Below are 288,358 nucleotides of genomic sequence, written 5' to 3'. Positions count from 1 at the left end.
GAGGTGATGGGATTCCAGTTGAGTTATTTCAAATCCTGAAAGATGATGCTGTGAAACTGCTGCACTCAATATGCCAGCAAATTTGGAAAACTCAGCAGTGGCCACAGGATTGCAAAAGGTCAGCTTTCATTCCAATCCCCAAAAAAGGCAATGCCAAAGAATGTTCAAACTACCACACAGTTGCACTCATCTCACACGCTAGCAAAGTAATGCTCAAAATTCTCCAACCCAGGCTTCAACAGTGCGTGAACTGAGAACTTCCAGATGTTCAAGCTGGATATAGAAAAGGCAAAGGAACAAGAGATCAAATTGTCAACATCCTTTGGATCATCAAAAAAGCAAGAGAGTTCCAGAAAAACATCTACTTCTGCTTTATTTATTACGCCAAAGCCTTTGACTGTGTGGATCACAACAAACTGTGGAAAATTCTGCAAGAGATGGGAATACCAGACCACCTGACCTGCCTCCTGAGAAATCTGTATGCAGGTCAAGAAGCAACAGTTAGAACTGGATGTGGAAAAACAGACTGGTTCCAAATTGGGGAAGGAGTACATCAAGGCTGTATATCATCACCCTGCTTATTTAACTTATATGCAGAGTACATCATGCAAAATGCCAGGCTGGATGAAGCACATGTTGGAATCAAGATTGCAAGGAGAAATATCAATAACCTCAGATATGCAGATGACACCACTCTTTCTGGTGTCATCAGAAAGTGAAGAACTAAAGAGCCTCTTAATGAAAGTGAAAGAGGAGAGTGAAAAAGTTGGTTTAAAACTCAACATTCAGAAAATTAAGATCATGATATCTGGTCCCATCACTTCATGGCAAATAGATGGGGGAACAACGGAAACAGTGGCAGGCTTTATTTTGGGGGGGCTCCAAAATCACTATATTTCCTGGAGAAGGAAATGGCAACCCACTCCAGTATTCTTGCCTGGAGAATCCTATGGATGGAGGAGCCTGGAGGGCTACAGTCCATGGGGTCTCAAAGAGTCGGACACGACTGAGCGACTTCACTTTCACTTTCAAAATCACTACAGATGGTGATTGCAGCCATGAAATTAAAAGACGCTTACTCCTTGGAAGGAAAGTTATGACCAACCTAGACAGCCTATTAAAAAGCAGAGATGTTACTTTGCCAGCAAAGTCTGTCTAGTCAAACCTATGGTTTTTTCAGTAGTCATGTATGGATGTGAAAGTTGGACTATAAAGAAAGCTGAGCACTGAAGAACTGATGCTTTTGAACTGTGGTGTTGGAGAAGACTCTTGAGAGTCCTTTGGACTGCAAGGAGATCCAACCGGTCTATCCAAAAGGAAATCAGTCCTGAATATTCATTGGACAGACTGATGCTGAAGCTGAAACTCCAATACTTTGGCCACCTGATGCTAAGAACTGACTTGCTAGAAAAGACCCTGGTGCTGGGAAAGATTGAAGGTGGGTAGAGAAGGGGATGACAGAGGATGATATGGTTGGATGGCATCACTGACTCGATGGACATGAATTTGAATAGGCTCCAGGAGTTGGTGATGGACAGGGAAGCCTGGCGTGCTGCAGTCCATGGGGTTGCAAAGAGTTGGACATAATTGAGCAACTGAACTGACCTGAACTCTTTGCCTTTTCATTACTTTTTTTAACTTATTGTGTTTGAGGTCTCCTTTTCCCAGGCGTCAAGGTTGCATTCTTTCTTTCTTTTGGTTTCTGCCCTCCTAAGGTTGGTCCAGTGGTTTGTGTAAGCCTTGTATAGGGTGAGATTTGTGCTTAGTTTTTGTTTGTTTGTTTTTCCTCTAATGGGCAAGGCTGAGTGAGGTGGTAATCCTGTCTTCTGATGATTGCATTTGTATTTTTGTTTTGTTTGTTGTTTAGATGATGTGTCTTGCACAGGATGCTACTGGTGGTTGGGTGATGCTGGTTTTGTATTCAACTGGTTTCCTTTGTGTGAGTTCTCACTATTCAATCCTCCCTAAGGTTAGTTCTCTGGTAGTTTAGGACCTTGGAGTCAGTGCTCCCACTGCAAAGGCTCAGGGCTTGATCTCTGGTCAGGAACAAAGATTCCACAAGTGGTTTGTTATGGCATTAAGTGAGATTAAAACAAATATCTCAAAATGAGAAAGGAAAGATGAACCCCAGACAAATGGTAGTTACAAAATCAGGCAAATAATAATTAAAATAATGGAATATACACATATACATGTACACCCATGAGCAAAGTCAAAACAATCCAACAAAAATAAAATACAATAGATTGACCCGGCTTACAAATGAAACCAAAAATTATATCTGTCAGAACAAAACTAACTAGAGCACAAACTGGAAAACAAAACTAAAGCAAGGTGCCAACAGGAATAAAGCAATAAAAATAAAACTAACAAATGTTTTGAGAGGAAAGTAAAGAAAGAATAGATATGCAAAGTTACATAGAGGTAGATGAAGAAGATTTATATACATTGAAGATTAACTGCAAGGGGAAAAGAACAGTAGGAAAGGCAACCAAAGGAATAAATGTAAAAAAACCATAATAGGTTTAAGAAAATTAAAATTATAAAAAATAGAAAAAAAGGAAGAAGACAGAAAAAAGGAAAACTCCTCAGAACTGCAAAAGCCCAATGTAGAAGCAGAGGTTTATAACAACAATTTAAAAATGTGACTGAGGGGAAAAAAAAGCTCAAAAGCTTAATTAGATTTCATAATGTCAGTAAAATTGACAGCTACCACCAGGGTTGAGGGAAGCAAAAAAAAAAAAAAAGAAAAGAAAAATCTAAAAGAATCTATAGAACAAGTCAAAACATAAGAATAATAAATGTTTTTCTTGAGTCACTGCTGTCAAAGTCCTTTCTCTCACTGGAGTCACAGTCCACCTCACCTCCCTAGGATGCCCTCCAACACTGTGCTGATCTCTGGACCTGCTATGGGGACAGCTCAGAGTCTAATCTGGGCCTACTCCTGTGTGTTCTTGCTTCCAATGTCCACAGCTATCAGAACTAGTGCACTTTCTTTTGTGGGAGCTCTCAGTGACCTTATATATTCCATAGATACAGAGTCTGCCTAGTTGATTGTGTGGATTTAATCTGCAGCTTGTACAGCTGGAGGGAAAGTTTTGAATCTTCTCCTTTATCCACACTGCCCCTGGGTTTCAATTGTGTTTTTATTTCCACCTCTACATGTGGGTCGTCCACTGGGGTTTGCTCCTGAGGCTGCCTTGGAGGACTTGGGTTTGCCCCTCTGAGGGCCAGGTGTGGAGGTGGTGCAGCTGCTTGGGTTGCAGCACCAGGTACTCAGGGGAGGTGGCAGCTAGGGCAGCAGGAAATATAGTGCTCTAGAAGGGTATGGCAACCAGTATTGGCCAATACGCTCCAGTATTCTTGCCTGGAGGGCCCCCTTCCCTGACAGAGAAGCCTGGCAGGCCACAGTCTACACTATTGAAGGAACTGAAGACACTACTGAAGCAACCCTGCATGCACAGACGGAAGACTTTTTTTGCCTGTGGCAGCTCTGCCCCAGTGAGAGCTGAGCATGAAGGTGGTGCAGCTGCTTGCCTTGCAGGGACCCTAGCGGCATCAAGTGTGCAGAGACACGGACTGCCTCCACCACAGGAGTTATGGCCCTATCAGAGCCTTTTTTTGAGCCTCTTGTAGCTGGCAATCAGAAGGCTTCTTTGGCCAGTCTTTCTCCCTAGCTCCGCCTGTTCAGGCACTTACAGAGCTCCCTTGCCTGGGCTCCTACTCTGTTGTTCAGCTCGTCAGGCGTTAGATGGGCCAGCCTCTCTATTGTTCAGCTGCCAATGCTGGCGTGTTTGGGGAGAGTCTATGGTGATGGCTCTACCCTCTATGTGTGACTCAGCAGTATTGCCTTACTTCCGTGGCTGCCAGGCTTTCTTCCACAGGCATTTCCCACCACAATCTCCTCCCTCACATCCTCTCGATCTGTCTCTCCACAGTCAACAACAGCCCTTGCCCTGGGATTGCTCCACGATCCCTAAACTCCAGCTCCAGCCTTTCAGGGGATCTATGTCCCTGTCGGGTACGTATGGCTGCAGCAAGGACTGTCTGATTCTCATTCCATTTAGGCTGCCACAGATCAGCTATTTCACTCTCAGCCTTAAATGTTTCTCCTCTGACTCAGACAATTGCCCTGATGTGGGAATCGGACCCCTACTTCAGTTCCCCCACCTGCTGAGGGCAGGTCCAGTTCTACTAACACTCCTGTTTTCCCCCTAGTTCTTTCATCCTCCTGAGTTTTGCATGGGTCTATATATTCTTTTCCACTGGTCAGGTACTCCTGTCCGATCTCAGCTGGTGTTCTGCATGGACTTCTGTGTCTGAAGGTGCATTCCTGATGTATCCATGGAGAGAGATGTACTCCATGTCCACCTACTCCTCCGCCATCTTGTTCCCCCTATAATTTTTGAATTAAATACAAAACCAGTATTCTCTATTAGGTACCGCAAAAGAATCAGCAGAAATATAAGATATGACAAATTTATAGCCTATTTAGTAAGATAACAAGTAAGCACATGAAGCAACTAGACAACTCAGAAAAGTGTATAATTGGTGTCGTCTACGTGGAAAGTCAGAAAGAGGAGGTATCAGTGGATAGAAATATGTTGTTAACCCTTGGTCCTTGGTTCCAAAATTAGAGCAAAACGTGTAAAACAAGAACCACGATAATTATGGTTGAAGATGGGACACAGAGAATCATTTACCGAAACCACCAAGCAAATGAATTTGAAAACCTTTACTTGACCTTTGCTCTCCAACCAAGCATTCTTCCTACTTCTCTTTTTTTTCACTGACAAATCTTTCTTAGAAAAATAACTTATGGGAATTCCCTGATGGTCCAGTGGTTCAGACTCGGCATTTTCACTGCTGGGGACTGGGGTTCAATTCCTGGTCAGGGAACTGAGATCCCACAAGTAGCAAGGCACAGACAAAAAAAAAAGAAAAAGAAAAAGAACTTATGCTCATCATAGAAAATTCAGAAAACTCAAAAAGTATAAAAACTTAATACTACAGAGATAAGTACTAGTAACATTTTGTCTTTTTTCTAGGAATTTCTTTTAATAAGATTTTACATTTCTAAGTGAGATATCAGTTGAAATTACCTTGAACTTTGAGATAATAGGATAAGGTTCCTTCCATATCTCGATGGAGTTGCAATTTATTCTTTAGGATTGCTTCAAATTCCCAGGGGTTTACATAATCATTTCTGGCTCCTACTTCTGATTCCACTGAATTTAACTAAAAAATTTACTTTCTCAAGATGTTCTTTTTCTCTGTTTCCCCATTAGTCTACAGGTGGAATTCCCTCTCTTTCGTTCAGATTTTTTCCCCTGAAACTGCCATAAAAGACATTTTTTTCCTATATTTAGCAGATTTTCTGAATGTCTGGGGAAACAGTAGGGAGCTATATTAAATATATGAGACAAAAGTGAATATTAATATCCCTTTTCTAAAATCTTTTGTCACATCATCAAGAATTTCTTACTGACTACCTCTCTCTGTGGGATCCAGCCTTCTATTCTTAATGGTATTTTGAAATGATTTATCAAGTGACCCCAAGAGTACACTGGGGTTTTGACTGGAGTTATACTAAGTGCTTATATTCATTTGAGGAAAATTGATATATATACAATATTGAACATCTTATGTCTTACTGCTGATTCAGTCCTTCTTTTTAGTCACCCTGAGTTCCCACTGCAAAGTGGATTGTTTTTTAATTAAGTTATGTGTGTGTGAGTCATATCCAACTCTTTGCAACCCCACTAACTGTAACCCATGGGCTCTTCTGTCCTGGGAATTCTCCAGGCAAGAACACTAGAGTGGGTTGCCATTTCTTCTCCAAATTAACTGATGGCCATATATAGTTACTTTGTAATTAATCACCTTGTGGACTATTGTATTAGCCTTGTTTCTTTCTCTTTTTTTTAGTTCAGTTTTTTTTTTTTTTTTCAGTTTGTATCTTGAGGCACTGTGAGTAGAAGGTAATATAACTTATAAACAGTGAATATGTTTTGCTGACTGATTTTCGATAGCTATTCCTCTTTCTTTCTCTTGCACTTGTACATTGGATCAGAAGTTTCAAATCAATGTGAATTAACAGCAATAATAATGGGCATCTCTGTCTTATATCCAGATTTGTACAACACTATTATTATATACTAGCTGCCTCCAGGAGCTTACCCACATTTACTCAGGGACTCCCTTCATCAGATGCTTACCTCTACTCTCCAACTAGAAATACACACCTTAAATTGCGCTATACATGTTCAGCGATCTCTTTAACAGCTCTAATAAGCTTTGGCCTCTTTGCAGTATTTGACACCACTGACAGCTCTTCCTTTCTTCACATTCTCTCCTCCATGGACATCCATGACACTCCATCATCATGATTTTATTCTTTTTCTCTCTTTCTTCACACACTCATGTGTTTCCTTTTTTTCTCCTCCTTTTTCCTTCCTTCCCTTCTTTCAACAAACATTTCTTTCCCCTTTTCTCCTCCTCTCAAAGGTCTTTGCATTCAGGAACAGTTCTTTCTCACACATATATATCTCCAGCTTTTTACCTCTCACCTGAATTTGAATCCTGCCTGAAACTCTGTCTGTTCTCTGAGCATCCCTACTTCTGTCCTCCACAGGAAATACTCATTGTGTGTCCAAAGTTGCACTCTTCAGGACTTCCCTGGTGGTTCAGTGGTTAAGATTCCATACTTCCTATGCAGGGGACTTGAGTTTGATCCCTGGTCAGGGAACTAAGATTGCATATGCCATGGGGTGTGACAAAAAAAAAACCACACACACAAAATTACACTGCTCCTTGTTCCTCTAGTCAGCTTCATCGTCTTTCATTTCCCACACATACAACTCCAAGCCTTGGCACGTGCTGCTTTCTCTATGTAGAACACCTTCCTCCCTTTTATTTACCCAATTTTCTTCTCATCCTAAAAAGTCCAGGGTCCTCCTCCCTCTGTCACATGGCCTTCTTTCTGCGTCTCCCTAGCACTGGCCTGTCCTACTTGTGGTGGTCATGGACACCAGTAGGCAGACATACAGCCTGATTTCAAAGCCAGGTCTGTTTGATTCCAGAACCAGTGCTTCTAACTACTGGGTCTTGTCCATTGATGTGTTTTAATACTCGACTAAAACAATCTCCTGAAAACTATAAGTGAATCTCAGTTGATGAAATGCCTTCGACCAAAAGCTTAGTATAGTAGAGGAAATGGATAAAATCTATGACTTGTGCTTGATAAATGGCTTTGCAGGACAATGATATTATTGAAGTTCCAGACACTCTGCTCCACGTGAGCTTTCCACAGACTCGTAACATTTTACCAGGTAGGAATGGAAGGCAGAATAACTAATGCTATTTATGGGAACCTGTTCTGGGCAGTCCTCATTCTTTGCTCATATATCTCCCTCCATGGATCAGCCTGTCCTGGCCGCTTTTACCTGGATAACTCCTTCTCATCACTTAAACGTCTTTTAGAAAAACTTTGATCCCCCCCGCTTGACCTTCCCACAACCACAACTGATTGGCCTAGAATACAGTTTCTCAACCCTAGCACTATTGACATTTTGTACTGTAAATTGTTAGGATGTTCAGCAGCAACCGTGGCCTCCATCCACTAGATACCAATAACATTCTCTCCACCCCTCTAGTCATGACAAAGTTACACATCTCCAGACATTGCCAAATATCCCTTGAGAGGCAGAACCACCTACAGTTGAGAATCATCAATCTAGAGGTAGGATATAACCCAAGTGAGCCGATTTGAGTTCTACCCTGGGATTTTTTAGATTAGAATTGAAAAAGAAGAACCAGTCCTCTCTGAGTCAGACCCTGAGCTGACATGAGGCTTCGAATCGATGGAGGAGCTGCTTCTTGACCTGTAAGGAGAGCTGATCTGCAATAAATGAGCAAAGTGCCTACATGCGGACCAAGAACAACGAGGCTCCTGTGTACATTCAAGTGCCTGGGTCTGGTTGGTGCTGAGTCCTTGCTGTGACCCTTCTCAGTGGTTCATTATTCCAGTTGCTTTTCCGTGGCTTAAGCCAATAAATATTAGCAGTTTCGCCTAATCAATTTTTAAGTTGGGTGTATGACTCTTGTCACCATGAACTAACCTTACAACACTCTTCTCATGCTCTTTCAATGGCATGTGCTAGATTTGCTCATCTGCATCTGTAACTAGACTATAAGCTCCTTGAGGACAGGGATTTTTCCTTCACTGTTATGTCCTCAGCAGCTAATGTGCAGCTTGGCACACAGTAGATGAGCAATAAGTATTTATGGAATAGAGTTAATTAATCAAGGGATGGATGACTGAATGAATGAAGTAAGATGTGTTACGCTCCAGCCTCCCCCTTACGTGTTCACTGCTTCACATACTTAAGCACTTCCAGAGGCCTCTTTGGATAGGAGTCAAATGTGGGCACCCTGCAGAATCCTCCTTTCTGAACACTGTTTAGGAACGGCAGTGTTTAAAAAAATCACAAGGACTGGTTACTGTGGCCTCAAGGGCAATGCATGACTAGATAAATTCCTCTGGCAGGAATGAGATAGGATGGAGCCAAGTCAACTGGGGAAGAATCTGTGATGCAAGAAGCAACACATGATGGGAGACAGTTCTCTGGCAGCGTGGCCTGAGATCTCCCTAGGCAGCCAGGAAAGAATCCCGGTCATTATCAGAATCTAGTGTAACTGTAAAATATGACCTAATTAAGAGGTGTGTCAGCAACAGATGGAGAGTGTGCCTTCATGCTTCCCTCAGAGCGATAAACAAAGTGACGGCAATCACACTCCAACGCAGGCGTGAAAGTAGCAACCTCCTCATAGAGTTGTTTTAAATTCATTAATACCCTCTTTGCACTGAGAACTATCCCTGAAAAGTAGCAAATGCCTGGCCAGTGACAGCTATTGATAGTATTGATTTCTCATTTGGGAAATCTTTTTTCTTCTTCACAGATGAAACCCTCTCCACACAGAGACATGAAATCTTAGAAAATTATCTTTTCTTCTTAAGCCTTCAATTTACTTACACATTATTTTTCAGAAGGTTTTTTTTTTTTTTAATCTTCATACTTCCAATTATTGCAGTCTAAAGAGTGAAAGGAGTTACTCAAATCTTTTGTTATAAATAAATCTTAAAGAAGTTAATTCACAGAAGTAAAAGATTTCTCAAAAATAAATTATTCCTGGGACTTGCCTGATGGTCCAGTGGTTAAGAATCTATTTTCCAATGCATGGGACTCAAGTTTGATCCATGGTCCAGGGAGATCCCATGTGCCAAGGGGCAACTGAGCTCACGTGCCACAACCACTGAGCCTGCACTCGAGAGCCTGTGACTGCACCTACATAGCCTACATGCCTAAAAGCCTCTGCATTGCAATAAGAGAAGCCACCACAAAGCTTGTGCACTGCAACTAGAGTGTAACTCCACTAGCCACAACTAGAGAAAGCCTTCAAACAACAATGAAGACCCAGAGCAGTCGAAATAAAATAATTAATGAATTAACACTCATCAAATATTTGTTCTATAGTACCATGTGTCAGACACAATCCAAGTTCACTGTCATTGTGGAGCTTATAGATTAGCAGCTGGGAAGACATTGAACACATGCAAATATAATTATGACAAGGCTGAGAAAGTGCAAACTGTTATATAAGGGTTTAGAGAGTTCACAAAACCTTTTCAGGGGATGGAATTTTTATGTTAAGACTGAAAGAACAAGGTAACCATGTTAAAGTTGTAGTCAGGGGAAGTCTGGAGAATTGTGGGGGATGACAGAAGAAGAAAAGCAGCAGGGGGCCTGAAAATTAAGCTAATGTATTCTAGGCAAAATCCCAAGGTAAGAAGAAGGGTGACCTCTCATCACAAAGAACCAAGAGGCCAGTTTCTGAAATGGAAAAGAGTGAGGAAAAGAACGACACACAGCAATCCTTCACAATGAGGCAGAAGGAAAATCACACAGAGCCTGGGAAGCCTTCATCTTCAAATCAGTGGGAAACCATTGAAGAGTGTAAGGAGAGAGACACAATCAGATGTGCTTTATGGGAGGGTAAGAGACTGTCACAGAATCCAGTTGAAAGATGATGATACCTCGGACTTGGTGTGATGACAGTGACAATTTAGAAAAGTAAATGGATTAGAGAAGTGTGTAAGAGATAGCATAGAAAAGAATTGGTGATTAATTAATGGGGAGAAGGAGGCATGGTGAGGAAGACATAATTATAGATCAATGATGACTCCTAAGTTACTGGCTAAATCAACTGAGTGGATGGTGATGGCCTTTACTAAGTTAGAGAACACTTGAGAAGATAAAAATTTGGGAGTAGGAAGGTGAGTTCTGTTTTAGAAAACATTGAGATTTACATGCCTATTATGAAACATTCTGTGGCATACCTAGCTGAACACTAGAAAGGCAGATATGATGTTCTGGGGAAGATATTTTGCTGGAGAAATGAATTTGATAATCACCAGCATGACAATGATAATGGGAGTCTCAAGAGTAAGTGAGACTCTCTAAGGAGAGTTGATAGAGTGACAAGAGCTGAGAAACTCAGCAAGGAGCCCTTAGGAACTTCGAGGTAGAATGAACAGTAGAGGAGAAATAGTCAACAGGCAAACAGAAGGAACAACCAAGGTAGACAGCAGGATATACCATCACAAAACCAGGGAAAGAGAAGTTGTCACCAAGGAGTTATCAGCTGCATCAAACACTACTAGGAAGTTGAAATTCAAATCTATATTTAAGATTACAGTGGATTTAGTGGAATAGAAGTCTTTACTAATCTTCAGAAGAATGTTCTCAGATAAGTGAAGGCAACATTCTCTTGGGTAGACCAGTTGTTTTGGTAGCAGGCCATGTTTTATTCTTTTAAGTTCAGTTCAGTTCAGTCACTCAGTCGTGTCCAACTCTTTGCGACCCCATTAATTTCAGCATGCCAGGCCTCCCTGTCCATCACCAACTCCCGGAGTTCACTCAGACTCACGTCCATCTAGTCGGTGATGCCATCCAGCCATCTCATCCTCTGTCGTCCCCTTCTCCTCTTGCCCCCAGTCCCTCCCAACATCAGAGTCTTTTCCAATGAGTCAACTCTTTGCATGAGGTGGCCAAAGTACTGGAGTTTCAGCTTTAGCATCATTCCTTCCAAAGAAATCCCAGGGCTGAGCTCCTTCAGAATGGACTGGTTGGATCTCCTTGTAGTCCAAGGGACTCTCAGGAGTCTTCTCCAATACCACAGTTCAAAAGCATCAATTCTTCAGCGCTCAGCCTTCTTCACAGTCCAACACTCTCATCCATACATGACTACTGGAAAAACCAAAGCCTTGACTAGATGGACCTTTGTTGGCAAAGTAATGTCTCTGCTTTTCAATATGCTATCTAGGTTAGTCATAACTTTCCTTCCAAGGAGTAAGCGCCTTTTAATTTCCTGGCTGCAGTCACCATCTGCAGTGAATTTGGAGCCCAAAAAAATAAAGTCTGACACTGTTTCCGCTGTTCCCCATCTATTTCCCATGAAGTGATGGGACCAGATGCCATGATCTTAGTTTTCTGAATGTTGAGCTTTAAGCCAACCTTTTCACTCTCCTCTTTCACTTTCATCAAGAGGCCTTTTAGTTTCTCTTCACTTTCTGCCATAAGGGTGGTATCATCTGCATATCTGAGGTTATTGATATTTCTCCCGGCAATCTTGATTCCAGCTTGTGTTTCTTCCAGTCCAGCGTTTCTCATGATGTACTCTGCATAGAAGTTAAATAAGCAGGGTGACAGTATACAGCCTTGACGTACCCCTTTTCCTATTTGGAACCAGTCTGTTGTTCCATGTCCAGTTCTAACTGTTGCTTCCTGACCTGCACCTTTAGTGGATCAAAAAGTTAGTGTGGCTGCTATGACTACAAGAAACCTATTCACCTGCAAAAAAAAAAAAAGTCACATAAGCAGAAATGGGGGCATATGGACGATCTATGTGGCATTACAATTTATTTGGCACTATAGCAAACTTCTATGTATTTATTCTTTATTATACTATTTGTATAATAGTATATACAAATTCCTGTGGATTAAACTTTGGAAGAAAAATAGCATTCCTGGAGGAAAAGGGAATTTGGAAACTAACTTGGGAGGTTAGGAGTGAAGAAGAGGACAAAATAGGACACTAGGAAGAGACTGTTGGAACACGTTTGGTGCAAAGGATAGAGAGTCAAAGCAGTGCCACGTGGGAACTGTGGACAGCGTGAGGAGTGAAAATGTTTAATGCTGACGAGAAAAAACTGCAGTGAAGGCGAGGTTAGAGCCACAAGGAGAACAGACGGCAGAGAGAGTGAGAAATTCCAACAGGGAGTAGGATGCTTCAGACTCAGAGGAGAGGTCCAGGGAGAAGGGGAAGGCAGTGTCGCCATGGAGATTCGGAGACGGGAAGTTGGCAGTGGTCCAGCTGGCTCCCTCTAGTTTCTTCATGAGGTTGCAGACAAGGTCACCAGTGAGAATAGGAGGGGACAGCAGGTAATCAGGAAGTAAAGAGAGTAGGAAAGGGTTGGAATACATTCCAAAGAGCTTTTTATTTTTATGTTTTCAACAGAGTGGTAACATTTATTAGGAAGGAGGGATTCAATTACACTTCTACATCACACATAAGAAACAGACTGTAACCATTGTTTCTAAAGCGGAAGGAAGGGAGGCAGAGCACCCTGACTCCCAGGAGACAGGCAGCTTCAGCTGAACAAGGAGGGGAGTACGGGCTGAGGGTGGATTAGGCTACTGCTCACCACTCCCGCACAGTGAACTTTAGTGACTCCTATACCTCCTGGCCCCACAGAGCCTGCAGCCCAGTAGAAAGCTGTGTTCTCTAGCAAACACTTGGGTTATGGCTGGTGGCAGGGAGGAAAAAGGTCTTTTGCTTTCTTTTGCTGCTCCTCTGGGTTGTTTTTTTGTTTGTTTGTTTGTTTTTGCCTTTACTGACATGGTTGCTGGAGGGGCCAGGAGGGCAGTAGCTGTGGTTGGGCTGACTTCAGATAATTCAAGTGCTGGGGGAGTGGAGTCAGAGGAAGTGTGAGGGGGTGCAGGCCACCACCAGGACCTGGTGGGGTGCTCAGTCCAATGCGTTCTGGCTCTTAGAGGCTGGAGAAGTGGCAGGGAGTCCAGGGAGCCTTAAGACTGCTGTTCTGAACCATTTTGTTGGGTGCCTGCTGGGCACTGTATTCTGGGTTTGGCTCACTGAATTTAGGAACCTCAGAATAAACCATACAGAATTCTCCAATCTTCTGAAGATCACACCCATGGCCAGTGCACAATGGCACACAACCTTTGAACACCGAATAACTTTTAGTGAGCTGGATAGTGTAGCCAGGCTGGATCAGGTTGGCCTTATCGTCCCAGACAGAGATATTGATGCCGCCAGTTTTGTCTGCCACTTCGCAGGCCCACACCTCGTCCCCATTCTTTGTCTTGGTCACTCAGACTGTCTCCAGCACAATGAAATGAGGTTCAAGTTCTTGAGCCCAGGCTTGATATACTTCACAAAGGTCTCCATCATCATACTGCTCAAGCCTCAGCATCACACCAGCAAGACTGCTGGACACTGCATGCCACTGAGCCGTTTGCAGGCCAAAAAGCTTTTTATTAAAGTGAGCATGGTTTGGTTGGGGAGCTTGTAGTCTTGACTATTCCTACACTTTGCAATTTAAGTCATAAGTATTTGGGACTCTTGACATGGTTTGCATTATACTCTAGAGATCAAGTAAGAAAATTATGTTAGTCTTAGAAAAATGAATGATTGCAATAGAATATAAAAAATATGAATTACTGTTAAGATATCTTATATTCATTATATATATGATTAAGTTTTAACACTTGGTGGTATATTTTTAATTTTTTAAATTCATTTCTATTGGAGTATGAAAGTGAAGTTGCTCAGTCGTGTCCCACTATTTGCGACCCCATAGACTATAGCCTACCAGGCTCCTCCATCCATGGGATTTTCCAAGCAAGAATACTGGAGTGGATTGCCATTTCCTTCTCCAGGAGATATTCCTGACCCAGGGATTGAACCCAGGCCTCCCACATTGTAGGCAGACGCTTTATGGTGTGAGCTACCAGGGAATTGCTTTAAAATATTGTGTTAGTTTCTGCTGTACAGCAAAGTAAATCAACTATACATGCACATATATTCCCTCTTTTGGGATTTTCTTCCCATTTAGGGCACCAGAGAGTGCTGAACAGAGCTTCCTCAGCTATACAGGAGGTTCTCATTAGTTATCTGTTTGAAGCTGTAGTTTTAAAACTTGACATAAACTTGCCGCAGTTTCATGTTGTACAAATTCTTTTCATCAAAGTGAATGCAGGTGGATTATGCCCTCTCCTTTAGCAAGATTTTTGTTGACTTTTTTGCCATTTTCGACCCCTTCTCATAGCTGCACTGATCTATGTTGTTGTTCAGTGGCTAAGTAGTATCTGAGTCTTTGCGACCCCATGGACTGTAGCCTGCCAAGCTTCACTGTCCTTGGGGTTTCCCAGGCAAGAATACTGGAGTGGATTGCCATTTCTTCCTCCAGGGGATCTTCCTGACCCAGGGATTGAATTCGCATCTCTTGAGTCTCCTGCATTGACAGGCAGGTTCTTTACCACGGGACCATTCAGGGAAACCCTATATCCATTCTTTAAGATGTTGAGGTTTTCCATATCCTCCCACCTTCTGAATAAACTGTACACTATTAAATGGTGCCCCTCTCTTCTCCCAACCTGCTAGTTTTCCCTTTATTTAACAATAACTAATAATGTGCACTGTCTTAAATTTTTTCAAAGTGCTACCATATACCTGATCCTATTTATTATCATAAAAACACTGTGAATTATATATTTTGCTCATCATTCTGTAGATAAAATTGAGACAACTTGTTCAAAATTGCATGACCACCAAAAGCAAGGCTGGAATTTAAACCAAAGTCTTCTAATCTTTCAACTGAATACATTTCACTCTGTATTTTCTAAGTGGAATAGCAATACCTTTTTACTTAAGAGTTCCACTGCTCATTTCAGCAGCACATATACTAAAATTGGAACGATAAAGAATTCTACATTGTAACATGACTATACACAAATTACTTAAAAGTTGGTCTATTTAAATAAAAACAAAAAGTAAGTAATAATAGAGATGGTTTGGCAAAAGACACGAAGATATGTGTAAATGAGACTTCCCTGGTGGCACAGTGGATAGAAATCAACCTGTCAACACAGGGGACATGGATTTGATCCCTGGCCTGGTAAGAATCCACATGTCACAGAGCAAATAAGCCAGAACCACTGAAGTCCGTGTGCCTAAATCCTGTGTTCTGCAACAAGAGAAGCCACCACAGGGAGAAGCCTAATCACTACAACTGGAGAGTACCCCCCTGCTCACTGCAGGTGGAGAAAGTCCAGGCAGAGCAACGAAGACAGACTGCAACCAAAAATCAGTAAATATATAAATAAATACAATTTTTAAAATTTTATAAAAGAGTTGTGTTTCAACTTTGATTAAAAAAAAAAGGTATGTGTGAATAAATGAAATTTTCTTAGTCTTCATAGTCACTGAAAATGGGGCAAAAACCAGGGATAATTCTTCCATTTTTAAGATGAAGGCTAAGTTAATGAGTGGCTATGACTTTTATCAGAGTAATAACAGAAAGGTGTACCTTCCCTTAACAAAATTTGATTATTTAAATTCAACTCCCTCTCCTCCAAAAAAATCAAGTGAAGAGGAAATTATATTACAAAATGACCTTTCATTGTGAAGACCTTTAAATAATAATTGTAGGTAACCTTTACATGCCTGGGGCTTTCCCTGGACCCTATAGGCATCTCTTATAATCCTTCTACCACCTTGTGAGGTAAGTAGGTTTATTAATCTAGTTTTTCAGATGAAGAAGTGTAGTAAAATACAAACCATCATATCCTACATAGTATGTGGGCATAGTTTCATGGAACAGCAAGTTCCAATTAATGACAATGTATAATAACACTCCGTAAAGATTCTGTTCCCTTTCTCCTTTTTTTTTCTCTAGAATAAAAGTCAAGAAAGCCAGATCTTAACCCTGATTCTATCACTAGGCGAGTCGTAATCCTTAGACACATCTTTCAAATTCTAAGCCTTGGTTTTCCACATCTACAAAATAAAAAGTTTGAATTTTGCCATCCCCAACGTCCTCTTTATTTCTAAAACTACTCTTTTACCCTTCAAATTGCTAATATGGATATAGATCATGCCAGGAATGCACAGACTGCCTAAGTCAGATGTACTGGTGAGGATCTACTGCTCAAATTGTTCCCAACTGGTCTGATAGAACACAAGTACCATGATTCTTATCACTTGTCCTCAAAGAAAGAAACTGGGTTAATTGACCTATTTCCAGTAATAGGATTGGAGGAATTATTAATGCATAGCACTTTAAGTGATAACCCAGAAAATCGACGAACATTTCTGGAGCTACTATTCCAGCCAGACATTGGGAGGGGACACTGCACGCAGAGATTTTCTCATCGTTAAAGAGCTTATGAAGGAAACTAAGGAAAATATAAGTTGCTGATCCAAGTGTAGACTTGGAAAGGCCCTTTGACCTCGTCTAGTCACAGATTTACAGAAGGTAAAGGCTGAAAAGGACCTTAGAAAAGCATCCCCCTCCCAGTACCACTCCCAGATGAGAAGACCAAGGGCCAGAAGAATGAGATCACTGGTCGGCAAAGACAGTGAGTTCATGAAAGAGCAACGATTAGAGCTCCATTCAAGAGCCACAGTAGGTCCTCTTAATTGGAAGGAAGGATATAGGTTAAAGGATAGTTTCCGATTGAGATGGTTATGAAGGACTTTCTGGGTCCTACCCAAGAGCTGAGTAGTCAACAAAGGTCTTCATGGTGGAGAAGGGTTCACTTGGCAGTCAAGAAATCACTGCATGAAACACAGTCATTAACAATGAAGTTAGGCCCATCTCTACATATTTGATGTGGAAAAATTAACAAGTGATGTGGAACAATTTTTAAAATGAGAGAATTCCCTGGGGCTCCAGTGATTAGGACTCCATGTTTCCCACTGCCAAGGGCACAAATTTAGTCCCTAGTCTGGGAACTGAGATCCCATATGCCATGTAGCCAAAAAAAAAAAAAAAAGAGAGATAAGAAAAGAGAAAAAACAAGATATTCAGCTATGTTTGTGTGTGTGTGTACGTTTGTGTATAAATGCATAAGATATCTCTGGACAGATTAAAATCCTGGCTACTATGTTTGCCTAGGGAATTGGGTGGTTGAGTACAGGTGTGGGAGTTGGATACATTTTTCCCTGTATGTCCTTTTGAACATTTGACTTTGGAAACTGACATATATATTACCTTCATAAAATCATCATTTTTTAAGAAGACATTTTTGTCTAATCTGGAAAGCTTCTTTTTATAATTAAATTAAATCTGTTGATGTTACAGATAGTACCCTCTGGTAAAGTAGTCATCGGACTATAGAGAGATACTGCTACTGCTAAGTCACTTCAGTCGTGTCCGACTCTGTGCGATCCCATAGATGGCAGCCCACCAGGCTCGCCCATCCCTGGGATTCTCCAGGCAAGAACACTGAGAGATAAGATCAAGACTAATTATATCATAGTGCCTCATTTATATCCAAAAAACGTTAGAGAGGGTGTGACATCCTGACATTAAAAGTTGATTTATTTCCCTTTGTGCTTACTCTCCCAGTAATGACTGCAGCTGTTGAATGGGTGCCAGATACTGTCACATACAACTTGGATGGGAATCTAAACGCAGTCACATCCTCCCACAACTGGCTGAGGACTCAGTGGGTGCTATAAATAACAGGGACAAACAAATTCAATCCTGCTTTCCAAATGCAATTCATGAGAGCTCGGCAGAAAAGTGAACTTGACAACACATTGGAGACTTTCTCTACTAAAATTGGGAGACAGAAATACCCAGTTTGATCAGACTTTGCCTTTATTGGTTGTCTTGTTTCTGGAACGCAACTGGACTCAGAACACATCTAAATCCACTTAACAAGTGCTGTTATAACAGGAATAAATCTACAAAGAGGAAGGTCAGAGAAAGACATTCCCAACTGAGTTTGTGGTTATGTAGGAACCATCTGCTTCATCTAATAACATTTCAAAGCTTTTGTGTGAATGCATCCTCAGTCTCAGAATTGCATATATTAGCTAGCTTTAGGTTTTCTAGAAAGTAAAAAGGCATCTACCAAGTGGATTGTGTGTAACTCACTCTTTAAACCCTTTTTGGGTAGCAGAAGTAGCAACAATGACCTCCTCGTGTAGAACATCTGGCTAGTGACTTGCCAGTTTGGGAATTTTTCTGGTCTGCTTTGTAGGGTTGTTGTTGTTCATCACTCAGTTATGTCCAACTCTGCGATGCCATGGACTGCAGCACCCCAGGCTTCCCTATCCGTCACTGTCTCCCGATGTACGCTCAAACTCATGTCCATTGAGTCGGTGATGCCATCCAACCATCTCATCCTCTATTACCTGCTTCTCCTTCTGCCCTCAATTTTTCCCAGCATCAGGGTCTTTTCCAGACTCTTTGCATCAGGTGGCCAAAATATTGGAGCTTCAACTTCAGCAACAGTCCTTTGAATGAATATTCAGGGTTGATTTCTTTAGGATTGACTGGTTTGATCTCCTTTATGTCCAAGGGACTCTCAAGAGTCTTCTCCAGCACCACAGTTTGAAAGCATTAATTCTTGGTCACACAGCCTTCTTTATGTTCCAACTCTCACATTCATACATGACTGCTGATCTGGACCTTTGTAGGCAAAGTGATATCTCTGCTTTTTAATACACTATTTAGGTTTGTCATAGCTTTTCTTCCAAGGAACAAGCATCTTTTAATCTCATGGCTGCAGTCACCATCTGCAGTGATTTTATAGGGTTGGCCCAAGCCAAACCCTCATGCTAACAGGTGCAAACTTACCATAACACAATTTTCCAATGGTTCCATCTTTAGTCTAGTCACTTCAACCATAGCAGTGGTTCAGAATCACCTAAGGAGCTTTGGGAAAATTCAAGGACCTGTATCTTCTCTGTCTCCAAACATCCTGAACTGTGAGGATCCCTGAGGAGGTAGGGCAATGGAGTGGATGGAGAACTATGATGTGAGGTACAGGAAGACAGTGGAAGGTGGAGCAGGGGGAACTGGTTCCCGGCCTCTAGGCCACAGTGTGGATTTTGATTTTCAGTCTAAGAGCAAAAGGGTATCCAACGGAAACTGTTAAGAGGAAAGACTGCTTAGGTAGATGCTTGTTTTTATTTCTTGAAATAATTTTATTTATGTATTCACTTAGTCTGCACTGGGTCTTCGTTGCTGCATGGGCTTTTCTCTAGTTGTGGCAAGTGGGGGCTACTCTCTAACTGCCCTGCATGGGCTTCTTTTTGCAATGGCTTCTCTTATTGCAGAGCTTGGGCTCTAGAGTTTGGGCTTCACTAGTTGTGGCACATGGGCTCTGAGGTTGTGGCTTCCAGGCTCTAGAGCACAGGCTCAATAGTTGTGGCACATGGGCTTAGGTGCCCCACAGCATACGGTTCCTCGCTGACCAGGGATCAAACCTATGTCTCTTGCACTGACTGGTGGCTTCTTTACCACTGAGCCACCAGGGAAGCCTTTGTTTTGTTTTGTTTTTTAATCCACGTGGCCGTAGTGTAGGCACTTAGAAGGGGACAAAAGTGGATCTTGCCCACTTGGGAAGATTTGTAATAATCCAGCCAGTCTGACCTAGGAAAGAGGCAGTAGAGAAAAGAAGAGTGGACAGACTTGGGGGACACAGAGGAGATGAAACCAACTGAGCCACGTTGGTAATTGATTGGATATAGGACAGAGGGAAATGAGACAAATTGAGAAGAGTTGCCAAATTCCTAGGATTCTGACAAAGGTAGAAATTTGTACTTTTGCCTAGTCCTTCTTGGCCTGGTTGATTCACTGCTGCTGGCTGAACTTGGCCTGGGGTCTGGATGAAGGCCATTCTTGGCACTGTTTCATGAACCAGTGGTTCACCACCCTGGGTGCCCACATAACCACTACTCAGACCCCAAAGAATAATGCAGTCACCGAATGTTTTGTGCCTCTTCTTAACCAGAAAATACTGTTTACAAGCAATAGAAGGATATTTTATTTAATATTTAGAGACTCAATCACCACATGCTATTTAGAAAAGTTTGTACCATGCAAAAGTAAAATTGAAAAGAGCAAGTATTTATTGATAGAAAATATTTGCTATTGCTTAAAAACATAAAAGCTATTTAGAGGTTTACCTTAATTTAGTCATTTTACCTGTATGTATGTGTAGGTGTGGATGTATGGAGGTGTGCGTCTGTGTGTCGTGTCCAACTCTTTGTGACCCCATGAACTGTAACCCCCACCGTCCCCCAACCCCCACGCTTCTCTGTCCATGGTACTCTCCAGGCAAGAATACTGGAGTGGGTTGCCATTCCCTCCTCCATGGAATCTTCCCAACCCAGAAATCAAACCTGTGTCTCCTGGCTCTCCTGTATTGGTAGGTGAGTTCTTTACTGCTAGCTCCACCTGGGAAGCCAATAGATATATGCATAAACACATACCTATATATGTTTAGGATGTCTGTGTGAGGTAGTTTTGAGAATCTGACTGAACTTTCATGTGTTAGCTTCGTAATCCCTTAAAAGCAACAAAATATTACCATGATGTTTGTGGTTAAGGAAGCGATTCCATCTTTACAGATTGTCTGATGTTTAATGTGTAAATCAATCCACAATTGACTCTAGACAGATTGGTACTGGACCTCCACTCTATTTTTTCATTTAATTTTTTATTGAAATACAATTGACATACAATATGATATTAGTTTCAGGTGTGCTACATAGTGATTTTATATTTGCATACATTATTAAATGATGACCATAGTAAGTCTAGTAACCATCTGTCCCTGTACAAAATTGTTACAATATATTGGCCATGTTCTTTATACTTTATATTACATCCCCATAGTTTATTTATGACTGGAGATTTGTATTTCTAAATCCCCTTCACCTATTTTGTCCCTCCCACTCCCACCTCCCTCTTGTTTGTCCCTGTATCTATATGTCTATTTTCATTTACTGTTTGTTTGCTTTTTAGATTCTACACATAAGTGAGATCATATGGCATTGGTCTTTTCCCCTCTGACTTATTTCTCTTAGCATAACACTCTCCAGGATCCATCCATGCTGTTGCAAATGGCAAGATTTCATTTATATTTATGGTTGTGTAATATTCCATTCTATATATGTATCACATCTTCTTTATCCATTCGTCTGTCAGTGGACACTTAGGTTGCTTCCATACCTTGGCTATTGTAAATAATTCTATAATGAACATGGGGTGCAGTTAGGGACCTCTACTCTCTTGATTCCATGGCTGATAAAAAGGTTCTGAGAGGTTTGAACAGCTCAGAGGGGATCATTCTTGGCGTTAGAGTGAGGGATACAAATTCCAGAGACTCCCCTCTGAGCTGCTACTTACTCTCACTGGGTGTTGGATAAATGCACTAACCCCCTTTCAGTCAAGCCAAGACCCCTGAAAAAAGTGTTTTCTCTATAGAGGAAAGTACTTGAAAGAACTTGGGAGCAAGTTCGTGGAGCCCTCCATCTTACCTCTCCTTGTTGAAACAGCTTCACCAGTAAATTGCTGTTAAATAGGTGGTTTATCTGGTTTTATTGCCCTTAATTTTATTACCTGCCCAATATAATCTTGGCCCAAGTTTCCCTTGCTTGGAGGCATGCTAAAAACTTTATGTCTAGGCAAGCCCCACCCAAGGAAAGATTTCGCTTTCTTGGGTGTGGGCTCCAAGCCAGCCCTGTAGGCTGAGGCACACTCTAACGGCCTCATTTAGAAGCTCTAAACCATTCTATAACCTTCCTTTCGGGTCTAGGGAGAGGTGGAAATAATTCAGAGAACCAAGATTAAATGAGTAAGCAAAAAGAAAGAGGCAACAAGCAGAGATATTTTTCTACATCCTCAGAAATGATCAGAATCTCTGTTTTAGATGTGACTTGCTTTAACATCTAACCACACTGAGAAACACTTGTGGTCAAGGGAGACATCTATCACCTAGAGTCTTGGCTGGGGATTGAGGTCTAGCAACGCCCCTCACAGAAGTGAAGTGAAGCAGTGGAGCTGAGAGCAGCGAGGTGGGAGAAGAAACAAGCAGGTGGAAAGTGAGGAAGTGAAGTTGAGCTTTCAGTGAAGAAGGGCGAAGTTTCCCCATCTGTTCTCTGGCGTTGGGCTCAATCTCGCTATCTTGCCATTTCACATTTCTGAGGGGATCTCTCTCCTTCACTCTCTCTCTTTCCTATACTTCTGGGGAACATGTTTGACCACAGGGACCCCAAGGCCTTTCTCACCGCCCACAACACGGCTTGAGCAGCTGTTGCTACTACTTTAAAAGCCTAGTCCTTCATTGCCTTTTAATCCTTTCTAGAACATTCTTCCTGATACCTTTTATTTAAATACATGTAATAAAGCATTTTTTGGTGCTGGTTTCTTAGGTCAATTCGATTCTACTCCTGTTGCTCTTTTTCAACAACTCATGGAAAATTTGTTTTCTCTTCCTTCTTTACTACCCACATCTCCACACCCACTCTCTGCTGCCGGTTTGACCACAGCCGGCCACAGGCCAAGAAAGCGTGGGTGGGCAGGTGCCAGTCTCTGACTGCTAGAAGCTACAGGACCTGGGATTGCAGAGTGCGGGGGTGGAGAGAGAAGTAGACTGCAGCCTGCAGGCTTTCTCAAGAAGCTTAAGAGAACTTTTCTTTTAATTTTGTTCTTTTAATTTTTGTATCTACTCATTCTGTAGATAAACAACAAAGTCCTACTACATATTACAGGGAACTATATTCAGTATCTTGTAGCAACTATAATGGAAAGAATCTGAAAAAGAATATATGTACAAATGTATGCATATATATACATAAATATCTATACACACACACATTTGTTGTTATTTTTCAGTTGCCCAGTCGTGTTGAACTCTTTGTGAGCCCATGGACTGCAGCACACCAGGCCTCCCTGTCCCTCACCATCTCCTGAAATTTGCCCAAGTTCATGTCCTTTGCATTAGTGATACAATACAGTCATCTCACCCTCTGATGCCTTCTTCTTCTGCCCTCAATCTTTCCCAGCATCAGGAACTTTTCCAATGAGTTGGCTGTTCGCATAGATGACGAAAAATACTGGGGCTTCAGCTTCAGCATCAGTCCTTCCAATGAGTATTCAGGGCTGATTTCCCTTAAGGTTGTCTGGTTTGATCACCTAGCTGTCCAAGGGACTTTCAGAATTCTTCTCCAGTACCACATTTTGAAGGCATCAACACACACATATATGTGTATTAAAAAACTGAATCAGTTGTATACCAGAAAATAATACAACATTGAAAATAAACTATATTTTAATAAAATAGAAAGAATTCTGAATAAAAACAATATATGCTGCTCTAAGAAAGCTCTCCACTACATACTCAGAAGTGAGAATGCTTACTGATAACTAGTTAGTAGTACCTGATTGCATTTGCTGTTTGTTGTCTAAGAATGTGCATATGCATGAGACTTTTCTGGAAGGGGAGACAAAGGATTGCTCACAGTGATTACCTCTGAGGAATGGGTTGTGTGTGTGTGGAAGGGGAAGTCCTACTTTTTATTGTGTATGCTTCTATATTGTTTGAATTTGTTTTTTCCTCAAGAGTATGTATTGCCTTTATAAACAAGTTTTAAGATTTTCAAAGAGAAATGTTTATTTTCTGTCCCTTGATGATTCATTGACCCATGGTAATTAGAATCATTAATATCATATCAAATGGAAGTTGAGAGTCAATAATACAGAATAACTCTGTCTTAAGTGACAGGTTGAACAACTAATAATAATATCATTTAAAATACTTGTGATATGCCATAGAAGCAGTCATTTCTTTAAAATAATGACTTAATACTTGTCAAAATCAAATGAAGTAGCTACTTTACAATCCTCAATTTATAAATAAGGAAATAAGCTCTGAGAGGTTACATAATAGTCTCAAGGTCACACAACTAGTTAGTAAGTGCCTGGAAGCCTACCACTTCATAAGGGCAGGATAAATACCTGCCTTGTCTCCAAATCCTAGCAAAGTGCTTGGTATGTGACCAGGGACACAGATATACCTGTTGAATGAATAATACATAAAGCTTATGGCCTAATTAACTACAACATTCAATTCCCCTCAAAAACCATACTTAGGGTTGCCAAAAGGCACTTCATCAGCACATTCACAGGTGCAGGCACAAGTTCTGGATCAGAGTGGCATTGAAGGAAACGTAAAACCTAAGGTAAATGCTCACACCCTAGTGCTATACTCCCTGCCTGCTGGTTCCTGCTCCAGAATCTTCCTTCTATACTCCTCCCTCAACCTCTGAGGTAATAAAAACATTTTTGCTTTTTCTGACTTATTTACTACCCTAGCATTTCACTCATTTATTCATTCACTCACTCACTCATCAAATATTTAGTGAATACCTACCATTTGCAAGGCATTAAGGATACAGCAATGGAAAACAGAGAAAAGGCCATTTCCGCCTCTAGCAATTATCCTAAAGGAGGAGACAGACAAAAGAAAAATAAAAAATAAATAAATAAGAAAATATTAGGTAGTCTTAAGTATGTTAAAGGAAAAACATGTTATCACAAATCCCAATTGTATTATGAAAAAAATGTAATGTTTATTTTCCTAAATTCCTTTCTTTAAAAGTTTTTGGAGGGATTTTCCTGGCAGTTCAGTGGTTAAGATTCTACATTCCCAATGCAGGGGGTGCAAGTTCAATCCCTGGTCAGGGAACTAAGATCCCACATGCTGTGGGGCATGGCCAAAAATTTTTTTTTTAAGTTATCGGATGCATCACTATGTGTAAAATAAATAACTAATGAGAACATACTGTAGAGCATAGGGAACTCTACTCAGTGCTCTGTGGTGACCTAGATGGGAAAAGCTGATTCACTTTACTGTACAGTAGAAACTAACACAACACTGTAAAGCAACTATACTTCAATAAAAAAAGGTTTTTTTTTTTAAGTTATTGGAAGCAAAAGATGAATTTAGGCCCTTACCTTACACCAAAACCAAAAAAATTAACAAACAGGGATCAGAGACCTAAATGTAAATATGAAAACTATACAACTTTTAGAGAAAAACATGGAAATATATCTTTCTGGGCACGGGCAAAGATTTCCTAGATACAATACCAAAAGCACAATACATTAAAGAAGTGAACTTTGTCAAACTTTAAAACTTTTGTGCTTTAAAAACACTATTAAGAAAATGGAAAGATAAGTGAGAAAATATTTGTAATCATATATTTGATTTAAAAAAACTTGTATCAAGAACTTATAAAGAACTCTTACAGTTCAGTAGTAAGACAATCAAATTTTAAAATGGGCAAAATATTGTGTATATGTTTTACTGAAATTTATATATATAGAAGAAGCACAAGCTGGAATCAAGATTGCGGGGAGAAATATCAATAACCTCAGATATGCAGATGACACCACCCTTATGGCAGAAAGTGAAGAGGAACTAAAAAGCCTCTTGATGAAAGTGAAAGAGGGGGGTGAAAAGGTTGGCTTAAAACTCAACATTCAGAAAACGAAGATCATGGCATCCAGTCCCATCACTTCATGGGAAATAGATGGGGAACAGCAGAAACAGTGTCAGACTTTATTTTTTGGGGCTCCAAAATCACTGCAGATGGTGACTGCAGCCATGAAATTAAAAGACGCTTACTCCTTGGAAGGAAAGTTATGACCAACCTAGATAGCGTATTGAAAAGCAGAAACATTACTTTGCCAACAAAGGTCCATCTAGTCAAGGCTATGGTTTTTCCAGTGGTCATGTATGGATGTGAGAGTTGGACTGTGAAGAAAGCTGAGCGCTGAAGAATTGATGCTTTTGAATTGTGGTGTTGGAGAAGACTCTTGAGAGTCCCCTGGACTGCAAGGAAATCCAGCCAGTCCATTCTAAAGGAGATTGGTCCTGGGTGTTCATTGAAAGGACTGATGCTAAAGCTGAAACTCCAATACTTTGGCCACCTCATGCAAAGAGTTAACTCCCTGGAAAAGACCGTGATGCTGGGAGGGATTGGGGGCAGGAGGAGAAGGGGATGACAGAAGATGAGATGGTTGGATGGCATCACTGACTCGATGGACACGAGTTTGAGTAAACTCTGGAAGTTAGTGATGGACAGGGAGGCCTGGCTGCTGTGATTCATGGGGTCACAAAGAGTCGGACACGACTGAGCGACTCAATTGAACTGAACTGAACTGACACATATATACGGCGGCTTCCCTGGTGGCTCAGAGGTTAAAGCGTCTGCCTCCAATGCGGGAGACCCGGGTTCAATCCCTGGATTGTGAAGATCCCCTGGAGAAGGATTTTGGCCTGGAGAATCCCATGGACGGAGAAGCCTGCACTTCACTTCACTTCACTTCACTTCATATATGTATAGCTAATAAGTTCATGAAAAGATGCTTAACATCATTAATTGTTAAGGAAATGCAAACTAAAATCACATGAAATACCACTTAACACCCACTGGAAATGTAATTTAAAAGATGGTTAGTCATACTGAGACACATTTTAACTTCTGAAAATTTAATTATAGACGAGAGAATCTTAAAAGCAGCAAGAGAAGAACAACATTACATACAAAGGAACACCCATAAAACTATCAACAGATTTTTCAGCAGAAACTTTGCAGGGAAGAAGCAAGGAGTAGGACATATTCAAAAAGCTGAAGGAAAAACACTGCCAACCAAGAATACTTCCCCAGCAAAGTTTTCCTTCGGAGTTGAAGGAGGAATAAGGAATTTTCCAGAGAAGCAAAAGCTGAAGGAGTTCAGCACTACCAGGCTGACCAAGTGAAAAATATTAAAAGGACTTCTTAAACCTAAACAAAAGGATGCTAATTAGTAACAAGAAAACATGAAAATATAAATCTCACCAGTAAAGGTAAATATGTATTTAAACTCAGAACACTCTCCTGCTATATTGCTGTTGGGTAAATCACTTATAAATCCAGATAGAAGGTTAAATAATAAAGAATTTAAAACAGTTAAAATTAAAATAATTTGTTGATGAATATACAAGGTAAAAAGAAATTGTGACATCAAAACATCAAATGGAGAAAGATAATAAAAATATATAACTTTAGAATGTGTTCAAAGTTAAGTTGTTATCAACTTCAAATAGATTGTTATAAATATAAGGTGTTTTATGGAAGCCTTATAGCAACAACAAAATAAAATGCTACAGTAGATACACAAAAGATAAAGAGGAAGAAATCTAACCATGAAAGAGAGTGAGTGAAAGTCACTCAGTCATGTCTGACTCTCTGTGACCCCTTGGACTATACAGTCCGTGGAATTCTCCAGGCCAGAATACTGGAGTGGGGAGCTGTTCCCTTTTCCAGGGGATCTTCCCAACTCAGGGATTGAACCCAGGTGTCCTGCATTGCAGGCAGATTCTTTACCATAAAGAGGAAGAAATATAAGCATACCACTACAGAAAAGTAGCAAATCAAAGGGAGAGAGCAAGAGAAGAAGAAAGGAATAAAGGAATGAGAAGGCAGTCAGAAAACAATAAACAAAATGGCAATAGTAATCTCATATCTATCTATTATTGGTTTAAGTGTAAATGAAATAAATTCTACAGTCAAAAGATCTAGAGTGGGTAAATGGATTAAAAGCAAAATTAAGGGATTTCCCTGGTGGTACAGTGGATAAGAATTCACCTGCCAGTGCAGGGACGTGGGTTCAGTCTCTGTTCTGGGAAGATTCCATGCGCCAAGGAGCAACTAAGCCTGTGCACCACAACTCCTGAGCCCATGTTCTTCAGGCCACAAGCCACAGCTACTGAGCCTGCATGACACAACCACTGAAGCCCGTGCACCTAGAGCCAGTGCATCTCAAGAAGAGAAGCCACTGCAGTGAGAAGCCCATGCATCACAACAGAGAAGATACCTGCTCCCCACAACTAGAGAAAGCCCATGCACATTAACAATAAACCCCACTCCCCACAACTAGAGGAAGCCCATGCACAGTAACGAAAACCCAGTGCAACCAAAATAAATAAGCAAATAAGTTTTAAAAATACATAAAAACAAAATTGAGGGGACTTTATTTTAAAGAACTTCCCTGGTGGTCCAGTGGTTGGGAATCCACCTTCCAATGAAGGGGACATGTTTTCCATCTCTGGTTGGGAAACTAAGATCCCATCTGCCATGGGGCAATTAAGCCCATGCCATAACTAGAGAGCCCACATGCCACAACTAAGTAAATGTTTTAAAAACTTAAGACCCAACTCTATGTTGCCTACAAGAGACACATCTACTTTAAGAACAAACAGACTGAAAGTGAAGGGATGGAAAAAATAGTACATACAGATGGAAACCAAAAGAAGCAGAGGTAACCATATTTGTGTGTGTGTGTGTGCTCAGTCATGCCCAACTCTCTGCAAAAACCAGACCCCATAGACTGTAGCCCACCAGGTTCCTCTGTCCATGGGATTTTCCAGGCAAGAATACTAGAGCAGGTTGCCATTTCCTACTTCCTGAACCAAGGATCGAACTTGAGTCTCTTGCATCTCCTGCATTGGCAGATGGATTCTTTACCACTGCACCACCTATGAAGACCCTAGCTATACTTATACCAGGCAAAATAAACTTTAAGCCAAAGACTGTAATGAAAGAGAAAGGTCATTATATAATGAAAAAGGTGTTAATCCAACAAGAAGATATAATATTTGTAAATATTTATGCACCCAACATAGAAGTGGTTTCCCTGGTGGTTCAGATGGTTAAAAAAATCTGTATTCAATGCAGGAAACCCAGGTTTGATCCTTGGGTCAGGAAGACCCCCTAGAGAAGGAAATGGAAACCCACTCCAGTATTCTTGCCAGGAAAATCCCATGGACAGAGGAGCCTGGTGAGCAAATGCTGACAAACCTGAAGAGAGAAAGAGACAGCAACTTAATAATAGTAGGAACTTCAACTCCCACTTTTAACAATGAATAGATCATCCAAATAGAAACTTAATAAAGAAATAGTGAACTTAAACTACATATCAGGCCAGATGGACTTATTGGACATTTATAGAACATTCCAACCATCAGCAGCAGAATGCATATTCATCTCAAGAGTACAAGGGATAAGTCTTAATAGATTTAAAAAGACTGAAATTATGTCTAATATCTTTTCTTACCATAATGATATGACACTAGAAATCAGTTACAACAAATAAAATGAAAAATTCACAAGTATAGGGGATTAAACTACATGCTACTGAACAATAATGGGTCAAAAAAGAAATCAAAAGAGAAACAAAAAATAACTTGAGACAAATGAAAATGGAAATACAGCATATGAAAATTATGGGATGCAGCAAAAGCAGTTCTTAGAGAGGTACTCTCAACAACAAATGTCTACATTAATTAAAGAAACAAAGGTCTCAAATAAGCAATCCAATTTTACATCTCAAGAAACCAAAAGAGAACAAACTAAGCCCAAAGTTAGTAGAAGAAAAGAAATAAATGAAATAAACAATAATAAGACAGCAGGAAAAAAAATCAATAAAACTAGGTACTGGTTTTGCCAAAAATAAACAAAGTAGACAAACCTTTAGCTAAACCTATGAAGAAAAAAGAAAAAACTCAAATAAAATTTAAAAAAAATGAAAAAGGAGACACCACAACTGACACCACATAAATGCAAAGGATAATAATAGATTACTATGAACAATTGTATACCAACAAATTAGACAAGCTAGAAGAAATGGATAAATTCCTAGAAATATACAACCTACCAAGTCTGAATCATGAATAGGAAATCTTAAAACACCAGCTACTAGTTATGAGATTGAATCTGTAATCAAATACCTCCCCCCCAAAAATGTGCAGGAACTGATAGCTTCACTGGCAAGTACTACCAGACACTTGAAGAATTCATACCAATCCTTCTCAAACTCTTACATAAAATTGAAGAGGACAGAAGAGTTCCTAACTCATTTTACAAGGCCAGCATTACCTCGATACCAAAACCAGACAAAGGCATGTGAAAAATTAAAGGCCAATATCCCTGATGAACAGTAACTCACTGGTAAAGAATCCACCTGCAATGCAAGAGACAGAATAGACGTAGGTTCAATCTCTGGGTCAGGAAGAGTCCCTGGAGAAGGGCATGGCAACTCATTCCAGTATTCTTACTGGAAAAATCTCATCAGCAGAGGAGCCTGGCAGGCTACAGGCTACAGTCCATAGGGTCACAAAGAGCTGGACATGAATGAAGCAACTGAGCACTATAACACTATCTCTGATGAACATAGATGCAAAAATCCTCAACCAAATATTAGTAGACCAAATTCAACAATTCACTGAAGGACCATAACTGGATCAAGTGGGATTCATTCCAGGAATCCAAGGATAGTTTAACATCCACAAATTAACCAATGTGATATACCATGTTAACAAAATGAAGGATTTAAAAATGTATGACCATCTCAATAGATGCAGAAAAACTTTGAACAAAATTCAACATCAATTAATGATTTTTTAAAAAATTCTCAACAAATTGGGTATAAAGGGAAAATACCCCAATATAACAAAGGCCATATGTGACAAGTCCATGTCTAACATCATTCTCAACAGAGAAAATTTGAAAACCTTTCCTCTAAAATCAGGAATAAGACAAAAATCTCTACTTTTACCACTTTTATTCAACATAGTACTGTAAGTCCTAGTCAGACAATTAAACAAGGCATCAAAAAGAAAGAAAGGCATCCAAATCAGAAAGGGAGAAGTAAAAGTGTCTCTATTTGCAGTTGATGGGATATTATACAGAGAAAATCCTAAAAGACTCTACTAATAACTCTACTCTACTAAAAGACTCTACCTAACAGACTCACTGTTAGGTCTAATCAACTAGTTTAGTAAAGCTTCAGGATACAAAATCAATATACAAAAGTCAGTTTGGGGACTTTCCTCATGGTCCAGTGGTTATGAATCCACCTGCCGATGCAGGGAATATGGGCTCGATCCTTGGTCTGGGAGAATCCCACATGCCGTAGAGCAGCTAAGCCCAAGTTCTAGAATCTGCATTTTGCAACTAGAGAGTAGCCCCACTCAATACAACAAGAGAGAGCCTGCAATGAGCAACGAAGAGCCCATGAGCTTCAACAAAGACCCAGCACAGACAAAAGTAAATAAAATACACTTTTTTAAAAAAGATCAGTTGTGCTTCTAAACATGTTGCCAGCTGTATGACACAGTAGTAAAACAACTAAAAAAGAAACTAAGTTGCCCCACCCATAAAGTTCCCCTTTTAGAAAGTCCTGGGTAACCTAGATAACTAACCACTTCAGTGATCCCACTTTTCCCTTCCCATTCCCTAATTCCTGCTCTTATGTTTAAAATTTGCCAAGAATAAATCCACAAAACCCTAGGCACCCCACCCTCAGATCCAATAACAGCAGAACCCCAGGTCTGCATTCTCTCTCTTGCTCTACTTTCAACCCCTCTGTGTGGCCCTTATGTGTGCCATGTAAACCCTAGGCCTGTGAGTAATAAATCTTGGTTTTTCAAAGTTCCCTGATGGTTGTTGTTGAGATGTGTGTTGGAATCATAAGACCCACAAGAGCTGACCCAGCCACAACATTGGCTCCAGGCAGGGAAATGTCTGTGGGCTACCCATTCCAGTATTCTTGCCTGGAGAATTCCATGGACTGAGGAGCCTGGCATCTACAGTCCATGGGGTCACAAAGAATCGGGCACAACTGAGTAACTAACACTTTCACTTCACTTTCATTCATCACAAGTAGATGCGTCCAAAGTAGTACCTCAGGCATCCCTAGCCAATAGCATCACTAACAATGGGCTGAGATGAACACAAAACAACACCATACACAAAAATCAACTAGAAATGGATAAAAGACTTGAGCATGACTTGAAACCATAAAACTCCTAGAAGAAAACATACGCAGTAAGTTCCTTGACATTGGTCTTAACAATGATATTTTTGGATCTGACACACCAAAAGGAAAGGCAAGAAAAGCGAAAACAAAGAAGTGGAGCTATATTAAACTAAAAAGCTTTACACAGCAAGGAAAATCATCAAAAAAAATTGAAAAGGTAATCCATGGAATGGCAGATAATATTTGCAAATCATATATCTGTGAGTGGTTAATATATAAAGTTATATATATAATTATATATATATAATGGTTATATATATATATAAAATATATAAAGAATTCATACAACTCAATAGCAAAAAACAAAACAAATCTGAATAAAAAGTAGGCAGAGAAACTGAGTAGACATTGTCCCATAGAAGAGAAACAATGGCCAACAAGTAAATGAAAAGATGTTCAAATCACTAATCACCAGAAAAATGCAAATCAAAACCACAATCAGATACCATCTCACATACCTGTTAGAATGACTATCATAAAAAAAACAAGACATCAGTATTGGCAAAGATGTGCTGAAAGGAGACTTGTACCCTGTTGCGAGAATGCAGATTGATGCAGCTACTAGAGAAAACAGTATGAAAGTTTATCAAAAAATAAAAAAATAGAACTCGCAAATGATCCAGAAATCTCGCTCATGGGTGCACATCCAAAAGAAATGAAAACAGGTTATGGAAGACACATCAACACTCACATTCACTGCATCTTTATTCACAATTGCCAAGATATGGAGACAACATAAGTGTTCATCAACAGATGAATAGATAAAGAAGATATCACACACACACACACACACACACAGCAATATCACTGAGACATGAAGAAAAAGGAAATTCCGAATTTGCAACAAATGGATGGACCCTGAGGGCTAAGCGAAAGGTGATCAAACAGAGAAAGACAAATACTACATGGAATCACTAATATGTAGAATTTTTTTTTTTAAAGACAAACTCACAGAAAAAGAGTAGAACAGGAGTTGCTAAGGCCTAGAGGGTGGGGAGATAGGGAGAAGTAAGTAGAAGGGTCCAAACTTTCAACTATAAGATGAATAAGATCTGATGACCTTATGTAAAACATGATGACTGTACTGATAACACTCTAGTATATAATTGAAGTTTGCTAAGAGAGTGGAACTTACAGATTTCACACACAAAAAAGAAATACATGAGGTGATGGATATGCTAATTAACAAGATGGGGGAATCCTTTCACAATGTATTCATATACCAGATCACCATGATATACACTTTAAAATCTTACAATTTCATGTGTCAGTTATACCTCAATAAAGTTGAAACTTAAAATATAAAAATAAAAGGCAATAAGTTGGCAAGGATATGAAGATAGGCATATTCATTGTTGTGCTCTCATATGCTGGTGGTGAGAATGTAAAATTTTACAGCCAGTTTGAAAATCATGGCAGTTTCTTAAAATATTAAACATACCATATGATTCAACAATTCTATTCTTTGTTATGTAACCAAGAGAGATAAAATCATATGATCACGTGTTCAAAGCAGCACTATTTCCAACTACTAAGATATTGAAGGAATCTAAGTATCCATGGACAGATGGATGGAGAAGAAGATGTAGTATATATATATATAACAGAATATTACTCAGCTATAAAAAATGAAATTTTGCTATTTGCAATAACATGGATGGACTTGGAATTATGCTAAGTAAAATGAGTCAGAGAAAGACAAATACTATATAATATCACTTATATGTGGAATAACAAAAAACTGGTGACTAGAACAGAAAAGAAACAGACTCACAGATACAAAGAACAAACTCGTGGTTACTAATGAGGAGACAGAAGAGCAAAGGGTAAGATAAGTGTAGAGAATTGTGAGGTACAGACTATTATGCACAAAATAAGCTATAAGAATGTACTATAAAAAAAAAAAAAAAAAGAATGTACTATACAACACAGAGAATATAGCCAATATTTTTAACAACTATAAACTGAATATAACCTTAAAAAAATATGATTACATAAAGACTTGCATAGCAATGTTCTTGGGAGCATAATTCATAAAACCCAAAAAGTGGAAATAATCCACATGTCTATCAGCTGGTGAATAGGTAAACAAAATGGGGTATTGCCATACAATAAAATACAATTCAGTCATAAAAGACTGAAATAGACATGTTTGCAACAACAAGGATGACCTTCAAAAACCATGCAAAGTAAAGAAGCTAATCACAAAAGATCATATACTGCATAATTTCATTTATGTGAAATGCCCAGAATAATCAGATTTCTAGAAACAGGAAGTAGTTCAGTGGTTGCCTGAGGCCTGGAATAGAAATGGAAATTAACTGCAAATGAGCATGTGAGATCTTACCTGGGTGATGGCCAGGTTCTAAAACCAGAGGATGGTGATAGTTGAACAACCAAGTAAATTAATAAAAGATAACTGAAGTGTATGTTTAAAACTAGTGAATGTTATAATATGTTAACAGTTATTAAGAAGAAAGATTTGGGAATTTTGGGGCAAGGTATCACAGCGAGTTCACTCAAAACATCACTCAAGAGCAAATGAAAACAAAAAGTTCAAAGCAAAAATGTATTAGGAAAAAAAAATCTTAATTCATTATAGAATCCTGTCTTAACTTTAGTTTCCTAAGTAAATCACAGTAAGAATGTCAAAATTCAGTTTCTCATTTTCCATTCAATCATTCACTCTCCAGATAAATGAAGAAAATTTCCATTTAGATTTCCAAGTTTATCATCCTGAAAGAGAGGGAAGGGATGAGATTCCCATTCAACAGTGTGTACCTTCTGAAGAGTGTTCCTTTCCCCTGCCTGTGATTCCCAGCCTTTGGCCTTTACTGATGGACCTCTGACCTGCTTTTCTATCATCCTCCCTAACTTACATGAATGGGTTTCACCCTTGGGATTGTCTTTGTTCTATTTGACCCATCTTTCTACACACTGACCCACTCTTTCCCCCTAGTTCATTTGCCATTTGTTTTCCAGCCCCATTTCCTTTTCTACTGTGCCTCCCAGCCTCTACTACTCCTTCCTAGCTCTCCTTTCTAAGAGCAGAAACAAAGATTCTCATCCATTCTTTCCAGAGTCCTGTGTGGTTCTCCTGGCCAGGGAAGGTGCTGGAATGTGACTTCAGCACATTCCAGTCAACCTGAACCCTGGCAGGGAAGAATGAGCCCTTGCACAATTAGGGGGAGTGTTTTACGACCTGTTATTGTTACTGTAACATTGTCAGACTTTTTGAAGAAAAAGAAGATTAATTATTGACAAAGTTGCAATGAAACTTTCCCTAAAATACTTTCACACTTAGTGGGGGGAAAGGAGGCTAGAAACCAAGCATTTAAAGGAATTAAAAACAAAACTGTGTCTCTCCCATTTTAATTTTCATTTCTAACATTCTAAAATTGAAGGAAAGAAAAAAAATAAAAATAAAATTGAAGGAAAGAAAGGCTCTGTGTGAAAGGAAACTATTGGAACTTTTTAAAGGGAACTAAATTATTTTTACTGTTTTTTCTAGCTACAAATAGCTATATAAATGAATAATTAATTTATTTTAAAGTCTGATGATTTTTTAAAGCGTGTAGAGAGACTTTCATGAATAATCATAAATTTCCTTCACTTCCAGAGTGCCTGTGTGTAAAGAACATTCCATAAGAGAGAGGTTCTAATCATTGGTGGTAATTACACAAAACTTGGAGTCATTAGACACTATTAATTGTCTGAAATATAACCAGAAGAAAAATAAACATCAGGGAGGAAATCTAGCATGACTATAATTAGTTTAATTACAATCCCTCTGGTCTATAAGAAAAATCTCAAAGTTGGTATTTCAAAATTGATTTGATTAAAATTTAAGTAACTTTTTTGTAATGTTTAAGTAGCTTTTTAGTTATTTAACCAGTTACCAATCTTTGTTTTTTATTTAACCAGATATGAGTCCTAAACTCTTTTTACCCAGTGTTTTCTGATACCACCTTTTTTTTTTTTAATCAAAGGTGTTCATGTTAACATTTAACAGGAATCCACTCAAGTAGAACACTTCGACAGGAGCCAGATGCTCTAGCCATCACGCCCAGTTGGAGAGCTGCCAAGTCTGACCTGGGGGCCAGGACCTTGGAGCCCTCTCAGCGACTCTGAGTTGTCATCTGCCTCATGAGTCTCTCCATCTCTTCCCATCACCTTGAGCTCCATGCACCCAAACCCCAGATCCTCACCTCTTCTTGCCCTAGGTAAATACACCCATCCCCATTTTGGGGGTCCTTTCCAAATTTAAAACAATCTGCATGATCCCACCCTCCTTCTCCTCTACACCATAACCATCAACTCAAGTCGAATGGGTCTCAGCCATGAAATATCACTATCCGTCCCCCTGCCCAGCCTTCCCCTTCATTTCATCTTAACTACAGTTGCCTCATAACTAGTCATCCGGCCCCCAGTCTCTTCAGGCTTCAATCGTCCAGACATACCATTTCACTCTTGGCCTTCAGATCTGTCTCTCTTTTGCCTGGTGAGTAAGTGAAGCCCTGGCTTGTCAGTCAAGAACTTTCAGGCTCTGAACACACTGTGTTGTTCCAGAGATGCTGCATGAGAATCGACTAGATCACTTTCTACTCCAATAAGAGCAGACCCCACACCCTGTGCTGAAAGAGTCCCTGTGCATCCCTATCCCTGTCTCTACCTTCCCTTCTGGGCATAGGCTCCGCCAAACAACTCCAAACATCTTTTAGCTGCTCTGAACGTCTGTTCCCAGGAAGCATTCTAGAGGAGCCTGCCTTCAGCAAGAAATGATTTCCAACCTCATTTTTATTCTCTTCATTATTTTGTTCTTTTTTTAACTTCAAAACTATGTTTATTTGGACTTTAAATTATCACTTCTAAAATTTGTCAATGAACATTATGTGTTTAAAAGCCTTGAATTGGATTTCCCATTTGAGTTTTTAATTGTCTCCACAATTTTTAAAGGTCCATTCATAGTTATTATAAAATATTGGCTACATTCCCTGTGTTGTACAATATATTCTTATAGCTTATTTATTTTACCTCATTTAAAAATATATATGTTTAATTGAAGGATAATTGCTTTACAATGTTGTGTTGGTTTCTTCCGTACAATAATGTGAATCAGCTATAAGTATACATATATCTCCTCCCTCTTGAGCCTCCCTCTTCCTCCCCCATCCCACCCCTCTAGGTCATCACAGAACACCAGTCTGAGCTCCCTGGATTATATAGCAACTTCCCACTAACTGTCTATTTTACACATAGTAATGTACATAATTCAATGCTACTCTCTCAGTTCATCTCACCCTCTCTTTCGAGCTTATTTATTTTATACATGTTAGTTTGTACCTCTTGATCTCCTACCCCTATCCTACTCTACCCGCCCCCCTTCATTCCTTTAGCAACAACCTTAAACCTCTCAAACATTTACCATGATCTTTCATCTTTATAGTCATACCCCTCCTCCCTAAACAGACAGAAAACTCCAGAAGGACAGGCAAAATATTTTCCTCCTCTTTTGACGTAATAGGCAACTAAATATAGCAGAAGGAATATGGGTTTCAGAGCCAGTGGGTATGAGTTTGAATCTTGACTCTTGCTACTTTTGAGATGAGTTACCTTGAGGAAGTTATGCAACCTCTCTGAGTCTGTTTTCTCTTCTCTAAAATGGGGATGATAAGTAATACTGTCTTTAGTGAGACATTAAAATCTCACTCTTAAAATAAAATAAAATAAAATAAAATCTCACTCTTCTTTAATGAGAATTAAATGATTATAGTGCCTCGAACAGCATATATTCAAAATAGTCTTCAAAAAGTATTACTTTGTTTTACCATTTTTCTTCTCTTTATGTCAGTGTCTATATTATGCCTTATACACAGTAAGTGCTAAGCTACAATAAATCGATAAGATTTCAAGATATGTCTGATGTGGATTAGTAGCCTTAACAGCAACATTCTGCTCACAAATAAAGCTATAGGTCCACCATCTAAAAGGCTGCCCCGTGCTCTTGTGGGTTTACATTCCACTCCCTTTGTTGTTGTTCAGTCACTCAGTTGTGTCCAATTCTTTGCAACTCCATGGACTGCAACACACCAGGCTTCCCTGTCCTTCACCATCTCCCAGAGCTTGCTCAAATTCATGTCCATTGAATCAGTGATGCCATCCAACCATCTCGTCCTCTGCCATCCCCTTCTCCTTCTGCCCTCAACCTTTCTCAGCATCAGGGTCTTTTCTAATGACTTGGCTCTTCATATCAGATGCCCAAAGTAGTGGAGCTTCAGCCTTAGCATCAGTCCTTCCAATGAATATTCAGGATTGATTTCCTTTAGGATGGATAATTTGATCTCCTTGGGTCTAAGGGACTCTCAAGAGTCTTCTTTAGTGATTTGCAAATGCTCTGAGTTTCTGCTTTATGTGGTCTGGGGTGAGGCCCATTAAAAAAAAAATCTCCTCCAATAATTCTGCTATGCAGCCAAAATGGAGCATTACTGATCAATCACTGGTCAATCACTCAGTTTTACGACTTGGTGAAAAAACCTGACCGCTTTTGGTTTCGGTTTCATTTAGTTCCTTTTCAGCTGTCACCCTCAGCCTAACCCACCTCCAGGCACTAACTATTCAGGCCATATCTGAGCCTCAGCGGGGATCTACTTTGTAAGAGATAAGATAATCAGTGAGAAACATATATCAAAACCCAGAGTATGTCTATCACTGAACAGCAATGTGTTTCATAGTTATTAATGGTATTTTAATGAGTAGGCTTCATAGCCACTGTCTGCAGCAACTGAAATAACACCAGCCTCTCAGCTGACTGCTGGATGGTATATACTGATATGGGTGTCCCTGTCTCTCTATACTCACTCAGTTTTCCTTTGAATCAGTCAGGATTTGAATGCAAAGAAGGGAAATTTTTGAAAACTATCAGTTAAGCTGCTCTTGAACTTCAGAGAACAAAAGAATTACCCAGAGTCTTTGCTGGTCATGGAGAGGACTCAGGGTAAACATTGGAAATACCAATACTTGAGTTGCAGAGAACAGTTAGAATACCAGTTATAAGTGATAGTTGAAATCATGGTGGGGGTGGGGGTGTAATTCTCCAAAGTAAGTAAGTAAAAAGCAATCAATAAAAGAGATTACAAAGGATCTACAACAACCAAAGAAATAGAAGAAATAAAACAGAGTGGTGTCCTTGAAGCCATGGAGAGGAATTTCCAGGCCTTCCCCCAAGAAATTCAGATTCAGTTAATTTGAGGTGGGGCCCAGAAATCCACAATTCCCACAGAGTACCTGAATATTGTGTATAGCCATTTTGGGGCACAAGGGTACATTTCATTTTATAAATAAGTGAAAAAAAATGTTTAATAAGAGTTCATTTGATATCAAATTTCTCTCAAGTATTTCTAATATGGACCTAATCACATGGGAGACAAGATTTTATCTTTTGCTGCCCAAAGACCTAATTAACACTAGGAGAAACTTACATTAATTAAATGAAATTCAAGTTAGTCTCAAGAGTCATTTTCTTTGACTGAGTAAAAATTCAGAACTTTTGCAAGCCAAAGCACAGATGTGACACGCATTATAGTACCAGCTGCTGCTGCTGCTAAGTCGCTTCAGTCGTGTCCAACTCTGTGTGACCCCATAGACAGCAGCCCACCAGGCTCCCCCGTCCCTGGGATTCTCCAGGCAAGAACACTGGAGTTGGTTGCCATTTCCTTCTCCATAGTACCAGCTACCTTTGCTCTACTAGGAAAAACATCTGAGATGGTAAATGCTGTAGGTAAGTGGGGATTGAGGGGATGGTTTCATGTATTCATTTGTTCATGCCTTCATTCAGCATAAATTTATTCAATATCTATTATGTGTCAGGTACTATTAGACAAGGGATATACTAAAGTGAAAAAAAGTCCCAGCCTCTAATTGTCACTACAATGACAATCACATAAAAAGATATAAACATATCAGATAAATATGTTGTACACCTTAAGTTTATGTTATATGTCAAATATATTTCAATTAGAAATAAAAGAAGTTTGCATTTCAAAATAAGCCAACCATTCATTCTCCTATGCAATCTGGGCATAGGAGATGAGCAAGATTAGGCAAGATGTTCCCTTTGGAAGTGACAATAACCAATTATTCAAAAGACACTCATTTCCTAGGCACTTTTCTAAGTTCTTTAGATACAGAGATTAATAAGGACTGGTCCTGACATCATGGAGTTGGAAGTACAGAGAGATAACTAAACATCTAATTCTAACACAATGTAAAGATATACACAGAAGGCTTTTGGAGCATGGATTCTTGAGAAATGAGGCTGGAAAAGTATGTTGGGGCCAGATTGTGAAAATATTGAATGTCATGGTCAGGGATCTAGACTTGATTCTGTAGGTTGTGTGGCCTTGGAAGATCTTTGAGTAAAAAAGGGACACCATCAGACATGTAATTTAGAAACTCACCTGGAGACAGACAGGACAATTAAGAAGCTATTACAATAGTCTTGGCATCAGATGATGAAAGTCAGAGCTGAATTGTGACAGTGAAAATAAAATGAGAAGTCAAATTCAAGACTTCCAGAATCAGAAATGGCAAGATATAGAAGAGGAAGGATGTGGGGAAAGAGGGAGGAGGAACTGAAACTCCTAAGACTTAGTTTAGGTGACTGTGTACATGGGAACCCTATCAACCCAGCTAGAGAAGAGTAGAGGAGAGTTCACTTGAAGTCTGGGAATGAGGGTAGAAATAATAACCGGTTCCACTTGGCTACGTGTGAAAGGTCTGGTTGGAATATTTATGAACAGTTGGAAATACAGGTCAGGAGTTCGGGAGCAAAGTTGAAGCTGGAAGTGGAGATAACAATCAATAAGAGATAGTTGAATTTATGGGGGAAAAAAATAGATGTCCAAGAGGTGAATAGGGTAAAAAAAGAAAATGAGAGAAGAAAAGAGGAGAGAGACCAGAGAAGATCTATTGCCAAAAATAGCCAAAGAAGTAGAACAGGATGGCATCCTTGGAGGCATGGAAAATAGTTTCCAGAGGAAAAATAGGTGGTCAAAAGGCAACAGATCAAGTATGAAGAAGGCACACCTCTGAGAGCTCATCTCTCTACTTGCTGATCACCCCTAATTTACATCCATCTAGATCTCTCCTCCAAATTTCAACACATTTATTTATCCATCTGAACAAAATGTCTAAAACTATCCTTCTGTGGGCCGACACTATGTTTGCAAGACAGTGTTCCACAAGATAATCTGGTACTGCCTTCCAGGAGCTCCCAACACAGACATTTACAGACACATATCAGTGTGATAAAGGCCATGAGAACACAGAGGAGGGCCCCCCTCACCCAATCCAGGAGGGAGGAGTTAAGGAAAACTTCCTGTAAGGAGTGACATTTCAGCTGAGACACAAGGAGGAACAAAGGTGAACCACGGGAAGAAAAGACGAGAGGGGAGAGTAGAGAGAATACAAATCTGGAAAGGAGAGAAGCCCAGTGTTTTCGATGAACTGAAAAAACTTCAATGCAAGAGAATGGGAATAGAAGAGTCTGGGAAATGTACAGAGGACAGACTGAGGGCTTTGACAGGTATATCAGTCATTTATAGAATCATAATTAATTATAATCACAAACACTCACATGGTACTCGCTCTGCACACTTATTGCATTTCAAGTGTTAGATTTGCACCAACTACCCTGATGCTGGGAAAGATTGAGGGCAGGAGGAGAAGAGGACAATGGGGAATGAGATGGTTGGATGGCATCACTGAATCAATGGACCTGAGTTTGAGCAAACTCCAGGAGATAGTGAAGGACAGGGAAGCCTGGCGTCCTGCAGTCCATGTGGTCACAAAGAGTCAGACATGACTTAGCGACTGAACAACAACAACAATCCTAGGAGGTTAGCATTCCTAGTCCCCATTTATCTAATAGCAGTGGGGGTTCACAGACAAGCTGTGAACAGAGAATAGTAGCAGCAGGATGTTCCAACATGAAACATGCAAGTCATCACCATCATCCTTCTGAGCCTGCAGCTCACTCTCTGCGCTGCTCACCTCACCTCTGGTGCTACCAGCCTCCCAGTCACTAACCCAGAACCCCTGGGAAGTTCATCTTTGCTACCTATGTCTAACTACTCACTAAACTTTGTCAACTTCACCTCCAGTTCTATCTGCTCCTCACTCTCCTCTCCTGGGTTCAAGGTTTCCTGGGGTTCACACTACCACAACCTCCTTCACACTAACTTCTGGCCTTCTCAGGATGTCTCTTCCTCTTTTAAATCCATTTCTCTCTGAATGCAAACATGACCACACGCGTGGGTGCTCAGTTGCTTCAGTGTCCAACTCTTTGCAACCCTATGGCCTGTATCCCACCAGACTCCTCTGTCCATGGGATTCTCCAGGCAAGAATACTGGAGTGGGTATTTCCTTTTCCAGGGGATCTTCCCCACTCAGAGGTCAAACCTGTGCCTCCTGTGCCTCCCGTGTTTCCTGCATTGCAGGCAGATTCTTTACCTCTGAGCCCCAGGGAAGCCCAAACACGACCACGTAAGGTCCTTACTTTAAAGACACCAAGGCCCTGAATATGTGTGAAGCTCTCCCTGTTAACTGGGCTAACTTCCAGGACAATCACAAGCCCTCTGGGAGAGAGATTAACAGCTAGAGGGTAACCAGCACTTAACATATGCTGGGTTCTGCCCTCAGCTCTTTACACAAATTCTCTCAATTCTCACAGTAATCATACATGTCACAGTTGTAGAAACTGAGGCCCAGGTAATTTAAGGAACATGCCAAAGGACACAGTTCCTGGCACTGGGATGGGCACCCTGGCTCCTAGTCTAATCGGGGGAGAGGGGAGAAAAGCAGGCCCAATGAGGTTGGTGAGGAAATAAAATGGAAGAAACCTCACAAAGCTCTGAGATGCTTGTGCTATGACAGCTGCCACTGTCTCCTCTCACATACTCGTGTATGTGCGTGCTCAGTCGCAGCCAACTCTTTTGCGATCCGTGGACTGTAGCCCGTCAGGCTTCTTTGTCCACGGGATTCTCCAGGCAAGAATACTGGATAGGGTTGTCATTTCCTCCTCCAGGGGATCTTCCAGACTCAGTGATCAAACCCACATCTCTTGTGTCTCTGGTATTGGCAGGCAGGTTCTTTACCACTGCGCCACTTGGGAAACCCACACACTTGGAGAATCACAAAGGTACAAAGTCTAGCTGCTCAGCATGGCTCAGCCCCATCCCTCCACATCCTCTCTGAACTCAGCCTACCACGTGGCTGCTCAGTTTCACTCCCCGTCTCTGGCTCCCTGCCCTCTGCCTGCTTCCACCTTGTAGTAAGGACGCTCTTATTTTTGTTTTCCTCTGGCTCTCAGCCTCTTCTTTCACTCACAGTCCAGCCCAGCATCTAGGACACTATGTGCCACTGGAGTAAGGCTGTGTATACACCACTGGGCTGTGTCTGCTTTTTCTAACCCACCTTAGATTTCTTTCAGCTATTCAGGTTTATGAGGTTACATCAGTATTGAAATGGTCTAAATTCATTTCATTCATTCGGCATGTATTTTGTTCTACTATTTGGCAGTCACCATGCTAAGTGCTGAAACAAGTCCATGGTAGAGACCACCTCAGAGCATGGCCCCTTTCCTGAGCCACACTAAGATCAGATCACGGAGAAACAGCAGATGCCCCCAGCCGGGTCCCACAGCCCCCCAGTGCACGCACACTTGGTCTATTTATTTATTTTAATCACGTGTTCTCTGCTTTTCTTTATTTGGGACGGGGGGAGGGTGTTGCTGCACTGGGTCTTTGTTGCTGTGTGCAGGCTTTCTCTAGTTGTGGTGAGCAGGGGCTACTCTCTGGGTACAGTGGGTGGATTTCTCATTGTGGCGGCTTCTCTTATTGCAGAGCACAGGCTCTAGGGCCTGTGGGCTTCAGTAGTTGCCTCGTGTGGACTCAGTAGCTGTGGCTCCCGGGCCCTAGAGCACAGGCTCAATAGTTGTGGCACATGGACTTCGTTGCTCTGTGGAATGTGGGATCCTCCTGGGTCAGGGATCCAACCAGAGCCTCCTGCATTGGCAGGCAGACTCTTTACCACTGAGCCACCAGGGAAGTTTCACACTTGGCTTACTGTGTAACACACAGGATTATAAATATCTGCTTCTATGTCTGTCTTCACCTCTAGACCAAGTTCCCCGAAGTCTGGGACATTTTCTTCCCTCTATACCCCAAAGTCTAGTATGATACCCATGGGACAAAATGAGCACTTCTCAGTAATACCGCATTCATAATACTTCAGTTCTACTGTATGTGAATAACGGGCCAACTATGACCCCAAATTCTTTCCATGTATTGTACCTCATTTAATCCTCCCAAGTGAAATGAGGTAGGAACTATTATCATCTCCATTTTCCAAATGAAGAGACTGAAGCATAGATATGTTAAGTGACCTTTCTGAAGACAGTCTCCAATATGCAACACCGTATATTCCTTAGGGTCCATCACTGGTCTTATTTTTAGTCTTAATTTAGCTGTCACCTGAAACTCCCTAATCCTTCTATCCAAGACTGTGTATCTCTCTGGCATACAGCATGCTTGTTTGGAAAGAAGTTTCCAAGCGTGCTGTCGTTAGAATCCCCACCCCCAACAGAAGTCAGGAATAGAAAAGAATAATCCTATCTTGTGCTCACATATGGGGTGTTAAAGGAGACCTATTTGAGAAGATGGTCTAGACATACAGTGGAATATTACTCAACCACCATAAAGAATGAAAATTTGCCATTTGCAACAACATAGATGGAACTGAAGGGTATTATGCTTAGTGAAATAAGTTAGAGCAAGACAAATACTGTTATGCTATCACTGTTACTTGGAATCTAAAAAAAAAAAAGAATGAATACAAAAAAATTAAAAATAAAGGAAATCCACTACTTAATTACTATGGATGGAGGTAGGGGAAAGATTCAAAGGAGGTAGTTTATTTAGAAGTATCCAAATTTCAGCCAAAAGAAAAAAGCCTTTGTAATGTGAGCTGTCCTGTTTTTCTTTCCATTTTAAAGGAAAAAAAAACCTTCCCCACCCCCTCCCATACCCTTCCCCCCAAGACTGGATTTAGATAAGCCTAGAGCCAAAACCACTGGGTAGATTGCAGAACAATTGGCCTTCAGGTGGGGTTTAATGAAAGACTTTGAATTCTTAGGGGTCACCTGAGTGCTGGTTTTGCAGAACCTCCCTCTGTTCTCCCTGGGGGAGTTGCGCATACTCCCTCTCTCCCCACCCTCATTTATCTATGTAAAGGGACTTCAGAGACCTGCTCCCCGCAGATACCCTGACCTGACTCTCCTTCAGTCCCCACCCCTCCAACCCTACCTCCAGCACCCAACTAGAAGCTCCCGCTGGGCCTGTTACCCTACACTCCAGTCTGAGGACCTGAGCAGAGTCAGGTGATTGCTCCCTCCTTCCTGGAAAACCCAGCTGTCCCTCACTGCAGACCTGTCTATCTGTGCCTGGTCTTCTTGCAACAAGCTGCAAGCATACCTTCTCCAGTCTTGGACTTCAGCTGCTTGTGCTCCCCACTCCCCACCCCAATTTCTCCCTGTCCTCTAAATGTTCCCCACTCTAGGCCACCGAGTACAAAATCTACCTTACATGACATTCCCATATCCCCTTTAAAGATAAGGGCTTCCCTGGTGGCTTAGATGGTAAAGAATCCCCCTGAAAGCAGGAGACCCGGGTTTGACCCCTGAGTTGGAAAGATCCCCTTGAGGGGGGCATGGCAACCCGTTCCAGCATTCTTGCCAAAGTTGAGGGACTTCCCTGGTGGTCCAATGGTTAAGACTCCATGCTTCCAATGCAAGGGGCTCGGGTTTGATCCCTGGTTGGGGAAATAAGATCGCACATGTTGGATAGAGCCAAGAAAAATGTTTAAATATATAAACTTTTATTTATTGAAAATTCAATTATTTCCCAAAGGCAATTATCAGTAACTTTATTAAGTTTTAACTTGAAACATCAGTCAGTTCAGTTCAGTTCAGTCGCTCAGTCGTGTCCGACTCTTTGCGACCCTATGAATCGCAGCACGCCAGGCCTCCCTGTCCATCACCAACTCCCGGAGTTCACTCAAACTTATGTCCATCGAGTCGGTGATGCCATCATAATGGCATATATATGTTTGTTTCTGTTTGTGCATTCACCTCTGGCTTCCCAGATAGCTCAGTGGTAAAGAATCTGCTTGCCAACGCAGAAGATGCAGGAGGCATAGGTTTGATCCCTGAGTTGGAAAAATCCCTTGGAGGAGAAAATGGCAACCCAGTCCAGTATTCTTGTCTGAAGAATCCCATGGACAGAGGAGCCTGGCAGGCTACAGTCCATGGGGTAGAAAAGAGACAGGACTGAGTACAGCACACACACACACACTTCATTCACTTAATATTTTTACTGAGAATCTACCATGTGCTTGCCTGGTGTGGTGATAGGCACTGAAGAAAATCATAGAATGCAGGCTTTTTTCTCAAGGAGCAGAAGTCCCTCACGGGAGAGAGACAAATATGAACATAAAAACTCCCCTTGGCTATCTTCCTAGGAAATGTCTTATTCTACTGATTCTTGTATTCACTCACTCATTCAACAAATGTCCTTTGAGCCCCTCGTGCATCAAGCCCCTATTTTAGGCACACTGGGAAAGAGTGTGACAAGATTGTGCCCTGTTGAGGGTGACATTCCCACAGTGGAGGAGTCAGACGTGAATATGCGAGCAAGCGAACGTCAGTTCACAGAGGGATGCGGACTGAGCCGATGTAACACAGCAGGAGCTAGAGAGCTTCTGAGGTGACGGTGGACCACTTCCTCGGAAAGGAGGAACTAAGGACGGCAAGCTGGGATGAGCCTGAAAGATGGGAAAGCCTCCTGTGCAAAGATCAGGCTGAAAAAACACGCTGGGATGAGACCAGAAGATGGGAATGAATTGGGCGGGCTGGCAGGGCGGAAGTTAGGCCAGTGTGTCTGGAGCCCGGGTCCCAGAAAGGATGGAAAGGGGCATGAAGAGATCGCAGACGGGACAGGTTAGACCAGGAGGGCCTAGTAGGGACCACAAGCACCGATTTGATCCTAGCACTCCGTGAGCAACTTCATCATTTTGTAAACAAAATGTAAAGCTCACCCTGTACCAGCTCCTGAGTGCTTCATACCTGTCTGCCAACATGATCTAAACAGCAACCTTGTGAGGTCAGCATTATTATTGTCCATTTGGGGGAGGAGAAAGCGGCCTAAAGAGATCCAGTGGCCAGCTTAGGGTGACTTGCCTGGTGTCAGGGTTTGCAATGCAGTCTTCTGACTCCAGTCCATACTTTCCAGACCTCAGAGAAGCCTGAAGAACCAGATATTAAATGCTGTCTTTAAATAAAAAAGAAGGAAAAAAATATTCCTTCTCAGCTTTTTGTCTCCATCAAGAGTTTTTCAAGTTCTTAGAAACACTTCTTTGCCCCCAAAGTCCCTTAACCTGTTAAAACTCCTTCACACATTCTTTGGACAGGCTTATCTGCTAGGCTGAGGGGTTTGGAGGCTCTCGCCTGAGGCAGGAGCACGTGCTACTCCGGGCGTGTTTTGTTTTATTTTAAATACCATCAATTAAATGCTCTTAAGACTGTAAACCCTCCTTTGTCCTCCTCTGGGCTCTGTAGAAATGTAAGTTAGTGGCCTGCTATCTCCCTCCTTTGAAATTCCGATGAACCCTACAGTAATTAATCGGTATTCATGGTTCTCAGGCAGAACTTCGGCCCTGAGAGGGGAGATGCGTGCTCTCCTCTGCCGCAGGCTGGGCTCCTCAAACTTTAATGTGCACACAATCATCCGGGCGTCTCTTTTCAAAGGCGGATTCTGACTCAGAAGTTCTGGGGTGGGCCTCGATTGCCCTCTTTACTGGAGGTGAGCACACAAAGAATCGCCCGCCCAGAGCAGATCACCGAGGGCCAGGGAGGTGATCTTTTTCCAGGCTCGGCAACAATCAACCGAAGGCACAATGAAGTACAAGTCTTCCCAGGTGGTTCAGACAGTGAAGAATCCACCTGCAATGCAGGAGACTGGGGTTCGATCCCTCGGTCGTGAAGATCCTGTGGAGAAGGAAACGACAGCCCACTCCAGTATTCTTGTCTGGAGAATTCCATGGACAGAGGAGCCTGGCAGGCTACAGTCCAAGGGGTCGCGAAGAGTCGGAGTGACTAACACTTTCACATAAGGAAGCACAGAGAGCCTCGCTTGGAACTTTTCCGCTGGAAACCTGGCCCAACATTAAACAATTTCATCATAAACTCTCTGAACACACTGGGAAACGATAAGATCATGCTAAGGGGGCCTGACGCAGGCCTAGCTTCCACGTGGTTAGAGGACGTCTCAGAATCTTTAAACCCTCAGGGCAGGAGTAGGGCCTGGTGAAAGCCTCAGAAATTCCTTTCCCAGTAGCAGAAACCTTCAGTGCCCACACATCTAGAGACTGAGGACAGTACGGAGCCCCCATGTGGGTAGGGACACTGCCTCTCCCCCTTGCCCAGCACTGGGGCTGAAGGCCGGGTTGGGGAGGGGATCAGCCCAACCCCCACCGCTTCCTCCACGTGCTCCCGAGGGCCAGCTGTTGGCCCAGGAGTGGCAGCTGGCAGGCAAGACTGCCATCCAGGAATCTCTCAACATCATCTGACCCCTGGTGTAGGATAGGAGCACCACCGAGTGAGCCAACCTAAAGCTGAATTTTTTTTTTAAATATAGATTTATTTATTTTAATTGGAGGCAAATTACTTTACAATATTGTATTGGTTTTGCCATACATTGGCAAAGCTGAAATTAAAGACTGAGCTGAAAATAAAGACAGTCATTTATAAGATGTGAGAATTTGTCATGTCTTAAAATAATCAATCGGAGAAGGCAATGGCACCCCACTCCAGTACTCTTGCCTGGAAAATCAATTGGAAGAACCTATGACCTAACAAGTAAAATATGACTGTCCCCTGTCTTATCACCTGAACTGTTCTACAGTTATATCTATTAATGTATTTGACTTGAATTCTGCCTTTAATAGTAGTACGTTGAACATTTTAATTTTGCAGTAAGTCCCCTACACACTTACTTAAAAAAAGACCCTGATGCTGGGAAAGATTGAAGGCAGGAGGAGAAAGAGATGACAGAAGACTAGATGGTTGGATGGCATTGCCCACTCAATGGACATGAGTTTAAGCAAGCACTGGGAGATGGTGTAGGACAGGGAAGCCTGGCATGCTGCAGTCCATGGAGTTGCAAAGAGTTCGACATGACTGAGTGACTGAATAACAGCCACCCCTACACATGAATGTTCATAAGTCCAATTTGTTTGTAAATCTAACAAAGTTAACCTAGGTACCCAGCTAACACAATCAGCTATATAGTACTGTACTGTAAGAGGTTTATGATACTTGTCACACAAATAATACCTTAAAATGTTAGACATTCAATCATGTCTGACTCTTTGCAACCCCATGGACTATAACCCTCCAGGCTCCTCTGTCCATGGCATTTCCCAGGCAAGAACACTGGAGTAGATTGCCATTTCCTCTCCCAGGGGATCTTCCCCACCCAGGAATCAAACCAAAACCTCCTGCATTGCAGGCAGATTCTCTAGGATCTAAGCCACCGGCAAAGCCATAATACCTAAATAACAAACACTAAAAATGAGCATTTTTAATCTTAGAGTATAGTACCTTGAAAAGTATAGTAATATCGGGTACATCCCCTCTTGCTTCCGGACATCTTGGGCTTGAAATAAAGATACTTTACTACAGTATTCTTTACAGTACTGTTCTGTAAAGTACACAACAGGATGACCACTTGTAGAGAATGCACACACATGACAATGAACTTACATGACTGGACACGCAAATGCACATCAGCAACTTTAAAAGTTCGCAACTTGAAGGTTCCTATGTAGGGGACTTACTGTATAAGCTACAAACTTTAGCAGCAGAGGTTAAGCTCTGGGGTAGATACATGTTTCTTTGCTGCATTATTCTGTGCATGGGGAGTTTTTAAAAATAAAACATGAATTCTTGTCACCACCTCCCTACCCCCTTTCATGGCCAGTCCATTGTTAACTCGCCATCTATCAATAGAAAACCTTCTTCATTTACTGCCCCTCCTCCCTCCCAGGCCTTCCCCTCTCGCACAGGCCCAGTGTTCTTCACCCTGGTCTACACTGGTGCAATCCTCACTGATTTTGCCAAATCTTTCCTCCCCTACCTCAGAAAAACTCTCCTAAAGCATATTTTCCATCAAACCATGCCCCAGCTCAGCAGTCTTCAGCAATTCCCTCACTGGCAATCAAACAGAACCCAAATTCTGAAGCCTGGCACTGAAGGTCTCTTTCCAGACACTCTGTTTCTGTCATAAATTACTTAACCTCTCTGAGCCTCCATTATTCATTTAAAAACCGTGGTTTTTGGTACCAACCTCTCAAACATTGAAATAAGCAAAGGCTCTCTCATCAGACAGCTTAAGACATAGTAAGCTCTCAGAAAACGTGATTTCTACTTTTGCCTAAAGAACATACACTCACCCCAAACCGGATTACCTATTCTTAGATTTACTGAGCTCTTTCCTGAGGTTGTCCATTTGTTGAAGTGTGTAACTGTGCTCAGCATTCTGGGTCCACACCTCCTGCCTGTCCTTGCTTTGTTTCTTATCATTTTAGGTTTATTTGTATAATTTTGATGAATGGCCCTCTCCCACTCTAGACTAGAAATTCCTTGTAGGCAGTGGGCAGTGTCTCACACACACACACACACACACATAAAAAAAAAAAAAAACTTTTCAGCAAATACAAGCCCAGCTGACATATCACATTTTTCCTAATCTTTCCCATTCTTTCCAACCACCTCAGCTGCTACTCTCTTTTGACACAACTCACTGGGTCTTGTTCATTGGTCATGTGTGAATAAATATTAATCCCTTACAGTGGCACCAGATATACTCAGTGTAAACTTATTTGGATTATAAAGAGCAAATAAGAAGGAGGAGAGAAAGAATGAAAGAAAAATAACAAGGTAATGAGCAAAGTGATGCTCCCAGCATAGAATGCAAGTCACCCCGCTGAGGAGGGTCTAAATGATGATGATGATGAGTGAGTAAAGATTATAGAGCCAGGACACTGGGTAGTGGTGGCATCTCTAGGAAGTTGAAGGATGAATATAAAGACCAATATAAAGTAAGTAAAATCTTCAGTTCAGTTCAGTTGCTCAGTCGTGTCCGACTCTTTGCGACCCCATAAATTGCAGCACGCCAGGCCTCCCTGTCCATCACCAACTCCCGGAGTTCACCCAAACTCACGTCCATCGAGTCGGTGATGCCATCCAGCCATCTCATCCTCTGGCGTCCCTTTCTCCTCCTGCCCCTAATCCCTCCCAGCATCAGAGTCTTTTCCAGTGAGTCAACTCTTCACATGAGGTGGCCAAAGTACTGGAGCTTCAACTTCAGCATCATTCCCTCCAAAGAAATCCCAGGGCTGATCTCCTTCAGAATGGACTGGTTGGATCTCCTTGCAGTCCAAGGGACTCTCAAGAGTCTTCTCCAACACCACAGTTCAAAAGCATCAATTCTTCGGCACTCAGCCTTCTTCACAGTCCAACTCTCACATCCATACATGACCACTGGAAAAACCATAGCCTTGACTAGATGGACCTTTGTTGGCAAAGTAATGTCTCTGCTTTTGAATATGCTATCTAGGTTGGTCATAACTTTCCTTCCAAGGAGTAAGCTTAGTCTATAATAAATGCAGTTATAGGGTGCACATTAAGAAAATTCCGGGAGATAGGGAAAGAGAGGGAAGCCTGGTGTGCTGCATCCCATGGGGTTGCAAAGAGTTGAACATGACTTAGCAACTGAACAACAACAGCAACTATACTTAGAAGACGATTGAAATATTTTCAGGGGCTACTGTGCCTTGGCACAATTTTTACCTTGAAAGCCTAACCTCTACCATCCCCATAAAATTAAACTCCACTAAATTATAAGCACTTAAATTGGGGTCTTTTACATCTTGGTGTGGTCACATGTCATAAAGACATGGGAAAACTTAGAAGTCAGTGTATCTTCTAGAGATAATCAGCCAACACCTCCCTTAAGCAATTCCCTTTGGCTATAAAGCAAAACTTATTGAATTAGCACACATTTATCAAAAATTGGTACTACTTAGTCTCACTAATGAGTTTGAAATTTCAAATACAGACTTGGTGGAATGATTCCATTGTGCTGTAAGTATGCTAGATTTTGCCAAGTGCTGATTACGTATTTGGCACAGTTTCAGTACTAAGTGGAATTATGTATTTATTACTTAAATTATGTAAGCTATCCGTACTTACTATAAAAAGAAAGGAATAGGTATATACTTAAGAAAAAGAAGAAAGTATATACACAAGAAGAAGGTATATACTTAAGCAAAAAAAAAAAAAAAAGAAATACAATTCAACAATCCAAAGATAGAGATTATTAACATTTTACATTGTAATTGTTCACATTTTTTTCAGTATGTGTATGTGTGTGTCCTTTGTGTGTGTGTGTCTTTTTAATGAATACTTTAAAATTACACTGGTTGTTAAAAAAGTGAATCACAGAATGTAAAAATTGAGTGATTGTAGCCTAAGCCCTTCATTTGACAGTTGCAAAAAACTTGAAGATTCTTTCCTAAGGGTAGACTACGGCTGGACTATAATTACACTGACTTTGAAAATATGAGTCCTTTGGGTCCCAGAACATAATTCATGTTCTTGCTTGTTTGCATCTCAGTGATACAGGACTCCAAACACTATGCTCTAGAACCAAAAACTACACAACAGGAAAGAAAAGGTGAAATTCAATTGATGAGGTTTGAAAACAGTCAGAAAATGTCATATGGAGTGAAGTAAGTCAAAAAGAGAAAGACAAATGTTGTATATTACCACAAACATATGGAATCTAGAAAAATGGTATTGATGAACCTATTTGCAGTGCAGGAACAGAAGTAGAGAACAGACTTGTGGGCAAAGAAGAGAGTGGAGTGAACTGAGAGAGTAGCTGTGACATATATACGCCACCATGTGTGAAACAGACAGCTAGTGGGACGCGGCTGCACAGAGCAGAGAGCTCGGTCCCGTGCTTTGTGGTGCCTTAGAGTGGAGGGATGGGGGGATGGGAGGGGGGCTCTAGAGGGAGAGGATCAGTCAGTTTAATCGCTCATTCACTCATTTGTGTCCTACTCTTTGCCACCCCATGGACTGCAGCACGCCCAGTTTCCCTGTCCATCACCAACTCCCAGAGCTTGTTCAAGCTCATGTCAATCGAGTCGGTGATGCCATCCCACCACCTCATATATGTATATTAATACATATGAGTGATTCACATTGTTGTACAACAGAAACTAACACAATATTGTAAAGCAATTATATTCCAATTAAAAAGTTATCAGATTGATACTGAAGTCACTTTTGTCCATACTAGGAAAGGACTTTTAACTAAGAATCAGAAAAACTGCATTGTGATTCTCACTCTGGTAATTACAGCCTTGTGACTTGGTAACCTCTCTTCCTATCTCCTCATCTATAGAATAAAAATGATCTCTTTTTCCATTCTTTATTTTCATTAAACCAAATGAAATTCAGAATGTGAAAACATTTTCTAACTGTGAAATGTCATGGAAAGTGAAGTGCTGTTGAAAACAAGTGAGAGGAGACTTAAATGCATAGATCACTACTCAAGCAAATCATAAATCTCATCTTCCCTCAGGCTGCAATGCTATTCTCAACTTGGATTATTATTGTGTGTGTGTGTGTGTGTGTGTGTGTTTTCATATCACTCTGTGCATCTCTCCTTCACACAACTATCACAATGTATTATCATTCTGGGATTCTATTTCTGTCTTGCTCACTAGATAATAAACTCTCTTTTTTTTTTTTTTTTTGATGGTAAACTCTTTAATGTTGAGAACCGTCTTGCAACCTGAGGCTTGGGGACACTTTAGTCCTGCTCCATCAATCTCCCTCAGCCCTGCCCAAGACAAGCTGCCTCCAATCCTTCACTCAGGGTTTGCCAACCTGCTCATCACCCTCAAGTCTCACCTCTCTCTCAACACCCCTCCCCACCAAGAAGCTTTAGAAGCACCATTAACCTTTTTCATTTTTAGATCTCCAGCATCTAAAATAATGCCTCGAGGCTAACACTGTAGACAGTGAAAAGTTGATAGAGGGATGAATGAGTGAGACTGCTGAATTACTATCTCTGTCTTTAAGAATGTTCTTTTCCTGTCAGTCAAGGCCTCCTCTATTTAAATCTCTGAAATCTGATCATGGACAATTTTGATTATTCAAGAAGGGTCATGACTTGTAATAACTTGTGAGTTCCTGAAGAAAGAACGTGAGTGAGGGCCAGGGTCAGAATCTGCACTGTTAGTTCCTAGGTTAGCCTTTCCAGCCTGCTGCCTCTTCAACATGGCTTTATTATCACAGACTTTGTCCTGTATTCAGTGATGCTAGGAATCCACCTCTTTTGACTCTGAAGTCCAAGTTCTTTCTTCTATAGCTCTCAAAAAGATTAGCATTTTCAAAGCGCTTTGTTATCTCCTTCCTCGTTTACAGATTAGGCAAGAGGCTCAGAGAGGTTCAATAATGTGCTGAAGGTCACCCAGCTGATAGGGTTTTCCAAGTAAGCTCAGCAGTAAAGAATCTGCCTGCCATAGCAGGAGACAGCTGGTTCTATCCCTGGGTCAGCAAGATCCCCTGGAGGAGGAAATGCCAATTCACTCCAGTATTCTTGCCTGGAAAATCCTATGGACAGAGAACCTGGTGGGCTACAATCCATGGGGTCGCAAAAGAATTGGATCCAACAACTGAGAACATACCCCGCTAGTAAGTGACAGAGAGGACCTGGAAATCAAGATCTCTGATTCCATATAAATGTTCATTTCTCCATACAATAGAATACAATAATGTTGGACAAAGAAATCACCAGATACATTATTAACTGAATGAAGAAGAAATAGAAATTAAAAGAAGGAAGGAAGGGCAAAGGTTCAATATGTGTGTAAAATTTGTTCTATACAGAAACTTTTTAGAGATTTGATAATATTAGTTGTTGATAGTATTTATAAGCCCTTGGAGGGCATGCTAATGTATCTTACATGTATGTTCTTGCAGAGTGTAGTAAGATGTTTTCCACAGTTGTTGTTGTTCAGTTGTTCAGTTGTGTCCAACTCTTTGTGACCCCATGGACTGCAGCATGCCAGGCTTCCCTGTAGCTTCCCTGTCCATCACCAACTCCCGTGAGCTTGCTCAAATTCATGTCCATTGAGTCGGTGATGTCATCCAAACATCTCATCCTCTGTCGCCCCTTCTCCTACTGCCTTCAATCTTTCCTGGCATCAGGGTCTTTTCAAATGAGTCAGCTCTTCCCATCATGTGGCCAAAATATTGAAGATTAAGCATCAGTCCTTCTAATGAATATTCAGGATTGATTTCCTTTAGGTTTGACTGGCTTGATCTTCTTGCTGTCCAAGGGACTCTGAAGAGTCTTCTCCAACACCACAGCTCAAAAGCATCAGTTCCTTGGAATTTGGCCTTCTTTATGGCCCAACTCTCACATCCACACATGACTACTGGAAAAACCATAGCTTTTACTGTATGACCTTTGTTGGCAAAGTAATGTCTTTGCTTTTTAATATGCTGTCTAGGTCATAGCTTTTCCATAGTAGGGCTCAGTAAATGTCCATTTGAGTATTACTTGGAGGAGACAAATGGACGAGTTTATTAGGTAACTTCAAGCTGGTTTTAGAAAAGGCAGAGGAACCAGAGATCAAATTGCCAACATCTGCTGGATAATGGAAAAAGCAAGAGAGTTCCAGAAAAACATCTATTTCGGCTTTATTGACTATGCCAAAGCCTTTGACTGTGTGGATCACAATAAACTGTGGAAAATTCTGAAAGAGATGGGAATACCAGACCACCTGATCTGCCTCTTGAGAAATTTGTATGCAGGTCAGGAAGCAACAGTTAGAACTAGATATGGAACAACAGACTGGTTCCAAATAGGAAAAGGAGTTTGTCAAGGCTGTATATTGTCACCCTGTTTATTTAACTTATATGCAGAGTACATCATGAGAAACGCTGGACTGGAGGAAGCACTAACTGGAATCAAGATTGCCGGGAGAAATATTAATAAGCTCAGATATGCAGATGACACCACCCTTATGGCAGAAAGTGAAGAGGAACTCAAAAGCCTCTTGATGAAAGTGAAAGTGGAGAGTGAAAAAGTTGGCTTGAAGCTCAACATTCAGAAAATGAAGATCATGGCATCCGGTCCCATCACTTCATGGGAAATAGATGGGGAAACAGTGGAAATAGTGTCAGACTTTATTTTTCTGGGCTCCAAAATCACTACAGATGGTGACTGCAGCCATGAAATTAAAAGACGCTTACTCCTTGGAAGGAAAGTTACGACCAACCTAGATAGCATATTAAAAAGCAGAGACATTACTTCGCCAACAAAGGTTCGTCTAGTCAAGGCTATGGTTTTTCCTGTGGTCATGTATGGATGTGAGAGTTGGACTGTGAAGAAGGCTGAACGCTGAACAATTGATGCTTTTGAACTGTGGTGTTGGAGAAGACTCTTGAGAGTCCCTTGGACTGCAAGGAGATCCAACCAGTCCATTCTGAAGGAGATCAGCCCTGGGATGTCTTTGGAAGGAATGATGCTGAAGCTGAAGCTCCAGTACTTTGGCTACCTCATGCGAAGAGTTGTCTCATTGGAAAAGACTCTGATGCTGGGAGGGATTGGGGGCAAGAGGAGAAGGGGATGACAGAGGATGAGATGGTTGGATGGCATCACTGACTCGATGGACATGAGTCTGGGTGAACTCCGGGAGTTGGTGATGGACAGGGAAGCCTGGCGTGCTGTGATTCATGGGGTCGCAAAGAGTCAGACACGACTGAGCGACTGATCTGATCTGATCTGACCATGATAGGTAGTTCAGAATAGCCCTTATTAGAGGTTCTGGTGAGCAATGCAGAGGCTGAAGTGTTAGTCATTCAGTCGTGTCCGACCCTTTGTGATCCATGAACTTTGGGAGTTGGTGATGGACAGGGAGGCCTGGCGTGCTGCGATTCACGGGGTCGCAAAGAGTCGGACACGACTGAGCGACTGATCTGATCTAATATGAACGGTACCCTCCCAGGTGCCTCTGTCCATAGGATTTTCCAGGCAAGAATACTGGAGTGCGTAGCCATGCCCTTCTTCAGGGGATCTTCCCGACCCAGAGATCGATCCTGGATCTCCCTCATTGCAAGCAGATTCTGTACCATCTGAGCCACCAGGGAAACTCAGAGGCTAAAGAATAGAAATCAACTCTGAAGCACAGTGCTACATCCTAGGGACCCCATGATCTGGAAGTGCCATAGGTTGGTGGAGTCCAAACTGAGGAAGCCCCCAAGGCCAGGAAGGCAGAGTGGGTAAAAGGGAAAGCCCTCAGACCTCCAAGGCTAGGGCCTGGCTCCGCTTCCAGGTTAGGTCTCTTTCAACTTATGTTTCCTTATCCTGAAAAATGCTTTCTAAGATCCCTTACAGCTCCACTTAATAGAAAAATATTAACTTAAGAATAATACAGATGGTGTGCAATCTACAAATAAAGTCATTTGGTGGGTGAGTCATTAATTTAGCATTTTGGGGAAAACATACAGGCTCTGGAGAGACTGAGCATGTATCCCCGCTCAGCTACATACTATGTGAGTTGGACAAAGTGCATAGCCCCTCAGGCCCTCCAATTCCTCTTCTATAAATAGGGATACTAATTCCTACTTCATAAGGTTGTTGAGACAATTAAATAATTTTAAAATTGCCTAGATTAGTGACAACACATATGATAGAAGTATTAGCTCTTGTTACTAACACTGGAGCCTGTGGACTTTTCATTAGAAAAATATAAGAGTGAGCACCTTGGGCAAGTCAATTTTTAAATACTTGAAAGTTGTGAAAGCTGACTTGGATGTCTGAAGTGTTGACAGGGAGCAGGAGAAAGACAGGAAGAGACAGAAGAGAAAACCAAATGCCTGACCTTTCTCATTGCCATAGATGGTGACCAGGATAAGGAAATATTTATCACAGATGCAAGAGTAAGTATGAACAGATAGCTCTTTAAATTGTGTTTCAGAATGCTAGCAAGGGACTTCCCTGGTAGTTATTCCATGATGAGAATCCACATGCCAAGGCAGGGGACACAGATTCAATCCCTGGTCCAGGAAGATTCCACATGCTGCAGAGCAACTGAGCCTGTGTGCCACAACTACTGAGCCCATGTGCACTGACTGCTGAAGTCCAAGCACCTAGAGCGTGGGCTCCGCAACAGGACGAACACCCAACAAAGAGTAGCCCTGCTCACAGCAATAAGAGAAAGCCCACACACAGCAACAAAGACCCAGTGCAGTCAAAAATTAATTAATTTGTAAAAACAAAGTTCTAATTTTAAAAAAAGCTTGCAAGAAAAGGAACTTTTATTTGAAACAGAGTACAGCTTCCATTAAAAAGACCTACACTATATGGTTAATTTTCAACAAGGTGCCAAGATAGATAATTCAATAGAGAAAAGATTGTCAATAATAGGTAATGGATAGTCCATATGGAAACAAATTCATCTTGATCCTCACTTTACAGCATACAAAGATTAACTCAAAATGGATCATAGACCTAAATGTAATGATTAAAACTAATCAAATTTATAGGAGAAAATAATTTTGACATTATATTAGGCAAAGACTACATAAGAAGGACAAAACAACACAAACTATAACCTTTAAAAATGACAAATGGGTATCATCAAACTTAAAAATTAATATGCTTAAAGATAAACCACAAGACTGGATATATTTTACAAAACTTATATCTGGCCTAAATTTTAAAGAATTTAAATAAATTAAATTTATTTAATTTATTATAATAATAAGATGAACAACACAATTTAAAAAACAGGCAAAAAATTTATGAATACCTCACAAAAAAAGGTATATGAATAACAGATAAATACCTTTTTAAAATTGTCAACATCTAGTCTTCAGAGAAAAACAATTAAGACCATACTGAGATATTTTAGAGCTATATTATTAGATATATAAAACTTTAGAACTGTCAAAAAGATTGATACAGTGACATCATTCTTTAAATTTGATTTGTTGTATACCAAATGTTGTGAATATATTTTTAGAATAATATTTCTTAGAGTTTCTTGAACACATTTCCTCTAAATATATACAACTGTATTTTGAATATATATGCTATATATAATCTTGTTTGTGTTTTTAAAATTAGTTTTAACTAATAAGTTTTTAGTGAAAATATCAATGAGATATATACCCACAAATGTCTGAAAATTAAAAAAACTGGCAATAGCAAATATTAACAAGAATGTAAAGCCATTGTAACTCTAGCCATAGTATGGTAGTACCTTATAAAGTTAAATATACATTTAGCATGTGACCAAGAAATCTGCCTGCAATGAGGGAAACCCGGGTTCGATCCTGGGCCTAGAGAATTCCATGGACAGGAGCCAGGTGTCCAATAAATAGGACAATGGATAAACTGTGGTATATTCATAAAACATGCAACAACTAAAAAGGAATAAACTATGGCCACATAACAATGTGAGTGTATCTCCAAAACATACTGATTGAAAAAAGAATAACACAGAAGAGTACATACCACACGATTCTATTTTCATGAAGCTCTAGAATAGGCAAATTTAACCAAAGGTGGAAACATTTGAAATATTGATTGCTTCTGCAGGGATGGGGAAGAGGAAAAAAACTCCAGGAGACTGAGTTCAAAAATTATATGAAGACGTTCACTGTTTCTCTCTTTCTTTAGCTTACACTTAAATGGCTTTGTTTCCTATTTAGTTTCTTTAAGCAGTTCTTTTTCCTTGTCTCAGCAGATTTTACCTCCTGTACTGGTATTTTGGTCTCGGGAAGTTGACAGTTTGATGAATAAGATGAAGAATCTGTCAGAGAGACACAGTGTGGAATAACATATCTTGCTGCTCTTCCACATGTGTCCAGGGGTCAGAGATCCTACTGGCCACTTTTGAGAAGAGGTGTAATTACAGATCTATAGCTGATCTCCAGAGACAGACCTCAAAAAGATTGTAAAAACTAGGACAAAATGCATGCCATATAATGTGTGTGTGTGCACACACGCATGCACTCTTAGTCATTCAGTCATGTCTGACTGTTTGCAACGTCATGGACAGTAGTGCACCAGGCTCATCTGTCCATGGAATATTCCAGTCATGAATATCTGAGTGGGTTGCCATTTCCTACTCCAGGAGATCTTCCTGACCCAGGGACTGAACCCTCATCTCTTGTGTCTACTGCATTGGTAGGCATATTCTATACCACTGCACCACTTGGGAAGCCCATGCCATATAATACTATTTTGCAAAATTTTAAAGCATACATACAATGCTATAGTTTGATTGTAGAATCAAAGTATAAACATATGAAAAGTGAAAGTTGCTCAATCATGTCTGACTGTTTGTGACCCCATGGATTGTAGTCCACCAGACTCCTCTGTTCATGGGATTTCCCAGGCGAGTATACTGGAATGGGTTGCCACTCCCTCCTCCAGGGGATTTTCCCTGACCCAGGGATCGAACCCAGGTCTCCCGCATTGCGGGATAGATTCTTTACCATCTGAGTCATCAGAGACAGGAACTTTATGCACTAACTTCAGGGTGCTGGTTGCGTCTAGCAAGAGAGGGCTAGGGAAAAGTTATAAAGGGATCATCAGTTACATCTAAGTCTATTTAATATCTAGGGCTTCCCTGGTGGATCAGATGGTAAAGAATTTGCCTACAATGCAGGAGACCTGGGTTCTATCCCTGGGTCAGAAAGATCCCATGGAGAAGGGAAGGGCTACCCACTCCAGTATGCTTGCCTGAAGAATTTCATGGACAGAGAAGCCTGGCAAGCTATATAGTCCATGGGGTCGAAAAGAGGCCAGCATGATTCAGCAACCATGTCACATGCACACATTTAATATCTATCCATATTAAAATCGCTGAAAACTGTTGTTTGGATTGGGGTGGATATTGTGTAACATTACTCTCTGTGCTTCTCTGTGTGTTTGACACTTTTCATAGTCAAACACAAGAAGATTGAGACAGACGTTAGCCTTGTGGGCTGGACAGCCCTGGTACTGGTAGCATCTCTCCCAGTATCTGACTGCCTTGAAGCATTCAAAAAAAGAAAAAAGCTATGCCTCACAAAGAATCTTTTTTTTTTAATATTTGTTTATTTATTTGGTCACACTGGGTCTTAGTTGCAGCACTCAGGATCTTTAGTTGCTGTATTTGAACTCTTTGGTTGTAGCAGGCAAGATCTAGTTCCCTGACCAGGGATGGAGCTCCAGCCCCCTGAATTGGGAGTGCAGTCTCGGCCACTGGACCACCAGGGCAGTACCACTAACAGTCTTCTTAGTAGCATCTTAGAAAAGGAAAGTCTCCTTTCCCTCTTAGCAAGTACTCTCGAGAAAAATCTATTGATAACTACATCTTCCCTTTTCTGAGTATCAACTTCTATCAACCTATAATTCCCAACAAACAGAGCTCAAGTCCAAAACAGATCAAGTCAAACCAGTCTTGTCTGAACCACATAAGGGGAATTTCAGCATAATTAAAGGTCCCTTTAAACCTGGAATTTCTATGGTTGATCTTTTTTCCCCAGAACGTTTTTTAAGTTATGAGATGTTTTTCTCCTCAACCACCAATAGGACAAACCATCAGTTATACCTACAGGTTCAAATTTTTGTTTTTGTTATTTAATAATGTAGTTAGCAACTTGGCCACTGGATGCTACTCTTGTTGTAAGCAAAATAGTAATCGAAAATAACCCATTTATCTGGAAGCAGCATCTAAAAATCCCAAAGGAGTTGTTAACTATCAGTAGTGAGAAGATTGCTTTATCTGGGACACTGAGATGATCAGAGAAAGTACAATGTACTATTACCATAAAAAATTTAAAAAATTAAAAAAAAAAAAACAGAAATTAAGCTCCAAGACCAGCATTAAGTTTCCAACCAATGGACTACCAATGTTAGGGCGTCCCTGGTGGCTCAGACAGTAAAGAATCTACCTGCAATGCACAAGACCTGGGTTCGATCCCTGGGTTGGGACGATCCCTTGGAGAAGGAAATGGCAACCCACTCTAGAATTCTTGCCTGGAGAATTCCATGTTAGTATTCACTGATAGTGGTTCAGATTAAATGAGCGTCCACATTAAATGAATGACTTGGATAGTCACCTAAATCTATTTATATTTTTCCCAGAACACATATCACATTTCACTATATCTTTTAATTTGCTTATTGGTTTTGCTGACTATGTCTACCCACTCCAGAATATAGCTGATGCCTGAGAGCAGGCATCTCAGTCTGTGCTGTTCACTGCCTGTGACATAGCTAATTTTCAGTAACTAGTTGTGGACTGAATGAATTTCTTCATTTCATAATCCCTATCTGCCAAATAGGGCTTCCCTGATAGCTCGGTTGGTAAAGAATCCACCTGCAATGCAGGAGACCTGGTTCGATTTCTGGATTGGGAAGATCCACTGGAGAAGGGATAGGCTAGCCACTCCAGTATTCTTGGGCTTCCCTTGTAGCTCAGCTGGTAAAGAATCTGCCTGCAATGCTCAATGATGATCCTAACAATAAAACAAATATGGCTACTCTTTTATTGAGGACTGACTACATGCCAGATGCTAGGCTAAGCGCTTTACATACACTTCATTTACTGGTTTAACACCCCCTGTGACCCAGGTATGTGTCTCACCTTGTGAATAAGAAGAAACCCAGACTTAGGATAAGTGAACTGCCTTAGGCCATACAATGAAGAAGAAGCCAAGCGGGGATTTGAATGACAGTCTGTGAAATGCCATAGTAGGCTCCTAAACCCTGTCTCACATGCCAACGTGGTAGGAGACTTAGACTTATGTGTCCAACACTGGGAAAAAACTGATTTCTCTCGGCTCCAATTAGAACTGGTAACTTTGCAGTGTCCAGTAACGCCCTTGCCCTTTATCAGCTCCCTTCCATTGTTACATGTGACATACTCATAGAAAGAAAAACTGGTGTTCCCTCACAAATTCAGACTTGTCCTCACCCCTACCACATGGCACATGACCTTGTCACAAGGTCACTCTGATTAATAATGATGTTGCTTTGTCAAGCACATTCACTTTTTAAAAAAAAAAAGATTTACTTTTATTTATTCAGCTTCATGGAGTCTTTCAAATGGGAACTTCACTTGCTTGCAGCATACAAACCCTTAGTTGTGGCATGTGGGATCTAGTTCCCTGACCAGGGATCAAACCTGGGCCCCCTTCATTGGGAGCTCGGAGTCTTAGCCCCTGAACCATCAGAGAAGTCCCCACATTCATTCTTGAAGTCAAGAGACCATCATGAGGTTCTTAGAAGTGTGGTTTAGGGGGAAAAGCTTGAGCTTTGGAATTGTACAGTCCTGGGCTCAAATGTTCTTTCTGTATTTGCCACCAGTATGATATTTGAAAGCTATTTGATCCTTCAGGGCTTGGGTTTTTCACTAGTAAAGTGGAAATACTGACACCTACCTCTTGAAGTTGTTCAGATGTTAAAGAAGATTCTGGCAATAAATATTAAGGCTCTTTCTCTTTCACATGGAGACATAAGAACAAACTAGTTTTCTCCCCGCATTCCCCCTCCCCAGTTAGAAAAAAAAGGAAGGAGGGTCAAAAAGAGTTGGACACGACTGGGCAACTGAACAACTAGAGTGAAGACATAGTAACGTGTCTCGTCTTGTTTGAGTCTTGTTTCGAGGAGAATGAGGTACAAGGCAAGGAAAAAGGAACTGAGTTATTTCTCTTTAAGACCCCTCTACTCTGGGCATGTGAACTTCCATTGTGAGTGATAGAGAGGGGCTAAGAAGTGACGAGAGGGATGGTCTTGATGGTCTAGTGGATAAGATTCCATACTTCCAATGCAGGAGACACAGGTTCCATCCCTGGTCTGGAAACTCAGATCCCACATGCCGTTTGGCTCAGTCAGGAAAAAAAGAAGCACAATCTCTCCCTTTCCCTTCACCCACCAACCCCAAAAAGAAAAGAAGGTTTATTGATGAAAAAAAAAAAAAAAGAAGTGAGGAGAGGACCAGGGAAGGGGAAAACTCAGGGAGATTTGTCCAGATCTGCAGTTGGCATAAAACAACCAGAATGGATTCTCTTTTTCTCACTGATTTGTAGAGCTCTTTACATATTCTGAAGAGGAATTCTTTTATCTGTTAAAACTACTCGTCTAAACACCTCTTTGCAATCTGTGACTGTCTTTTTCTAAAATTTATTCATTTTTAATTGAAGGATAATAGCTTTACACTATTGTGTTTGCCATACATCAGCATGAATCCACCATGGGTATACACATGTCCCTTCCCTTTTGAACCTCCCTCCCACCTCCCACCCCGTTATGGCTGTCTTTTTAATTTTTTTATTGGTGTTATTTTTTTTTAGTGGTATGAGTATTTATTGCTTTAAAAGTTTAAAAAGGCAAATGAAGCATTTTAAAAATAACACATTTACATTTTAAAAAACTAAGGTAAATGCATATTTAACTGGTACACCAGTGTTAGGCTACTAGTTATAGTTACTCTTGTCTATATTTTGTGATATTTTATAAAAGAAAAATAAAAACAAACACCAAGGAAAATTTTGACCCTTATTCCTCTCACCTCAAGCCCTAAACAAGATAAGCACACAAACCTCTTTTTTTCCTGATCTTAAACATACTTTATGGAAGGTTATTGAACACAGGACAAGAAAATCACATCTAAAATGACTTGGAATTCTGGGGACATTCTTGGCTAAGACACCCAATCATAGGAACAGCCCCAGGCCAAATTGTGAAAGAGTTACGTGTCTCTGGGCGCCTCCATTCCTGAACCCCCACCCTATCCTTTCAACATCTTCTCCTCCCCCCAGGCACCTGGTAGCCTCCTTGGATTCCCAAAGTCACCTCTCCCAGCCCTGGTCACAGAGAGGCACACAAAAGTGAAAAACCAACTAAGCGTGAATTCAACCCCAGAAGCGTTTCCAGGTTGAAAATCTTCAGAGAATGACAAAGACAGACAAATGAAAACGGTCAGAATTCCTCAGCGTGGTTTCTCAAGAGCAGGCACAAAATGACCCAGAAGCTCCCAACACTTCCACACCTACTACTGCTGGAGTGTGGAGTTGCCATCTTGTTACCCATCAGAGCCCAGGGGCCACCCAGCCCACAGAGCTTCCCCTGTCTTGTCTGTGCTGGGCTCTGCGGGAGACTTGGGGTAGGGGGGAGTGATGTCTGCAAAGAGAACACCAAAATCCCTCTCCCCAGGGGGCATGCAGTCTACGTTTGTGATGGGGAGGGGAGAGCAGTAAGGGTCTTGAGAAGGTCTACAAATAAAGCGAGTCAACTTCCGTTATACTATCTCTGACAATAAGTACTTTGGAGAACCAAGCAGGAAAGGGGACCAGCAGAGCAGAGGGCGGGACTGATGCACTTTGACCGGGTAAGGTCGGGGTGTCATTTGAGCAAAGACTTGAAGAAGGTGAAGGGTGAGCCAGGAGGCTCTGTAAGGAAAAGGGGGCAGCAAGTAGGTGAACTGCCCACCTCGCAGCTCTCCAACATTCCCTGTCCTTCAAGACTGAACCTCGCAAGTTCTAAGAAGACATCATGCGATGTTCTGCTTCACTAGTTTGCATACACTGTTCTCTTTGCCTGAGATCCACTGCCTGTCTTTTCTGCCTGGCCAACTCCTAATTGTCCTTCCTGACCCAGATCAGATGCCAGCCCCGCCCTGCCCTCCCTGCCCCCCACTGCCATGAAACCTTCTTCAGTGCCTCTAGACAGATGTGCTTTCAAAATACTGCATTCACTTCTTACTAGAAACCCACACCCCTTTTCTGGGGGAGTGTTTCACAGTATTCTCACAACAAGGGGTAAGCTATTACTACCATCATTGCTGTTGGACCTACAAGAAAACAAGTTCTAACAGGTTGAGTAACTGGTCCTGGGTCATCAGCTAGATTTGGAAGCCAGGACGTTAAAGTCAACAACCTGTGCTGCAAAACAAGGCTCTTCCTGAAAAACCTAGGAGCCTCCTCAGGCACTGGGTATATTTGTTTCAGCATGTTCTGCTATTTCTTGATCAACTTAAGGACAGACCCCATTTTTGTTTGGATGGAGGAGAGGTTCTCTGGGAGTATCAGGTAAATATTTGTTCAATGAATAAAGGGATGAATTAATCAGCAACAGTGCAAGCACTCATGTGGAATTTATTTTTGAGCAGGAGTCTTCCTGTGCTACCTAAATCATACCTCGGGGGTGACTACTCAGTCCACCTGACCTCACCAGAATCAGGTAATGCTAGGGGAAGGGATTCTTTCGGCATTTGGCTATATTCTTTCCACTTTGGGCACCCTTAAGTAAGTCGGGCGGGGGTCAGGTCAGCAAATGGAGCCACGGAGCATACAGGTGGCAGAATAACAGCACCTGGGGCCAGAGGCCACGAAGCAGCGAGACCTGGGAACTCAGCCTCTCTTGCCTCCGCATCTTAGCTGTCTCAGTGTTTCTCTCCTAAACAAACAAGTAAACTTCAGACCCCACATCTCCAAGCAGGACAGCAAGAGAGTGTATCTTCCCTAGACTTTCTGAAAAGGTGGAGAGTGTAGTTTTCCATTGACAACACTAAAGCTTCCCCAATGGCTCAACGGGTAAAGAATCTGTCTGCAACACTGGAAATACAGGAGATGCAGGTTCAGCCCCTGGGTCAGGAAGATCTCCTGGAGAAGGAAATTGCAACTCACTCCAGTATTCTTGCCCAGGAAATCCTATGGACAGAGGATCCCAGGGCTACAGTCCACATGGTGGCAAAGACTCACACGTGTCTGAGAGATTTAGCACACACTCATGTAAGGTAATAAATGAGATGCTGTGTTCAAACTCTGGGAGAAAAGGAAGGGAAGAAGGTCTAAGAGTGACCAAGAATGAGGGAAGAGCAGGTCTTGAAGGTGACTTTCTAACAGATGCTTAATCTCTGTTCCAGGTAGGCACCTGTGAAATATTTACTAAGTAAATTAGCTGGATCTATGGGAGGGAAACTTTTTCTGCTTCCGGTAGTTGGAGATGGTGTTTTTCTTCCAAATCAGGATGAGGAAATATTTACGTCACTCTTTTCAGTTTCTAAAGGGCTTTCCGCATGCAACGTCTCAATATGAAACTGGGGGTGGCTAATTGTTTCTTCTCCACCTCCTTCGTTCACTCATCTGCAACCATATTCATACAACACCCAGGACATGCCAGGTATGTGCAATGAGCTCAGATACCTAGAAGCCACGGCCTGTCTACCAAGAGCCCCAGTCCTGAAGGGGTGCCACACAAGTGACTGTGGAGACAGTCAGAGGAGCCAAGAGAGTTGTCTGTCAGGCCCTCACATCAGCCCAAAACAGGGGAGAAAGTCTCCAAAGATGAGTGAGCAAAGTCTAAGAAATCTGTTCAGTGTTTTTCTTTTGACTGAATTATCTTATTGTTTAAACGTGAAAACAATGTCCTATGTCCTAAGGGAGATGGAAGGGCTGAGATAAAAGCCCTGAAGTATTCTACTTCCCTAGACCCCCAGCATCCCCTCCTGGGTGGATAAGCTCTGGATGAGCTCTCAGCTCCACGTGGAGGCAGGGGCCAAAAGGGAAACCCCACCCCCACCCGCTCTTTACAGCCTAGAACACCAAAATCCAAACTCTACTCTTATCTAATTCTGTTAAACATGTAAAACACTGGCAGAGGCAATGCATGACCCCAGGTGCCTCTTTGCAAAACACAGAGCGGGCCATATGTATAGAATTCGTGAGTGTATGCTAAGTCGCTTCAGTCGTGTAAGACTCTGTGCAACCCCATGGACTGTAGCCCACCGGGCTCCACTGTGCATGGGATTCTCTAGGTAAGAATACTGGAGTGGGTTGCCATGCCCTCCTCCAGGGGATCTTCCCAACCCAGGGATCAAACCCAGATCTCCTGCATTGCAGGCCGGCTTCTTTACCATCTGAGCCACCAGGGAAGCCCATATATATGTGTGCATACATTATATACGTATGTATATATAGATGGACATCTCCTCTAAGGTTGGCTCCAGCTCTAGCTTTTCTTTTACAACTCACAGCCGTATCAACCATTTTCATCTCAGGTGCTTTCATGGTATGTTATCTTGAGAACTGAGGGTTTGTGATCAGAGAACAAGCAGTCAGAGTAGGAAGGGGAAGAGTCTGGGAGGCCGAGAGTGAGGGAGTACTTTGGTGAGGTGGGTGGGGCAGGGAAAAGGTTTGAAAAGGGGAGGACTCCTCCCACCTTGATCCCTCCCTCTTTGGAGGTCATTTTCTTTTCTTTCCTGGTGTCTCTTGCTGTTCCTCCACCAGAACTGATGTTGAATACCAGCATCACCAAGGTGTCCGTCTCATGCTTTGGCCCCAGTAGGAGTCACAGTCTTAAATTTTTAGGCCTATTGTGGGTCGGGCACTGAGTACTTTCTAATACACTTGGAGAGTGTTTTGAAGCAGATGCCTTCAGACCACACCATAAAGAATAAATAGGTAGAGGGACTTCCCTGGTGGCCCAGAGGTAAAGAATCCACCTTGCAATGAAGGGGAGGAAACTAAGATCTCACATGCTACAGAGCAGCTAAGCCCACATACGCCGGAGGCCATTTGCCACAACTAGAGAGCCCATGGGCCGCATGGAAAAGATCCCTCATGCAGGAACTAAGACCCGAGGCAGCCAAAGAAAGAAAGAAAGAATAAATAGGTAGAGTAAAAACAACGAAACTTTGTGTAGAATCTCACAATTGTCCAAGAGATATATTACTTCACTATCCCTTCAGCACAGCCCTTTGAGCTGGGCAGTCTCCACATCTCAAAGACGAGGAACAAGGCCATGTAGAGTCAGAAAGCAAACCCAAGTTCACGTGTCTGGTTATCACTGGGTGTAAACAGTGGGACGCAGATCCTAAGGAAGAAGTTGCAGGGACAGTTCAGAACCCACTCCATTTGTGGCCAGTGGGCCAGCAGGGTAAACCATACCGCCCAACTCCAGCATGCCAAAGGAGAGAGGACCACCTCAAATGTACCATATAGCGATACCTAGCATCTCCGTCTCTGCAGCTTCCTTCTTCCTAAGATTTGAAAACTAGAGGGTATGAAGAACCCTCCTACCCAGGGCTGGGAATATAAATTGGTACAGCCATGATGGAAGTTCCTTAAAAACTCAAAATAGAGTTACCATACGGTACAGCCATCCCACTCCTAGGTATATATCCAGAAAAGAGGAAAACTCTAATTCAAAAAGATGTTCACAGCAGCACTATGTAATTGGCACATGCATACACAATAGAATATTACTTAGCCAAAGGGGAGAGGATTAGGGAGGGATAAGTTAGGAGTTCGGGATTAATAGATACACACTACTATTAATAGATACACACCTATTAATAGATACACACTGTATAGATACACACTATATTAATAGATACACACCTATTAATCGTATTTACCATACGATACAGCCATCCCACTCCTAGGTATATATCCAGAAAAGAGGAAAACTCTAATTCAAAAAGATGTTCACAGCAGCACTATTTACAGTAGCTAAGACATGGAAGCAACCCAAGGGTTTTTCCACTGACAGACAAATGGATAAAGAAGATGTGGCACATGCATACACAATAGGATATTACTTAGCCAAAGGGAAGAGGATTAGGGAGGGATAAGTTAGGAGTTTGGGATTAATAGATACACACCTATTAATAGATACACACCTATTAATAGATACACACCTATTAATAGATACACCTATTAATAGATACACACTATTAATAGATACACACCTCCCTCATATATAAAATAGATAAACAACAAAGACCTACTGTAAAGCACAGGGAACTATATTCAATATCTTGTAATAACCTATAATGGAAAAGAATCTGAAAAAGTATAGAGATAAATATATATGTATAACTGAATCATTTTGCTGTATACCTGAAACTAACGTAACATTGTAATTCAACTAACCTTTAATAATAATAATAAAAGATTTGAAAACCAAGTAAGGAAAATCTACTAAAGAAAATCAATTCTTTGATCATGATCCCCTCCCCCACCCTTTATTCTGCTTAGAACCAGCTGTGTAGGAAATAAACCTCTTCTGGGGCATTTAAAACTTGCAGTTTTTGCCAGTTCAACAAACAGTTACTTTACTTTTCCACCCCGTTCCATGAGGAGGGTGGGTCATGACTCAGCAGACGCCTGGGGGTGTCCACAGGAGAGCACTAAGGAGGGGCTAGGGGTTAGTTTGAGGTTCCAAGGCTCCTCCACGCGGAGCAGTGGACCAAGGCTTCAGCTGTGACCTTGTGTCCTTTCCCAGCTCCAAAGGCACTTCCACTCAGACCTCAGGCTTGGACAGAATCCTAACGATAAAAATATAACAATTAAAAATAGAAAAATATAAATACTACTGCCTCCCTCATAGAAACATGAGCACGTTATATAGAGTCTCTATCATAATTTCTTGCTCAAAGAATTTTTGGTATTAACATCCTTTCAAGTTGACGGCAAGGTGAATTCAAGGTGAATCCCCAGAGCCTAGGGAGGCTCTTGCTGCTCAGCAAGTATTTATTGACTGTTTGACTCTCCCAACCTGTACCCGGACACACCTCAGGCAAAGAAGACACGCAGGGATGATGGAGCAAGCCCTTGAGTCTGCTGCGGAGGGCTAAGGGCTTCTCTGGTATGTGTAAGCGAGGGCTTTAAAGATTAATGAAGACTGCTGTAGTGTGGCTTAGGTCAGGACCCACAGCAATACATTCTGTTGGACTGAAACATCAGAGAATAAGGTGGTGCCTGGGAGCTCTCTTGAAGGCAGGCTCCCTGAGAGCAGGCAACACCATCTAGTTTACCCCTTGTAAATCAGAAAGTAGATTGGCCCTGGGAGAAGTCACTTAAGCCCTCCTCTCCTCAGTTCCACATCTGTGAAATAGGAAAAAGGAGATGCTCGTGTCAATGGCTATTTAAAGGCTTGTGTGTGTGCTTGGTCGTGTCTGACTCTTTGCAACCCCATGGACTGTAGCCAGCCTAGTTCCTCTGTCCATGGGATTTTTCAGGAAGGAATACTGGAGTGGGTTGCCATGCCCTCCTCAGGGGATCTTCCTGGCCCAGAGATCAAATTGAGATCTCTTATATCTCCTGCATTGGCAGGTGGATTCTTTACCATCGAGCAGCTTAGATCAGGGGCTTCCCAGGTGGCACTAATGGTAAAGAACCCACCTGCCAATGCGACAAATATACGAGTTCAGTCCCTGGGTCAGGAAGATCCCCTGGAGGAGGGCATGGCAACCTATTCCATGCCTGGAGAATCCCAAGAACAGAAGAGCCTGGTGGGCTAAAGTGCATGGGGTCACAAACAGTCGGACACCATTGAGGAGGTTTAGCATGCACACACACACAGCTTAGATCAAACAATGTGTGTGAAGGTCTCTGAGGAGATTAACATCCCCTGGGTAAGTACAGGTATTCTCTTTGTCTGCCCAGCATTGTGTAGAGGGACTTTATAAACACGTGTGAGACAGAATACAGGAAGTCTCATTTAAAGTGGAATCAGAAGGCTAGAATGGAGAGCCCTTAGGCACTGTCACTTGAGGTCAATTACAAACAGAAGCAAGTCAGTTACAGACCCCAACAGGAAGAGTTCTCCATGCCCAGCAACAAGCCCAGCCAATGGAAAACTCCTGCCATCCCAAATTCTTGCTTTCCTCCAATGGACTTGCATTCAAAACAGCTCTTCCCAACTTCCTTTTCTCTATAAAGTCATGCTTGTTTGCCGTTGGGCTCACCTATATTTTTGCCATAACTTTGTTGTCCGAATTGCAATTCCTCTGCTATTCTCAAATCAACCCATGATGCTGGTAAAATAACTGACTGTTCTATTTTTTATAACAATACACTCACTGGAAGAATAACTAAAGGATGGTGAATCGCTCTTTGTAGATTCTGGGTGGGCAGAACACTGGGAGAATATTTCAGGGCAGTAGACTAGGAGTAAGCGATGAAAGTTGCTCAGTCGTGTCTGACACCTAGTAGACTAGGAGGAGGTGCTCAAATGAGTGGATAGAGGGGTGTCAGAAGTGTCACAGGCACCACCAGGGTGCCTTAGGGAGTGGTGGTGGTGGTGGTGGTGGTGGTGGTGGTGGTGATTTAGTCGCTAAGTCATGTCCGACTCTTGCAGGAGTACTGGAAGCCAAAGGAGAGAATCCAAGTGTCTTGAAGTGTCCCATGAGCATCTGTGAATACAGTCACCAAGTGAAGGGGAGTTTCAGTGAGACTTTAGGGGACAAGGGGTGGCTTGGCATATTATACACAAGAAAGAATCTAAGTTGAAGGAACTAAAAAAAGCACAAAATACACTGAAACATAGCATCCATCCAGCATTACCTGTGAGCTGACAACCACGTGGAACTCAAGGATTCTGTTCACTCAGAGACCGTATCCAGGAAGTAACTCCAACCTGCTCTGTGGGTACCTGGTCCAGTCCCTCTGATGGTGAGTGACTCTTAGCCCAGGACTTGGGAAGGCACTTCCTAAAAAGCCACCCAGTTCTCAATCCAAGCTCAGGCTTTTTCAGAACACAATCACAGGATGAAGCCCAAGCTTCGTTCTAGAAGGCCCCTTCTTTCTCTGTATGTCCTCATCGGTGAGGCTCTCTCGCCAATGTATGTCGTTTCTGGGTGGCAAGGGAATGAAGACAGTGGAGACCCACTTTTCTGAGGCCTCCAAGCTCTATTCAGACCCTCTAGGGGGTCCTTCTCCCTTTATTCCGTTCCAAGCTCTGCTCTGCCCCAGAGCCAGTGCCGCTTTGAGAAAAGAGGCAGAGTCAAGAACTCTTTTCTCTTTCTCTATTTTTCTTTCTATTTTAATTGGGAAAGTTTGAGCATATGTGCAACCTAAAAGAAAGAGGCCAGCAAAAAAGAAGAGATGTTATTTATAATTGCCATATTTCATCAAACCCAATACGCTCCCAATTTAAAAATGAATGAATCGTTTTGTATATCACCATTCTTACTTGCCAAATTATGACATCCCATCCTGATTTCAGAGATTGTTTAATGGGGGAAAATATGTAATATATCTAATATAAAGAGGTACTGTCATGTTCATTGGAAAGTTAAGCAAAGCAGTAGTTAGTATTTGTTTAACAAACCCTTATTTAATGTTACTGTGTTCCAGGCACTGTTTTTAGAACTTTATAAGTAATAATTAATTTACTCCTTGGAACAACTCTGTGAGGTAATTACTACTGTCATCCCCATTTTACAGATCAGAAAACTGAGGCTTTGAGAGGTTAAGAAATTATCCCAAAGTCATTAAGTAGTGGATGCATGCTACAAATCCCAGTCATTGCCCTTAGAGCCTTTCTTCTTTCATTAATCCATCCAACTTTGGTTCACAGTAAAATTCTGGTGACTAAATGAATGAGTGAATGAATGAATTAAAAATGAACGAAAACTGAACTTCAAGCCTAGAACTTAGTATGAATGTCTCCTTTTAGTCCCCTACTCCTCTTAGGTAAAGCCCAACATGGCTTCCCTGAGTTCAAGGTCAGAGAACTTTAGTTAAGTAGGAAAGGAACTGAGAAGACAAGAAGGGGAGAGCTAGATGTGGTGTACAGAAAAGAAACAAAAGTTGCAAAATGAGCAGCCTGACTAGTTTGTAGTTGTGACTCTGCAGTTATCAGTAATGTGGTCTGGACTGTGAAGGGCAGTGTTCTGGGAGAGAGCGCCACCTACTGAATGACCGTCGCCACAACCGGAGAATTTCCTCCAAGCCAGCTAAGACAGACAACAGGAGAGGGGACGAAACAGCTTGAGAAATGGACCTACAATGAGAAAGTCAGTTTACCAACAAATGCTCTTGAACCTGAAGCTAAATTCTTCTCCAGGCCATTCAGATGATAATAGCTCAGATAGTCTTCTACGGAAGAAGTTAAAGAATCCAGAAAAGATCCGCTTGGCCTGAACAGGCAGGACTGCTGAATTCCACGACCTGTGGTCTAGCTCATTTCCATGTTATACAGGGAGACAACGCATGCAAAAGTAAACCCATATTCTTAAAGAAGAAAACACTAGTAGTTATTGAGTCTCTATTTTGTGCTTTACCAGTGTATTCATTTCACTTTCATTCGTTCAGTAAATATTTGCTGAGCAGTTATTATGTGCCGAGCACTGCCCGCAGACAATGGCAAAACAGCCCTGAACAAAGGCAGTGGTTCCGCTTGCGAGGCAGAGGAGGAGCAATGGACAGAAAATAAACAAGCACTCCGGTAATTTCAGGCAGTGAGAATCACTGTCAAGAAAATAAAACCAGAAACTGGGGGAAGAGTGGTCACATCATTTAAAACTACCAATCAAACTGAGAGAGTAGCATTCACGTATATACACTACCCTGTGTGGTAGCGGGAAGCTGCTGTGCAGCACAAGGAGCTCAGCCTGGTGCTCTGTGATGACCTAAGGGTGAGCTGCGGGGGTGGGAGGGAGGCTCAAGAGGGAGGGGAAATATATGTGTGTGTAATTATGACTGAGTCATGCTGCTGTGCAGCAGAAACCATCACAACCTGTAAAGCAATTAACCTCCAATTAAAAATAACTACCAATCATCCTGTGAGATAATATCACTCCAAAAATAATATATAGTATATACAATATGTATTTTATATTGATTAATATTTTGTATTTTTGTGTAATTTTTTTATATGTATATATATAATCACTCCCACTCTACGGGCTCTGAGAGGTAAAGTATTTAACCTGAGGCCCACTGAATTCACTTGTTAGGGAGAGAAGGGAGGGAGCAATCAAGCTGGCTAGGGTTTAATTTTCTGCCTTCCTGAATCCAAAGCCTATCTCTCTTCACTCCTGAGGCTGCCCAGTAAAAGAGGAAGATGGACAATCAGTGCAGGATGTCCTAACTGGCATGTTGTGTCAGTCAACATCTCGATTTCACTGTAAGAGTTGTTTACAATACCCAAGTGTCTCAAGCGGGGCACACACACGGTATGCATGTGGGTTCTCAGAATCTGATGGTCCTTGATCTTTCTGAGCACCCTTAAGAGAGAAAAAAGCAAGCAAAGATCCTTCACTTCTAGCTGTGGGAGGCAGTGTATTTATCCATGAGGCTTATACTGCTCTTATATTAATACATCCAAGACATTTTTTTAGCTTTTTTTTATTATAGGAATCTCATCACTTTAGAGGATGTGTGGACTTCCTTGTACTTTCACAGTAAACCATCATTTCCAAGAAAATGGGAAGAGAAGCCCGGGAGAGAGTTCTGTGGTCGGCGTCTCGCCGAGTCATCTGAAGGACAGGGAACACCGGATCACCTCCTAGAGGAAGAAGCTGCTCTTTGTGTCTGAGGTCGGAAGGATGTTGCCATCCCCTCGGAATGTCCACGGCAGGCTCCTCACATTGTCAGAGCCCCTCTAGGCCAGCTTGTTGCTTCCTCACTCCCCTCACTCCCCTCGGAAGCCGGAAAGGACATGTGTTTCCTCACACCCACTGCTTTTCTCCTCCAAGGGCCAGGCGCGGGTTCACAGGCTGCCAGTGAGCGGGGCGGCTGAAACCACCACAGATTACATCGTAAAGAATTTACGGTAGTTTCCAACCAGCCAAGATGACTGTGCATCCTACAGTTGGGCTTCATCAGAAAGGAGCTGCTCCTCTTGACAAGCCCAGCTGCCAGCTGACTTTAAAACCTAGCTCTTCTCGGGCTCACAGATGCCAAGGAGGAACTGCATTATTAACACGCAGGCCCTGGGTGCAGCGATGTCGCCGTGGACGACAGTGACCACTGCAGACGCGGCCACTGCCTCTGTCCTCCCAGCCTCCCTCTTTTTATCCCTGCCAGCTGCTTTCCTTCCCCAAAGCCTGATGCTATTTAATGGACTGTTATTGAATTTGAAAATGGCTACAAGCCTTTTGAAAAAAATAGCCCATTAGGAAACATAAAATAACCAGAGCAGACTCTAAAGTGATTTTGAAAAATGACGTGGGCTGATAACGCCAACACTTCACCCTACCAGTCTTCCCTACCTCCTTCAGGGTTATATGCTTGCATCCTGCTGTTATCCTTGAGGAAAGTGGTCGGTAAAATGTTACTGAGGTAAAACTGAATTACAGCCTGATCTCACATGGGGCTCCCCTGGTAAGATCTTTTCTGTGCAAAGCTTGGTGGGTTGTGCTTTTGCACAGTTCCCCCTCCCTCCTCCCCTTCCCCACCCCTGTCTCATTATATGAATCCTCAACCCCAGGATTGAGAGTTTCCTCCTGTTTTTAAGTAATTTCTTTATCACTGGGTTTTGCATTAGATACCGTAAGCAGTCCAGGATGTGTTCAAGAGCACAACCTCTGCGAAATGGCACTTTCCCCTCTCTCTAAGGTCCTCCAGCTATCTTCACACTTAGAATGTTTCTAGATGACTGTAGCTTTCATTTTCTCTGCCATGGTATCATCATGGGTCTTTTAATGCAGATCTATTAGGAACTTGCAAGCTCGTGCTCAGTCTCTCATTCGTGTCTGACTCTTTGCGACCCTATGGACTGTAACCCACCAGGCTACCCTGTCCATGGGATTTTTCGGGTGAGAATACTGGAGTGGCTTGCCATTTCCTCCTCCAGGAGATCTTCCCCACCCAGGGATCAAACCATGCAGGGATGTCCTGCATCTTCTGCACTGAAGGCAGATTTTTCACTGCTAAGCCATCAGAGAAGCCCCTGTTAGGAACTTAGTACCTTGCTATGTCAGTATCCTGAGCTGCAGACATGTATCGCTAATGTCATGGACGATGTTTCTTCCTAAGATGTTTCATTTCTTCAGCCCAGGGTTTTTGAAGAAGCAGCGGCACTAACCAGTGGTGGTTCAGAAACCTGGGGTGAGTAGGGGTGAGCAGGCCAGGTGAACAAGACTGGGGATAGAACAGTTTGAGGAAGTCCTGGAGGCACGCCCAGTTTGAAAGCACTGTTTTGCATTTTGAACAGAGGGAGCAGTTTAGGGAAGGGTTTGGAGGCATGTCAAGTTTGGAGCAATGTAAGCATTGTAATTCAGTAAGGCAGGAGTGGGAGGAACACTGAGGGACAGCAAGAAGAGAGGCGAGGGGACCCGGAGCATAGATAAACTTGCTTTAATATACCCACAGGCCAACAAAATGCCCCATGCCTTTGTGCAAGAGTGCTAAGTCGCTAAGTTGCATCCCACTCTTTTACGACCCCAGGCTCCTCTGTCCATGGGATTTTTCAGGCAAGAATACTGGAGTGGATTGTCATTCCCTTTTCCAGGGGATCTTTCCAACCCAGATATATTCTTTACCAGTAAGCCAGCTGGGAAGCCCATGCTTTGATTACTAGCCAAAAGTCTAATCAAATGCCTTGAATTTTAGATAGACAGACACACACTCACCCTTCTTTACTTTTGGGAGAGGGGATTTTAAAAGTTTTTTTTTAAACATCAGGGAAACCTGAAGAAGCTCTTTAATCCTGAGGAAAACTGATGTATTATAAGCACAAAACAGAAATCAGTGTTCACAAATCTAAAAAGAAATTATGCAAATGAACTTACTTACAAAACAGAAACTCACAGACTTAGAAAACAAACTCATGGTTGCTGGGGGGAAGGGAGAGTTAAGAACTTTGGGAAGGTCATGTACACTATACTTAAAATGGATAACCAACAAAAACCTATTGTATAGCACGGGGAACTCCGCTCAATGTTATGTGGCAGCCTGGATGGGAGGAGGGTTTGGGGAAGAATGGATTCACGTGTATGTATGCTGAGTCGCTTTGCCATTCGCCTGAAACTACTACAATGTAATTAATCGGCTATACCCCAACAAAATGGTTTTGGTGTTAAAAATATAAAACAAAACACAATTTACTTTAATGTCTTGACATACAAAAAGTTATATGTAATTAATGTTTGCGACTTGATGAGCTTGGGGACAAGTACACCCCTGTGAAAAAACACTACAGTCTTTCCACCACCTCCAAAAGTTCCTCTTGCCCTCTTATTTATCTATCTATCTTTTGGGACAAGGAGGAATCTCTTTTTAATTTTTTTACAAAACAACTTTTTATTGAAGTATAGTTTATTTATTATTATTAGTTTTACTTAAAAAAAAAATTTGGCCATGCTGGGTGGCCAGGATCTTAGTTCCCAGAGTAGCGATCCAGCCTGGGTCCTGGCAGTCAAAGCACTGAGTCCTAATCACTGAACTGCCATGGAATTCTCCAGTTTTACTTTTTATTCTTTTGATTTAAAAATACTATGCCCTGTCATTCGGAGAAGGCAATGGCACCCCACTCCAGTACTCTTGCCTGGAAAATCCCATGGATGGAGGAGCCTGGTAGGCTGCAGTCCATTGGGTCACTAGAGTCGGACACGACTGAGCGACTTCCCTTTCACTTTTCACTTTCATGCACTGGAGAAGGAAATGGCAACCCACTCCAGTGTTCTTGCCTGGAGTATCCCAGGGACAGGGGAGCCTGGTGGGCTGCCGTCTATGGGATCGCACAGAGTCAGACACGACTGAAGCGACTTAGCAGCAGCAGCAGCAGCCCTGTCATTAGTAGGAATGTGATTGTGGCACATGAGAAGATTTGTTATAATTGGTTCCCCTTCTTCAGCCTCCATATATTCATGTATTCGCTAACTGTTCAGTTAAACACTTTGCTTACAAGCTCCTTTTCAAAATCAGCTTTCCATCCTAAATAGTGGAATATATAAAGCATAGGAATATATCCGTATAATTCGAGTTGAGGCTTAGAGTCATTCCATAAATCTATATGCTAGATTTGGGGAAATTCTGAGAAAATTGAAAAATTAGATGTGCAATGATACAGACATTTAATTAGCTGTTAATTAGAGAAAACAAAATACCCTAGTCTGTAAAGATTGTTCATTGCTTAAATCCCCAATGTGAAAGGCTGCAGTTTACACGCCAGCCCCTTGCACAGCAGTGGGTGTGAATAATTCTCCCCTCGCTGATGCCCATGGCTCTCCATCTGTCGATACATTACTGTCTGAATTTCGACAGCGAAGGCATATTTTTAAAATCTTGTCTTCCTTTTTGCATTTCACTCTGATTTTCTACAGAAGCAATGTTAATTTCAGCTCAGGCAAACAGTGGTCCCAGCTCATTAGGAATGGGGACACTTCTACAGGTCCTTTTTCTGATCATCATAAATTATGAGGTAATACTGACAGAGGTGTAGTCAGATCTGTATGACCTAAGAGAGCCAGGGAAAGAATCAAATGGTTTTTAAATGGAATGAAATGCTGGCATCTTGGTTTCCAGGCTTTGAGAGTAAAAAACACAGTGAAAATAATTTAGATCACACACATACATCACTTTCTCTTCAATGAGAGTAGCTAATAATAACCAACATTTTGGTGGAAATTCATAAATACGCAAAGCCAACAAAGAGTTCGGGGTACTGATTTGCAAATAAAGATGAGAGGTACCAAATCTAAAGATGTAGATAGCAATTTAAGTGAAGGAGGAACTGAATGAACCTGAAATACAATTTGGAAACCTCTGGGTTCTAGAAGAGTGTTTTTTAAAACAAGGACATAGAAAATTTTAGCAAGCACACATACATACACACAAATAGAAAGTGAAAAAAGAAATCTGCAATTGAAGAAGGGACAATCTCTTAAGGAAAAGATAATCATGAAAGAATAGTATTTTTTGTACATCCATATTAAAAGCTAAAGCCCAGTCAGGTGTTTTAAGGTTTATTGGAAAGGATGTACAGATACAAAACAATTCTATATACAAAGAATTGGTATTTAATGGACATAGCAGTCTCCCTCTTTGATCTCCTGTCTGTCCAAATCTGTCCAGTTCCTGTCGTCCAACTACACCCCCTGGCCTTGGAAGGAATTCTGGCACCCTGTGAAGAGCTGCTGTTTAATACTGATTTTTAATGTCAGATTTGTTCCCCGCCCCCCTCCCCCGTTTGTGTTTTGCTTTATTTTTTCCATCCTTAGCGGAAGCTTCCTGTGGCTAAACATGGAAGCGTCTTTAAGGCTCACTCCCACCTAGAAATCTTGATGGAAGAAAAAAGGAAGTGACCCAGAAAGCATCTGATAACAGAGCTCACTACTGTAGGTCTCTGCAAAGAGTGATGCTGGAGAATCTCCGTGTTACCTGGCTGCAGAGTGCGATGGAGCAGGTGGAACGTGCCCGTGGAGACCCCCGGGCTCCAGCGGCTTCCGCGGCCAGCACTTCCGTAGAGTGCCGCGCGGGGGCGCTGCGGGGCCACCGCCTCTCCCTACATTTCATGCTGAGCCTGAAACCTAGACGCGCCTACCGGGTATTAAGCCTGGGACGGGGCGAGGACTGGAAGCTGGAGGCCAGATACTGAGATCCTGTTCGCTGAATGGAGACTTGGGTACAGGTCAGGTTAATCTTTAAATACCAGGACACTTAAAGACTTGATGCTGGGTGTTAGGGAGGTCCGAGAAGGAGCCTTACTAGAGGCCGTGACCACGCCCTCCTTGGAGAGAAAACTTAATCCTCCCAGGAAAACAAAGCCCTGCAATCTGAGGATATTTTCCCAAGGCAGCTTGCTGATCATCTGCCGTTCTTAAGCTTGTCCCAGGAGGGGCTCACTCCCACCCCTGCCCCACCCCACGCTGCCCCACCCCCAAGCAGCTTATGAAAAGAATTCCTTCCAACACCGCCAAGATGCTTTCTGAAAGCAGTTCTGGCAAATATGGTTTCCATTTTCTCTTTACATCCGCAGGGATTTTAGTATCCCGTGCAGTAACCAAGCTCCGGGGAAAATAAAGAAGGCGTATGAACTCAGGGCTGCCTCTTAGGACGTCTGGACTGTACCCTGCTCCCTCCTGCTGCCCTTTACTGTGTTGGGCTATGCAGAGCCCATGGGTGGATCAGATCAGATCAGATCAGTCGCTCAGTAGTGTCCGACTCCTTGCAATCCCATGAATCGCAGCACGCCAGGCCTCCCTGTCCATCACCAACTCCCCGAGTTCACTCAGACTCATGTGCATTGAGTCAGTGATGCCATCCAGCCATCTCATCCTCTGTCGTCCCCTTCTCCTCTTGCCCCAATCCCTCCCAACATCAGAGTCTTTTCCAATGAGTCAGCTCTTCGCATGAAGTGGCCAAAGTACTGGAGTTTCAGCTTTAGCAACATTCCTTTCAAAGAAATCCCAGGGCTGATCTCCTTCAGAATGGACTGGTTGGATCTCCTTGTAGTCCAAGGGACTCTCAAGAGTCTTCTCCAACACCACAGTTCAAAAGCATCAATTCTTTGGCGCTCAGCTTTCTTCACAGTCCAACTCTCACATCCATACATGACCACAGGAAAAACCATAGCCTTGACTAGATGGACCTTTGTTGGCAAAGTCATGTCTCTGCTTCTGAATATGCTATCTAGGTTGGTCATAACTTTCCTTCCAAGGAGTAAGCACCTTTTAATTTCCTGGCTGCAGTCACCATCTGCAGTGATTTTGGAGCCCAGAAAAATAAAGTCTGACACTGTTTCCACTGTTTCCCCATCTATTTCCCATGAAGTGATGGGACCAGATGCCATGATCTTCGTTTTCTGAATGTTGAGCTTTAAGCCAACTTTTTCACTCTCCACTTTCACCTTCATCAAGAGGCTTTTGAGTTCCTCTTCACTTTCTGCCATAAGGGTGGTGTCATCTGCATATCTGAGGTTATTGATATTTCTCCCAGCAATCTTGATTCCAGCTTGTGTTTCTTCCAGTCCAGCGTTTCTCATGATGTACTCTGCATAGAAGTTAAATAAACAGGGTGACAATATACAGCCTTGACGTACTCCTTTTCCTATTCGGAACCAGTCTGTTGTTCCATGTCCAGTTCTAACTGTTGCTTCCTGACCTACATACAAATTTCTCAAGAGGCAGATCAGGTGGTCTGGTATTCCCATCTCTTGAAGAATTTTCCACAGTTTATCGTGATCCACACAGTCAAAGGCTTTGGCATAGTCAATAAAGCAGAAATAGATGTTTTTCTGGAACTTGTGGAGGAACCTGTTAATTTGAAGTCTGCCCCTCCAGTGGATTTAAAGTGTCAGGGTATGTCCTGGTTCAGTCCAGAGTAGTCTCAGTGTATACCTTTCCTTCAAGATCATATTTCTGTTTTTGCTGAAGGATTCTGAGAGGCACAGAAATATCTGATAGCATGGCATAAGCTGAAGAACTGATGCTTTCAAAATTGGTGCTGGAGAAGACTTTTGAGAGTTCCCTGGACTGCAGGGAGATCAAACCAGTCAATCCTAAAGGAAATCAACCCTGAAGGTTCATTGGAAGGACTGGTGCTGAAGCTGCAATACTTTGGCCACCTGATGCAAAGACCAACTCAGTGAAAAAGACCCTGATGCTGGGAAAGATTGAAAGTGGGAGGAGAAGCGGACGTCAGGATGAGCTGGTTGGATGCCATCACCGACTCAATGGACAAGAGTTTGAGCCAACTCCGGGAGACAGTGAAAGACAGTAAAGTCTGGCCTGCTGCAGTTTATGGGGTCGCAAAGAGTCAGAATCAACTGAGCGACTGAACAACAACAACAATGTATTGTCACAAGACTACAAATCAAACATGTAGATAAAACACTAAGAGGCATGGGCGAGCACAGAAAGAAGCAACCTCTGCGGGCAGGAGGCTCAAGGAAGATCTCTCAAAGGACAGGGGAGCTTGTTGGGACTCCAAGGGGTGAGGAAGGCTTGAGTGGCTGGCATGAATTATGTGGGGCTGAGAACCAGGCAACCTGTCAATCAGTATCTATCCAGGGCTCATTTTGGAGAAGGAACACATTCTAGGGAGTGTCCCTAGTGCTCTGAAGATAGTAAGCTGACCACACTGTTAGATCTTGAGGGCTCGTAGGACAAATAGTTGGAGAGGTTAAGGCCAGTTTGCTGAGTCCCTTGAAGACAAAACAAAAAAAGTTTGAAATTGTCTCTGTGGGCCAGAGTTTCCCACAAGTACGGGTCACACTGGTGTGAGTCGATGAGTTAGAAGCGAGTGGAGGTAGTGACCCACTTCAGGGAGGCTGGATGGGGATGAGGCCTGGACTTGCCAGACCAGGCGGCTTCTTTCTTACTCAGCAGCTTCCTCTGTGTACCCCAGTGTCTGTGGAAATATTATCCTAGTCTGGATTTGCCATGACTTGGAAATGTTTGGCTGTCACTGCCCTATGGACTTGAGTTGCTAAGGACACTGGGACATGTGTGTGATATTTTATGTTGTAATTTTGTTTTCCTCCCCAACTAGATTATAAACCTCTCCAGGAGAGGAACTCTGTCATCTCTGTCCTCTTGTTCCCATTTTGCCACATAGGGAGTAAACGCTCAAGAGGCACATGATAGTTTGAGTAATTGAATATTATGGCTTTAAATAACTAAACCTCACAAATCATCTAAGACTGCTCTGCTTGCTTCTAAGAAGGCTTAGAAATCACAAAATTCTGAGTGGGAGTAACTCTAAGACATGAGTCAGAAAACTGTACTTCAAAGGAACGTGAAAACATTTCTGCTGGTGGTCACATTTAGAGCTGTCAAGAAAGAAAGATCAAAGAGTCTCAAACGGTGAATAGTATAAAGGAATAATTCTCTCAGTTAAGACCTGGGCTTTTGGTCTTGAAGAATCAAGGATGACTCATTTGCATATCAGAAACCTCCTGAGCATAATTCTAGTAACATCTATTTACTAGTCATCAGAATAACAACATTTTCCGCTTTAAATCTTTCTTTACTCTTAGGTGGGGTGGGTCATGAAGTTTCCCTTAAAGGTAAAGGGACATAAACAGCTTGGTTGTCCCTCAAGATGCTAAGCATAGAATTACCCTGCATGTGTGTGTTAAGTTACTTCAGTCGTGTCCAACTGTTTGCAACCCTATGACTGTAGCCCACCAGACTCCTCTGTCCATGGGATTCTCCAGGCAAGAATACTGGAGTGGGTAGCCATGCCCTGCTCCAGGGGATCTTCCTGACCCAGGGATCGAACCTGTGTCATTTACCACTTGTGCCACCTGGGCAACCCCTAGAATTACCATGTGACCCAGTAATTCCATTCCTAGGTATCTACCCAGGAGAAATGAAAATATATGTCCACACAAAAACTATTAATTACATAGAGGCATTATCATAGCCCAAGAGTGTAAACAGCTCAAATGTCCATGAACTAGCAAATGGACAAGTAAAATACACTATTTCCGTGCAATGAAATATAATTTGGCAATTAAAAGGAATTAGTTACTGATCCATTCTACGACTTGAAATCACATTAGTGAGACAAGTCATTCGTAAAGGACCACAAATTGTCATTTCTATAAAAGAAAGTGAAAGGGAAGTCGCTCAGTCGTGTCCGACTCTTTGCGACCTCATGGACTAAAGCCTTCCAGACTCCTCCGTTCATGGGATTTTCCAGGCAAGAATACTGGAGTGGGTTGCCATTTCCTTCTTCAGGAGATCTTCCTGACCCAGGGATTGAACCCAGGTCTTCCGCATTGTAGTCAGACGCTTTACAGTCTGAGCCACCAGGGAAGTCTCTAATTTCTTTGAAATGACTAGTCAAATTTATAGACAGCAAGTAGATTGATGACTTCTTAGAGCTGAAGACAGATGGGGGAGATGAAAGTGATTGCTAATGGGTATGGAATTCCTTTCTGAGATGGTAAAAATGTTCTAAAATTAGATTATATTCAACTCTGTGAATATACTAAAAAGCATCCCCCCCAAAAAATAAGATGATGATTGAAAAAAAGATGATGTAATCACAGTGAAAGGAGCCCTGCTCAGCTTGGTGGGCAAGGGGCCTTAACCCGAGGACTTGTTTTCCCAGGTTTCTCCAAAGGAAAATCAAAGGGTGGAATAAGGGGCACGTGGAAAGGGCTGACAATGCAACTAAGGTTAAGGAAGAGAAAGATGAAAGGTGATGGTGAGGCTAGTGTGGAAATAAGGTCAGCAGAGCAAGTTAGTGCTCTTGAGGGAAAGAAAGGGCAACAAATCATAACCAGCTTTTTTCTCCTCTCAGGGGATCCTGGTAGGTTTCACATGGAAGTTACCCAGCCGCCCACCTAGAGAGTCGCTCTTCCCTGCATGGTCAACTGCTAGATGGCCACCCTCTTTCCTTTAAAGGCAGATGCAATCTACCTTCCAGGGGTAAGAGAATCCAGTCGTCTGAATTTTTATTTGTATCAATAGTTCTAGGGATTGGAATTGGGGGCACAAACTTGTTCCTGAACAGTAGAGGGTGCTGTGAGCATGTAAAGTTTGGGTTAGAGACTGCATTGCTGAAGGGCACAGGAAGCAGGAAGTTGTTGGGTTAGAGTCTGCATTGCTTTAGACTCTAACGGCAATCAGACTAGAAAAACGTACTTTGGTTTTTGGAACACAATTGCCATATTCTTAAAATAATGATTTGGCATACATGCCACTGTATTACAATAAAACCAAACCCCAACAGCACTGTTAATTCTGAGAAGAACATTTCTTTCATCCAGTAAACATTTATTGAATGCCTTCTATTCACAAGGTATTGAGTATTTTGATACAGCCTAAACCCATAAATTCAGAGAGGGTACCGAGTGCTGCTATTGATGGATTTAAAAAGTGAAAACCATGTTATCTGTATGTACATTCATCACATGAACTCAGAATGCAGTAGAATTCTATTCAAAGATGCAGTATTATCAGGAAACATCTGATACAGAAGGAAGGGAAACTGTTGGCTTTTTAATCTAGTTTCCCTGCCAATTCTACTATGTGAAAGCGTAATGACGGTTAAATTTATTTAGTGCAGGCTGTGCCAGGCGCTGTACTAAATGCTTTACAGCCTTGATAAAAGAGTGTGGTCTGTGGACCAGCAGCATCGCCAGAAACTTGTTAAACATGCAGAATCTCAGGGGCACCCCAGACCTACCGACTCAGAAACTGTGTTTTAGAGAGATTTATATACACATTAAAGTCCCAGAGGCACAAAGAAAAGTCTTTGTATTTTCTTATTTAATCTCCATCACGACATTGGGCTCCTGCTCAGTCGTGTCTGACTCTTTGAGACCCCATGGACTGTAGCCCACCAGGCTCCTCTGTCCATTGGATTTTCCAGGCAAGAATACTGGGTGGGTTGCCATTTTGTACTCCAGGGGATCTTCGTGACCCAGGGATTGAACCTGCATCTCTTGAGTCTCCTGCATTGGCAGGTGGAGTCTTTATGACTGAGCCACCTGAGAAGCATAGAGGTATATTATTATCTCCATTTTCAAGTGGAAAACTGACAGGAAGAGAAGTGAAGTAATTTACCCAGAGCACAGTTGGGATTTTTTAACTCAGGCAAAATAGCTTCCAGGCTTATATTCTTAATCACATTGCCAAACTTTTCTTAATCTTCTGTCCCTCAAATGCATAAAGTGGGCATAACAAACATGTCTACTTATTATCATATGGTTAAGTAGTCATTGTTAACAAATCTAGTTGAAATCTTTAAAGTAAAAGTACTTTTTATGGTTATACAAAGTAAAGACTTCCCAGATGGCTTATCTGTAAAGAGTCCTCCTGCTAATGCAGGAGACACAAGAGACTAAGGTTCAATCCCTGGATCAGGAGGATCTCTTGGAGGAGGAAATGGCAACCTGTTCCAGTACTCTTCACTGGGAAATCTCATGGACAGAGGAGCCTAGCGGACTACAGTCTATGAGGTCACAAAAGATTTGGACATGACTTAGCAACGAAACAACAGCAATATAAAGTGTAAACCTAAGAACTCTTTTCTTGGGAGTACGTTTTACCACAAGTACCGTTCATAACAGTGTGTTTTTATGTCTGCCTCCCCTGCCTTTAACGCACCAGGCCCACACCTACCCCAGGGCCTATGCACTTGCCGCACATTATTTGCATGCCTAGTTCTCTCACTTCCTCAAATCTCTGTTTAAATAGTACATTCTCTAGAAGCCTTCCTTGACTGTTCTACTCGAAATGACAACTGTCCCTTTTTTAAGGTGATTCAGAAAGAAAAGAAGACTTTGCAAAAACTGAAGCAAAAGAGAAGTTTTCTAAGCAAAGAAGGCCATGCAGAAAGAAGTCAACAGATTAAAGAAGAAAAAGACCCATACACCTCCCATCTTCCTTTGGCTTAGGGCACTAAAACTCTGAAAGCAGGCCACGTACCTTCAGAAGAGTTCTCCCAGGAGAAATAACTTGTCCACCTTGCCACAGTCAGGCTTTCTTTGATTTCTGAGGAGGTCATAGAGAAATGGAGAGCAACAACCCACCTGCTCACTCTGCTTGTCAAGGGTAGATCCAACAAGCTGTGAAGAAACTCCGCGACTCTGATACAGCCAAGCCCAACACACTGCGGAGGGAAGAAGACGTCTTAGACTACTCCTACCATGATGCTCTGAGTGTTGCCAACAAAACTGCGGTCATCCAGATGGAACCCAGCACTTTCATTTTAACTGTATTAAGGTTTCCTGTGATCCAAAAGAAAAAATTACAGCTGTGCCCTTTCCCACACCTACACACATTGTTTATTCCCCTTCTCTGCTTTGTTTTTCTCAACAAGCACTTTTTATAACCTATTTTTTTCACAATTTAATGCAAATTCCCATAAGGACAGAGAGTTTTGTTTTGTTCATTAATTGTGCATCCATGCCCACCCCCAGCTCTTAGAAAAGTACCTGGGACAATATCAGTTCAGTTCAGTTCAGTTCAGTCGCTCAGTCGTGCCCGACTCTTTGAGACCCCATGAATCGCAGCACATCAGGCCTCCCTGTCCATCACAGACTCCCAGAGTTCACTCAGACTCACGTCCATTGAGTCAGTGATGCCATCTAGCCATCTCATCCTCTGTCGTCCCCGTCTTCTCCTGCCCCCAGTCCCTCCCAGCATCAGAGTCTTTTCCAATGAGTCAACTCTTTGCATGAGGTGGCCAAAGTACTGGAGTTTCAGCCTCAGCATCATTCCTTCCAAAGAAATCCCAGGGCTGATCTCCTTAGAATGGACTGGTTGGATCTCCTTGCAGTCCAAGGGACTCTCAAGAGTCTTCTCCAACACCACAGTTCAAAAGCATCAATTCTTTGGCGATCAGCCTTCTTCACAGTCCAACTCTCACATCCATACATGACCACTGGAAAAACCATAGCCTTGACTAGACGGACCTCTGTTGGCAAAGTAATGTCTCTGCTTTTGAATATGCTATCTAGGTTGGTCATAACTTTCCTTCCAAGGAGTAAGCGTCTTTTAATTTCATGGCTGCAGTCACCATCTGTAGTGATTTTGGAGCCCAGAAAAATAAAGTCTGACACTGTTTCCACTGTTTCCCCATCTATTTCCCATGAAGTGATGGGACCAGATGCCATGATCTTCGTTTTCTGAATGTTGAGCTTTAAGCCAACTTTTTCACTCTCCTCTTTCACTTTCCTCAAGAGGCTTTTTAGTTCCTCTTCCCTTTCTGCCATAAGGGTGGTGTCATCTGCATATCTGAGGTTATTGATGTTTCTCCCGGCAATCTTGATTCCAGCTTGTGTGTCTTCCAGTCCAGCGTTTCTCATGATGTACTCTGCATAGAAGTTAAATAAGCAGGGTGATAATATACAGCATTGACGTACTCCTTTTCCTATTTGGAACCAGTCTGTTGTTCCATGTCCAGTTCTAACTGTTGCTTCCTGACCTGCATACAGATTTCTCAAGCGGCAGGTCAGGTGGTCTGATATTCCCATCTGTTTCAGAATTTTCCATAGTTTACTGTGATCCACACAGTCAAAGGCTTTGACATAGTCAACAAAGCAGAAATAGATGTTTTTCTGGAACTCTCTTGCTTTTTCCATGATCCAGCAGATGTTGGCAATTTGATCTCTGGTTCCTCTGCCTTTTCTAAAACCAGCTTAAACATCAGGAAGTTCATGGTTCACATATTGCTGAAGCCTGGCTTGGAGAATTTTGAGCATTATTTTACTAGTGTGCGAGATGAGTGCAATTGTGCGGTAGTTTGAGCATTCTTTGGCATTGCCTTTCTTTGGGATTGGAATGAAAACTGACCTTTTCCAGTCCTGTGGCCACTGCCGAGTTTTCCAAATTTGCTGGCATATTGAGTGCAGCACTTTCACAGCATCATCTTTCAAGATTTGAAATAGTTCTACTGGAATTCCATCACCTCCACTAGCTTTGTTCGTAGTGATGCTTTCTAAGGCCCACTTGATTTCACATTCCAGGATGGTTGGCTCTAGGTGAGTGATCACACCATCATGATTATCTGGGTCGTGAAGATCTTTTTTGTACAGCTCTTCTGTGTATTCTTGCCATCTCTTCTTAATATCTACTGCTTCTGTTAGGTCCATACCATTTCTGTCCTTTATCGAGCCCATCTTTGCATGAAATGTTCCCTTGGTATCTCTAATTTTCTTGAAGAGATCTCTAGTCTTTCCCATTCTGTTGTTTTCCTCTGTTTCTTTGCATTGATTGCTGAAGAAGGCTTTCTTATCTCTTCTTGCTATTCTTTGGAACTCTGCATTCAGATGCTTATATCTTTCCTTTTCTCCTTTGCTTTTTTTTTTTTTTTTCCTTTGCTTTTTGCTTCTCTTCTTTTCACAGCTATTTGTAAGGCCTCCCCAGACAGCCATTTTGCTTTTTTGCATTTCTTTTCCATGGGGATGGTCTGGATCCCTGTCTCCTGTACAGTGTCACGAACCTCTGTCCATATTTCATCAGGCACTCTATCTATCAGATCTAGGCCCTTAAACCTATTTCTCACTTCCACTGTATAATCTTAAGGGATTTGATTTAGGTCATACCTGAATGGTCTAGTGGTTTTCCCTACTTTCTTCAATTTAAGTCTGAATTTGGTAATAAGGAGTTCATGGTCTGAGCCACAGTCAGCTTCTGGTCTTGTTTTTGCTGACTATATAGAGCTTCTCCATCTTTGGCTGCAAAGAATATAATCAATCTGATTTCGGTGTTGACCATCTGGTGATGTCCATGTGTAGAGTCTTCTCTTGTGTTGTTGGAAGAGGGTGTTTGCTATTACCAGTGCATTTTCTTGGCAAAACTCTACTAGTCTTTGTCCTGCTTCATTCCATATTCCAAGGTCAAATTTGCCTGTTACTCCAGGTGTTTCTTGACTTCCTACTTTTGCATTCCAGTCCCCAATAATGAAAAGGACATCTTTTTTGGGTGTTAGTTCTAAAAGGTCTTGTAGGTCTTCATAGAACCATTCAACTTCAGCTTCTTCAGCGTTACTGGTTGGGGCATAGACTTGGATTACTGTGATATTGAATGGTTTGCCTTGGAAACGAACAGAGATCATTCTGTCGTTTTTGAGATTGCATCCAAGTACTGCATTTCGGACTCTTTCATTGACCATGATGGCTACTCCATTTCTTCTGAGGGATTCCTGCCCACAGTAGTAGATATAATGGTCATCTGAGTTAAATTCACCCATTCCAGTCCATTTCAGTTTGCTGATTCCTAGAATGTGGACATTCCCTCTTGCCATCTCTTGTTTGACCACTTCCAATTTGCCTTGATTCATGGACCTAACATTCCAGGTTCCTATGCAATACTGCTTTTACAGCATCGGACCTTGCTTCTATCACCAGTCACATCCACAACTGGATATTGTTTTTGCTTTGGCTCCATCCCTTTATTCTTTCTGGAGTTATTTCTCCACTGAGCTCCAGTAGCATATTGGGCACCTACTGACCTGGGGAGTTCCTTTTTCAGTATCCTAACATTTTGCCTTTTCATACTGTTTATGGGGTTCTCAAGGCAAGAATACTAAAGTGGTTTGCCATTCCCTTCTCCAGTGGACCACATTCTATCAGATCTCTCCACCATGACCCGCCCGTCTTGGGTTGCCCCACAGGCATGGCTTAGTTTAACTGAGTTAGTCAAGGTTGTGGTCCTAGTGTGATTAAATTGACTAGTTTTCTGTGAGTATGGTTTCAGTGTGTCTGCCCTCTGATGCCCTCTTGCAACACCTACCATCTTACTTGGGTTTCTCTTACCTTGGGCGTGGGATATCTCTTCCTGGCTGCTCCAGCAAAGTGCAGCCACTGCTCCTTACCTTGGAAGAGGGGACAATATAGGTGCTTTATAATATTTTGGGGGCTTCCCAGGTGGCACTAGTGGTAAAGAACCAGCCTATCAATGCAGGAGACATAAGAAACGTGAATTCAATGCCTGGATCAGGAACATCCCCTGGAGGAGGGCATGGCAACCCACTCCAGCTTTCTTGCCTGGAGTATCCCATAGATAGAGGAGCCTGGCAGTCTACAGTCTATCGGGTCACAAAAAGATGGACATGACGGAAGCGACTTAGCATGCATGCATGTATAATATTTTTGAATGAATGAATAAGTGACAAGTTCCTACCTGATTACAAACTTTTCAAGAAGCTAGATGATACTTTACTCAGTTTTATATCTCAAAATTCTAGCAGTGTTATTTGTAAAATAAATGTTAATTGAAATGGAGTAATTAAGAATGTAGTTACAGAAGTTTAAATTGGACATTTATACTATCAGAATCCCTTTTCCTGTTGTTCAGAAAAGGTCAGATCAAAAATATGGATATTGTACCACAATTTATAAGAGAAGCTCACTCAGCTGTAATAATGATATGTTGTGAACTTCATGACTATAGTTTTGAGAAGTTTATACTTGATAGGCAGTTTTTATTTGATAAATAAAAATCTTAGTAGCTTGTAAATGTATCACTTTTTACTTAATGCTGTTGAGTTACTTCAACAAGGTTCTCTTTATGTCGAAGTTGTAAAAACTATTATTTGATGTAGCAAGGTAACCATCTTAATGAGCAATTAAGCATGCAAAGTCAATGGAACTCATCCATGTATAAAATTTCAACTCCAGTGGTTCAGAAACAGACACATAATTATTTCATGTTTTAAAATGAAATTAAAATTTTAGTCATGTAGAGAGGTCAAAGACATCAAGCCTCACTTTTCATTAAAGTGTCTCATTTGCATTTTAGGTCTTGATGGAGCTTTCAGAATGTTTTATATAATAGTCTTCTCTTCAACCCCTAAGTTTCAAACCAGTAAAGAGTGAGACATCAAAGTCTGGCAGACTGAGATAAAATTATCCATCCCATGATTGGTAAAACTGAATTGAGGATAATAGCTTGAAACTTTGGCCACAATCCAGTCTGTTGCAAGTCTAGATCATATAATGATTTATCTGGAGGAGATTCTGTAAACTCACTTCCTCAGGTACTCCTTTGAGGGTGCTGATATGCTAGAGCACCAGTAGTGGGAGAGAGGAACAGACCTAGGAGGCAAGCTAGGCCTGCAGTGTACTAGGTTTACCAGATGGAAGTGGGAGAAGAGTGTGCCAGAGCACAGCTGCTCTATGGCCATCTGGAAAAATTAAAAACTGAGCCGTGTGAGGCCAGGCCTTCTCCACAATTCACAGGGAAGTCCCCCCATTATCATCTGAGGAAGGTCAAGTGGAAGACAAAGAGACGAACAGATGCTCTCCTCCCATTACAGTTTTTAAAAAGTGAATTTATTAAAATGGAATGTCTGTTAGTATACTATATATACAGAAAAATGCACAACTCATTAATTGTTCAATAAGTTTTACAAAATAAGCACATGCATGTAGCCAGCACCAAGATTTTAGAAAGAAAAGGACAGTACCCAAGACCTCAGGAGTCTTTCTCATGCCCACTGGTCTGCAAGCAACTTAGCTGCACGATAAATCAAAGCTCAAGACTGCTTAAAGGGTTAGAACAAAATTCAGCATACAATAACACAAAATCGTAATGTCTACAAAGCAATAAAAATTACCATTCATGAAATTAAGCAAGAGATATGACACATAGCCAGTACATAAATCAATGAAAAGAGACTCAGAAATGACAGAAAAATGGAATTATCAGGTTAACCTTAAAAAAATTTTTGTTATATGTTCAAAAATATAAAGAAAAACATTAACAGAATGATGAAAGAAAAGTATTTTGAAAATGAATTTGTAGACATGAAAAATATAACACATGACTTGAACAGTGTTATTCGATGGAATATCAGAAGATTAAGCACTGAGAAGAAACAAATTGGTGATGTTAAAGATATAACAATAGAAATCATCCAAAATGAAACAGTGAAAAAGAAATCGAAAAACACCTACGAGAAAACAGAGCCTCAGGGATTCGCGAGGCAATCAGACTGCCTAACACGCAACTGAAGTTTCAGAAAGCTGAGAAAAAAGGGGGAAAGGATATTGTTTGAAGATATAATTGCTGAAAATTTCTAAATATAGTAAAACTGTTTTCTTTGTCTCTATTTCATCTATTTCTGCTCTCAAAGAAAATAATTACAAAGATCAATGAAACTAAAAGCTGGCTCTTTGAAAAGATAAACAGAATTGATAAACCTTTAGCCAAACTCATCAAGAAAAAAAGAAAGAGGACTCAAACCAATAAAATTAGAAATGAAAAAGGAGAAACAGCTGACCCTACAGAAGTACCAAAGATCGTAAGAGACTGTGATGAGCAGCCATATGCCAATAAATTGGACAACCTGGAAGAAATGGACCAGTTCTTAGAAGGGTACAATCTCCCTAGAGTGAACCAGGAAGAAATAGAAAACATGAAAAGACCAATCATAAGCACTGAAATTGGACTGTGACAACCCACAGATTGGGAGAAAATATTTGCAAATGATGTGTCTAATAAGGAATTAGTCTTCAAAATTTGCAAGCAGTTCATGACATTTAACAGCATCAAAACAAACAACCCACTCAAAAATGGGCAGAAGACCTAAAAAGACATTTCCCCAAAGAAGACACTATATGCAAATGAAAGATACCCAACATCACTAATTATCAGAGAAATGCAAATCAAAACTACAATGAAATCCCATCTCACACCAGCCAGAGTGGCTATCATCAAAAAATCCACAGACAATGAATTTTACAGAGGATGTGGAGAGAAGGGAGCCCTCCTACACTGTTAGTGGGAATGTAAATTGGTAGAGCCACTATGGAGAACAGTATGGGGTTTCCTTAAAAAACTAAAAATAGAGCTACCATAAAAGCCTGAAGGGCTTCCCTGGTGGCTCAGTGATATAGAATCTGCCTGCAATGTCGGAGCCTCAGGAGACACAAGGATCAATCCCTGGGTCAGGAAGATCCCCTGGAGGAGGGCATGGCAACCCACTCCAGTATTCTTGCCTGGAAAATCGCATGGACAGAGGAGCCTGGCGGGCTACAGTCCATAGCGTCGAAAGAGCAGGACACAACTGAAGCGACTTAGCATGCTTGAGCGTGAGCCTGTGGTCCCACTCCTGGGCACGCAGCCAAAGGATCCAGGCACCCAGTGTTCACTGCAACACGGTTACAACAGCCAAGACTGGAAGCAAGCAAAATGTCCGTGGACAAAGGAATGGATAAAGATGTGGTGCATATATACAATGGACTATTATTCAGCCCTTAAATAAATGAAATTATGCCATTTACAATAACATGGATGGGCCTAGAGAGTGTCATACTGAGTGAAGTAAGTCAGACAAAGAGAAATATCTATCGTATCACATCCCTTGTATATGGAATCTAAAAGGAAATGATACAAATGAAATTATTTACAAAACATAAAGAGAGTCACAGACTTAGCAAACTTATGGTTGCACAGGGGGAAGGGACAGTTAAGGACTTTGGGAAAGTCATGTACACACTGCTATGTTTAAAATGCATAGCCAACAAGGACCTACTGTATAGCACATGGGATTCTGCCCAATGTTATGTGGCAGCCTGGATGGGAGGGGGCTCTGGGGAAAATGGATACATGCATATATATATGGCTGAGTCCCTTCAAGGTTCCCCTGAAACTAGCACAACATTGTTAATCAGCTATATCTCAATACAAAATAAAAAGTTCAAAAAAAATAAATGAAGGTGCAGTCAAATGCCAAAAAAAAAAAAAAAAAAAAGAGCAAGAGAGAAATATTTGTAACACAACATATAGATATTTATAATAAAATCTCACAAATTTTAACTTCTATGTAGTTAAATATGCTTGTTTTATCTCTTGTGACTTTGGGCTTTTTTGTCTTCTTTACGGAGGTCTCTATCATCCTAAGGTTATAAATATATTCTCCTAATGGTTCTACACTGTTGGTGAATGTAAGTTGGTGCAGCTACTATGGAAAACTATATGGAGGTTCCTCGGAAAATAAAGATATAATTACCATATATGATCCATCAATCCCACTGCTGGGCATATGTCCAGATAAAACTCTAATTCAAAAACATGCATGCTAGGACTTCCCTGGTGGCCCAGTGGTAAAGATTCCACTCTTCCACTGCAGAAGGTGAAGGTTTGAAGAGGAACTAAAAAGCCTCTTGATGAAAGTGAAAGTGGAGAGTCAAAAAGTTGGCTTAAAGCTCAACATTCAGAAAACAAAAATCATGGCATCTTGTCCCATCACTTCATGGGAAATAGATGGGGAAACAGTGGAAACAGTGTCAGACTTTATTTTTCTGGGCTCCAAAATCACTGCAGATGGTGACTGCAGCCAGGAAATTAAAAGACGCTTACTCCTTGGAAGGAAAGTTATGAGCAACCTAGATAGCATATTCAAAAGCAGAGACATTACTTTGCCAACAAAGGTCCATCTAGTCAAGGCTATGGTTTTTCCAGTTGTCATGTATGGATGTGAGAGTTGGACTGTGAAGAAAGCTGAGTGCCAAAGAATTGATGCTTTTGAACTGTGGTGTTGGAGAAGACTCTTAAGAGTCCCTTGGACTGCAAGGAGATCCAACCAGTCCATTCTGAAGGAGATCAGCCCTGGGATTTCTTTGGAAGGAATGATGCTGAGGCTGAAACTCCAGTACTTTGGCCACCTCATGCGAAGAGTTGACTCATTGGAAAAGACTCTGATGCTGGGAGGGACTGGGGGCAAGAGGAGAAAGGGACGACAGAGGATGAGATGGCTAGATGGCATCACTGACTCGATGGACGTGAGTCTCAGTGAACTCCGGGAGTTGGTGATGGACAGGGAGGCCTGGCGTGCTGCGATTCATGGGGTCGCAAAGAGTCGGACACAACTGAGCAACTGATCTGATCTGATCTGATTGGGAAACTAATATCCCTTATGCCTGCTGCTCATGGCAAAATTAAATTAAAAAGGCAAGTTTGAATAGACACTCCACCAAAGGCAAAATGTGGATCACAAGGTCGTCAACAAGCATATGCAAAGATGTTTAGCGTAGCTAATGTTTGCATGTTGGGGAAAAGCAAATTAAAACTGTAGTGAAATGCCACTGCAGAAGCACTAGATAGCTAAAAAGGTCAATGGAGGATGTGGAGCACCTGGAACCGTCATGCTTTGCAAATAGTACAGACACACTGCAAACACTTTGGCAGTTTCTAATAAAGTTCAACATACACTTACACAGCCCAACAACCTTGCTCTTATGTATTTGTCCAGGAGAAACGAAAAGTCTTCACAAAGATGTATTCATGAATGTTAGTAGTTTTTTTTTTTTCATAATGGCCCCAAACTTTAAATAATCACAGTGTTCATCAACAGATAAATTTTAAAAGTAGTGTAGAATATTCATTCACATTTTCTAAAGAAACTAAGAGGAATATGTTTGTATATAGATATGTGTGTGTGTGTGTATGTGTGCATGTGTGCATTTATCAGAGGGTTGGTAAATGGGCAGGAAAGAGTAAATAGGTGGACATATTTACCCACCTTTAACACTTTAAAGGAGTAAATAGGTGGACGATTTACCCAAATTTAATACTTTACCATACTCTTCATTCTTTTCTTCCTGTAGGTGGAGTTTATGTACCATGTCAATTCCCTTTGGCCCAAAGAACTTTCAGCATTATTTTTCAGTGTGAATCTGATGACTGTAAAGTCTATCAGTTTGGGTTTGTCTGTAAATGTATTCATTTGCAGTTCTTTTTTCTTAACAGCTTTATTGAGATGTAATTTACATACTACACAATTCACCCGTTTAAAGTGTACAACTTAGTGGCTTTTAGAATATTCACAGAGTTGCTCTCCATAGTAACAATTGATTTTAGAGAGATTTCATTATCCCCAAAGAAATCTTGCATCTCCTAGCCAGGACCCCAATACTGCCATTCCCTCCAGCCCTAAGGTAACTACTAGTCTACTTTTAGTCTCTATAGATTTGTCTGTTCTGGGTATTTCTTGTAAATGGACATATACCATATGTAGTGTGTTTCTTCAGAGCACCCCAGTTCTGGCACCAACTGTTGCAGACTGGGCTCCGGGGAAGCAGATGCTGAGATGAAGATTGGCACACAGCTGTTCATTAGACAGTGGACTTGGGATCCCCCTGCTCCTGGGAGGGCAGCGAAGGAAACCGACCTGGGCTGAGGGAGGAGTGGGACTGTGGTGCCATCACCCAGAGGCCGCAGTCAACCACGTGGGGCACTCTGAAACTGGAATGGCGCCTTCAGTTTCTGGAGTTGGGCTGAGGGGAGGTCAGGCCTTTATACACCCGTGTGCACCAGTCACTGGAATGGACTGTCAAAGGGGAATGGTGGGACAATTCCTAGAGGGGGCTGACAGCTGAGAGCAAGTCAACCAGTCTGGGTAACTCCCAACGACTGAGAATGAAGTCCTTCAGTGCAGAAGGGACATCTGGGTGGTTTATAGCAGTATCCACGACACAGGCCGTGTTAGGAATAGTTGTAGAGGAAAGAGTGGTTGTCAGAGTAGAGCTCTCTTTTATGAAGTACTTTTCCTTGGAGGCAAATATGTTTTTGGTGATGTCTTGAGAAGGGCGAGAAGAGGCCAAGAGCCTAGTTGAGGTCTTAAGTAAGCAAATCAAATCTTGGAAGGGTGTCTGGACACAGTCACTGAGACAATGCTGTTGCTGCTGCTAAGTCACTTCAGTCGTTTCCGACTCTGTGCAACCCCATAGACGGCAGGCAGCCCACCAGGCTCCTCTGTCCATGGGATTTTCCAGGCAAGAGTACTGGAGTAGGTTGCCATTTCCTTCTCCAGAGACAATGTTAACCCTTTGCAAATGTCCCCTGTGAAGAGATATTTGAAGAGATATTGCTCTGGCTATAAGCTGAAGCCCAGAAAAACATTTCCACTGTGGGCTGCCATGACTACTTCACATTCAGAGTAAGGCAACTGACCAGTGAAGAGTGGTTATTTATAGCTAATACGTTTAAAAGGACAGTGGCAAAAAGTGGCCAACTGAATATCGGGGGTGGGGGATGAGGGGTGAAGAATACATTCCCTTTCCTTCCATACAGTTCTTTAAAAACTAAAATAATTTGTCTCCCTTCCGTTCAACTGTTTTCTTCCAAGTATTTTCCCATTCTCTTTTTTCCAGCTTGCTTCTCCGTGTTATTTTTTTTTCTTTCACTCCTAACTTTTCATTTCTTGCATTTTTTTTCTTCTTTCTCATTTTTTCCTATCTTTTCCCCTTTCCTTTCTGACCTCTTTCAACCTCCTTCCTGGAAGTTATTTTTATTTCCCCACTTGTAATTCATTTTTATACCAGTTCTATTGAGATATAATTCACATACTATGCAATTCACATATTTAAAATGCATATTTCAATGGTTTTTTACTAGGTTCATGAAGTTGTACAACTGTCTCCTCAACCAATTTTAGAATATTTTTATAATTCCCCCCCAAACCCTCTGACCTTGAGCCATTGCTCTCTGATCTGCCTATTTCTCTTAGCCCTAGGCTAAGAGATTTGCATATTATGGACATTTTATGTAAATAGAATCATATAATATGTGGTCTTTTGTGACTGGCTTCTTTCAGTAACACTTAGTGTAATGTCCTCAAGGCTCATTCACATTGTGGTATTTATCAGAGCTTCTTTTTATGGCCAAATAATATCTTATTATATGGATATACCAATTTTGTTTATCCATTTATCAGTTAATGGATATTTGTGCTGTTTCTTGGCTATTAGAAGTAATGCTGTTATGAACACTCATGAACAAGTATTTGTGTGATTGTATTTTCGTTTCTCTTGGAGTGGGATTGCTGGATCACATGACAGCTCTATGTTACACTTTTTTGGAGGAACTGCTAGGCTGTTTTGCAAAGTGTCTCTACAACTTGACATCCCTACCAGCAGTATACGAGGGCATTGATTTCTCCACATCCTCACCGATACTTATCTGTCTTTTTGCTTATAGTCATCCTAGTGGGTGTGAAATGATATATCATTATGGTTTTTATTTGCATTTCCCAGGTATTAATGACAGTGAGCATCTTTTCATGTGCTTATTCAGTTGGGTTCTGTTGCTCAGTCATGTCCGACTCTTTGCGACCCCATGGACTGCAGCACGCCAGGCTTCCCTGTCCATCACCAACTCCCAGAATCTACTCTAACTCCTGTCCATTGAGTCAGTAATGCCATCCAACCATCTCATCCTCTGTAGTCCCCTTCTCCTCCTGCCTTCTATTTTTCCCAGCATCAGGGGCTTTTCCAGTGAGTCATTTCTTCACATCAGGTGGCCAAAGTACTGGAGTTTCAGCTTCAGCATCAGTCCTTCCAATGAATATTCAGAACTGATTTCCTTTAGAATGGACTGGTTGGGTCTCCTTGCAGTCCAAGGAACTCTTAAGAGTCTTCTCCAACACCACAGTTCAAAAGTATCAATTCTTCGGTGCTCAGCTTTCTTTATAGTCCAACTCTCACATCCATACATGACCACTGGAAAAACCATAGTCTTGACTAGATGGACCTCTGTTGGCAAAGTAATGTCTCTGCTTTTTAATATGCTGTCTAGGTTGGTCATAACTTTCCTTCCAAGGAGCAAACATCTTTTAATTTCATGGCTGCAGTCACCATCTGTAGTGATTTTGGAGCCAAAAAAATAAAGTCTCTCACTGTTTCCATTGTTTCCCCATCTATTTGCCATGAAGTGATGGGACCATGATCTTAGTTTTCTGAATGTTGAGTTTTAAGCCAACTTTTTCACTCTCCTTTTTCACTTTCATCAAGAGGCTGATGTGCTTATTAGTCATTTTCATATCTTTTATGAGGAAATGTGTTTTCAGTTACTTTAGCCAGTTTTCAACTAGGTTTTTTTTTTTGTGATAGAGTTACAAGAAGTTTTGAAATGTATGTATTCTAGGTACAAATTCCTTATCAGAAATACAATCTGTGAAAATCTTCTCCCATTTTGTGTTTTGTCTTTTCACTTTCTTGATAGTGTCTTTTGAAGCACAAAAATGTTTAGCTTTTAAGAAGTCATAATTATTATTTTTTCTTTTGTTGCTTGTTTTTGGTGTCATATGAGGAACCATTGCCAAATTCAAGGTAATATTTTTCTTCTGTTACAGTTTTAGCTCTTGTGTTTAGCTCTTTGATCTATTTTTAATGAATTTTTGTACACAATGTATAACTTCATTCTTTTGCATGTGGATATCTTCTTGTGTTAACTCCATTTGTTGAAAATGGTACAGAGAAGAACTGAGTCCACGTCTGATCTGTTTCTTTTACTTTAACATTTGCTTTCCATTGCTTTTGCTCACTAAAATGATGCTGTCCCTACGTAATGGCCTGCCTCAGGGAACCCTGCCCCTCTGCCTGAATATTAAACCAAAGAGCTTTTGTTCAGGACCCTGTCCACCTGTGGATGGTTATAGGAAGGAAGAAATGAACACATCCCTCCCTAAGGTTAGCCATTCCAGGAGATATTTGCAAGATTAATAACCTTTTTACTTTATTTCCTCACCACATGCCCTGTGTTCTATAAAAGAACTTGGCATCCAGACCTTGATAAGATGGCTATTTTGAAACATTAGTCTGCCATCTTCTTAGTCTGTCGTCGTTCCAAATAGGGTCATACTCTTCGCCTCAACATCTCATCTCTGATTCATTGGCCTGTCATGTGGCAAGCAGAGTGAGCTTGGACTCTGTAACAAAAAGACTATTTGCCCCTGAATAGTCTTAGTACATTTGTCAAAAAGTCATTTAATGGATTTATTTCTAGACTCTCAATTGTGTTCCTCTGAACAGTCTGTTTATCCCTATGTTACTACCACACTGTCTTAATTATCATTGCTTTGTAGTAAGTTTTGAAATTAGTTAAGTGTGGGTTGTCGAACTTTGTTCTTCTTTTTCAGGATTGTTTCACAATTCATTTTATTTTGAACTATGTTTTTCATGTTCTGAATACCAGGAAATATGTGAAGGGAACAAGATTAGAATGCTCAGTCAGGAGAGAGATTCATGTGAAGAAAAATTAACAATGAATGATGGAGGGAATTCCCTAGTGTTCTGGTGGTTAGTATTCAATGTTTTCACTCCTGGGGACTGGGTTCAATCCCTGGGCAGGAAATTAAGACCTTCCATGACTTGGTTTGTGGCCAAAAAACAGAATAATGTATGATGGATATTATATTGTGGTAGGACAATTATAGATGCAGTACTTATAAAAACATGACAAGGAGTGTTAGCCAAATCTGGTAATTGTGAAAGACTGACTGAGAAGTTAAGGTTCAGACTGAGAGCTAGGGAAGGAATAAGAGATAACCAGAAGAAGAGAAAGTACACTGCAATCTAAGTCATTTCAAGAAATAGCTTTTGTAAATCCTGGGGTTGAGGCACAGCGATAAAAAGAACAAAAGCTTTCAGGATAGCTTTAGTAGAAAGTGCAAGAAGAGAGTGGTAAAATTTGCACCTGGAGAAAAAGGCCTGATTTTTTATCTCAAGGACAAAGAGGAGTCAGTGTGGACTTTGAATGAATGATGGGAGCCTCAGGGGCATGATCATTTTACACGCACAAGAATCCCTCTGGCTGTAGAGGAGACAATGGAAAACCAGTATTGGGGCTTTTGAAATGAAAGATGATGTGACCCAGAGTACGATGGAGGCAAAAAAAAAAAAAAAAAAAGGTGGAAAGACGGTGAGAAACTTCCAAGGCAGAGTCTAATGGGACTTGGTGATTCCTTAGATATGAGGGATAAGAGAAAGCCAGGAATCAAAGATGGCTCCTAATTTCTTACAATATCAGACTTGTCTATATTTTGAGTAATTTTGTAATTTTGTCTATATTGCAGATATCGAATAAAGGTGAGCCAATTAAAAAAAATTAAATTAAAAGGAGAATGTTTCATTTCTCAAAAATCTCCCAACAAACAAAATTAAGTTGTCTGTAACTTGTGTAGCTTTCCCAGGTGGAACAGTGGTTAAAGAATCTGCTTGGCAATACAGGAAAAGTGGGTTCAATCCCTGGGTCAGGAAGCTCCCCTGGAGGAGGAAATGGCAACCCACTCCAGTATTCTTGCTTGAAAAATCCTACAGACAGAGGAGCCTGGTGGGCTACAGTCCATGAGATTGCCAAGAGTTAGACACGCCTGAGCGACAGAGCACATACTGTCTACATGTGTGAGCTCCGAGTATTCTGTTTTGTTGTTGTTCTTTTGAGATCACTCTGAGCAATGCTTTTTTCTTTTTTAAGCAACCAGGAAATATGAAAACCAAGTGAGAGAGTGTGACTGTGGGAGTTCCATGGCACCAGGAGGTGTGCCTGAAGATAAAAGGACTTCTCTCCATCTACTGTCATCTCCCATCAGGACTGTTCCCCAAGGGTCTCCTAGCTTCTTGCCTTGTCTTTTCCAATCCTACCCTCTACCATTGCAGAGCAACCAGAAAGATTTCTTACGAAGATACATCTCAGCTTCTCACCTCCTTTGCATAAAACTTTTCAGTGGTTTCCTGTTGCTGCGAGGACAAAGTTCAGACCTTTGACACAGGTTTCATGTTTCTGCATAATCTGGCTTTTGTCTGCCTGGCTGGCCTCTGACCACTTCCTCCCTTATTGTCTGTGCTCCAGACACACTGAACTGGCACCTTTCGTTTCTTCAACATGCTGTGCCCTCTGTCTTACCTCTTGGCTCTCTTTTACATCATCTTTCTTTGCCTGCTTCTGTGCCTAATTATCTTCCAGATCTTGCCTTAAGCATCACTTCCTCTGGAAAGGCCCTCTTGATCTGGATTCGAAGTCTCCAGCTTCAAATGCCCAGGCCAGTGGACCTGCTGGGACTCAGCTCTCTTTTGGTCTGTGTTGGTCCAGGAGATTTTGATAAAATCTGATTAAGGCCTCCCAGGTGGCCCTAGTGGTAAAGAACCAACCTGCCAATGCAGGAGATATAAAAAATGCAGGTTCGATGCCTGGAATAGGAAGATCCCTTGGAGTAGCAAATGGCAAACTGCTCCAGTATTCTTACCTTAGAAATCTCATGGACAGAGAAGCCTGGTAGACTATAGTCTATGGGGCTGCAAAGAGTTGGACATGACTGAGCCTGCCTGTGCACGCGTGCGCACCAGCACACATACACACACACACACAGAGGACTATGTTTTCTTTGAGTACCCCATGAGGACATTGATTCTTCTCAACCACTGGGTGATAATGAGCTGGTGATGCTCTACAGATACCAGTAAGTACCTGCCCTACCATGACTTGATTTTGCTAACAGATAGTCTGAAGATAGAGTTATGTCCCTCTGTGAAGGCTAAGGAGATAAATGGGGAATCAAATCTTACAAGGCTCAACCCATATCCAATCCCCAGAGCTCTACCCAATATTTTTAGCTTGGGCAATTATTAAAGCAGTTGTATCCAAACCTCCCTGTAAACAGCAAAAACAAAGCCTTCTTTGTAAACCATTCCTCCAATCCCTTTCATTGAGTAATGCTACTTTCTGACATTTCTTTTACCATCAACTCCATGCAAAATAGACTCCAAGATAGATAAATGAGGAAACTTGCTACATGAAATTGTAACTGCTTCTTAAAAAGAATGAAAATTCAGACAACAGAGAACAAGAAGAGTTGAACTCTAGTGCTCCTCTCTGGGTGTGATTACCCACCCGGCCAGTTATCTATCTGTCCAGGCTACTCTTACTTCAGGGTAGCGTTATAATCAAAGACCCATCTTTCTGGTTTATTTATTTATTTGCATCATGTGGGATCTTTCACTGCAGCACGTGGACTCTCTCATCTGGTCTCTTTCTCTGTTTGGCTGCCTCCTGTCTTGGTTGCAGCACGAGGGATCTTTCCTTGTGGTGCAAAGACCCTTATTGTGGCCCCTGGGCTCAGTAGTTGCAGCTCAGTTGCTCCGAAGCATGTGGAGAAACTTCTTTCCCCTCTCTCTTGGAAATCTGATTAGTCCTGGGGAAGGGAAGCAGGCAGCTGCTGAGAGTGCCAAAAATCCTCGCTGTTGATGGGGCGGTTTCTGTGCTGTGCTTGGTGGGGGGAGGCGGGTAGGCAGCGGGAGGGTGCAGGATGGGGGACAATATCTGGTGGATCCGCAGCCAATCCAGCAGCTTGTAGTCTGTGAATGATATCTGGGGTCCCTTTGGTTCTGGCACAGCAGCGCTCACAAAGTTTTAGGCTCCCGGGCAGTCTTCATACCATCCTTCTTGCCCACCTCAGGGATGGTGTAAGTCAGGTGGGCACGTTGGCAGCAGAGGGCCTCTGTGCTGTCATTCCCCATGTCCAGGGGACATGATGGATAGATACCAGGGCCACCTCCCACACAGCTTAAGGGCGCAGCCGGGTGTTACAGCATGGCATTGGCCTGGTGCAGAGTGAGGTCTCCTTTCTGGTTCTCCAGGAGCTGCCTGCACAGATAGAGGCCTAGAGTGGGTGCTGCAGCTGGGTCTCCTTGGTCACCACCTCCTCCTTCCAGTTCTGGCCCTGCTCAAGCCAGTGGCTCGTGGGTGGCCTGGAAGACCCTGGACCAGGGAAGGGGACAGCAATGTGGGGCAGCAGGGAAGTGGCAGAGCTCACACCCGCTTGGAGGATCTTCCACCGAAGTTGACCTGGAGAAAAGGGACGACCAGGGGCTGCAGAGGAATTAGCATAAATAGCATCAGTAGCAACCAGAGCAGGACAGACCACATCCCCCTAAACAGCTGGTTTCGAAGTGGTACCAATAACTTGGCTGCTAAACTTCTGTGCCACCTCCTTTGCCAGTCTCTGAGGTTTATTACCACCTGCTTCCTGACCAAACCCAGGCCATTTCCTCAACATCCACCTCTATGTCATCACTGCCTTCTGTCTTGTGGTTTAACATTGGCAGTTGGCCGAAAATCCAACTGGAGCCCACAGGTTTTACCATAAGAAGTCTTTTTTTTTTTTGGCCATCTGTGTGGCTTGTGGGATTTTAATTCCCCAGCCAGGGATTGAACCTGAGTCCTAACCACTGGACCACCAGAGAATTCCCCCACAAGAGATTTTTTTTCATAATTGCCATGTAACTTTTCAATATGTAACACTTTTAAAGCAAATCTAACCTGTCCTCCTCACTGTGAAATTTGTGGCTCTGAAGAGACTTAACCCTTGAGTTTGCTGAGTCTCCTTGGAGGTAATTCTTTGGAGAGAGACTGGCTAACTGCCCTGAGAATTTGCTTTCATAGGAGGCCAAGGGAGCAGGTGCCTGAGCAGCTGGGAGAGAGTGTCTTGTTTACAATGTAAACCCGGTGTGGTTCACACTCTTCCAGGCCCAGATTCTGGCCAAACAGTACAAAGATGAGTCATCACAAAGGAATACAGGAAAACAAAGGGGGAATGTAGCAGTATAAAAGAGGGGAAAGAAATTAAATAGATAAAACCAGTAATAGCTAAAATGAGACCTGCAAGAGACAAAGAAAAACAACAGATTAGATGATTAGAGCTAATATTTCCAACTCTAGGAATTAAAAAATGAAATATTTTGGAAGGCAATTTTTCAACATCTGATGAATTTTATTTGTTTATTTACTCACTTTATTTAAAGCAACTTTATTAGGTGAAACTCTTTTCTATACAATATACTATATGTTAAAGGAAATATCCAATACAAGGATATCTAATTCTAAAAGAAGTCAATTCCAGTATTTTTTTTAAAGCATTTAATATATTTTGAAAGTAACTCAATCTAACATATCAATAAATTACATATGTACATTTTCCCACCTCAGAAGTGGTTTGTTTCACAGGCTAAATTTCTTAGGGGAAAAAAAACACAAATGATAAAGACACTTTAAAAATATTTTTAGAGAATCTCCATATCAATTAACATATTTTTACTGCAGGTACTTATAAAGTGCTTAACCTAATAAAGTGAAAGTGAAAGTGAAAGTGTTAGTTGTTCAGTTATGCAGCTCTTTGCAACCCCATGGACTGTAGCCAGCCAGGCTCTTCTGTCCATGGAATTCTCCAGGCAAGAATACTGGAGTGGGTTGCCATTCAGTAAAAAATAATTAAGAAGTAAAATAGCAGAAATTAAAAAAGAGATGTCTTAAAGTGGAAATAGGTAAATATTTTAGAAACATACCATAGTAGCTTGTATCGAACATGTGACAAAATTTGGTCTTCCCTGGTGACTCAGATGTTAAATAATCTGCCTGGAATGCAGGAGACCTGGGTTTGATCCCTGAGTTGGAAAGATCCCCTGGAGAAGGAAATGGCAACCCACTCCAATATTCTTACCTGGGACATCCCATGGACAGAGGAGCCTGGCTACAGTCCATGGGGTCACAAAAAGTCAGACAGGACTTAGAGACTAACCAACAACAAAGTCGCATAAACATATGAAGATAAATGTACAAGGATATCCAAAGCGGTATTATATTTTACAATGAACACTGTGACACAACCTAAATTCCTTCAACAAAGATTCAGGAAGCACCCATTAGGGCCCCTCACTAAACCTAATATCTTCATCTGTGCCTCCCAGCTCATCCCTTCCCATATTTTCAAAAACACTGTGCTGCAAGCCCTTCATCAATCACCATATTTCTCCTTTCAACTAGAACTTTCCCGTTAGTGCAAAGCATGATGTCATTATCATCATTTCAGAAACAAACAAAACACAAACAATGCTCCTCCTTGACTTGTCCATTTTTAATTGATCCATCTTTTGCTGAGCTTAGAGGAAATTCTTTGCATGTCTTTTCTCTCCCAGATGTTTCTATTTCTGCACCTTCCATTTTCTAGAAACCCAACTCAAGTTTCTATCCCCATTTCTCTCTGACCCTCATCAAGGTCCCCACTGACCACTGTCTTGCCAAATCCTACAGCAATTCTTGGTCATCATCTTACTTTCTCTGTCGAAGCTGTCTGACTGAGTAGGCCTTTATAAAACATATTGCTGTTATTTCTGATGACTGCTTCTTCTTCATCATTTTCCTGTTCTTTCCCATGTTTCACGGTTGAAAGCTCCATGGTTTTGGGCCCTGATCTCTTCTGCAATGGCATTCTCTTCCAAAATGACCTCATCCATCCCCATGGCTTTAAATAGCATCCATGAGTAGATGACTTTTTTTTTTTTTTTTTGGCCAAGTGACAAGCATGTGGAATCTTAGTTCCCTGACCAGGGATAGAACCAGCAACCCCAGCAGAGGAAGCATGGAATCTTAACCACTGGACTGCCAGTGAAATCCCTGTTGATGTCTTTTAAATCAATATCTCCAAGCCCAATAATCATCTCACCTCTCCTTGGAGAACTCAAACACCTAGCTACCATCTCTACTTTGACATTTAATAGATCATTCAATCTTAACATTTCCATATCACAGTTCTTCATTTTTTCCACCTCTTGTTTCAAAACCAGAGCTTCCCTAGTCTCTCCCTGTCAGCTGATGTAGCCAGCAATCACCCAAATAATGACTCCTGTCCAAAGCCTAGAGTCATTCTTGATACTTATCTCCCTCACCATCACCCTCCTCCTCCGTTCAGTCCATCAGCATATCCCATCAGTTCTCCATCCAATATATATCCTGGGTCTGACCACACTTCACTATATTCCTAGAACCTCACTGGGTTATAACTTTTCTCTGAAGTGAACTGCTACCTGGTCACTCTGCTTTTGTTCTTGCCCCCCGAACAGTCCACCAGCTACTTAGCAGCCAGACAGATCTTGTGAAATCCTAGATAAATTCATATCACATCTGTGCTTCAATCTTTCATGGTTTTCTGTTGCCCTGAGAATAAATTACAGACCTCTTCCCAGGACCCTAGTGATTTCTCACACCAGCCACCATCTTCCCTTCCTGCTCACTCCATCCCAAATCCACTGGTCTCTGGGTTCAAGCCAAGCTTGCTCCCATTCCTGGAACTCAGCCCCAGCTCTTTCCTCTGCCTGGAAAGCCCTTCTCCAGATCATCAGGTAGTCTGACCTTATTATTCAGTTATCTGCTCTAGTTCATCTTCTTGAAGAGATTCTCTCATGACCAATCAAGAATAAAACTTCTCTTGTTATCTCTCCCCCTTACTAGATATGCCCTGACTTATCACTTATTTGTTTGCTCTCTTTATTCCCCTTCTACTCATCTACATTCATATTAGGGACATCATCTATTTCACTGCTGCCTCTTTAGCCTGCCACATAATAGGTGTTACTATTTTTTGAATGAATGAATGAATGCTGGAAATCTTAAGATATATATTTAACTGAAAGAAAAAGCAACTTTCAAAATGATATGTACAACACTACTGCATTTAAAATAGATAACCAATAAGGGCCTACTACATAGCATCAGGAACTCTGCTAAAGACTCTACAAAAACCTGAATGAGAAAAGAATTTGAAAAAGAATAGATACATATATATGTACAACTGAATCACTTTGCTCTACACTGAAACTAACACAAAATTGCTAATCAACTATACTCCAATATAAGATAAAAAAATAGCATGTAAGTCAAGCCCCATTAATATATTAATATTAATTATTATAATGTAATTATATAATATATAACAATTATTATTAATAACAACAAATATCTTATTATATGCTTATAAAATGTTTTATATATAATATTTGAATGACTGCATGGGAAATTTTTCAAAATATGTTTTTATTGACATATAACTAACATGTAACATTGTGCAAGTTTAAGGTATATAATTTGTCAATTTGATACTTTTATGTATTACAATATGATTACCATCATAACTTTGTTTTTTTATTCAAGACTATTTTTTTAAATTCATATTATTATTTTTGGCTGTGCTGGGTCTTCATTGCCGTGCGTGGGTTTTCTCTAGTTCCATTGAATGGAGGCTACTCTCTCACTGCAGTGCACAGGCTTGTCTTTGCAGTGGCTTCTCCTTCTGCGGAGCACAGGCTCTGGCATGTGGGCTCAGCAGTTGTGGTGCACAGGTTTAGTTGCCCTGCAGTATGTGGAATCTTCCTGGACCAGGGATCAAACCCGTGTTCCCTGCATTGGCAGGCAGTGTCTTAACCACTGGCCCACCAAGGAAGTCCACCACCATAACTTTAGCTTGCAATTTAGCTTGCAATTCTACCACATCACATCACGTCTTTTTTGTGATGAGAACATTTAAGGTCTAGTCTCTTAGCAACTTTGAGGTTATATACAGAGTATTGTTGGCTATAATCACAAGGCTGGGCATTAGATCTCCAGAACTTATTCATCTTTTAATTGCAAGTTTATACACTTTGACCAGCCTCTCTGCAATTCCTCTACCCTCAGTTCTATTAACTACCATTGTATTCTACAAGTTTCCACAAGTTCAACTTTTTTGGATTCTCTCTCTCTCTCTCTCTCTCTCTCTCTCTCTCACACACACACACACACACACACACATATATATATATCACCGTTTCTTTATTCATTCATCCATTGAGGAACATTGAGGTTGTTTCTAGGTCTTGTGAATATTCTTGCAATAAACGTGGGAGTGCAATTATCTTTTTTTTTCTGTTGCAATGCATGGCTTACAGGATCTTGGTTCCCTGGCCAGGGATTAAACCCAGCCATGGCAGTGAAAGGCTGCCATCTTAACCACTAAGCCACCAGGGAGCTCCCAGATATCTTTTTGATATCTTGTTTTATTTCCCAAGTCATTATTAACTGAGAAAAAGGGCAACTTTAAAAATGGTGTATAAAGTCAAGTACCATTTCTCTTACTACTAATATCAATAAAATATTTATATATATATATGTATCAGTTCAGTTCAGTCACTCAGTCATGTCCAACTCTTTGCGACCCCATGAACCGCAGCACACCAAGCCTCCCTGTCCATCACCAACTCCTGGAGTCCACCCAAACCCATGTCCGTTGAGTTGGTGATGCCATCCAACCATCTCATCCTCTATCATCCCCTTCTCCTCCTGCCCTCAATCTTTCCCAGCATCAGTGTCTTTTCCAGTGAGTCAGCTAATCACATTAGGTGGCCAAAGTACTGGAGTTTCAGCTTCAACATCAATCTTACCAATGAACACCCAGGACGGATCTCCTTTAGGATGGACTGGTTGGATCTCCTTGCAGTCCAAGGGACTCTCAACAGTCTTCTCCAACACCACAGTTCAAAACCATCAATTCTTCGGCGCTCAGCTTTCTTTATAGTCCAATTTCACATCCATACATGACTACTGGAAAAACCATAGCTTTGACTAGACAGACCTTTGTTGACAAAGTAAGGTCTCTGCTTTTTAATATGCTATCTAGGTTGGTCATAACTTTCCTTCCAAGGAGTAAGCATTTTTTAATTTCATGGCTGCAGTCACCATCTGCAGTGGTTTTGGATCCCCTGAAAAATAAAGTCAGCCACTGTTTCTACTGTTTCCCCATCTATTTGCCATGAAGTGATGGGACTGGATGCCATGATCTTTGTTTTCTGAATGTTGAGCTTTAAGCCAACTTTTTCACTCTCCACTTTCACTTTCATCAAGAGGCTTTTGAGTTCCTCTTCACTTTCTGCCATAAGGGTGTGTCATCTGCATATCTGAGGTTATTGATATTTCTCCCGGAAATCTTGATTCCAGCTCGTGCTTCTTCCAGTCCAGCGTTTCTCATGATGTACTCTGCATATAAGTTAAATAAGCAGGGTGACAATATACAGCCTTGACGTACTCCTTTCTCAATTTGGAACCAGTCTGCTGTTCCGTGTCCAGTTCTAACTGTTGTTTCCTGACCCGCATACAGGTTTCTCAAGAGGCAGGTCAGGTGGTCTGACATTCCCATCTCTTTCAGAATTTTCCACAGTTTATTGTGATCCACACAGTCAAAGGCTTTGGCATAGTCAATAAAGCAGAAATAGATGTTTTTCTGGAACTCTCTTGCTTTTTCCATGATCCAGTGGATGTTGGCAATTTGATCTCTGGTTCCTCTGCCTTTTCTAAAACCAGCTTGAACATCAGGAAGTTCACAGTTTACATACTGCTGAAGCTTGGCTTGGAGAATTTTGAACATTACTTTACTAGCATGTGAGATGAGTGCAATTGTGCGGTAGTTTTATGTATACATTCACTCAAATCTTATTGAATATACCAATTATTAACAATGATTATCCTTGCTGAGGGGTTTGGGGACGTTTAGTTTCTACATCATATACTTCAGTAAAATTTTAACTTTTATATTAACCACAAATTTTTTAATCTGGAAAAAATATATATTAAAAATAAAATCAAGTAAAGTACAAGCAGTTAGAATGAAAATGATGCTGGAAGCCAATTAGATAAAATATTAAAATGTGGAAGCTTGATATAAAATTACAATTATATAACTTTATATGACTAGATGAAATTTAAATGTATGGGGGCCTTCTCTGGTGACTCAGTGGTTAAAAAAAAAAAACAAAAACCCACTTGCCAATGCAGGAGAAACAAGTTCAACCCCTGATCTGGGAAGATCCCATGTGCCACAGAGCAACTAAGCCTGTGTGTCACAACTATTGAGCCTGTGCTCTAGCGCCTAGGAACCACAACTACTGAGCCCCCTTCCACCACAAATACTGAAGCCTGTGCACCCTAGAGATCATGCTCTGCAACAAGAGAAACCACTGCGATTAGAAGCCAGTGCACCACAACGAGAGAGTAGCCCCTGCTTGCCATAACTAGAGAAAAGCCTGTGCAGCAGTGAAGACCCAGCACAACGAAAAATAAATACATAAATATTTTTCATGTAAAATGCATGGGTAAAAAGTTTCTTTAAAATGCACGTCTCCACACAGAAAGCGAAGAAGAACTAAAGAACCTCTTGATAAAAATGAAATTCAGAGGAGAGTGAAAAAGTTGGCTTAAAACTCAACGTTCAGAAAACTAAGATTATGGCATCCAGTCCCATCACTTCATGGCAAATAGATGGGGAAACAATGGAAACAGTGAGAGACTTTATTTTTGGGGCTCCAAAATCGCTGCAGATGGTAACTGCAGCCATGAAATTAAAAGATGCTTGCTCCTTGGGAGAGAGCTATGACCAACCTAGACAGCATATTAAAAAGCAGAGACCTTACTTTGCCAGCAAAGGTCTGTCTAGTCAAAGCTATGGTTTTTCCAGTAGTCATGTATGGATGTGAAAGTTGGACTATAAAGTTGAGCGCCGAAGAATTGATGGTTTTGAACTGTGGTGTTGGAGAAGACTCTTGAGAGTCTCTTGGATAGCAAGGAGATCCAACCAGATCATCCTAAAGGAAATCAGACCTGAATATTAATTGGAAGGACTGATGTTGAAGCTGAAACTCCAATACTTTGGCCACCTGATGCGAAGAACTGACTCATTTGAAAATACCATGATGCTGGGAAAGATTGAAGGTGGGAGGAGAAGGGGAGGACAGGGGATGAGATGACTGGATGGCAACACTGACTCAATGGACATGAGTTTGAGTGAGCTCTGGGAGTTGGTGATGAATAGGGTGGCCTGGCATGCTGCAGTCCATGAGGTCGCAAAGAGTTGGACATGACTGGGCTACTGAACTGAACTGAACCACACAGAAAACAGACCTAAGGCCAAGGGGGGAGGGGTGGAGGGAGAGGGTGGGATGTATGGAGAGAGTAACATGGCAACATACATTACCATATGTAAAATAGAGAGCCAATGGGAATTTGCTGTATGATTCAGGGAACTCAGACTGGGGCTCTGTGACAACATAGAAAGGTGGGATGAGGAGGAGGCATGGGTGTACCTATGGCTGATTCTTGTTGATGTATGACTGAAAACCACAAAATTCTGTAAAGCAAATAGAGTTCAATTAAAAAGAATAAAGTGGCAAAAAAAAAAAATTGCATGTCCACTCTGCTCTCTTGCTTGGTGCCTGTGTGGTATGGACTCAATGAGCTATTCTCAAGTCATCTGTCACCCTGGTTGGGTTCAGTCAGGGAGAAGTCCCAGTAAGAAAAAATGATGGAAGAGGGAAAGCAAGCAAAGTCGGGTTGTTAACCCGCTTCTTCCCTTCCTGAGAGATCTTGTCGGGTTGATTGTGTTCCTCAGACGGGAAGTCCCCTTTTTCTCAGGGCCACTAACTGTACAGAGTCCTCTTCTCCATGATCCTGGCAACTGTTCCCTCCCCTTATCCCCTTCCCACAGTGAGCCCCAGTTCCTAAATTCACACCTTGGAAAATAAACCCCCTTCAGTTACCTGAGGAGGGCCGAAGAATTGATGCTTTCAAACTGTGGTGCTGGAGAAGACGCTTGAGAATCCCCTGGAGAGCAAGGAGATCCAACCAGTCAATCCTAAAGGAAATCAACCTTGAATGATCATTGGAAGGACTAGCTCTGACAGACAAGTTTTGGGTAAAAATACGGATGTTCCTAAATTGTTCTTCCTATTTTCCCATGATCCAGAAATGACCTAGAAAAACAAGACTCCTTGTGAAGCTACATCTCTGGTATTAAAACCTTTCTTCTCCAGCTCAGGGTTTGGCAAGCTTTTTCATGAAGATCAGCTAGTAAATAATTTGAGCTTTTTTTTTTAAATTAAAGTATAGTAATTTACAGTGTCATATTAGCTTCAGGTTTAGAGCACAGTGATTCAGTTATACATACATATGTACCTATTACTTTTAAGATTCTTTCCCCTTATAGGTTATTACAAAATATCGAGTATAGTTCTCTGTGTTATACAGGCGCTATATATTGTCACCTTGCTTATTTAAATAATATGCAGAGTACATCATGCAAAATGCTGGGCTGCATGAAGCACAAGCTGGAATCAAGATTGCCAGGAGAAGTATCAATAACCTCAGATATGCAGATGACACCACCCTTATGGCAGAAAGTGAAGGGGAACTAAAGAGCCACTTGATAATAGTGAAAGAGGAGAGTGAAAAAGTTGGCTTAAAACTCAGCGTTCAGAAAACTAAGATCATGGCATCTGGCCCCATCATTTCATGGCAAAGAGATGGGGAAACAATGGAAATAGTGAGAGACTTTATTTTTGGGGGTTCAAAAATTGCTGCAGATGGTGACTGCAGCCATGAAATTAAAAGATGCTTGCTCCCTGGGAGAAAAGCTATGACCAACATAGACAGCATATTAAAAGCAGAGACCTTACTTTGCCAATGAAGGTCCATCTAGTTAGAGCAATGGTTTTTCCAGTAGTCATGTATGGATGTGAAAGTTGGACTATAAAGAAAGCTGAGAGCTGAAGAATTGATGGTTTTGAACCATGGTGTTGGAGAAGACTCTTGAGTCCCTTGGACTGCAAGGAGATCCAACCAGTCCATCCTAAAGGAAATCAGTCCTGAATATTCATTGGAAGGATCGACTCCTTTGAAAAGACCCTAATGCTGGGAAGGATTGAATGCAGGAGGAGAAAGAGTTGACAGAGGATGAGATGGTTGGATGGCATCCCCGACAAGATGGACATGAGTTTGAGTAGGCTCTGGAAGTTGGTGATGGATAGGGAAGACTTGAGTGCTGCAGTCCATGGCGTTGCTAAGAGTTGGAAATGACTGAGCAACTGACCTGAAGTGAACTGATTGTTGGCTATTTTATCTATTTCATATATCAGTTCAGTTCAGTTAAGTCGCTCAGTCCTGTCCGACTCTTTGTGACCCCATGAATCGCAGCATGCCCGGCCTCCCTGTCCATCACCAACTCCAGGAATTCACTCAGACTCACGTCCATCGAGTCAGTGATGCCATCCAGCCATCTCATCCTCCGTCATCCCCTTCTCCTCCTGCCCCCAATCCCTCCCAGCATCAGAGTCTTTTCCAATGAGTCAACTCTTCGCATGAGGTGGCCAAAATACTGGAGTCAAGTGTATATGTTAATCCCATCCTTCTAATTTACCCCTTCCCTATCCTTTTCCCTTTGGTAACTGTAAGTTTGTTTTCTATGTCTGTGGGTCTATTTCTGTTTTTTTTTTTTTAATATTTTATTTTTATTTGTTTGGATGTGCTGGGTGTTAGCCGTGGCACATGGAATCTTTGATCTTCATTGCAGCATACAAGATCTTAGTTGCTACATGTGAACTCTTAGTTGTGCCTGTGGGATCTAGTTCCTAAACCAGGGATCAAACCTGGGCCCCTTACATTGGGAATACAAAGTCTTAGCCACTGAACCATCAGGGAAATCTCTCTATTTCTGTTTTGTAAGTTCATTTGTATGCTTTTTCAGATTCCACATATAAGTGATACCTTTTGATTTAGTATCATAGACTTTGGGAGTGCTGTCATCTTTGTTTTGGCTACCTTACTCTGCCAGAGTAGCACCAAAGTGGCCACATGCAAGAGGTACATGAATGGCTTGCTGCAGACGCGCAAGAAAATCGCTTAACACATTATCATCCTGTAACGTGTTTGCTGTGGAGTTTTGTTAGATACTCTTCATAAAGTCTTAGGAACACAATATTTGTAACCTCCACTTTACAGATTAGGAAACAAAATCATTGAATTAATAGCTTGTCATAAGTCTCATAGGGCTCTGCAGATGGCTCTAGTAGTAAAGAACCTGCCTGTCGATGTAGGAGACGTAAGAGGCACAGGTTCAATCCTTGAATCAGGAAGATTCCCTGGAGGAGGGCATGGCAACCCACTCCAGTATTCTTGCCTGGAGAATCCCATGGACAGAGGAGCCTGGCGGGCTCCGTGGGGTCACACAGAGTAGAACACAACTGATGCGACTTAGCATGCACAAGTCTCATAATTATGTGGGGTAGCAGCATTAATCCTCTGATACCAAATTCTTTGCTCCCATTACTACACAGAATATCTTTGAGCAAGGTATTGTGAAGGCAGTATTATTCTAAAGAATAATAGATTAATGAGTGAGATATTTGAGGTTACAGGGTTTGAGGGTTTATTGGAAATCATAGTCTATTGGTAGGCTCAGTTCTAGACAGATGTAACACTGAGGGATTGTATGTATTTTGACAGTAAGATTCTAGAAAAGAAATGAGTGTGTAGAGGGAAAAGTGTGACATTTTGGTTGTCTCTGTAAATGGGTTCTTCAGATATCACACAGCTGATATCTGAGCTGCTAAATTCAGGCTGCCCTATCTCTAAATTAGTTATTTTATTGTTAAGTAGTTCTAGTTATTGTTAACTGATTATTAATAGAATTGACCTTTCTTACAACTAAAAGCATGCTAATAGACAGAAGCCAGAGCTTCCTGCTGTTTATTGATCTAGAAACCAAAAGAGAATATTTAGCACCCCCAAAGCTATTGGATCTATAATATCACAGGTGTTGGCTTATTGTCTCCTGATCCTCCTTTCTGCAATGCTCTAAGCTTTCCAGAAATAGGTCAAAGTGTTTATTTTGCATATTCAGGAAAGCTTATTAAATATATTGATGACCCAGAAATACACTTGAATACATATGTTGTTTGAAAACTATTTATAAAGTAGGGTGAAAGCAGGTTATATAAAGTCATGCATTTTATTGTTACACTCTTTTTAAAATTCATGGTTATTGTTTAAATGGTAATTTGTTACTTATAAAATGAATTTGGGAAGGTGATGATTGACAAGGTTTTTAGTTTGTTTGCAGGCAAAACAATGGCCATCCTGCTTCGAGAATACTGTTAACTGTTGCTATTCCAATAAGGAAAAAAGGAGGCACTTTGGGGAAAAAGAAATTCCAAATGTTTTTAATGGTTTGTCTGGTCTCTGAAGTTCCTTTTGTTCTGTTGGAATGCCCAAGTCAATGAATTCAGTATTGATTTATTTCAAGGGCCCCGAGGCTTGAAGCTTTGAGAGAGAATGAAAAGAACGAAAGAGCGATTTTTCATAGGCTGTATTAAGCCTCCAGGCATAGAAAATGTACAAGTGAAAAGCACATCAGAAACATCTTTGCTCCTTGCTAAAGCCTGTGGAAAATCACTTATCCAGGGTGGAAAGGTATAGTACTGATTACTGAGAAGAATTATAATTGAACCGGGATTTCTTAATTCCACCAAAGCAAAGATTATAATATCGTGACCGTTACTGGTGCTCCAGAATCACCTACCCACATGTCACGAGCTCTGCCACGTCCAGTGGTGCAGGTCCTGGCTTGCACGCACTGGCATCCAATAAATACTTCCTGACTGGCTGGCTGGCTGCATGAATTAATGGGAGGCTGCAAAATTTGTTTAACTATTAATATCTTTTTGATACAATTTTTGCCCCAACACTGCCCACTTGGGGACATTAAATATATTCATTCTCTGTTTTCAATTACAAAAAAATCCGTAGGGTAATAAAAAGTCATGAGGTCCAAGAGTGTTTTGTTACTACTGTTATTTAACACTTTACTTAATATAATACATCACTTCTCCATAAAGAACAGCGTTGGCAATAGCTGATAAAAAGAGTAACATTTACCGACTTCTTGCTCTGTGCCAGACAAGGAGCTGAATTCTTCACATGAAATTAAAAAATTCACCCTCACAACTTTCTAGGTAAAGGTAGTAGTATTTTTCTTCTTTTACAGATGAGAAAACTGTGTGAACTATGTTGGTCCCAGGACTATATGAAGTGCATGTGTTTATTTGCACAGAAGGAAAATAAGGACATTAATGATCCTTTTACAAAGAGATTCTTTTTTTTTTTTTTGCCATACCACGTGGCTTATGGGATCTTAGTTCCCCACCCAGGGATTGAACCTGTGTTCTTAACTGTGAAAGTATAGCATCTTAACCATCGGCCCACCAGGGTATTCCCTCAAAGAGATTTTTTGAGTGACAGAATTCCCTCTAGTCTTTTAATGTAATAAATACTCCTCATTCATTCAAAAACCTTTCACTTATAATAATTCAACTTGTATGCTTTTCAGTTATAACAACTCTTCAAGAACACACTTTTATACTTGAAAACAGAACTCCAAGTTATTGCCCCATTGATGATATTTTTATATTTGAAAGAGAGACAATTGCTTGAACAAAAATAAATTACTACTTCATATATGTTTAAACCATAACTAGAAAACAATAGCTATAAATATGTGTATTTGAGATTTTTTATTATGGGAGTTAAATGCATACCTATCACACAGCTTCAAAAATTACAAAGCTTTCCAAAGTGCAAATATGTCTTTGAAATATTGATAATAAAGGTGTTGATCATATAATTTATTACCCAAACTAGGACATATTTGACAGTAAAATGAGGTGTTATTAATAACTCCACCAGGACAATAGGCAGAAACCCAGATGTAATGGGGAGACCATGGCATGTGATCAACTGAGAACCAATTCATTTCTATAGCATTTAAAGTATTTAATAACATACTATAAGAATATACAGGACAAATAGTTCTGATGTGAAAGAAAACACACACACCTCTTATTGAATGGTTTTCTATGTTCGTTGTTGTTGTGGACTGAATGTGTCCTCCAAAAATTCATAAGTTGAAGCTGCCCCAATCCTCCATGGTATTTGGAAATGGGGCCTTTGGGAAGTCATTAGGTCATGGGAGTAAAGCTTTAATGATGAGATTAGTGACCTTATAAGAAGAGACCAAAAGAGCTCCCCTCCCCACCCCCTCTCTTTCTCTCTGCCATCTATGATTCAGGAAGCAGGCTCTCACACGAGACCAAATGAGCCAGCACCCTGATTCTGGGCTTCCCTCCTCTCTAGAACTGTGAGAAATAAATATATGTAGTATTCTGTTACGACAGCCTGAAGAGACTAGCACAATCATGCTGAACAGGATTTGCATTTGCTGTTGTTGTTTAGTTGCTAAGCCATGTCCAGCTCTTTTGTAACCCCACGGACTGTAGAGCCTGCCAGGCCCCTCTGTCCATGGGATTTCCCAGGCAAAAATACTGGAGTGGTTGCCATTTCCTTCAGGGGATCTTCCTAACAGGGATAGAACCCATACCTCCTGCATTGCAGGCGGATTCTTCACTGCTGAGCCACTGAGGATTTGTATGGGCTTTTACTGTTCTGTGGCAGAATTAATAAAACATGTTCATTTTTAAGAGCACATATTTGGCAGTAAATCTATTACTATAATTTATAGAGAATGTAGTAATTCTAGCTCTAGCCCAGCAGTTAGAGTGCATGGGAGGAGACAAAGCTACATGTGTGACAGCTGCCTGCCACCTGCAAGCCAAATGTGTCCCTTAGCCTCTCAGAGGCCCCTTGTCCTCCTTCATCCCATAAAAGGGAGATAATAATAGGATTTATTTCATAGGGCTGTTGTGAGGACAAATGGATAATTCAGGCAGAGTATATAGCCTGTCGCCCGACACATGTGAACGCTCAGTGACAGGGACCCTTCCTTTCCTTGGTTCTTCGCCTTTCCTCTCCTTCTCTCTCCTCCCCACTGAAGCTCCTCTGGGGCCTGAGCTGCAGCAGTAGCCTGTATTGGTGACTTCACGGGGGGTGAGGTGGAGGCACAGGAGCTGCACCCCCGGGTCAAGACAGTTGCCGGTTACTCTTTCGTCAGAAGGACTTCAGAGCAGCCTCACTGGAAGGTTTAAAGCCCAAACCCTGTTTACAATCAAAGACTGGTGAGGTCTGAATGTATCACTTAAAAGTAAAATTGGGATATTATTCACCTTAGAAAGTTGGTACCAAGAGTGGTAGTTGGGCCCATTGTAGGCCTCAAAACTCATACCGTATGAGTTTATTTCTAGAAAACTTTCTGAGAAGACAAAATGAATGGAGAAGAGTCACAGGGAAGGTTCTTTTTCTGCCCCAGAGAAAGAGCCAAGCACCCCCTGCCCCTCAGCAGCCCTTGGAGAACTTCTCGCAACAGCCAGCTCATTTGTGAGTAGGCTCAGAGGACCAAGACAATATTTAGATCGAAAAGCTCTTGCTCCTGATCAGAGATCAACAAATGTAAAAACAAAAGAAAAAAAAAGTTTTTAACTCTCCTGCAGGAAATTCCCTGGTGGTTCAATGGTTAGGACTCTGTGCTTCCACTGCAGGAGGCATGGGTTCAGTCCCTGGTCAGGGAACTAAGAACCCACAAGCAGTGTGGTGTGGCCAAGAACAAAAGCAAGTGAAAAAACAGAAACGAAAAAATCTTCTGTGAAAATTTTATTCATTATTGGATTTTTGTCTGTAAAAACAACTTCATGGAGAAGGAAATGGCAACCTTCTCCAGGATTCTTGCCTGGTAAATCCCATGAATAGAGGAGCCTGGCAGGCTCCTATGAACTATGTGACAGTTCATAGGGTCATAAAGAGCTGGACATGAATGAGTGACTAAACAACAGCAAAATGAATGGGAAAGAGCTGGCTTACAAAGGTCCAAGTCCTCAGTCTGTTTACAAAAGGGAGTCTTGGGTACAGCTGGTTAAGAGACAGTAAAAAACACTTAAGATTTTAGTCAGAAAAATTACCTGCAGAAAAGGAAGAATCTGATCCCCAACCCAAAGGGGGAAGGACAATAAAACAGAATTATTTAACCTGGTTGGTGTTATAATGAATGGTAGTTTAAATTAGTCAGCCATAATGGTGTTTACTTACAGCCTAACCCTTGAATGCTATTCGATAAGCCAGGACTCAGACTGCAAGTCAACCCGTCTGTTGGTTATTTAAAATGTTTTTATGCAGGCTTTTGTGTAGAGGCTGAGCAGCAAGGTGTGCGTAATTAATTGGGTTGATTTGGGACAGAATCTGTCTTGTCCCTCTGAATCATATTATAAGGATCCAGGAAGGCCTTGGGGTCCAGTTGTCTGTCCCATTGGACTTGTATGTAACTGCTTAAAGAACGGTGAAATAAACTTTGAAACTCTTACCAAAAAAAAAAAAAAGCTTCTTAGAATACTTAATGAATATTTCATTTGGGGGCAGTGACACATGTGAGGAAAATGGTAGCGTTTTGCTCTTCACTCATGTGAATGGAACTAAAGAGAAGAATGCTTTACAAGCCGTAAGTGTACTGCTGCAAGTTGCCTGTTCAGTTCAGTTGCTCAGTCATGTCCGACTCTTTGCGACCCCATGAATTGCAGCACACCAGGCCTCCCTGTCCATCACCAACTCCCGGAGTTCACGCAGACTCACGTCCATTGAGTTGGTGATGCCATCCAGCCATCTCATCCTCTGTTGTCCCCTTCTCCTCCTGCCCCCAATCCCTCCCAGCATCAGAGACTTTTCCAATGAGTCAGCTCTTCACATGAGGTGGCCAAAGTACTGGAGTTTCAGCTTTAGCATCATTCCTTCCAAAGAAATCCCAGGGCTGATCTCCTTCAGAATGGACTGGTTGGATTTCCTTGCAGTCCAAGGGACTCTCAAGAGTCTTCTCCAACACCACAGTTCAAAACCATCAATTCTTTGGCGCTCAGCTTTCTTTATAGTCCAACTCTCACATCCATACATGACCATAGGAAAAACCATAGCCTTGACTAGACCGACCTTTGTTGGCAAAGTAATGTCTCTGCTTTTGAATAGGCTATCTAGGTTGGTCATAACTTTCCTTCCAAGGAGTAAGCGTCTTTTAATTTCCTGGCTGCAGTCACCATCTGCAGTGATTTTGGAGCCCAAAAAAAATAAAGTCTGACACTGTTTCCACAGTTGACTGTACTGACATAAATAAAGATAAATCTTCTCAAAGAAAATTAGGTGGAGCTGATGGGCCATTAGCTAGTGCTCCTGGAACAGTTCATCCTACTCATAGAGAGAAGAGACTGAAAGACATTTAAGATCTGGCAAGATACAAGAGGTCATCACCCAAAGTAAAACTGTTTATCTCACTTCTCTGTGTTTCAATAGGCAATATTTTACTACTGAACTCTATGAAGAGTTGAGCAAAAATTTTCCCAGACATAAATATCTTAATTGAATTGCACATATAAAATTGCAGTGTGGGATGGAGATAAACAGCAGGCTCATGGTGGAGTTGAATTGGGGCATTGATTCTTTTCAAAACCACAAATGGACCAACTGGAGAAGCAAGCCACAGAGACAGTGAAGCTTCAAATTTGACCAGATGAACAAATAATGACCACATTATTTGTACTGAATACGGATGGAGAACTTACTGTTTTTCACATGTGGCTTTCTCTGATCCCTCTCACCCTTGAGGTAGGGTACCTCTTCAAAGCCACTCAATGTAGCACTGCCAGGGAAAACAGGGCAGCCTGTTGACATTGACAGGCGCCCACAGGACTGGGAGCTCCGTTTCTCTCCCTGGTCCGAGGTTCAGTTTCCTGTCTCCCTGAGTGACACATGGTTTCAGAGCCCCAGGTCAAAAGCACATTTCACCCACACCTGCATATATATCATGCACTTCCAGATTTGGACATGCAATCTGAATGGTCCAGAAACTGGCACAGGAGCTGTGATTCAAGTTGTTCTCCAAAGGCCAAAGGCTACTCAGCCAGCTCAGAACCCAGCCAGCAGCCCCAGCAAGACAGAGCCCTTTTCTTCCTCTATCCCTCTCTCCTTCCTCTCCCTTTCTCCCTTCTTTCCTTTCTGCTCTCCTTTCCAAACTACTCTCATCCTAACATTAGGAGCCAGAGAGATGTCAGTAGCTTTCATCAGCAGTGACAAATAGGTGTCTATCAGGGCTTCCCAGGTGGCGCTAGTGGTAAAGAATCTGCCTGCAGGAGACAAAGATTCAGTCCCTGGGTCAGAAAGATCCCCTGGAGGAGGGCATGGCAACCCACTCCAGTATTCTTGCCTAGAGAATTCCATGGACAGAGGAGCCCTCACACACCTCCGTAATAACAGTTTCAGGTCCTCAGCACCTAAAAGTGTCTCATTCTAGCTCCTTCTGAATTAAAAAAAAAAGTGCTCAAAGAGGAGTGAAATTGTAATCCCTTTATCCTCACTGATAGAAGCTGGTGGTTACTGCTGCTCTGTTTCCTTCTACTCCTTTCCACACACAGTCCCTTCTCTCTACTTCCTTCTTGTTTTTCTCTTTCCTTTCTCTTCTTCTTCTGCAATTATTCCCTTTTCCTGAGGCCCCACAGTTGCTGAAACCTCAAATTGCTGTGTTTGCTTTTGTTTCCCCTCCAGTATTCCTCCCCTCAGCATGTAAATAGGGCTTCCCAGGTGGCTCAGTGGTAAAGAATCCGCCTTCCAAGCTGGAGACGATCCCTGGGATGATCCCCTGGAGAAGGAAAGGAAATGGCAACCCACTCCAGTATTCTTGCCTGGAGAAGTCCATGGACAGAGAAACCTGGCAGGCTACATCCATGGAGTCACAAAAGAGTCAGACACGACTTACTGACTAAACAACAACATATAAATAGCATCAACATTTTCACCAGAAAGAATGCACTTTAAAATGTGACAAAAGCAAACAATGAAAACAGTTAATGTTAACAAACTCATTATTAGGAAACATGGTTATATGTTCCTCTAAACTCCAGTCATGGTGAAGTATTTTCAACAATTTCTAGTGGGGAAAACTTTAGTTATTCTCTTGAGCAAATATATGTTATATCTATGGTGGTCATCATTGCTTGAATTCCTACAAGTAGGGTTAAACTCCACATTTTAAAAATTTAAATCAAATGTCCAACCTCAATCCTCTCACTAAAGTAGTTGTAATTAAGAGAGTAACTGAGGTAAGTCACCAACTTGATTACAAAAGACCCACAAGACAATTCCAAATTAATGAATGTGCTAATTGTCCTTCCCAGTTGGTGCAGCAGTTCCCACTGGCCTTCAGTTTGACACCTATACTTCTGTACGTGTATGCTATTCCTCTTGAAAATTCCCTCTGGGAGACAGAACTGGGTCTTTGTTTAATTCTGTGTAACACCTAGTACAGTGCCAACTATCTACTAGTTTATCTTTAGGTGATCATTTTAATGGTAGGTAATTAATATGGCTGTTGGGCTCAAGAAAATGCACAAAGTGAATTCCTGTCTGATTCTTATTGATGGTGTGGTCACCGCAATCCATGTAATATGCTTGCCCACAATGAAACATATCTGTTCATATCAAATGGCAGCATTACTTCTGGGTACACAATAAAGGGTTGAAGTTGCTGCTGAAGAATCTTGAGATGGGCAGATTATCATGGGCAGTGTCTTCATAAAGGTCTTTATCTAGGAAAGAGGGAGGCGGGAAAGTGAGAGGTGATGTGACAAGAGAAGCAGAGGTCAAAGTGATGCCATGACCCAAGGCAGGTGATTGTTCTCTAGAAGCTGGAAAAGGGGAGGAAATGGATCTCTCTAGAGACTCCAGAAGGAGTGGGGCTCTGCAGACCTATTTTTAGATTTCCAATTTCCAGAACCGTGGGAGAAGAGGCTTAAGCCAGTAAATTGTGGGTATTTGTTACAGTAACAATAAGAAACTACTGTGGGGTTATGCAAGGATTAAATGGAAACTGCCATGTAAAGACTTAACAGTGTGCCTGATACATAGAAAGAGTGAAATACATGCTATTATCGATTTATAAATCATCGCCTGTAACCCCTTGAGCTCTTCCAAAGCTCCCTACAATGTGTAAAGAGCAAAAAGATAAAATATTTAAAAGCAGAAGGAGGAAGTTATAATGTATTGACCTAGGCAGTTTACGTAATGGAACACCCACAATGAACTTGGGAGGTGGGGCTTCCTGAACTCAGAAAGATTAAGTAACCTGTCCACTCTTGCACAGCTAGTTAAGATATTAAACTCAGGTTGAAATCCCTGTCTATCTGACTTAAAAGTTCTGGCATTTCTTCAGATGTTTTAATAGAAAATGTAGTGCAAGTTTTGTCTTGAAACAGAGTTTAGTTTTTTTAAGAAGACATGTTAATGTATCCTTATTATGATCATTTTTGTACAGAATTCTGTCCCAAGTTCACAATACAGGGATAAGGTGACTGCTTCTTTGCCGGCTCTGCAGTAGCATAGTTATAAGAGTATCACTCTTATTACTAATAAGAGTGATGGAGGTAGCACTAATAATAATTCATTTGTTACATTTGCAAAGCACTTTTACAACTTAAAATATGTATAGACACTTTTTAAAAAATTATGTATTTATTTGTTGTTTCTATTTTTGATTGCACTGGGTCTCCATTGCTGGGCGTGGGCTTTCTCTAGTTGCAGTGCACGGGCTGCACATGGCAGTGGCTTCTCTTGTTGCAGAGCAGGGGCTCTAGAGTGAGGGCTCAATAGTTGTGGCACACAGGCTTAGTTGCTTCTTGGCATGTGGGATCTTCTCAGACCAGGGATCCACATTGGCAGGCAGATTCTTATCCACTGTACCACCAGGGAAGTCCTATAAGCACTTCTTTTTAAAACTGTTTATTTACTTATTTGGTTGCATTGGGTGTTAGTTGCAGCACACAGGATCTTCGATCTTCCTGGCAGCGTGTGGGGTCTTCCGCTGGAACATGTGAACTCTTAGCTGCAGCATGTGGGATCTAGTTCCCTGTGTGTGTGTGTATGTGCTCAGTTGCTCAGTCATGTCCTGCTCTTTGCGACCCCATGGACTATAGGCTGCCAGGCTCCTCTATCCATGGAATTTTCCAGGCAAGAATACTGGAGCCAATTGCCTTTTCCTCCTCCAGGGGATCTTCCTGACCCAGGGATCAAACCTCAGCCACCTGTATTGGGAGCTTGGAGTCTTTATCACTGGATCACCAGAGCAGTCCCTAAACACTTAAAAAATACATGTTTTGATCCTTCTGGGAGTCTCATGACTCTTGGTGGGAGCAACGAAATCACTAGGTCCTTACATGGGAGCTGGAGAGTGGAGGTGGAGAAGAATCTCATGACCTCTGGAAGGCAAGTTTTATCTTTCTCTTCTTCTGATTAGAACTCAGAGGATCACAAGCTCCTTTGCTCAAGGCATAGTAATAAATGACATGCCAGAAATGAGTCCCTTGATTCTAAATCTCATCTCATGTGCATTATGTTGATCTTTGGGACCGTCCTTCCTGATAGCTCAGTTGGTTAAGAATCTGCCTGCAATGCAGGAGACCCTTATTCAATTCCTGGACCAGGCAGATCTGCTGGAGAAGGGATAGGTGCCCACTCCAGTATTCTTGGGCCTCCCTTGTGGCTCAGCTGGTAAAGAATCCGCCTGCAATGTAGGAGACCTGGGTTCAATCCTTAGGTTGGGAAGATCCCATGGAGAAGGGAAAGGCTACCCACTCCAGTATTCTGGCCTAGAGAATTCCATGGACTGTGTAGTCCATGAGGTTGCAAAGAGTTGAACATGACTGAGGGACTTTCACTTTCCTATCGTGGTGAGAAAAGTGGTTTGCAAATGATATCCAGCAGAGTGTCTCAGCTGTGGTCAGCTGGCAAGTACGTATTTAGGTAAATGAAGCTGGAAGCAGTGTGCTGAGCTCTGGAGTTATTTTGAGGTCAAAAGTCAGTTCTTATGCTGCATGTTAGACTTCCACAGAAGAAATTATTGCTTCTAAGGGGCTTGGAGTCAAGTTTTGCTGAAGGTCATTGTGTTTTATAGCCTGCTCAAAGCTCTGTATTCTGTGTAACAGCTGTAAACTCTTCACTTGGCTATGCTTGGCTCTTATATTTTATTTTTAGTTGCAATGGTGTAAAAAAAGAAAATAAATTGTATCTCCCCTTGAAGTTCTTTTGTACAAACATAGTAGTTTCTCTTCTCTTTCCAAGTTTGGTAGCCTGTATTCACTTGTTTCCAGGAATTTTACTTTATACAATATAAATTCATTCCCACAGCCTTGAGATGACTACACCTTAGCCGATTCCCTTCCTTTGTAATTCTTCTCCAGTTGCTAATCCTTTTCTGAGGATATAAATATGCTTACTATTCTGCTTGCTTTCATGTAAGCTTACATGCTTTTCTGAAATGTGCATGAATTGTTTGGAAAACTCCTAATTTTGCATTCACTTTTTTATGATGGCAAGTGTTATTGTATGGCCCCACCAATGTTCCTTGTATGTTTAAAATCTTTGTGTGTATATATATATATATATATATACACACACACACGGAGAAGGAAATGGCAATCCACTTCAGTATTCTTGCCTGGAAAATCCCATTGATAGAGGAGCCTGGCAGGCTTACAGTCCATGGGATCCCAAGAGTCTGACACAACTTAGCAACTAAACCACCGTGTATATGTATATATATACACACACACACACACACACACACATGCACACACACACTGTTTTGAACTTCAAAACTCATTAAATTTTGTGTTTGGTTTTATTTCGAAAAAATAATCAACCTCTCCTATTTGCTATGGATTCATTAATACAAACTATTTGATTTCTCAGCATTCTTATTGCTAGAAATGTGAGTACATTGATGATTCAAATGGTAAAAAAGGATAAATGATTATTTTTATCGATACATACACACATTTTAGCTAGTCACAGTGCTAAAATATTAGTAATGAAGCATGTTATAAGCATGCTACTGTACTTCATTCATTCCAGGACAGATATTTTTCATATTTTACCAGCTCTGAGATTGAGATGTGTCTTACAAAGTGGGAGTAGATGATAGTTTAATTAAGAATTCTTTTTCTTGGAAATTCTATATAAAATTATGCTGTATCTTCAATTTGGTAGCATTTTAGATTCAACTAATACAGTTCAGTTCTGTTCAGTCACTCATTAGTGTTCGACTCTTTGCGACCCCATGGACTGCAGCATGCCAGGCTTCCCTGACCATCACCAACTTCTGGAGTCTACCCAAACCCATGTCCATTGAGTCAGTGATGCCATCCAACCATCTCATCCTCTGTCGTCCCCTTCTCCTCCTGCCCTCAATCTTTCCCAGCATCAGGGTCTTTTCCAGTGAGTCAGCTCTTGGCATCTGGTGGCCAAAGTATTGGAGTTTCAGCTTCAACATCAGTCCTTCCAATGAACACCCAGGACTGATCTCGTTTAGGATGGACTGGTTGGATCTCCTTGCAGTCCAAGGGACTCTCAAGAGTCTTCTCCAACACCACAGTTCAAAAGCATCAGTTCAACTAATGCAGTATGTGGGTTTCCCTGGTGGCTCAGTGGTAAAGAATCTGCCTGCCAGTTCCAGAGAAGTGGGTTCCACCCAGGTCAGAAAGATTCCCCGAACAAGGAAATGGCAACCCACCGCAGTATTTTTGCCTGGAGAATCCCATGGAAGGAGGAGCCTGGAGGGCTATAGTCCAGGGGGTTGTAAAAGAGTCAGACATGACTTAGTGACTAAACAACAATAATATAATATGTACCAAGACTGTTCTAAATGTTTTATAAATCCTCTAATTTAATCCTCTGAGCAGTCCTGTGATACAGACACATTTATTCTCCATATGGTCATAATCTTTATGATTGAGATCATGTAAACCCAAAGGGATAGCTGCTGCTTTTTCTTGTACAGTCAAGATACTTCTGAGGCCAGGGCGGCTGCATTCTAGAAAACACAATTTGCATTTGGCCAGTGAGACTTGTTTGAGCCCTGTTTACATTGTTAGTCCTTGATTGCACATTGACAGTCCTTCAAAATAAGGACTATCAGAAGAGTCACAAGGTCTAGGAATGTCAGGAATTCACTTTCTTCCACAGCCCAGTATTTGCTTCTAGCTGCAGCTTCTCTCATTTTTTTTTTTTTAAGTTTCTTACAGGAGATTTAATATAGCAAGAGATAAACACCTAATTCCCCACTCAAAGCCTACAGAAACTCTAGCTGCTTCTTTTCTGAGGTGACAATTCCCAAAGCTCAAAGGTTCGTCCCTACAGAGCCTGCCTTCCTCCGCCAAAGGCTCCCGCTGGCAGAATCATCAGTCAGAGAGACTTAAAGCTCAAAGTTGTTATTAGGGTTGTGAAGCTCCGAGGGAAATAGCACTATCAGGTCTTCTCCATGAAGAAAGACAATACTCTCTGAGCTTTATCATCATTCACAGGACAAGCATATGAAACATCAATACCAATTATATATCATTAGCGAAAAGTTCAACAAAACTTTGGCCGAAAGGGTCTCATCAAGATCACACTAGCTTCTTTTCCATTTTCGAATCCCATTAGCCTAAACCCAAGTACACCTGAATTTGACTTCACTCCTGTTATTTCCAGTTATGTGAGCCAGTAATTCCCTTTTTTAACTTAAGCTATCTTGTGTTCGGTTTCTATCCTTTGAGATGAAAAGAGTGCTGATGAATTTAATAGAAACTTACAAAATGTGCTAAGAACAGTTTAAACCTTGAAAGTCACGTGTAGTCACAAGTGAAGGATTTTAATCACATGAGTGTATGGTCAGTCTAGTGGGCTTTTTCTGCTTGGTCCGGGGAGTTGGAAGCTAGGATGAAAAATAGAGAAGTTGGCAGTCAGTGACCAAGGTTCCTCACTGTTCAAGGCTGATTACTGCAGAGGTTGCAATTTGGCTTCCTGAACTGGTTGTGGTTCAGAGTTCTATTGTCATATATGATCTGATTATTATCCATTTCTATAGTTAGTCTCTCGGGCCTCCTTTTGGTTGTTCTGTCACTTTTCAGAAGCTAAAAAACTCAGGGATCTTGAGTTTCAGACCTTTACCTCTTGGGAATTGTCTAATTATTTCTGTAGCCACATTTCTCTTTGAGAGATCCTCTTGACTTTTTTTTTTTTTTTTTAATCATCATGGTAATTATCTGGCAAGAGGGTGACTAAGCAGAAGCAATTAAAACTTTCTCGAGAGACTACAACACACCAGCATCATGGCCACCATGACAAACATGAGAAAAATTAGTATTACCTGTAAGATGCTTTAAAACTAGGAATCTCAATTGCCCAATCCAGGACCAGAGAACAAATTCCATTGACCCTGAGGACCAAGCTTAGGAAGCCAAGTAGCTTTATTACTTCATAAGACACATAGTCTGCTTATCTCACCTGCTTCATTGATCTGAGAACAGCAAGAAATACCAGCGATGATGTAGATGCTCCCATGACCAGCCAACATGGAATCCAGAGCTATGCTATTATCTGTTTCTACTTGTGCCAAAGAGTTGTGACTGATCTGTAGTCCCTCAAGGGCAGAGGTGGTGTTGTTAATAACTTCTGCCAGAGTTAGTGACATACTTCCTACAGTCTTATTTTATAAAATCTATTTTTGTCTGCGTTAAGTCTTTGTTGCTGCGTGCAGCAATTTCTCTGGTTGCGGCAAGTGGAGGCTTCACTCTAGCTACACTCTAGCTGTGGTGTGAGGACTTCTCATTGCAGTAACCTGTGTCTCATGGGCTTATTTGCCCTGTGGCATGTGGAATCTACCCTAATCAGGGATCAAACCCTGTGTTCCCTGCATTGGCAGACAGATTCTTAACCACTGGACCACCAGGGAAGTCCTACAGTCTTTTTTATTTGTATGATTCCTACTGTTGGAAACATTGCTCTGACTATTCTCATAAGCAGTGAATCAGTAATTCCTCAGGATAGAGTGCCTGAATAGTCAAGTGTGCCTTGTTCTTAGTTCAAGTCTGAGTTAGAGTTTCCAGCGCTGGAGATTTAGAGAATTAGGGTCTCTGCTCCAGACAAGTCTTGGAATATTATCTGTGAAGTGCAGAAGATGCTACTCTGAGGTAAACCGGATCAGGTATCTTACCACATTGGCATAGAGCGACCTAGGAAAAGAGAATTACTTACAAGATTGGAATTTGAATTTCTGGTTGTCTCTTCCAGGCAGCAAAGGTTTGGTTTATTGCCCTATGCAGTTTGTTGAAATCAAATTTAGAATTACCCTGAGTCCAATCAATAAATTGTGATACTTGGATTTTTTGTGAGTTTGCTTGTCTTGGGTGAGAGGGATGCTAACAAAGTCACAGTTTGATTTGTTCAAGGCTCTTTAACCATGTAGGTGCAAATCGAGATGCCATCAGCTGTAATGTTCTATGATTTTATGTCAGGAGACCAGAATTGCCCAGAAGCCCTTTTTTTTCTTTTTTTAAATCATGGGGATCCAGTGATGGATGGCTTATTTAGGAGTTAGTAAGATTTAGACCAGTTTAGGGTTTGAGAATGGCATTAGAATGAGTGTATTCTGACCTACAATTATAATAAGGAGGAAATAAAAGAAAAAAAAGGTCATTATGGTAGATGAAAGCTGGGAGATCTGTAGAAAATAAGAAGAATAGTTATAAATAAGCAGATTAAAAAAAAAACAACAGCACGGAAACAAGGCAGTGGTCTCAGCTCAACATTTGGATGGAAGCTGTCTACTTTCTGAGGTCATCAGCTTGTTCCAAAGCTTTTGGTTCATCTGTCTACTTCCACAAGATCTACTGCTTTTAGTGGGTCCCTGATGATCTGCAGTCTGAGTTCCCCAATGGAGTAGCTTGCTGACTGTGTGTGGAATTCTGGATCTCTCCTTCAATGTGGAATTATGGCCTGTTCTATTTGTTGCTTACAGTGCTTGATAAGATTTCTTCTGATGAAGTCCAAGAGCCTCCAACAGATCTCCAACAGATCTTCCAATAGACAGATCTCTTGGTTGAAGATGAAGAAGAGGCTATTTCAGAAGATGCAGGAAGACAGTCCTGATCTATTAGCAATAGGACTTGGCATACTACATGAATCTGTTGCAATATTTTGCCATATCTGCTTGCAGCAAGCCTGAGCTGAAAGTAGAGGTGAAATTCCTAAATGCATGGGCCATAAGTTTACTGGGAATACTTTTGGCCAAGGATATCTGAAAATTTTGTTTATTTTAATTTAAGAATGCCGTTGGTTCTTTTGGTTTTTCCAGGAGATTATGGGTAGAAAAGGGTATGACATTTTTGGGTAAGAGAGAACATGTTACACAATTCTTTTATAATAGCTTCCCTAAAGTGTGGGACTTGGTTATTTGATATAAAACTTGGTATACCCCAGGTTGGAACACAAAATCAAATAGCTGTTTAGCTAAACTATAAGAACTGTAGCTTTTCGGCGAGGAAATGCCTCAACTCCTCTAGAAAATAGATGTACAATAACTAAACCATATTCAAATTCCATAGAGAGGATAAAATACTTGCAGGAAAAATCCACCTAAAGGGATTCAAAGGGCCCGTGAGTCATCAGATCCTGGCCATCCCCCAACTTTTACAGCTTTTTTCAGGATTATGTTGTTGACAAACCACACATGACCTGAGAATAATTCCAGCTGTCTTTTAAAACTTTCCCTATTAATGTTGATTTAAGCTGGTAACCAAATTTTGTGCACCATGCTGAGTAGTTTCATGGAGAAATTTAGCTCATATCCCTTTGAAATCATCTGGTGCCACAAAGTAGTGCTTTTGGAGTTACCAGGTCCAAGCTCGCTCTGCTCCCCTCATGACAGGCCAATAATCCAAGATGAGGTGTTAAAACAAGGAAAGGACTTTACTTGGGAGAAGATAGTAGGCTAGCGCCACAAAATAACCATCTTGTCCAGCCTGGTTGCCAGTTTCTTTTATGGATCAGAGATGAGGGGGGAGATGAGGAAACAAAGTAAAAAGACCATTCAGTCTTTGCAAATGTCCCCTAGAATGGCAAGCCTCAGGCAGGGGAATGATGAGTTTCACTTCCTTACAGTCTCTCACAGGTGGGCAGCTCAGGTTATCTCCCTGAGTCAGGCCATTATATATGCTTACAGTAACAAAAGTGGCAAGTGAAAGTCGCTCAGTCATGTCCGACTCTTTGCAACCCCAAGGACTATATAGTCCATGGAATTCCCCAGGCCAGAATACTGGAGTGGGTAGCCTTTCCCTTCTCCATGGGATCTGTCCAACCTAGGGATCAAACCCAGGTCTCCCGCTTTGCAGGCGAATTCTTTACCAGCTGAACCACAAAGGAAGCCCAAAGTCACAGGAGCAGATCCAGTGTAAATTCAAAACTCACCCTTCCTGGTTACGTTGGGAGCGTCAGAGATTACCTGTGTGAAGAGCACAGTCAGATTTTCCCCATCCTTCCTTTCCAAACCAGGGACTAAGAACGGGTATTCTATAATGCCTCATTGAATCTCTCCAGAGATTTATCTTTTGAGGGTGTAGTTAAGGTCATAACCTTGGTTAAGTCTTCTTGTTTGGAAATGCTGCTAGAGCATTTCTTCAGCTTCCATATTCTTTCTTCTTGCTAGAAAGTGTTTGTCATTCAGCTGTGCCTGAGTCTTTGTGATCCCATGGACTGTAGCCTGCCAGGCTCCTCTGTCCATGGAATTCTCCAGGCAAGAATACTGGCATGGATTGTCATTTCCTCCTCCAGGGGATCTTCCCGATCCAGGGATCGAACTCTGGTCTCTTGCATTGCAGACAGATTCTTTATCATTTGAGCCACTAGGGAAGCCTGGTGACTTTTTGCTTGGTCTCAGTCTTTGTGAAATCTTTGTGAAGTAGGAGTGCATCTAAAAGGTCTAAATTTGTTGTCCATGTTGGAAAGAGATTCCAGCAGAGGTGTGAGGCCCCTTTTGCTTCCAAAACATGTCCTGCCAAAAGCATACCTGCTCTCTGTATGTATGTTGACTCTCTGGTCTTTGGATAACAGACAAATTCTACTAAGTGTAAAAGTCTTGTCATTGGTGCTGATTTTACCTCAGGTAGAGGATTATCTTCTAAAGAAAAGCTTAAATTACTAGGTGGATAATCTGCTTGGCCTCCAATTTTGCTTCTGAGGTATAATCCATCCATAAGTAATTTTAGGTTAGTGTTCTCAATAGGAGTTTCTAATATATCTGAGTAAGGTGAATACCCTGGAGAAGGAAATGGCAACTCACTTCCAGTATTCTTGACTGGAAAATTCCATGGACAGAGGAGCCTGGCGGGCTAGAGTCCAAGGGGTTGCAAAGAGTCGGATGCAACTTAGCGACTGAGCGCAAGGTGAGTATGCTAACTGAGGTAAGTCAACTGTGGGGCTCCCCTCTTTTGGTAGAGTCAGGGAGAAGCCAGAGTCAGGTGTTGAGATGGTGAATAGTGATGTGAAGGGGAGAGAGCAACAGAATATCCAAAGAAGTTAACTGACTGGGTGAAGGAGTTGTGTGTTCTCAGTAAGTAGTAATGTGTGGATTGTTTGAGGACATACAAAGTTAAGTAGGGAGCCTGGAACTTATTCATTAGAGACACTGAGAGTTTTGTACTGGCAATTACACTGCCCCCAAAATAAGGGGAATAGCCTTTATAACCAGGTCAGAGATGCAGTGCTAATAAGCAATGGATGATGATACTTCCCGTGAACTTGAATTAAAACTGCATGGGTTTGTCTAGATCACTCAGGCCACTGTTAATGTAATCTTTAATTTACAAATGTTGCTGAAAGTTATTTTCTAGATCATCCCCAAATCATCAATAGCTTTAGCTTTTTATTTATTTGCATGCTTAAATTATGGTCCAATTGACTTAATAAGAAGTATTTCAGGTTTGACTATTAGGGGGATTTGCCCTACTTTGGGGATGATTTTTTTCCTTAAATTTACTGTGTAAAGATACATCCTCTGGAAACTTTCCTGAGTCAGATAAGTCAGCTTTTGCCCTCCAGCATTTAGCATCTGAGGTTATGACCAACACATAGCTGATACAGCTCAGGTAACCAGGGTTATACCCACCTAGGTTATATGCAAGATAATTATAAATCTTTCTATGAAGAGTTGCTGATATTATCTGGGTTTGCAGCAATTCTTAATTATGGCTGTTAATTCAGCTAGTTCCAGCATTTAACTTTTACAGTTGCTTGCATATTGGTTCATGGGCTGGTTGATCTTTAGAGGCAACTAGTATTTTCAGGTCTTCGGAACATTGTTGGGAAAATGTAGGAGTCTGGGCAAGGGGAAGTGGAGGGAGTGAAACGGGGCAGGAGCCTATGGTCTTTGTCCTCCATATCCTCAGCTTGCCTTTTGTTGGTGGAAAAACTTTAACCAAAGAATAAGTTTAATCAGAGAAGTCAGAACAGACAGATACAAAGGAAAACACTCAAAGAAGACAACATAATAATGATGTAGTCATTAAGCAAAGTCGAGGTCCTTTAGTTCCTTCTCAAGGGCTATAGATAATATTCTGAGTCATATCCTTCGAGCTGTCTTATAGATACAGAAACCCCTACCAGCTAGAAGAAGTTAACTACACAATGACCAGACTGTAGCCATGATATAAGCTGCCACAATTCTGAGAACTGGCCTTAAGAAATGGAAATAAATAGATCCTGGAACTGAAGATCAAGTGTATCTAAAGTAATCAAGATGATGCCGGTCAGCTCGCTGATGACCGATTTCAATATGCTGCTGCTGCTAAGTCACTTCAGTCGTGTCCGACTCTGCAACCCTGCAGACGGCAGCCAGCCCACCAGGCTTCTCTGTCCCTGGGATTTTCCAGGCAAGAACACTGGAGTGGGTTGCCATTTCCTTCTCCAATGCATGAAAGTGAAAAGTGAAAGTCAAGTCGCTCAGTTATGTCCGACTCTTCGCAACCCCATGGACTGAGCCCACCAGGCTCCTCCGTCCATTGAACTTTCCAGGCAAGAGTACTGGAGTTGGCTGCCATTGCCTTCTCCAGATTTCAAGATGAATGACTGCTATTTCTGCATGTAACCACCTCCTTCTGTCTATAAAAGCTCTTGCCCACTGATTGTCAGTGGAGGCAATGGATCTTTGGACAGACACCCCATCCCCCCTGGTTGCCAGCATTCAAAATAAAGCAAACTTTTCTTTCCACCAGCCTGGCCTCTTTATTGCCTTTTGAGCGGCAAGTAGCTGGACCCCCACTTTCAGTAACAGGAGAAGTCTGTGAAGGTAGGAGAGAGATCTGACGGGGAAGGAAGAGGCCAGCAAGCTGGAAGCAGACAGGCAGTGGGGTAGAGGGATAGGAGTGGGGGTGGGAGGAGGTTTATTGAGGAAAGGAGCCTAATTTCTTACTGTCAAATTTGCCAGATTCTTTTTAGGTTTGGCCAAATAATTTTTTAGTGAAGCAATCACTGAATTAGAATTTCCTTTGGAGGCCTCCACATACCAAGCAAGAAACACTGCACCTGAGAAAACTTCTTCCCTTTCTTTATTAAGGTTCCTCTCAAATGAACAGTATTCGTCATATTAAGTGTTTCCTTAACCTCAGATATGCAGATGACACCACCCTTATGGCAGAAAGTAAAAAGGAACTAAAAAGCCTCTTGATGAAAGTGAAAGAGGAGAGTGAAAAAGTTGGCTTAAAGCTCAACATTCAGAAAAATAAGATCATGGCATCTGGTCCCATCACTTTATGGGAAATAGATGGGGAAACAGTGTCAGACTTTATCTTTTTGGGCTCCAAAATCACTGCAGATGGTGACTGCAGCCATGAAATTAAAAGACGTTTACTCCTTGGAAGAAAAGTTATGACCAACCTAGATAGCATATTGAAAAGCAGAGACATTACTTTGCCAACAAAGGTTCATCTAGTCAAGGCTATGGTTTTTCCAGTAGTAATGTATGGATGTGAGAGTTGGACTATGAAGAAAGCTGAGCACCGAAGAATTCATGCTTTTGAATTGTGGTGTTGGAGAAGACTCTTGAGAGTCCCTTGGACTACAAGGAGATCCAACCAGTCCATTCTGAAGATCAGCCCTGGGATTTCTTTGGAGGGAATGATGCTGAAGCTGAAGCTCCAGTACTTTGGCCACCTGATTCGAAGAGTTGACTCATTGGAAAAGATTCTGATGCTGGGAGAGATTGGGGGCAGGAGGAGAAGGGGATGACAGAGGATGAGATGGCTGGATGGCATCACTGACTGGATGGATGTAAGTTTGAGTGAACTCTGGGAGTTGGTGATGGACAGAGAGGCCTGGTGTGCTGCAGTTCATGGGGTTGCAAAGAGTCAGACACAACTGAGCGACTGAACTGAACTGAACTGAAGTGTTTCCTTAGAGTGGCCATTGAGGACCCACGTCACCTGTGATGAAGTTATGTCATTGTTGGAGGAGGTCACCCGAGGACGCGACCTCTGGTCAACCTGCAAGATGGAAACCAGGCAATTGGAGGCTCCTGACTCTTTCACTTGTCCTTGGAATGTACTGTCTGCCCACCATTTCTGCACGAAGAGCTGTTTCAAGGAGGCAGCCTTGAGAGAGGAAAGTGTTCTTTTTTTTTTTTTTTTGAGTATAATATTTTTATTAGTCCCCACAGACACATGAAATTAAATTTGTTTTTCTCCTGTTAGTCCATCTTCTGTCAATTTAGTTATTAGACCAGCCAAAGAACCTAGAGGGGAACAAAGGAAATGATTTTCTCCCCTGTAATAGCAAAACCAGACAAGGAGACTACAGACCAATTTCACTTACAAATACACATACAAAATCAAACTGAATATTATAAAGTAAATATAGAATACATAATTAAATAAGCAGGGTAAATTGTCACCTTGCTTATTTAACTTATATGCAGAGTGCATCGTGAGAAATGCTAGGCTGGATGAAGCACAAGCTGGAATCAAGATTGCCAAGAGAAATATCAATAACCTCAGATATGCAGATGACACCACACTTATGGCAAAAAGCGAAGAAGAACTAAAGAGCCCCTTGATGAAAGTAAAAGTGGAGAGTGAAAAAGTTGGCTTAAAACTCAACATTCAGAAAACTAAGATCATGGCATCTAGTCCCATCACTTCATGGCAAATAGATGGGGAAACGGTGGAAACAGTGAGAGACTTTATTTTTTGGGGCTCCAAAATCACTGCAGATGGTGATTGCAGCCATGAAATTAAAAGACACTTGGTCCTTAGGAGAAAAGCTATGACCAACCTAGACAGCATATTAAAAAGCAGAGGCTTACTTTGCCAACAAAAGTCCGTATAGTCAAAGCTATGGTTTTTCCAGTAGTCATGTATGGATGTGAGAGTTGGACTATAAAGAAAGCTGAGTGTTGAAGAATTGATGGTTTTGAACTGTGGGGTTGGAGAAGACCCTTGAGAGTCCCTTGGACTGTATGGAGAGCCAACCAGTCAATCCTAAGGAAATCAGTCCTGAATATTCACTGAAAGGACTGATGTTAAAGCTGAAACTCCAATACTTTGGCCACCTGATGGGAAGAACTGACTTATTTGAAAAGACCCGGATGCTAGATTGAAGGTGGGAGGAGAAGGGGAGGATAGGGGATGAGATGGTCGGATGGCATTACTAACTCGATGGGCATGAGTTTGAGTAAGCTCTGGGAGTTGGTGAAGTACAGGTAAGTCTGGTGTGCTGTAGTCCATGGGGTCGAAAAGAGTCAGACACAACTGAGCAACTGAACTGAACTGAAATACAGAATTGGGCTTCCCAGGTGGCTCAGTGGTAAAGAATCTGCCTGCCAAGCAGGAGACATGGGTTCGATCACTGATGGAGAAGATCCCCTGGAGAAGGAAATGGCAATCATCTTCAATATTCTTGCCTGGGAAATCCCATGGACAGAGGAGCCTGGCGGGCTACAGTCCATGGGGTCGCGAAAAAGTTGGAAATGACTTAGCGACTAAACAACAAAAAAATACAGAATTAATAACAAAAAATAAACAAAAAGTTTTTCTGACCAAATAGAGTTTATATCAGGAATGCAAGCATGTTTCAATATTGGAATATAAGTCTCTAGGGAAAGATTGAGGGCAGGAGGAGAAGGGGACGACAGAGGATGAGTTGGTCGGATGGCATCATCGATTCAATGGACATGGGTTAGGGTGAACTCCGGGAGTTGGTGATGGATAGGGAGGCCTGGCGTGCTGAGGTTCATGGGGTCGCAAAGCATCGGACACGACTGAGCGACTGCACTGAACTGAGGTCAACAATAAAGGAGAAAAATAGTTAATATTTCAATAGATTTGTCAAATTAGAGAGTAAAGTGTTTTTATGACCGTCTGGGTGGTGTGTGTGACTAAACCTCTTTAAGGCCTCTGTATAAACACTTGGTATGAAGTTGGGTATGGAGTATTAAGGCCTCTGTATAAACACTTGGTATGAAGTTGGGTATGGACTATAAACTCTTGGATGGTATTGGTTGTGTCCACCCAACACAAACCTTCTATGTAAGTTCTCTTGTTTATGAAACCAGACACCCACCAATCTGGACGGGTCTGCCTCTTTCTTGTCCTCCGTGTGTACAGGGGACAGTTTCACCCAGGGAACTCAAATTTCATCCAGGGAACTCTTGATATTTTGAACTGATAGCCATTTGGGGGGAAAAAAATCACAAGAATTAGGGTTGTAATGAGCATATCTATAAGAAGCAGAAGTTGTTTTTTTTTTTTTTTTTGGAGAAGATTTGAACTTAGATGACCTCACAAAAGCTGGTAAAAATCAGTTGAAACCTCATCTTTCAAGAGCCACCCTGACAACTGGCTGAGGCACACAGACAGGGTTTTCCCCCTGGTAGGCAGGAAAGCAGACAACATATCCTCTCAGGTTCAAAGGCAAGCTCTCAGGATGGAAAAAAAAAAAAAAAGAAAGAAAAAAATCAAGGCAAACAAGATGAACCTTATGCAAGTTTGTTGGCGACCCACAGCAAAGTTTGCCTGAATCGCTACGGGTTCATCAGTGAAAACCACAAACTCAGTCCTTGAGGCTGAAAATCAGGCTGATAGGGTCTGTATCTGTGTCCTACCTTGTGATCCTCCATTGATGACCAACAAGACAAACATGAGAGCAACACACACTCAGAGTACTGAATAGAGCAAAAGAATCAACAGAAATGGCCTGATTCTACAAAAGATGCCAAAAAGAGGGGGAACTGATACATAACCTGGGTACCAAATTGAGAGGGTTTCCCAGGTGGTAAGCCTGGGAAGAATTTGCCTGCCAATGCAGGAGATGCAGGAGACGTGGGTTCAGTCCCTGGGTCAGGAAGATCCCCTGGAGAAGAAAATGTCAACCCACTCCAATATTCTTGCCTAGAGAATTCCATGGACAGAGGAGCCTGCCTGGCTACAGTCCACAGGGTCACAAAGAGTCAGACACGGTGAGCGACTAACACTTTCACCAAATTGAGAGTAAATAGTCAAGGCACTCAATTTAAAGAGAATGGAGTTTAAACCTGGTGTTGACTTCCTATGTTAACATGGACTCAAAAGCCACAACAAGAGAAGGGGCCTCTATGGTACCACACCTGGTTGAAGGGTGCGGTTGGTAGCAATGGGCAAGGCAGATCATATCTTGTTGGAGCCTCCAGGGAAATTGTGGAAATAAAGACCACCCAATGAGAACAAACAGCAGCTATTTATTCAGAGCTTGTGATACCAAGGAAGTCAGCCACCATCATTAGCATTTGGCAGAGCCTCAACAGCAGACAGGGGAGTAGGAAGATTTATACGGTCAGCCTCCTATATCCATGAATTCTACATCCACAGATTCAACAAACTGGGGGTAAAAAATATTTGAAAAAATACTCCAGAGAGTTCTAAAGGCAAAACTTGAATTTGCTATGCACTGGCAACTATCTACATGGCATTTATATAGCAGTGGTAAAGAAACCAGCTGCCAAAGCAGGAGACGCAAGAGACACGGGCTCAATCCCTGGATCAGGAAGATCCCCTGGAGTAGGAAGTGGCAACCAGCTCCAGTATTCTTGCCTGGAAAATTCTATGGACAGAGAAGCCTGGTGTGCTACAGTCCTTGGGGTCTCAGAATCAGACATGAGTGAGTGGCTGAACACACACAGGTTTTGTAAGTAAACCAGAGATGAATTAAGCTGGAGGATTGTGCAGGTTATATGCAAATACTGTGCTATTTTATACAAGGGACTTGAGCCTCCCTAGATTTTGGTCCTGGAAACAAACCCCATGTGAATACAAGGGATGGCCGTAGTGAAAAAATGGGGAGGCTTCAGGTATATTCTGATTGGAGGTTGTTGGCATATGGAAGCTACAGGTAGCCTGACTAGCAGTGAGCATCTTATGTGATTGGTTTGGGGAACATATTTGGCTTTCTCTCGTTGGCCGTGAGTTGAAAGCGTGGGCAACAAGTAAGAAGGCTGGCAGTCAGTGACCAAGTCCTGACTGCTCTGGGCTTATCACTGCAGAGGTTGGGGTTTGGCTTCCTGGACTGGTTTCTGCCGGTTGTGGGTGAAAGTTCTACTGCCATATCTAGCCTGCCCATGGTCTGTTTGTTTATTCAGTCTCTTAGTAGTAATCAGTGAAAAGTGTTAGTCGCTCAGTTGTGTCTGACTCTTTGTGACCCCATGGACTATAGCCCACCAGACTCCTCTTGTCCATTGGGTTCTCCAGGCAAGAATACTGGAGGGGGTAGCCATTCCCTTCTTTAGGGGATCTTCCTGACCCAGGGATCAAACCTAGGTCTTCCACATTGCAGGCAGATCCTTTACTGTTTGAGCCACAGGGAAGCCCCAGTAGTAATCAGAGACCTCTTAAATCATATTGTGTAGACAGATGTCCACTCCAGCTACTGGGAGACTGTCCTTTCCTGGGCTGCCCCAAACATGACCAACATCAGCTTAAAATAGCCTGACTGTTGCCTATACCACAAAGTGGTTGTGAGAACTCAACCTGAGGTCTAGTTCACTTCAGGAAGTAGAAGAAACCTGGGTTCTGGCTATCCCTTCATTAATAATTATGCATCCTGGGTATTTATCATCCTCTTACCAGCTCCAAGAAAATATAATATGCCTAGCCGCTGTTACAGAGAAGGCAATGGCACCCCACTCCAGTACTCTTGCCTGGAAAATCCCATGGATGGAGGGCCTGGTGGGCTGTAGTCCATGGGGTCGCTAAGAGTCGGACACGACTGAGCGACTTCACTTTCACTTTGAAACTCAACTAAAATGGCCATAATGATAAAGTTATTTCCCTGAAGGCAAAGGACCAAATCAGATGTTCACTTGAAATAGTTTCCAGCCTAGAGTCACATGATTATTCTATCATTTTTTGATCTCAAGTCTGTCTACTGGGATGGCACCAGGCTGGTGGGTCGAATAGGAAATGTTCACTTGTGTGTGTGTGTGTGTGTGTGTGTGTTTCATCCCTGAATGAAGCTGTGTCAATGTTTTAGTTCATCCTCAAAGCTGTTTTGCTGTCATAGTATACTAGATAGCTCTCTAGACTCAAAGAGAGATCTCTAATGAGTTACAGCTCTGACATTTACAAGATTTTGAGTAAGTTGTTAACATCTTTGTCTCAAGGTCCTCATTTGCAAGACGTCATCCTGTCACCTCAAGGTTGTTGGGGAAATCAGAGTATTATTAATAGTATGTGACCTTGCATTGATTTTTGGTTCTATTAACATTTCCATATTGAATATAACAAAAAGGGGATTGGAGGAAATAGTTCAATTTGTTTTTCAATATATGGATAGAGGAGCCAGGCAGGCTACAGTCTATAGGGTTGCAGAGTCAGACACAACTTAGCACACAAACTACATGACTTAGCACGTTAGTTTAAAGCTTAGAAAATGTTGAGAACCATAGGAAATACTTTTCAGACAGTTCATCTGTAGGCCAGCAAGTGGGATTTCATAAGCCCTTTGTCTAATAGGAACCCTCAGATGATTTATTAGTGGAGACTGAGGACAGGCTATTTTTCTTTCTTGTGTTAGAAGCAGTAGCTTTTGGATAATTACTTTCACATCTGCATCTAATGGTTTACTTTAGAAGCCTCATGCGTCTTTGGCATTTTCCCTGGGGAGGAAGCAAGAGAGAAGATAAGTGAGGGAAAGAGAGATTCTCTTTAGTCATCCATCATTTTAATTTTGCTACATTTGTGGAGGAAGGGCACTCACCCTACTATGTATCTTGGGCTTTAGGACAGAGTCTATGAAATGGCTTAAAATTCTTCCTTTCTCTTTTCTTTCTCTCCCTTCCTTCCTTTTACTTCTTTCTTTCCTTCTTGAATATGAGAACTGGGCTTAAAATACACCATGAGTGAAGCTCTCTGGAGCTTTTTGAAAAGATTTTACTGGTAACATTGTAGTACATCATTATGATATCATTAGGAGTAGATTTTTGGCCCTTTGAAAATAGAAAAAATTCTGAGTCAAGGGCCTACCACGTGGTCAATGGGACATTTTTCTTAAATTCAAATTTTATTAGAAGGCAGGTTTTAATTCTTACTTCTTTGCTTGGCACTGCTAAGTTCTGACTTTATTACTAATTTATTCAGTGGGTAGCAATGCCCAAGAAGTCCGTAGAATATGATGGAGAGGATGCGGAGCGGTCCCACCCAGGTGCTCCCTTTAGGACTGGGAGTGTTAGTAGCTGCTGCTTTCAGCTTAGTTTCTCTAGGAGAATGGCCCTCATCAGGAGAAAGCCACCTTGCTCAAAATCATTTCCTGAGGGCAGCCCACTTTCTAGGATGGGTCAACATAGGGATAGTAAGGCAGGGCTCTTTGCTTCAATTTGGGACATTCTGAAGAAGCATCCCAGCTGCAGAGCTCCCAGAGGTGGGGAATGAGGTGTCTATTATGACAATCTCAAGGTTTGCTCTTAGCCTCATCTTGCTTGCTTCTCTACCCCAACAAGTTCACTCCCCGGAGGACTCACCAATAAGCTTCCTTCCTGGGGAATCTGTAACAATGACCAAAACATTTTGTATGAGGAAATCATATTACTCTCTTTTTCTTGTTCCCTCTTCAGAATCAATTATCTCTTAATTTCCCTAATCTAAGGAAATTAAAATATATTTTATTGAGATAAAATTGAAATATATTTTATTGAGATAAAATTAAAATGTATTTTATTGAGATAAAATTAAAATATATTTTATTATCTTCCCCAGAAGGTAAAGAATCTATCTTCAGTGCAAGATACCCAGGTTCGATCCCTGGGTTGGGAAGATCCCCTGGAGATGGGAATGGCAGCCCATTCCAGTATTCTTGCCTGGAGAATCCCCATGGACAGAGGAGCCTGGTGGGCTACAGTCCATGGTGTCTCAAAGAGTCGGGAGTGACTGAACGACAAACCCTTTCACTTTTTTCCCCTAAAGGAAGAACAACTAAAATTTATTTCATGATAGAAACTTTGGAGTTGCATCACATCAAGGACTGCCTTCAGAAAACATGGATTGGTGAACAGATTTTATAGCACTTGGTATCTTTCTCAAAGTTATTCAACGTTTTCTCTGTCCCTCCATAATAGTCAACTATTATTTATAATGATCAGTTAGAAGTGAAAAAAGTACAAGTGTGGGATAAGTCTTTTTTTTTGATTGTGAAAAATATACAGGACATGAAATTTGCAATTTTAACCATTTTTAAGCATATGACTTAGTGACACCTAAGCTGTAGGTATGTGCAACTGTCACCAGGCTCCATCTCCTGAACTTCTTCATCATCCCAAACTGAAACTCTGTGCCTGTTAAACAACATAGATAACTCTTGACCTGATACTGTAGTTTTTATTCCTCTTCATCCTGAAAAGTTTAATTTGGGGAAAAAGGAGATGGCAGAAATCCCAGATGATTCCAAAGAACTTGGCTATGTGCAAATAGTGATTGCTAAGGGTAAAAACAAAGTGACTAGAAAGGTGCTGGGAAGTTGAGTGTTTGCAGATTATTCTAAGACTGGAAGTTTTAAAACTTCCATGGGATAGAAAGAGTCAATACAAAATATTTTGGTTGTTGACTCCTTAGATTTTTTTTCCTCCAGGAAAATACCTTTATTGCTTTTCACAAGCTCAGTGTTAAGAAAAATAACAAGAAACAACAGAGGACAATATGAACAATTTGATCCTACCATCAAAAAATAACCATTATTAATGCTTGGTCAATATCTTCCTAGATATCCTTTTAAACATATGATCCAATACTCAAAGTACATTTCCGAAAATGTGATTGCAAACTGCCTGGTGATATATTTGGATCTCCCACAGTATATTTTTTCCATCTTCTTAGGCACCATAGATCTTCAGAGCTAAAAGAGAGATTGGAAATACCAGGAGGCTTATATCCTGCTGGAAATGTGAAAGGTTTGAGAGCTTTCTACACAGAACAAATACAGATATTTCACTGGCTATTTCAAGGCCAATACAATTCAAGGGAAATGCAAAATAGCTCTCTTTGAAGTTTTTTTGGACTACTGAATGTTTTCAAGTCACTTTACTTATTAAACTTAATCGCTTTAGTTATTGACTTTGTTTTCTCTGGTTTATTTCCACTTCTCAGGCTTTAGTTTTCATTGAAGTTAAACATGCACGTATTTTACAGTGGAAAATCAGAATTGTTGCAAAAAAACTCCCTAAGTCTACCCTGCCCCCACCCTTTGTATGAGCTTCCCTGAAGGCAACCATTTTAAAATAATTTTTTAAAAATTTCCTATCTTTATTAATAAATAACATGCATATGTGGATATTTGTTCAGTTTTAGGGATTCCCAGGTTGTGCTGGTGGTAAAAAATCTACCTGCCAATGCAGGAGACGTGAGAGACATGGGTTCAATCCCTGGTTGGGAAGATTCCCTGGAGTAAGAAATGATAACTCACACCAGTTTTAGACATTATCAGTTTTAGGCATGATCCACTAACTTTCCACTATGACAGGTGAGGCTTTCTGTCTTCTATCACACCTCTATGCCACCTGTTCTTAACTTTCTTTCCCATCTACTCCTACTCTGTCCTCTCAAAACAAAGAGAAAATGAGGGGAAAATCACTTTAGTAAATTAAGGGTAGTGCCCCATTGTCCTCTAGTCTTATTCAAAAGTTAAAAATCAGTTTTTCTTTTTACTTTTGAAAGTGACCATTTTTTTCATCTCTGAATCTGTCTTCAGTGTTCTGAATTTCATAAATATTAATACATGCCATGCCATCAGCATTTCCTCCCATTTAGGGAAATCCCTCGAATTAAAAAAAAAAACAAACAGATTTTCTTCTGTTTGCTTCCTCCACGTCTCTCTGTTGGGCTCGTTTTTGGATATTGAATCTCTGAGATCAGTCTTCTAATTTTCTTCTATTTTCTCCATTTGTTGGGTCTTTGTCTTTTGTTCTCTTTTCCAGGAAATTTACTTCACTTTCTATTCCATAAAGTGAGTTAAAATAACACAAATGCACCATCTTATAGTTCTGAGGGTCAGAAATCTAACATGAGTCTTATGGACTCATGAGTCAAGGAGTCAGATTCTAAGTCAAGGACTTAGAGTCAAGGAGTCTAGAGGGCTTTCTGGAGATTCTTGCTGTTGTTCTTGTTCAGTTGCTCAGTCGTGTCCAGCTCTTTGTGACCCCATGGACTGCAGCACGCCAGGCCTCCCTGTCCATCACCAACTCCTGGAGCTTGCTCAAACTCATGTCCATCGAGTTGGTGATGCCATCCAACCATCTCATCCTCTGTCGTCCCCTTCTCCTCCTGCTTTCAATCTTTCCTAGCATCAGGGTCTTTTCCAATGAGTTGGCTCTTGACATCAGGGAGATTCTTGGAAAGACTCTTTATTTGCCTATCCAGATTGTTGGCAGAATTCAGTTTCATACGCTTATAGGGCTGCAGTCCATGTCTTCTTGATGGCTGTCAGCTCAGGGCTCTTCCAGCTTCCAGAGTTACCCATATTGCTTGGGTCATGGTCCCTTCCTTCATCTTCAAAGCCATTAACAGTGAGTGGGTTCCCTCTGATGTATCTCATCTCTCTTCTCCTACTGTGGCATCTCTTAGCTTCCAGCTAGAAAAGTTCTCAGCTTTAAAGGGCTCATTTAACTAGATTGGGCCCACTTGGTAGTCCAAGGTGATCTCTTTATTTCAGGGTCCCTAACCTTAATCACATCTGTAAAGTCCATTTTGCCATAGGTTTCAGGGTTTAGGATGTAGACATCTTTAGGGATCCTTACTCTGCCTACCACAGGTATTTTAATGTCTACTATAATATATCTGGGGGGTTTCCCAGGTGGCCCAGTGGTAAAGAATCTGCCTGCCAATGCAAGAGACGTAAGAAGCACAGTTTGATTTCTGGGCTGGGAAGATCCCCTGGAGTAGGAAATGGTAATCTGCTTCAGTATTCTTGCCTGGAAAATTTCATGGACAGAGGAGCCTGGCGGGCTATAGTCTGTGGCAAAGAGCTGGACATGACTGAGCACGCACGCATAACATATTTAGCTTCTAAAAATTCTTTAGTTTCTGAATGTTCCTTTTTTATATATAGCAAGTATTTGTTTCATGTTTGGGATATCTTCTGTCTGAGTATAATCATGGTAGTATACCAAAAGTTATAGCCAAAAAATGCTTTCTTTACCCTGTATAGTTTGCTTCCTACAAGTTGCCTTTCTTTTGAGTTTATTTTGGTTTCTGTCTTCTACTGTGGAATTCTCTGTTAGTTCATGGCCACCTGTCATAGGCCTTAACAGCTGACTGATCTCCCTGGTGTCTAGGCATGACTTGTGGACCATGAGTTTGAGGATTAGGTGATATGGCTTCTACAAGATCAACATTTCAGATGTTTTCTTTCTTGTGTTGGTCAAATTCCTAAGAGTTGGGTCCTTTAATCTCCTACTTCCAAGATATTCCAACTTTCATAGACCTGGCTGTCTGCCTTCTTGAGAATCAAGGGAAGTTGGGGATCTCAGCATTCGAGATACGAATGGCTAATGAACTTCTCTGCTTGTGGTAGGAAATTACCTTCAAATGTACTCACTGTGCTCTAGTCAAGAGATAGGCCAGTTTCCTTCTCCAGAGAAACTGCTTCAGTCTTCTGAGCAGATCTGGGGAGGGAATTACCACCTAACTCCTTCTTAAGTAGACTTTCAATCAATCCTCCTGTATTGAGTCTCACCATCTTCCTAAATCCGCAGGTGTCAAGTCCTGAGGTTTCTGGATGTTCTGTATTATAAATGAGGTTCTTTTTTACTTTCCCCACTGCCAGCTTAGCAATCAGCTTTTTTTCTCAGATCTGCAAGGTCAGTTATGATTATGCAAACTCTTGCATTCTCTTTGTCTTTGTGGGTTTTCCCCTTCTCTGTAACTTAGTAGCATTGGGAGGAAGTAAGAATAAATGAATGTTCATTCAGAATTGTGAGGTTTAAAAAGGTGGACTTTATGGCATGTGAGTTATATCTCAATAAAATACATTTTAAAAATGAAAGGATGTGTGTGATATGCTATCATTATCCCAACATATGCCTCCTAATTTTAGAGGATAGTGAGCCGAAGAAGCATAAAGTGAGCAGCTCAGGATTGTGACAGTTTTAAGTCAACTTTTAAATGACTGTTCAACTAAATCCACATAAGTTTTCTAAGTTGTATCTGGCCTTGCTAAGTTGCATTTTGGGACAGTGGCTTATACTTTGGCTTCTCAAGCCCCATTCTTGGTCATTCTAACCTGCACCATTTCTAGAAGAGGAACATTGATGCTTCATAAAAACTAAACATCTTTGCAGGGTGAAATGGACTGCGTGTCATTGAGTCCAAAGCCCGTTAAAAAGTGTAAAAATACTTTTGATCACTTAATGATTGAATCTATACATAACTAATACAATTTGTATTATGCAATATCTTAAAGATAGACGAAAATACTGAAAACAGTGATATTTAAGGCTCCAGGAGGAAAGGGGCCATGGCTCTCCCTGCATTCCCCTCCCCACCCAGCTCTGATGTAATCTGACAAACACACAGAACTCAAAGTGGCTAAAAAATATGCAAGGAAGTTTAAGTGGTCTATGGTTTTTCTTAACATAGCCAAAATCAATAATGTGAGATCTCTTCCTGTTAACATCTAGGGATTTACATGTCTAACTTCCATTAGTATTAAGTACTCCTTCCTGCCAACATCCATTTTTGTGCATTTAAAAACTGTTTATAGCATATTCACAGTGAATTTTTTTCATATCTGAGAAAATAAAAGATGGCTGTAATATTTTCTAAAGCAGTTAACTCTTAATTACCTGTCATTCAATCAATATTTCTCCAAATCTTCTTGATTTCTTGGCCCTCCTAACCTTCACCTAGCATATGGACCTTGTTTACTTCCACAGCTCAAGTACCCAGAGTCTGTCTTCCTGCTGGAAAATATGATCACTTTTTCAAAATTGTGGTATCATAGGCCTTTAGTGGTTTGACTGACCAGAGTGCTAGAACTGCCCTTAGAAAGAGTTTGGGTTGATAGACTCAGCAAATAAAAATGTAGGACCCCATTAAGAATTTCAGATAAACAGTGACTAACAATTTTTAGTGTAAGCATGTCACAAATATTGCAGGGGATGTACCTATACCATAGCATAATTTTTTTTTTTTTAACCTGAAATTTAAATTGCACTGAGCAGCCTAGCATGCTCCTGTGAACAGGCACCTCAGCCACAAAGACCATCTTGATCCACCCTTTCCCATCAGCCACTCCTTGCTCACACCTTTAGACTGGGGCCCAGTATTGGTGTCCCCAGTCACCTGGGTCTAGGATTGCCAGATAAGATACAGGACACTCAGTGCAATTTAAACTTCAGGTTAAAAAAAAAAAATGCTATAGTATAGGTATCCCCTGCAATATTTGTGACATGCTTACACTAAAAATTTAGTCACTGTTTATCTGAAATTCTTAATGGAGTTCTGCATTTTTATTTGCTGAGTCTATCAACCCAAACTCTTTCTAAGGGCAGTTCTAGCACTCTGATCAGTCAAACCACTAAAGGCCTATGATACCACAATTTTGAAAAAGTGATCATATTTTTCCATCAGGAAGACAGACTCTGGTTTGTAGAAATTTCACCAACAAATGGGTATTTGAAAAAAGAAACTAAAAAAAAAAAAAAAAAATTCCATATTACCATTAACAACAACAGCACTACAAAATAAATCTAGTTTCTCTTGCCTGTACCTAGCCTTTTAAAAGCTAGCTCTCATAATGCACCCAGGTGCTCAGTTTAAGTGCTAACCATTCCCCAGAGACCCTTCAGTGTGCTAAAACATAAACTCTGTTCATTTTAGAAATAACACAGCATGAGTTACAAGTGCAGATTATATTTGTCAAGGAAAAAAAAATGAAGTAGCTGGAAGACACAAGAGAAAAGTAGGCTTTTGGAGAACTATCATATACTAGGTTGTTTATAACATAAACAGTGCTTATTTAGCCTTGTAGAGAAAAGTTAATATTTGCCTAAGGTACAGAGTTGCATTAATCCACCTCTGTTGGTATGTGCCAGGATGGGAATTTTAAAATGGTATGTTGTACCAGTTAGATTTTTTTTTTTTTTTTTTTTTTGCTCATTGTAACAGGAAGCCAACTCTAGTGGCTTAAAAACTTCAGGCATTTATTTTTCTCCCATAAGAAACATCTCCGTGATGCCACTGAATACTCAGGTTCTTTCTGACTTTCTACACTGCCAAACCTGACTTTCTTCCTCATGCTTTCAATATGGCTGCTGCCCTTCTAGGCTGGAAGGAGGAAGCTGAAGAAAAAAACAATGTTGTCAAGCCTTTTTAAAATTGGGGTGTAAGTGATTTACAACATTGTGTTAATTTCAGTTGTACAGCAAAGTGATTCAGTTACATATATATGTATATTCTTTCTGGTTCTTTTCCATTATAGGTTATTACAAGATATAGAATATAGTCCCCTGTGCTATATAGTAAATCCTTGTTGTTTATCTATTTATGTACGATAGTCTGCTTCTGTTCATCCCATGTGCTTAGTCACTCAGTCGTGTCCGACCCTTTGCGACCCCATGGACTGTAGCCCACAAGACTCCTCTGTCCATGGGATTCTCTGGGCAAGAATACTGGAGTGGGTTGTCATGCCTTCTTCTAGGGGATCTTTCCAACCCAGGGATCGAACCTGGGTTGATTCTTTACCGTCTGAGCCACCAGGGAAGCTTGTCAATCCCATACTCCTAATGTATCCCTCCTTCGTTTTCCCTTTTGGTGACCATAAGTTTGCTTTCTATGCCTGTGAGTCTGTTTCTGTTTTGTAAATATGTTCATTTGTATTGTCTTTTTAGATTCCACATATAAGTGACATCATATACTAGTTGTCTTTCTTTATCTGATCTAGTACTTCACTTATAATGATCATCTCAAGATCCAGCCAAATCTTTCTTTCCTAATGATTTCTTGAAGGTTTCTAGTTCATATCTCATTGGTCATGAATGTGTCAGAGAGCCACCTCCAGCTGCAGGGGAGGTTAAAGTGGTCAGTGTTTCAGCTGGACACACTGGTGCCTCATATTATATTTGAGTTCTCTTAGGAAGAAAAATGGTAAAGTTGGATATGGGTAGGTAATTAGTCATCTCTGCCAGGAATGGGAACAAGCATACAAACTCTTCAAAATAGGTCATTTCTCTCTCCCAACACACATTAACAGGATCATCACTGTATAGCAAATTAAAAAGATAAGAATAATAACATTTTGAAACATTGTTATTTTCAAGTGCTATTTATTTGTCCACAAGTTAGTTCATAGGTTGAGAGATTGTCTTTCCAATCCTTTATCTGAGCAGCAGCTAGTCAAAAATTCTTGACCACATTATATTTCCTGCCTATGCAAAAATATACTGCTGCTGCTGCTAAGTCACTTCAGTCGTGTCCGACTCTGTGTGACCCCATAGACGGCAGCCCACCACGCTCTCCCGTCCCTGGGATTCTCCAGGCAAGAACACTGGAGTGGGTTGCCATTTCCATCTCCAATGCATGAAAGTGAAAAGTGAAAGGAAGTTGCTCAGTCGTGTCTGACTCTTAGTGACCCCATGGACTGCAGCCTACCAGGCTCCTCACTGTTACATTTAAAAGGTCATTTAAGAGCAAAAAACAAGTGACTTCTTTGGAGGTCCAGTGGTTAAAACTCTGCACTTCCAATGCAGTGGGTCCAATGCAGGGTTCCATCTCTGGTCAGGGAAGTAAGATCCCATATGCTGTGCCATGAGGCCAATAAATAAATATTTTAAAAAGAAAAGATATATCATTGCACTTCTTTGTTATAAACACTGGATTGTTAGTAATAGTAGATACGATTTATATTAATATCTTGGCTTCCCAGGTGGCACTAGTGGTAAAGAATCTGCCTGCCAATGAGAAAACTCAGAGAAGCGGTTTCAATCCCTGGGCTGGGAAGATCCCCTGGAGTAGGAAATGGCAACCCACTTCCGTACTCTTGACTGGGAAACTCATGGACAAAGTCCCTGGGGCCCCAAAGAGTCAGACATGACTGAGGACACAATTTATCTTATTTTGAAATTTTGGTCTGAAAGCTAAACTTACAATATTGATTCACTGCATGGCATAATTAAAGCAGTGAAAAGATGACCCAAACGATCTTTGACCTCCTGGAGCTCATAAGCTGCTGGGTTATAACCTAGAGGGGCTGGGAACATAAACCTATGACTGTGGCAGGCTGGCCTGGGAGATGAGTGAGAGTGGTGGGTGCTACAAGAGAGAAGCCAAGTGCAGTGGGAGTAGGCAGAATCAAAGAGGAGAGGTCTCATTGGATTGAGATAAACCGAATAAAGTTCAGGAGAAGAGGCTGTCAATGCAGGTGGGAAACAGATACACTTGGAATGGCACCCCACTTGAGCACTCATGCCTGGAAAATCCCATGGACGGAGAAGCCTGGAAGGCTGCAGTTCATGGGGTCGCTGAGGGTCGGACACCGCTGAGTGCCTTCACTTTCACTTTTCACTTCCTGCATTGGAGAAGGAAATGGCAACCCACTCCAGTGTTCTTGCCTGGAGAATCCCAGGGACGGGGGAGCCTGGTGGGCTGCCGTTTATGGGGTCGCACAGTCGGACACACTGAAGCGACTTAGCAGTAGCAGCAGCAGGTAACTATTGCTAATTTAAAAACATAGTAGCAACAGCCAAACTCCTGTGATGTTTCAGGCAATGCGGGCTAGAGGCCTAGCCAGAGTCTCTAGGTAGCATACAAGGAAGCTTCCTTCCTTCTTAGACCCAGATGGCTTGGAAATTGGGCTACCACCTTAGAACTATGTAATAATCAACCTGACTTCATTGAAGACAGTAACTGCAGAACACTTAAACAGAATGTTGATGCTAATTACGAAGAGTGTTATTACAGGAACTTCAAACTGTCCCTTGATCAATGGACATGACCCTTTTGACATTTTCAAAAGATCCCTGTTGATAAGTCTACCCTTTGCTTAATTTAATTCATTTAACTCATTTCAGAGTGTGGTCCTTAATCCTGCACTCAAAATAGTCAGATTTTATTGCACGAAAATCTTCTGAATTTGTCACTTAAAACCCTGCACTCTATTAAAAAGACAAGGCCACATCATTTTCTCGAGAGATTCTTTGAAATTTTAACCTCTTGGCCTGTTTCGGACCTACTCTGGTAGACAGTCTAGGGTGTTATTTTGGGAGCAGGAGAACATGAAGAATGAGTGGGAAAAGGAGCCACTGGCATTTGAAAATAACCTTCCTGCGTTTGCCACTCAATAAGCACAGAAGAGCAGGTGTTAGAGGAGGCAGAGAAAGGGCATCTTCAACGCCCCGGAGGAAACTTCTGATGATAAATAACTTGAGGGTGCGACGTAACGCCATCCCTGTCTCCACGCGGTCCCCACGCAGCCTCCACGGTGCTGCCGCGTCTTGGCCGCCCCCGCCTTCCCCTCTCCTACAGGGCGTGTTGCAGCCTGCGCTCACCCGGCCCTCCCCGCCCCGCCGCCCGGCACCGCCCGCCGGTCCTCCTCCTGCGCCGACGCGGCGGAGCGCACCGGCCCGCGGGGTCAGGTGGTTGGGTGACGCCCCGGGAAAGCGCTCCCCACCTCGCGCGGGCGGCGCCACCGCGCCCGACGCCTCCGGGGGAGGGGACTTCCCGGGAGCAGCGGGCGGAGGACGGGAGGAGCGCTGCGCGGCGGGCGGGCGGGCCGAGCGGGGACGGGCTGCCGGCGGGAGGGAGACATGGACCGCAGCGAGCAAGGTGAGGGCGCGGGCGCTTCCGGGGTGGGCGCGGGGCCCGGCGCCGCGCGGCTGGGGGCCCGGGTCCGGGGTGCGGCGGCGCGCGGCCTGGCACCCGGGCAGGTGCGGAGCCTGCGGTGCTGGAGCCGCCAGTTGCGTCCCCGGAGCCGGATCCCAGGTCCTGGTGGGGCCGGGCTGCCGGGAACCGGCGGCCGGAGGGGGCGGATGGGACCGCGCGAGGGTGCGCGGGTGTTGGAGACAGCAGAGAGGACGGGAAAGATAGAGAAGGTTCTGGGAGGCGGCGGAGGGCCGGCGCCAGGCGTTCGGAGCCGGGGCGGCGGATCGAGAAGCGCTTTGGTGAAAGCGGTGCCCGGGAGCCCTGCTCACCTCGGTCTGGGACCGGTGGAAACTGAGGGACTGAGGACGGTGGGTCGTTTGGCCCCGCACGAGGGGCGCGTGAAGCCCTCCCAGCCACACGTGAAGACTTTCTGCTCTCTCCTTAACGTGGTTAGGATTTTTGGTGGCATTTGAGCCCGTGGCGTTGGTTTTGGTTGCAAACATTTAACATCCCCCAATTGTGGAGCAGTGTCTCTAGGTTTGTTTGGAGGCGGGGAATTTTTCGTAGCGAGGGTCCTCTTTTATCCATCAAAGGTGAAACCCCTCCAACACAAAACCTTAGTCTGATTACTCTAGCTTTGGCTGCACTTGTTTCTGAAAATAGTATCTCAAGGGAAATTACTTCCAGTAAACATTATTTAAGAGCGATGTGGCATAGTAGAACTAGGTTTTCAGATTTAAATATTGCCACATCCTAGAAATCTTTACTGATAGTAACACAGTAACCACACTAACCATAACACAGGTTCGCGGCAAGCTTTTAAATATATACATATAAAGGCTAAAAAAAAGTAACAGTATTGAGGTTAATTTGGGGAAGTGGGGATAGGAATTATTACTATTTTGAGTCTTAACACGAATTTTTTTTTATGTACTACTCTCCAGTATCTGCCTTCATGCATACGAGTTTTCATTTAAGTCAAACCATATTCCATGTATACTGTTTTGTAGTTTACTTCTGGTCAGTTGTAAAATAGGATTTTTGGAGCCTTCCAGCTTTTCCTTTCTCTCAACTCCTCAAATTAATCTCATCTTACATTCATTTGATACAGTATGTACATGTGTGCACCGTTGTATCCAACTCTTTGCCACCCCATGAACTGTAGCCCGCCAGGGTCATCTGTCCATGCAGTTTCCCAGGCAAGAATGCTGGTGTGAATTGCCATTTCCTTCTCCAAGGGATATTCCCCACCCAGGAATCGAACCTAGATCTCCAGCACTGCAAGCAGATTCTTTACCAGCTGAGCAATGGGGAAGCCCCATACAACATGTAGTTTATAGTATATATGTCATACATTATATATGTACATATATACATGTGTCCACATATTGTCTAGATTTCAAACTTCTTGAAGTTAGAAGCATATATTTCATTTTTGTCCACAGTTGAGTAACCTGGTGATTTGTACATGGTAAACATTTACATGTTTGAGTCGGAAAGCTCCTCACAGGTCTCAGGTGTATTATTGTTAGGAGAAGGCCTAGAGGCTACCACGTAAGTCAGTATTTTTCTATCTGGATTTTCATGGGGGTAGTGAGGGTGTCCAGCATGTGAGCATGCATACATGTGTATGTCTTACACTGTGATATTTAACATAATGATGTTTTTAGAATATGTGGCTATGTTTGGTACTCCTCAAAGTAGATGAAATATTAGTGTTTGAATTAGGTGAATGGAGTGACTGATTTTATTAGATTTTTGTATTCTAGTTTGGCTGGTAAGAATCACGGCCAGTAGTAGTTCTGTAATATTCCAATTTGCTGATACACTTTATATGGTTATTGTAGGATTACTGTTTGTGTGTGTGTTTGTGTATATGTGTCTAAGACATGTTTAATAAATCCCTTGGTTTATAAGAGGAGTCTTTTTCTGTCTCTAATTTTCAGATGTTATTCTTTGGTAAAGATATTTGTTAGTCATGTTACTCCTTGCGTTTAATTGTCATTCTTAGAGGGCGAGGGAAGTCCATCCTCTTAAAGTGGAGAACTTGGACGCCAGACTCTAAATGAAAGACAAGCTAGCTGCCTGGGCAAGGTCAACTGAGGCTACATAGCTTGGCAGTCTTAACAACCACTTGGCGTTTCCTTATACTTTGGGTTCCTTCTGCCTCTTTTTTGTCTTTTCATCTTTATGTTCCCACAGCACACAGTTTTTTAGAAATGTTTGTTGACTGCCTCAGATGAAAGGCAAGTGCCCAAGGGCCAGTCTCCTTCCAGCCCCTGAAACCTCTGAGTTGGTTACTTGCTTCCCACTTCCTCCTGTTCTTTTTCTCTGTGTTTTAAAGAAACAGAACTCTGGTTGGATGGACAAAGTTGCTGATAAGACTGCAGTGGGTGTGGAGAGTAAGTTTATCTGTCAGCTCTCTGAGCTAGCAGAGGAGACAATTCAGTCTTGAGCAAGTCCATGTAGACTCCTGGCTGAAAGGGAGAAGGGAACCTGGATTTTTAACTTGCAGGTTCACCAGCAAAGTGTGTTGGCTGGAATAAGGTTTATACAAAATCTGTGATTGTCTGCTGAATTGTGATTTTTTTCAAAGTACCTAAAAGCAAATCATAATATTTTAGGATTTAACTTACTTTTTTAACATGTGTGGATTTTGTTGTGTTTGTCCCTTTAAAAAATACTCTAGGGACTTCTCTGGTGGTACTGTGGTTAAGATTCTGTGCTCCCAATGAAGGGAAGCCTTGGTTGGGGAACTAAGATCCCACATGCTGCACAGCGTGGCCAGGAAAATAAAATCCTCTAGATACAAAATTAAATGGCCTACTACTTGTCTTGAATGCATGTCTCTGCATTCAAGAATGAAATGTCTCCTTATCTGTTCCTTCTTATATGAAGTTGTCAAAATCTAGCCTTTGCTACTGATTTTATTGAATAGAGCTATAATGTTTTGAAATGAACAGTTTTATTTTCAGCGCTGTACTCTGAATGCTTTTCAGTATCAGTCTGAGATTTGCCTATTTTTCGTGCCCTCCCCCATACCCAGACTCTGTATACAGTACTCTGCTTATGTTGAGAGCAGTCAACATCAGATGATTTAAAATTCACCATAAACAACATACTGCCTCTTAGGAGCTTCTATGGGTTCAGCACACTCAACGTGTGTGCCATTTCCCACCTTGAAAGTGCAGCGGCCTGCTAACTGTAGAATACACCATGTAAAAAAACTTCTGACTGCCTTTTATGGGGCTGAATAGATAATCATGCTCGAGTACTCTCTTATATTGGCTTCCCAGGTGGCACAGTGGTAAATAATCTGCCTGCCAATGCGGGAGACACTAGACGTGGGTTGGGTCCCTGGGTTGGGAACATCCCCTGGAGGAGCAAATGGCAACCCACTCCATATTCTTACCTGGAAAATTCCATGGACAGAGGAGCCTGGAGGGCTACAGTCCATGGGGTTGCAAAGAGTCAGACATAATTAAGCACGTGTGCACATACACGTGCACAGGCACACACTCTCTTATATTAGTAATAACTTGTAGTTTAGCACCATTATATTGACAGTCACCTAGCCACTAAGCATTTTATCTGTGTTTGAGTTAAAACACCACCACAGCTTTTTATCTTAAGGGGGTAGGGGAAGGCTGCTATGGTCGAAGCAACTGGGGAAAGGGGAAGCCTGCAATGAAACAGTGACACGATAATAGGTCACTATAATTTCAGCCTGGTAATTATGCCTTCAGAATAACAAAATGGTGAGGTGTTGTTGATTTACAGATAAAACAAATGTAGAAATGAATAGGTAACAGCTTTGAGGGTCTGCTCACAGATCTCTGGGTGTGAGTCACTCAGCATCATGGTTTCTTTGGTCAAGTCTTGCTTTCCATATGGTGATAATGTCTTTGTTAACTTGCATTCACTTCCTGCATCTGTTTCTATGCAGCAGTCTGCTTGGTCCCTAGGGGAGAGCTAAGTGGTAGGAGGGGTTGTGATCCATCAGTGAGATCTCAAAACAGAATAATCTATGTACACAATAAAAGCAAATACACTCAAGGTTCCCAACTGAAGAGAATACCCAAGTCCCCTGACCTTCTGTGCTCCTCCTGGTCCTTGTATTGGAGGCTCACGTTATTTTATTTTCCTTGTAGGTTTAATTATTTCTGTTTAATTGTTGACTGTTTTAAAATCTCTCTTCTGAGACTCTCCCAGATTTTATTTAAACTGGGTGGGTACCAGAAACCATAATCTTAGCAGTGTATTTTCATTAGAATAAATGTCCAAGGGATCAAGGGATTTAATGTCTAATGCAAGTTAAAAAATGTTTGAATTAAAAACACTTCTTGGTAGCTGAGAGGAATTGTTCATTTTATTTTATTTTATTTATTTTTTTGGAATTGTTCATTTTAGAAAAATCAGAAAATACACATGAGAGAAAGAACATAAAACCACCTATAATCCTATTCTGGAAAATCACTGTTAGCATGTTGGTTTGTATCCATCCATATAGCTGTCCTTTTAAACAAATCACAAAATAATCTCTTATTGAATATGTCATCTTGTATCTTGCCTCTTCTTTAAAACTCAGTATTTTAAAATACCCTTCTGCAGCATCATTTTGACTAGTGTGACCAGGTAATTAATGCACATGATGGAGTTCAGAATGATTAAAAGGTTGCAAAATGTTAAATCTCCCTTCCATTCCTGTCTCCTTGGCTATTTCTCTTGGGTAGTGATGTCACCATTATTAACAGTTTCTTCTCCATCCACCCAGAGAGATTCTACTTATGTAGGTATACACACTTATATTTAAATATGTACAGTATTAGTGTGTGTGTTGTATAAGCTGTAGTGCACAAATTATTTCACACCTATCTTCTATATGTCTATATATACTGTATATACTTACAGTATATATTTTAGAGATCATTCAACACAATGTTATATAGAGTTGTTTCATTTTTCAGGGCTATTTGTAGATGTCTATTTTTAGATGTACCATGTTATGTACCATAACAGATGATACTTGTTCCCTATTGAGGGACATTTAGGTTTCCCCTAATATTTTGCTATTAAAACAAAGCTGCAGCAAATAAATATGTATGCAAATTGTTTGATAAATGTGCTGGTGTATCTGTAGGAAGAATTCTTAGAAGAATGTGACTGTTCAATTTTGATGGTGCTAGATTCTGCTCCATAGAAGTGGTGCCAGTTATAATCCACCAGCTATGTGTGAGCATCTGCTTCTCTCTATCATGTGGCCAGGGTGTTGTCACATTTTTCATCTTTGCTTCTCTTGTGGGGGGGAAGATGTTTCGCAGGCTGTGTTTATTATATATTTTTCTTAATATGAAGGCCATTATACTTCTTTTGATATGTTTGAGATCTATCTATATTCATTTTCTGGGACATGTCTGATCATATACCTTGCCAGTTTTTTCTATTGTTTTATCCTTTTCTTCTTGATTTCTTCATGACATGAATTGCTATTATATTTTTTCCTAGTTTGTTGTTCCTTTTTTGACTTTCTGGTGATTTTTTTTCTGAGCAGAAATATTAGTTGATGGCAGTTTTCATTTAATAGCTTCAGGCTTTTGAATCGTTCATAGAGATGCTATCCTCACTTTGAATTTATGTTTTTATTTTTTACCTTTAAATCTTTCATCCATCTGGAGTTTATTTTGATTAAAAAATGTGAGTTATGAATCTTAACCTCCTTCCCAACTCAATTGGCTCCTCAGTTGTCCAGCACCATTCACTCACGAATGGGTCTTTGAAACACTGCTGCTGTCAGTGCTAAATTTCTGTATTCTTTTCTTTCCCCCTGTTCTGTCCTAGCAACTAAACTGTTTAAATTATTGTGGTTTCATAACATGTTAAAATGTCTGGAAGGACTAGTCTCTCCTGATCACTCTATTTTTCTTTTTATTACTAGATGTTTTTCTAGCTGTTTCTGCCAGATTTTATTTCCAAATGAACATTAGAATCAACTTGGTCTGGATGCAAATCCAACAGAAATGTAGTTGATATAGCTTTCTTCCCTTCTCCTGTTCTCTATCCTCCTCATTTCCCTTTCTCTCTCTCTCTTTTTTTTTATTAGACCTGTTACCTTGCTTTTTTCTTTATTGAATATCCCAGTATATGTTCATCATAGTTGTATTGTACATACTATATATACAATTTTATATTGCATTTTGGATACTACTAGATAATAAGAATTTTAATGTACCATTGAAAAAAGTATCTTCAAACTGTATTTTTTGACGACTGTACTCTTTCAGCATTTGATGTTTAACTTTTTTTTGTGTGTGGGAATATAGATTGCTTTTTATTTTAGCTATTATAATACTTTAAAGAGAAAGTGTTTTAAGATAAATTTCTTGAGACAGGACAAAGGATGTGAATATGCTTAGGTTTTTCATGCCTTTGGCCAAATTGCTTTCTGGGAAACATAATTATTACTGCTTTTTTATTGTAGTAAAAATGCATGACAAGAAATGTATTATCACAACTGTATTTAAGTGTATTGGATAGTATTGTTAACTCTATGTACTTTATTGTGTAACACATCTCTAGAACCTTTTCATTTTGATGACTGAAACCCTGGACCCACTGAGCAACACACATTTTTTTTTCTCTACAGCCCCTGGTATCCACTATTCTCTTTACTGCTTCAGTGACTTTGATTACTTTAGATAGATCATTAAAGTGGAATCATGCAGTATTTGTCTTTTTATGACTTATTTCACCTGGCATAATGTCTTTAAGGTTCATCCATGTCATTGCATATTGTAGGATTTCTGTCTTTTTTAAGGCTATATAACATTCTAGTGTGTATGTATGCCACATTTTCTTTATCATCTTTTATTTTCTTTGTCCATCCTTCACTGGACATTTAGGTTGCTCCCTCCTCTTGGCTGTTGTGATCATGGGTGTGCAAATTCTCTTTTATGTCCTGTTTTCCACTCTTGGGTATATACTGTAGGAAAGGAATGTTTATTTTCCCTACCCTTCTTAGTTCTTTGGCTTGTCTAATAATTAAATTAACATAGGGGAGACTAACAGGAGAAAACCAAATTTAGTTGCATATGTTCGGGGGTCCTACAAGAATATGAGACCCTCAGGCATTTAGCCAGTTGAGACTTACATGACGCTCTGAGCTATGGAGAAAAGGGATAGGGTTCTGGGTCTTGAAAGGTGAGAAAGACAATTCACAGGAAGATGGAGAGAAGGTTTGGTAAAGTGTTTTCCATTCCCTGCAGGACGATGGGGCCCAGAGAGGACTTTGATCTCTAGCCCCAGTCCAGCTGCCCGCAGTTCACCCCACCTCACCTGGACTATTTGTAGTAATCTCTTGTGATAGTTCCCTTCCTGGACCAGATACTCTATCTAAATTCTTTTAGACAGGTAAGGGAGAAATAAAAGGTTTTCCTCAGTCTGCTGGATTTTGATTGCCGTCGGCTCAAAATAGTCACAATTCCAAAGTGGTAGTTTGAGGGGGACTTGTTCTGAAATCCTCAATACCCAGAAATAAAATTGCTGGTTCCTATGGAAGAAACACAAGCTGGAATCAAGATTGCTGGGAGAAATATCAATAACCTCAGATATGCAGATGACACCACCCTTATGGCAGAAAGTGAAGAGGAACTCAAAAGCCTCTTGATGAAAGTGAAAGTGGAGAGTGAAAAAGTTGGCTTAAAGCTCAACATTCAGAAAACGAAGATCATGGCATCCGGTCCCACCACTTCATGGGAAATAGATGGGGAAACAGTGTCAGACTTTATTTTTGGGGGCTCCAAAATCACTGCAGATGGTGACTGCAGCCATGAAATTAAAAGACGCTTACTCCTTGGAAGGAAAGTTATGACCAACCTAGATAGCATATTGAAAAGCAGAGACATAACTTTGCCAACAAAGGTCCATCTAGTCAAGGCTATGGTTTTTGCAGTGGTCATGTATGGACGTGAGAGTTGGACTATAAAGAAAGCTGAGCGCCGAAGAATTGATGCTTTTGAACTGTGGTGTTGGAGAAAACTCTTGACAGTCCCTTGGACTGCAAGATCCAACCAGTCCATTCTGAAGGAGATCAGCCCTGGGATTTCTTTGGAAGGAATGATGCTGAAGCTGAAACTCCAGTACTTTGGCCACCTCATGCGAAGAATTGACTCATTGGAAAGACTCTGATGCTGGGAGGGATTGGGGGCAAGAGGAGAAGGGGACGCCAGAGGATGAGATGGCTGGATGGCATCACTGACTCGATGGACGTGAGTCTGAGTGAACTCCGGGAATTGGTGATGAACAGGGAGGCCTGGTGTGCTGCGATTCACGGGGTCGCAAAGAGTCGGACACGACTGAGCGACTGATCTGATCTGATCTGATGGTAGTTCTGTTCTTAGGTGTTTTGTTTTGTTTGGTTTGTGAATTTCTCTCCTGTTTTCCATTGTGGCCATACCATTTTACATTCTCACCAAGTTATTTTAGAGAGAACATTGTAGGGACCAAACACCTGCAGAGAGGGAGCCTCTGTGGTTCTAATTTTTCCATATCTTTAGCTACACTTTTCATTTTTGATAGGGGCCTTCCTAATTGAGCTGAGATAATATAATATCTCATTGTGCTTGTGATTTGCATTTTCCTGATGATGAGTGATGTTGAGTACTTCTCGGTCATCTTTGTGTCTTCTTTGGAGAAATGTCTATGATTGGATTATGAATTATTAATGTATTCTGGATACTTAGGCCTTATGAGATATGTGGTTTACACATATTTTCCTCCCATTCTGTAAATGCCTTTGTCACTCTTGGTTGTTTCTTTTTCTGCACAGATGTCATTGCTTTGGGGAAAAAAAAGAATTAGAAAGCTTATAGGTAAAAAAAAATGCCATCTCTTTTCATTTAAACGTTTTCCACCTTCTAAGAGTCTGTAGATGATATTAGCCATTGTGTTCCCCTTTTGACATTGGTTGTTCCTTCATTGTTTTAATATCTTTTTATTTTATTAAATTAAAAAATTTAAATTGACTTATTTTTTGGCTGCACTGGGTCTTCGTTGCTGCGTGTGGGCTTTCTCTAGGTGTGGCGAGCAGGGGCCACTCTCTGTGGTGTGCAGGCTTCTCATTGCAGAGGCTTCTCTTGTTGTGGAGCCTGGGTTCTGGGTGCGCGGTCTTCAGCAATTGTGTGCACAGGCTCAGTTGTTGTGACCTACAGGCTTGAGAGCACGGGTTCAGCTGCCCCAAAGCGCATGGGCTCTTCCCAGACCAGGAATCAAACCCATGTCCCCTGCATTGGCAGGCGGATTCTTTACCATTGAGCCACCAGGGAAGTCCTCTCTTTTACTTTAAAATTGTGTCTTTGCTTTCTTCTGCTGCCACCCTTCTCCCCTGTTCATAGTAAACCTTTGTGTTTTGCGGAAAATATTTATTTTTTCTATTTTGGTTTTGGTTATGTTTCATGTTATTTTTCTAACAGAAGACATTATGAAGAGCAGATGTTTTCTTGGTGACAGTTTTTAGAGTAACTGTCATGGCTCTCAGTTGCCTTCAATACTTTTTTCTCTGTGTTTATGTCTTCTCTTTAGATGCTTTTGTAATCAATACTGAAAGTAGTGGTTCTAGGTAGGACTATTAGTTTCCATGCTTTGGCTTATAGGCATGGTGACTGTACTTCATGTTACAGCTATGCAAATGTAAATGTCAGCTTAAAAATGATATAAAACATCACCATATAAAGTTTTGGATTGAGAATTTACTTAATAGGATTAAACTTCACCCCTTGTATTCTGAGCTTTTTGGAGGCATTGTGGTGTGGTAAAGGAGCTTATGGTGTAATGAATAGGGCTGTAGGAATAAAGATAGCAGTTTATCCAACCCATTAAGATTTGTACTTGGTTAGAAATGAAGTGTCAGTAGGAGACTGTTCTGTTTGTATTCCAGACTCTCATTCAAGTGTGTACATGGTTGGTACTCCATAAATATTTGTCCTATTGTACATATATTCATTAGAAAGATTTCTAGCGTATATAGAGTCACATGGGATTAGATAGAAACAGTTAACAGGGAAAGATAATAGTTTGGCAGGGAGACAAGAATACCTCTTCCAAATGTGCTTTTAGTTTTATACATAATCACTGAAAGTCTGATCTGTAAATAGAAGCCAAATTGGTACTTTACTTCTCCAGTGTACACATAAGAGTATTTATGTATACATTTACAAGTAGAGGAGGAGACAGTGCTGATTAAATGTTTATTCTCCAAAGGAAGTTGGATGTAGTGCTCACTAAGTAACTTTCTTAAATGTTTTCTATGCTATTTCATCAAAAGTAGTTATTTGCTTCTAATGTATCCTGAATTTAAGAGGCACAGATGGTGTTGATACATTTTAGTTTTCTTTCAGTTAAATTGAGAAGGGCAGTGGAGATGTTGACAGTGGCGGAAAGGGTTTGCTACTAGTTAACAGAATGAAAATTATATAGAGGGAAAATGCAAACATTTCTGCTGGCTGGAGCATTTTAGCAAATTGATGACCAGCTTTCCATTTTGGTATATACTGAGTATATCACTTTTGGTATATCAGTTTATTAGCAGTGGGAATGATGATGATTCTACCTGCTTTTTGCACAACTCCTTCTAATTTTTCTTCGTATTATTTCAATTCAGTCTTTCCTAATGCAAGGTAATAGGATTGATATCATTTTTGTTTTATATATGAGGAAACAGAAGCTGAGAGATCACGACTTCCCCATTCTCTGCTAGATGTGGAGATTGTTACAAAACCTTTGTCCCACACCTGTTGTTTCTCAAAGGGTAACTGGTGGCCAAGAACAGTTTCAGCTACATTTGCAAATCAGTTTAAAGGGCTGGGAACACTTCACACTTTTTAGAAATATTTTCCTTCCAACAAATTAAAACAGAATTGGAATCTGAAGGGACACCACTTCAAGCTCTGCATTATAATAACCTAAGTTTTCTAGCTGGGGTTTTACTGGGCAACTTTTAGTAATACCACTACTACCACTAATACCAGCAACAACATCTGCTCAGGGTTTTCCGTATACCAGATTCTGTTCTAAATGTTTTTCATGTTTCATTTTGAAAATGTTTAGAGCAAATCTGTGAGCCACATCCTTGTTTTACAAATGAAGAAACAAGATGTGAGAAAATGGAGTAATAACTTTTCCAGGGGCACAAAGCTTGACACAGACAGAGCTGGGTTTTCAATCCGAATTATTTGGCCATAGTGTTCCTGTCCTTATGCTACCTAAAAGTATAATGAAAGGTGTTGTTCAAAATGATGCCATTCTGTGGTAGCTACCACGGGGGAGGGAGCACTCAGACTGGTATCCACCCCAGAATGTGGTCTGTCCTCAGGCACCAGAACCGGTTGAAAATATTCAGGGTAAAGAATGCTAGAGCCGAAGGTATGTCTGGGTTGAAAATTGGTTTTCATCGTTTTCTGGTCATGAGACACTGGATAAGTCACTCAACCTCTTTGAGGCTGATTATACCTCAACTATTTGTGAAATTTAAGTAAAAATCTGTGACTGGCATGGGGGCTCAATAGATACTAATTCTCAAACGAAGTGTTTGTATTTCTGTAGAATGCTAATTTGCTGATTTCCAATTCAAATTAAACATTTCATTTATTTGGAGACAATTATGATATGAGGCAGGCTTGCCTGGTGGCTCAGCAGTCAAGAGTACACCTGCAGTGCAGAAGACACAGGAGATGTGGGTTCAGTCCCTGGGTTGGGGAGATCCCGTGGAGGAGGGCATGGCAACCCACTCCAGTATTCTTGCCTGGGGAATCCCATGGCCAGAGGAGCCTGGCAGGCTGCAGTCCTTAGGGTCACAGAGAGTCAGACACAACTGAAGTGATTGAGTATGCACACACACATGATATGATGCCTGCCCTCACAGGCCAGGCTGGAGAAACATACAGAGAATTTGGCCACTGTGTGAAGTGGAGGTTGTAAGGACTGGCTGACTGACTGAAAAGGAAATGAGGAACTCTGGCTGGTCGTCAGGACCGGAGTCTAACCTCAAGTAACCTTTGAACTTGAAGGCAAAGTAGGAATCCTGGTAAGAGGTAAGAGAAGGAAGGGTGCGGAAGAGGATTTGGGAAGAAGCTTCAGTATGTGCAAAGGTGCAGAGGCATGAAAGGCAAAAAGATGCCCAGAAATTCCCTGTGACTGGAGTTCACGGTGGTCACTAGGGGTGTGTGAGCTGTCATCAAGATTCAGGACTGTGCTGTAGAGCAAGAGGCTGGTGGTGGCAGGTGGGAGTTTGGTTTTAGAGTAACGTTTTGGCAGCTGTGTAGAAGGGACTAGCTAACTAAGCAGGGGGTGTCACTGTGTTTCATGCCAGCGGTGGCGGGTGCTGGATTCCTGAGGGATCTTTGGGTAGAAAGGGTCAGATGTGAAGGGCGAGGATCTGAGAATAAAGCAGAGCAGAGAATAAAGAAAAGCCTTTGGGCTTTTCAGACCGCATGGACTTGGAAAGGGACCAGAGGCAAGGGAGAGAGAGGGAATTGCATTTGGGTGGTGTGTTACATCTGAGGTCTGTTCCATTTGTCTAAAGTTGTATAACAGACCATCCCCACACCTAGTGGTTTAAAACAATAGCATTTTTTTTTTTTTTTTTTTATAGTTACAGACCTGTACGTGGGCAGGGCTTGGTGGGGACACCTTGTCTCTCCTCCACTCAGCCCAGCTGGGAGGCTTGTAGCATGAGGCAGGGCTCATTTGAAGGCTTCCTCACCCACCTGGTTCAATCCCCATGGTCTCTGGTGGAAACAGCATGACCTGTTTGAGGATGGTGATTTGCTTGCCTGTTTTTAGCTGGAGACCATGCTGTTGATGCAGCAGCAGGCCCCCTCAGGATGCCCCATAACGGGCTTATTACATTACCCCAGTGCTCCCAACCCATAGGTCCTAAGAGAGAGGCTGGCAGGGGCTATGTGGCTTTGTATGACCTAGCCTCAAAGTCATGTGGAGTCGCTTCCTCCTTGTTCTGTTAGGAATGTGTCACAAGGGTCAGCCCAGATTCAAGGAGGGAGAGTTAGACACCACTTTTGGTGGGAAGAGGGTGCATACAATAGATGTGTGCACATGTTTTAAAACCACCACCAGGTCCTTGTGGGATGTCGGTGTGGCTGGGTTAGGGGTGAACTATGGATCTCTAAGAGAAGGAGCTGGGCAGGAGAGCATGTGATCATTTGTAGCTGTTAATTATTAGCATGTTACTTCCATATTAGCACATGTAATATTTGAAGCTATTAAGTTGCTGAGACAGCCCAGGAACAAAAGTAGAACAGAACATGGAATTTGAAGATTTCAGGTTTGGGAGAGGAAGGTGCAGGATAGGGAGTGTAACTTTCACAGGCTCTGGAGAGGCCAGGTAGATTGAAGGGAAACAGTAGATAATGGCTTTGCTGATGAGGCCCAATTATGGATAATGCTGAGAGATTCAAACTCGAAGATCGGGAGGGAGTTGAGGAGAAGGAACAGGGCAGATGCTATGGATTTGGGCCTTTGAGAAGGGTCAAATGTGTGTGTGTTTTGGTTTTTTTAAAATACAAATGGAGACTGCCCTTTTGAGAAGCAAGATGGTGTTTTAAAGGGAAATCTGAATTACCTTGGTGATTTGCTTGCCTGCACTGAGTGTTGTTGTTTGCTTCCAGACAGAGAGGATGCTGTTTTGACCTTTGTGCCTATTTGTAAAATGAGAGAAGAAAGCAAGGCAAGGGAGAATAACTGGAGGCACCAGTCCTGTGTAGGTCACTGGTTTTGGTTATGATGCTTTTAATGCACAATGTATTTTAATAGTCCTATCCTAGAGTTTGACCTTCAAGGTGCTCAAGTCTGTAAGCAATAATTCACTTGAATGTGTAAGAACCTTGTGGGGAATAAGTACTTATTAAATATCTGTGAAATGAAAGCATGATACATTCTCCAGGTGGAATGAGGGCCACAGAAGCAATTTAGCCTCGAGTTGACATTAGAGCCAAATCATAGTAAAGCTGTGGTTTTTTTTTTTTTTATACCAGCAATTTCTCAGGGCACATCTGAAGTTGTGAGCACTCCCTTTTCTTCATGGAGGATCTCAGCTGCAGGATTGATTTATGCCACATCTGAATTTGTCAGATAGTCTCTTGAGAAATATTTTCCCTCCAGAATGGCAGTCCCCTCACTGGAGAGTCAGCCAGCTGGGTCACTGTTGACCTTCCAGTCAGCTGCTCTGGTGATTTTTCAGTAGGTGGCTACTTACTATTCGCTGCTTCAGGCATTCAGTGAAGATTTTGACTAACAGTAAAGGTAGACGCAGTGGTAAAGAATCTGCCCATCAATGTAGGAAGCGTAAGACGTGGGTTCAATCCCTGCATTGGGAAGATCCCCTGGAGTAAGAAATGGCAACCTGCCTCAGTATTCTTGCCTGGAAAATGAAAATCCCATGGAGAGAGGAGCCTGGGGGCTACCATCTTTGGGGCTGCAAAGAGTTGGACATGCCTGAGTGACTGAACACATAACACACATGAAGATAACATGGCAGATTTCCCTTGGCTTTTATTTTTCCCTTCATTACAGTCCCTCTCCACACTTCCTGCCTCTTTTTAGCCCCGATTAGAGACTCCAGGGCTGGGCACCTTGCTGCCCTGCAGTGACCTCTGGCTGGGCCTGTGGTCACTGCCCATGAAGGTCTGATGCCATTTTCCTAGTCTGATTATTCTCTTCACAATGGCAACATTGCTGTTAAATTTGAAAAGCAGTGACCTATGATGAAACAGCCAGCTTTTCAGAGTGTGCTGGGTCCCTTCTGTTCGTAGCAACATTGTTTACAAGGCAAGGTACTAAGTTTCCAGTGTTCACAGCAGCAGTGTTTACAGTTGGTAAGGTAGGGAAGCGACCAAAGTGTCCATTGACAGATAATGGATAAAGAAGATGTGGGGTATATATACAACGGAATACTACTCAGTCATAAAAAGAATGAAATTTTGCCATTTGTAGCAGTACAGACGGATGCCTGGAAGGCATTATGCTAACGGAAATAAGTCAGAGAAAGATAAATGCTGTATGATAATCACTTATATGTGAAATCTAAAAATTGCAACAAACTAGTAAGTAAAACAAAAACAAAGCAGACTCACAGATACAGAGAACAGACTAGTGTTTAGCACTGGGGAGAGGGAGCAGAGAAGGGCAATGTAGGGGTAAGGGAGAAAGGTTAATGTGGGATTATAGAAATCATGTGTGAAACTTTTGAAAACTGTGAAGCACTCTAGAATTTAAAGAATCTTTCATTCTATATAAAAAAAACAAACAGAAAACAAAGTGTAGTAGGTCACTTTGATTATTTTCTACAATCCAGTGCTGCGCAAACCTCAAATCCCGCATCGGTCGGTCTGTTCCCCTCAGTTTGGGTGTGCGCATGCGTAGTTGTTTCTCTGAGTTTTCTGTCGTTCCTCTTTGCCTTTCCGTTCTCCTTCCCTTTTGGTGTCTTTTTATTCTACCTAATTTCCATTTTCTCCTTTTTCTTCTCTGTCTTTCTCCGTGTGGGACATACTGTGCAACCCAGAGGTTTTGTTGCTCTTTTTCTTTTTGTTTCGCTTTTACTTAAGGGATGTCGTGGGTTTATTTGAGATGTTTTATGTTTCTTACTAGAATTAATTTTTTTTATGTAGGGGTTAAAAAAAGGCCCTGAAAACAGATTTCCTAGTTTGTTTATTTATTATTAATGTCATTGCTATTGTGTAGCTAATTTAGATCCCCTCTGCCCCCATTGGTGTGTGTATAGTGACTCAAAGCGTAGAAAAAATTATTTCAAATTATTAATTGGGAATTTTCAGAAATCATACTTTAGTAGTTGACCTATTTGTGTTTCTCTGTGTGGAGTCTCAGCAAAGTTAGGAACACTCAAAGGCCACATAATTCTTAAAACTTAATAGCACCTCAATGTTCATAGCAGCATTATTCACAATAGCCAAGAAGTGGAAGCAATCTAAATGTCCGTGGACAGAGGAATGGATAAAGAAGATGTAGTATATGTACATAATTACTCAGCCATAAAAAGAATGAAATATTGCCATTGGAAGCAGCACGGATGGACCTGGAGATGATCATCTAAGTGAAGTGAGTCAGAGAAAGACAAATATCATGTGATATCACTTATATGTGGAATCCAGAATATGGCACAGATGAGCTTATTTATGAAACAGAAACAGAGTCACAGACATAGAGAACAAACTCATGGTTACCACAGGGTAAGGGCATGGAGGAGGGATAAATTATGAATTTGGGATTAGCAGACACACACTACTGTATATAAAATAGATAAAAACTAAGGTCCCTTGGATCGTAGAAAACTCAAGAGAATTCCAAAAAAACATCTGCTTCATTGACTACAGTAAAGCCTTTGACTGTGTGGATCATAACAAACTGTGGGAAATTCTTCAAGAGATGGGAATACCAGACCACCTTACCTTCCTCCTGAGAAATCTGTGTGCAGGTCAAGAAGGAACAGTTAGCACCGGTCATGGAAAATGGACTGGTTCCAAATTGGGAAAGGAGTATGTCAAGGCTGTGTATATTGGCACCCTGTTTATTTAACTTATATGCAGAGTACATCATGACAAATGCTGGGCTGGATGAAGCACAAGCTGGAATCAAGATTGCCAGGAGAAATATCAACAACATCAGATATGCAGATGATACCACCCTTATGGCAGAAAGCAAAGAGGAACTAAAGAGTCTCTTGAAAGTGAAAGAGGAGAATGAAAAAGTTGGCTTTAAACTCAACATTCAAAAAACTAAGATCATGGCAGCTGGTCCCATCACTTCATGGCAAATAGATGGAGAAACAACGGAAACAGTGGCTGACTTTATTTTCTTGGACTCCCAAATCACTGAAAATGGTGACTGCAGCCATGAAATTAAAAGACTCTTGCTCCTTGGAAGAAAAGCTATGACCAACCTAGAGAGCATATTAAAAAGCAGAGACATTACTTTGCCAACAAAGGTCCGTCTAGTCAAAGCTATGGTTTTTCCAGTGGTCATGTATGGATGTGAGAGTTGAACCATAAAGAAAGCTGAGTACCAAAGAATTGATGCTTTTGAACTGTGGTGTTGGAGAAGACTCTTGAGAGTCCCTTGGACAGCAGGGAGATCAAACCAGTCCATCCTAAAGGAAATCAGTCCTGAATATTCATTGGAAAGACTAATGCTGAAGCTGAAGCTCCAATACTTTGGCCACCTGATGCAAAGAACTGACTCACTGTAAAAGCCCCTGATGCTGGGAAAGATTGAAGGCAGGAGGAGAAGGGGAGAACAGAGGATGAGATGGTTGGATGGCATCACCGACTCGATGGACATGAGTTTGAGCAAGCTCAGGAGTTGGTGATGGACAGGGAAGCCTGGCGTGCTATAGTCCATGGTGTCACAAAGAGTCAGACACGACTAAGCGACTGAACTGAACTGAACTGAAGGTCCTACTGTATAGCAGGTAATTATATTCAGTATCCTGTGATAAACCATAATGGCAAAGAATATGAAAAAGAATGTATATATGTATGTGTATAACTGAGTCACTTTGCTATGCAGCAGAAATTAACACATTGTAAATCAAATATACTTCAATAAATTAAAAAAAGAAAGGAATTAAAGGAAGTGGTTAGTTAGTTGCAGTTCTAGTCTGTTGCCGTGCCAGGATATGGACCTTTGTCATATTGTCACTTCCACCTTGGACTAGATATGACACGTTGGCCACCAGCAGGAGCTCCAGCTCCCTGAGCTGAGGGAGGGGCCTCTGGGTGGGTGGCCCCTTCCACTCGGGTTCTGGGTGCTGTTACTGGGTGAGAGCTTCAGGAACCCCTGTGCTCTCTGACTCTCCTGCTTCTCCTGACCAACTTGCCTGTCTGCCCAGCCACCCTCTTGCTTTTGACAGTGAAATGCCATTTGGGGGAATTTTTCATGTGTGTTCATGTTGCTGTTAACAGCAGTACGTTGCACCCATAGTTTCCACACTGAACACTTGTTTCAAATGTTGTTGTGTCCTCCGCAGGTGCATCCTGCACAAAAGAGTGGCACTTCTGCTATCCTTTCTTTCGAGTTTGCAAAAGGTGAATGAAAGGGTACAGAGGACAAGCTGGGGATGGTTTTGGTCTTCCAGTTTTGGAAGAATTTGAAATTCTTAATTCTTTTTGACTAGTACTATGTGCATAGAAAGAACATTTATGTGGCAATGATGCTAAAACATTAATTTGGTGTGGTCTTGGCTCCAGCCAAGCAGTGGTGGGTGGTGAATGCCTCTTCCTACCCTCGCCTCAGCTCTCTGTAGATGTTCTCTTCCTCTTCTGTTTTCCTGGTGAGAGGGTTTGATATGTAGGGGACTTAGAGAGCCCCCCTAGGATCATGTAGTTTCTATGCAATATTTACCAACTCTCAATAGGTGCGTTCTCAGTCGCTTCTGTCTTGTCTGACTCTTTGAGACCCTGTGGACTGCAGCCTGCCAGGCTCCTCTGTCCATGGGATTCTCCAGGCAAGAACACTGGAGTGGGTTGCTGTGCCCTCCTTCAGGGCATCTTCCCGAACCAGGGATTGAACCCGCATCTCGGATTCTCCTGCATTGGCAGGAGGATTCTTTACCACTGAGGCACCTGGGATCAGGTAGAGAGATCTCATTTTAAATTAATTTGTTGCAGACATAGATTTGCCTCAGTGGAGCTGATTTATTTAATAATATCAAGTCTCCAGTGTAAGGAATCTTGCCTGTGAAACGTTGTGGGAACTGCGGATGCGTGAACTATTTTGATACCCATATGGCAAAAAACCCTGGGTCTGGGACTTCCCTGGTGGCACAGTGGATAAGAATCTGCCTGCCAATGAAGGAGACATGGGTTCAATCCGTGGTCTCGGAAGATCCCGCATGCCAAGGAGCAACTAAGCCCCTGGGCCACAACTACTGAGCCCACGCTCTAGATCCCATGCTCCATAAGAAGAGAAGCCACCACAATGAGAAGCCCGTGTACTGCAAAAGGCCTCACTCTTTGCAACTACAGAAAGCCTAAGAGCAGCAATGAAGACTCAGGGCAGGGAAAAAAAAGAAATTTTGGATCTGTAAATGCAGTCTTGAGATGGCTATTGTAGGGAAGAGACAGAGATGGAGGCAAGAGAGAGCTGGGAGGGAGGCGTGTCCTCACCTCCTGCTGCTGCCTATGGAAACCTGGACTCCCTTTGAGGAACTGTTGTTCCTACTGAGGCTCATTCCAGTGGGAATGAGAATAGTGAGCAGTGGGAACAGTGGGAACAGTTAGCAGCTCTCAGGCAGTCCCATAGCCCCCCACTTTTTTTCTTTTTGGAAGCAACTATGGCCAGCCTGGCTGTGGTTCATAGGATCGCAAAGAGTCAGACACAACAGAAGTGACTTAGCACATAGCACACGGCCATTGTTGGGGCTTCCTTGGTGGCTCAGATTGTAAAGAATCTGCCTGCAGTGCAGAAGACCTGGGTTCAATCCCTAGATCGGGAAAATCCCCTGGAGAAGGGAATGGCAACCCATTCCAGTATTCTTACCTGGAGAATTTCATGGACAGAGGAGCCTGACAGCCAGTCCGTAGGGTTGCAAAGAGTTGGACACAGCTGAGCAACTAACACTTTTAACTTTCACTTTTGTGGCCATTGTTAATTTCCTTCAGTTCCTGGGCATTGTGTCATTAAAGCAGCTGTACTTAAAATGTTTAGCATTTTTATATGCTTTGCAGTAATTCTTTATCATTCTAGGGGGCATAAGTTAAACATAATCTTATTAGAGAAGCATGTAGAAATGCAAAGCAATAAAACATTTCTATTTTTGAAGGTATTACATAATTATAGACTGTAATAAAGCATTCCTTTTATAAAGAACTGAGTGACCTCTGTAATCTTAAGTACTCTCCCACATTTATTTGTTGGTTTGTAAGCATCATTCTGCCTTTGAATATACATGTTCATAAAGGGACAGATGTACTCAGGGAAATAAAAAACGTTCTAATGAAAGTGAAAACCAAGGTGCAGGCCTCATGTTCTTTATTCAGTAATACTTGTTTGCCCGCCCTCCTCCCCATGCCCTGCACACACCCTGTCGAGTTAGGACTCAGGTTCTTAATCACAAGCCTTAACTTGACATTCAGGCTGCTTTCTTTGGCAGGCCTTCAGGAGGTCAGGTTTCCTCGGTTCAAAGGGAACCTAAGAACTGCTTGTGCCTGACTTCTTTCACCCAAGAGATCGACTTTAAAGCTGGGATTGCCAGGCACAGTTTCCAGTATTCAGTGCAAGGGACATTTTGGTGGGGGTGGGTGTCAAGGAGGACAGATACTTTCACAGCTGTTTTGGGTACCTCCTCTGGGAGCTGCAGCTGTCTTGGGTCCCATCGCAGCCCAGGTGGTTCATTTCTGCCCACGTAGTCCTGTCAGTTACGGCGGTGGGCTGGCCTGGCTCCTCCAGATTACCCTGAGAATGTGGCCAGCCCCTCATCTCAGCATCAGCTCTATACCTCTGGATGGAGGTGATGAGGATAGAGTTGGGGCAGGGGAGAAAAAAGATGTTGGAGACTGACCTGCTCCCAAGGTTAGGGGGCCCTGGTGGGGAGGTTGAGGCAGGGCTAACCTTTTTCCTTTCTTCAGCTGTTACTGGACATTCAGAAATGTCTGCTCTAGAAGATGCCTTTCAAGCCCACACACCCCCAGAAGGCACAGCTTCCCAGAGTTATAGTGCTCCTTTGTTGAACTAACAGATGCCAGGCTCTTGTTTATACTGAGAGCTGCTTATCAGTAAATGCTTAGGCCTTCTCTGACAAATATTGACCTAAAGGCAATTATATTCCATGTCTTGCTTTCACATGAACTTGCTTCCTAACGCATTTAGACATAGATATATTGCAATAGACAGATTGCAAAATGATCTTGTAATATGGTTTACGCCTTACAGTTATTCTCTGTTTCTTTAGTTTTAAGTTTGTTCTCTTTAGAGGTAAAGTATGTTTTTCTTTAATGCTTTTTTCTTTGGTTGAAGTATAATGTTGGGTTAGTTTCTACTGTCTAGCAAAGTGATGCAGTTATACATTATATATATATATATATATATATATATATGTATATACACACACATACTTTTTTTTCATATTCTTTTCCATTATGGTTTATTACAGGATATTGAATATAGTTCCCTGTACTGATGTCTCCATTCTATATAGAATAGTTTGCATCTGCTAATCATTCCAAACTCCCAATCCTCTCTTCCACCTCTCCTACCCCTTGGCAACCACCAGCCTGTTCTCTATGTCTGTGACTTTAATACTCTTGATGTAGTGGTAATTTTTTTTAATTGGACATTTCCATTATATGAGAGTGTCACAACATTTTTTGCTTTGTCTTCTCTGTGTAAAGAACCCAAGCTTCTTACATGGATACAAGTAAAAATCTGGCCTTGTTAAAGGAAGAAAGATAATTGGTTGAATGATGGAAGATGAGGAGAACTGTGCTTGCTTTTAGGCTAAAAAAAGAAATTATTTTTCTCCGTACCATGGAGAAACATGGCCCAGAAAATTGAATGGCATACAGCTGTCTTTTTGTAGTTCTGCAGTTGCTTCCAGCATGGGGTTTTGCTTGTATCAAAGAACAAGTGGGTTGTGATGACCTCGATACATCCAAGAGGATAAAGCTTGAAACTGTAGGAGCTGATGTTCCTAAAACCCCGGAGTGAGAGTGTACTTTTATTCAGCTTTTTCTCTTCAGTGAAATTTGAAGAGCACTTGTTATAGAAAGCAGAACTTTTACTTGATCTTTTGTGGCAAAGTTAAGGAAGAGTATCTAGGCTGTTTTAGATGTTGGCTGTTAAAATTGTTGTATGTGTCAAGGGTGACACCATGCACTTTTGATACAAAGTCAGCTAAGCTCTCACTTTTGAAAAAAATTTAGAATTGGAAATTAATAAATCTTTATAAAATACCACTTATTTGTATCTCTAGGGTAGAGCATGACTTTTAGCAATAGTATGGAGGTTGATAGGTTACCTCTTATTGCCATCTCTCAACTGAAAATTAAATATATAGGTTTATGTTTTAAATATACAGATTCCTCTACATGTTTAAATATTTAAGCTTTAAATACATGTTCCTATAAACCTTGTTTTAAAGAGGATTCCTGACTACGTTTGTGTGTTTATTTTTTTAAATATTGACAGTAAAGGTTGATGTTACTTATGCTCAAGTTAAGAAATAAAATACAGTGTGTGTAGGTCTTTGTTTGCGTGTGTGTTTCCAGGTCCCACTCCCTTGAAAGGGGATAATCAGCACTTGGAAGCATAGTGGCTAGAGGCGAGCACTAGGATTTATTACTTCGGTTTCAAAGCTCCATTTTTTGTCACCTGCAGAACAGTCCCAGTAGATGCGAGGATGACAGTGGCGTAGTGCGTGGCCTTGACAACTGCAGAGTGATGCTGAAGAATCAACAAAGCAGTACAACGAGAGACTTTATAAAAGTTTAGCTTTTCTAAAACAATGTCTGCATTGTTCTTTTTTTTCCTTTGGTAGCTAGCTGTCCTTTAGAGTTGTCCTGCATTTTCCCCACAGGAGATACCAGTAAGACCAACTAAACTCTGTTGCTCTGGAGTAAAATTCCTATAGGGCTTGTTTTTCCTGTTTGTGACCTCCAACATTTCAGCAGCCCTTAGGGAACTTCTGTTCTCTCTTTCCATCAACGTTTCCTCCGCTGTTAATACAATTGTGTAGTTAATCATTCCCTAATCTCTACATGTAGTATCTGAAAAAATTTATTTCTATCTTATGGAGCAATGCATGGAGAAACATGAGATAATATAATCTCCTTGTTTAAAAAAATCTCCTTGTTTAAAAAGGGGGTTAGGTGTATAGATAAAGATAGTTGCTCAGAGACCTCAGTTGGTATGAGTCCTGTCAATCCCTTCCTTGGGGACGTGTAGATAGAGTTGTGTAGACTGGCAATCCTCTGGCTTTTGCATGCATCAGAGGGCTTGTACAGTTATGTGTTGCTGAATCCAGATGGCTGATTCAGTCCTTTTGGGGGAAGATCTGAGAACTTCCATTTTGAGCCAGTTCCCAGGTGCAGGTACCACAATTTGGGAAACTTGAAGAATTGATTGGTGCGTGTTTGTGCTCACCTATTAAAAAAGCAAATGCTATAGGACTTCCCTGGTGGTCCATTGGATAGAAGACTCCACTCTGCCAATGCAGGGAGCATGGATTTGATCCCAGGTCAGGGGACTAAGATTCCACATGCTCCATATGCCATGGGGCACAGTCAAAAGATAAAATGTAAACACATAAATACAACAATAATTCATTTAAAAATTAAATTTAATTTAAAAATTAAAAAAATAAATAAGCAAATGTTAATTAATACCATACATGGTTCTGTATTTTTCATCAGCTCTGGGTTGTGGGGAGCTTTCTAAATTGGTATATATTGACCATTTCATTCTTAACTGCTGCATAATGTCCCAGAGTTATAAATATGCCTTAGTTTGACTTCTGTTAATGGGCACTTTGATTCATTATATTAATAGACTGCCTGGGTAACTCAGCTGGTACAGAATCCACCTGCAGTGCAGGAGACCCCAGTTCGATTCCTGGGTTGGGAAGATCCCCTGGAGGAGGGTATGGCAACCCACTCTAATATTCTTGCCTGGAGAATCCCCATGGACAGAGGAGCCTGGCAGGGTACAGTCCATGGGGTCACAAAGAGTCAGACACAGCTGAGACACTAGGCACACATATTAATAGTATTTTTTTTAAAAAGCTATAATAAACAAATGCTGCACTGAGCATCTTTTTGTTTTAATTCCTGTTTCATGTAAGCTGTTTCGTTTAGGGTAATATGAAGAAGTGAAATTGCTGAGGATGTATCTTTTTAATTTTATTTTTGTTCTAAGAGATGATGTCTCCCTGACTCTCTGCCGTATTTACCACATTAATGCCCAGCATTGGGTAATTTGTTTTAATTCTTCCAATCTAGGGCTAAGCCAAGTTGCTAGGAAATCTGTAAAAGAGTGCTGACTGGGCTCTTTACAAATTCAACCTGAAATGAGCTTCAGGCTGCTGGGCGGTCTTTTTTCCGTTTTTGTGGACTTCCTAAAACAGTGATATTCAACTGTTTTTTCCCCCCTCAACACCCTTGACAGATCAGCATTGTCCTCAGTAACAGTGGCTTATGTAGTTTCTAGAGAATTTAGGTCCAAATGTGTCTTTTAGGTAAAGTCATTGTTAGACTAATCTTGGATATTCTCCCCTCTGCCCGTTCAGACTCTGTTTATAACCAGATGCAACATTCCTTGTGCCCTCCATCTTGTACACCAGTTATTCCTCTTTTTCTCTTCTCTCCTGGGCAGTGATATATGCTAGATAAGTTGGGAGGTATTACGGGGGCTGTGGTCATAGGTAAGTGCAGGCTAAGTGGGTGTTCCATCCTAGAACTAACATTCCTAATACTTGGGATTTCATGGCAGTGAAAGTTGCTCAGTTGTGTCCAACTCTTTGTGACCCCATGGGCTATACAGTCCATGGAATTCTTCTAGCCAGAATATTAGAGTGGGTTCCCTTCTCCAGGGAATCTTCCGTACCCAGGAATCGAACCCAGGTCTCCTGTATTGTAGGCGGATTCTTTACCAGCTGAGCCACCAGAGAAGCCCTGAGATTTCATAGACAAGTAAAATTAAACTTGGGTTTCCCAAGTGACTCAGTGGTGAAGAACCCGCCTGCCAAGCAGGAGATGCGGGTTCGATCCCTGAGTTGGGAAGATCCCCTGGAGAGAGAAATGGCAACCCACTCTAGTATTCTTGCCTGGGAAATCCCATGGACAGAGGAGCCTGGTGGGCTACAGCCCATGGGATTGCAAAAAGAGTCAGACATGACTTAGCCACTAAACAACAACAACAAAATTAAAATTTGGGTTGGGGAGCTCACACTGGGTCCTCACATCCTTGTTTTGCCAAGTCATTAAAACCAACAAACACAAAGCCACCATTTCTAAAATTAAAATAGGTGATTTTTTTTTTTAACATTGCTCTTCCTCCTCCAGAATCAGAAAGGATACCTCAAAATAAGGGTTATTACTTTTAAGTTCAATTTCAAGAAAATTTGTTTTCTCTTTTGCCTCAGACAAGTGAAAATTGATGATTTAGTCTGGAGTCATAGTGTGTAAAGGAAACTGGTCATTTTTTGAATGAAAGATTTGATGTCTGCACCAGGTGTTTCTGGGCTTCCCAGGTGACACTAGTGGTAAAGAACCCACCTGCCAGGGCAGGTAGACGTAAGAGGCTCGGGTCTGATCCCTGCATCAAGAAGATGCCCTGGAGGAGGGCATGGCAACCCACTCCAGTGTTCTTGCATGGAGAATCCCCATGGACAGAGGCGTCTGATGGGCTACAGTCCATAGGGTCACACAGAGTCAGACCCACCGGAAGCGACTTAGCATGTGTGCATGCCAGGCTTTACTGGTTTGTTAGACCATCAGTCCACATTGCTGGCGTGGACTGCTGTGGGTGGGGTAGTCCTGTCATGCCAGGAACTGAGCGAGTCCTGGAGAAAAAGAAGCAGAGGAAGGACTTCTTACATTTCAGCAGCTCCCTTACAGCCTGGCTTCTTCTGGAGCACACAGATGGCTTTCCCAGGAAGATGTGTTCAAACTTTCATGGCGACAGCTGCCATGCATGCCTAGGATCACCCACCATCAAAATCTTTCACTTCTGGCCCCAGGCCGGATTTGAACAAGCTTCTTGGGAGAATCAGCTTTTCATGGAAAGAAAATCCTTTCTGTCATTAAGGAAACCTGGGTATCAGGTACCTGCTATAATTCTTCTGCCCCTTTGGGATGTGAAGACACTCTAATGAGTGACAACAAAATTTGTGCTGATTTTACCATGAGAGCGGCCCAGGTATAGGGCAGCCTCCTCCAGGGGTGCTCGAGCTGAGCTTGAGACAGCTGTGCGTCTTGTGGAATCTTACTTTGTGTATGGAAACAAATTAAAAATAACCCACAGAGTAACTTATTACAATGTTAATTCTTTCCAAATAGCCAAGATCTAAGAGGCTTATTAGATTTTAGATACAGTGCATTATTAAAAATTTGTTTTCTGTTACAGCTTATTGGATGAGGTACTTGAGGGGATTGAGATGACATCAAAAAAATGGAAAGCACTTAGATTTGATTAAAATGGGTACTGCTGCTGCTGCTGCTAAGTCGCTTCAGTTGTGTCCACCTCTGTGCGACCCCATAGACGGCAGGCAGCCCACCAGGCTCCCCCGTCCCTGGGATTCTCCAGGCAAGAATACTGGAGTAGGTTGCCATTTCCTTCTCCAATCCGTGAAAGTGAAAAGCGAAAGTGAAGTCGCTCAGTCATGTCCGACTCTTAGCGACCCCATGGATTAACACCCGAAATAGACACTGAATATACCATGTAAAAAGGGACAGACCAGCGCCTGCCTGACCCAAGGAACCAGTTGTGGACACTCCCTTTCTGGATTTATTCCAGTGAATCTCATAGAATGTTTGGGGACTTTGCTGGTGGTCCAATGGCTAAGACGCCATGTCCCCAGTGCAGGGGGCCTGGGTTTGATCCCTGGTTGGGGAACTGGATCCCACATGCCATAAGAGTCTGCATGCCACAATGAAGATGCTGCATGCTGCAACTGAGACCCAGTGCAGCCACATAAATACATGAATAAATATGTATATATTTTTAAGGAGTGTTTTGGGGGAATTCTCTGGTAGTCCAGTGGTTAAGACTCTGCACATTCACTGCTGAGGGCTAAGGTTCAATCCCTGGTCAGGGAACTAAGATCCAGTAAGCCAAATGGTGCGGCAAAAAAAAAAAAAAGTGTTTTTGAAGGAAGAAAGGTGGACTCTGAGTGGTGTGTGCTTCCCATGAACTTCCCCAAGAAGCCTGCTATTCTGAAACCTATTTAAGTATTTAAGGAGAGGCATCTAGTGCCCTTTCAGGCACTGGAGGGCTTGCTGCAGTTGCCATGGAGACTGACAGGTGCTGGTCTCAGCTGTGTGACAAGACACTCAGGCGCTTCAGGAAGGGGAGCAGGAGCCAAAGGTCATTTATCCTCAGTCAGCTTGAAGAGCCCTGTTGGTTGTGATGAGTATTGATCAATTTCTCTGCAGTTTCCCGTATTGTAAAATGTCAATGTAAAATGTCATTTTTAACTGTTAAGTATTTTTTTAAAGTACTGTATTACTTAGTCAGAATTGGTTTTCTGTTGCAAAATCCTAGTTTTGTGTATTGGTAAAACTAAGATGTAAATTACTAATTGTTTGAAATATTATCATGAGATTCTTCTAGTAGATAAAAAAGCAAAACATTATGCTATACATTTGCCTGACAAGGATTACTTTCATTGGAAGAAGCATGACTACCCTGGTTTGGTTCTGACTATACTTTGACTGCTTTTTTTTTTTTTAAAGCGGATTACAAAATTTGTCATATATAATTTAAATTTTGGAATCTTACATGGATTTCACCTTACAGATTGACCAACATGTGAACTAATTGTGGCTTTTGCGATTGTTTAAAAATGTAATCTTTATATTTCATGAATGTTATGAGAGTGTAAATAACATTTTTTGAAAAGTGTTTTGCTTCTTTTTGTCTGCTTTGGTGTTTAATACAGTGGAATGTACTAGAATCTTTTCCGGGGCTCTGTGCTGGGTCTTAGTTGCTCTGCGGGTTTTCTCTAGTTGCAGCGGGCAGGGGCTCATTGCAGCGCACAGGCTCCCCATTGCACTGTCGTCGCTTGTCATGGAGCGCAGGTGCTAGGCCCACGGGTTTCAGTTGTGGTGCTCAGGCTTAGTTGCACTGAAGCATATGGAATCTTAGTCCCTGGACCAGGGATAGAACCCATGTCCTCTGCATTGGCAGGCAGATTCTTAACAACTGGACCACCAGGGAAGTCCCTAGAATCTTAATAGACGTGCTTTATGTTGAAAATTGAACTATCCAGGTTTTTTAATGTTTCTACTTTCTTGGTTCCCAGAGTAGGCTTATGTGATACGTATATGTTCTAGAATTAATAATTCCTAGCTGATTGGTCAATTACTTGCCTTTAAAGTGGTGGACATTGTGCTAATTATGACGCTTAACACACACACACATGCACACACAGAGGAAATGAATCCCTGGCTCTGGCACCTGAGGAAGCTATAGTCAGGTGGGGGATGCCAGCTTATTAATTAGCTACAGTAAGTTCTCTGGAGTGAGACTACATGCAGTTGGCCTAGAACATGTTTATGTGTGGCCTTTTGCTAAGTTTTAATGAGTTCTGATCAAAGAGAAAATATTTGTTTGGAAGGAGTCAGATTTTTAAATTGGAGCTGTATGTAAGTAAGTGAATATGGGGGTTGTCTCCCCAGTCCCAGAGCCTCTTTTGGGATGGGACAGGGGCAATAGAGATGGCTTGATTTGGTGTCCTCACGTTAGGGCTTAAACTCCCATTTGGGGCACACATTCTCCTGAAGTTTGGCTTCAGTGAGGGGAAGGGAAGTGGCTGAGATGATTCCCCCTCTTCTGGATGTTTCACATAAATTGGTAGGTTGATCTCATTTCGTTTTTCAACAGCTGTCTTAGTCATTTGTAGTAATTTACAAGGGGAAGATCTGAATGTTCAAAAACTGGATGCTTTCTTCCTAGGTCTGATGGTTTCTGATTGTGGGATCTAGATGCAAACGCAGATGGCTCTGATTCCCAAGTTCACACTATGTGACTGCCCACATCAGCTGCTGGAATCCAGTGCAGCTGACTCAGGGAGGGGGATGTTCTATTGCTTCTGAGACCACCTGCTTGACTGACTCCCCCAGTGAAGATGCAGACACGACGTTTCTGTCAATTATTCATCCTTCCTCATTCTCTTCTGATGGGATTATTGGGGAAGGTATAGGGGTGCAGCATTCCTTGGGCTTCCCAGGTGGCTCAATGGTAGAGTGTGCCTGTAATGCAGGAGCTGTGGGTTCGATTCCTGAGTCAGGAAGGTCCCCTGGAAAGGAAATAGCGAACCACTGCAGTTTTCTTGCCTGGGGAATCCCATGGATAGAGGAGCCTGGTGGGCTGCAGTCCATAGTGTTGCAAAGGGTCAGACATGACTTAGTGACTAAACAACAGCAACACAGGGTAGGGAAGGGAAGGAAGGGTTGGATTCTGCCCAGGACCAATCTGATTGTGCTCTCCCCCACTTTCTCTGACTCACTCCATTTTTCAAATCGTGGTCTCAGCTAGAACTGGTTTCTCCATGGATAATCAAGTCTTTATTACTGAAGACCAGCCAAACCCTAACTAAAGTTCAACAGAATTACTCTGTAGCTTGTTCTGTACACAGGTGTGGGATGGGGGAGAATCACTGACCCGATCTGTGCCTTGGAGAGCTTATGGGGTGCAGGCCTGTGAGCCTTAACTGCAATATAAGACAAAGGAAGCTCTGTTGTAAAGAGTGACCTGTGTAATTTGAACTGAGGGGAAAAGTAAGTAATTCTGGTGAGGGGACAGTGCTTTCATAAAAGATAAGCCACCTTCACTGGATCTCAAATTTGAGAATTTTGGTAGTTAGAGCTAGGAAAGAACATTTCAGATAAAAGTGGTATGGAGATTGCTTTAGGATTTATTGCTTGTTCCAAACTTGTTCAGCCACTAAATTGTGTCTGACTTTTTACCACCCCCTGCACTGCAGCATGCCAGGCTTCCCTGTCCTTCATCATCACCGGAGCTTACTCAAACTCATGTCCGTTGAGTCGGGGATGCTATCTAACCATCTCATCCTCTGCCATCCCTTCTCCTCCTGCCCTCAGTCTTTCCCAGCATCAGGGTCTTTTCCAATGAGTTGGCTCTTCACATCAGGTGGCCAAAGGTTTGGAGCTTCAGCATCAGTCCTTCCAGTGAATATTCGGGGTTGGCTTCTTTTAGGATTGGCTGGTTTGATCTCCTTGCTATCCAAGGGACTCTCAAGAGTTCCAAAATTTAACAGTTTAAAAAAAAAGCCCAAACATTTGTTCCCTCACACAGTTTCTGAAGGTTGGGAATCTGAGACTGGCTAGCTACATGGTTCTGGCTCAGGGCTTCCCATGAAATGGCAGTAGAATTGTTGGCTGGGGCTTCAGTCATCTCAAAGTTGACTTTGGGTTTGAATGAGAAGCAAAGTGAAAATATCTGGTGTTTAAATCAGTAGTGCAGAAGAAGTGTGGATTCATTCATATTTTGGAATTCAGTTCAGTTCAGCTGCTCAGTCGTGTCCGACTCTTTGCAACCCCATGAATCGCAGCACGCCAGGCCTCCCTGTCCATCACCATTCCCGGAGTTCACTCAGACTCATGTCCATCGAGTCGGTGATGCCATCCAGCCACCTCATCCTCTGTCGTCCCCTTCTCCTCCTGCCCCCAATCCCTCCCAGCATCAGAGTCTTTTCCAGTGAGTCAACTCTTCACATGAGGTGGCCAAAGTACTGGAGTTTCAGCTTTAGCATCATTCCTTCCAAAGAACACCCAGGACTGATCTCCTTCAGAATGGACTGGTTGGATCTCCTTGCAGTCCAAGGGACTCTCAAAAGTCTTCTCCAACACCACAGTTCAAAAGCATCAGTTCTTCGGCACTCAGCCTTCTTCAGTGTCCAACTCTCACATCCATACATGACCACAGGAAAAACCATAGCCTTGACTAGACGGACCTTTGTTGGCAAAGTAATGTCTTTGCTTTTCAATATGCTGTCTAGGTTGGTCATAACTTTCCTTCCAAGGAGTAAGCATTTTTTAATTTCCTGGCTGCAGTCACCATCTGCAGTGATTTTGGAGCCCCCAAAAATAAAGTCTGACACTGTTTCCATTGTTTCCCCATCTATTTCCCATGAAGTGATGGGACCGGATGCCATGATCTTCGTTTTCTGAATGCTGAGCTTTAAGCCAACATTTTCCCTCTCCTCTTTCAGTTTCATCATTTTGGAATTATCTTTGTCCTAATAGAAAATAAGCCATAAATATTCAAGAGGGCCAAAAATGTCTTGTCAACTTTGACAATATCCACATTTTCAAGTCTTTGACAGGAGGTGTCAGTTCCTTACTCCATGGGCATCCCTGTAAGACTACCTGTGACATTATTCCCTGAGAGTGAATAATACTAGAGAGAACCCAGGAGCAGTGTTCTGTAGTTCATGCAGACCATCCCTGGTACCATGTGGGTACCATCCAGCCGTCCTTGGCCACCATCTTGAAAACCATCTTGTGGCTTTTGGTAGAGATGGCCTGGGGAGTACCAGGTGTGGAACAGATGCTGAGCATCTGCCACTGGAACCTATGGGGGCAGAGGGTGGTGTCTAGGAGGTGAAATTGACATCAGTGCTGTGTGAGCTCAGAGGGGTATGCATGGGATGTGAAATTAACCTTCAGACAGCTTAGTCTTGTGGAAGTTGCATTTTATACATAACGGTGCTCCCAGGTGGAAAGCAGTGTACATACAGAGCTGTAGATCACATATGTGAGAGTTCAGAGGTTACTGCCAGTTGGGGAGCTGAGTCAGATTTGTGCATGCATGCACACGCACACTGTGTGTCGTCCCTGTAAATGCCTCTCTTGGCTTATTCCTCCTGCCAGGATGAAAGAATTTGGGACAAATACTGGATTTTAAGGTTCAGTTTGAAGTGTCCTCACTAGTTGGTGTGATAATGTTGAGCCCTCCACTTTTTTTCCTGTTTTTGCCTCTTCCGGAAGTAGGTATGGAAGTGTTCGTTTCCTAGAGGGCAGTGCAGCTAACCATTAATTAATGTGGGATTGTGTAGAGTTTGTTACCATATGTAACCAATTCAGATAAAGATAGAGTAAGTGCAGGAGATGTGTGTGTCAGCGTGTGTGGTGTGTATCTAAGTGGGTGGCAGTGTTTAGATGTCCTGCAATGTGGGTATTTTCTGTAGGCACTGGGGAAGCCATAGACATTGTTACTTACAATGGATTACTTTCCAGAGTTTCGTTAATCTCTTTCAGGCCATTAAAAGCTTAGTGACTAATGAGTAAACCCACTAAATACTACCCTCTGTCTGAAAAAGGAGTTCATGTTCCTGGAAAAACTGAAAAGCTGTTTTCTCTTGTTAACCAGGTGGAACAGGGTGTTCCCAGAGGTTCAGGTTATATTAAGCACTTGGTGAGTAAAAGATGATGTGATTCTGGAGACAATTAGAATGTTAATTAATTAGAATTTTATCTTACTTTAATTAAAAGTGTCTAACCCATCTGGCTAAGCATCCGGGCAAAGTATTGGTACGTTTCCTCTTGAGCCTGGCTCCATTCCTACTTTGGCTTGACCTCAGGATGGCCCGGACGAGGGCTCACGTTTTCAACACTAAACAAAGAAAAAACATTTGCAGGGGCCATCCAACCAGTGTGGGTGTGCCGCAGCTGGGCTAGTGCTGACCAAATCTCCAGGGCCTTCTCATAAAACAAAGGCATGTTTTGTTGCGTTGAGGGTATAAATAGGCTTCCTTTCTTTTCCTTTCTCTAGGCAGATATAAAATTGCAATTGCTTAATGGTCACACACAGCCGGCTCACTGTGCTGGCTGTGTGCTTCTTCCCTGGGGTGGAACAGTGGAGCAAGTGTGGGTCCAGGGAGAAAACTGGGAGTCAGAAGAGCTGGCCTGGGGGACCCGCTGGGGTGAATTTGTGGGTCAAGCATGCACTCTTACATTTAAGGCTCCCGGGTCATTGTAAAAGCTCTATATTTAACCTACCTGGAAGCTTGAGAGTGTGGGAAATAAAAGCCCACCGACCCAAACCTAAAGAATGGACTTGGAGACACCAGGTGCAGCTGGAAGTCAGGCTCTAATGACGGTCTTGCAAGATTGGGTGTCCGGTGGACAGGCACACTCAGAGTCGCTATAGCAAGCAATTTATCCCCTAACACTCAAGTCCCTCCCCCGGTTCCTCATTGGCTGAGTACTGTGGGGTGAACTATCTTCCCAGGTGGCTCAGTGGTAGAGTGTTTGTTTCCTCCCTCTTTATGGGCAGGCCCCTCCCTGACATCTTGTTTCCTCCTTTCCTGCGGACCTATTCCCATTCTTCTGTTTTGAATTCACCAATAAAATCAGCCTGCGTGAAAATCCTAGGCGTCCCATCCTCCATCTGTTTGCCCAGACTTTCCAGTTTTGTAACCCTTACAGCTGTTACATCAGCCAGCTGTCACTCAAAGCTAGCTAACCTTGAAAATGGACCACTTTAAAATTTTATTTCTTACAAGAGGATAGAAAAAAGCCATGTATTAAGTGTGTTTTGTAAGACCTGAGGCACTATCCAAGTGTAAACTGCTCTTTACTGTTGCTTGTTAATAGTTGTACTGAACTTTCCCCCTAGTGGAAACCCTTACCTCTGCCCTTTAAGTTACATTATGTCCAACAGTGAGTAATTATTAACCATTTTAATCTAGATCACCTACTATACAGTTTTTTGATAGCATGAATGTTTTATAATTTTATATGTTCTAAAGTTTGCATGTCTGAAACTGCAAAAAAAAAAAAAATGCAAATGGGTAACTGCATTTGGGTACAAGGTTTCTTTTAGAGCTGATGAAATGTTCAAACAGTAGATCGTGGTGAGAGTTTCATAGCTCTATGTAGATTAAAAACTACTGAATTTTACCCTTTTACAAGGTGGATTATTTGGTACATGAATTTTGTCTGAGTAAAGCTGCCATTAAAAAGTAAAACAAAGCACTGTCCTAAACGTTATCTACAAAAATCCCATCACTGCTGCCTTCCCACTAGTGTCTTGGATGTAGAGGCTGTTCAGTGCATATAGGTGACTCAGGGTTGAATACTGTAAGTGAAATAATCTGAATAAACACAGATAAATGAATGTGGAAACAGGGGCTGCAGTGGTGGGGGTAAAACAACAGGGGGCTGTGCAATGATGGGTAGGGACTCCTAGCGTGGGGCTGGTATGGAGTTGAGGCAGGCTTTTGTAGACTAAAAAGATGCGCAATGTGAGAATTGCGAGTTAAGTTTTGTTTGGGGAGAAATGAGGACTGCAGCCTGGAAGTCAGTACCTCAGAGAATTCTGAGAGACTGTTCCAAAGAGGCAGTGGGGGAAGGCCAGTATATGATTTTGATGAAGGAGTTCAATGCAATCAAGCCCTCATTTTACAGAAGGTTTTCTGCTAGTCACGAGGAGCTGCTGTCACCAAGAAGGGATTTAGTGCTTTTCTAGATATGTTGGGAAGATCCCCTGGAGAAGGAGATGGCAACCCACTCCAGTATTCTTACCTAAAAAATCCCATGGACGGAGGAGCCTGGCAGGCTACAGTCCATGGGGTTGCAAAGAGTCAGACATGACTGAATGATTTCACTGTTTCCACTACTTATATTATAGATATGAGTAGGTGCAAGGATTGGGATTGGGAAATCAGTTCCTGAAAATATCTGTCTAAAGACCTGTTCCATCAGTTTCCTTGGAGCGCAGAGTGCCTCACTTTCCAGCCAGAATTCGCTTCAGGGCGTGTCGCAGGTCTGCAGCTGCAGCAAGCGAGTGGTGGTGGTGATGGCGGATATTTGTCAAGGTGGTGCGGAAGGAAGACGATGGTGAGGAGCTGGGTGGGAGGGGCCGGGGATAGCCTTGGGTGAAGGTCACCTGTGAGTCTCCTGTTTCACCATTGGGAATGCTAGTATTACATGGTCCAGATTCTGGGTACCTTTGCCTTCTAAATCCGGAAGCCAAGTGGTGACAAAGCAGGCTGAAGGCAGAAGAGGGCTGACTACCACATCTTGGGAAGTTGGGGGAAGGGAGATGTATTGAGTCACAAGTTCCTAATCTTCACAGTGTCCTTGAGCAGCCAGGTGAAGGACCCCTTCAGGTCCTCTGATGAACAAAAGCCAAGAAACGAGCTGAGGCCAGAAGGCAGAAGTCAGGCCTCCATCCGGGGCAGGAACCAAGCTCTGGTTATGAGCTTCGAGACTGTGGTGTTCAGTGGCCTTCTGGAGCTCATCTTTAGCTCTTTCATTGTGTGTTTTTCTTCTTTTTCAGTTCTTTATTTATTCATTTGGCTGTGTTATGGTTAGTTGTTTGGTCTTACTTGTGGCACACAGGGTCTTCATTACGGGACCTTTCATTCTTGCACACGGATGCTCTAGTTATGGCTCATGGGCTTAGTTGCTCCGAGGTGTGTGGGATCTTAGTTCCCTGACCGGGGGTCAAACTTGCGTCCCCTGCATTGCAAGGTGGATGCCTAACCACTGGACCACCAGGGAAGTCCCTATTCTTTTCGGTCAATCTTGATGAGGAGTATATTTTCCGTTCCCTAGTTGCAGTACTCCTGTACAGATAGAGAAGGTATTGAATGCCTTTTCAGATGGACAGTTGCAAAGCAGAAACCACTCTGAGTTCTCCTCCAGCAGGACTGAAGCTGACTGCTCAATCTTAGAAAACCGTGTTTTCCTCTTCAAAGGCTATTCTTTCTCTTCCTGTTGGGTTTTATGCAGTAAGGATTGAGGAAAGATTGTGTCACTTTTGATCCCTTATTGTCAGTCTCCTGGTTAACCTAGTCTTCTACTTAGAAATATTTAAATTCTAACGGACCAGACAGATCCTTCCCTCAGACAATATGAACTAGCGTCATAAGTTACTCAGGACTCCTGAGGGTCCTGCCTGTGAGGGCTTCTCACGAGCTCATTTATGTACTTAATGTTAAAGACAAAAGATTTCAAACAGTACAAAGGGATATACAGTTAAATTAAAACTCTCACCTTCGACCCTGGTGGCTCAGATGGGTAAAGAATCTGCTGCCTGCAACGCAGGAGAACCGGGTTCTATCCCTGGGTCAGGAAGATGCCCTGGAGAAGAAAATGACAACCCACTCCAGTATTCTTGCCTGGAGAGCTCTATGGGCAGAGGAGCCTGGAGGGCCACAGTTGATAGGGTAGCAAAGAGTCGGACAGGACTGAGCGACTAACACTTTCACCTTTGACCCATTTCTCAGAGACAGCTATCTTGATCAAACTCCTTGGATGTCCTTCCAATAATGTTCATGTAAGCGATATGTATAAAAAACCCAAGTAGGGGGACTTCCCTGGTGGTCCAGTGGTTAAGACTCTGTGCTTCTAATGTACGGGGCACAGGTTCAATCCCTGGTCAGGAAACTAAGATCCCACATGCCAGACAGCCAAAATAAAGAAATCCAAATTGGAACACGTCATACGAATTAGTGTGCACTTTGATTAGTCTGACCGTAAGTGCGCTGTGCTGTGTCAAGTCACTTCAGTTGTGTCCAGCTGTTTGTGACCCCATGGACTGTAGCTCACCAGGATCCTCTGTCCATGGGATCCTCCAGGCAAGAATACTGGAGTGGGTTGCCATATCCCTTCTCCAGGGGATCTTCCCGACCCAGGCATTGAACCTGGGTCTCCTGCATTGCAGGCGGATTCTTTAAAACTGAGCCACCAAGGAAGCCTCATTGTGGTATAGCTCATAATCAATAATAATAGATAATTTACCTTAAAATTCACTAGCTTTAGGTGTACCGTTCAGTGACTTTTAGTAAACTTAGAGTTGTGCAACTATCACCACCACCCAATTTTAGAACCTTTTCATCTGCCCTCTCCATTTGCAGCCCCTCCACATTCCCACCCCCAGGCAACCGCTAATCTACTTTCTGTCTCTGTAGATTGATTGTACTCTTTTTAACTGCAACCAGCGGTCCATTTTGTGGAAGTACGAAAATGTGTTTACTGTCTTCTATCCAAGCGAATTTAGTTTTTTGCTGATGTTTTATTTTGCTGCCTTCCTGCTTCCTTTTTAAAAAACATTTAACAAGATTGAATATTTGCCTTTGAGTCAAACTTGGTAAGAATGATAAGGAAATTTTAGCGAGGGTTGTGTGTGGATTTTCCAGTCTCTAGCATTAGGACTGGAAGAAAAATTTTAGGGCCTGGGTAATTATCTGCATTTGAATAAAACTGCCTGAGGTTGTCCTTGATTAGGTGGAAGCCCAAGTATTAATGTGTAGTTTATGAATGTGGGGAAGTGGAACAAAGAATTTACATGTCATTGGGGCTGAGTGAAATTTATTATTTCAACTTTTTTTTTTTTTTTACTTTCTAATTCGGAGGATACCTGGAGTTGCTGAGTGTTCAGTAGTATGTTACAAGATATATTTTTCACACCAAATGTTGGGACTCATTATTGGGTGTAGATTCCGACCAGCTTTTTTTTTTTTAAGTAGAACAAAATAATACTAAAATGCCTTGCATGTTGTAATGGTAAACACTATTTTCTGAAAAGTCAGTTTTAATTGTAAATTGTGTGTGTATGTGGGGGTTTCTCTGATGTCTCAGATGGTAAAGAATCTGCCTGCACTGTGGGAGGCCTGGGTTCGATACTTGGGTTAGGAAGATCCCCTGAAGAAGGGAATGGCTACCTTCTCTAGTATTCTGTATTAGAGAATTCCACAGAGGAGAATTCCATAGAGGAGAATTCCATAGAGGAGCCTGGCAGGTGACAGTCCATGGAGTCGCAAAGAGTAAGACATGAATAAGCGACTAAGCACACAGAGCACATGTGTGCTGTAATTAGCAAAACAGACTTCTCATCCTCAGAATAATCATTTCATAATAATGGAGAAAAACATGACAGTCATGCTGAGTAGAAATTGGGCCAGTTGGGCAACTTATTTCCCCTGTAGTGCATGCCTACATGCTCAGTCGTGTCTGATTCTTTGCAACCCCATGGACTGTAGGCCACCAGGCTCCTCTGTCCATAGAGTTTTTCAGGCAAGAATACGTGTGGGTTGCCATTGCCTCCTCCAGGGGATCTTCCCCACCCAGGGATCAAACCCACGTGTCTTACATCTCCTGCATTAGCTGGCAGTTCTTTACCACTGGCACCACAGGTGAGCTGTTTTGGACATCTCAGAAGTCTACTTTGCTGATCCTTCCTCAGCATCTCAATACGAAGCTTTCTTCTTGGCCCTGCTCTCCTTTGTTGTGACTCTCTCTCTTTAGGTTATCTTGCCCAAGACCATGGCTTTAATTACCATTCAGTCACTGACTCTTACAACTACAACCACTTCCCCCTTCAATGATTTCCAGAAGGCACTCTGAATGTGAGTGGGAACAAAAATAACTAAAGTCTTGGGGAAAAATCTGGGGGAACTTCTGGGTAAACTACTTTTTTCCTGGAGCTCTCAAATTTTTTTTCTTGTTTTAGCCCTTGGATTGAGTGATAATTTATTTTGAATGGTGAAAACAGTTGAAACGTGTTAAAATGGTTCAGCTTTTCCTTAGTGAAACATGAAATCAGATACTTATTTTCCATCTTTTAGTTGATATTGTAGGGCTTCCTAGGTGGCGCTAGTGGTAAAGAAAACGCCTGCTGGTGCGGGAGATGTAAGAGAACGGCATGGCAACCCACTCCAGTATTCTTGCCTGGAGAATCCCTTGGACAGAGGAGCCTAGCAGGCTGCAGTCCGTGGGGTCGCACGGAGTCAGAAACAACTGAAACGACTTAGCAAGCACGCATGTAGTAAATTGAAGACTGTCATTGGGAAGAAAATATGCCTGATGGGTTGGATGAAGGGTGACTGCTGACCTTGAGGGCAGGCAAGGTTCAACTAGACATCTCTGCCCCATCCAGCTGGTAGCTCTGCATCTTAAGGTTTAACTGATGCCACAGACTGTTATTTCAGTCTACAAGCTTGCAAAATTGTTTCTAGTGTACTACTTGTGATTTCTAGACTTCATATGGTCCATATCAGTTTAAAGGGTATCTACAAATCCCTGCTCTGTGCAAAAAGAGGGCTTTGGAGGGAACAGATGTGAAACTGCTAACTGAAGAGAATGGTGAGTTTATGGGATGTGAGGGGGGTGTATGCAGGGGACTAAGGATCTTCAGTGCTACATTAACGAGTAAATCGGATCCTAAGGGCACTGGGGAGCCTTTGTGGGATTTTATGCTGTGCTGTAATATTATCTGCTTCCCTTGTGGCTCAGCTGGTGAAGAATCTGCCTGCAATGTGGGAGACCTGGGTTCGACCCCTGGGGTGGGAAGATCCCCTGGAGAAGGTAACAGCTACCCACTCCAGTATGCTGGCTTGGAGAATTCCATGAATTGTACAGTCCATGGGGTTGAAAAGAGTTGGACACGACTGAGTGACTTTCACTTGTTTTGTAGTATGATCTGGCCTTTGCCCAAGCATTGAAAAATGAGTTAGAGTTTTTAAAAAGTGGTTCTATCCAGCCTGTAATATAGGCTCCATGTGCCTTTCTCTGTCTGTGTCAGTTGCCTTGCCCACTCTTGCCGCTCTTATCATCATGTCTTTTCAAACTTGGACGGTGTCTTCAAGCCCCATATACAACCCCTGCCTCGTCTTCCTCCCACCACAAGCTCTTGCTTCTTTCACCCAAATCTGAGCCAGTTACATGTGAGCCTCTCACCTTCTTAACTTCAAAGATTTATCATTTTCCCTGTCCAGGTGTGAAGTGTGTGAGTCGATTGTCCTCTTATCCAGGGTAAACATTTAGAAATACAGCGGGAGAACTGGGGTTTCAGAGGAACACAGGATGCTCCTAACTTCTAGCTCTTCCATTTGTTGAAGTCAGTGAAGTCAGCTGCATAGACCCTGGAATGTGGTGACTGCGTAGACCCTGGAATGTGTTTTTTTTGGGGGAAAAATAAAACAATGCCACCAAAAGCATAAAGATAGAAGACGAGAGCAAAGAAAAGCTACAAGCACTTAGATAATTTGGCCAACAAATTCCAGCATTGACATTTCTGTGGCTGACTTGCTGTTCCCGGTGCCTGGGAGTTTGTTCCTGCTGGGGCTTTAGCTGATTTGGCAAAGCTGGCATGTGAATTTCAATACAAATTTGGTGGATATATAACTTTCAATTTACTAATGTTTAATTTTAATGTAAAGGGTATGGTTTAATTATTTTATAATTAGACATTTGCTTGATATTTTGTGTCCGGTTGTGATTTTTAAAAATAATAGAGATTATACAAAATTGTCCTTTTTAAGAATTCATATTTTGAGGTATGAGTAGTGAAGTGAAGAGTTATGTCTGAATCTTTGTGACCCCATGGACTGTAGCCCGCCAGGCTCCTCTGTCCATGGAATTCTCCAGGCAAGAATACTGGGGTTGGTTGCTATGCTCTTCTCCAGGGGATGTTCCCAACCTTGGGATTGAACCTGGGTCTCTTGCATTGCAAGTGGATTTTTTACCATGTGAGCCATCAAGGAAGCCCTGAGATATGAATCAGTTAGTCAGTCAGTTCAGTCACTCAGTCGTATCCGACTCTTTGCGACCCCATGAATCGCAGCACGCCAAGCCTCCCTGTCCATCACCAACTCCCCGAGTTCACTCACACTCACGTCCATCGAGTCAGTGATGCCATCCAGCCATCTCATCCTCTGTTGTCCCCTTCTCCTCCTGCCCCCAATCCCTCCCAGCATCAGAGTCTTTTCCAGTGAGTCAACTCTTCGCATGAGGTGGCCAAAGTACTGGAGTTTCAGCTTTAGCATCATTCCCTCCAAAGAAATCCCAGGGCTGATCTCCTTCAGAATGGACTGGTTGGATCTCCTTGCAGTCCAAGGGACTCTCAAGAGTCTTCTCCAACACCACAGTTCAAAAGCATCAATTCTTCGGCGCTCAGCCTTCTTCACAGTCCAACTCTCACATCCATACATGACCACAGGAAAAACCATAGCCTTGACTAGATAGACCTTTGTTAGCAAAGTAATGTCTCTGCTTTTTAATATGCTATCTAGGTTGGTCATAACTTTCCTTCCAAGGAGTGTCTTTTAATTTCATGGCTGCAGTCACCATCTGCAGTGATTTTGGAGCCTAGAAAAATAAAGTCTGACACTGTTTCCACTGTTTCCCTATCTATTTCCCATGAAGTGATGGGACCGGATGCCATGATCTTTGTTTTCTGAATGTTGAGCGTTAAGCCAACTTTTTCACTCTCCACTTTCACTTTCCTCAAGAGGCTTTTGAGTTCCTCTTCACTTTCTGCCATAAGGGAGGTGTCATCTGCATATCTGAGGTTATTGATATTTCTCCCGGCATTCTCGGTTCCAGCTTGTGTTTCTTCCAGTCCAGCGTTTCTCATGATGTACTCTGCATAGAAGTTAAATAAACAGGGTGACAGTATACAGCCTTGATGTACTCCTTTTTCTATTTGGAACCAGTCTGTTGTTCCATGTCCAGTTCTAACTGTTGCTTCCTGACCTGCATACAGATTTCTCAAGAGGCAGATCAGGTGGTCTGGTATTCCCATCTCTTTCAGAATTTTCCACAGTTTATTGTGATCCACACAGTCAAAGGCTTTGGCATAGTCAATAAAGCAGAAATAGATGTTTTTCTGGAACTCTCTTGCTTTTTCCATGACCCAGCGGATGTTGGCAATTTGATCTCTGGTTCCTCTGCCTTTTCTAAAACCAGCTTGAACATCAGGAAGTTCATGGTTCACATATGGTTCACATATGGTTCACACATGATTCACATAATGCTCAAAATTGGAGAATTTTGAGCATTACTTTACTAGCGTGTGAGATGAGTGCAATTGTGAGGTAGTTTGAGCATTCTTTGGCATTGCCTTTCTTTGGGATTGAAATGAAAACTGACCTTTTCCAGTCCTGTGGCCACTGCTGAGTTTTCCAAATTTGCTGGCATATTGAGTGCAGCGCTTTCACAGCATCATCTTTCAGGATTTGAAATAGCTCAACTGGAATTCCATCACCTCCACTAGCTTTGTTCGTAGTGATGCTTTCTAAGGCCCACTTGACTTCACATTCCAGGATGTCTGGCTCTAGGTCAGTGATCACACCATCGTGATTATCTGAGATATGAGTAGTAGGAACAATTAAGAACTTTTCATCAGTAATAAATTCATGAATTTATTACTGATGAAAAATGAATTTATTACTGATGAAAAATCCTTAATTGTCCCTGCCACTCATACCTCATATGGAGATGAGAATGAGGATCTTGCTTATACATTTTCACTCTTTCAAAAATAAGTGAAGGAATGTATCAACCAAAAATTTACCTGTTAGTTTCAAGACATTCAAGCAGACTTGAAAGGTTTAAAGATTTAAAAGATGCAATAATTTATATATTTCATAGATGAAATATAACATTATAATGGGTGACCGTATTCTGGTACTATTCTACCCTTCCCACCCAAAAATCAAGATGGAAAAATGATCTGGAGAAAGTTAAAAGCATGAAAGAGGTGACGGAATGAGTGTTTTAAAATTTTTTGCAAATTTTGATGAAAAAGATAAAACATTCAATGACAAATGATTATCTATGCATGTAAGATAGAAGAAATGGAATGTACCTGAAATTCAGTCAGATATTTTACTTACTGAAAACAGCATTTACCATTATAAAGCATGACATGTCTTTTCCTTCAGAGTATAAAGATGAGTAAAAATCAGAATAAAAGCTAAAGGTAAAAAAAATTGATTTTATGAATTCTAAAGCTTAATATGTACAAAATGAACCAATTTCAAGTAAAATAATAAATGCTGAAATATAGTAGGGCATTATAAATGAGATTACTATTTCTTCTGTTTACATTACTGTTTCTTCTGTTTGTATAAGATGGTCAATAGAACTATGGACAGCTGGCAGTTTGTTTAAGATCATCTTTCACATTTACAGCAGATATCTGATTTCATAAACTTCTTTTTAGTGAATGTACAACAACAGCATCCAAAAAATCAAATAGCATAAAAGAGTATAAAGTGAAAACCAAAAACATTCCCATCTATCTTATGACCCCTAGTCCCATTTCTGAGAGAGAACAGCTGTTAATGATTTAATATTTATATTTTATATGATATATCAACATGTGTGTGTGTGTACTCACACGTGTGTTTGTTTAGAAATCAGGAATGGGACCTGTATTTGTCAGGTTATAGGCTATAGGATGACACCTGTAATCACTTCAAAATTTAGGGGATTTCACAGTAAAATTTCAAATCTCATATAATGGTCAAGTGTGTGGTGTCCTGGCTGGGTGGTGCTCCTTGGCAGCTTTGTATTAAGCAGAATATTGGGGACCCAGGCTCCTTCCGTTTGGTAGCTTTACTCATACATGTAGGGATATGAAAAAGAACACCAGAGATCGCACAGGAGGTTTTTCTGGGCCAGGTCTGAAGGTGGCAGGCGTCACTTTTACACACATTCTATTAGCCAGTCTCAGTCACATACTCCACATATCTGCAGGGAAGCCTAGGAAATGCAGTCTAGCCATATACCCTGGAGGAAGAAGAGATGTGATTTAGTAAACAAACAGAAGTCTCTGCCATAGCAGGTTTTTTTTTTTTTTTTTTCGTTTTAGCAATGTAATGAGACATGTTTTCGTATTGACATTTACAGCAATCTCACTTTAAAAATGGAGTCAGAATAGTCTGTTGCATAGCACTATCCTAATGGATGCTGTTTTCCTCCCTTCTTCATAATCAGCAGTGCTATAAAGGATAACCTCATGTATAACGTAAGTATAGTAATAGGATAAACTTGTAGAATTGTTGAATTATAAGGTCTATATTTAACATTTTTGTAGATATTATCAAATATGAGCAAAACATTTGCAATAGTGTGTCTTCAGTAGTGAATCAAAGAGCTTCCCTGGGGTCTCAGTGATAAAGAATCCACCTGCTAATGCAGGAGACCACAGGTTCAATCCCTGGTCTGGGAAGATCCCACGTGCTGCAGAGCAACTTTAAGCCCATGAGCCACAACTACTGGGTCTTGTTCTGGAGCCCAGGAATCACAGCTACTGAGCCCCAGTGCTGCAACTTTTCAGGCCCATGTGCTCTCAAGCCCATAACAAAGAAGCTCCTGCATGAGCACCGCAACTAGAGAGTAGCCCCTGCTTGCTGCAACTAGAGAAAAGCCTGCACAGCAGGGAAGACTCAACACAGCCAAAAACACATACAATTTTTTTAAATTTAAAAATTCATTAAATTTAGAAAAGAAAATAGTGACCCAGAGTGTCTGTTGTCCATCTCCCCAATATTATCAAACTTTCCACATAGAAGTTTTCTTTTTCTTACTGGTTTAAATAATTTCTTTTAACATTAAGAAAATTAACTCTTTGCTTGTCACATAGTCCAAATACCTACCCAGTTATTGAACTTTTGACTTTGTTTATGGTAGATATTTCCAAATAGAAGTTATAGAATCTTCATGAGGTAACATTTGTCCATCTTTTCCTTTATAACTGAGTTTTCTGTCATATTGGAAAGTCCTTTCCACTCCAAGGTTAATTCTGAAAAAATTCATAATATATTTTACAAATGGAAGAAATGTACAAAGTAAATGTACAAGAAAATAGGCAACTATTTTTTTCACCTAGAATGTTTTTGTGTATTAGAAATCACTGAGGTGGGAAGTGAAGCTTTATGGTTTATGATGCATGTTTTTCCTAATGGCGGTCATGTTGTTTTTGCCAGTTATTGAATATACTGTCATTTCTTTGCTTCTGCAGCTAGCTATCTTGATGAAGTCAAATAACATCTTCAGTTATTGAAGGCACTTCTTTAATGAATGTATGTAGGCATTAAAATAATTTATTTGCAGCAAAGTGAAATTGATTTGAGTAAAATGTGTGTTCAGTCCTAGCATGGCTCCATTTTTTGTGAATCGAGAATTTTACTTGCATAATTAGAGAAAAAGCACCATGAGCTCTGTACTTATGCTGTCATACACATCTTCTGAGTTTATCAGTAATTAGATTTTGTGAATATGTGAACATTCTGTTAATTTTTTGTCAGTCTGTTTCATTCTACAATTATATTCATGCTTTTATAAAAGGATTATCAAATTATCAAAATAAATGGAAACAAAGTGAAAGTACAAAAAGCAGGAAGAATGTAATCTATCAAAAACATTCAGGCCAGAAAGTGAAAATTAAGGGCTGGAGGATGTTAAAATGTTGCAAGTTGTATCAAAAAGTTCTTTAAATTTACAGTTAGCTGCTGAATCAGTTAGTTGACAATGGTTTCTACTTGTGACTTTCTTTTATTTAAAATTTCTTTGGATGTGCTATCTTGAATGAAAATATTCTGAAGAATTTAAAAGCAAAATTTTAAACTTTTGTCTTCAGAAGCATTATTTCAGTCAGAGAGAAATAATGACTATATTTAAAATTGATTTGGAAAGAACGGAGAATGTTTGCACAAAGCATCTCAAAAGGTTTCAAAAGAAAAACAAAAGCAAATTAAAGAATGAAATCTTTCCCTTTTGAAGAGAAGAATAGAACCTGAAATAATAATGAACTATGGCATTTTGGATACACATTTTCCCCTTTCTCAAAATAATAAAATTTATATTCTCATGCATGGATACAAATTTGTTTTCAGGCTTTCAGAAATTAATTAGAGCAAAATGGAAGCAATATCTGAATTATCTAAATAAACAAAATACACATGTTTAATAAAACAAACATCAAAGGTATAGGAGAATTTTAGATTCTATTTAACTATGAGTGTGAGCATTTGATTTTATTGAAAGTCTGCAGTGCTCAGCTTATCTATATTTGTCACTTGTTAGTACAGGTTCTCTGTTTACTTAGTGTGGTAGGCAGTATGCATGTATGTATGGCTTATTTCCTAGAGTGAATACATACCACTTGGTGTGCTCATTCAGGGCAGCCAATGGAGAGTGTGCGTTTCCTTCTAATATACTCACATGGACCATGGGTAGTGATTCTGGGATGGGATTTGTTTCTCTTCTTTGTTTTTTCAGCCATGCTGTGTGGCTTGTGGGCTCTCAACTAGAGACTGAACCTTGGCCCTGCCACCGAAAGCATGAGTCCTAACCATTGGATAGCCAGGGAAATCCCTGGGATGGGATTTCTTAACTAAACTAATAGAGCATGTGGCTGTCAATGGTTTTATAGAGAACTTTACTGTATCACCTTAGACACTGTTACTGAGTCTTAGCTCATACTGCTCGCCATATGACAAGCCAGTAAATCAAGAAGCACGGTGTTGGGGCAAGGAATAGTGACTTTATTCAGAAAACCAGCACACCAAGAGGGTGATGGACTAATGTCCCAAAGAACCATTTTGTCCAGGTTTGAATGCTAGTTTCTTTCTTTAAAAAAAAAAAAAAATTATCTATTTATGTGGCTGTGTTGGGTCTTGGTAGTGGCATGGAAGATCTTCAGTTGTGGCATGTGGGATTTAGGGATCACCAGTGATCAAACTCAGGTCCCCTGCATTGGGGGTGTGGAGTTTTAGCCGCTGGACCACCAGGGAAGTCCCTGGATGCTAGTTTCTTTTTATAACAAAGAAGGATAGGTAAGGAGATAAAGTAAAAAGGTAATAAGTTGTTGCAAACATTTCATGGTTCTAGTCAGACTCTGAAGGGGATATGTAAATTTCTTCTTTCTTGCAGCAGGTGTGCTGATTAGGGTGTTTCCTGTCAGCTGAACAAAGGTATTTTAGCTTTATACTCAGGCATGGGAGGCATTGTTCCTGGAGACAGGCCATCATATATACTTTATAGCAACATCCCATTAGTGTTTAACTTAAACGTGTCTGACTCTTCACGACCCCATGGACTATAGCCTGCCGGGCTCCTCTTCCATGGAATTCTGCAAGCAAGGATACTGGAGTGGGTTGCCATTCCCTTCTCCAGGGGATCTTCCCAACTAGGAATCAAACCTGGCTCTCTTGCCTTGCAGGATGGTTCTTTACCATCTTAGCCACCAGGGAAGTCCCATAGCAAGAGTAATAGGCCATAAAGGTTGAAGTATAAGAAATGGATCCAGTATGGAGTCAGATTTGTTATTCCCTATTACAGGATGGACGATGATTAATAGTTTATCTTTAAAACTTGTTGTGTTGTCATATTTAATATTTAAGCTTGTAACCATTCCAGCAATCTTTAGGACCTTAAACTAAAATTGGGATGACATCATAGAAATGAACAATTATTAAAATACTGTATTTTATTGATTCTAAAATTGGGATACATACCACAGTCAGTGCATCTGAGATTCGATAAAATGCAGAAAATTTTTTTTAAATGAAAAGGACAGATTAATTTTGAAAAATGTTAACTTCAGATCCCTCAACATTTTTGACCTGCTTATTCATCACTGCTTGGAAAAAGAAAGACCCATATCATCTCTCCCTTACAACTGCACTAGGGTTGCATCTTCATCTCTACCTGAGACTGTGTTGCTCTTCAGTCAGCTTGTCCCTGTTTTGAACCTTCACTCTTCCATTTCTGATAAACTAATAATACCTCTGACTCCAGTGGTTCTTGAATCAGCTGTGCATTAGCACCATCAGGGGAACTTTTAACGATGACTGATGCCTGTCTCAGGTGGAGAAGCATTGTTTCATCTGTGAAACATGCCCACACCCCCTTCTTTACCCATTGGTCCCTCTCCAGTACTGTCTATTATCTTACCCCTATTTCTGCAAAGTTCTCCAAAGAGAGGGCAGCTCTCAGAGTCTTCACTTCCTCACCTTTCGGTCTTGGTTGGGTCTAGGAACTTCACCACTTTTCTGAAGTGCTTAAATCGTCAGTCACCACCTGCTTGCCACTGATTTTTCCTTCCTTATTTTACTGGGCATTTCTGTTGTGTTGAACACCACTGCCCATTCCTTTTCTTGAAACTCTTATTTCCTCATCTTTCTAGGTGTTGAACTTTCCCAGCGCTCCTCATACCTCCTTGACCAGGACTTAAAGACGCTAGATTCTCTGTCCATCACTTAAAGATTCCTTTCCTTGCCCCCTTGCGTATCTTCCTTTAGAAAGCTTATGTGTCCTCACATTTTCAGCTACCAGTGTTTGCTAATGTATAAACCTATTTCCTTGGTTATTCTATCAGTATCATAATCTTCTTTCCAACCTGTGCCTTCTCAAATTGCTCCACCATTGTAATCAGAGGGACTCATCTAAGACGGACATCTAAATTCTCAGCTCTCTACTTTCCATCACCTACATTTCTCTCCTTTTCCCCCTTTCCCACTCCCATTGTCTTTCTTGAGTCTCAGCTGGTCTCTCCTGCCCTGAGGACCTGAATGGTGCCCGTGACTACTGTGATTGCTGTGCTTGCTCCTGGTCTGCTCTTCTTTGGAGGCAGAAGTCAGAATTCTCAGCTTGTCGGTGAAGGTTCTCCAGACCTTGCTTTCTAGTAAACCAGTTTGCTTGTTGTCCTGGAACTGTCATGTCCTTGTTTATTGCCATTCATTAAGCCCAAATGCTGCTTCCTGTTCAATGCCTTTTTCCCTCTGTGCATTCTTGGTTAATCTTGTTTTCTGTGTTGTTTTGAGATGCAGTGGGCTGTAATAGAGAAAGACATTGTTATAATGGAAGATCTGATTTCTAGTTCTCAGGACATTTTAGCCAAATGAAATAATTGATTTGATTTCAATTTTCACATCTATGGGCTTCCCTGGTGGCTCGGATGGTAAAGACTCTGCCTTCAATGCAGGAGACCCAGGTTCATTCCCTGGGTCGGGAAGATTCCCCTAGAGAAGGAAATGGCAACCCACTCCAGTATTCTTGCCTGGAGAATCCCATGGACAGAGGAGCCTGGCCGATCCCAGTCCATGGACCTCAAAGAGTTGGATAAGACTGACTAACACTTTCACACTTTCACTTCTTTTCACTTTCTCATCCCTAAAACGGTATTAATGATGAAACGTAGTTGTCCAGGGTTGTTTTTTTTTTTGGGGGGGGGGGCGGGGTGGGAAGGCTTAAGTGAGATAGTATGCTGAAAGCACAGGCGAATCTTTAAAATAGAAATAATAATGATGAACATAGTGAAAGTGAATGAAAGTCACTCAGTTGTGTCCAATTCTTTGCGACTCCAGAATACTGGAGTGGGTAGCCTTTCCCTTCTCCAGGGGATTTTCCCAACCCAGGGATCGAACCTATGTCTCCTGCATTGCAGGTGGATTCTTTACCAGGTGAGCCACAAGGGAAGCCCAAGCATACTGGAGTGGGTAGCCTGTCCCTTCTCCAGCGGATCTTCCTGACCCAGGAGTTGAACCAGAGTCTCCTGCATTGCAGGCGGATTCTTTACTAACTAAGCTATGAGGGAAGCCCATGATGAACATAATTCCTTTATTATTAATTATATAATTAATAATAATTGAAAAAGACTTATTAGCTGTAGCTCTTGGAAATCAGGTGGAGATCAGTAAAACTCTTCCAAATGAATAAAGAAAAGGGGAAAAGTCAGACTGGAGCCCTATCTGTAAACCTGGCTATCTGTGTGAACTCAAGGAAAGAAAAAATGATCAACCAACACATATTTTGCATCTTAAATACAACCTGGTGAAGTCCTGGCTTGATTTGTTTTGGAATTAATTTCAGACATTTGTACTGAGAATGCAATCCCAGTAGGAGCTCCTTGTAACAAACATACAGAGTTCAGGGGGAGATAGTTGTGGTTACATTTTCTGAGTGGCTCCTGAGGTCTCTGAGAACCATTTGGCTGATCTGTTGGGGGTTGGCTATTTTTATACAGTGTATTTGTTAGTTTTGCATCATGGTGTTCACGAGGATTAATAACTGCATTAAGTAAGAGTAACCCTAAGACTTTCTGAGAGCTCCTTACACAAACTTCCAGTCTGTGTGACCATCATCTTTGAGCTGAATTCAATAATGTGACCTCTTATGCTGCACAAAGAAGGATCTGTCACTTCATGGGCATTTGGGACTCCTGTCATGCCTTGCTTTTCTGGGGCCATGAAAGGGTGGCAGTTTTGCCTTGTTCACTTTAAATAATCCTTAGTTTTAAATTGATTATCCATTCTTAGTGGAAAATGGTAGAGTATTGATTTTGATTTTCTTGGTAATGATCTTGTACCAGACTGGATATATGCACAAATTTGTGTAGGTAAAGGAAGAGAAAAACAACATAAATCAATTGTTTACTTTAGTGAAGTTTTTGTTTTAAATTCCCCCCCCCCCGCCCCGCCCCCCCCACACACATCTTTGTATTGTAGGATGTGGTCATTGAAGAAAACATGCTCACTTAGAAATATTCATCTCAAATTTTTTTAGCTGAAATTATTATAATCAGTTTTTTTTTTTTTTGCTATGTTGAAAGCGTTGCTTTTTTTTATTATTATGTAAGTTTCAGGTGTACTGCATAATTGATATCTGTATACACCGTAGAGTGGTCACTGCCATAAGCCTAGTTACCAATCCATCACTATACAGTTGACCTCCTTCACTTACCCCTCTGAACCACTAATCTTTTCTCTGTATCTATGAGTTTGTTTTTGTTTTATTTTGTTTGTTCCTATTTTGCTTGTTTTAGATTCCACTTAGGACTGAAATCACATGGTATTTGTCTTTCTGCCATGTACTTATTTTAGTCTGTATAATACCTTTGGGTCCATCCAGGTTATAGCAGATGGCAATATTTCTTTCTTTTTTATGGCTGAGTAGTATTCCATTGTAATATGGACTCAGTAGTTGTGGCTCACAGGCTTAGTTACCCTGTGGCATGTGGAATGTTCCCAGATCAGAGATCAAACCCATGCCTTCTACATTGGCAGGCAGATTCTTAACCATTGAACTACCAGGGAAGTCCTGCTGCTGCTGCTAAGTCGCTCCAGTCGTATCCGACTCTGTGCAACCCCATAGATGGCAGCCCACTAGGCTCCCCCTTCCCTGGGATTCTCCAGGCAAGAACACTGGAGTGGGTTGCCATTTCCTTCTCCAATGCATGAAAGTGAAAAGTGAAAGTGAAGTTGCTCAGTCATGTCCGACTCTTAGCAACCCCATAAACTGCAGCCCACCAGGCTCCTCCATCCATGGGATTTTCCAGGCAAGAGTACTGGAGTGGGGTGCCATTGTCTTCTCCGAGGGAAGTCCTACAAACTACTTTTAAGCTTAAAGCTGTTCTTCACTGTTCTTCATATACATATATGAATATAAATATACAGTATTCAATTGTATATATACTATATATTGTATTTAAGTTTTATCAACCTGTAATTCAATATATTCATTATTTTATTTACAATGTGAATTTTGATTTTTTTAAGATACATCTATTGAATTGTTGTTACATGTATGGTTTAAAGAACTATGTAAACTCCCTTCTGTTGAAAAATTTTCTTGCACTCTCACTTGTGTTTTAACTTAAGTTTTATTGTAATAGAGTTTAAATTTGCATGTAACCAAATTTGTCAGCCTTTTAGTGACTTTGAGTTTTACATCTTAGCAAAGTCATCACTCAAATTATGCAGGTAATCTTATATAGTTTTTCGAACATTTTTATTGAGTATCTTTTTTCATGTTTTTAAATAACTTTTTAATCCAGCTGGAATTTCTGGCTTGAGTTAAGGAATGGTTTATCTTTTCTCCACTGATACTGACCTTTGTCATATGTTAAATTCTTTTGTACACAGAGATCTGTTTATTCTCCTGCCAGTACCGTGTGGGTTTTTAAAAATTTTGATTGAGTATACTTGATTTACAAAATTAGATTAGTTTCAGGTGTACATCATAGTGATTCAGTATTTTTACAGAGTATTCTCCATTAAAAGTTATTACACGATAATGGCCACAGTTCCCTGTGCTATACAATACACCCTGCTGCCTCTCTGTTTTATACCTAGTAGTTCGTAGTTCACGTCTCTTAATGCCATTTCTCTAATGCACCCCTCCCTCATTCGTCTCTCCCTAATGGAAACCACGAGCTTGTTTTCTACATCTGTGAAGTGCTGTGTGGTTTTAATCACCATACAAAGGTCTTGTTCTTTAATTTTTAAAGTTTACGTTTTCTTCTCTTTTTTTGTGGCCGCACCTCATGGCTTCTGGGATTTTAGTTCCCTAACCATGGGTTGAACCTGGATCCTTGGCAGTGAGAATGTGGAGTCCTAACCACTGGACTGTCAGAAAATTCCCTACATTTTCTTTCACATGGTGTAAAACAGTTTTTATGTAAGGGATGAAGTGAAAATTGAAATCCTTTTCTTTAATCCATTCACCATAATTTCCCTTCTCTGTTATTAATTATAGCTAAAATTTTTAATTTTTTTCCCAGAAAACTTATAGCCATGTTCCAGGACATTCGTTTACCATCAGTAAAAATGTATACAGATGGGATCATACTATACATACTATCTTTTATACTTTACCTTACTTAAAAAAATAATGGTTTTATTGAGATAAAATTCTTGTACCATACAGCTTACTTATTGAGTATATAGTTTATTTTTTTAGTATATTCATATACTTGTACAGTATACATGTACATATACTTGTACAGTCTCTACCACAGTTTTATTTTACTTTTTATATAGACATATTTTTTGGCCCCAACTTGAAACATGCAGGATCTTAGTTCCCCAAGCAGGAATCAAACCTGCGCCTCCTGCAGTGGAAGCACAGAACCCTAACTATTGGACTGCCAGGAAATTCCCTACCCCAATCAGTTTTAGAACATCAACACAAAAGATACCCACCACCATTAAAAGTTATCATTCACCTCCCCCTGCCACCCCAGCCCCCTGCCTTCAGCCCTGGGCAGACACTGGTCTACTTTCCCTGTATTTACCTATTCTGGACATTTCACATAAATGGATTCATACCTATATGGTCTTCTGTGACTGGCTTCTTTCACTTAGCCTGATGCTTTCAAGTTTATCCATGGTATAGTATGTATTCATACTTAATTTTTTTATTGTCAAAAAATATTTCATTGTGTGGTTATACCACATTTTACTTAATCCATTCATCACTTAATGAGCATTTGGGCTGTTTCCACTTTTTGACAGTTTGGAGTATTCAGGTACACTTGTGTTCGTGTATCTTTTCATTTCTTTTGGGTGTATATCTAGGAGTATAATTGCTGACTCATCTGACCTCTGTGTTTAACCTCCTAAGGAACTGTTGACTGTTGTCTGGGCTTCCCTGGTGGCTCAGATGGTAAAGAATCTGTCTGCAATGCAGGAGACCCAGGTTCGATCCTTGGGTCTGGAAGATCCCCTGGAGAAGGGAATGGCTACCCACTCCAGTAGTCTTGCCTGGAAAATCCCATGGACAGAGGAGCCTGGTGGGCTACAATCCATGGGGTCAAAAAAGAGTTGGACATGACTTAGCAACTAACAAACACACACACAGACTGTTGTCTACAGTAACTGTACAAACTTACATTCATACTAGCAGTGTATGAATAGTCTGTTTTCACCAATACTTGCTGTTACCAACTATTTGATATTTGGTAGAATTTACCAGGTAAATTTGGCAGAATTTACCATTTGGGCCCAGGTTTTTCCTTGTGGGTGGTATTTTAATTACTAATTCAATCCCTGTACTATGGAATGTCATATTCAATTTTAGTAGATATTAGCAAATTCATAGGAGAAGGCAATGACACCCCACTGCAGTATTCTTGCCTGGAAAATCCCATGGACAGAAGGGCCTGGTAGGCTGCAGTCCATGGGGTCACTAAGAGTTGGACACGACTGAGCGACTTCACTTTATTTTTTCCCCTTCATGCCTTGGAGAAGGAAATGGCAACCCACTCCAGTGTTCTTGCCTGGAGAATCCCAGGGACGGGGGAGCCTGGTGGGCATGGGGTCGCACAGAGTCGGACACGACTGAAGCAACTTAGCAGCAGCAGCAGCAGCAAATTCATGAGTTTTCACCAGTATGTATGAAAGTTTCTTTTCAGTCTTTCCAGCACTGAAAATAATGTTACTTTTTCTTATTTGCCCCTATGATGTATGAATATTTTTATCTTGATTTATACTTCATTAATGAAGCTAATGTTTTTTTTAATATATTGGCTATTTACATTTATTTCTCTGTGACAAACTTTTATCCTTTACTCTTTTTTGTTGGGTTATTGATTTTAGTGAGTTTTTTTTGTTACGTTTTGGAAATTAGACTTTGACATATGCCTTAAATATTTTTCCCCACTTGTCATTTCTTTTACCTTTTTTGGACATTTTTGCCTTATTGAAGTTTTACATGTTTGTGTGGTCAAATTTATTTACCCTTTCCTTTCTGATTTTGGCTTGGTGTCAAGTTCATTTTCCTAACTATTGTTTATTGCTGCCTCCCATGTAACTAAGCTCTTTTAGACTTGGAGAAACAAATACACTTGGTTTACCTCTGTTGATGTGTTTTATTGTAAACATTCATAGAGAATAGGAAGAATAGAATCTGCCATGTAATCAAGTTGTGTCGTTGGGACACAGCAGTGGCCCTGAAGTTAGTCTGCAGCCTGTTCTCTGCAGTTGTGTATGTTCAGTTGGTAAGAGCTGTCCAACTCTTTGTGATCCCCTGGACGGTAGCTCTCCAGGCTTCTTTGTCCATGGGATTCTCCAGGCAAGAATACTGGAGCAGGTTGCCATTTCCTTCTTTAGGTGATCTTCCCAACCCAGGGATCGAACCCATGTCTCCTTCATCTCCTGGATTAGTGTGTGTCTGTGCTAAGTAGCTTCAGTCATGTCTGACTGTTTGCGACGCTATGGACTGGAGCCCACCAGGCTCTTCTGTCCATGGGATTCTCCTGGCAAGAATACTGGAGTGGGTTACCGTGCCCTTTTCCAGGGGATCTTGCATTGGCAGGTGGGTTCTTTCCCCTGAGCCACCTGGGAAGCCCTCTTTGCAGGTTAGATGAATAGAAAATCCCAAAACCATCTCCTTAGAGACAGTCCTTCCTTGTGCTCTGCTGTAGTGTTCAACTGCTAGGTTCCTCTACCTTTTCTTCTGCTTAAGTGACTTGATCTTTCTCCTCTGCTGGCTGGCTTCTGTGCTCTGCTTGTTGTCACCTGTCTTTATGCCATCATGGCTTCTGTTCTCATTACTGACTCTCTCGTTGTCTCCATTTTAGCCTCCCATTCAGAGAAAAGATCAGATTGGCTGGCTGCTCACACTGTTCATTGTAAGCCACCCCAGATGGGTGGAAATTTTCTGTCCAGCCTCTTTTCAGTCTTCTGATGGGCTGCTCTTTGCACTTGGGGGAAGTTCCCTAACTGATCAGCTGTGGCTTCAAATGTGGGGTCAAGTGATAGAAACTAGGGCAAGTTTTATGTTTAATACTGGATGCTTGGGGCTGGTGCACTGGGACGACCCAGAGGGAGGGTATGGGGAGGGAGGAAGAAGGAGGGTTCAGGATGGGGAACACAGGTATACCTGTGGCGGATTCATTTCGATATTTGGCAAAACTAATACAATATTGTAAAGTTTAAAAATAAAATTAAATTAAAAAAAAAAGCAGAGATATTACTTTGCCAACAACAATAACAACAACAAAAAAAGGTTTAAAAGCTTGAAAAGGTGCATGTGACAGGAATTTTGAAAAACCGGAGGGAGCGTGGTAAGTGGTAGGCGCACCTTGCTTGACTTGACCTGTGAAATGTACAGCACACCAGTCACCTGTGCTGTGGTGAGCAGCTGTACCCCCCGCTCCAGATGTGATCAGTGACCTCTGTTAACCACAGCAGTGGAGGGGATGTGACTCAGATATTACTCATCCTAGTGGGAAGCAGACGAAGTCGGGTACTTGGCAGAACTAAGCCTTTGGAGTGGACCCTGTTATGCTTCTGAATTCAGGCAAATATTTGAAAAAAGACAGCCTTCCAGAGGCCTTGGAGAGTGGAATCTCTTTGACAAGTGGTATGAGGTTGATGGTAAGGGCATCACAGAGGACAAGGCATTCCTGGGAGAGGAGATACCTGAACAGAGGCAGCAGGGAGCAGAGGAATTGCTGACTCCCTGGGTTCTGAGTCTGAATTATGGGAATTAAAGTTGGGGAGAGGTCAGTTAGCATCCAGAATCTTTGAGAAGATGCTTGGACTTTATCTGATAAGTGGCAGGCAGTTTTGAAGGGGCTTTCCAGGTGGCCCTAGTGGCCAATGCAGAGACTTAGACGCAGGTTTGATCCCTGATCAAGAAGATCCTCTGGAGGAAGGCATGGCAACCTACTTCAGTATTCTTCCTTGGAAAATTCCATGGACAGAGGAGCCTGGTGGGCTACAGTTAATAGAGTTGCACAGAGTTGGACGTGACTGAAGTGACCTAGCACAGCATGGAGCTATTGAAAAGTTTAGGGTTAAATAGTGATGTTCGTTTGTACTTTCATTCAACAAACATTTATTCATGTCAGCCACTGTCCTGGGTACAATGTGCATAAAAAAACCAAAAAAGAAAAAATGTTGCTCTTGTATAACTTATGTTCTAGTAGGGAAGACAGGTCAGTAATCAATGTGCATAATTAAGTGTATAGTTTGGTTGGTAATATATACTGTTGACAAATTAAATAGAACAGGATAATGGGAACTGGTTATGTGTGTGGAGGGGTGTTTAGGAAAGAACATAGATGTGAGTTGAAATAGGTGGTCAAGGTAGGCTTCAGTGAGCAGGTGGCAGATGATAGAACCTGGTAGTTCATTAGGGAGAAGAGTCTGGGGAGCCAGGTCCTTGGGGTTGAACAGGGAGAGGAAATGGAGAGATCTGGAGGTGGGAAGATCACATGGGTGCTGATTTGATGCATCGGTTTGGATGTCGAGTTTCTTTTCCACTTGCTATGTGTTTTTACCTTAGCAATAAAGTCCAACAGTTAACTAACCTGATAGACTCTCCTTTTCTTTTTAGATTGAAGAGAGAGACAATTTTGAAACTAGCATTATTCTTTATTACCAAGAGTTCAGTGTTTCTTGAAGTGTATTTATGGACCACCTGTATCAGAATCACTCGAATACCACTTAAAAATATACATGTCTGGGCCCTGCTCTTGACCTGATCTTAGAGGCAGAGGGGATAATGGTTAAGAACAGACTTGTGTGATTAGTCCCTTTGGGTTCAGCCTCTTAATCTTGCCTGCTACTTGACTGGGCAGTCTTAGGCAAGATACTTAACCTTTCTGTGCCTTAGTTTTTTCATCTGTAAAATGGGAATAATACTAGTGGTAAGGATAGTAATATCTATTTCACAGCATTGTGAGAGTTAAATACAGTTGATTGTTGAACAACACAGGTTCAAACTGTGTCCACTTATATGCGGATTTTTTCAATAAATATAGTATCTGTATTTTCATTTTACATATCTTTAAGCTAACTGGAGGAGGGGAAGTTTTGTGATTAATTAGACATCACAGTATGTGGAATCAAAAGAACTAGGTTTGGGACTTCCCTGGTGGCTCAGTGGTAAAGAGTCCACCTGCCAATGCAGGAGACACGAGTTTGATCCCTGATCTGGGAAGATCCCACATGTGGTGGAGTAACTAAGCCCATGCCCCACAACTAATAAGCCTGTGCTCTAGAGCCTGAGCGGAGAAGGCAATGGCAACCCACTCCAGTACTCTTGCCTGGAAAATCCCATGGACGGAGGAGCCTGGTAGGCTGCAGTCCATGGGGTCGCTAGGAGTCAGACATGACTGAGCGACTTCACTTTCACTTTTCACTTTCATGCATTGGAGAAGGAAATGGCAACCCACTCCACTGTTCTTGCCTGGAGAATTCCAGGGACAGGGGAGCCTAGTGGGCTGACGTCTATGGGGTCGCACAGAGTCGGACACGACTGAAGCGACTTAGCAGCAGCTAGAGCCTGAGAGCCACAAACTAATGAGCATCCTCATCCTGGAGCCCGTGGTCCACAATGAGAGAAGCCCTCATATTACAACTAGAGAGTAGCCCCAGATCATGGCAACAAGAGAAATGCCCATGCAGCAATGAAGACCCAGCACAGCCAAAAATAAATAAACATTAAAACAAAAAAGAATTAGGTTTGAATCTTGATTCTGTCCAGACTATTTCAGCTTCTTGCCCTTGAGCAAGCCATATTCAATTTCTTTGCTTTTGAGGCAGATTTTTCAGTGTGCTGGGTCAATGCCCTTAACCTGCACTTTGTTCAAGAGTCAGATGTCAGTCAGTTCTTGTGAAGTGTTTAGAACACTGTCATATTGTAGACAATATGTTAGTTTTAGATACAGTTAGTTTTATTTTTTTTTAATTTTTTTCCTACAGTTAGTTTTAGATACAGTCATTTTGTTTTTACTAAATCATAACTTCTAAAGGTGAGGCCATTAATCTTCATTTTTTTTTTTTGGTGCATGTTTAGTATTATAACTTTATTTTTTTTTTAATTTTATTTTATTTTTAAACTTTACATAATTGTATTAGTTTTGCCAAATATCAAAATGAATCCATCACAGGTATACATGTGCTCCCCATCCTGAACCCTCCTCCCTCCTCCCTCCCCATACCATCCCTCTGGGTCGTCCCAGTGCACTAGCCCCAAGCAACCAGTATCGTGCATTGAACCTGGACTGGCATCTCGTTTCATACATGATATTTTACATGTTTCAATGCCATTCTCCTAAATCTTCCCACCCTCTCCCTCTCCCACAGAGTCCATAAGACTGTTCCATACATCAGTGTCTCTTTTGCTGTCTCGTACACAGGGTTATTGTTATCATCTTTCTAAATTCCATATATATGCATTAGTATACTGTACTGGTGTTTTTCCTTCTGGCTTACTTCACTCTGTATAATAGGCTCCAGTTTCATCCACCTCATTAGAGCTGATTCAAATGAATTCTTTTTAATGGCTGAGTAATACTCCATTGTGTATATGTACCACAGCTTTCTTATCCATTCATCTGCTGATGGACATCTAGGTTGCTTCCATGTCCTGGCTGTTATAAACAGTGCTGCGATGAACACTGGGGTACACGTGTCTCTTTCCCTTCTGGTTTCCTCAGTGTGTATGCCCAGCAGTGGGATTGCTGGATCATAAGGCAGTTCTATTTCCAGTTTTTTAAGGAATCTCCACACTGTTCTCCATAGTGGCTGTACTAGTTTGCATTCCCACCAACAGTGTAAGAGGGTTCCCTTTTCTCCACACCCTCTCCAACATTTATTATTTGTAGACTTTTGGATTGCAGCCATTCTGACTGGTGTGAAATGGTACCTCATAGTGGTCTTGATTTGCATTTCTCTGATAATGAGTGATGTTGAGCATCTTTTCATGTGTTTATTAGCCATCTGTATGTCTTCTTTGGAGAAATGTCTATTTAGTTCTTTGGCCCATTTTTTGATTGGGTCATTTATTTTTCTGGAGTTGAGCTGTAGGAGTTGCTTGTATATTTTTGAGATTAGTTGTTTGTCAGTTGCTTCATTTGCTATTATTTTCTCCCATTCTGAAGGCTGCCTTTTCACCTTGCTGATAGTTTCCTTTGATGTGCAGAAGCTTTTAAGGTTAATTAGGTCCCATTTGTTTATTTTTGCTTTTATTTCCGATATTCTGGGAGGTGGGTCCATCAACCAGAAAATTACTAGAACTAATCAATGACTATAGTAAAGTTGCAGGATATAAAATCAACACACAGAAATCCCTTGCATTCCTATACACTAATAATGAGAAAACAGAAAGAGAAATTAAGGAAACAATTCCATTCACCATTGCAACAGAAAGAATAAAATACTTAGGAATATATCTACCTAAAGAAACTAAAGACCTATATATAGAAAACTATAAAACACTGGTGAAAGAAATCAAAGAGGACACTAATAGATGGAGAAATATACCATGTTCATGGATTGGAAGAATCAATATAGTGAAAATGAGTATACTACCCAAAGCAATTTATAGATTCAATGCAATCCCTATCAAGCTACCAACAGTATTCTTCACAGAGCTAGAACAAATAATTTCACAATTTGTATGGAAATACAAAAAACCTCGAATAGCCAAAGCAATCTTGAGAAAGAAGAATGGAACTGGAGGAATCAACCTACCTGACCTCAGGCTCTACTACAAAGCTACAGTTATCAAGACAGTATGGTACTGGCACAAAGACAGAAATATAGATCAATGGAACAAAATAGAAAGCCCAGAGATAAATCCACGCACATATGGACACCTTATCTTTGACAAAGGAGGCAAGAATATACAATGGATTAAAGACAATCTCTTTAACAAGTGGTGCTGGGAAAACTGGTCAACCACTTGTAAAAGAATGAAACTAGAACACTTTCTAACACCATACACAAAAATAAGCTCAAAATGGATTAAAGATCTAAACATAAGACCAGAAACTATAAAACTCCTAGAGGAGAACATAGGCAAAACACTCTCTGACATACATCACAGCAGGATCCTCTATGACCCACCTCCCAGAATCTTCTTTTTTTTTTTTTTTTATTGGTGTGTATATATCTTTTTTTTTTTTTTAATTTTATTTTATTTTTAAACTTTACATAATTGTATTAGTTTTGCTAAATATCAAAATGAATCTGCCACAGGCATACATGTGTTCCCCATCCTGAACCCTCCTCCCTCCTCCCTCCCCACACCATCCCTCTGGGTTGTCCCAGTGCACCAGCCCCAAGCATCCAGTATCGTGCATCGAACCTGGACTGGCAACTCATTTCTTACATGATATTCTACATGTTTCAATGTCACTTTCCCAAATCTTCCTCAGAATCTTCATTTTTAATAGATACCCTGAATGGCTTATTTGCCCATGTGCTATATTGTTAATACTTTCAGTGCTAGGGTAATAATACTTGGTGACTTGTTAGAACATGGGTCAATTAATGTCTTAATTTTCCAGATAGAGTGGTTTATTGAATAACATGCTGGTGTTTGCTGGGTGGATGTGCTAAGCATGTTCTAGGCTGTTTGCAGCATCCCTAAAGGGGTAGGTCGATATTAATCAGTTTCACAGATGAGAAAGTTGAGGCTTATGCTGGTGAATAAGCTTGCCAGAGGTGAGACAGCCAGTGAGTTGTTGAACTGTCATGGATCTCCAGCTCTGTCCAACTCCAGAGCACTTGCTTCTTCCATGAAATCAGCATCTAGTTACTCAACCTTTTGATCTTGCAAGTATATGCTCTTTATGCTCAGATGCATTTGTGCAAATCCCTCCCAGTACTGGAGAAAAACCTCATTGGGCATGCTTTATCTGTATTAGGCAAGTAGCATCAGTCTGTATAGTTGAGAACTTAAAAATTTTTTATCTTCATGAGATATGCTTGAAGCCTTTATTATTTGCAAATTTGCATGCTCAATCACTCAGTCGTGTCTGACGTTTTGTGACCCCATAGACTGTAGTCCACCAGGCTCCCCTGTCCATGGAATTTTCCAGGCAAGAATATTGGAGTGCGTTGCCATTTCCTTCTTGAGGGTTTCTTCCCGACCCAGGGATGGAACCCACATCTCCTGCACTGGCATTTGTCACTGCGTCACCTGGGAAGCCCATTTGCCAGTTTCAGGTTTGCAACTGATGACTGAGATGTTCTTCCGGAGCCCTTGTAGAACCAGCACACACAGGTTGGTACAGCCTTGGGATGTTTCCAGCAATCCTTGTATTCACACCTTTGTGTAGTCTCCTCCTGTGACAAGGTCCCAGGTGTAGAATATGGCAGAAGTGATGATATCTGATGTCACTTCTGAGATTAGGTTATAAAGGACTGGCTTCTGTCTGTCTGTCTCTCTTGATTCTTGGTCTGAGGGAGCTTGCTGCCCTGTTGTGAGCTGCTCTTTGGAGAGGCCTACGTGGGGAGGAACTGAAGCCTCTGCCAACAGCTCTGAGAGAGCCTGGGAGCGGCCCCTCCAGCCCAGATGCTGCTGTCTCAGTAGATGCCTTGCCTGCGACGTCATGAGAAACCCTGAGTTAGAACCACCCAGATCAGCTGCTCTCTGATACCTGGCCTTCAGAAACTGTGCGGTAATGAATGGGTGCAGTTTTAAGCAGCTGAATTTTGGGATCCTTTGTTAGACAGCCTTAGATCACTAGTACATTTTGAAATTTTATTATGAATTTCTGAGTTACACCCCTTTATTCCCAACATCCTGATGCCCTTCCATGTCACGTACACATTTACACGTGAAAGGCCCGTCTTTCACTGCTGCTGCTGCTAAGTCACTTCAGTTGTGTCCGACTCTGTGCGACCCCAGAGACAGCAGCCCACCAGGCTCCCCCATCCCTGGGATTCTCCAGGCAAGAACACTGGAGTGGGTTGCCATTTCCTTCTCCAATGCATGAAAGTGAAAAGTAAAAGTGAAGTCGCTCAGTCATGTCTGACTCCTAGCAACCCCATGGACTGCAGCCTACCAGGCTCCTCCATCCATGGGATTTTCTAGGCAAGAGTACTGGAGTGGGTTGCCATTGCCTTCTCCACATCTTTCACTAGGTTGTCTAATTCACTCCTTCATTAGGCTTATTGATTACCTAGATCTTTTCTGCTCCCTTTCTCCTAAGTATGTCTGTGACTGGGTCCCAGGTGCTATTTATTTGCAAGTCTATCACCCAGCACTCACTACAACACTCAATGAGCTTCCCTCGTAGCTCAGTTGGTAAAGAGTCTGCCTGCAATGCAGGAAACCCAGGTTTGATTCCTGGGTCTGGAGGATCCCCTGGAGGAGAGAATGGCAACCTACTTCAGTATTCTTGCCTGGAGAAACCCATAGACAGAGGAGCCTGGCAGGCTATAGTCCCTGGGGTTGCAAGAGTCAGACACGACTGAGCAACTCGGCACACAGCACTGAAACATACACTGGTCACATGGCTGAGGGCAGCAGATTGATTCATCCTTGTTTAAGATGCCACTTGGTGAGCTGGCCTCCGCCAGCAGCCAGACCAAACCTCTTCAGTTTCCCAGTGATGAGGATTCTAGTTTCTCTTGTAAAAGCTCTGTGGGTTTTAGATGAAAGGGCTGAGAATACTCCATAATCTTCCTGCTTTTCTTCCTCTGCTTGTTGTTAAGCACCAGAGCCAACCATGGGAGAAGAGAGGATGGCATGGATTGGGAGATTGGGACAGACATATATACACTACTATGTATAAGACAAATAACTAATGAGAACCTACTGTATAGCACAGGGAGCTCTACTCAATACTCTGTAATGGCCTATATGGGAAGGAAATCCCCCAAAAGAGGGGATATATGTGTATGTATAGCTGATTCATTTTGCCTTATAATAGAAACTAACACACCGTTGTAAATCATCTATACTAAAAAAAAAATAATAATAAAGCACAGTCAATTCTAAAAAGAAAAGTTGTTTGGGGTAGTATTTATGTTTTTGTAAAGAGAAGTAAGGGAAGGTGGCAGAGAAAAATTGTTAGGGCATGTATCAGCTTATTTAAATCAATAGTGAAGTGAAATGAAAGTCTCTCAGTTGTGTCCAACTCTTTGTGACCCCATGGACTGTAGGTATCCTGCCAGTCTCGTCTGTCCACAGAATTCTCCAGGCAAGAATACTGGAGTGGGTAGCTCTTCCCTTCTCCAGGGGATCTTCCCAACAAGCAATAATCTTCCTATTAAGATAAGTATCCCCTTATCTTGTGGGCTTCCCTGGTGGCTCAGCAGTAAAGAATCTGCCTGCAGTGCAGGAGCCGCAGAAGACATAGGTTCAATCCCTGGGTCAGGAAGATCCCCTGGAGGAGGGCATGGCAACCCACTCTAGTATTCTTGCCTGGAGAATCCCCATGGACAGAGGAGCCTAGCAGGTTAGGGTCCATAGGGTCGCAGAGAATCAGACACAACTAAAGTGACTTAGCACGCATGCACACATCCCCTTATCTTAATGGTTTGGGTCTTTGGGAGCATTTTCTGGGTGTCATTCTCTGCCTCTGCAGTTATCAGCCTTGGATTTCCAGATCTCAAAATTTGGAGGCCAGATTTCTCTAGCGGTTTATCTTTCTAAACCAAATCCTCTTATAGAGAATCTAAATTTGGTATTGCTCTCTGTTTTGATCAACATGATGGTTAAATATTTATAACAGTCTTTAGTGGATATGCTGAGGCCACATCTGTCTTCTTAGGAATCCACAGAAAGGCATGAGGGCTGCCCACTGGAATTACATCATTGGGCAGTGATGGGTTTGCTCTCTGGCTAGAGTGTTTTCTCTGAATTTTGCCAAGAATAAAAGACTTTCAGGATAAGTGTAGTCCTTGAACTTGGTGTCCTGCTTCTATGTTGAATAGATAGATATCTGTTTCTGGTTAGTTCTAGAGAGGTATTAGCCCACTAGCCAGTTCTGTGAGCTAACCTCACTTGTAGTGGAAGATTCGTTGAAGATGACGCTGCTGCTGCTGCTGCTGCTGCTGCTGCTGCTGCTAAGTCGCTTCAGTTGTGTCTGACTCTGTGCAACCCCATAGACGGCAGCCCATCAGGCTCTGCCATCCCTGGGATTCTCCAGGCAAGAACACTGGAGTGGGTTGCCATTTCCTTCTCCAATGCGTGAAAGTGAAAAGTGAAAGTGAAGTCACTCAGTCCTGTCCAGCTCTTAGCAACCCCATGGACTGCAACCTACCAGGCTCCTCCGTCCATGGGATTTTCCAGGCAAGAGCACTGGAGTGGAGTGCCATTGCCTTCTCCGATGAATGTCTAGTTTGCGTTAATAATGGAGCTTAATCATTAGGTTATTATCTCTTATTGTGAACTCAGACCTGCTCTAAATATGTGAAGCCTTGACAATAGCCTAAGCAGATGAGTTTAAGTGCCTGGGTGCTTTACCATAGGCCGAATGGCAGAGTAGGTGAAGTGCATTTGTTTGTTTAATTAGTAAATTATTTTTTAGAACAGTTGTAGGTTTATCGAAATTGAGCAGATAGTACAGCATTCCCATGTTTCCCCCACTGCCCTGCCTATTTCCCCTATTATTGACATCCTGCATTTGTGTGGAACAGAAGTTGTAATTAATGAACCAATATTGACACATTATTATTAACCAAAGTTCATAGTTTATAGTAGGGCTCACTATTTATGTTGTACTGTTTGCTGAATTTTGACAAATGCAATTTTGGCAAATGTCATGTATCTACCATGACAGTATTGTGCAGAATTGTTTCACTGCCTTGAAAATCTTCTGTGCTCTGTCTCCCTTCCCCTGAACCCTTGGCAATCACTGGGTCTCCTGCATTGCAGGCAGATTCTTTACTGTCTGAGCCACCAGGGAAGCCCCAAATTTGTATAGCGCTTTATGTCAATTGTATCTCAATACAACTGAAGAAAAAAATAAAAAAGGAATTTAAATAATCCGTCTGAACTGTGTTTAGGAAAATCTTTTTGTCATTCAGCTTCCTGTTAAATTTTGCCTGCAGAAAGGGCCTCCATGTCTCGGTGGCTCTCAGCAGTCTTTCTTTGCCCCTCACGTTGATAGACGTCACTTTCATGCGGCCAGAGCTTAGTCATATGGCCCCATCTAAGTGCAAGGCAGGCTGGGAAATGGAGTCTAGCTGCATGTGTAGCAGTAGAGGACACTGGTTGTGTGATTAGTTAGCGGTCTTAGCCATATTAAATAAATGATTAAATCATACAATAGTTATTACTTCGGTCTTTCAGGGATGACAGGACAGTACTTGCGTGATATCAGAGTTCTGGGGACTTATTTAGAGAAGCATTTCCCACTCTGTGTCCCTTCCTATTGCATCTTGAGTTATCCTATCACTTTACCTCTGAGAGAGCTTATAGGAATAAATGAAAATATGTGCTGTTTCAACCAATACCTGGTTGATAACGATGGCTCCTGAAACTGAGAAAAGCCTGTTAGAAGCCTTAACAGTAATAAAAATGGTTGTTATTAAGTCAAATATTTAAAAATTGGCAGGTCCTTCATCCTTGTGTCAGAAGACGGAGGCAGTCTTGAAGCCTTCTGGCCTTTGATTTAGCTTCAAGATAACAGATTCCTCTTCACTTTACTCGTGGCATTGGTATTCTCCTGTTGCCTTTAAAAAGGAAAATACGTGAAATTTGGTATTGGAAATGGCTTTCCTTTTTATATAGTTATTTATTTCTCTTTGGCTGAACATGGACTTTGTCCAGTTGCAGATAGCAGGAGCTACTCTTGGTTGTATTCAGGCTTCTCATTGTGGTGACTTCTCTTGTTGCAGAGCACGGGCTCTAAGTCCCTGGGCTTCAGTAGTTGTGGCACCTGGGCTTAGCTGCTCCACAGAATGTGGAATCTTCCCAGACCAGGGATTGAACCCGTGTCCCCTACATTGGCAGGCAGATTCCTAGCCACTGGGCCACCAGGGAGATCAGGAAATGACTTTTCTTCAATGAAGTAGCATGTTTTTAGAAAGAAATGCTGTATATTTCAGCATGAGATTCTATTAATACAATTTAGAAAGAGGTGGGCGATATTTGTGCTGTGCATTTTTTTAGTGATCAACCCACTGGATTATTTTATTTATTTGCTCAGTTGTGTCCAATTCTTTGTGACCCCATGGACTATATACAGTCCATGGAATTCTCTGGAGTGGGTAGCCACCTGTTCCCTTCTCCAGGGGATCTTCTCAATCCAGGGATCAAACCCAGGTCTCCCACATTGCAGGCACATTCTTTACCAGCTGCACTGCAAGGGAAGCCCTCCACTGAATATGTCCAAGTAACTGATTATAGTTAAAAGGAAGCTCAGCTGCTTTACATGTATGCTTGGCCTTAGCTTGCTGATGATAGAAGTTCATAACCAGATATTAATTTTAAATAAGTGCCTACTGTTCTCGAGCAACTCCCATTCCCTTAAGGAAAAGCATTTCCTATGAAGCCCCTGGTTGCTGAGGATAGCTGTGTAAGCACTGTGTAAGTTTATCCAAATTAAAATTTGCTCCTCCAGCTCATTTATTCCCTTCAGGTCTCTGACAGGCAGGTGTGTTTATCTCCCCTACACCCCCAAAGCCCTGTTTAAACTCAGTCAACATTCAGCTTGGGTGAAACCTCTTTATCTTCCGGTAATCTCACCATAGATATCCTTTGCTCTTAAATACATCATTAATACTCAGGCAGGATGGCCTGCTGTCATCCTTACTCTGAGCAGTTGTTCCAGATTGCATGTTATTGTAATTCCAGACTCTAAGTAATTATCACATTGAAAAGACCAGGCAGGTATACACCATCGTGACACAGCCAGTTTTGTCCCCCCTCTAAGTTTGGTTGCTTGGGATTTTCCAGGCAACAGTACTGGAGTGGGTTGCCATTGCCTTCTCCTATCATTAACTGCTAGGATAATAGAAACACAGAAACAAACTCCGTAGAAGCACATGCCCTCTGGCTACAAAATCTGTCTCTTATTTTCCAAAACAGATATTTAGAAAGTGCTGAGGTCATGTAAAATGGCAAGTATTAGATTAATTTTTTTAGAACTAACCATTTTATTTATTTTTTTGGCCATGCCCCGAGGCATGTGGGATCTTCCCTGACCAAGCTCAGGGAAGGGAGGGATCAACCCATTCCCTCTGCAGTGGAAGCGCATACTCAACCACTGAACCATCAGGAAAGCCCCACAGGTACTAACGTTTGCTTCAGTTTTCTTCCACAGACGAGGGAGCCTGGCGGGGTACAGTCCATGGGGTCGCAAAGAGTCTGACACAACTGAACAACTAACAACAGCTTTCTTCCTAAGGGCAATTTAGCCGCTGTTGTCCAAAGCAAACATCAGGGAACACCTGGAACTTGTCCAGAAGGCAGAGTCTCCGGCCCCACCCATAACTATTAGGTCAGAATCGGTAGTTTATCACGGTCCCAGGTGGTTTGTGAACATTAAAGCTGCAGAAGTGCTGGTTGGAGAACTTTAGCTTGACCCTGTAATGACCGAAATAACCCATCAGTGAGAGAAAGGACCATAACATTTGAACTCAAACTCTATAAAATGAAAAATTTGTATATTGTAGTTACCTATCTGGGCACATGGTGAATATCGAGCTGTTGTATTATTTCGTGCTCTGTTAATGAAACCTCTTCAATCGGAGGGCAGTAGTGGCAGGAGCATGTCCGAATGGATAAGAGATGACCTCATTGAAAGAGACTTTTTTTGCACAATTTTAGATTCCGGTCCCCTGAGGGTAGAGAATTCAGGCATTCTTGAGATTTCTCTACAGGTTCTGGTTTTCCCAGTTCAAGGACTGATCAGAAAGGGTTTGGTTGTAGGTTGAGGGGAAGAAATGAAACCTCTTGACCTTTAACGTTTCAAAAAACATTTCTTAAAGGAAAAAAAGGCCCATGACCTGTTTATTGGCCAAAACTCAATTTTAATTGTTTTGAGAGGGCAGAAAAACACTCCACCCAAAGTGTTCTGTTCTTTTGGATCTCCTGCCAAGTAAGACTTTCTTTGCAAGTCAATAGGTTAAGTTACAGAGTTGTTTTATCACTTAAAGAGTATTTGTATTAAGGTCTGAGTACTATGAATCCGTTCATTAGTTTATGCATTTTTGTTCTTGAGGAGTTTCCAAAGAGGATAGGTTTTTTGTAGTTCTGCAATAGACTCTTCCCTTTGCAGTAGAAAGGGCTTCCCTAGTGGCTCAGATGGTAAAGAATCTGCCTGCAATGCGGGAGACCTGAGTTCAATCCCTGGATCAGAAAGATCCCCTGGAGAAGGAAAATGGCAGCCCACTCCAGTATTCTTGCCTGGAGAATGCAATGGACAGAGGAGCCTGATGGCTACAGTCCATTGGGTCACAGTGTCAGACATGACTGAGTGACTAATACTTTGCAGTAGAAAAGAGAAAAAGTAATGGCATTCCCATAGGGAGTATTTCCTAAAATCCTAATGTACCATTTCTAATCTGATGGCTGACATAATTTTAAAAGAAAGTCAAATTATCCAGTGTAGGAATTGAAGCCTCCTCCCGAGCCTGGGATGTGGCTCCTGAACTGCCTCCTGTATCTCATTCATCACACACACAACGAAGGAACAACCAGACCAGCCAGCCCCACCTCCTGTTCACTTACTTCTAGCCTCTCTTCCCTCCACTGTCTCTGCTCCCCTCATTTGTCTTCCACCATCACTCTGACTAAAATTTCTTTGCACAATCTCAGGACACCAAGTCCAGGGGCTCATTTTTAAGTCTGTGTAGCATTTGGTCCTGTCCATTTTCTCTCCTCCCATTATTCCTGTGATTTTGGTCACTAAAGGTTTTCTTTCATGTTTTTGCCTCTTGAGGGCACTTGAGCCAGAGCTTGAATTTGAATCCTCAGCTTCAGTTCAGTTCAGTTCAGTTGCTTAGTCGTGTCTGACTCTTTGCAACCCCAATGGACTGCAGCACACCAGTCTTCCCTGTCCATCACCAACTCCCAGAGCTTGCTCAAAGTCACGTCCATCGAGTCGGTGATGCCATCTAACCATCTCATCCTCTGTCGTCTCCTTCTCCTCCCGCCTTCAGTCTTTCCCAGCATCAGGGTCTTTTCCAATGAGTCAGTTCTTCGCATTAGGTGGCCCAAGTATTGGAGTTTCAGCTTCAGCATCAGCTCTTCCAATGAATATTCAGGACTGATTTCCTTTAGGAAGGACTGGTTGTATCTCCGTACAGTCCAAGGGACTCTCAAGAGTCTTCTCCAACACCGCAGTTCAAAAGCATCAATTGTTCAGTGCTCAGCTTTCTTTATAGTCCAACTCTCACATCCATACATGACTACTGGAAAAACCATATCTTTGACTAGACAGACCTTTGTCAGCAAAGTAATGTCTCTGCTTTTTAATATGCTGTCTAGGTTGGTCATAGCTTTTCCTCTCAGAAGCAAGTATCTTTTAATTTCATGGCTATAGTCACCATCTGCAGTGATTTTGGAGCTCAAGAAAATAAAGTCTGTCACTGTTTCCATTGTTTCCCCATCTGTTTGCCATAAAGTGATAGGACCAGGTGCTATGATCTTAGTTTTTTGAATGTTTAGTTTTAAGCCAACTTTTTCACTCTCCTCTTTGACTTTCATCAAGAGGCTCTTCAATTCCTCTTCACTTTCTGCCATAAGAGTGGTGTCATCTGCATATCTGAGATTATTTATATTTCTCCCAGCCATCTTGATTCCAGCTTGTGCTCATCTAGCCTGGCATTTCTCATGATGTACTCTGCATATAAGTTAAATGAGCAGAGTGACAACACTCAGCCTTGACGTACTCCTTTCCCAGTTTGGAGCCAGTCTGTTGTTCCAGTTCTAACTGTTGCTTCTTGACCTGCATACAGATGTCTCAGGAGGCAGGTCCGGTGGTCTGGTATTCCCATCTCTTTCAGAATTTTCCACAGTTTATTGTGATCCACACAGTCAAAGGCTTTGGCATAGTCAATAAAGCAGAAGTAGATGTTTTTCTGGAACTCTCTTGCTTTTTCTGTGATCCAGTGGATGTTGGCAATTTGATCTCTGGTTCCTCTGCCTTTTCTAAAACCAGCTTGAACATCTGGAAGTTCATGGTTCAGATACTGTTGAAGCCTGGCTTGGAGAATTTTGAGCAAAGCTAGCGTGTGAGATGAGTGCAGTTGTCTGGTAGTTTGAACATTCTTTGGCATTGCCCTTCTTTGGGATTGGAATGAAAACTGACCTTTTCCAGTCCTGTGGCCACTGCTGAGTTTTCCAAATTTGCTGGCATATTGAGTTAGCTTCATCACTTGCTATTAATAGTTATCTGTCTGGGGCAAGTTGACTTTTGGGTGCTTCAGTGTTCTCATCTATAAAATGGGGGTAGTGAAAAATCCTACCCCACAGGGTTAGTGTGACATGCATAGGAAAATGTCTGGCACATAGTAAGGGTTTGTCAGGAGTCATCATTATCACTGTCATCTTCATCACCATCACCACCATCCCACTGCCATAACTGTCACCACCACAGCTGTCACCATCACCACCACCAACCACCATCACCACCACCACCATCATTATTACTATCACTACCACCAACCGCCATCATCATTACTATCACTACCACCAACCACCACCACCATCACCACCATCATTATTACTATCACTACCACCAACCACCATCATCACCACCACCACCATCATCATTACTATCACTACCACCAACCACCACCACCACCACCCCCACCACCATCATTATTACTATGACTACCACCAACCACCACCACCACCACCACCATCATTATTACTATCACCACCACCAACCACCATCACCATCACCACCACCACCATCATCATTACTATCACTACCACCAACCACCACCACCATCACCACCATCACCACCATCATTATTACTATCACTACCACCAACCACCAGCATCACCACCACCACCATCACCGTCATTACTATCACTACCACCAACCACCATCACCATCACCACCATCATTATTACTATCACTACCACCAACCACCATCATCACCACCACCACACCATCATTATTACTATCACTACCACCAACCACCATCACCATCACCACCATCATCATTACTATCACTACCACCAACCACCACCACCACCATTCATTACTATCACTACCACCAACCACCACCACCACCACCACCATCATTATTACTATCACTACCACCAACCACCACCATCACCACCACCACACCATCATTATTATTATCACTACCACCAACCACCATCACCATCACCACCATCATCATTACTATCACTACCACCAACCACCACCACCACCACCACCATCATTATTACTATCACTACCACCAACCACCACCATCACCACCACCACACCATCATTATTATTATCACTACCACCAACCACCATCACCATCACCACCATCATTATTACTATCACTACCACCAACCACCACCATCACCACCACCACACCATCATTATTACTATCACTACCACCAACCACCATCACCATCACCACCATCATCATTACTATCACTACCACCAACCACCACCACCACCACCACCATCATTATTACTATCACTACCACCAACCACCACCATCACCACCACCACACCATCATTATTATTATCACTACCACCAACCACCATCACCATCACCACCATCATTATTACTATCACTACCACCAACCACCATCACCACCATCACCACCATCATTATTACTATCACTACCACCAACCACCATTACCATCACCACCACCACCACCATCATTACTATCACTACCACCAACCACCACCACCATCACCACCATCACCACCATCATTATTACTATCACTACCACCAACCACCAGCATCACCACCACCACCATCACCGTCATTACTATCACTACCACCAACCACCATCACCATCACCACCATCATTATTACTATCACTACCACCAACCACCATCATCACCACCACCACCACCACCATCATCATCAGGCATTTCTTGCTCTTTTCAGGCTCTTTGGCCTGCTTCTAACTTTCAGGCATTCCCTACTTTTTTTCTTTCATGGGACTTTGTTTGAATGTTTCTTTGAGTATAGCTGTCATGTCTTTTTCATCTCCTTTAGTATGAGCCATTCTACAGCTTTTTATGACAACATTTTTGAAGAATGCCTCTTCCTCCTCTTAACAAAACAGAGAAGCTTTCTCATTTTGGATTTGTCTGATGTTTTCTCATAAGGTTCATGTTCTGTGTTCTTAGTGTGAATATCTCATAGGTATTCAGTATATCACATTTGAAGGCCAGGGTCTACCTGACTCTTTGGTAATGACAGTGTTGATCATCCACTAAAGGTGGGGTTCAGTTTTTCTGCTGTGTTGTTACTGTATTTTCCCTTCCAAAATCTAATTAATCTGTGGGGAGACCCCATAAGACCATGTGTATATGTGCTTCTTATTTAAAAATTTCTCCCTCGGGTTAGCATCCATTGATGATTTTTGCCTGAATCTTTATGGTGATGGTTAACATGCAGTTTTTCTGTAGGTCTTCTTTCTTCCTCTCTGTATCTATTTATTACTTGTAAGGCATGTTAGTCTGGATTCTTCAGAGAAATAGACCAATAATATATCTATATGTGCTTCTATATCTATAAATAAGAGATTTATTAGAAACAATTACCCCACAGTTGTAAAGGAAGAACTCTCCCAAGCAGTCACAAGCTGGAAACCCAGGAGGGTTAGGATACACAGTCATTCCTCCTTACCTGTGGTTTCACTTTCTGCAGTTTCAGTTACCTGCAATTCAAAAACAGCAAGCCAGAAATTCCAGAAACAAATAATCCATCGGTTTTAAATCCTGCACCAGCCTGAGTCGTGTGGTGACATCGCATGCTGTCTCACTCAGTCTTCCCTTCCTTGGATGTGGCTGATTCTTTTGTTCAGTGTATCCTGCCTGCTAGTCACTCGGTACCAGCTCAGTTTTCAGATCAACTGTCGTCGTATCACAGTGCTTGTGTTCACATCACCCTTGTTTTACTTAGTAAAGGCCCCCAAATGCAAGAGTCGCAATGCTGGCAATTCAGACATGCCAAAGAAAAGCCTTGAAGTGTTTCCTTTAAGTGAAAAGCTGAAAGTTCTTGACTTAGTGAGGAAAGAAAAATATCACATGCTAAGGTTGATAAGATTTGTAGTAAGAATGAATCCTCTGTGAAACTGTGAAGAAGGAAAAAGAAGTCCATGCTAATTTTGCTGTCACTTCTCAGACTGAAAGTTATGGCCACAGGGCATGATAAGTCCTTTAGTTAAGGTAGAAAAGGCATTGCTGCTGCTGCTGTCACTTCAGTCGTGTCCAACTCTTTGCAACCCCAAAGACGGCAGCCCACCAGGCTCCCCCGTCCCTGGGATTCTCCAGGCAAGAACACTGGAGTGGGTTGCCATTTCCTTCTCCAATGCATGAAAGTAAAAAGTGAAAGTGAAGTCGCTCAGTCGTGTCCGACCCTCAGTGACTCCATGGACTGCAGCTACCAGGCTCCTCCGTCCATGGGATTTGCCAGGCAAGAGTACTGGAGTGGGGTGCCATTGCCTTCTCCGGGAAAAGGCGTTAAGTTTGTACAATAAGGTATTTTTGCGAGAGACCACATTCACGTAACTTTTCTTATAGTATATTATTATAATTTTCTATTTTATTACTAGTTATTGTTAATCTCTTCCTGTGCCTAATTTATAAATAAAACTTTATCATAGGTATGTATGTACAGGAAGAAATATAGTATGTGTTTTTTCCATGGTTTCCAGCATCTGCTGGGGGTCTTGAAACATATCCTCTACTAATAAGGGGAGAACTACTGTACATCCATGGGATTTCCTGGTGGCTCAGATGGTAAAGAATCTGCCTGCAGTGCAGGAGACCAGATTCAATCCCTGAGTCAGGAAGATCCCCTGAAGAAGAGAATGGTACTCACTCCAGTATTCTTGCCTGGAGAATTCCATGGATAGAGGAGCCTAGCATTGGAGAAGGAAATGGCAACCCAGTCCAGTGTTCTTGCCTGGAGAATCCTAGGGACGGGGGAGCCTGGTGCCTGGTGCCTGCTGTCTATGGGTCGCACAGAGTCGGACACGACTGAAGTGACTTAGCAGCAGGCTACAGTCCATGGGATCACAAAGAGTCAGACACAAGTGAGTGACTAACACACATTGCACTTCCAGGTTGAGTCTGAGAACTGGGAAGGCTGATGGTGTCAGTTTCATTCCAAGTCCAAATCCAGATGCAAAAGACCAATATCCCAGCTTGAAGACAGGCAGAGTGAACCCTCCCTTCTCAGCCTCTTTGTTCTGTTTAGGCCTTCAGCAGATTGTATGAAGCACATCCACTTTGGGGAGGGCCATCTGCTTTATTCAGTCTGCTGATTAGTGTTAATCTCGTCCACAAACACCGTCAGAGATGCAACTATATACAGTGGTTAATCAACTATCTGGGCACCTCATGACTCAGATTGACACATACAATTAACCACCGGATACAGACTCTTGGATTCCTGTTCTTAATGGTTTATAATCCACTGCTGTCCTTAATTATGTTGTTGATCAAATTGTCCTATATTTGGCCAGCTGGCTGCTGTGTCCTCATGACATGTCCACAGGGTCTGATATCTGTGACCTGCTGCTCCTGTTGGGCAGTCACATCGTCTGTCTGTGTGCCCTTCAAGGCCCCTCCAGTAATATTTTTGTATGTATTACGTAGATTTTATTTTCCCCCTGGAGGATGAAATGGCAACCCACTCTAGTATTCTTGTGTGGAGAATCTCTGGATGGAGGAACCTGGTGGGCTATATATAGTCCATGGGATCGCAAAGAGTTGGACACCACTGAATGACTAAGCACATAGAGATTTTACATTTAACTCCTTCAAAATTAGGGAGTACCTACACAGACATAAATGATGTGTTAATAGGTAGGTAGAAACAATATTCTTTACAGATATTTGTATTCATTCCATTTCCACTAACCCGAGTCATCTACTGAATTGTTACTGTGTAGTTAGTATGCACTTCACTGGCTGGACAGTTAACTTCTGAGCTGCCTATGGGTGCCCTCTGCTGGCCTTGCAGCACATACACACTTTCCTGGGATTTCTTCTGCCAATGTTCTCTTTGGGTTGGTTAGTCTCTCCAGTTATCACACCAATTATGGATCATGTAGTGCAAACAGTTTTGGAATGTTTACTGAATGTATCAAGAATATCTTTCCCGGGGCTTCCCTGGTGGTTCAGTGATTAAGAATCCACCTTGCAATGCAGGGCTGCAATTTCGGTCCCTGGTTGGGGAATTAAGATTCCACCTGTTACAGAGCAACTGAGCCCGAGTACAGCAGCTACTGAGCCTGTGCACTCTGGAGTCACATGGGCAGCACAACTAGAGAGCCTACGTGCTTCACCGAAAGGTCTCGTAGGAGGCAATGAAGATCCCACGAGCCACAAGTAAGACCCAACACAGCCAAATAAATATTTTGAAAAAGAGTATCTTTCCCTATAAAATATATACATTTCTACATCATCATGTTTGCATACTTTCTTGTTACATGAATATTCTATTTAGCATTTAAATAATCCCCCCTTAATAAGCATTTGTATTGTTTATTTTTTCCATTTTGTATAGCATAGTTGGCAGTGCAGTAGAGAATGCAGCCTCTGCTCTGGAGGCAAGGCCATCAGGACTGCCAGGTGGGCACGTCACATCCTGTGTGCTGTTGCCGGAAGGGAGAGCTGGAGAGGGAGGGCTTCTGAGAAGAGGGGATTTCTGCCTGAGTCCTGAAAGATGAATGAGTTGAGCAAGCAGAAAAAAGACATTTCAGGCAGAGGATGTAGCATGGGAGTCAACACCAGAGGTCAAGAACATGGAAATTTTGAGGGATCTGAGGGCCTCGGAGGTGGCTGTGACCTGCAACATTATGTATATCATTGTTAGTATATTTGTCTTAGTTCTGGCTGCTGTCATAAGTTACCACAGAATGGGAGGCCTATAACAAAAGACATTTGTTTCTCATAGTTCTGGAGTCTGGGAAGTTCAAGATCAAGGTGTGGGTTGATTTGACCCCTGTGAGAGTCCTTTTCTTGTTGGCACGTGGCTGTCTTGTGTCCTCACATGCTGGAAGGGGAGCTCCAGCTAGCATTCTCGTTGCTGTTCACTTGCAAAGTCGTGTCTGACTCTTTGCGACCCCATGGACTGCAGCACACCAGGCCTCCCTGACCCTCACTATCTCCCAAAGTTTGCCCAAGTTCATGTACACTGAGTTGGTGGTGCCATCCAGCTATCTCATCCTCTGTCACCCTCTTCTCCTCTTGCCCTTAATCTTTCCCAGCATCAAGGTCTTTTCCAATGAATCAGTTCTTCCCATCAGGTCGCAAAGTATTGGAGCTTCAGCTTCAGTCTCAGTTCTTCCAATGAATATTCAGGATTGATTTCCTTTAGGATTGATTGGTTTGATCTCCTTGCAGTCCAAGAGACTCTCAAGAGTCCTCTCTAGCACCACAGTTCAAAGACATCAGTTCTTTAGCGCTCAGCTTTCTTTATGGTCCAACTCTCACATCCATACATGACTACTGGAAAGACCGTAGCTCTTTTGTTCATTATGAGGGCTGCTCCATTTCTTCTATGGGATTCTTGCCTCCAGTAGAAGATATAATGGTCATCTAAATTAAATTCACCCATTCCTGTCCATTTTAGTTCACTGATTCCTAAGATGTCGATGTTTATTTTTGCTGTCTGCTGCTGGACCACATCCAATTTACCTTCATTCGTGGACCTAACATTCCAGGCTCCTATGCAGTATTGTTCTTACAGTATGGGATTTTACTTTCACCACCGACACACCCACAACTGAGTGTCATTTCCACTTCATTCTTTCTGGAGCTATTAGTAATTCCCTCCGTTCTTCCCCAGTAGCATATTGGACACCTTCCAACCTGGGGGGCTCATCTTTTGGTGTCATTTCTTTTTGCCTTTTTGTGCTGTTCATAGTGTCCTCACAGCAAGAATTTCATTGAGTTATGCAAGCCCTTTCGCCACTAGGCTGTGATCCATGAAGGGGCTTCCTCTTCTTATGAGAACACAGATGCTAGCCTGGGCCCTACCCCATGGCCTCATCTAAACCCAATCACCTCCAAACACCATCACATCAGGAGTTAGGGATTCAACATACGAGTTTTGAAGAGACACAAATTTCAGCCCATAGCATTTTCTGACACTTGTGACTAGGAGGAAGAATGAGAATGCAGAATTTTTTTTTTCTTTACCAGTGATTTGGTGACCAAATGTAGACCAAATGTAGTATTGAGAGGGCCAGGGACTCCAATAACCAACTCTAGTCTAAGAATGTAACCATAATACCTGTGCTACCTCAGTGAGAGATACCATGGATTTCAAGAAATTGACCAGTTCATTTTTTTCAATTAATAAAAAGAAACTTTTATTTCTAAATAGAGAATAAACAGCATTTATCGTTACCCCAATTTTGGCATCTTTTAGGAGAAAAATACAGATTGATCTTTTTTTATTGTTAAAAATAAACTTAAAAAAAAACTTAAATAAGATGGACTTGCCAAAAATAGAGTACAACAGGAGACTAATAGAAAAAAAAAAAGACGATGAATCATAAGATGAATGTAAACTGTCTTGGTGTTTATATAGTTTTATACACACTCAGATTTCTTTTTTAGTGCTTAAAATATTTATAACTTAAAAAAATTTCCTACTTGCTTCCAGTCTAGGGAGAGTATATTGTGTTCCGTTTTTATGAGAAAGATGTGGACAGGTGGAGCATGGCCTTTGTTGCTTTTGGCTGTGCTGGGTCTTCACCGGGGCAGGAGAGATCTTCATTGGGATGCGCAGGCCTCTCTAGTTGTGGCTTCTCCTGTTGAGGCGCAGGGGCCCTGGAGCGTGTAGGCTCAGTAGTTGTGGCGCCGGGCTTAGTTCCTCAAGGCTTGTTGGATCCTCGTTCTCCTGACCAGAGAATGAACTGGAATCTCCTGCATTGAAAGGTGGATTCTAAACCACTGAACCATCAGAGAAGTCCCCCGCTCCTTTTAAAAAATGTTTATTTTTGGTTACATTGGGTCTTTGTTGCTGCAAGTGGGCTTTCCTTAGGTGCAGCGAGTGGGAGCTACTCTTCATTGCAGTGCACAAGCTTCTGACGGCGATGGCTTCTCTTGTTGCAGAGCACATGCTCTGGGGCGCATGGGCTTCAGTAGTTGCGACGCTTAGGCTCTTGAGCGTGGGTTCAGTAGTTGCGCCGCCTGGGCGTAGTCTACATGTGCAATCTTCCCAGACCAGGGATTGAACCTGTGTTTACCAGGTTCTTTACTGAGCAAACAGGGAAGTCCTTTTTATTTATTTATTCATTTAACTTAGGCTTTTTTTGTCAGGCAGGAACAGACCACCACCGATCCAAGGGAGGGTCGCTTTTATTTTCACCTCTTTAACGTGAGGTCAGCCACAACAGTGAAAGCAGAAGGAACGATACATGATGTCACTTTGGCCAAGGCCAGAGTTCTGGCAGAAAGGGTCTGTAAAGAGGCTGGGGAGTGGATCTGGAGACTGAGAAGTCTTGTTTTACTGGCTGACCAGGGTGGCCACCCTGCAGGCCTGGCCTGGGTTAATGAGGAGAGGGTGGGAGGACATGGGCCCTTCACCTGCGTGGGGTTTCTTCTCTTCTCAGTACACATCAGGGAAACACCATCTTTGCACAAAAGGGAAGGGAAGGGACGGAAAAGCAGGGTGAGAACAGCAAGTCAGATTGACATTTCTGTTACACTCAAGCCAGACATCGCTTTAGATAAAGCTGTCTTGGAAATGGAACTTTATTTCTCTACCAGCATACACACACAGAAAACTGATCGCTCAACCAGGAAGCTCGGCTCTCAGGCCGCCCCTGTAATCCAGGGTGGAAAAAACGTAGCCCCCAGATGGCCTTTGTGGGAGATTACTGGCCGATAATCCTTCCTTGTCCTAGAAGATTAAGTCTGCCCTGGTGCAGTTGTGGTCAGCTGAATGGTTTAAAAAATAATAATAAGTTGTGAAAAAAATAAATCTGCCAGTGTCTGACGTTTGCCTGAACTGTTTGTATGTGGAGGCGATGCTACAGCACTGGGCCCTCCTTTGTTTATTGAAGAAAGCTCTAGAAAGCTCTGCTTCCTGCCTGGGTTGTTGGCTGTTGGCTGAAATGAACAGCAGGTGGTGATCAGAGCTGTTCCTCAGGTTGCTGGGGAGAAGTCACTTATTAAACAACCTCCTTGTCCTGAGGGTGTGACGGCTGCACCTGTCCCAGGAAGCCAGGCTCTTGGAACCCAGGGCTGGATCTCTTCCTCGGAATTGCCTGGTGCAGTGATCCAGAGCGTGCTCAACCAAGGAAGAGGTGGCGGCAGTAGAACCATGCGTTCTGCATTCGCCTGGAATGGACGGTAGAGAGATGGATTTTTATGAGGACTACGAGTCCCCATTTGATTTTAATACAGGAGTAAACAAAAACTATCTCTACCTGTCTCCCAGTGGAAATACGTCCCCACCAGGATCGCCTACTCTTCAGAAGTTTGGTAACTCCTAGTTTTCTAAAGTGACATTTGCTGTGATGAAACCTGTATGCAACTGGGGATTTGCCTGGCTTTATAATTCTTAGTGTGACAAGGGTGTTGCTGTGTTGCTACTGGTTAGTAAAGCTGTTACGGGATTCCAGGCAGAGAGCTAGATGGCTTATTATATGTTTAGAATGTATGTATATGTATTTAAATGTGCATGCATGCATGCTAAGTTACTTCAGTTGTGCACAGTTCTTTGAGATCCTGTGGGCTATAGTCCACCAGACTCCTCTGTCCCATTTGGATTGACTTATATGTACTTGGGGCTTCCCTGGTGGCTCAGATGGTTAAAAAAATCTGCCTGCAATGTGGGAGACCTGGGTTCAATCCCTGGGTTGGGAAGATCCCCTGGAGGAGGGCATGGCAACCTGCTCCAGTATTCTTGCCTGGAGAATCCAGGAGGAGTATGGTGGGCTTACAGTCCATAGGGCCACAAAGAATCTGACACAACTGAAGTGACTTAGCATAGCACCTCACAGCATAGTTGGTTTTATAATGCTGTGTTAGACTCAGGTGTGCCGCAAAGTGATTCAGTTATACATATAGATATATCTGTTCTTTTTCAAATTCCTTTTCCATGAAGGATATCACAGAATATTGAGTAGATTTTGTAATAGTGGACCTATTTGCATAGGCATTAGAGGTCTTCTGATCACCTTAAGTTCATCGACCTAATAAATAGCCAAAATGGGGGAATTTGGAGGTCTTCGCTTCTGGTCACCTATGTAATTTAATTTAGGAAGGACCCGCATCCCCAATTTCATTTTTGTGAAAATGAGGCTTAAGCAGCTGAAGCACTGACTAAATTCAAGGTCCTGCTAACAGCGGGCCAGGTTTTGGGCTTGGAATACTGTGAGCAATGTGCAGGAAGACCCAGGTGAGAGATTTTTTTTTTCCTTGAATGATATTCTTAAAAAAAAAAAAAGTTTTAAAAATTTTTAATTGGAGTATAATTGCTTTACAACATTGTGTGGGTCTCTGCCACCCACCAGCATGAATCAGCCATAGGTATACATGTGTCACCTCCCTCTTGAACCTCCCACCTGCACCCCACCCTCTAGGTTGGCACAAAGCCCAGGGCTGAGCTGCCTGCATTATACAGGTGAGAGATTGTAAGAGAAGAACTCGCAGCTACTGTGCCTTTGGGAGCAGGCATCCTTCCCACGTGCCGCTAGAAGATTGTTCTGCAGGCCAGGAGCCACCATCAGGGCAGAGCTGAAGTTTATGAGCAAACAGCATGAAGCTGGAAGTTGCCTCAGCCATGTCCAGGCCAATCCCCTCATTTTACAGCTAACGGTTGGAGACGGTTAGACAACCTCTGTGACTTGCAGAGAAGTAAGCAGATTTTCCTCGAAGTTAATGTTTCCCTTTTTAATGAAGATTAGGTCACATTTCACTCTTCTTAAGCTTAAAAAGTGGATAATTAAAAAAAAAAACAAAAAACAAAGTAAAAGCTACAGCATGAACCCTAGTTATAAACATTTTAGAGAGCATGCAGCATTCCTGTCACCATTGTTCACAATCTGTGGCCACCTTTGGGGGTGTAGTTTGGTTTTCCAGGAAGGGGAAGAGGTTGACAATAACTGGGTTGAGCAGGTCTCCAGAAGTTGGGGACTGGCAGGCAGCGGCTGGATGTCTGTTGCGGGAACTGGATTGCCAGGAATCTGTCTTTTGCTGCGCTTTCCTGGCCTTGCAGTCCACCATGGACTCTGCAGAAAGTACATCCTGCCCTGTGCCTGTCCCCAGAGCATGACTCCCTTGATCCTCACTGCTCAGTCCTACGTGTAGGAAATGCTTCAAGAACAGTACACAGAAGGAAGTTAGAGCTCAAGGACAGAGAGGATCCTAAGTGACATGGGGCCATGGGAGCCCGGACTGTAGTGACCTGGCCTCAGGTAGACCTCGGTGATCAGCATGCAAGGCTTGGAAATTCCCAGGATGATTCTGCTGCTTATTGGAAGGCTCTCCCTTCTTGAATCTCTGTTTCACCTCCTTTCCTTTTCCCAGCTGTAGTAATTGCCATCCTTTCGGTGTTTTCTGTTAAAACAGAAGCAGTGGATGTGTCTCTATTTTGAACAATTACGTCTCTAATGTCTAGTTGCAATTTGTAGGAGTTTGGGCTCATGGGATTAGACACAAAATGATTTTAAACTAGAAACAAACTCATGTATCCAGTTGTGCTCACCTTTATTGGTTTGTGTGAATTTTTAAAAAGGATTGAGGGGAGGGAGAACATTAACCAAACAGAAACCGCAGTAAGCAGTCACCTGGTAAGAACATTGTGATTCTGAAATAAGCAAATCAAAGCTGGGATCTACAACAGGAATCTCCAGTTTTTGTGCTTGTGACTCCTCGGGGCACAAGAAGCCTGCAAATCTCTTTGAATATCAAGTGGGAGGCGTAGATGGAATGAATACTGCCTTCTGTGTGTTTGCAACCTTTGTATTTTTAGATAGGAGCTCTTAGGATAGATACATACATTATGTGCTGTGTGTGCTTAGTCACTCAGTCGTGTCCAACTCTTTGCCACCCCGTGGACTGTAGCCCTCCAGGTTTCTCTGTCCATGGGGTTTCTCCAGGCAAGAATATTGGAGTGGGTTTCCATGCCCTCCATTTAAAAGCTTACGTGGCTATTGGCCACTTTGAATTTTCCCGATCAGCAGACAAGTAGTGCACAAAAAGAACTGATGTTAAAGGGAACCATACTCAGAAAAGGCTGGGGACACTGATCTCAAAAGCATAGTCTTTGATATTTATGCAAAATGCCATCATGGGGCAAATGAAAAGGTAAAGAGATTTAATCTCTGGGCAGAATGTTCCTCAAGCAATCTGAATGAAGGACAAGATGAGGGCCAGTGGCTGGAACAAAAAAAATTCTTTTATCGGAGATGTTAAAACTCTCTTGGTACAACCAGCCCATGTTCAGAAATGCCTTGTACTTCTTGATCCACAACCTTCATAGATATAAATGTCAATAGCTAAAGCAGGAGTCTGTGAAACAGAACTTACCCTTACTATGTGTGATATACTCTGATATTTTATATTATTCCTGTTTCTTCTTTTAAAGATGCTCATTTGTTACTGCTAAAAGGATTTCACAGCCTATAGTTTGAAAAACACTGATTTCAGAATCTGGAATACAAGCTCCATTAGAGATGTCGGTCTTTCATTTACTGCTTTTCCCTTAGCACCTAGAACAGCACTCGACAGCTGTGGCTCTACAAATATCTGTTGGTTGAATGAATGAGTGAGTGAATGGATGAAATGAAACTGGCAAAGACCAAATCATGCTGTAGATCATCTTACAGATGTGAACATGGAGGCCAAGACAGGTGTTGTGAAGTCCCCAAATCACAAAGCTTAGCCCAAGTCAGGACTCAACATCACCCCTCAGTTCTCAAGCCAGTGGTTTTGTGTGTGTGTGCTTTGTTTGTTTTTTGATCACAAGAAATCTGCACCTGCCCAGTAACGGATATCATAGAACAGGTTAATCATTCAAGGCGGAACCTTTCCTTTGATCAAGGGTCTTACTGTAGGCTAGTTTGTTGGGAATTCCCTGGCGGTCCAGTTGTTGTAACTCTGTGCTCTCACTCTTGAGGCCCTGGGTTCAATCCCTGGTCATGGAAGTAAAACTCCCACAAACCATGCAGTGTGGACTTAAAAAAAAAAAAAAAGATTAACGTGGGTAGTTGATTCCTCATGTGCCGCTTGGACCTGAACTTTCCATGTTGCCCTGCAGTCGGCACAGTTATCTTGTTCCTGTTGTCCTTGGTTGAGTTCTCTTTTCCAGTCTGTGAACACTTACAAGGATAACTTTCAGTGTTATTTATGTAGATTCATTCTTCCTCTTAAGGATTTTCTCATGTGCAGAAAGATAAAGCAAGCCCTGGCTTATATATATATATTTTAAAAACTTCTGGTTATTTCTAGTGATTTCAGGAAATAGGAGCCATTTAAAACTCTGACATTTTAGTTTTATGCTGTCATATTTGAAACTCTAAGAACCCTGAAGAAAATCCTGCTTCATTCCCCTTTTTGATTTAGACTCTGAGTCATTCTCTCTTCTTTTTAGGAAAGGGGTTATCACTTCTTGAAAGCTTTTCAGGATTGTCCAGGTCTTAAATAATAAATATATGGGTTTACAGAAAAAAATCCGAGCAGAACTGAAGAGCGGTAGAACCTTCTTGTTCCTGCAGAGGAAATTTAAAGACTTCCCCTCTGGGGGTCCCCAGATTCCTCCATGGCTGATCTTCTGCCACCCTTTTTATAGAGTGACCCAGTTTGGATAGTTTTACTTGATTGGTGTCAAGGGAGCAGATGACTTGAAATAATTGGCTAAAGATTTTCTCTATCTTTTTTTTAAAGATGAAAGAGATTCAAAAATCAGTTTAGGAATATCTGGAGGAGCACATGAAACATTTGAAAATATAATGTGTTCTTTTGCCATCTTTTCTTTCTCCTCTACTCATCTATCAGGTGAAGTTTGGGGAGAGTGACCTTTCTTTGGACAGGCTCTTGACAGCTGTGTGGGGCCCCACTTTCAGAGTTGAGTCCCGGAACGGGTGGTCTGTCTGACTCGAGAGCTGTCTTCTCCCTTTTGTGTCAGTGCTGTCTGCCTTCCCTCCTTTCTGCAGGAATTTCCTCCTTGATGACCCTGGCACTGCCTAATTCACCTCCTGAGTTCCTGGGCACCCTCCCCCACCTCAAAGTGGAATGACTCTAGTTTTGTCTGCTTTCTTATTCCTTGTTACCTTGATGACAGTTATTCTCATTTTTTTCTCCGGAGGTTTTACTGTTTTTACCATGAACAAATATGAGAAAATAACAGCCTTAAGGAGTATCAGTTATATGACCCATGCTCCCTAATCTCTCTCTTCTGAAGATAATCAGAGTCAAATAGCAGGTTTCAGAGGCTCCATTGCCTGAAGTCAGTGGGGACTTTTTGGTCTCCACCTGTCCGGGGGCATCTGACTATATCTAGAGAAGATTTCAAAATGCTTTTGGTTGTTACCACTGGGTGCAGGGTAACGGGGGTGGCTGCAGACATGGAGTGGGCACGTGCACAAGATGTCCCATGGGACGCAGATAGAACACCCTCCCACCCCCACCACCAAGAACCTTCCTGCTCAAAATGTCCATCATGTAGCAGTTGGAAAGCCTCGCCTTAAGTGGATCCTTTGCTTTTAGGATCTCTTAAGGAGAACCACTTTGAAGTGGGGACTTCCAAGTATTCCCTCCCCATTCTGGATTTTGTCACATCTGGAAACAATAAGGCATAGAAAGTTAGAGCCTCAAGTGCAGACTTCAAAAAAAATTTGTTTGAATTTATTTTTGGCTGTGCTGGGTCTTTGTTGATGTGCGTCTCTTCTCTAGTTGTGGTCAGCAGGGCCTGCTCTCTAGTTTCGATGGGCGAGCTTCCGCTGCAGGGACTTCTGTTGTTGTGGAGCGTGGGTCCTTGGGTGCGTGGGCTCCAGGAGTTGTGGCCTGTGGACTCAGTAGTTTCGGCTCCCAGGCTCTAGAGTGTGGGTTCAGTAGTTGTGGCTCATGGGCGTAGTTGCTCCTCGGCATGTGGGATCATCTCAGATCAGGGATCGAACCCGTGTCTCCTGCATCTCCCACACTGGCAGTGGATACTTTACCACTGAGATACCAGGGAAGCCCTCAAGTGCAGACTTTTAAGGGGAAGCATTTTTATCTTGTCATCTTTGTGGGTATGACCACTAAAGATATTTTGAACTATGTGGTTTTTCCTTTATTGTTTGTGTGTCTTTAGGTTAAAAAATGGGAAACTCATATTTCTTCTTGTATGTGCTTAAAGAAAATCCCAGAGACTGATGTTTCTTATTCCTACTCTTGTCTTAAAGCTGTTGTTGCCTCTTTAAGACTGTGTAAAGCGAAAGCGAAGTCGCTCAGTCGTGTCCGACTCTTCGGGACCCCATGGACTATAGACTACGAGGTTCCTCCGTCCATGGCATTCTCCAGGCAAGAACACTGGAGTGGGTTGCCATTTGTAAGAGAGGTGTATATACAGTTTTACTTTCCAGAGAAGCTTCTATGGCTTGATTATGCTCTTACAAATTCTCTTGGGTAGAGAGTATTAACATTCACACTTCAGTAGTAAGTATCTTAGACTCCTCTTACTTCCAGCAACTTCTCCCCTCCTGACTGACTGTTCTTGGGGATAGCTGATGTTATATTCCTGCTCTGTTATCATCGGCGCCCCACCTATTTGACCACAGTGTGTTTGCTGTGTACACGCCTCTGTCACATGAAGGTAGGAGCCCTGCTTCGAATGCTAACAATCTTTGGATAGATTATGCATTAAACAGAGTTGTATTTCTACAGAAAGTGACATTTTGTGTTTGTTTTAAATAAGAAACCTTTTTAGGTGAGAACAGTGAAGTGGGAATGGAATATATAAAATAATGAGAGGCAAGGTAGACTGTGATGGGAAACTGGATTCTTATCTCTCCCTCTGACTTCACGAGGTTGTTGTTGTTCTTGCTTAGTCGCTGAGCCAAGTCCAACTCTCTGTGACCCCATGGACTGTAGCCCGCCAGGCTTCTCTGTCCATGAGATTTCCCAGGCCTGATTACTGGAGTGGGCTGCCATTTCCTGACTCCAGAGGGTGCTTTCCTGCAATTCATTTATTCAGATAGTGTTGTTGAGCATCTCCAGGCACTCTGCACCACATTCTGTGTGGGGCTGAAGCTGCAGGATCAGAGCACAGTGCTCAGGTCAAAAACTGCCCAGCCAGCTCTTTCCGAAGTACAGTAGACAGTACACAGAGGGTGTTATGCCCAGAGTGGGCCCAGGCCACCAGGGCCAGAGAATTCCTCCGGAGCAGGAGAGTTTTCCTAATCCTTTATTGAAATGAGTGGGACTTGGAAATAAGGAGAGTGTTTCAAGAAGAGAAACTAACATACGCAGAGACGTGAAAAAAGGAGAGCATGATCCTAAAAGAGATGGTGAAGGTGGTCTTAAGGACTTTGGGAAGGTCATGTACACACTGCTCTATTTAAAATGGATAACCAACAAAAACCTGTTGTACAGCACGGGGAACTCCACTCAGTGTTATGTGGCAGCCTGGATGGGAGGAGGGTTTGGGGAAGAATGGATCCATGTGTATGTATGGCTGAGTCCCTTCACTGTTCACCTGAAACTATCACAGTGTTGTTAATCGGCTGTACCCCAATACACAATGTTTTTGTTGTTTAAAAAATTAAGTTATTAACAGATGGTTAAGATGGTAAATGGTATGTTATATATTTTACCATAATAAAAAAGTTGGGAAAAATAATGTGGGAAGCCATTTACTTTATCTTACCCTTTGCGTTAATACATTCCTTTAAAGAAAAAAATCAGTAAAACATGATTCCCTAGAGGAACTGCAATTTGGAAGATGCAATGAGAGCCCCGAGTGTGGGAGGGGCAAGGAGGACAGGAGCAGGAGGTGGAGTCGGTGGGCTCCAGATTGTCAAGAGCAGTGAGCTTTCCTAGTGGGTGGGCAGCCATACAGGGATTGAAGGAGTGCCCTAGTCCCAGTCACGTTTCAGACAGCGCACTCTGGTGGCAGGATAGTGATTGGAGTGGAGGAGACAGAGACCAACGCGGAGCTTTGGGGCAAGAATCTATAAGCAGAGCATGGTGACAGCCTGAGTTGGGTGGGATCAGAGGTGGGGTGTGAAGTGGACTCGAAGAGAGGGAGACAGAGCCACATCTCAGAGAGGCGGGAAAAAAACCTGGCGAGGGTGAGGGGGTGGGGAGGGCTCAGGGGACCAGAGACTTCAGAGTGAGGTTCAGTCTTTGCAACTTGGAGCTGTCGAATGAGATCCTGATGGAGAACTGTCCTCAGCTGAAGGGGGAGGAGGGGGTTGGAGAGTGATAGGAGGTGAGGAAGTGAGCCCTGTGGGTCAAGCTTCGTGGAAGAGAAGAGGAGAGGAAATAGCCAGGATGACTGGTAGGACCAGGAAAGTGAGTCACAGCAGGTACTCATCGAACATTGAGTATGTGCCCACCTTTTATTTCATGACCATTTAAAACATTCTTATAAAAACCCGGAGAGCTAGATGGTATTATTGCCTTTTTATTTTTTAAACAGGTTATGGGTTTGGGGTTCACTTTCCCGGAACTCAGTTCTTTAGGGCTACCATGACAAAGTACCCCAGACTGAGTGGCTTAAAACGACAGAAATGTATTACCTCTATGGTTTTGGAGGCTGGAAGTCCAAAATCAAGGTGTTGGCGGGGCCGTGCTCCCTCTGACACCTGCAGGGAAATCTTTCCTTGCCTTTTCCTAGCTTCCTGCTGGTAACCCCTGTCTTTTTTTTTTTTTTTTTTTTACAATTTATTTATTTTGGCTGTGCTGCGTCTCGTTGTTGCTTGGGCTTTTCCTTAGTAGCAGTGAGTGGGTGGCTACTCTCTCGTTGCGGTGTGTGAGCCTCTCCTTGCGGTGGCTTCTGTCCTTGTGGAGCACAGGCTCTGGAGCACGCGGGCTTCAGTAGTTGTGGCAGGTGGGCTCAGTAGTTGGGACTCCCAGGCTCTAGAGCACAGGCTCCGTAGTTGTGGTGCATGGGCTTAGTTGCTTGGTGGCATGTGGGATCTTACTGGACCAGAGATCTACGTAGATCCTGGACCTACGCCTCCTGCGTTGGCAGGTAGATTCTTTATCACTGAGCCACCAGGGAAGCCCCCTGGCTTGCTTTGACTGGCGCTACATCCCTCCAGTCTCTGCCCTACAGCATCACACCAGGTCTCTGTGTGCTCTGGATCTTTACACAGTGTTCTCTCCGGGTCACTGATTCAAACTTCCTTTTACTTGTAAGGACACCAGTCATTGGGTTAGAACCCATTCCACCCTCCAGTCCAGTATGATATCATCTTGATTACATCTGCAAAGACCCTGTTGCCAAATAAAAACACATAGTTTATGGGTCCTGGGAGTTGGAAGTAGAATGTATCTTTTTTGGGGGGAGATGCAAGTCAACCCACAAAGTGATCTGATTTTAAAAATCTCTGCCCTGTCTTTCCTATGTTTACACAATGAAATGTGTGAATTTAAATGATCCAAAATTATCTTCAGATTTAAAATTGTGTGAAGATGATTGTAAAAGTTTTAAGTGATAATCATAGAAAGCCTTGAAGGGGAACAGTTGACTTTAACTGGAAAAAACAGTCAAAGATGAAGAACTGGAGGGAAGAGAGAACTGCTTAGGTGAGGGGTTCCACTCTGGGGTGGCCTGGGCTGCACCCACCACGCTGAGTAGAGAGGTACCCACCAAGCTCTCAGTCCTGGCTTAGCTTTAATGGTAGGTTCTAAATTTCTATTTAAAAAACTAGTTTCTTCCCTGGTTGAAATTTTGGGAAATAAGTGGCAAATGGATGGCTTTAGGGAGGGGAGGAGAAAAAAGAGAAACTTAGTTTGAACAAATCTTTAGCGAATAAGTCAGTTCAAATGAAGTATTTACAGACATTCGCTTTGTTCTGGGTGCTATGAGTCCTCAGGTGTAAAGATAAGGGTGTGACATTAGGACCTTGTTTTCTAGGTTTGCACATCTAGAGGCAGGTGATAAACAATGATACCACAAGGACCACTTAGCCAGTTGGTTGTACAATGATCTCCAGTAAGAAGACGTAAAATGTAGAAGAAAACGTTGTGTCTTGGGACTTAAAGGAGCGCTCCTTCTGGTTCGTCTCCATTGCTCTCTTGGCCATGGATCTCCCAACAGTTCGCCTGTGCGTGGAATCCAGGCTCTTCTCCCCAGATGAAGTTCTTTAGGGTTGATCCCATGTGTGCAATTGAAGACAGGTTGTCAATCTGTTAGCACAACTAGAAGAATTATTAAGCAGGTGGCTGAAATGGTAATAACCTGACAGAACAAATTATCACTAATTTGCAGTCACTTGGGCTCAATATTGGCATCTGTGACTTTCAAGCCAGGCATCCCCTTGTGTTCTCACAGCCTCAATGAAGTGAAAAGCCCTCTGCTTCCAGTTTTCCTCTGACCTGCTCTTTGTCTTCCCAGCTCTTTGGAGTTTCTCTAAGAAAAATATACATGAAGGAGCAAGAATTTAAAGTCAGAAAGACCTGTGTTTCAATTTCTGCAACTCTGGGCACATTACTGAACCTCAGCGGGGCTCAGTTTCCTAATGGGGATAAATACTACTTGTCTCATTGGGTGATGGTTGTAAGAGTGTGTGTGTGTTTTAGATAACGTGTACCTGTTTAAATCTCTGGTCACAGTGGCTAGTGTATTAGACCTCAATAAATATGTCGTATTTTCTCTCCTGCTTATTCCGTCTTTTAAAAATAGATCTCTGTCAGACTCTGAGGAGAAACATTAAAATTAATGATCAAATATGGATTTTTTGAATTATTCAGTTCTCAGTAATCTTTAGAGCGTTTCCATTTCCCAACTTCTATGTTATGAATGAGAATTTCCCAAATGCCAGATTCTACCTCTGTAATATATACTCTCACCCCTCTTTTTTAAACTTTTTATTTTATGCTGGAGTACAGTTAACAATGTTGTGTTAGTTTCAGGTGTACAGCAAACTGATTCAGTTACATATATTCTTTTATAAATTCTTTTCCCATTTATGTTGTTACGTAATACTGAGCAGAGTTCCCTGTTCTATATAGTACTTCCTGATTGGTTATCCAGTTATATACTCTTACTGAACATGTACAAAATAGGATAGATAATACCTAGAAATTCATTTAAGGCAAAATTTGGATTCCCAGGCTTGGGGAAACTGTGATCAGAAATGATGAAAAGACTGCTTTTGATCTATTCTACATTTTTGTTTATTACTGGTTCTAGGTATCTTCCAAGTCTGACCTTCAGCCCCCTACTTTTGTCTTTATTTGTGTTTCGTACAATCAGTGATTTAAAGCATATGCTTTCAATTAAAATGTTCAGGTTCACAATCCTGTCCACCATGTATTCAGGTATGTTACCATGGGGAAGTTATTTAACCTCTGTAAGCTTCAGTTTGGCAAACCACTTCAGTATTCTTGCCTTGAGAACCCCATGAACAGTATGAAAAGGCAAAATGATAGGATACTGAAAGAGAAACTCCCCAGGTCAGTAGGTGCCCAATATGCTACTGGAGATCAGTGGAGAAATAACTCCAGAAAGAATGAAGGGATGGAGCCAAAGCAAAAAGAATACCCAGCTATGGATGTGACTGGTGATAGAAGTAAGGTCCGATGCTGTAAAGAGCAATATTGCATAGGAACCTGGAATGTCAGGTCCATGAATCAAGGCAAATTGGAAGTGGTCAAACAAGAGATGGCAAGAGTGAATGTCGACATTCTAGGAATCAGCGAACTGAAATGGTCTGAAATGAGTGAATTTAACTCAGATGACCATTATATCTACTACTGCGGGCAGGAATCCCTCAGAAGAAATGGAGTGGCCATCGTGGTCAATAAAAGAGTCCGAAATGCAGTACTTGGATGCAATTTCAAAAACGACAGAATGATCTCTGTTCATTTCCAAGGCAAACCATTCAGTATCACAGTAATCCAAGTCTATGCCCCAACCAGTAACGCTGAAGAAGCTTAAGTTGAACGGTTCTGTGAAGACCTACAAGACCTTTTAGAACGAACACCCAAAAAAGATGTCCTTTTCATTATAGGGGACTGGAATGCAAAAGTAGGAAGTCAAGAAACACCTGGAGTAACAGGCAAATTTGGCCTTGGAATACAGAATGAAGCAGGGCAAAGACTAATAGAGTTTTGCCAAGAAAATGCACTGGTCATAACAAACACCCTTTTCCAACAACACAAGAGAAGACTTTACACAGGGACATCACCAGATGGTCAACATTGAAATCAGATTGATTATATTCTTTGCAGCCAAAGATGGAGAAGCTCTATACAGTCAACAAAAACAAGACCAGGAGCTGACTGTGGCTCAGATCATGAGCTCCTTATTGCCAAATTCAGACTTAAATTGAAGAAAGTAGGGGAAGCCACTAGACCATTCAGGTATGACCTAAATCAAATCCCTTATGATAATACAGTGGAAGTGAGAAATAGATTTAAGGGCCTAGATCTGATAGATAGAGTAGTTCATAGCCTGATGAACTATGGACGGAGGTTCATGACATTGTACAGGAGACAGGGATCCAGACCATCCCCATGGAAAAGAAATGCAAAAAAGCAAAATGGCTGTCTTGGGAGGCCTTACAAATAGCTGTGAAAAGAAGAGAAGCGAAAAGCAAAGGAGAAAAGGAGAGATATAAACATCTGAATGCAGAGTTCCAAAGAATAGCAAGAAGAGATAAGAAAGCCTTCTTCAGCGATCAATGCAAAGAAATAGAGGAAGACAACAGAATGGGAAAGACTAGGGATCTCTTCAAGAAAATCAGAGATACCAAAGGAACATTTCATGCAAAGATGGGCTCAATAAAGGACAGAAATGGTATGGACCTAACAGAAGCAGAAGATATTAAGAAGAGATGGCAAGAATATACAGAAGAACTGTACAAAAAAGATCTTTACGACCTAGATAATCACGATGGTGTGATCACTCACCTAGAGCCAGACATCCTGGAATGTGAAGTCAAGTGGGCCTTAGAAAGCATCACTACAAACAGAGCTAGTGGAGGTGATGGAATTCCAGTTGAGCTATTCCAAATCCTGAAAGATGATGCTGTGAAAGTGCTGCACTCAATATGCCAGCAAATTTGGAAAACTCAGCAGTGGCCACAGGACTGGAAAAGGTCCGTTTTCATTCCAATCCCAAAGAAAGGCAATGCCAAAGAATGCTCAAACTACCGCACAACTGCACTCATCTCACATGCTAGTAAAGCAATGCTCAAAATTCTCCACGCGAGGCTTCAGCAATATGTGAACCGTGAACTTCCTGATGTTCAAGCTGGTTTTAGAAAAGGCAGAGGAACCAGAGATCAAATTGCCAACATCTGCTGGATCATGGAAAAAGCAAGAGAATTCTAGAAAAGCATCTATTTCTGCTTTATTGACTATGCCAAAGCCTTTGACTGTGTGGATCACAATAAACTGTGGAAAATTCTTCAAGAGATGGGAATACCAGACCACCTGATCTGCCTCTTGAGAAATATGTATGCATGTCAGGAAGCAGCAGTTAGAGCTGGACATGGAACAACAGACTGGTTCCAAATAGGAAAAGGAGTTCGTCAAGGCTGTATATTGTCACCCTGCTTATTTAACTTCTATGCAGAGTACATCATGAGAAACGCTGGACTGGAAGAAACACAAGCTGGAATCAAGATTTCCGGGAGAAATATCAATAACCCCAGATATGCAGATGATGCCACCCTATGGCAGAAAGTGAAGAGGAACTCAAAAGCCTCTTGATGAAAGTGAAAGTGGAGAGTGAAAAAGTGGGCTTAAAGGTCAACATTCAGAAAACGAAGATCATGGCATCTGGTCCCATCACTTCATGGGAAATAGATGGGGAAACAGTGGAAACAGTGTCAGACTTTATTTTTTGGGGCTCCAAAATCACTACAGATGGTGACTGCAGCCTTGAAATCAAAAGACGCTTACTCCTTGGAAGGAAAGTTATAACCAACCTAGATAGCATTTTCAAAAGCAGAGACATTGCCAACAAAGGTTCGTCTAGTCAAGGCTATGGTTTTTCTTGTGGTCATGTATGGATGTGAGAGTTGGACTGTGAAGAAGGCTGAGCGCTGAAGAATTGATGCTTTTGAACTGTGGTGTTGGAGAAGACTCTTGAGAGTCCCTTGGACTGCAAGGAGATCTAACCAGTCCATTCTGAAGGAGATCAGCCCTGGGATTTCTTTGGAAGAACTGATGCTAAAGCTGAAACTCCAGTACTTTGGCCACCTCATGGGAAGAGTTGACTCATTGGAAAAGACTCTGATGCTGGGAGGGAAAGGGGGCAGGAGGAGAAGGGGACAACAGAGGATGAGATGGCTGGATGGCATCACTGACTCGATGGACGTGAGTCTGAGTGAACTCCGGGAGTTGGTGATGGACAGGGAGGCCTGGCATGCTGCGATTCATGGGGTGGAAAAGAGTCGGACACGACTGAGCGACTGATCTGATCTGATCTGATCTGAAGCTTCAGTTTCCTCATCTGTAAATGGTGATGGTGATCCTTGTCTCACAAGTGTTAACGTAGATGATGTAATGTATTAGGACCACTGAGCTAAAATTTCGGAGAAGGCCGTGGCAACCCACTCCAGTGCTCTTGCCTGGAAAATCCCATGGACTGAGGAGCCTGGTGGGCTGTAGTCCATGGGGTCACTAAGAGTCGGACACGACTGAGTGACTTCACTTTCACTTTTCACTTTCATCCATTGGAGAAGGAAATGACAGCCCACTCTAGTGTTCTTGCCTGGAGAATCCCAGGGACAGAGGAGCCTGGTGGGCTGCCGTCTGTGGGGTTGCACAGAGTCAGACATGACTGAAGCAGCTTAGCAGCAGCAGCAGCTCAAATTTGGATGTAAATAAAACGCACTTTGTGGCAGCGGCTGTGGTTATTATTAATTTTCCTAAATCATGATTGTTAGGTTTTTTCAGATGATTTCTGTATCTGTCTTTCTGTTCTTTCTTCATGTCCTTAATTTCCAGTTTTTTCCCTAGTTGATCATAAAACAAACCTCATCTTTAAATTCTAATGTTGATAATTTGCTGCCACCTACAGGCTAATATGATAAAAACAGACATGTAATTACTAGCTTTCTTAGACTGTGAGCATAAAATCTCAAGGTCATTTTGGTAGTCCCAAAGCTAACTGTGGACAATCCCAGAACCCCGTTTCCTGAGCCACTTATTTTCCCTGGTAGTTCAACTAAATTCTTGATTAGTATTAATAGAATCATCTTAGATTATTTTTGGAATTGAACGGTTATTCATAAAGCAGTATTAGATATTATTATTATCATCATCCCCCATAAGCAGATTTATAAAATAGTGTTTATTAAAAACACAAAAGAATATTTGTTATTTAAGGTAAGTTTAGCACCTGAGTTTAGTTGGGCTTTGTTGCATCCTAGTGAACTTGAGACATCTGAGCAAAACATTACATTAAAAATAAAATTAAGGATGTTTATACTGAACTCTCAGAAAAGGCAATGGCACCCCACTCCAGTACTCTTGCCTGGAAAATCCCATGGACGGAGGAGCCCGGTAGACTGTGGTCCATGGGGTCGCGAAGAGTCGGACATGACTGAGCGACTTCACTTTCACGTTTCACTTTTATGCATTGGAGAGGGAAATGGCAACCCACCTCAGTGTTCTTGCCTGGAGAATCCCAGGGATGGGGGAGCCTGGTGGGCTGCTGTCTACGGGGTCGCACAGAGTCGGACACGACTGAAGTGACTTAGCAGCAGCATACTGAACTCTGTTGTGGTGCTTACTCTCTTGCCTTGTACGATTGCTGCCTGTATGCTTCTCTTCCATTCTCCTGCTTAAGCTTCTTTTTCTAATAACCTGGTACATGGGATCCATTTGCAAGCATACATGGTCCGTCCTCAGTGGTTTCTTTTTCTCTTTTTGGCTGCACCATGAGTCTTGTGAGATCCTAGTTCCCTGATCAGGGATTGAAATCAGGCCCTCAGCAGTGACAGCACAGAGTCCTAACCTCTGTACCACCAGGGGGTTCCCTCCTCTGTGGTTTCTGACTGTACATAGTACAGCATCTTGGCAGAGTCTGATTTGGCTCCAGCTTCCAGTGCCAGATATCAGGGGATGGGTCCAGTAAGGTTTATGTGCTAACTATGGGGTTGAATTTTGCCTTGAAAATAACAGGGAACCACTAAAGGAACCACTTTAAGCCAGAGAGTGACTTGATAAGATTTTGATCATGACTTGGGCAATCCGTTTTCAGATATGTTGGAGGGACCTGCAGAAGCAACTATTCATTGAGCCTTTCCATCCACTGACTGTAGCTGTCACATCGTTTCTGCATGAGAGGACTTAATCATATCCTATTCACCACTCCAGTTTTTGAACTGTTTTATTTGTATTACTTTTATGCCTTTCACAATTCTGTAAACATCTTTCAGGTAGGCACTGTTATGCTATTGATTGTTGTCATTTTAATTATCAACTGCTATTGTGCAGTGAATATACAATAGACTGGGAGCAAGTGTCTTTGTACCTTTTACTCAGTGGACGTATGGACATAGGGATGGATACTTCTGGGCTTGCCATGGTGCTTGCTGCTTGTTGAACAGCAGGCTTGTTCTCTCTCCTTCATCTCTGCCCACCTGCTAAGTCTGTCATCTGCTGCCTGGCATCTTGCTTTGGGCGGGTGCCACATTGCCACTGTGGTTGAGCTAGCCCTTCCCAGAAGTGGACGTGGGGGCTGGTATGATTACTGTAACACTTACTGGTGGAAAGAGGCGAAGAGCAGGAAGAGAAGGAGACCTTTCCCTGGTTCCCTCTGCAAAAAAGCCTTTGCCATGGGACTTCCCTCCTGGTCCAGTGGTTAAGACTTCGCCTTCCAATGCAAGAGGTGCAGGTTCAATCCCTGGTCAAGGAGCTGGGATCTCACATGCCTCATGGCTAGAGGACCAAAGCATAAAACAGAAGCAATATTGTAACAAAATCAATAAAGACTTAAAAAAAAAAAGCTATTGTCAGAGGAGACTGAAAATCCCAAACCATGGAAATGGATGGCAAAACAGTGACTATGGAAAGGTGATCGAGGCCTTGTTTCAGGTGTAAAATTTAAGGGGGCATCGAAAAGCTCTGCAGTCCAGATAAGTATTATGTTAATGCATTATTTTAAGAAATTTAAAATGGAAGAAATTCATGATGAACAAGGGCTTCCCCTGTGGCTCAGTGAGAAAGAATCTGCCTGCAGTGCAGGAGATGAGGGTTTGATTCCTGGATCCAAAAGATCTGGAGGAGGGCATAGCAACCCACTACAGTATTCTTGCCTGGAGAATCTCATGGACAGAGGAGCCTGGCGGGCCACAGTCCATGGGGTCACAAAGAGTCAGATGTGACTAAGCATCCGTGCATGATGAACAAAATACTAACATTTTAAATAAAGACAAGATCTGAAACAGTGTTATGATAAGCCACTCTTGGAACCTGAGGAAAAAGGAAAAATCAGCCATACTGAGCCTATCTGTTTAAGAATTTGATATTTTGTTCATCATGGACTCTTTGAATTAACTTTTATTTTTTTAAAAATGTTGCATTAAAATATTAAAATTATTTATATTGAATTAACTGCCCTCATTAATTCTGCACCTAAGGTTCAGGGGCCTCACTGAACTTGCCCTTAGCCTTGTACTTGGTTGGTTGGGCAGAAGAAGGGGGAGTTGCTGAGAGTCAGGTGCCTCCCTGGCTGCCCTCTGGAAATACAGAATTCTTTCTGGTGGATGGGTAGACACTGGCTGTTATTTCAGGGCAGTGGGTGTGGCAGGATTGGTCTTAAATGATGTAGAAAGCTTTTATATGGGTGTTGGTCATTTTTCTGAATATATTGTGTTTGCCAAAAGGTTCATTTGGATTGTTCTATAAGATGTTACAGAAAAACTCGAAAGAACTTTTTGGCCAACCCTAGATAAATTAGGAGCTTCCCTGGTGGCTCAGTGGTAAAGAATCTGCCTGCCAGTGCAAGAGACTTGGGTTCAAGCCCTGGATTGGGAAGATCCCCTGGAGTAGAAAATGGCAGCCCACTCCAGTATTCTTGCCTGGAAAATGCTCTGGACAGAAGAGCCCGGCAGGCTGCAGTCCCTGGTGTTGCAAAGAGTTGGATATGATTTGGTGACTTAGCACGTGTGCATATAAATTAGGATTTTATTCTAAAGGGTTATCTGGATGAGGCATATTTTTTTAATTTTATATTTTAAACTTTTTATTTTGTATTGGGGTGCAGCTGATTAACAGTGTTGTGATGGTTTCAGGTGAACAGGGAAGGGACTCAGTCATACATATATATACACATTCTCCCCCAAACTCCCCTCTCATCCAGGCTGCCACATAACACTGAGTAGAGTTCCATGTGCCATACAGTAGGCCCTTGTTGTTTATCCATTGTAAATAAAGCAGTGTGTACATGTCCATCCCAAACTCCCAAATTATCCTTTTCCCTTTTCCTTCCCTCTGGCAACCGTAAGCTTGTTCATGAAATTTGAGTGGATGAGTGCGTGCATGCTAAGTCATTTCAGTCATATCCGACTCTTTGTGACCCTATGGACTGTAGTCTGCCAGACTCCTCTGTCTGTGGAATTCTCTTGCCTGGAGTGGATGAAACATATTTTTAAAAAGTTACAAGAAGATGTCTCCCACTTCCACTAGGGAAAGAAATGGAATACACTTTCTTTAGGCTATTCTTCACTGAGGCTGTAACAGTTAAATCTGACTAGTAGAGGAAGCTAAAGACATTTACAGTCTCCTTCTGTGAATATTAGTCATGCTGATTTACTAGTTAAGCATTTAAAGTCTTGGCAAGATCTCATTCTTGGTCTCTTAACTCTTCTGCTTTGTAGTAAGTATATTGTGACTGGAGAAATGAACAGAAGCTGAGAGAATGCTGTATTTTCTAAATTCCTATTTTGAAAGAGTGTAATTTGGTGGGTTTTAGTCGTTACCTCATAAGTTGTTTTTTTTTTTTTTCCCCTTGTCCTTTCCTAGGAGAGCCAGGCCTTTTGAAAGCAGGAAGATGAGATATGGCACTTACCTCATTGGCTTTCTTCTGGCTGGGGCTGTGAAGGAGTCCAAAGGAAAATTTTACTTAGCTTTCATACTTTACAAACTTTTTTTTTTTTTGTCTTCAACAAGGTCTGCTGAGAACAGACCCAGTACCTGAGGAAGGGGAAGATGTTGCTGCCACGATTGGTGCCACCGAGACTCTGTCAGAGGAGGAGCGAGAGGAGCTGAGAAGAGAACTTGCAAAGGTAAAGGAGCCATCCTTCTGGAGCTTCGTTTTGCACTTAAAATATGTCATTATTTGTTTTTCTAAAGTACCTGGTGATACTGTATAGTCAGTTTCAGGGGAGAGAAAGCAATGTGTGTTTACTCACCCTAGAGAGCTGGAGTGAGGAGGAGGAAATGGGAACATGTGAGACCAGTTGGTTTTTAATACGAGGAAGGGTATTTATGGGTAAAGTGGGTCTGAGAAGTAGAGTGTGAAGTCGGAAATGGATGAGGGCCACTAGTGAATGTCTTCTAAGTGACCTCACTAGCCCTGATGCACTTGGCTTTCAGTTGCTTTGGTGACTTCTTTCTACCTTTGGCAATGTTGTGGATAGAAGTTCTTTGAATTTTCTTTCCATTCCTCACTCTCTCCCTTCCTCTTTAAAAAATTTTTTTTTAAATCAACCATTTCAAAGTGTACAGCTGAGTAGCATTTAGCAAACTCACGATGTTATGCAACTGTCATTTCTATCCAGACATTTTTACCACGTCCAAGGGAGACCCCATACTCACTAAGCTGGCATGCCCACTCTTCCCTCCCTCATTCCCTGGCAACAACTAATTGCTTTCTCTCTCTACGGATTTAACTATTCTGGATATTTCATTCCAATGCAGTCACTTAGCGTGTGATTTCTGGTATCTAACTTGGTTCATTTAGCATAATAATTTCGAGGTTCATTCTTGTTGAGCTTGTATTGGTACTTCACTGCTTTTTAATGGCTGAATAATATTCTCTTGTATGTATCTATTATATTTTGTTTATCTGTCCATCTGTTGAGTGGTTATTTGGGTGGTTTCGACCTTTTAACTATTGTAGATACTGAGCTAAGGAATATTTGTGTAAAAGTACTTGTTTGAATACCCATTTCCAATTCCTTTGGGATATACCCAGAAGTAGAATTGCTCATCACATGGTAATTCCATGTTTAACTTTTGTTTTCCAGAATTGCCAAGCTGTTTTCACAGCAGGGTTGCCATTTTACATTCCATCACCAGCTTCTCTACATCCTTGCCACGTTTTTTATTTTCAGTCTTTTTGATTATAGCCGCCTTAGTGACTGTAAAATGGTATCCTGTTGTGCTTTTGGTTTGTATTTCACTAATGAATAAGATATTGAGCATCTTTTCCTGGGCATATTAGTCATTTACATACCTTTTTTGGAGAAAGTCTATTCAAATCCTTTCCCACATTTATAAAACATTATTTGTCTTTTTGTTGTTGAGGTAGAAGAGCTTTTTATATATTTGGATACTAGATCCTTTATCAGATATATTAACTGCAAATATTTTCTCCCATTCCATACATTCTTTTCACTTTCTTCATCCTGTCATAATGCACAAAAGTTTTAAATTCTGTGATGAAGTCCAATTTTTTTTCTTTAGTTGCTTGCTCTTTTAGCATTATATCTAAGGATCCATTTCCAAAACTAGATCATAAAGATTTACACAATATTTTCTTCTAAAGCTTATATTTAAGCCTGTGGTCCATTGAGTTAATTTTTATATATGGTTTGTGGTAGGGTTCAATTTCATTCTTTCACATGTGAAGGTTTTTTAGTACCATTCATTGAAGAGACTATCAGTGAATGCTCTTGGCATCCTTGTCAAAAATCAGTTCGTGTATATGTAAAGGTTTATTTCTGGATTCTCAATTCTGATATATTCATCTATATGTCTGTCCTCCTGAGAGTACCACATTCTTGATTACTATAACTTTGTAGTAAGTTTTAAAATCGAGAAGTATGACCTTTTCACCTTTTTCTCCTTTGTCAAAATTGTTGTTTAAAGTCTCATGCAATTCTATATTAATTTTTAGAATCTACACTTCCCCCCACACACCAAAAAATGCCATTGGGATTTAGATAGGATTATTACTGAATCTAAGGATTGATTTGGGGGAGTATTGTATTATTACAATACAATAAGATTGTAATCATCTTAACAATATTAAATCTCACAATCCATGAACATGGAGTGTCTTTCCACTTATTTAGGTCTTCTCTAGCTTAGCAATGTTTTGTAGTTTTCAGGGCACAAGTCTTATACTTCCTTAGTTACCTTTATTTTGAAGTTTTTTTTATTCTTTTGATGTGATTATAAACAGAATTTTCTTAATTTACTTTGAGATTTTTCATTGCTACTGTGTAGAAATATCAATACAACTGAAGTTTGCATATTAATCTTATATCCTGCAGCATTGCTGAACTTGCTTATTAGCTCTATTAAATTTTTTGTGAATTATTTAAGAATTTTCTCTATATAACATAATGTTATCTGCAGTCAAAAGTAGTTTTACTCTTCCTTTCCATTTTAGTTGGCTTTTATTTATTTTTCTTCTCTATTGCTCTGGCTGAAACCTCCAGTTCTATGTTGAATGACAGTGGTGAAAGTGAGCATCCTTGTCTTGTTTCTAGTCTTAGGGGAAATACTTTCAGTCTTTCATCATTCAGTGTGATGATAACTCTTGGTTTTTATAAATACACTTATTCATATTAAGGAAGTTCCCTTCTATTCATAGTTTGTTCGGTGTTTTTATCATGAAAGGGTCCTGGATTTTGTCAAATGCTTTTCTTCACTTATTAAGATGATCGTGCATTTTTTCCCTTCATTCTATTAATATGGTATATTACATTAATTGATTTTCATATTTTGCATCATCCTTACATTCCTAGAATAAATTCCACTTTATCTTAGGTGTATATATTCTAGGCCTTGATGTATAATCCTTTTAATATGGTTTTGGATTTGGTTTGCTGGTATTTTACTAAATATTATTGCACCTATATTCATGAGAGATCCACTTGCAATTTTCTTTTCTTATATCTTTGTCTGCTTTTTGTATCATGGTAATGGCTGGCCTCTTGGAATGGAAGTTTTCCATTCTCTTTTGTGGAAGAATTTGAGAAGGATTGGCTTAAATTCTTCTTTAAGTGTTTAGTAGAATTCACCAATGAAGCCTTCTTGTTTTGAACTTTTATTTGTTGGGAAATTTTTAATTATTCATTCAGTCTTTTTATGTGTTATAAGTCTGTTCAGACTGTCTATTTTTTCTTGGTCAGTTTCAATCATTTTGTGAATTTTCTAGGAATTCATTCATTTCATTTAGGTTATCTAGTTTATTGGCATATAATTGTTCATAATATTCTCTTACAATCTTTTTATTTCTATAAGGTTGGTAGTATTGTCACCACTTTCATTTCTGAGTTTAGTTATTTGCATCTTCCTTTTTTTTACCTTCTGTCAGTCTGACTAGAGGTTTGCCAATTGCATTGTTCTTTCTAAAGAACAGCTTTGATTTCATTGATTTTTCACTATTGATTTTCTGTTCTTTATTCTGTTTATCTTTAATCTTTAATTTAATCTTTAATTCCTTTCTTTTTGTTAGCTTTGGCTTTAGTTTGCTCTTCTTTTCCTAATTCTGTAAGAGTGTACAGTTAGGTTATCAATTCGAAATATTATTTTTTAATGTAGGCATTTACAGCTATAAATTTCCCTCTGAGCACTATTCTTACTACATTTCATAAGATTTAATATGTTGTGTATTTGTTTTCATTTGTCTCAAAGTATTTTCTAATTTCTTTTTGATTTCTTCTTTGACCCATTGGTGGCTTAAGAGCATGTTGTTTAACTGGATAAATTTATAAATTTTCTAGTTTTCCTTTTGTTTCTGGTTTCTAGATTTATTCCATTATGGTTGGTCAAGATATTTTGTATGATTTTAAATTTATTGAGATTTGTTTTGTTGCCTAATGATATGCTTTGTCCTGGAGAATGTTTCATGTACATTTGAAAAGAAGGTGTATTCTATTGTTTTGGGGTGAGGTGTTCTGTTTATAGTTGGTTTATAGTGTTCAGATCTTCTGTTTCCTTATTTGTTCTATCTACCTCTTTACATCAGCTTTTATAAACTAGGTGGGGATAGGATGGGTAAGGCAGATTGGTGATAAGCCCCATCAGGAGAGTAAGAGTGAAAAATACAGAGTATTTGGTATTAGTACATGCCTAATACTGTTATTTTGAAAAGAGAAAACAAAAATACTTTTTACACAAGTTGCACATGTTGATCGTAAAAACAAAAAGCACTGAAGAAAAGCAAAATTACCTTTACAGCATAAAAGTTTTAGATTATCTGTTTGCAGACTTTTTTCTATGTGTGTATTGCTATAACATTTCAGTATTTTAAGAAGACATCAGAATACACATTTATAACTTTTCTTCACTTAATTGAATTTCAAAAAAAATTTTGTGACAGTAAATGATCTCCTACAATTTCATTTTAAATTGGTGTAGAATAGCCTGTTTTTTAAATTGCTGCAAGCCCATTTTTAATTAATGGACATATCATTTAATTAATGGGCATATCATTTCAGTTATTTCCTTTTTTTGCTATTATAAACAGTATTTTGATGGAGATACATATAATCCTTTAGGCACCTCTATTACTTTTGGTTGTGCTGGGTCTTTGTTGCTTTGCTTGGGCTTTCTCCGGTTACAGTGAGTAGGAGCTACTCCTTGTTGTGGTGCTTGGGCTGTTGACTGCGGTGGTTCTGTTGTTGCAGAGCACAGGTTCTAGGCACACGGGCTTCAGTAGTTGCGGTGCACGAGCTTAGTTGCTCTGTAGCGAGTGGAATCTTCCCGGACAAGGAATCGAACCTATGTCCCCTGCATTGGCAGACAGATTCCTATCCACTGTGCCACCAGGGAAGTCCTTTCATTAGTTCTTTAGAATAAATTCCTAGAAGTATTAATAGAATCCCTGGGCCTACTGGGTGTTAAGAACACAGTCATTACCATGTACACCAACAAAGCCAAAACGCTAGCCAGAAGATTTCTCATAGTATGTGAGAGAACAGTTTTTCCAAATCCTTGCAGCCCTCAGTATGATTATTTCATTATCAATGATATTAACTTAATAGTAATAGCAACTAATATTCACAGACTATTGCTGCATGGCAAGCACACACTACTTGCTGTGTGGCTGAACTCTTCACAGTCATTTTCTCATTAATCCTCATAACAGTGTTATGAGGCAGATATTACTGTTTTTATGGTTTGACGGAGAAAAAAACAGAGATCTAAATCTCCCATTGGATTATGTAATGTTATTTAACAAGTTATCAGACATATGCTTTGTGAACACTTTCTCCCATTCTATAGGTTTTCCTTTTCACTCTTTGAAGCACACAAGTTTTTAATTTTGAGGAAGTTGAATTTGTTTTTCCTTTAGTGACTTGTGCTTTAGTTGTTACTTGTCAGAAACCATTGCCTAATCCAAAATTATGAAGATTAAGGTCAAAGGTCTTACATTACAACATTGGGTCTTGTGTCCAGGTCCTCATGAACTCTGATGTGTGTGCTTACTTTTTTATTTGTATAGTATTTATACTCAATCAGAAATTTATACAATTTTTATGAAAACTCCATGAGATATGGCAGATATATTCTTTGCATGCTTGTGTGCTATGTCTCTTCAGTCATGTCCAACTCTTTGCAGCCCTATGAACTTTAGCCTGCCAGGCTCCTCTGTCCATGTGATTCTCCAGGCAAGAATGTTGGAGAAGGTTGCCATTCCCTTTTTCAGGGGATCTTCCTGACCCAGGGATCAAACCTGAATCTCCTGTGGCTCCTCTATCACAGGCAGATTCTTTACCACTGAGCTACCATGGAAGCCCATACTCTTACTTTACCTCTCATCATATATAGATTATGCTATCATAATAAAATATGATAATAATGATCCTAATAATTAGATGTAATAAAATCATTTGGGGCTTCCCTGGTAGCTCAGATGGTAAAGCATCTGCCTGCAATGCGGGAGACCTGGATTCGATTCCTGGGTCGGGAGATCCCCTGGAGAAGGAAATGGCATTCCACTCCAGCACTCTTATTTAAAACATGATAATTTTCTGTTTTTTATGTTAGAGTTACTGCTTGAAATAGTTGTAGAAATTAAGAGATAAAAATCTCCTCCATCCATTTTTTTAAACTTCTTTTTGAGATGTAATTTACATTAAATTTCATTCTTTTAATGTGTATAGTTCATTGTATATTCACAAGTTTATACAAGTATCAGTACTATTTAATTCTAAAACATTTCCTCACCCTCAAAGAAATCCTGTTCCCGCCAGTGTTCACCCCAGTCCTCCCTGCCTCAGTCCCTGGCAGCCACTAATCCACTTTCTGTTTCCATAGATTTGCCTGTTCAAGGGATTTCTTATAAATGGAATCAAACAACACGTGGTCTTTTGTGACAGGCTTCTTTCATTTAATATAATGTTTCCAAGGTTCATCAATGTTGTAGTACCTATCAGTACTTCATTCCTTTTTATGGCTGAATAATGTTCTATTGTGAAAGTATACACCACATTTTGTTTATCCATTCATTAGCTGTTGGACACTTAGATTGTTTCCACTTTTTGACTGTCATGAGTAATACTTCTCTGAACATTCATGTACAGGTTTTTGGGTGAACATATGTTTTCAGTTCTCCTGTTTTGTACCTAGGAATGAAATTTGTGGATATGGCAACTCCATGTTTAACTTTTTGAGGAACTGTCATGCTATTTTGCTGCCAAACTGTGCGATTGTGCATTCCAATCAGCAGTGTATGAGGGTTTCAATTTCTCTACACCCTTGTCAGTGCTTGATATTATTTGTCTTACTGGTATTGTTTGTCTTACTGATTATTGAACACCATACTAGTAGGGATGAAGTGGTGTCTTACTTGAACTTTTCTAATTACGAATGAATGGTATTGGTGATCTTTTCATATGATTATTGGTCATTTATATATTTCTTTGGTGGAATGTCTATTTAAATCCATTATCCATTTTAATTGGATATTTGCTTTTCTATTATTGAGCTATGTTTTTTTAATATATTTTGCATACTAGACCCTTATCAGATTTGTAATTTGAAAACATTTTCCCAATTCTGTTAGCTATCTTTTTACTTTTATGATGGTATCCTTTGAAGCACATCAGTTTTAAAATTTGACGATATTGGTTTGTTTTTTGGTTTTCGTGCTTGAGGTATCATATCTAAGAGATGTTGCCTAATCTGAGATTATTTAGATTTACCTCTCTATTTTCTTCTTAAAGTTTTATAGTTTAGCTCTTTCACTTAGATTTCTCTGATCCATCTTAATACATATGGTCTGACTTAGGGGTCCCACTGCATTCTTTTGCATATGGAAATTCAGTTGTCCTAGCATCATTTGTGGAATAAAATTATTCTTTTCCACTGAATTGCTTGGTATCTTTGTTGAAAATCAGTGGACCATAAATGTATGGGTTTATTTCTGGACTCTCAAGTCTACCACACAATCTTGATTACCATAGCTTTGTAGTAACTTTTCTACTCATTATTCCATTTTTCTTGATTCATGTCAGAGATTCTTGTGTGTGTATGTATACACACACACACACACACACACACACACACACAAATGTTGAATTAAGAAATTGTCGCTCTAGTGTGCTGAGATTGAGCTAGGTATGTTAGCACACAATTATCAACAAAAGCAGGAAATATATTGGGTCATGTATTGTTCAGAAAGATTTATAGTGGTCTTTCTTTCCAAGTTTCATTAGGGCAAGTGAATACTTTAGAGATGTGTCAAGGGGTACAAAACTTAACATTTAAGTCTACTCCTTGAAGTATGTGAACATTTGTAATTAAGGTAAAGAAAAGTATTAGAAAGCTAACAATGTACAATGAGAATTAGCCAGTAAACTGAGAAGTGGAGTCAGAAAACCTGCATTAAAATTCCGATTTCTGCGTTATTAGCTTAATGACTTGCAGCAAATCATTTAATTTGCTTGATTTTAAACCTTATTCATTCATACATTTATTGTTGCGTTTTGTGACTTCCAAAAACAGATATAATTTGTGGAGTCCTATCTTATAGACCGGAGAAGGCAATGGCAACCCACTCCAGTACTCTTGCCTGGAAAATCCCATGGATGGAGGAGCCTGGTAGGCTGCAGTCCATGGGGTCACTAAGAGTCAGGATCTTAGAGACTGTGTTAGTTGCTCAGTTATGTCTGATTCTTTGCAATCCCATGAACCCCATGTAGCTCACCCCCATGGAACCCATGTAGCCTGCCAGGCTCCTCTATCCATGGAATTTTCTAGCCAGGAATACTGGAGTGGGTTGCCATTGCCTTCTCCAGGGTATCTTCCTGACCCAAGGATCGAACCCAGGTCTCCTGTATCGCAGGTAGCTTCTTTACTGTCTGAGCCACCAGGGAAGCTCGGAGTCATATAAGCATGGATGATTATCTTTGTTCTGGACCTGTATTCTAATTAATGCCATCTTAGAGTATGTTATTTGGGGTTTTTTTTGGCAGCCACATCACTTTTGATTTATTCTTCTTTCCTTTTGCCGAGTGCTCTCAGTTCACTTAATAATACTCTATGTTGTTTTTAAAGGCCATGCTGTCTTTGAACCCATGGAAGTGTTGTGTAGGTCAAGACTGAGATATGGCTTTGCAATAAGCCTAGAGAAGCTTCCTTCTGAGGGTCTTGAATATTAATGAACGTACAGTCATCCCTCAGTGTCTGCAGGGGGTGGGTTCCAGGAACCCTGTGAATATCAAAATCCACAGATGCTCAAGTCCCTTATATAAAATGGTATAATATTTGCATATAACCTATGCACGTCCTTCCATATGTTTTAAATAATCCCTAGATTACTTATAATACCTAGTGCAATGTAAATGCTATGTAAATACCGTATAAATGCTATGTAAATAATTGCCAGTACATGGCAGTTTCAAGATATTGCTTTGTGAAACTTTCTGGAACTTTTTTCCCCTGAATATTTTCAGTCTGCAGTTGGTTGCATCTGTGGGTGTGGAACCTGTGGATACGGAGGGCCAACTATACTTCAGGGACCCAAGTTTTTTGACTTCTGGGACAGAAGTCTTGGGTGTCTGTTTCTCTCTGTGGGTCTCCCCTTTCCCTCTATTTTCCTAGCTGTGCCTTTTCCTCTACTCTTTTTTTTTTTTTTTTGCTTCATAGCTTCTGTTTATAGTTTTGGCCTCCTCGAGTATATTTAGGCTTCTGTAATATTACATAATCTCGCTGTGCCCCACCTGTCCTTCAGGGCTTCTTTATCCAAGTCTTTTCAGTTTCTCCTCCCAATGTGATCTTAGTTTCTCAAACTGCATTCCTGAATGAGACTGTGATTATTCGAGCATCCCTTGGCACATCAGGCAGTTCACTGGCTAGTAGCCACTTGATGGGTCAGGAGCCTATTTCTAACCACCAAGCTGAGGCTGGTCAGTCCGCATCAGAGGGGCCCACACTTCTGCAGGACTCTGGGAGAGAGTGTGTTTTATTTATGCCTGTGAGTTTGACAGGTACAAAGATTGACAGTATGAACTGTGATTTATATTGGAAGTATAAACGCATATGAGGCTTTCCTGGTAGTGCTAGTGGTTAAAAAAAACAAAACAAAACAAAACACCCATCTGCCAGTGAAGGAGACGAAAGAGACATGTGTTCGACCCCTGGGTTGGGAAGATCCCCTGGAGGAGGGAATGGCAACCCACTCCAGTATTCTTGCCTAGAGAATCCTGTGGACAGAAGAGTCTGGCAGGTTATAGTCTATTGACTAGTGTCATAAAGAGTCGGACTCTACTGAAGGGACTTAGCATGTATGCATGCATAAACTTATATGAAATATGCAATATGGCTGTGTTTTGATTTGGCATGGTTGTATGTATTTTGGTGGGAATTCAGATGGTTTGGGTGGTCGATCCCTGGGTCAGGAAGAACCCCCGGAGAAGGGAATAACTTCCCACTCCAGTCTTCTTCCCTGGAGAATCCCATGGACAAGAGAAGCCTGGTGGCTTACAGTCCATGCTCAGTTATGTCTAACTGAGCGACTAACACTTTCACTTTTCACTTCAGATTTGTTTAACTTAATACATAAATGTGAGTTTTTATGGACATTCAAGCAGCAGTGTTCAGCTGGAAATGCAGACCCAGTAGTCAGAGTAGCTGTTAGAATAATTTGAATATTATCTGTGTAAAGGTTTGAACCCTGAACCTCTATGATAAAACTGAGTAAGGAAGTATAGGAAGAGGGGAGAGACTGAGAACAACTCAAGACTGAAATATAGAGAAGAGAGAAAAGCAGCTTTACAGGAGAGATCAACAAGCAACCCATTTGCTTAACATATTATTTTAAAAGAGGCAGAGAAATGAATCCAAAATGTTTTAAAATGACTGGAATTTTGAATATAATTTTGGGCTTATCATCTTAACTCTTCCCCAACCCCGCTCCTTGCAGGTAGAAGAAGAAATCCAGACTCTGTCTCAAGTGTTAGCAGCAAAAGAGAAGCACCTAGCGGAGATCAAGCGGAAACTTGGGATCAATTCACTACAGGAACTAAAACAGAACATTGCCAAAGGGTGGCAAGATGTGACAGCTACATCTGCGTATGTGCCCTTGACCCTCCCTTTTTCTAGAGAACGTAGAGGACACTTTGCTCTTTTTGTCTGGAAGCGGGGAGGGGTGGAAAGGGACTGAGGAGGTTTCTGCAGCTTTTGTCTATACTGTGCGGGGCAACCTTCCCCACCATGCCTGTTCTAAGTGTATCTGAGTCTTCTCCAACTGTTCTTTTGGACTGTTCTGGGGTATAGCGAGAAAACCAGCCTCCTATGTGAGTTGAAGATATAAAATCTAAGCTCTTAAAATGTTATATACTGACTTACCAGATATATACATGAGTCACTTGGTCCTCAGAATAACCCAGTAGAGTGGGTAGTGAGATAGCCGTAGATAAGGAAACAGGATCAGATCAGTGTTGAGGTCACAAATCTCTCAAAGTCTGGAGGCACTGTTTGAACTAAGATCTGGCCAAGTACAGAGCCAGTCTTTTTATTTTTTTTAACCCTGCTTTATACACAGCATGAGACTCTCTCAGGTCACCATCTCTGATGTGTGCCAATAGCAGAGGACCACCCCTTAATCTTCTGGTCTTTTTTGATCACACGGTTTTGGTACAGCATTATCAAGGTGCAGCTCCATTTCCTGAGTCTCCAAAAGGTGTTCTCTATGCAGTCCCGTCTGCTGAGCTGGTGACCAGCACCAGCGAGGCTGACTGCTTCCTAATGTGGCAGTACGGGGGTACCCACCTGCTTTCTCCATATAAGTAGGCAGCGGAAGAACATGCAGGATGCCATTCCTTGTATCATCTTAAACATTTTCTCTTTTTCTCTTTTTTGGTATTTGATCTTGACAAGGTAAGTAAAAATGCCTGAACATCCCTTTCTACAATGTGGGCTTAACCTCTTTGGGATAAGAACCATACTCTTTTGTCTGGTTTAGTTTTTCCCTTCACTAATCCCTGAGTAGATGGGAGGAGGGGGGTGGTAAATTTTCTGCTTTTGTGCTACAGCAAATATCCCCCTTGAGTCATTTGAAGTGTTGTACCTTTTATGTCCCCTGTTGAGAAGGCACCAGTTCTTATTTGGTAACTCTACATATAGGGAGAACTGAAAAATTTCTTTATGCTGCCCCAAATTGATTTGGGTGATAAAAAGTACTCCTGGATCCCACCTTACTTCTGGTCCCTTTTTAGAAAATAAAGTTGTGAAAGAAATGTGAAGAATTTGATTTCATTTTTGTTTTGTTTAGCTTAAGTGAAAAAGGAAAAAAAAAATCAGAGATATAGTTTCATTTAACCTCTGGCCCATTTTGATCTTGGCTTCATAACTGTTTTTAACTCTTACCCAGATTTCTTCAGCCTTGCCTTTATGGGCCTTTCTGGCTGTTCTAGGGTACTGCAAAAGTTTGTGTTTGAAATGGTGGTTAAGTAAAAGATGATGTGATGATGTTGACTTGGCAGTCATGAAGAATTTTGGATATTCTATTTTTTTTTTTTTTCTTGAGAGTTCTCCAAAAGGTGGTGATCACTGAACTCTGCATAATGGATATTAGAAAGATTGTTGTTCAATCGCTAAGTCGTGTCCGACTCTTTGCAACCCCATGGACTGCAGCACGCCAGGCTTCCCTGTGTTTCACTGTCTCCCAGAGTTTGCTGCTGCATAGGGTCACAAAGAGTCAGGCACAGTTGAAGCAACTTAGCACACACACGTGTGTCCATTGAGTCGGTGATGCCATCTAACCATCTCATCCTCTGTCACCACATAATGGATATTGGAAAGGTTAGCTTACTTTCTTTGCTCTGTTCTTTTATAATTTAATATAGGTACAAGAAGACCTCTGAAACCTTATCTCAGGCCGGACAGAAGGCTTCAGCTGCTTTTTCGTCTGTTGGCTCTGTCATCACCAAAAAGCTGGAAGATGTAAAGTACGTCCTCATTTTTGCTTGCTTAATTAAGATGAGGCAGATTAAAATCTGTTATCGTGGTTGCATTTCTTTCCTGCCTGGTACTGGCTGATGTTGGACTCCCCCTGTTTGAGTGAGGAAGAGCCCTCCTTCAAACCAGGACCTGAAATGCATCCCTAAATCCTTCTAGGCATAGCCTTCAAACTGATTGTCTTATGAATACATTTAAAGTTGTTGAAAAATTCTGGTTGTGAACTTTCCTCCTTTTAGCCCTTCTTGATCACACGGGGTAAGTATGTGGCTGCAGACCTGTGGTTGTAAGTGGAGCCTTGTGTCTGGTGGGGATAAGTCTGGGAGCACTGAGTCCTGCCTTTACTTCCAGGTGGTACATCTTTAGCCCATGGTGTGCTTGGCACATACTCATTTGTGTACTGCTTTGTATCATCTATGTTCATGCCCAGGCCAAAATCTTGTTTTGAGCTATTTATTTTGCATTTTATTTTCAATGTGTCTGCAGAATTTTCCTGGTCATTTTGATAAAACCGCTTCAGAGTGCTTTTGTGTCCATCAGTAACCTCATGCCACCCACCATGTGGATTAAAATAGTGCTGAAAATGACAAATGTGGATTAAATTGGCTGTGCTTCTGTTGGCATGCAAGATTTATGTGTTTTGTTTTTTTTAAACCCTTCAGATTGCATGACCTTGTGTTTTCTTTTTGTGGGGAAAGTAGATTTTACAACCAGAATTTTGTTGGTTGAATAAGTTTGGTTAATTGGTCTTATACTTGTACCAAAAATACCCAATGATTTGCTCATTGTATTTGGACTATTATCATTTCAACACAACGTAATAAACACAGCTCTCTTAAACCCTCTTGAACATTATATATACTTCTCTTAGGTAAGCTCTTTTCTTTCTGTGCTAACTCCCGATTGTGTAGCCTTTTAGAATTCAGTTAAAACTTTACACAGCTCTTAAAAAGTAGGTTATTTAATTGTTTTAGATTTACCAGAACTTCCTTTCTTTTTTAATGCTTACTCTGGCTTCTTGCAGATTGCAAGCCTTTTCACATTCCTTTAGGTAAGGAGAGTGTAAACCATCGCTGCAGCCCAGCTCTCGTCTAAGACAAGTGTGCTTAGGCTATGATGCCACATTGGATGGTCGTGTTTGTCCACTACATAATCTTGCATTTCGGAATATCTTTTCTCTGGTGCATTCCTATTTTCAAGGGAGGGTTTCTTGTATACCATGGGTGATGGATACATTAAAAGGAGAATAATTTGACACGTGATTCAAGGGATATGGAAATGATTTTGACATTTTACTTTATTTTTGTGTATGTGTGTGTTTGGTAAAAAAAAGAATCAGCTTTACCATGGCATGCAGAATTCCTCCCTTTTCATGTCTGACTTTGTTTGTTTGTTTTTGATGCTGTAATTTCTTTGGTGCCTATGTCAGGATGCTGGAATCCCCCTTCACCTGGCTCCCATTATGCAGCTGTAATAGACAGCATATGTACCGTCTCACAATGTTAGTCTTTTCTCTTTCCAGGTTACTGTGACATTTTTTTTAATTATGGTAAAATATGCCTAAGATGATATACCATGATTCAGCATGTTTTAGTACTTGTTTTGTTAGCCTCTAGTGTTTACTATTTTATTATTTCTTTACATGAGTTGTATTCTGTAACTCTGCACACAAGGATATTTCATAGCTGCAAAAGGAGAAATAAAGTGTATTAGGCCAAAAAAGAAAGCATGTTAAAAAGATGTCAGTCCAAACCTTCCCTTCTGGAAGGAATCTTTGTGATATTGAGCAAACCTCTCCTCTCCCTCCCATACAGACTCTCTGATTATCCAATTAGTAGTTAGAGAAAATGAAGGTGGAAGGTCCTTTGAGTATAAGTAGGAAAGTTAACACACTAGTCTCTCTCTGTTCCTATTAACGTGAATTGTCTTCTCAAGCAGTCACTTGCTGTGGCTAGCATTGTGCCTTCTTAAGTAATCAAATAGATGCTTATAACTGAGGCTTTCTCTCACTTATCTCTGAAAGAGTAAGTCAGGGAGATAAACAAACTCTGAGTGTTAAACTATTTGCGGTTAGAATTATGCTTTAAAAAAACCCCAAGAAATCAGTGATAGGAATCAATTCTATATCTTTGGTGTTCAACTGAAAATGGCCTAAGTGCTTTAGGAAACTATTAAGAGAATTTTATCTAACGTTAAGGGGTTGTGTGAGGATTTGTTCACTCACATAATCCATTCTGCTAACATTAAGGTGTACACCGTTGATGGATCCAAAGGGTATAACCTATACCAGACACAGTTCTTATTAAGAAAGAGCTTAAAATCTTTGAGTGCATGGAATGGGAGAAGGGAGGTGGGGCCCAGGAATGAGTTAAGAATGGAAGAGCCCTGGGACTTCCCTGGTGGTCCAGTGGGTTAGACACTGCATTCCCAGGGCACAGCTTCAACTCCTGGTTGGAGAACTAAAATCCCTCATGCTGTGTTGTGCGGCCTTATTATTACCGTTTTATTTACTTGGCTGCCTTGGGTCTTGGTTGCAGCCCTTGGTATCATCATTGTTTCATGCAGGCTCAGTTGTTGTGGCACTCGGGTTTCATTGCTCTGGGGCATGTGGAATCTTAATTCCCTGACTGGGGATCGAACCCATGTCCTCTGCATTGCAAGGTGGATTCTTAACCACTGTCCAGCAGGGAACTAAGATCCCTCATGGTGTGTGGTGTGGCCTCACAAGAATGGAAGAGCCCTGTTCATACTTAAGTATAAAACAATACTAGGTATAATGTAAACAAAAATAATAAAACTATGTAAGTGCTGTTTGAAGAAGGATTTCATCAGTTCATACCACCATTTTTTCTGTATACTTTGGAGAAGATTAAGCAAATGTACCTAAGTAGTTGGGCTGCTGTCTATGGGGTCGCACAGAGTCGGACACGACTGATGCGACTTAGCAGCAGCAGCAGCATGGCTCAGTATGTGCTGTCTTATTAATTCACTGTAAATAATATGAGTTTGGTGGCTGTTTTCTTGCTGCTTACACAGTCACTTTTTTTCCTTTCATTAAAAAAATTCGATTAAGATCATACTCTGTCTAACATTTTCAGTCTAGTTATTAATGAATAATGTATTCTTTGTGTATCAATATATTATGTATCAGTGCAGGTCCTGGTTAAAGTTAGGCTTCATATGACAACTTGGAAGTGGGAGATATAAGAGAGCTACATTTTGGAATTATTTCTTACAGGTTAAAAGTTGAGTAAAGCCCTTAGTTGTTGGCATCTGGTTTCAGGACCTAATAAAGCTCAGGTTCTTGATGTTTCATCTCAGAAAGAATCCAGTGAGAGACAAAGTGATAAATAATAAGTAGGTTTATTTAGAGAAGAACACATTCCACAGACAGTGTGGGACATTGCGGAGGGTGATGGAGAGGCTCTATACAGTCAGCAAAAACAAGACCAGGAGCACACTGTGGCTCAGATCATGGACTCCTTATTGCCAAATTCAGACTTAAATTGAACAGAGTAGGGAAAGCCACTAGAGCATTCAGGTATGATCTAAATCAAATCCCTTACGATTATACAGTGAAAGTGACAAACAGATTCAAGGGATTAGATCTGATAGACAGAGTGCCTGAAGAACTATGGATGAAGGTTCATGACATTGTACAGCACACAGTGATCAAGACCATTTCCAAGAAAAAGAAATGCTAAAAGGCAAAATGGTTGAGGAGGTCTTACAAATAGCTGAGAAAAGAAGAGAAGCTAAAGGCAAAAGAGAAAAGGAAAGATATACCCATTTGAATGCAGAGTTCCAAAGAATAGCAAGGAGAGATAAGAAAACCTTCCTCAGTGATCAATGCAAAGAAATAGGAGGAAGATAATAGAATGGGAAAGACTAGAGATCTCTTCAAGAAAGTTCAAGATACCAAGGGAACATTTCACGCAAAGATGAGTACAATAAAGGACAGAAATGGTATGGACCTAACAGAAGCAGAAGATATCAAGATGAGGTGGCAAGAATACACAGAAGAACTGTACAAAAAAGATCTTCACGACCAAGATAATCACGATGGTGTGATCACTGACCTAGAGCCAGACATCCTGGAATGTGAAGTCAAGTGGGCCTTAGAAAGCATCACTATGAACAAAGCTAGTGGAGGTGATGGAATTCCAGTTGAGCTATTCCAAATCCTGAAAGGTGATACTGTGAAAGTGCTGCACTTAATATGCCAGCAAATTTGGAAAACTCAGCAGTGGCCACAGGACTGGAAAAGGTCAGTTTTCATTCTAGTCCCAAAGAAAGGCAATGCCAAAGAATGCTCATATTACCGCACAATTACACTTATCTCACATGTTAGCAAAGTAGTGCTCAAAATTCTCTAGCCAGGCTTCAACAGTATGTGAACCGTGAACTTCCTGATGTTCAAGCTGGTTTTAGAAAAGGCAGAGGAACCAGAGATCAAATTGCCAACATCTGCTGGATCATGGAAAAAGCAAGAATGTTCCAGAAAAGCATCTATTTCTGTTTCATTGACTACACTAAAGCCTTTGACTGTGTGGATCACAAAAAACTGGAAAATTCTTCAAGAGATGGGGCTACCAGACCACCTAACCTGCCTCTTGAGAAATCTGTATCCAGGTCAAGAAGCAACAGTTAGAACCAGACATGGTACAACAGACTGGTTCCAAATAGGGAAAAGAGTACATCAAGGCTGCATATTGTCACCCTGCTTTGCAGAGTACATTATGAAAAATGCTGGACTGGATGTAGTACAAGCTGGAATCAAGATTGCCAGGAAAAATATCAATAACCTCAGTTACGCAGATGATACCACCCTTATGGCAGAAAGTGAAGAACTAAAGAGCCTCTTGATGAAAGTGAAAGAGGAGAGTGGAAAAATTGGCTTAAAACTCAACATTCAGAAAACTAAGATCAAGGCATCCAGTCCAATCACTTCATGGCAAATAGATGGGAAAACGATGGAAACAGTGACGACTATTTTTTTGGCTCCAAAATCACTGAAGATGGTGACTGCAACCATGAAATTAAAAGACAAATGCTCCTTGGAAGAAAAGCTATGACCAACATAAAATATTTAAAAGCAGAGACATTACTTTGCCGACAGAAGTCTGTCTAGTCAAGGCTATGGTTTTTCCAATGTTCATGTATGGATGTAAGAGTAGGACCATAAAGAAAACTGAGCACTGAAGAATTGATGCTTTTGAACTGTGGTGTTGGGGAAGACTCTTGAGAGTCCCTTGGACTGCAAGGAGATCCAACCAGTTCATCCTAAAGGAAATCAGTCCTGAATATTCATTGGAAGGACTGATGCTGAAGCTGAAACTCCAGTCATTTGGCCACCTGATGCAAAGTGCTGACTCATTTGAAAAGACCCTGATTCTGGGAAAGATTGAAGGCGAGACGACAGGGGGACGACAGAGGATGAGATGACAGGATGGCGTCACTGACTTGATGGACATGAATTTGAGCAAGCTCTGGGAGTTGGTGATGGACAGGGAAGCCTGGCGTGCTGTAGTCCATGGGATCGCAAAGAGTCGGAAAAGACTCAGTGCCTGAACTGAAATCAACTTTTCAATTGAGTTAATTTCACTTTAGAAAATCATTTCTCGATCAAGGTGTCCTGATTGTAATCTGATTTATATATAATAGAAAATATATGAAAACATATAATAGGAATATATGAAACATATATATTAGAGAACATGTATAAAAAAATCTACATCTTTTTAGGTGAGTGAGTCTCAGAGGCAAATACTGACCACATGCCCCCCGAACTGTACAAGAAGAGGAGCGTGGGCAGCAGGCTGAGGGTTTCCATCCGAGCAGCATGGCCTTTCCTCTCGTGGAGGTGGATGCAGGGGCCCCTTTTTGCCAGTGCTTGCAGTAGTTGGGTAATCCTGTTGACTACCCTTTGTTCCAAGTTCATGCTAAACCAGAAGACTTGGGGCAAGGATTTCAGTCTCTGGTGGAATTGTGGGCATTTTGCTGACTTGCATTGTTAGAGCCAGCAACAGTTTTGATTGTACTATTAAAACATTATCAGTTAATAAGTTAGCACTTGAGGTGTAGATATTGTCTATGCCTTGGGTGGGTGAGTAAGGAAGAGGAAGAGGAGAGGAGGGATGGGGAGAAGGAGAGAGAGGGAAAGAAAGGGAGAGAAGAAAGGAGGAAGAGAGACAGCGACAGAGAGACACAGTGAGAGATGTCTGTTTTTGGCAACCTCACGATTAGGGGTCAGCAGCAGGCCAGAGGAGCCCTCTGAGGACAGACGTCTTGTCCCAGGTGGGTGTTCACAGTCACTCCTCTGCTGTTGGCTTGTTTTCTGCATGCACATGGTAAACATGGACTCGTGCCTTTACTTTTGTTGAGAGAAACTTTAAAGGAGTGTTTTCATTTCACTGGGTGCAGGTGTTTAATTGATGTTCATGTTATTAAGAGCATGCTCTAACAATTCAGCAGCCTCATTAGACAAATATTTCTGATATGTTCAGGAGGATTTGCCTTTCTCTTCAAAAGAACCTTCTCCTTTTGGCCTCTAAGTTTTAAAAATTGGTTTGGGGTTCATTCAAGTTATTCCAGATGATTCCATTTTGCTGAAAATTTCTACCACTTAATAAGAAATGATCTCTTTTGTTATAATAGAGTACCTTTTGATATGAATTTGTAAAGGTTTTTTAAAAAATTTATTTGGCTGTGCAAGATGTTAGTTGTGGCCTGTGGGGTCTAGTTCCCTGACCAGGTATTGAACGTGGGCCTCCTGCATTGGGAGTGTAGCATCTTAACCACTGGACCACCAAGGAAGTTCCAGAATTTGAAAAACTTTTATGCACTTTCTTATCTTTCATGCTCATGCATCCTAATTTCGGTTGCTGCAGTTATTTATTCATTCATTCTTTAATTAAAAGTATTTATAGAATGACAGCTTTGTGCCAGGCACTGTCCTGGACTGTAGGGTTTGAGTTACCAACCAAAATAATAGCTGGGTGAAATTTGAAGGCTTTAAAGGATATAATCTTAGATAAGCATTAATGTGTATTTCAGTTAAAGTCATCTGTAGGGACTTCCCTAGTGGTCCAGTGGAAAAGAATCTGCCTGGCAATGCAGGATACACATGTTCAATTCATGGTTGAGGAGCTAAGATCCCACATGCCATGGGTCAGTTAAGCCTGCACACCACAACTAGAGAGTCCGTGCGATCCTACAGAAGATCCTGAATGATGCAAGGGAGATCTCGTGTGTAATAACTAAGACCCAACACAGCCAAATACATGAATAAGTAAAAAATAAAGTCATCTGTAATAATAATATAATGGTAAACAGTTATAGTAGGTACTGTTAGCTTTTTGATTTTTCAGATGAGGAAAACTGAGCCACAGAAAGGTTAAGTGACTTCCCCATGGTCACACAGCCATCTGGCTGAAGGCCAGGACTTGAACCCAGGCACACACAAGTTCAGGAGCCTGTGGTCCCCTCTGCCTTGTTCTGTCTCCCCAGGGCAACGATAGCTTAAGACTTCAACCCTCCAGCCACTGTCTGGCAGTTACTTTGGTTCATCACCTGTGATCAAGAGATTATTTTGAGGGCAAAAGGGAATAACAATACATGGATGGCTCTTAAAAGCATGCTCGGCACACAGTATGCTTTGAAACATGTTGACCAGCCTCTCTTCTTTCTCTGGCTGCCATTTGCTACATTCTTCCTTCTTCTTTTCCCTCTACTCCTCCCCCTTTAATATTATTAGGGATGAAAAGTTCAAACAGCCATGTAAGAAACAACAAACATTTAAAAAGTCAATTCAGCTTTTTAAAAGAATAACTTCCAAAGTAAGAGCAAATATTAGATTGTAAAATACTTAGTGTGTCTGAGTGAGAGTCAGGTTGTCCTCTTTGATTTTTTTCCTTTAGTGTTTTGAGGAATCCAGATTTACATTCCTGCTTTGATTGTAGGTTACTGTCTTTGAGGGTTGAAATCCAGTTGGAAAAACTTGCAACAAAATTTGCTTTATGCTGCTGCTGCTGCTGCTAAGTTGCTTCAGTCGTGTCCGACTCTGTGCGACCCCATAGACGGCAGCCCACCAGGCTCCCCCATCCCTGGGATTCTCCAGGCAAGAACACTGGAGTGGGTTGCCATTTCCTTCTCCAATGCATGAAACTGAAAAGTGAGAGTGAAGTCGCTCAGTTGTGTCCGACTCTTCACGACCCCATGGACTGCAGCCTACCAGGCTCCTCTGTCCATGGGATTTTCCAGGCAAAAGTACTGGAGTGGGGTACCATTGCCTTCTCCGAATTTGCTTTATAGATGCTAGCTAATCTTCCCAATATATTAACATCTATTAGAGATAGTTCTGGTCCAGGAGCAATGTGGCTTTTTGCTTTTGAAGTTTTCCATATTATATTTGAACATCAGTGAAATTGGAGGTGATATGTAAGTTGAAGAGAATTGAAACTGTGTAACCTTGCATGCTGCTGCTGCTAAGTCGCTTCAGTCATGTCTGACTCTGTGCGACCCCATAGACGGCAGCCCACCAGGCTTCCCCGTCCCTGGGATTCTCCAGGCAAGAACACTGGAGTGGGTTGCCATTTCCTTCTCCAATGCATGAAACTGAAAAGTGAGAGTGAAGTCGCTCAGTTGTGTCCGACTCTTCACGACCCCATGGACTGCAGCCTACCAGGCTCCTCCGTCCATGGGATTTTCTAGGCAAGAGTACTGGAGTGGGGTGCCATTGCCTTCTCCGAACCTTGCATAGGGAAGCTAAAAATGCAAAGACAGCTGACCGATTGTTAGATTACACACTAGCCACCGATAAAATAGAATTTGATCAGAATATGGGTTGTAGAGATGTTCAGGTAGAGAAGCCTTGGTTGGACTTGAAATTAATATGCACTCCTTGTTCTTGCTGCTGTAATGGCTACTTCAAAAATGGCGACACCTTGACTTTGTATTACTCTGATATCAATCTCTGTTCTTTTTAATCTTTTCTTATTGTGAAAAGTAACACATACAGAAATCCAACTGTGTTTATCACAAAATGAACACCTTAGTGTTAATTACTTCCTTGCTTTTTGTTACGCATTCGCACTTACACATATTTAGTGAGTGCATCCTTCATGGTACTCAAATGTTTCAATTCTTCATCTGCTATAGCTGCTGATTGAAGTGCGATACCAGCAAGAGTGTCTTTGTCATTATCCCATAGAGGAACCTAAAGTCCTCTGCAGGAGATGCTATACTATTTCTTAGTATTCTCAAAGAGATCGTTTTTAACATTCTTTAAGTCATATCACAAACATCTTTGGCATCTGCTAGGCACTTAATATGGAGTGCCTCTCATTTCTCTCAGTACTTTTCTATGATAATGTTGTAAAAACAAAATATTTTTTAAAAGTTGTCTGTATTTCCAACATTATTGAGTTTTCTCCTAACTGTTTACGCTGTTGGTCAGTTTCCCCTGTCCCCCTAATGTCCCCTCTCAATGATGCTCCACCGCCATCCTTCTCTTACCTAATCCAGGGAGGACCCCTTGATGAGTCATGCATAGCTCCCCACTGCTCTCCTGTTTTAATTCTTCATCCCCTGAAAATTCCAGGTGACATTTACAATTCAGTTTTTCAACTTTTATGATCAGGACTTGTTTCTTATGGAGTATAATCCTGAATTGACTTCTGCCCTGGATGTTAACTTCATAGTCAATTTGATGCGTCTAGAATTAACTCGCTTTTATGATTTTTCTCCTCACTCTGCCTTTGCCCTAGTTCCTTTAAACTAACTTGTCTCCTGGTTTAAAGGGGCACGGAACACACCAGATGACCACTGGAGGAAATGATCTTTTATGTAGATGCTTAGGGACAATGACCAGAATTAACTGTCCATTTCTGAATTTGTATTTACTTCATTCACCCATTTTCTCATTTTGTTGATACTATGGAATTCACTGTGTGAGTCCTGTGGACAAACAACTTATCACTGGCTTAGCTATTATGTACTTTCTTTTGCCAGAATTTGATTATTTCTGCCAAAATGTTCTAGTGAAGAGTCTTTTGGTTAAGTGGAATAGAAGACTGACTTTGCTCACCTAAAAAGGGAAAGGCGTTGCACAGAATGAAGGTTGTTTTGTAATTCAAGACAAGGAAAGGAAGCAAGCCCAGCCCCATCCAGACTAGTCCTGCAGATTGGAAAGCTGTTAGAAGTCAAGGTAGCTTCTAGAGCCCAAAGAAACCAAGAAACTCCTTTCTCTCACACTTGAGCCCTCTTTTCTTCATGGTCATCTCTCTTTCCTTTCCTCTTCCTCTCTGCTCATATGCAAATCTTTCTTTGGGAATTGGCTTCCTCTGTACTCTTACAACTTTTACCTGTTCCCCAAAAATATCTTCCTCAACATCAAAGCCTCCATGAGTTTTTAGCTCAAGTGCCTACCACTAACTGATTAGCGCCTTAGTGTTTTAATTACACAATCCCAGGATAAGAATCTTAATTGTATCAAATAGTTTTGTTTTTCTTTTCATTCAGTCTAAACAATTTGTAGATTACCAGAAGATTAATTTTGGTGGGTGGAACTCTACTGATGGTAGAGGGTGGCTTTGGCAAAGTGGCTGTGACAATAGAGGCAGCTTCATGTCAGGTCGATTTCTCTCTCTCATTTCTTGTCTCATTGTAACAAAGATTTGGGACAATAGACTAATTACAGCTCACACAGACAGGATTTCTCAGTTCCTATCTCAATGATTTCTCAGTTCCTATCTCGATGTAGCAAGGATTTGAAATGACTGACTGGTTACAGCTCAGTTACAGTTCTTTTATTAAACAGAGGGGATAGTACATTCCCAAGACGTGGGAGCAGGCTGACCCCGAAGGAATGGCAGTGATCGCGCTCTGCTTCCCTTTTTATACTCCCTGTCTCCTCCTCTTGATTCTGCGATGTGCATAATAGGGCTTGTACCCACCACCAGTCAGGAAAGGGAATGCAAATAGGCGTATGCTCAAGGGTGTTGACAGCTGCAAGTTGTATAATGACAGGGGGCAAATCTTATTTGAATGGCCTATAAGGACATTTAGTTTAATTAAGAGCAAGTACAGGTTTCTTACTAGAAAACTGACTACTGCTACTAAGAAGTGATGTCATTTTAAAGTCACTTGAAGTTGTCAAATAGTGACTCTGAGACCTTTCTGTTCTGGTCCCAAATGTGTGGGAGAATGATGGCTGCAGGAACTCTTCAGTGGTCTTGCTTGTGTGTGTGTGTGTGTGTGTGTACGTACCTGTATGTGTGTGCTTCATCTTTTGAGGGGAGGTGGTGAACACTAGATTAGGAGTTCAAAGACTTAAGTTCCATTTATGATTCTGCTGTGACTTATAAATTATTAACTCTTGAGCTTGATGCCAGATGCCTTACAGGTACTGGTGAAAGCACTCGACAGTTTTCAAAGTGCTATAAAAATGCCAAGTTGATTTATTAGCTGAATTATGAACTACTGGAATCAAATTGGCTCATGAATAAAAGTTACATTGTGCTAACTTTGATCCCCTCCACCTCAAAAAGCAAGTAATTTTTTATGGTGCCAGAAGAACAAGATTCTAGAAAACTAAATTTTGTTTGCTTTTTATAATATCTAATCGCCACTTTACTAACTCCATTTCTGTCTCTTTTTAATGCTGCCTCTTAGCATACGCTCCATTCAACACTCAATTAGCATGCCTGCTATGAGGTAAAGTATATTTTCACAAAATGTAGTTGGTCTTATGCTTCCTTACTTTTTATCCAGATGTTTCTCTTGAATGTTCTGAAGTAGGAGCTAGAAGTCTGCTCTAAACAAGCTGTGAAAACTGTTACTAGCTTTCAGTTGGTCTTCCCAATGTTTTTGGGCTGGTGTAAGAAATCCATTAAATGTTTGTGATTTTAAAAAGGAATTATTATTTCTACTTTATTTTGTAAACCTGTTAAATTGTTTCATTCTGGAATCTGTTCAATTAAAAAAAAATTGAACACTGCTTATCTGATCAACCTTTTCTTTTCGTGGATGTAGGTGGCCCACCTCCTCTGTTCACATTAGCTTTAGTTACAGTCTCCCTTTTTCTCATCATCCCCATTTCTACTTCCTTCATCCCATTGGGACATCTGGAACCAACTGAGACCTCGTTCTAGTGTCCTCTTTCATCAGTAAGCACTTGCAGGTGGCACCTTTTACTACCTCACCTGACCTCTCTGTAGAGGCAGAGAATTTTTCAACAATGTACGCTTGACTTGAACTTTAGTGTTCATTGGAACTACCTGGAGGACTTGTTAAAAGTCCCTGCCTGGTGGGCCCATGTCGACTTTCTGATTCTGTAAGCCTGGGGTGGGACCTGAAAATTTGCTTTGCTAACAACTTCCCAAGGGCTACTGATACCGCTGGTCTGGGGATCACCCTTTGGGACCGACTGCCCATCATGATGGTAGGAAGGGGGAAGCCCATTTTTCCTTCTTCTCCTGTTTCATCATGGTAGCAGGAAGGATATTGGAGATCAGGTGGATCGTATAAAACTTTGGAAACCGAGGTGAAAGCGACACACGGGCACTGTGACCCTCCCTAACTAATGCAGATGGATGTGAAGGCACGGGAGCGGCTTCCTGTGGGCTTGGAGAGCCTCTGTTAGTTGGGGCAGCTTTGTGAAGTGGCCAAATCGAGTTCCGTGCCCCTCCCTTCCTTTTGGTCTCTGTTTCTCCTGTTATGCTGCTCCTGGGAACCAGGATCCCTGGTGTGGAACCTCCTGTGGTTTGCTTGTCCTGCTGAGTTGATGTGGGTTTAGGTAGAAATCTTGCCAGGCAACGTATGAATTTAAACATTAGTTCTGGACTGTAGCACTTTAACCAAAGTCAGACTGAGCTAACAGTGGCTTTTTCTTATATGGTGACCAGTTGGTTGAGGAAGTGCTAGACTTAGTGTTGTACCTGACTTTGTTCCCTCTTCTCACACATGTATTTTTATCTGTATGTCTAACACTGGCTCTGTTCAAAGAATCAAAAAGATTGTTGTAGAAATCTTAGAACAGAAGTTGATAATCTCACATAAAAAGACACCATTTGTATGTATGCCTATGGTACAGGTGTTACATATGGTTTATGTGTTCTTTTGCTGATTGAGAATAATGGCCAAGGGGAATACAGTCAACTAATAATGTTTTCTGAATTGTTGAAATTTTTGTTCCGTGTGTGTAATTTTATTATTTTTCTTTTCTCTCCATAGAAACTCCCCAACTTTCAAATCATTTGAAGAAAAGGTTGAAAACTTAAAGGCAAGTAAAGAACAGGGTCTTTTTGTTATCTTGTTTGGTGCCTGAACTTTCTTTGTTGTAGGTAGATTATTCAAATTAGAATTTCCTTTCAAAAATATTTAAAGAACTTTAATAACTTTAATCTTTACCTTTTAATGGGTATTTAAGGTGATATATTGGAGAAGGAAATGGCAACCCACTCCAGTATTCTTGCCTGGAGAATACCACGGACAGAGGACCCTGGCAGGCTATAGTCCATGGGGTTGCAAGCGTTGGACATGACTTAGCAACTAAACCAACCAAGGTGATAAATACTCTTAATATAATTTTTTGAGTATATATTGTAGTATGACAGCATGAGTGCTGAAAAGAAACACGTAATTTTTAAAAGTAGTACTTCAGAAGTTTATGCTGCTTTTTTATTATTCACTTCAAGTACTTTTGTAATTGGACAAAATGTAATACAAATCTCATTGTAGAAAATTAAAAACAATATAGAAAAGCACAAAGAATAAAACATAAAAACATAGTCCTACAACCCAGGAACAGTGATATGTTGTAGGACTATACTATTACACTTTAAAAAAAAATTAACCAGGGACTTCCCTGGTGGTCCAGTGGTTAAGAATCTGCCTTGCAATGCAATGGACGTAGATTAGATTCCTGGGTGGGGAACTAAGATGCCACATGCTGTGGGGCAACTAAGCCCAAGAATTGCAATTAGGGAGTGTGTGCACCACAGTGAAAGACCCTGCATGACACAAGGAAGATCTTGTATGCTACAACTAAGACCTGATGCAGCCAAATAAATATTAAAAAAAAAAGAATTAACCATAAGTCATAAACATTTTTCGGTATCATTAAATATTCTTCAATATTATGTTTAACGGCTGCTTGCATAGCCTTATAATGGATATTGTTTGTTCAGTCCTTAATTATTGAACATTTTTATTATGATGACGATGCTGTGGTGATCATTGATGATTCACTTTTATTTTTTGATTGCTTTGATTTTGGTGAAGGTGGACATTTGCCCATAATAATCAACTTTATGAATTTGTAAATTGCATTACCTTCAAGATTATATTCGAAACTATAAAATCATCAAGGATCACAAGTGATGAGAAATGATGTTTTGTTCCCATCCACTGTCCAACCTTCTCCACAGAGTTTGTATGAAGCCCATATGTTCATTTTTTCCAAAATGAATTCTGGTAATTATGGTGGTATCTTTAAAATAAAATATCTTAAGTAATAAAAACAAATTAATAAAATTTAAAAAAATTAAATTAAATTAAAAAAAAACAAATTAAAACTAGTAACTTAAGTATTAAGATAAAACTGATATCTTAAGTATTTCATCTATATCAGCTTTAAAATAATCATATTTTATCTTTCAGAATTGTAATTGAGTCATTTCTTTTTAAATACAGCTTTTTAAAATTACAGAATCAGGGTATGCTAATAGAAAGAAAACCAAACACTGTATCACAGGCTGGATCTTTTTTTCTTGCATATAGAAACACTACTCCCACCTTTTCTCTTTCTACATAAATTTGTGTTTTTCAAAAAGGAATCACACTGTACACACAGCCCTGCAACTTGTTCATTTAATGCCCCCAGCATGCATGCTCTAATGAATCCACAAATTCAGGCCCCTGTTTTTTTTGCTCACTGATGCTTTTCAGTGGCCTGGAAGAGTCCTTGACACACTGCAGCTACTTAATAAATATTTGATGAGCAAAAAAATACATCACGGTCATTCTTCTAGGTCAGTACCAGAGGCCTGCTTTATTCTTGTTAATTCCTACTTAGGTATTTGAAAACAAATTGCATCCCAAGAAGTCAAGGTTTTACTCTAATTCAGTTCTCAAAATTTTAGGAATATCATAGTCTCTCCTTGAAATTACCCTGAGTGTTAGTTTTTGAAATGACTAGCTGGAAAACCAGGCAGCCTCTGTTCTTTTAACAATGAAGAGGAGGAGAAACTTCCAGGTCATTACTATGTACTCTCCTCCTGAGTATATTCAGACTCTATAAAATCAGTTTTTGAAATATGACTAGGCACCATTCAGATTTTAAAAAATGTAATTTTTAAAAGCATATAATGTATTAGACAAATATCACAAAGGAAGCTGTAAAATATAGTTGTATGCTTGGGATATAGTTTTTCCTAACTTACACTGATATTCAGTTAAACATGGGGTCTACTTGTACTTTCATTTAGGTTGTGGATTGAGTCATTAACTGTGATTCTTGAGCATTTGCCATGTACCAGGAGATGAGTATTGGGCACTGGGAATACCACAGTGACCAAGAGTGACACAGATGCTTTCTGAAGATGTTGAGGCAATTAAATGGCCAATGAAAATAAAGGGGCGGTAAGGGCTTCCCAAGTGGCTCAGTGGTAAAGAATCCACTTGCAGCGCAGGAGAGGCAGGAGATGCAGTTTCGATCCCTAAGTTGGAAAGATGCCATGGAGAAAGAAATGGCAACCCACTCCAGTATTCTTGCCTGGAAAATCCCATGGACAGAGGAGCCTGGTGGGCTATAGTCCACGGGGTCACAAAAGAGTTTGAAATGACTTAGTGACTAAACAACAACAACAACAAAGCACTAGGACAGTGGAGGTCAAGGGCGCAGTGAGGATCAGCAGTGGGACTCTGCCACCCTTGGCAGGAGGGAAGGTCAGAGAGGTCAAGGGCGCAGTGAGGATCAGCAGTGGGACTCTGCCACTCTTGGCAGGAGGGAAGGTCAGAGAGACTTCTCTGAAGATGCAGTAATGTACATGGAGGCCTTTAGGTTGAAAGGAATGTTTGAAGCTTTGGGGACCCTTTGAGGAACTTTACTGTGCTATAGGTTATAAAGCAAGAGACAGAGCTAGATAGGTGGGCCACCTTAAAGAAAAGGTGGGAAGCCACTGAAAGATTTTAAGCAATCCGAGTCATACATTCTTCTGTGCATTTTAGAAAGATTCAGTGTTGGCCCTGCAGAACTAAGGGGAGAGAGACTGGAGAAGGAGACAAGGTGGGAGGAAGGTGTTGTGATCAGGCCAAAGATGATGGAGTATGAGTCGAGCTAGTGCCAATGGAACGGAGTCGAAAGATATTTAGAATTTAGAAGTGACAGACAAAAAGTTAGTAATCGACTGGATGGGGAACAAGATGGGGAAGGACCAAGGATAACAAAGCAGTCTGACTGGGAGGTGCTACTGCCATTCACGGCCTTGGAGTAGGAAGAGACCAGTGGTGGGAGGAGTTATTTTAGACTTATAAATTGCAAGAGGTCTTCTTAACATTTTCTTATAATTAAGGAATGTTTTAATAAATTTAATAACCATACAGTGGATACAAGTCATGCCAATTTTTCAGACAATTCAAAGATTTTGGATGGGAGGCCGAAAAGAATGAGAGTGCAAATTTCAACTAGATTCCAACTGTTAATGAGTCTGTGGCCAGTCACGACTGAGCTAAGAGCATCATGCTGTGTCTGGGAAACATACATGTATTTCTTTCCTTTGTTTTACTCAATAATATTTCACAAAATGTTATCTAGATATAGAGAGTTCAGTAAATTCTTTAGCATAACAGGCCTTATATAATTCTATAAATTTTATATTAAATATATTTAAATTTATATAATATTTTATATTTAATTCTATATTTATAAAGATAAATTTCCCTGTGAAGAACAATAAGCAGATGGGGGAGAAAGTAAAGGGGTAGAATTTACCAATTTGAATATTTTCAGCACGGAAACTGCCTAAGTTTTTCTATGAAACTGCATGGAACATGACCACAGTACTAAATCTGTACAAATCTAATAATCACTGAGCTCTCGGGCTCCTGGTTTATTTTTTCTTCAAAGTAAGATTTGAGTTACTTTATGCAGAGTCAGCGAAGTGTGTGTTTCATAACGTCTCTTCCTTTTTGAACTTTTCAAAGTCTAAAGTCGGGGGAAACAAGCCTGCTGGTGGTGATTTCGGAGAAGTCTTGAATTCGACTGCAAGCGCCAGTGCCACCACCACGGAGCCTCTTCCAGAGCAGACGCAGGAGGGCCTGTGAGCCTCCCACCTTTGTTCTGCTGCTCACTGCCAGATGCTGCAAGCGAGATCCAAGCACATCTTGTCAACATTCATTGCCATGAACTTCCACCAGATGTGCTTTTGTTGAGCTTTACATATTCCTTTGACCAAATAGCTTGTGGGTTGAACAATGTAAAAGTATCTTCACTTCTATTCCTGGGAAACACCCTTTAGTGTGCATTTCAGCCCCTTTATTTAGCAAATGTCACGATGAAAACACATCTAGTACCTGGGGATCCTCACTAGAATGAAATGAGAAGCTGTGGGTTATCATAATTGCTTACACAATTGCTCTGGGTGTGGGCTACCAGTTTGATCTTTTTCTTCTATACAGGTTTCTGTTTTTCCTCTTTGAATCTCTGTATATTTGATTCCTAGATTAGACTCTTCTTTAAAATGCTCTGCATCCTGCTTATTAAAAAAGTTTTGGCGAAATGTTCTTTACCTCCGAGGGAAGAACTAAACAGCTACACAAAATATTTTTGAGTATCGTTTGGGGATAAAGTATCTTATATCTTGGGTGTCTGAAGACACCAGACTAAGTAAATCTTCTCTATATTCAGTTTCTTATAGTTTTGTAAGTGACATTATGTACAGTAATTTCAAATCCTAGGTGACCTGAGAGTGGAGCCCTTTGTTTATCACCATCTGTGACAGTAACCATTTCAGTGTCATGGTTATTATGCTACTTATAGCTACTTATTTTTCACCAGATTAAAATTTTAGTTTTGGAGGAAATTATAAGGTAACATTCTAAATCAAGTATATTGTATTATCAATAGGTTGAAATTTGAACACTGTCCTCAAACGTTCAGTTCCAAAGCCTGAAAGTTTTTTTAGATCTAGGTAGCTGAAAAGTGCTAAAATCAATCGCATTAGGGGAAACACTGTCTTCATTTAATTCATTTAGCAGCATTTAAAATAAGCACACCAAGTTATATGACTAATATAACTTGAAAAATTTTTATACTAAGGGGTTGGTAATAACTCCTGAGGATTTCATGCATTAATAAAAATCAACTCATCATTTTCTACTTACTTGTTTTCAGTTTGTTAGAAATTACAAAATGATACTGTAGGCATTGCCCCCTGCTTTGAAAACAGAGTGTCAGGGCTGAATGAACCAAAGCCTCTGGAAGTATCTGCATGGAGGCCAAGGTACTCTCATTAACTCTAGTAGTTACTTACTCATCATCACTATCTTTTCCTTATGCTGTGTATGGTTATGGCCTACAACGTTGTATTTGTTATTTATCAAGTTGTGATTGTTTTATTATTGTTTATGCCAAATGTTAATTGCCAAGTTTGGAGTGACCTAAAGCATTTTTTTAAAGCATGACTAGATTTACTTGGGGATAAATTATCTTATGAAAACCAAATCTGAAAAGCTATAAGTGTTGATTGTTGTGAAGTAACATGCTGCCCTTTTTGATTGCTGGCGCTTTTGTGAGCACTTCAGATGCAATTGAAACTCTGCTCTATTACATGTGAAAAGCTTAATAAATTCTGTGTGTCAGTAGCACAGGTCCCAATATTTATTATGAGACCAATGGTCTGGAAACAGCTTGTTGTATTACATAATCAACTGGTACCCAGGCTTTAAAAAAAAAAAAGGCAATTTTTTACCATCTGCTTTATATCATTGCTTCATGGTATCAGACTACCGTATTTACTTGCAAAGGCTTTAAGGCAAAGGTTGTTGAAGCATTGTCCCAGAGGAATCCATGTGTATACATTTGTCTTTTTAAAGAGATACTATGGTTACTCAATAAGGCTGGTAAGTTATTTTTTCAACCAGTTAGTCTTTCAGTTGCTTTTATCACATCTTTCATCACACTGATTCTTGGATGTCCTGCTCTGTTACTGTGTTTTTAATAAGGCAAAATGGAGAAGATGGCGATTTCCTCAGTTTAACAAAATATCCTCAAATCTCTTTATTTTATGGGAGAAATGATAGAGGTAGGGTTAGAAGGTGGGATGGGTGTACGTGGGTACTGGTGATGGTCGTAAAAGAAGAAAATGGAGAAACACTTTTATAGACATCTACCTAAACTTAATTTAGAAATGATTTAATCTATGGCAAAGCACTCTGCCTCTAAAGAAGCAACAAAAAAGTAGAGGGAGGATAAATGTAGAAAAATACACATCAACCTAGAAATCTTATTCCAAGTAGTCTCTATGGAAGATCCAATATTACAGATTCACAGATACTTAAGCAATTTAGAACACAGTAATTACTAAGAGCACCAGAGAGGGATCCTGGTTATTCTACTGTGTTTCATGTTTGACACTAGAAGAGCATAGCAACAAGACTGAGAGCTCAGATACTTAAGGATTCAAGAAGAGTGATAGAAGAAAACAATTCCTAAAATTATCCCCTTCTTACAAAGGAATATCCTTAATTTATCGAGCTTGTGGGAAATAAAGCAAGAATTCTTACACCTATGAAGCCAAAGTAATCCAAGGAAGAGAGTAGAAACCATTGGATTATTTTAATAGTAATTCAAACTACTGAAATAGAGGGGAAAAAATAATGTTGAATTTGGACTATTTCTGGATCTGTTAATGAAGAAATACTACTGTTTATTATTTTTTTTTGTATAGCATTTGAAAACAATAAAAAGTCTATAATTTGGGCATGAGTTCTTTTGTATGTATTACCTATCTGCTGAGGAAAGTGGTAAATCCATTAATTATACAACTTCTCTCCAGACTCATATCCTGGGTATAGAAAGAACCAGCAGTAGCTGTATGGAATCAATTTATCAAACAAAAAAGCTACATGCTGACTACACAAAGACATTTGTAAGTGACTTTTTGCTCAGTTTGTGCCAGAGATGCTGCATAAGGTCCTATGTAAGGATTGCATGTTTCTTTATATTAAGACCCAAATGACAGAACAGATTTTTATCCATAATGGAGAGACACTGGGCCATTAATTAGTGAATTGTCCCACTGTAACTGGATTAATTATAGATACCATTTAGTTTTCAGTTACTAAGAAAGCACTCAGCAGTGGCCACAGGACTGGAAAAGGTCTGTTTTCATTCCAATCCCAAAGAAAGGCAATGCCAAAGAATGCTCAAACTACCGCACAATTGCACTCATCTCACACGCTAGTAAAGTAATGCTCAAAATTCTCCAAGCCAGGCTTCAGCAATATGTGAACTGTGAACTTCCCGATGTTCAAGCTGGTTTTAGAAAAGGCAGAGGAACCAGAGATCAAATTGCCAACATCTGCTGGATCATGGAAAAAGCAAGAGAGTTCCAGAAAAACATCTATTTCTGCTTTATTGACTATGCCAAAGCCTTTGACTGTGAGGATCACAATAAACTGTGGAAAATTCTTCAAGAGATGGGAATACCAGACCACTTGATCTGCCTCTTGAGAAACCTGTATGCATGTCAGGAAGCAGCAGTTAGAGCTGGACATGGAACAACAGACTGGTTCCAAATAGGAAAAGGAGTTCGTCAAGGCTGTATATTGTCACCCTGTTTATTTAACTTCTATGCAGAGTACATCATGAGAAACGCTGGACTGGAAGAAACACAAGCTGGAATCAAGATTGCCGGGAGAAATATCAATAACCTCAGATATGCAGATGACACCACCCTTATGGCAGAAAGTGAAGAGGAACTCAAAAGCCTCTTGAGGAAAGTGAAAGTGGAGAGTGAAAAAGTTGGCTTAAAGCTCAACATTCAGAAAACGAAGATTATGGCATCCAGTCCCATCACTTCATGGGAAATAGATGGGGAAACAGTGGAAACAGTGTCAGACTTTATTTTTGGGGGCTCCAAAATCACTACAGATGGTGACTGCAGACATGAAATTAAAAGACGCTTACTCCTTGGAAGAAAAGTTATGACCAACCTAGATAGCATATTCAAAAGCAGAGACATTACTTTGCCAACAAAGGTTCGTCTAGTCAAGCCTATGGTTTTTCCTGTGGTCATGTAGGGATGTGAGTTGGACTGTGAAGTAGGCTGAGTGCCGAAGAATTGATGCTTTGAACTGTGGTGTTGGAGAAGACTCTTGAGAGTCCCTTGGACTGCAAGGAGATCCAACCAGTCAATTCTAAAGGACATTAGCCCTGGGATTTCTTTGGAAGGAATGATGCTAAAGCTGAAACTCCAGTACTTTGGCCACCTCATGTGAAGAGTTGACTCATTGGAAAAGACTCTGATGCTGGGAGGGATTGGGGGCAGGAGGAGAAGGGGACAACAGAGGATGAGATGGCTGAATGGCATCTCTGACTCAATGGACGTGAGTCTGGGTGAACTCTGGGAGTTGGTGATGGACAGGGAGGCCTGGCATGCTGCGATTCATGGGGTCGCAAAGAGTCAGACACGACTGAGCTACTGATCTGATCTGAAGAAAGCATTATCACTTTTAAGTAAACCTACAAACCATAGATTTCAGTTTCCATGTTCTGATTCTGAAATAAAAATGAACCAAAATTAAAAGGAGCCAAAAGAACTCACATGCCTATCACCTGCCAGGACTTCATACTTAAATGCTGCCTGGCCACTTTCACTGTTAACAGTCTCCATCCCAACACGCTTGAAAAATTTCCCCTTGGTTTCTGGAATTATTTTCTCATTTGCCTGTTTGACTATTCTCTGGCATTCTCTTCTTCCAAATCCTTAAATGTTATGGCCCATCTCTTGTCATCTTCTACAGGATCTCCTTAATGATAGCATTCATCTCTATGGTTGAAAGGACTTATCTTTACAGTTATACTCATCTGTCTTGCCAGTGTATCACTAGCCCTTTTTTCCAGATTTTCTTACATGTTTGAAAGGCATAAACTTCTAAATCACCTTCTGATGACTTCCATCTAGCCACTAGTAGTCACTGTTTGAGCTTTCAGTAGGTGATGGGCATTTCACACCCACTTCCTTCAATTCCTCACTCAAGGCTGTTGAGCTGTCATGATTTTATAGATGAGATTACAGCTAGCAGACAAAGAGCTTGAATTATATTTTATTCACTTGCTATCTGCCATTACTATTTTTACAAAGCATACTAACAATTTGCAAGCTACATGGGAAAAAAACAGCTTGTATTTTTAATAAATCAAGAAGGAAGGTGTGGTTCAAGGAATCGGAGGAGGATCAGAAGGGGCCGTGACGTTAACATAGTGCCATTAGGGTCGATGTTACTATTGGCACTGATATAGGGAAGGACAGTATCTTACCTGATGCTTCTGTTACTCTGCCAAAGGCAGAGAACTAGGCATGCTTGAAGTTAGTTGATACACACTTATCCATTAAAAACATCAGAATTTGTCCCCAAATGCATTATCAAAACAAAGGAAGTTATCATCTGGCTAAGGTAGGACATGAATATAATACAGCCATTCATTTTTTGAGCTGGGATGTTCAGTTCAGTTTAGTCGCTCAGTCGTGTCTGACTCTTTGCAACCCCATGAATCGCAGCACGCCAGGCCTCCCTGTCCATCACCAACTCCTGGAGTTCACTCAGACTCATGTCCATCGAGTCAGTAATGCCATCCAGCCATCTCATCCTCTGTTGTCCCCTTCTCCTGCCCCCAATCCCTCCCAGCATCAGAGTCTTTTCCAATGAGTCAACTCTTTGCATGAGGTGGCCAAAGTACTGGAGTTTCAGCTTCAGCATCATTCCCTCCAAAGAAATCCCAGGGCTGATCTTCAGAATGGACTGGTTGGATCTCCTTGAAGTCCAAGGGACTCTTAAGAGTCTTCCCCAACACCACAGTTCAAAAGCATCAATTCTTTGGTGCTCAGCCTACTTCACAGTCCAACTCTCACATCCATACATGACCACTGGAAAAACCATAGCCTTGACTAGACGAACCTTTGTTGGCAAAGTAATGTCTCTGCTTTTGAATATGCTGTCTAGGTTGGTCATAACTTTCCTTCCAAGGAGTAAGCGTCTTTTAATTTCATGGCTGCAGTCACCATCTGCAGTGATTTTGGAGCCCCCAAAATAGAGTCTGACACTGGATATTAGCAATCCCATTTGCTCTGTAGATGCTGATTAAGTTTACAGAGCACTTCCTTAAACTTGAGATAGAGACTAATAACTTGGTTGTATGTGAGGAAACCAAATCAGCAACAACAACAAAAAAAACTGCTCGCCTGCAATCAGGATTGGAGGTTGAATTAGAACTAAGAGCACTGGCCAAAGCTTTTCACTACTTTTTTTTTTCCCCCCTGAAGGGAAACAGAAGTA

The 288,358-nt window shown here is 41.5% G+C and overlaps 1 protein-coding gene, 1 long non-coding RNA gene and 1 pseudogene across 7 annotated transcripts; 1 reads left to right on the top strand and 2 right to left on the bottom strand.

Moving 5' to 3' along the window:
• Positions 1-11,904: 11,904 nt before the first annotated feature.
• Positions 11,905-13,536, bottom strand: LOC113904005 (annotated as a pseudogene).
• A 140,273-nt stretch (positions 13,537-153,809) lies between these two features.
• On the top strand, positions 153,810-284,786 carry TPD52 (tumor protein D52). Of its 6 annotated transcripts, none has more exons than XM_027561249.1 (8): positions 153,810-153,879; positions 252,329-252,444; positions 262,764-262,912; positions 264,688-264,789; positions 265,824-265,850; positions 276,473-276,514; positions 278,033-278,081; positions 282,005-284,786. In XM_027561249.1, exons 1-8 carry the CDS (start codon positions 153,861-153,863, stop codon positions 282,122-282,124), a joined length of 624 nt encoding a protein of 207 aa, XP_027417050.1. In that variant the 5' UTR covers positions 153,810-153,860; the 3' UTR covers positions 282,125-284,786. The 6 variants fall into 6 exon arrangements, with proteins under 6 accessions (XP_027417050.1, XP_027417051.1, XP_027417049.1 ...); XM_027561248.1 differs by lacking the exon at positions 153,810-153,879 and adding an exon at positions 229,381-229,417; XM_027561244.1 differs by lacking the exon at positions 153,810-153,879 and adding an exon at positions 233,277-233,527.
• On the bottom strand, positions 221,201-227,311 carry LOC113904293. Its single transcript, XR_003514477.1, has 3 exons — positions 226,707-227,311; positions 221,565-221,725; positions 221,201-221,471 (listed from the first exon to the last, which is right to left on the bottom strand). It is a non-coding gene; the product is annotated as an uncharacterized LOC113904293 (long non-coding RNA).
• Positions 284,787-288,358: the final 3,572 nt, after the last annotated feature.

This window comes from Bos indicus x Bos taurus, chromosome 14, assembly GCF_003369695.1.
Source record: "Bos indicus x Bos taurus breed Angus x Brahman F1 hybrid chromosome 14, Bos_hybrid_MaternalHap_v2.0, whole genome shotgun sequence".
Taxonomy (NCBI): Eukaryota; Metazoa; Chordata; class Mammalia; order Artiodactyla; family Bovidae; genus Bos; species Bos indicus x Bos taurus.
Note: the sequence above shows the minus strand (reverse complement) of the source record. Positions and strands in the feature narration are given on the sequence as shown.

Coding starts and splice junctions, on each gene's coding strand:
- TPD52 (XM_027561244.1), top strand. CDS start 233,389: ATGGACGGTAGAGAGATGGATTTTTATGAGGACTACGAGTCCCCATTT. Junction 252,445..262,763: donor TGAGAAGAGAACTTGCAAAG/GTAAAGGAGCCA, acceptor CGCTCCTTGCAG/GTAGAAGAAGAAATCCAGAC. Junction 264,790..265,823: donor AAAAAGCTGGAAGATGTAAA/GTACGTCCTCAT, acceptor GGCTTCTTGCAG/ATTGCAAGCCTTTTCACATT.